The following is a 251,254-nucleotide window of genomic DNA, read 5'->3' on the forward strand; positions in this document are numbered from 1 at the left end:
GTCTTCATGCTCACCACACCACCAGGAAGCAAAATGCCCCTGTCTGCAGAGGTGCAAGAGAGGCAGAAATTTGCTTACCTGTGTCCTGCAGTGGGGTTAAGCAAGGACATAAGTCCAAATCTCTCCCCCTGCAAGCGAGCAGCATAACCCTCTGCATATCCTGCCTCTTCAGGCTGAATCAGGGTCCCATCGCAACAGGTCCAAATTGACGTAAAAGGCAACAAAATAAGTGCTGATCTCTTATTAAGCTCAGATCTCTTCAGGAGCTTGCCCCACACAGGGGATGGTGATAAAGCAGGGAGCAAGACCTAGACCAACGCCAGCCACCTGCTCAATGGCTTTCTGGGTCCTGAGCCTCATGAACAAGTGCAGGGCGGCTGCTGCAGCCATTTCTGCCTCTCAGGGAGATCTTCACTGATAAGCAAGATAACACGTCCTCTTCTTGAAGCTCCTAACTCACCTAATCGGGGAGACAGAAGTCTGACCTTCTAATACGCACAGCCTACAGCTTTCATATAAAGTCTGTGAGTAACTACAAGAGGAAGAGAGAGGAGAGACAAGATCATTTCCAGGCACCGCAGTCAGTGATGGAAGGGTGCCGAAGGAGCAGACAAGAACCAGGCAAAGCCACGCGCTCCACAGTGGCAGCACTATTTTCCTCCTTATTCGCCCTGTAACTCTAACTCCAACTCCAAAGTGTCATCTTAGTCCTACAAAGTCAGGGATGCACTTTAACATAGCTCTGTTTTGGACTGCATTACTTAAATTATGTTTTCTTTTTGTTTTACAAAAGAGAGATTTTTCATCCTCATGCTGGGAAGGATGGTGGTTGAGGGAATCACAGCAGAGTTGAGGAACAAGAGGGGATGGAGTTCAGCATGTCAGCAGATAATGTACCCAAATTGATTTGCAGGGGAAGATTAAAATTTCCAGGCAGCTAATGCTTCTTGGTTGCTGGCTGGAGCATTGTCTCGGCAGCTCAAGGATGATGTCCGGAGTGATGTCAGGACCTAGGCTTTGCTAGCATCCCACCGACACCCGCAAAGGCGCTGAGGAGCATGGGACGTTCTCCTCCGGCACTGCATGCATGCTGCAAGGGAACCCCCAGGTCTCCCACCATGCCCTCGCATGCAGACACTGAATTGAGTGGTTGTGTGGCTCTGCTGCTCTGTGCCCTGTGACTGGAGAAGTCTCCCACGCAGCCACCTGGCTGCTTATTACTCAGATTAAACCCTGGTGGTAGTTTCCATGCCTTCTCTTCAACATGGAAGTTTCTCATCAAGGCAATTTGGCTGCCCTTCAGGTGGGAGCTTCAGTGCAACAGAAGGGGAAAGACTGGGCGATGAGTCTGCCTTCTCATAGACCTCCTCGTTCTCCCCTGGGTTTGCGTAAGAGTCTTGGACTCATTCAGTAATCCTAATCACCTTACTTCTTATTTCCCACTTTCCTAGTTATCTCCTTTGTTAAATCTTCATATTCGCCCTGTCGGAAGAAGAGCTACTTCATATCACTGTTTAAAGCTATGGAGGTAGAACTCGAGCACAGCCTACTCAATTAAATTGTTTAGTATAAGCTTTGATACAAATGAAGCACACTTACCTCAGCTCAAGATGCCATTGCCCTTCACAGGTATATGGCATCCACAGCTGGAAGCTGGGCAAGGCACTAGGAACCTTCTGCTGCCCAGATCAGCTCTCCCAAGCTCATGCCAAAGAAGCTTCTCACCTGACCCAGAGAAAACACAGCATTTTCTGAATAGTTATCACCCTGCAAAGATCAGAAGAAGAGCAGAAAAGGATAGGCTCTCCCATAAACCTAATAGCAATAGTCAAGGCTGTATTGATCGGATACAGGCCTAAGGAAGGGCCAGCGGACAGCATTTTACCAAAGTTTCAAGGAAACTTAAGCTGTCAAATTTTTATGAAGCTGTTTTTGACATCTGGTCCCCAAGGAAATGGAACAGTCAAGATTAACCAGACTTGTTAATTCTGTAGTTAACAAGTGACTACAATAGACAATAAACAATCTCTTTTCCCACAGGGAAAAATAAGCGTCGCAGACAAGAACACGCTTCCTTCTGTGAAGTTCCCCCCCAAAAACATCCGCCCTCAAGATGAACCTGCTCCAGCACCAAGCTGACACCCTTCCTGTGGGCAAAGCCAGGACCACCCTCTGCATCTGGGAGCGTGGGGTAACCCCAGCGCTCCCCTCAACCCACGCAAAGATCCCCCTCCCATGAGCGGAGGAGGGGGGTTACCCCAGACCTGCAGACTGCTCCCCACTGAGGGAAAACGGAGCCTCTCCCACGTATCACCAAGCCGCACTGTCTGCTATGGGATCCTTAGAGAAAAACCAAGCAGCTGTCACAGCGGTCAGAAATCCACGGCAACCTGTGTTTGCTTACCGTAAAAATCACCCTTCTCCAGAACTGTAGGTCTCTGGATTAACTTAAAACCCTTTAGGGTAGTAACACCACTGAAGGGATGGGGCAGGACCCTTCCCTGCCACCAAGGCCCTTTGGCAATTCACGGTGCTCTAGAAGTTAGGAGGAAGGGGCCACCTACTGAAATGCTGGTCTCAATGGCTGAAGCGCCTCACTCAGGCTCTTGGGGGCGGCTTTCCTTTCTCCAGAGCTCCCCGCACCACCCAAGGCAATAAGCAATGCCCACCTGGACAGCATTTTAAAACAGCTTCCCTAAAAAGGGAGAAGAGGCATCGGAGTAAGCTCATTTTTCCACTGCTGACCGACCAGAGCGTGCTCCAGCTGACACCGCCAAGTCCTCTCCTGGTCTCCAGCTGAGGTGAAGCCGTCAGTAAAATCACAGGAGGGTGCACTATCCCCTCCTCTGGCTGTTTAAAATAAGTGTCACTAAACCAGACAGATGCTGGCGCTGTGTCTCAGCAGGCGCTAATTTAGCCCATACGGAGTGCTCTTACATCATTTGTTCTGGGCACAGCTTAATTGCAAAATTAATTATTTTCCTATAAAACAAAATTGTATAAGAGGGTAGTCATGGGATTTTTAAGCCTGACGGATGCTAAATGGGATTTGAATAAATGTAAACAACTTTGGCTCCCGTCTGGGCTCAGGACCGCTAAGAGAGTAGCACTGCTGGGGCAGGGAGCCAGTGGATGCCCGGCGGTGGGGGACGGGACGTGGCTGCCACCGGGAAGGCAGAGGTGCACAGTCCCATCCACCCTGCTGCGGGACGCTGGGATGGGGCCCCCATCCGTGCTGGAATGCGCAGCAGACACAGCTGGGCAGTGAACAGCAGATCGCACGGACACCCATCCCCAGCACGTCCCAGCAGCTCCGGGAGGCCTCGAGGGCGTGCTGCCGGTATCATGGCAGGGCTTTCAGCCTTGCTGCTGGGAACCAGCAGGACCGTGAAGAGCTGGGGGAGCCTCTCCTGCGCCCCCCACCCCGCCGGCCCCATCCCACTCCAGATGTGCCCCTTCCCTGTGACACAGCGGGTAGCCATTTGCAACATGCAGCTGGCATGGCAACAGGATGGCACCCGACACCGGGGTGAGGAGAGAGGAGTGTGGCCATCACCGTGGGATCAGGCTACAGCTGCCCTGGCCAATGGTACATGGCAGCTTGTGCCCAGACTGCTCCATAGCAGGGTGGCAAGTGGTTTGCTTCTCTAGACAAGTCCATTCAATTTGTTCTTGTTTCTGACCCTATCTCAGCAGGCTCAGACACAAGCAGACCTAACCACCACCCCAAAACCACAACTTTTCCCATGACAGGGCAGACCAGACCTAGATTTTAGTTGGAGGGCATCCCATTTAAGTGGGTTGCATCCTCAGGTGGTGACAGAAATGAAAAAACATGAACAGGACCAAAACTGAAAACTGTGGCACGGGAGAGCCACAGCTAGTACAAGTTGTGACAAGTCATGATTGTCCCTGCAGAAGTCCTTCAACCCCCTGACAGCCCTCTGGCCATGTGGGCAAGGCTGTGGTGGGCAAATTGCCTCAAAAGCACACAGAAACGAGCAAATCGATTAGCCAAGCACGTGACAATACAGTGAGAAAACCTTACCTGAGCAAAATAAGGGCAAGGTCGTGTCTCCAGCTGTGGGCCAACATAGTGTGAAATTTGGCACATATCAAGTCACTGCTGCTGTTATCGTGCACCTCTGCTGAAGTATGGCCTTTGGGTAACAACTGGGCTGAGCTCAAATTACATTCATTCTGTAAAAACTACAGAAGAAGTGACAATCCCAGCTGCAAACTGGAAAAATGGCTCTCAGCTCCCCATCAGCAAAAGGGGCGTGTGAGCCATTTCATATTTATCCGGTGAATTTATGAAGCTGCGTTATGAAAGCACAAAGCACTGGCTCCTTTGGTGTCTTTAATTAAAAAAAATAATCCACAACACAGCTCATTTTGAGCTCCAACAGGAAGTCTGCTAACTTGTGTAGTGTTGTGGGGGTTTTTAATATCTCCTTTAACGCCTTACCTTTGTTAAGCATCCTGTGATGCCTGGCGTATCGGACCGTATCTCTGAATTTGGGAGTACCCGACTTAATAAAAACAATCCAAGCGACGGCACCTACGGTAAGACTTTGTTGTTTTATGATGTCTTTTATCCTCAGAGAGCAACCAGGCTCTTGGGCAGGCAACCACTGCCCTCAAGTGGCATGAGCTGCGCAGGACCTTTTGGGAAGCTCCTCGGCTTTACACGGGGCAAGGGCAGAGGCAAAGGCCTCTGCAGGGGGAGAAAGCTGTTTGAGGGTATTTGGGCCGTGGAGGTGGGGTGAGGGTGGGAAGGAGACCATTTAAAGACCATCTAGAAATTTACCTTTTAAGAACTGAGCTTGGAAAGCCGTCAAAAGAAGGAAAAGGCACGCTTTGCCTCGGGATGAAACTAGGGCTTGCTTCGCCGAGCAGGCAGCTCCCTCTGAGGCCATAGCCTCCTCTGAACCGAGGTAGATGACGTGACCATCAGGTCAGCAGCAGCCCATCGTGGACTAACCAGAAGCATGGCATGTACCACCCGGGCCCCACTGCCTCCTGGCACGGCAGCCTGCTCCTTTCTCCAGCCAAGCCCCTTGGTGGTCCCACCTACCAGGTCCCACTGCGGCAAGCAGCGGCTTTAGAGCAGAGATGCGGCTCTTCAGCCACATCCGAACGCAAACCCCCAGCTCCAATGCCCGTGTAAAACAAACAACTGGATATCCCCAGCATGAATCAGGGCAAAATAATGATCCTAATTTATTCTGCTTCTCTGGACCAGTCTCTCCCTTGGTTCCCACAGCATTTCCTGCGTTAACTACAGGGAACCAGCAGGAACACTTGAAGAGCAAACAACTAGCAGGCATTTTTTTAATTATTGGGGTAGTTGAAACATTCTTCTACAGCCCTGCAAAGACAAAGGGTGAGAGCGTTACAACATCGTTGTTTTAAAACCCCGAGCTGCTCTGAGCTTGACGGAGGGGGGTCTGGGTGCTGCTGAGGCAGTGACACTTTATAGCCACTTAATTGTTTGACTTGACCTTTCTCGCATCTTCTGACAAAACTCGGCGTACAGCTAAAAGGCAAACACAGTGAAAACAATCATTTCCTTAGGATGACTGGGGACCTCTGGGAGAGAAACCTGAAGGGAGGCAGAGCAAGTGAGAAGGAATTGCTGTGGGCTTTGCTCCTGCGTTTTTCTCCTAATTCCTACGGGCTTTGCCCATGTGCTACTTGGGCAGCCCTTACTTGTGCCTGGAAATCTTGCAGATGCCACAGGAAAAACAAAGCGTGCACAATACTGCAGGCCACCTCCTCCCACTTGCTTAGCCGGGACCCCAGCGACAAGGCTGGGCAGTACTCTGCCACTGCAGGGCCAGAGATGCCTCAAAGCACCACCTGCGATTTACGGGGAAGGGCCCTCATCCCCACGCACAGTGGCGTCGTGCTCACAAGGGTGTGGAAGAAGCTGCGGGCACGGACACACAGAGCCCCCGGGAGCTGCCGGCACGGCTCTGTCCCACACCGCAGCAGGCACCGCTCCTGCCCACCCGGTGGGGGATGCCCACGCTGGGCTCCAGAGCTGTTGTCGGTGCTTTTCCGTCCTGGCTGCCAGCCTGGAAAACAAAGTTCCCAACCAAAGTGAGAGCAAGTGGAGAAGAACAGCCCAAACATTCCTGCTTGCCACCAACGGCGTTTCCAGAGCAATGGGGCTGGAGCTGCTGAGCTCCCAGATGAATAGGAGCAATGGACACATTAATGCAGCCTTATAATACCCTTCAGCAGAGGGATCAGAGCTTGGCCATATCGCAGAAAACCTCCCTGGTTAAAATCCCCCACCAGAGAGGAAAAGTCTGCAGACCTGTAGGCGTAACCATCATATAGCAACTTCCCTTTCTAAAAGGCTTTATATTCTGCAAGCAGAGGACAAGATTTTGCCAAGAGGGAAAGATTTTCTTGAAGCAGAAAACTGAAGGACCAAGCTTGGCAAGGAAGGGATGGAGCAGCAAGCAACCTGACCGAAGTCTCCCCTAGGCATGTAAGGTAACGGCATTTGCTTTGTTCTAGTTTAACGTGTTCAGCTCTGTGTGTTTCTGGAGTCCCATGCCTGACCTAGGGGTTGCCTCAGGTCCATTCACTCCATAAATGAGGGCAAAACCTGCAGAGGGATGAGGGAGGTACCTGGGGACAGGCAGGCAACGTGCTGTTCCCCAGCATGGCAGATGCAGGAAAGCACGTCCCCTGTACAGCCAGGGTACAGGGAGCAGCAGGGGGATGGACAGATGTCACCTCTGCAGCAGCTGGAGGAAGAATCTTTGCCAGCCACCTCTCCGACCCCTCTTCCTGACCGAGCTCCAGCCACCCATCTCCCTTTTCCCTGCACACTAGAGCTCTGCATGCTGGTACTGAAAGAACTAGGCAGGCACCGGTCCAGGGTGAGTAAGAATCACCTTCTTGCCTTTGCTTGGAGAGCTCGGGTGGTACCCTACACCACGATCCAGCCAGTGGTGCAGGCATCTCAGGTCCTGCGAGCAACACTGCTGTGCTGCAGCAAGCACGGCTGTGCATGCAGAGGTCTGTTGAGGCTCCTGCCATGCAGCGCCTCCTCTCAACGCTCAGAAGGGAACAATATTTTGAAGGAAGAGAGACAGGAAGGCCCCTAAGAGTTTGCCATAGAAACTATTCATCCAAGTTTCTTCCTAGCCCTCCTATCAAGAGATTGGTTTATGGCCAGAAGTAGATTTATAACAAGGGTTATAAAATACTTAAAGTACTCTGGATGCATCATGGTTTTAAGTGTTGGCCTCAGCAGTATCTTGTGGACGAGAGTTCTTCTGTTTCATTTTCCCTTGTATGAAATGCCCATCTTTACCAGTTTTTAATGAGCCTCCCCCTCGCTCTCACCAGCCCTGCCCGTGTTCTCACGGTGAGAGCAGAGGCTGGAAGAGCTGGGGGGCCAGAGCAGAAGCTACATCACACTGCACAACGTATTAATGAAGGGAATGGGGTTCACAGCTGATTGCTCAAAACACGGATTTCTGTTTCAACAGCTGCTAAACAGCAAGGGGGGTGGCCGGAAAGAGATTTCATGTTTTGCTTGCATTAATTGGATGTTATATGGATTTCTGAATTAATCCCTTCTTCATCTTCCCAGCTACTTACAGAAGGGGGGACCTCTAAGCTCTTCAGCAGGATGAACAAAACCAAGGGGGCCCTTGAGAGCCCAGAGCTTCGGAGCCCAGGTTGCACACAGAGCAACTCCATGGCCAGTGCGGCACCACCGCTTGCGTTCGGCCAGCAGGCCACAGACAAAGCCCTGAATGTGATCCTTATTGTGGTCCTCTTCGTCATCATGGTATCTCTGGGGTGTACAATGGAGATAGCCAAGATCACAACTCACCTCAGGAAACCCAAAGGCGTGGCAATTGCTGTAATGGCTCAGTACGGCGTCATGCCCTTGACCGCATTTGTGCTGGGCAAGCTTTTCCAGCTGGGTGCTATCGAATCCCTGGCCATCCTCATCTGTGGCTGCTGCCCAGGGGGAAACCTCTCCAACGTCTTTAGCCTGGCACTGAGAGGGGACATGAACCTCAGGTAAGGCAAGCTGAGCGCGTGTTCATTGCCCAGGCCAACCTAGTCTGGTATGACTGGTTCCAAAACTAGCTTAATCAACATTAGCAATCCCCAAGAAGCTGGACAAAGACCGAAATACTAAATCTAGAATATTTTTAAAGCACCCATATTGCTCAATGAATCAATTTGTCCCAGTTTTATAATAAAATGGGATTTTGTACCTTTCTCTGAAGCATATGGCATGCTGCTCTTGATGAGGTGGGTGCAGGAACACTTTTTCATCTCTACACAAGAGTACATATAGCATATATATGCTATATCTATCTATATAGCAGCACATAGCTCTACATAAACTGAGCACGCTGCCTGGAGATGCTGCATCAGTGAGAAAGGTTGAACTAGCACAACCCCACAATCCAACGAACCCTAGTGTTAAAACAATATCCAGGGGGGAAGTATCAACTATTAATTTCTCTGTCACTTGTGAATTTCTGAAATGTGAGCTGCACCCACGTTTCAGCGGGTTCTTTCTGAGCTTGTCTAGAACTTGAGTTGTCTTCCCCCCTCTCTGTTCATACCACATCCTTATACAACTTGATAGTGATGGGGAAACCTCAGTGACAGGCTGGGAAAGAGCAAGGTAACATCTCACATTAAAGCCACGCGTCCTGGTTAGTAAGAAAAGTGAGCGTATTCCATAAAGGAAGTGTCATTCTTCTGCTGAAGGGTCCTTTCTTCAACTCAGCATTGTAATGACCGCATGCTCGACGATCCTGGCAATTGGACTAATGCCTCTGCTTCTGTACCTTTACTCGGGAGGACTATACGAGGATGATTTGGAGGGCAAGGTGCCTTACAAAGGAATAATCACCTCCCTGGTCCTAATGCTAATCCCCTGTGCCATCGGCATCATCTTGAATGAGAAGAAACCACAGTACACTGGCTTTATCATCAAGGTAAGAAGTATCCTGGTCTAGTTGTCTTTCAACCGAGGGCCTCAAGGAAGTTTTCAAAACTAGAGGCACAGAAACATTAACTTCTTTAAGGCATGCCACAAATCAATGAGAGAGTCAAGGACAGAACTCACAACATCCACTTCACCACTTTAATCATTAAAATATTTGTCCAAAGAGAAGTCCTCCACCTTTTCCAGACAAACAACATTTTGTAGGCAACTTTCTACCCTGCTCTTCTTTGCTGGCTTCAGTTTTAGCTTCATTTTCATTTGCTACAAGCGGCACTAATGAGCCTCATAGGCACTGCCCCCAGCTACTGCTGGAACCAAAGCAGACCCCAGATTTTAAAGAACAAAAACAAAACCCCCACAACTCCAAAAGAGACGCAAACAGAAAAAAAAAACTACCCCACTGTTCTCAGAGGTCTAGCACAGGGCAAAAGTCACATCACAGTTGCTGCCTGCATCAATGAGATATGTGTCCAGCAGAAGCCACTAGATCACTAAACACCCATTTATGCCTGGCATCATCTCCCTGCCTCCTTTGCACATCAGGCATTTAAACAGCAAAAGGGAAATCTGGACAACCAGCTACACCATCGCCTAGCTCAAGAGCTTCTGGGTACTGTTAACAGCAGTACCCAGAGAGCTGTTAACAACTTTGTAAACCTGCTTTTCATAGTTTCTTTCACTAAGGCTTCATCTCAGAGAAACTGGGACCAAGCACAGCAAGAATTGGGTGCCAAGACTCCGTAACAGACCTGATAAAACGACATTAGGAATCACTAACCTCTAAGAAGCATGAGAACCCAGGAGTCAGGCTAGACCAGATGCAGGAGGACCAGAGCTCTTCAAAGCACAGGGCAGGAATGACTGGACTGTTTCAGAAAAAGCTTTAAAAGCCTAGCATGAGTAGGTGACCTGCACCAGCCCAGCCGACCCCTGGGTCATGTTCCTTTCTGCTAACACCACCTTTCCATTTATCTTCTCTGCAAAAGACGAAGGGGGTGGAGACTTGCTTTTAAAAAACACCTGGGGAACTCCATCCAAATTGGACTCCAAAGTGGAGAGACAGGCAGAAAAGCTGTGTATTCTGCCTCCCAAAATTCCCCAGCTGCTTCACCTGCCGAATCACCCAACGGCAGTGAGACAATCTGAAAATGCAGCCACCACCTTCCATGCCTGCTGCAGGCAGACTCTACCTGTGAGTAAAGTGGTTTCCTCCCCACCTTTGTGTGGACTCGACCCACGAAGGGACCTGGACAGAGAGACACACAGCAATAGCTGAGTAACAAGTGGCTGGTGGAGCAAGTACCCGTCGTTTTGCACATAGACCAGAAAGGTACTTGATTGTTTAAGGTCTCTCTAGATAACACCTCAGGGTGGTCTCTTCTTGACTACTTGTCACATTTATGTCCGTAAAAGGCACTTACGCATTCTCACTATATACTTATGTGATAGGCAGGGAACTGGGCACAGCCGCCTCCAACAGCTGAGGCAAATTTTGCTGGGGATTTCTCTCTTGTCTGTTGTCTTGACCACTTTCATTTTAGGCAGGGATGGTTGTGTTTCTGCTGTCATCTGCTGCAATAATTGTTCTGTCTGTGGCCAGTGTGGGAAGCAGTATCACGGCCATCTTCTCACCATCCCTCCTGGGATCTTCTGCCTTGATGCCTTTTATTGGATTCCTGCTGGGCTATGTTCTCTCCGCAGTCTTCAAGCTTAATGAACGGTATGTTCCTCCACTTCCCCCTCTCCTCACTCTCTGTCACCAGAAGAACAGAGAGGTATGACAGCTCTGGTCTATGGAGCAATGGTGAAAATGTGGGTTTCAACACGAATGTACTTTTGTAATTTAAAGATTGATTGCAGTCTCCCAGGACAGGCCCTAGGAGTACGAGCAGACACACCGCAAGCTGTCCCAGTCAGGACTCCCACACCTTGAGTGGGGAGAGAAATGCGTTCAAGCTCTGCTCAGCTGGAGCAGTGTTTGACACAGGTGCCTGAACACCACGGAAGGGGTGGAAGTCCATTATGCAGGTTCACTGAACAAGCAGACGGATGGGTTTGGCTTGGGGTCACCAGTGATCTGCTAGGCATTCATTACCAGCCTCTCAGTAACGAAGCTGGGGGACGAAGAGATGGAATAGCACCGAAGAACAACAAAGAATTAGGGAATACCAACAGAGAGCAAGCCTGAAGCGACACAACTGTTCCTCAGCTATAATTATCCCAAACCAGCCAATGCATTCAGCTGAAAGCCCAGGAATTCAGAATGGAAACCTTGCATGTAAAACCCGCTCCTTCCCTTTCCCATCCTATCTAATCCAGGTAGGAAGCCCTCTAGGCTTCACTATTTTTTACCTTCGCACCTTGGAAGCGGATTCCTTTCCTGCAGGAAGCTGCAGTGCCTGGAGCGGGATGCAATGTCTCCAAACTCCATTAAGCACAAAGTCCACATTTATAACGTGACCTGTCCCTGCACGTTGCAAAGGGAGCACGAGGCAAAACCTTTTAGGGATGGACGCCAGTATTGCTCCTCATGAAGCAGATTTTAGCACAGGCGAATGCACGAAGCATTGCAACAGCAGGGTGGGCGGGCTTCTTTTCAAATTGTTAAAAAGAGTGGATTAAATCTGTCATCTGTTTAACTTTTCCTCCTTCAGATGCAGGCGGACAGTGTGCATGGAAACTGGCTGCCAGAACGTACAGCTTTGCTCCACTATCCTCAAGGTCGCCTTCGCCCCAGAAATCATCGGCCCCCTGTACTTCTTCCCGCTCCTCTACTTGCTGTTCCAGCTTGGAGAGGGACTTCTGCTGATCCTGGTCTTTAGGATCCATGACAGAATAAAGAAACCAAATGGCAAGTACAGCTTTGCTCCTGCATTTCCTTTTTTCTCCTATTTCTATTTTCCAATCCAAACCACGCATGTTTACATATAATTACCAATGAATTTCTGCTTTCTAGGGGCAGAATTGGCTTGCCCTCTAACTCAGTTACCATACCCAATGCATTAAATACAAATCAGACCAAAATTCATAGGTAACATTAGAAATTATGACTTCTTTCATTAGCAGAATGTTTCATACAGCGACCTACTATCTACATCATCAGTGCTCCGAGATTTTCAGAGTCCTGTGCTTAAATTAGGACGGGCATCCTACAAAAGCTGTGATTTGCACTGAGCACGTGCCAAGAACAGTCACATGCACGCTCCCTAAAACTACAGAATATCAGATATTCTTTAATGCAGCAAATTCCAGCTTCACCATAAACTGCTGAGATTCACTGAAGGACGTCACTTTTGGAGTGGCGGGGGGAGGAAAAGGACAGAACTGTCGAGTGCTGCAGCTGAAGGAAGGAAGCGTGTGGATCTCCTGCTAGAGAAGTACACAAATAGATTCGAGCTTAATTAAAATATACATACAGTATTGGTATAGACGCGAGGTAGGCTCTTCTCCAACTTCAGCAGGTCCATACTGCCAAAGCCCAGCTGAGTGTCTGAGAAGATGGCTGGAGAATGCAGGGCCGAATGAGGTCCTACCCCACTCATCCCTCTGATGCTTCCAGACCAGCTTTCTCCAGTCCCTTGGGACAGAGGAGCAGCTGCTACAGGAGCACTTCACTCTGTCTTACAGCTACAGCTGAAGGATGACTGCTATTGGGGAAAAAAAAATGCTCATTTTGGGCCCTCAGGTGTGCCTGCAGCGCAGGGCGGTTGATATTGGAACCAGCCACGCAGGTGTTTGCAAGACTACTTTAAGAAGGGCGGCTTTCCAGCCTCTGATTCACAAATGACTGGAAGCAAAATGGCCTAAATATTTTGACAGGACTCACAACTTCCTTCCTTTTGCTTTAAATCACCCAGCAACCCCAACTGTAGCTGTGTCGCAGCATTTCCACAACCTGGGTTCACAACTGCCTCTTCTCAGGACTTTTTTTCTTTTTCTTCAGATGCAGCAAAAACGACGCGTGCAGCTGGGGACGCAGTTACTGCTCAAGAAATGAAACCAGCGTCAAGACCCTGCAGAAACGCTGGGAAACCAGGAACACAACACAGGCGGATCCTGCGGCAGCTGCTGTCGCCACCCCTCCGAGCACCACCTCCTGCAGCCGGCTCGCAGGTCTCTAGCAGTTCTGTGTAAGACACTCATCCGTGTGCTCATTTCACGCCAGACAAGGGGACCCCCACGGAGCCTTCTGCGCCCTCACCGCTATTTCCCAAAGACCTTGCTCCACACTAAGCCTCTCCCCGCCTGCCCACGAGGGAGACTTCCCGGTGACTTTCAAGTCGTCACGACAACCCTTTGGGACAGCTTAGGGCCATGGTGCCAAGTGACTGCCCCGGGTTTTGTACGTTTGCAAATCACTGCCCGCATCAGTTTCCCTTCTTTAATTTCGCTTACCTGGAATTGTCCCGCTGGCACATGTTGGAAGCAGCTCTCAAAGACATCGCTGAAGATTCACGTAATTTCTCTAACACAGACCCAAAACGAGGCGTGAAAGTTTCTCAGTGCAGGAGCCACCAAGACCCTGGGTGCAGCTGAGCAGCCCGTGGGTTGCTGGTCGCTCCCATTCTCCAGACCCCACGCATGGTGCGGTGTACCACCACTGCTCTCCACGCAACAGAGCCCACAGAAACTGAACACGGCCGTGCAAACTGCCTTACTACGTCAAGTTTGGGGCCTGCAAGCCGTGCCTCTGAAATGACACAAGCCTTGAATGCTCCCCGCTTTGTAGGAGTCAGCAAACTAAATACAACACCCCTTCAGGGCACCATCTAGCTACTGTCACATCACAAATACGAGGTATGAGGGAATACCGGCATTAAGAGATCCAATGTGCTAAGTACGCGTTGTAACCTGAAGTACTCCATCTGAACTAAGATGAATAAACAGGCTTGTACCAAGAACCTCAGCTTCATCGCTGCAGAATCATTTCTGGCCAGAAGTCAATGTAACCCTCCGTAACGCAAAGCCTGGGAGCTTGTTCTACACCGAAAGTTTGCCGCCACAACAGCCAGCTCCCCAAATAAAATGCAGAAATCTATTCATGCTGCTTTGCAAGGCAAGTCATGGGGTTTAGAAACAGAATTCGGAACAGCTATTTATAGAGGAGGTAATACTTCATATTTAGCCTGAGGGAGGGAAGCGTCTGAAATTCCACCCCTTTCCAATCATCAGGTGCCTTCAGCCACCCGGGCTCCTGTTGAGCCCAGGTGCCCAAGTCCCACTTGAGCACAGACACCCCTAGTTGTTCAAGTAAGCAGGAAGGATCGATCGACCTGAGAGCAGCTAACCTTGCAGCTAATGCTGCCCCTTTACCCCCCAGAGGTTAAAGCCCTCCTTCTTCCACACCTCTTAAGGTAATCCAGCATCTAAACTGCTAACCTCTGAGAAGAAGCCTCACGCTCAGAAAATGGTTTAGGTCGTGAGGCACATTAAAGATCACCTAGTTCCAACCCCCTGCCCTGGGCAGGGACACCTGCCGTTAGACCAGGCTGCTCAAAGCCCCATCCAGCCTGGCCTCGAACACATCCACAGAAGGGGCCATCGCAACTTCCCTGGGCAACCTGTGCCAGTGTCTCCCCAAAGCAGACTAGTAATAATCCAATTAACTGTGTACACAGTGCCTGCTCCCGCACAGTTTGATACAGTGCCACCTTCAAAGGTCAAATTCACAAGGCACAAAAGCTTGTTTTCGCTCGAACACATTTACGAGAGCTGTGCAACAGCACAAAGAAAAGGCAGCAGGGCCTGCAGAGACACCCGACAACCAACCTCCCCCAAGGCCAGACCTCGCTCCAAACAGAAGCGCCTTGCATCCAAAGGCCAGACTAGGCTCTAGAGATCTTTTTAAAGGTTTCAGTGAATTACTGGAGTAGCTTTGTAAAACACTTTATAAGAAAACATGTTGTTTTTTAAATTAAATTCTAAAGCTCTCTCTTGCAACATGGATGAGGGTTTGATAGACACAGGGATGGCAGAGGGTTGCTGCCCTGGTAAGGCTGCAGCGCTCCCACCCACCAACTTAAAAATCCCTCCTCTTTCTGCAGAACGAGCACTAATGCCTATAAAAATGCTTTATCCACACCTCAATGTCCTCTCATACACAGGTGCACAAACACACTAATGACATATGCCTGCTACATCCAACTTTTATATTCCATGCTTATTATCCGAGCAGAGATTAAAACCTTAAATGACTTGACTTTCTGCTATGAACTATGACAGCATGATTCTCCTTATTATCAAGGTCCTTATTTCAGGACATAAAGATATTTAAGGACAGAGCATGATGTACTTAAGAGGAACTAATTACTCCCTCACACCCAAAACACTCAACTACAGCTTTGCTGCAGACCCATCTTTAAGAAACACTTTAACGCTGTCCAACAACATGAGGCACAGTCACAAAGACTTTATTAACAGTAAGAACACACCAGAAGCAGAGACGTGTTTCTTTATACTTTATTTTAGCTATTTAGTTCTTAAGTATCAAGAATTAGGGTGCTTTATAGACTATTATTACCACAGGGCAGTGAAATGGGCATTTTCTTAGTGTAGTGCAAGTCGTATTAAATGAAAAGCTTTTAAAATAACATTTTATTACCAGTACCGACCAGCACTTAATCTGCTGACCTATAACTGAAACACCGGTTCAAAAGCACAAAAAAAATACCCTCTGAAATAAAGCTTTATGTACAGCACATGTAGAGCTCTTAGATGCCTAAAGCTATTGGTTTAATTTGCAATATTAAACTAGTGTTCTGAGTTGCTATTCACAGTTCAATATACTGGGAATTAAGTGTTCAGATGATATTTTTTTTTTTCCTCGGAGTACAAAAAAATTTGTCTGCTTTAGTTAAAAAGAGCTCTACCAATATACACAAACTATACACTTCAGACATTCACAAAAATGTGAGCAAGAAAAGGGTTATCAAAAAACATTTAATACAATTAGTCAATAACCCTTCCCACCATGGTCCACATCTACAAAGTCCCCCCCATCCCTCCCCCCTCCCCATCCAAACCCTTCCCCCAGAAAGTCACATACTTACCACAAGTTTTTAGCAAGTATGGTTTAAAAAAGGGCCCCCAGGGCAAGTTACTTATAGTTCAGTTGCCACTGTCAACAGATCTGGACCTCGATCTAGACCTCTGCCGATCCACGGATGATGGGGATTTAGATCTACTGGAAGAACCACGCTTCTGGTTTTTCTCTGGCATTGGAGATCTACTAACTGATCGAGACTTGCTACGGCTCCTACTCCTTGACCTGCTGTAAGACTTGCGGCTGCGGGAACGGGAACGGCTACGAGACCTGGATGAGCTTCTGCTACGAGACCGTGACCTGCTTCTGGACCTACTGAGGAAACAAAGAGCGTCGGTGTTAGCAACAAAATGTCATGGGCCACCACAATAACCAGGCAATTCACTGGCCTCCAGTTGGGTTGCCTGGTCACCGACCACTAAGTTTTCTTAGTGGAGCATTAGTTAAGAGAATAGAAATACATACCTGTGCCTTTTGCTGCCTTCAATTAGTTTGATTTTCCTTCCATTAATTTCTTTACCAGAAAGCTTGTCAATAGCATTCTTTAAATCACTGTAAGAGGCGAATTCAACCACCCTACAGAAAAAAACAAAACAAAAACCAAAACACAGAGCTCACTATTACGAGTTGTATTTTTGATGACAGAGCAAAACATACTTGGGAAAAAAAGAAAAACAAAAAAAAAAAACAAATCCAAAAAACTTACACTGCTCAGTGTAGTCATTCCTTGTCATAACTCAAGCATGAAGAACACCCCTCCCCAAATACCAGAGAATGCATTTTCAAAGGGCAGCTAAATTAAACCATGAACAGCTGCCGAGCACTGAAAGCAGCCAGCTTCCCGCCCCAAATATTGTGCATACAAATATTACTCTACAGTTTTCAAGAGATTATTTTAGAGACTTACCCTTCATTTAACTTAGGTCTGTGTGCATCCGCAAAGGTTACTTCCCCAGCTTGTCTCATGAAGTCTTTGAGATCCTAACACAAGACCAGTTATGTTATGCAAAGAAGTGATACTAATACTTATCTATACAAAAATACTTTAAAACAAACAAAAGAAACTTACGACTACTGAAAGAGGAGATGTTAGATAAATTACAAACATGGCAATTGCCATACTTGTATTCTATCAAAATTGAATTATCTATATCAGGGCACGAAATAAATGAAAAAAGCATATTGCTTTAAGCAAAATGCTCATAATCTGTCTTAACATTAAGGAAAATATTAGTCTACAAAGATTATATAGATTAAATAAGAAAGAGAGAGGAGAGAGAGAGAGAGAGAAAGAAATAAAAAAGTACATTTGTATATATACTGGACTAAGCGTGAAATACTACCCATATATTTTTGTACTATTTCAATCTCCATTTACATTAAGAGTCTTATACAGAATACAGAATTACATTTACATAACACCAATTATTTTGTGCCCCATATGTCATTAAAAATATAGTTTACTTTACCTTTATTAACATTTCCCTAGGCTAGCCAAGCAGCAAACTGCATTAAGCGACCGGAGGTACCGTCATGATATATGCCCGACTGGCTCTTCGCCACCCACTTGACGAACACTACCCAGTCGATGGAAGCCATTAATCGCACTGCCCTCCCTTATTAGGAGACTATTGATGGATCCAGACATTCTCTATGCTTGATGTTACCAAGGACCACTTTACTGCGATCAGGATTCCAACGACCACCTAATTTCGTATCTTTCAACTCTTTTCGACCGGGACCTCTTTATTCGGAAGCGTTACAGGAAGAACAGCTCTCAACTTAGGAATCAGATCTCGTTAACGCTCTGGGATCGTTGCAATGTGGCACTTTAAGGAGTGCATCGATTACGTCTAGACCGGCAAACACAGATCTAGAGGTGGCCAAGTGACATTGTAGGAGCTGACTGGAAAGTCAACCAGGCCCAACCAAGAGTGACCAAGACAGAACGATTAGGATAACCCACAGGCACTCCTCGTCATAAGGCCAACGACACAGATAGGCTGGCAAATAAAGGGTTTAATATGTGGTTAAAATGGATTTAAAAAACAAGAAAAAAATAAATATATATCCTCAAATATATACATTTATTATTAATATAAATTAAAATTAACTAATTTTCATTGAAAATATTTAAATTACATTATTTAAAATTACATTAATTACATAAACATTTTAAATAAATTATAATTACTGTTTAATTAATTATTTTACAAAATAATTACATTACATTACATACCCATTAAATGAAGTCAAAATAGTTAATCGTGTTTCAACAAACCTGCCAGCTGACTCGAGAAGACAAATTTTCTACTATGAGGCGATTTTCTGTTCTTACAGGTGGGGCATTTCTGTTTGGAAATAAACAATTGAGACTTTTATTAGTAATTAAAATATAACCACACATTAACATTAATAAAGGCTATACCAATAACCGGTATCAGCATATCACCATTACTGCCACAATTTAACTAGGGAATGCCCTGAGTAATCTAGGACAAGCATTAAGTACTTTGGGGCGGGAAGCATAAAGATGACAAGTGTATCTGGTAAGTTTTATAATCCTCGCTACCCTGCTGCCACATCAAATGATTTGACTGAAAAGGCAAATAACGCCTTTTAATATCTCATTCTAGCTCAAGTTCTTAGATCAGATGAGTCCACAGTATTCTTTTTTAAGCCATGTCAGTTCAAAGCTATACATACCTCCTGTCACTACGTGGACGGCGGCTACTAAAACGGTCAGAGTACCTCCCTCTGCCTCTACCCCTAGAGCGTGCCCTTGCATGCTCAATTGTAACCCTGGGGAAAAGAAAGAAACGGAAAAACATATGTTGTTACATTTTTCTTCTTACACATTCCTTCATAGTTATAGAAAAAAAAAATCGTTCAAAGTAACAAACTGTTAACACAGTGCAACTTAAAATTGACTCGCTTCCTATTTTAGGTAGCCAAGCTCATATAATCATGAAATAGGGTACCTCACCTCTCGCTGCAAAGCTCTTTTCCATCCAATTCATAGACAGCATCATCTGCGTCCCTCGGATCCTCAAATTCCTGCAAAACCACCACAACAAAAGCATAAAAGTAAAAAACAAAAAATTACACCTCTAAGAATGCCACATGAGCGTGTTAATAGCGTTATCTTTTGATAGCAGCTTTGCACACATCAAACGTGCGTGAGATGCGAGCGACCACCAACGGAGGGGGCCCGCAGAGCCCTGCGGAGGGGCGCACTCACCACAAACCCAAACCCCCTCTTCAGGTCGATGTCCCGGATGCGGCCGTATCCCTTGAAGAACCTCTCCACATCCTTCTCCCTGGCGGCCGGGTTCAGCCTCCCGATGAAGACGCGGCAGCCGCTCATGGCTGTGGGCGCGGCGGAGCTCGCTGCGGGACACACGGGCGCCCAGCCTGTCAGCGCCCCCGGCCCGGCCCACCACCGCCCCCCGGCCCGCTGACTCACGGCCCCGCCGCCCTCCCTGCCGCAGTCCCCCGCAGGCGGCCGGCCCGGCCTCGCCCCCGCTCCGGACCAATAGGAAGGAGTCACGTGGGACCCGCCTTAGCCTGCGCCAATGGGAACCCGAGGTTGAGCCCGCAGCCCCGCCCACAACACGCCGACGCACCGCCCCCTCCCCCGCTCCAGCAAGGGGAAGAAAAGCGAACGCCATCGCGCCGACACAAAATGGCGGCCCCGGCCGCGCCCAACAGCGACGTCTACGGCCCCCACCCCGCAGAGGGCACCAGAGCGGGGAGAAAATCCGGCTGCCGGTCGGAGGCCGCCCGGCTGCGCAGCCGGAAGCTCCCCGCACCACCGACCCTACTGCTCCCGGCGCCACCCGCAGACGCTCCACGAGGAAGCCCCCACGCTCCCCCAGGATCTGTCACGAACCTGGGCTGCGGGCCTTGGTGCGGGGCAGTCGGCGCTGGGCTGGCGGGCGAGTGGCTCCCTCCTCCCTGGGCGACGGCCGGCTGCCGACTGCCGCGCCGCTGCGAAATGGAGGCGGACCCGCGCACCGCCCACCCGCCCCACGTGACGCTGGCGCGGCGCGGCCATTGGCGGAGGCGGCGACCTCGCCCCTTCCCTCACGGAATCTGGGTCAGGGCTGGGGAGGGGGGATGGCGAGTCCCGGCTGTGCGGCGCTGCTGCTCCGGGGCACGGTCCCGCTCGCAGCCCTCCCGTAGGGCCAGCGGACCGGGGCCTCAGCCCGGCCCTGCCTGCGGAGGGGTTTTGGGAGCGGGCGCCCTTCGCTACCTGTTCCCCCTCATAACCCGGCCTTTCCCGAGACCCTCCCCGGTGCGCGGAGGGAGGACGGCCGCTGGTGAGCTCGCCTTCGCTTGTCAGCCCGCCCGGCCCGCGTTAGGTAACCGGCGGCGGTGCGCTAAATCTGCCTGTTGTGGGAAGAAAACTGAGCGTGGCGTTAATGCTGGTCCGGAGCCTGGAAAACACGGCGTGTTCCTTCATCTGGAAGCCATTTTGAGAAGGGAGCGAAAGCACAAACAAACCTGGATTTTCAGGGTTGCGTAGCACAGGGCTGTCATTCAAGCTGAGGCAATGGGTTAAACACAACCATCAGGCTCTTTTATTCATACAGTACATAACAGACTAAAAACTGTGCTGTGCTTTTGTGCCAGGCAGGCACAGGAGTGGGCAAGGTCTTGCAGGAACAAGCGCTTCTCTCTTGGTCATGATGAGCAAAGAATGAGAGGAGAAAATTATGTAAGGAGCACCTGATCTATTTGCATCCTCATTTGGAATCAATTGTGTAATGACAAGGTAGAGAGCTGAGCTTTGTTTCTCTTTTACATAACTCTGCAGAATTTATCACAGCTTGGCTTCTAGACGATTGCAGTAGAGGCAACAGACTATCCCAAGGGTCATTCAAAATGCAGAAGACATCTGGAAGTTGAAGATACACCCACTAGTTTTCTAATACAGACGGAGATTGCAGCTCTGTGACTGTCATTGCCAGATTTGTGCACTGCTGGATCAGCTGGCTTTACACAAAGAGTTAGGCGGCAATTATAGCTATGTGAGGTTGACCTGTGGATGGTATGACCCTTCCGATAACATTTCCCTGACTTGTCACCTGGAGTCGTGCACTGCCTCAAGTGCCAACCCTTCCTCTCCCCATTCTCCTTGAGGACTGTGAAATGCCATCTTTGTTACACCCAGTGTCTGTTATTAATCAGCTCTACGGGGACAAACTTCTCTTTTTCATGCTTAGTGACTGACGTAAATTTCCCTGAAACAATACCGCACATGATGCCCCTGACGTCATAGCTTTATATGACTGCCCCCACACACACTCCTCAAACTGCAACACCGTGCACAGACCCCAAACTGGGAAAGTTATTTGTGCAGGCAATGATGAGAAAGGCTACAGTGTAGCTAAAGGTTTAGCAACACCGCCTGTTTTTCCCTTGGGTTACAAAGATGCACGCTTCCCTGCTTCCAGCCTTCACAGTGTCTGGGTCCGGGAGAAAAGCAAGGATGATGAACGCGTGCAAGAATCCACAGTAGAGCGAGGACTTTGAGCAATGAAAAGACAACACTTGTGATTATCCCTGTGGATCATAACCTTTACCTGCTGAGAAAAATACATTCAGATGTGACGTCTAACATTTAATGCTGCTAATTTCATAATGAGTTACGGTGCTCTAACAGGTGCCGTGGGAACAGACAGTCGTGTTCCCACCAACACTGGGACTCTTCTGACCGCAGTAAGCTAGTTCAGAAACCTAAACCAGCAAAAACCAGCTCTGGAAAAGGCAGGAAGCAGATTTCTGGTGGTTTAACTCCCTGAAAACCAGCTTGCAGTGGGATAAAAACAAGGGTTAGCGCTGGACAGAGAGGAGGGGAAGGGGCAGGAGCACCCCATTAAGGAAAACCTGTTCATTTTAGCAGTGCAAAACTGCAGCCTAAAAAGCATTGTCCTTGTTACTGCAAGGCAGTTATATCCTCTGCATCTCATTTTCAGACCACTGGGAGGAGAGAAGCAAAAGTCAGGGGGGGATCCAGGAGACAAAAATCACTCTTTAAAAGGTTACTGAGTTGCCCAAGGGTGTTACCAACATAAAGGTCACCCGCTCTTTTACTCACATGGTCTTCCCACATCAGCTAAGGTCATCAGCAGGCACATCTGTTGCCTACCCAGTTTCTCCGAGTTTTATATTAACAGGAAGGAGTATTTCTCCCTTTGGCTTGAGGCTGTTTGAAGACCACCTAAAACTTGTTAATATTCTTGCTGCTGGCTATCCCAGCAATGTCCACACTGCTAACTTCCTTGCAACTCTGGGCTGCTGAAAACCACAAAAGCAGGCTGAAATTCCTCTAGTTAATTCATCAAGGTAACTAGGTAAATACAGTCACTATTTGGAAGTGGAAAGGGCATAAAGCAGCAAAGGACTGTATGACAGTCCCAGCCAGCCACCATTACTATCTGATACTGCTTGAAGAAAATAGTCAATAGGGATTATCTCTTCACTGTCTCTTCCAAATATGAAAATTAGATGTCATCAAATTAAACTAATGAAGTTCAAGTTCAAAACACGCAAAAGGAAGTGGCTCTTCACCAACTGGTAGTAGACCTCTGGCATAACTTGCTGGAGGATGCTCTGGAAGTTTATATGGTTTCACCCAACAGACAGCATTAAACCAGTGAGGAGGAGGGAACAGGAGAAAAAAAAAAAAAAAAAAGGAGGAGCAAGAGAGAGGAAAAAAGAGAGGCCCCAATTCAGAGACTCTACCTGCCGTTGCTGAAGACTCTCTGCAAAGACTACTGCCCCTTGAATCCACGGTGAAGCTGCTTGTATAAGCCATACAGCCAAAGACTCAGCACTTGCCCAGTTCTGCAACAGTTCTGTCAATGAAGGCAGAAATGTAGCTAGCATTGTCTCCTGCTACTGGTGAATGTATTTGTTATTACTTTCACTATGGTTCTCGATGTTAATCTCCTCTACCTTTCTTTACTTTCTCCTTTTCTGTACACTTTTTTACTTATGCATTCTCTGTCCTTTTTTCCCAAGGTTGTGAACTAATGTATTTCTGTTACTGCTAGACCAAGTGTAGTTCTTTTAAAGATAGCTTTGCAAAAGTCTCAAGGAGATGGCAAAAACTAAAAAGAGAATTTAATCTTTGAGCACCAATTGTTTTGCTTCAAAATATTTGGAGAAAGAAAATGGAAATTGACGTAGATATCATAGAATAACAGACACTCAGAAATCACTTTGTCACTGGGTTTTTCTATTTTTCCACTTTTCAGGAAAGCTAAACTTCTCAAATTGCTCAAATCCAAATATGTAGATTTCTCATATGTTAGTGTCAGGTCGAGAGTCCTTGTCCACCAACCAGAAATAGATTTAGCTGTAGCACTTGTATTTTTTTCACTTGACTGTAATTCAGAGAGCAACGTGCTGCCGTGCGGCTGTGTCACGGAGCAGTCAGTAGAGTTGGGGAGCCTTGTCTCAGGGCTCCTCTTCCACAGTCCGAACAGCTCCTCACTGCCTAACCGGCCTTGTTTCAGCTGGCTCCTGCTAAAACCCCTTGGATACCATTCCTCACACTCATCTTTCTGAACCAAACATAATAATTAACATCCTATTAATTATAGCTCAGCAGCAGTATTCAACTGATCCCAGAGGTACCTTATGGTAACAGGAGGATCTGTAGCTCATCGCCGAAGTTGCAGACCTTAGCTCTTAATTCGGGTGAGTCTGTTATTCAGGGCTGTGCTGATGGCTGTGGCTCAGGAAATAGCCGTGGAGGCAGGAACCAATTGCCTCCTCTTCCCTAGGATATGGGGCGGGCACTGCCTATGTCTCTGCAGCTTGACACTGCGTGAGGCAGTTAAGGGACTTGACAGCAGAATAGGGCATCATCCCATCAGATCACATCCCAGTAAACATTTAATACCGATAAGGAATTACACATTTTTTACATCATCTAGTACAAGCAAAAAAGTTTAGGTTAGGTTTATGTTTTTATGTTGAATTTATGCCAGCTGCAAGTAGTACCTGGTTCAACATGAAGCTTACAGGTAGAAAGTGAAAAAGATTTTTTTTCTCCTTGGGTTAATATTTGAATCATCAGAACAAGTTTACACCAGCTCAGTGTGTTTATTGGTAGACACTGAATGTGAACTTGTGAGGAAATCTCACAATGCCATGAAAGCAAGCTGTAGACCACTACGGAAACAGTTTACTGGGTCAAAGCTAGTTATAAACCTTCAGAGGGTAACAGGAGAGCTTCTGTAGGGTCATGTGTCCTTCCTCAGCTGGCCCTTTCAGACCTTTCCTGAAAGCCATCTGAGCACCTTTCTGATTTAACTCAACGTTAGACATACCCCCTAAAATGCAGCCACTGTACTTGTGGCCAGGGTCTGCCGTTACTTTTCCAAGCAGCTCAAATCACGCCTCCTCTTTGTTTTGAGAAACCGTCTTCTTTATTTACACAGACCCAGGGACTGACATCGGCAACCGTTTTGGGTTTCAGCAGACGGCAGACTGCAAACACTGGGCGTGTCATCTTCACCTTTTGCTTAACTGAGACCCAGTATTCATCTTAAAAAGGGAGTGAAGAACATAGGTCATAATAGGGGTAGAATAGGATGAAGAAACTTTGCATATTCTCAAGTAGCCAGTGCTTTTAATCCTAAAGAAACTCACTGAAGTCATGAACCATCACTAAGAAACATCTAGCATCATCCTGAGCACCTAACTTCCTGGTGGTGGGGTAATTTTTTGATTGGCAAGCTTAACTTCAAAGGTCAGAAAGGCAGTGGAACAAAAGGTTAAATCATCAGTTTATAAGCACTTTCATTCAGTAAACTGGTAAGCTGCTCATGCCAACAAGGCAGGCAATCAAGAACAAGCTCTTTCAAATGAATCCAATACTCCTTATTGGAATAACTAAGCTAGCGGCCAAGGGGAATAAAATAGAGATGTGTTAAACCTGACTGTAATAAAGATTTTAGTCCATTTTCTTAAGCAAACAGGAAAATGCCAAAGTAAAATTCATTGCATGCTGGAAGCACAACTTTTTCGATCTTTGCCTTCAAAATAGCTCCTTGACAAACTTGGGGACAATTCCTTTGTGGAATCAGGGAATCTCTTCTTAGCACAGGACCATTCAACACCTGCATTAATAATTTGTTAAGCAGATTAGAGCATGCAGTGTTAAAACGTACAGATGAATCAGCCTGGGAAGAGTTTCAAATGCTTTGAAGACAAGAACAGAATTCAAAATGAGTCTCAGAAACCAAAGGAATGATTCAACAAGAAGATGAAATTCTGCAAGAACAAGGGCACAGAATGTTTAGGAAGTCTAATCCACCAGTACAAATATCAGAAATACCCATTTAGGAAGTAGCAACATCTATAAGTAGATAGTAGTAAGCTGAAGTAGATCACAATCTAGACAATAACTCAACAAATACACTGGCATTGCAGAAACAGGGAAAACCTATTCTGGGATGTGGCAATGGAGGGTAGGATATTTAACGGACAAGTGATGATCTACCTAATGACAGGAAGGTAAGTAAGACTTAACAATGACCTCAGATTTCTTATGGCACGGTACTGCTCCAACAGGCATGTGGCTGCCACACAGTTCATGAAGAGCTTTGCGATATCTTCAAGAAGTAGAGGTGGAACCCTTGCAGAAGGCTGAAGCGTTATCAGTGCTGTAAATATCTTGTTGTGTTTATATCACCTAACTTTCACCTGCTTTTCAACTCTGGGGAGGATGGTACGTGTCCCATCACTAGTGGTTTTATTTCTAACTTTTAGGCAACTGTTAAATTAAGCGAAACCAACATTAAAACAATATACCACATAGTTGCACAATCCATGAAAACTGTCATTAAGCTGTAATCAAAAGAGACTGTTTAAATTAGTTGTCACATTACAGGGGTAACGTTACACAGGTACACAAAGTAGAAAGGACAAAGCTTACATATAACTACGGCATCTATATGACGTCCTGGTTCCTCCAACCTTCTGATAGATCTTGCTGGAAAAACTGCCATTTCACTAACTGTTTAACCACCCAGCAATTATGCCTAGCATGCACAGAATTTTTATGCCACTATAGTTACTTTGAAAAGGTATATTTAAGCATTACGACTCTTTGAAAGTACTCACCCGGATACAGAGGTCTTTCTCTTCATACTGCCTACAGATACAGGAATGCGTGGTCTTTCTATAGGTATGATTTGATGCTACAGTCAGTTCAATGGCAGTCTTGGTTCTGGAGGTTTCTGCTCCCAGCTTCTCCCACTTGCTGTTTTCTCTCCTTCAGTTTTACCAACTCAACTTTCAGGGCCACTGTAATACCAATTCTTTGGGTTTTTTTAACCCAAACTGTCAATCACTCCTCCCCCTTGACAGGGGTCTGCCGCCAGAGGAGTAGTAACCAGGTCCACATCTCACTGTAACCACACCAGAGAATTTAACTCTAAAGTGCTCTTTCCCTGCTGGGCACCGTGCCACCACGTGGCGTCAGGCTTTAAACCATCCTGTGATCCAAGCGACAGGTATAACAGCACGGAGCTGGTATAATGAGGGAGGATGCTGGAATTCACTCCTCCCCTGGCCCATAACGATAGCCACCCAAGCCCTCAAGAAGACAACAATTCATACTTTGAATATTTAACTTTCAGCCACAAATGCTGGAAAGGTTGTCCAAATGAAAGATGAGATTCAGCAGATTTTGGGTCATACTATCCTCAGACACGGGCTCTTTCTGCAAGAAGCACTCCATCAGCACAGCAGGTGTTTGGTGCTACAAAGCGCTCTCACCTGCAGGGATTAAGAAGTGATTTACACCAGCACATGTACGGGTCGAGGTGGGACAGCCCTCAGCGTGCAATAGCTGGAAGGTTCAGAAGAAGATTTCACATGCATTTCTGGATCCTTAAGCAGCTGGCTTTGACTGAAGGGTGCTACTCACTGTGTAGACTTTAAAGGCCAACCATGGGGTATGAGGGTTGTCAGTTTGTGCCAGGTTCAACCTCAGTGTGCAGCGAGCCGCTGTAGCCCAAGGTCACAGATGTCTCCAGCATCACCTCCCCTTCTCCCTCACCTCAGTGGGCCTCTGAGGGGCTGGTTGTCACCCAGCTGGGGCCAGGGGAGCACAGGCAGTATGTGGAGCTGTCAGCCCCAGCCTCCCTCAGCCGTTTACTAACATGGCTGGATCTGACAGTAAATTTCTAGCCAGGCACTAGGTTCACATGGAGTGCTTTGGCATCTCAGCCTACTTCCCAGACCCACATCTATCTGGGTCTGGTGTTTTCGGTTAATTATCTGCCATCCTGCCAACCTGGTGCCAGAACTTAATTAAACTTTCAGCCTCAGAGACAGAGGGTTCCTCTGGCTCGGAGTTTGAGCTCAAGGACCACCACGAGGCTATTCTGCGTGACTTGCCCACTCCAGAGGGGAAGGCAGCTCAATTCCCAGACCTTTCACCAGCAGCACCGGCGCTGCCCTGGGCTCGCCGGCACCGTGTGCTGGGCCTGCCAGAGTGCGGCTGCTCCTTGCAGGGCCAGAGAGGAGCAGGGCTTTCCTGCTCCGGCTTAGATAACAAATGCGCAGTCAGGCACCCCGGGCTTGTCGGGAGTCCGAAGAGGACGAGGGCCAGGAGCGCTGGTGTCTAGTTCCTGCCAGTGAATCATTATCTGTTTGCATTAGCTTTGCTCTTTCCGCAGGTCTCGTTCCAAAGCGCCTGCTCGCTTGGCACAGGAATCGGTGTCACCTCCCAGAAGGAAATGTCAGTGGCACAGCTGCCTTCCCAAATTCTGCACTCAGATCAGTGACTCTGCTACTTTTTCAGCATTGAGCTGAGGATGTCCGTTTCGGTGAAAATAAATTCTTTGTTCAGGTACTTTTTGGGCTCTGCTCACAAACACAATGGCAAAAAAGCCTACTGTTTAAATTGCATTTTAAATTATTTTAGGAAGATTAAATTCTTTAAGAAATAGGCACACGTTTTATTTGTTCTTCCTCCCAGACCATTCAGAGGCACATATTACACCTATTGCTCAAGAATTAAGCGTTCAGACACCACAATGTCCTGACCATGTGTCTGCCAGCAACAAAAGACATGATTATGCAGATCTCTTCTCTATTTGGCATCATTTCTGCAGCTCTGAAGCAGCCAAGGCATCTCTCCTGCAGCCCCCTGACCTGCACAGTGCATTCAATAAAGCCGCATCAGATTTTCCAGGGGTCTGACTCTGCTACACGACCCTCCAACATCCCCAATTGCTAATTCCCAGCATATGCACCGGCAGAAGAGTTTTATTCTGTTACTGTTGCCAAATTCAAGCATCGGGTGGCACGTAGGAAAAGCAACAGGCCCAGGATTTTATTTGTCAGGCAGAAAGCTGGCAGACACAGGCCCGTCCATCACTCAGTACCTGCCCCAGCTCCTCGCCACCACCTCCTGCCTTTCCTAAAGCACAGGAAGGTACATCCCCTCCCCGGCATACAGACAAGTCTGGGCTTCTGCTGCTCCCTGTGGGAAATCACTTCAGTTTAACAAATGACACTACAAGGAACGTTTTTTTCCTGTTTAACCCGTATTTGCCTTCCAAAATTCCTCCTGTCACATTGAGTTGCAAGCCCCTTGAGCTAGGCTAAAGACTCCCTTTTCCTCCCTGAGGACTGTTCCCTTTGGATGGTAATGTCAGCCTTCCTTAGCCATCCCTGCTCACCCGAGATACACGTATTTGCCCTTTTCATCTTTTCTTGTAAGTCCTTCCAGCCTCTGATCATTTCATCGCTCTTGCCTGACCTTTCCTCTGTGTTCCTGCACCTTCGACTTAACTGCAATACCGCTGATGAAAACGATAAATATCACGCTGCTGGAATATGTGGCTGCTCCCCGAGGTGCCTCCCACCCCTCCTTCCCATCTGCTGGTGAGACTGAACCTCCTGGCAGCCCGGGGGGGAAGGGGGGGGGGGCTTTTCTTCAGGCAGGGCTGAATTCGCGTTACAAGGCTGACCCAATCAACCTCTGTGGCTCTGGGCTGCGCTGCTGAGAGAGGAAGGAAAATGGATTCCCTGTCCGGTGAAAAAAGCTCTCCATGACCTGTCCGACTGAGATGGAAACATGGACATCAGGCACTGGCTCTCGCAGGCAGCTTCATGGTGGAGGAGTATGGTGACCCAGGGGAAATACTGCCAGCCTCCACACACCGTGTGTAACCTGGTGTGACAAAGCATCACAGGCAGGGAGACTTGGAGCTCTCCTGACAACTGCACTGGGGCTTCATGCGGTCCTATTTTGGGTTTGTTTTTTCCCCCAAGGCTAGGAGAGAAGAAAAAAAAAAAAAAAAAAAAAAGGAAGGGGGGGAAGGGACTCATTTCACTCCCCATTTATAGAAAAGACAACTTTAATATGCGTTTGTGTTTTGCCTAATTATTTTCACACTCAAGAAAAAAAAAAAGGGTTGACTTTGTGGTTAAACCACCAGGCACCCCGATTGCAAAGGTGAACATAGCCATGGCTGTATAACAGCCAAGTGCTTGGTGGTCTAGGCTTGAGCTCTAGTAGATAGGTAGGTACGCAGGTGAAAATTCAGGCAAAATCTGCCTTGTGTGAGTATGAAACATGAGCCACAAGCCAACGTCACGCAAGCTTCTGAAGGAGGGAATAGAGGCCCTCACCAAATGGCTAAGCTCCATTTTCGTTATACGTGCTTTTAACTTCACCAGCTAAATGACATACTGGCTCACAGCTGCTTTATTTAAAGTTTCATTGATCTGACTCTGTTGGGAGCTTATAATGAATACCAGACCCCATATCCCTAATATTTTCTATGGAGACAGGCAGAAGGAAAACACTTTAAACAAGGCAAGCTTTCTTTGAGAAGCGGGGGAGGGAGAGAATCCCCCTCAAGCATTAATATCCCCCTACTCCCTCACCAGACTAAAAAGGAAACACATAACATTTTTAAATAACCTTTTTTTTTTTCGGTTACGGAACCCAATAAAAGAAAAAAAAATATTTTGGGCTTTGGACATTTTAAAAAAAATAATCGTATTTTGTGGTTTTGAAAGTTTCAGAGCAAACTGCAACAATTGCCCAGAAGGGCATCATGTCTGGAGAATTTGTTTCCTCTTGTGTAAGAAAATGACTCCCTATTGCTCTGTCAAAGAAAGAAGCCAGCTTTGCTGAGTGCAGGGAGCAGACCATCACCCCCAGCACCTACAGAGCTTTGTTCTCCCAATGGCCATTAGGTCCCACAAGCAAATTCGACGCCTTCGCACTGATGAAATCAGCAGGTTTTTGCCCAACAGAGCAAAAAAACGTGTTCTAGCACCAAGTCTTCCGCCAAGGAGTCTCTGGCCCAAGCCAGGTGGGTATGCTTGGGATGGGCTTGTGACCCTCTGCAGGCGCAAGTGCCAGGTTAGAGCTGGTAGAGAGGAGCAGCCTCCTGGCAGATGTCCTCGAGATGGCTTTGTCAGGGTGCCCTGGTGGCAATGGCCCTGCTGCAGCACCGCTCTCAGCCGCCGCAGAACGCGGGCTGGTTTAGACCAAAGCCACCGCGATTTCAAATTCTGTCACCTTGAGAGTCTGTTCTGGCTTAGGTGTCCTGGCAGGTACATTTACCAGCTCCTTTTCAACTTGGTCACTGTTGCTGGCACCGTTAAAGGCATCCTGGAGAGCTAATGGAGAGTTGTTTCGATAATAAGGAAGCCCAGCTTAGGAACAACAATTGCAAGGCCCCATTCTTGGGCAAGCGTTAGACATTTTGTAAAGCGATCACACTACGCATCTTAAAACCAGTCAGCTTCCCAGCTGCCCTGACCCTGCCACAAAGCTTCCCTAGCATCTAACTGATGGTGGTGATCCTAGTTTCTGGCCAAATGTCCATCAGGGCTAGTTTAGAGCCATTTATCCCTGTGCCAGCACCCTGGTTGCTAACGCAGCTTTGCTGTGATTTTTTTTTTTTCTCCCAAAAAAAACTTCTGTTATTTTGATCTTAAAGATAAATATCCTTTCCTTTATTCCTCCCCAAAATGATTTATTTGGTTAGGGGAAGGTGTCTCCATTGTTAACTCCTAATCAGCGCCCAGTCGCCAGAGGACGTACACGAAGTTTGTCCAAGGGCGGGAGCCGACACCCCCCGACCCCGGCGCGGCGGGGACCCGCCAGCCCATGAAAGAAGTGTCCGGGGGTGCTGCCACCTCTCCTGCACCATCGGGGACCAGACCCGAGGCGGGCTCCCCCCGCCCCCCGCGGCTGGCAACCAGCCGCTGCCGGCAACGGGCCGCGGGCGGGCGGGCGGGCGCTAGGGGGGGGTGTGGGACCGCCGGGCAGCGCCGGGACCCGGCCTCCTCTCCTCCGCCCCCGCGCCTCGGTGGGCTTTCCAAGCAAGACCCGCCGCCGCCGCCGCTGCTGCCGGAGGGGGGCCGGGAGGGACTGCTTTCCCTCCATCCCCTCTGCCTCCCTTCCTCGCCACTGTGGCTTGGGCGAGGAGCAGTCAGGCGTCGCCGTGCGGGTTTTTCCTCCTGTGGGAAAGGTCAAGACGCAACGGTGATTCGCATCCTCGAAAACTGACTGAGAAAAGATCCCCGGTATAAAGTTATGAAGATGGCTTCTAACAGGGGAAGAAACAAAGAAGCAGCATTTACTCTCCCTGGATCTCTCATGATTGTCTACACCCACTGTAGGGGGAAACTACAAGGCATTGGTCCTTGGTTCCCAACCGCCAGGGACCAGGACCAGCCCAACAACTGATAAACCAACCAAAGCACCACCACGCTTTGTTCCTTATTGCACTAGTAAGCAAGAAAACCTAATTCCAGCATCTCAGAGGTACCCCAGCACCACGTGCCCCTGCGTCCAGACCCCTCCCATGCTCCATTCAGTTGCATTTTTACCACTGTGTTCTGAAATTCCTAATTTTGCTGCCAAAATGCAGCAAAGAAGAAAGCTCACCTTCCCGCAATGACTCTCCCGGAGTCCCCACTGACCTGTCTTGCTCTGGGAGCAGCAGGGCCTCCATTTGATTCCCTGGGGCGTGGCCCTGACTGGTTTATCTCAAACTCAGCCACGAGGCAGAATAAGGAGAGAGCGATTATGTAGCAGGTGTTGCCTTTGGCATTACAGCTTCCACGATGAGGAGAACCAGTAGCTCTGACTTACCACTTCAGTCATTCCCTTTCAGGCACAGCCTGCGCTGGAATAAAGGGGCCGTCCCTCTGGGTGATGGCTGGATCACCACATGCAGAAGAAACACCAGCTCGCAGATAAAGCGGAGATCTGGAAGAAGATACATTGGAGACGTCATTAAGAGCATTGGTTTCCCTCTGCGAAGCAGCTTCTGGTATGACCTGGAGAAGGTTACTTCAGTTTCCTGGGCCTTGTTTTTCCCCCCTCCCCGTGAACAGGGACAGTGTGGACCTTCCTGCCCACTGAGATGCCATGAAGATAAATTCACAGTTATTTGTAAGGTTTTGAAAATGCACAAGAGAAGCACAAGAGAAATGCTCAACAGTTTCAGCAACAAATCAACTATTTTAAAACTTCCTGGAGGAAGCAATTATGTGGAGCCAGGTTACGTTTATGAGGGGAGACACGGACTGTGGGACGGTTACAACTGTGTCTGCAGAGCTGAGCCCAGGATCGTAAATCTCTTGGAAACAGCCGTTACAGGGACGTCGCTGCCAGCGGCCCGTGGGGGTGGAGGGAAGTTGTTTGTGCAAGACCTGCTGTCCTGTCCCACCCGCGGGGAGCCCCCCCTGCCCTGCAGCACCCAGGGACGGGAGCATGAGGTGGGAAACCCAGCACTGTCACCTCCTGGGTGCCAGGCTTCCACTTCTGGCTCCCATCAGGCATGTCCAAGAGGGCTTTGCTGCCTGAGTTTTCCTCCCAAGGAAAACTCTGCTACTCCCGTACCTGGCCCCTGGTCTCCTCAACAAGAGGAAACTTTAAACTTGGAATTAAAGACACACATTATAGACTTCCTAAACATGGGTAGCGTGTTAGCCCTTCTTAAGGGAGGGCCTGCCTGATGGGCACAGCCAGTGCAGAAGCAAATCCAGCTGTGTGCCAGCTGTGGCCAGCAGCTCTGCCCAGCCCAGCCCCGGCCTTGCAAAAGGCATCCCCAGCTGCTATTGTCCTGTAAGGAGGGATGTGCACCGCCAGCGCCAGCTCTCCGACCTGTCCTACCACCCCTGTCTGCCCCTGGACCGCAGGGAGGTGGCAGTGCCAGGCACAGGGGACAGGAGCAAGGTGAACTACACACACACCTTGTCCGACAGCGGTGGCAAGGGGTGGGACACCTACCTGCTGCCAAGGCCTCCCTGGCACTCTGGTGTCCAGAGCACGCTCCAGCCTACCATGGCTCCCTCCTCCTTCTCTGAGAGCATCAGCCCTGCGCCCAGCAGCACCCGACTGCCCCAGGGCTGCTGGGCGCCCTGGTTTGGCACACATGGGGACAGGGAGAGCCCGTCTGCCCCAACAAAGTGGGTCCCCCACCTCACTTGGGATCCATGGACCTGGAAGACGAAGTCCGCTTGCCAGGCAGAGCTGCTAAACACAACATGGTCTCAAATATCCTGAAGTAGCTACAAGAAGACCTGAGGGGCATGACCACAGAAGCAGACAAGGGTGTTTGTGCCCTGAACGCCAGTGTGTTGGCACCAGTCTGTGCCCTCTTGCCCCAAAATCTGGTTTTTATCATGAATGTAACGAAAAACCTGAGCTGTGTCACAAAAAGCCACCCTGAGCTCAGCATGGGCCAAGTAACAGAGAGCTGCCAAGGGACAGCCACCTCCCACCGAGGCACCCTCGGGGCTCTTTAGCTCTGCTGTGTCCCGGCCCAGGTCTCACTGAAGGTTGAGGGGAGGAATTTGCTGGGAAACATCATCCTCCTGCAAAAGGGAACAGAGAGAATCAGGAAGTCCATTATCTCAGTTAGTCCGTCCCTTCCCTGGCACCGTGCGATGCCAGCTTGGTGTCGAGAGAGACCACCGCAGTTTTGCCAAGTACCGCAGCCGACAAGGGCTGGCAGTGTGTCCCGGCCGGACCCTGCTCTCTTCTCCAGGGACAGCCATGGTGGGTGAGGACAAGCACTCATTTTGCGAAGCATGGGGCTTGTTGGCACAGCCTGCCGACATCCTTCTGCTTCCGGGGGGGGAATCCTGCATTTTGTGACACCCTTAAAAACAGGCCAGAAGCAGGGAAGGTTTCCGGCAGGGGCAAAGCTACGGTGCATCGGGGGACGATTCAGTAACACAGTCCCCCCGCAAAGCTTTCCAACGGTGGCGTTGCAGCACGCAGCACCCAGGGGCGGTGAGGAAAGGCTCCAGATGTGCTCAGTCCTGTTAAAGCACGTGGTTGTAATGGGGCTGGTGTGCCCACGGCTTTGTGTTCCTGGAAAATCCACACGTACAGAACATCCTGTCTGGGAGCCGGGCAGCGCAGTGTGCCGGCTGGCAGGACGCCTGGTAAGGGCAGGAGCCCATCTATCCCCTTTCCCCAGCAAGTTTCTCAAAGCGGCTTTGTAGCGGGGTCGATGTCTTTGTGGCGAGGCCGCTTTTCTGGAAGCGGAGTTGTTCCTGCGAGCCCTGGCCTTTCCGCCCTGCAGCCAAAGGGCCGACTGTTATGGAGGATTTCCCAGACCACCCACCTCAGGCTGGCGTCCCTCAGGCTTGGCTCCTGCAGTCATTTCCCATCACAGGCACAAACCAGAGGTGACAAATTATTTCCAACCCGTCTAATAGATAAGAGCTGCAGAACAACGAGAAAGGCACATTCCTGGCTGCCAGGATTGCCGTGGCAGGAGACTGCAGCCCAGTGAAAAATAGGAATAATTTAAAAGCAATTCCTGGAGGCCAGCGACTCCCGTGAGCCAAGTGTCTGCTACGGGAGGGCAGGCAAAGGCCACAGAGCTCCAGTTTCGCAGTGGCAAAACTACAGTAAGATCAGCTTGCTGTGTCGGAATCATTTATGGAGTAAACGGAAATGGGAGGAAGGCAGGTGTCACCTTAGCCTGCCTGTTCCTCCACAGAGGAGAAACACCATATATGTGAGCATACAAAAAAATCTCATAAGGAATTTAAGGACTTTGCTTTGAACAAGTTGGCCAAAAGGATCTCCTCTGCCCTTCGCCTCTCCTCCTCTCTCCTATTACGCTACCGATAGATTTCCTTAAAAGAAAGGAACGCTCCTTCGTACACTTGCCTCAAAGGGCAACGTTACCTTAGGTTTTTGAAGGAATACAAAGAGTAATAGTAATAAAGAGGACTGTATATGGCACTAACAGAACAACGGGGGTCAGTTCCGCTGGAGTTTCTGCTTCTGCCGTCCTCCCGGTGCGGCGCGACTACCCAGAAGAGGGAAGACTAGAGCCCATCCTCACCCCTCGCCCCGACCCGTGCGCTCTACACCCACCTGTTTTAAAAGACCTCTCCAGTGTCTCCTACGCACGTCTCCCATCTCCTCTCCCGCTACCTTCTTTGGATTAGTACTTTGCCAATGAGAGCTATTTTCCCTCTGAAAATAGCATCCTCTTCCTATATATATTGTTCTCCCTTATCAAGTCTCCAAGATTAAGTAGTCATTTATTACATTCACCCCCTTCTTCCCCTCTGAAGCCCTTTCACACCACACATCATCTCCTCAAACGTTTCTCCCCCCTCCCCGTTCCCACGGTGGGCAGCTTGGCCAGCCTCCCCTGGCTCACTGTTCCCAAGGGCCCACCAGTGGATGGAGACGTGGCAGCAGCTATCAGCCATCGGTGCCGTAGCCACCAGCGCAGGTTCCAAGCCCCGGTAAGCAGGGGACTGTGAGAAAACCACCCAGCAGTTGTTTCAAATGCTCCCCAAAATACATCTTCTCTCCTTGCATCAAATCCAGACCCAACCTTGCTCCCTCCTTGAGGCCTCCCTGGGGCTTTCATCCAGCCCGTGTCTCCTGAGGCAGTCACCCCTCCTGCTCTACTGCTATGGCCTCTTCCCCTCGCGCGCAGGCCCTGCGGGCAACACATCTACCACCGCTGTGGCAGAGCCAAATAAAACTGCCACGTCCTCCTCCCAGCTCACGTTCTTCCTCTCCATTGCTGACCCGCCGCTGCTGCTTGCTCCCAAGTCCCTCAGACCGCACAGACGACGTTTTATCCGGGGGAGCAGAGGAAGGGACAGAGCACTTGCAGGGCTCTGACCCCCACCATGAGTAACCTGCCGCGTCTGCGCCCGGCGCTGCGGAAAGCAAAAGCAAACAAGTGCCTCGTCCGGCCTCACCAGGGGACCTCACATAGAAGGCTCTGCACCACCGCAACGCTTTCACCAATCATCCGCTACGTCGCCAGCCCGTCAGGCCCAAGCAGTTAAAAAAAACAAACAAACAAAAAAAAACCACACAAGAGATTACAGATTCACTTCAAAAGAACTTTTCTTTTTTTTTTTAATTTAGAAATGCAGTTATATACATAGAACAATTAAATTAAACTTTGTACAAATATTAAAATACTATCTTCACACCCACTGCAATGTACAGGATACCAGAAAATATATATAAAATAAAGCAAAATAAAACCAATTGAGTGACATCCTGCACAGCATCAATTCTGCTTTTGTTTTTAAATCCCACATATATATGGAGTACCATTCTGCAAATAATTCCATAGTGGTGCAATTCAGATGAAAAGAAAACACATACAAGGAAAGAAGAAAAGATTAATGCACAAAGGCAATCAAGCTCCCCTTGCAACTACCAGCAGCCTACCCACCGCGTCAGAGGACGTCTGCTTCAGGGACAACTTCGCTTCATTTTCTTATGGAAGGAAGCCAATTTGAGAACCAGAACTGAAACATTTTCCAGCACAACTCAGTTGCCTCTGTCCTTGCTTACCCCAGGGCAGAAGCAAAAGCAGAGCTTACAGAAAGCATGTGCAAAGCATCAGTAGAACCTGTTTCGGTGGGTACATGTATCCGTACACCACCTGCAGAGGGTTGAGTTCGGAAGCGGTGCTGAGCACAGGGCCCCAAAGAGAAGCGTGGGAAGCAGCGTGCTCTGTCCTGCTGTGGACGGGCAGGAGGAGGGGATGGAGGATTGAAAGGGGGCTTATTTCCTATATAAAAATATGCTTTAAAATGAAGCCTGCTCTAGGAAACCTCTCTGCGCTTTCAAAGTGTATCGTAGAGAATACGTGTTTTCTAAGAAAGTTCTTCTGCGAGCAAAGCTGTTCACAAAGAGCAAGTTCAGTCTGAAGTTCCCTGGTAAGGACTGAAGGGCGAGGATGGGGTGAGGCAGGATGTGCAAAACGGATGGGTTTTATTGCATTTATATACAGAAACCAGAAAGTGAAATTGATTTAATAAGTTAACTGGATAGAGTAATAAGGCAGATTTTATTTGTTTTATTTTTTTTTAAACAACTGCTATCAGAACAGTAAAACCAGGTTCTGCAAACATGTTCTAAAAAGGTCAGCAAGGAAATCTCAGTGTGTCCAACCAGTTGTACGTTAATTTTTTTTTTTTCCTTCTCATATAGCAAGCCTGCTGGTGTCTGCCAAATCATTTAAACAAACCACGAGCTTCCTTACAACCCGGCCACGAAGGCATCAGCCCATCAGCCTGCAGCAAACCTCTGCTTTCAGTCACAGCTCTTCCTCACCCCCCACCTTGTGTTTCCTTTTCTGTACTGCAAATGATTTCACCATCCCAGATTATTTCCAGTGGCTGAGCCTGTTGCTTTCTTAGCCCCACTTCTCACTATTGACCCAAGTCATCCACCTCTGGGAGCATCTTAGGATGTTGTCTCCCCAAACAAGTGAAACAGATTTCTTCCTAACACATCTGACTTCTTTGTGTGCCGAATGGTCAAATACAGGCCTCAGGTGCTTTAAAAGAACCACCACACTGGAGCTGAAAGGCTAAGGAGAAACCTCAGGGGAGACGTCCAAGGGGTAAACGAGCAGCATGCTCACTGAGCAAGCATTCTTCTACACAGCAAGTTCCCTGGTGGTTAAAAAAAAAAAAAAACCCAAAAAAACAAACCCCAAAAGGATAAAAATGCATTAAACTCTTCTCCCTCCCAAACTCCTGAAGTTTTAACCCAGCAACAACTCCAGAGACTCACATGCTGCAGCACGTCTCTCCTCCAGACTTCATTTTTTACCTCTTCTACAGTTAATGACGGGGAGATGCAAGCTATTCAAAACCCGAACGCACAGAACCACTTCTCTCGCCAGGGTCGCTGACCCCCTCCAAGGTGGCAGGAGGCTCCGACACAGCCCAGGCCGGCTCATCCTTTGAGCTGAGCTTCATGGTGCCGATGCTGAGAGGCGGCTGCCCCGCTCCCCCAAGGGTTACTGACACCTTCACTTTCTGGTTCTCTCAGACTGGTCCCAGCTCTGCAACGCCCAGGCTGGGAACACTGCAGTAGGTTGCATTTTTATTAATTTTTTTTTTAAAAAAAAAACTATGCAACTGAAAGGGAGCAATGAGGTTATTTTTTATTGCACATAGTACTTTGAATTTCTGAAATGCCCTTTTAATTTTTTTAACCTATCAGACTCCAAAAATAACAGAAACCTTCAAAATAAGTGCTATTTTTATTTTTCCAACGTAATTAAATCATTTTAATGTTCTTGAATATCACAGGATCCAGCACGTAGGACAGAACATGAGATGATTGTCGGGAGCATTTAATAAGAAAAAATGCCTCCCTTTGAATTCTTTTACCAGACATGGGTGGAAAAAAACAGTAAGGAGGCTGTGACCCCGTGAGAAAAAAAGAACTAAAATGAAAGAAAAAAAAATAATCATTTACTGTTGTTACATCTTGTAAGGCTGAGCCCCTGTGTTACCCACCCACCACACTGAGATCCAGGCTGCACCGACCCACGGCACCAGCCAAAGAGGACACACTCTTTGCTCAGAAGTGACGAACGCTCCCGAGACAGAGCAGAGCTCACGACTGAGGGATCTTTACGCCTCAGCGTTCGCTCCCGTAAGTAAAGACAGGACTGTGCAATTTAGCTTTTCCTAAATCTCTGCCCAAAAGACTCCCCCATCCTTCAGCCTCTGCAGAATGAAAAAAAAAAAACATGAATGAGTAACAATCACTTGAAAAATCAGTGAGGTGAGGCCTTGCTCCCCCTCCTTCTCCCCCTTGAAAAAAATCATCAAGCAGTCATCTCCCAGGTTCCTCCCCAGCCACAGTACTTCATTTTATATGAAAATAAACTCTAAAGCTGAGAACTTGGGCAAGAGGAATGTGATGCCCCCAAACTGGTTTTCACGTTCTGGCTTGCAGAACGCTCCCCCACCGGTGTTGCTGCAGGGAACAGGCTCTTCTGCAAGCGCTGGAAGCATCAGCTGGGGTTACCAGCCAGCACAGCGGAGACTGGCCTGGGAGCTGCTGGTTTACCCTCTCAGCAAGCCAACAGAAGCTGCCTGTTTATGCCTGATCACAAGATCCACGCTTGCATATTTCCCTCCACCTCCGCATTTCCCCCCCTCCTTAGTAAAGCTATTTCCCACAATTTCTATAAATGAAACAAAATCAAAGCACTGCCTCTTCTGTCCAGCTTGCTTCCTCCTCTTCCCCACCCAAATTAAATTTTCTCTCCCAAACCAGCAACTATTTGCTCTACAATAGCAGGGAGAGGAGGCAGGGCCACACAATACGTGCTTTCTGCCGGCGGAGCAGGCGCTCGTCCAGGGCAAGGTCAGGCCTCAGGATCAGCTTCCAGCTTTGTTGTGGGATTCTCCCCCCAACCCGGTGCTAACACTGGGTTAAAGGACTGTCCCTTGCAGGAAGACAAGCACGAACGTGACTTCTGCACCCTGATTGCTGAGGGTCAGTTTGAGCAGACAGGACCTTAAATGCATAAAGAGCAACTCCTCCAGCTCTGAGCTGGTTAGGTAGCAGGAAAGAAGTCACATATCCTTCCCTCCGCACTCCTTCAGCCTTACCACTACACACGCTCAATCCCTCCATCTGCCCTGATGAAACCAATGAACGAGACAATTTGCTCAAGCTTAGACCATTTCCAAGGTAGGAGTCAAAAAACTAAATACAAACATTTTGCGCTTATTTTTTTAAAATTCCAATAGCAGATGTGTAAACAGCATTTGCCTTCTACAGTACTTGCAGCTCAGACACCCCAGCCCACTGTACAACGACATGGGATTTTCATTACCCAAATCAAACAAAAAAAACCCAAACCAGATTTATCGAATCCTCGTGTTAACGCAAGGTAATACGAGCAATAGGGAAGGAAGTTTAAAACACTGTATTTTTAAATTAACAACATCCCTCTAAAACAAGGATAGGGAAAATAGGATTCTCTCATCCACAGGCACACACTGTCCCAGGTGTCCTGGGATTTAACAGCTAATCAGGAACAGAAACAGCGGGCGCATGGCTGGACACTATGGCCAATCCCCATTTCCAGGAATTGGAGCTAAGCCACAGTGATTTTACACATAAAGGTGTTGCGCCACTTTTACCGAGTGCTGTGACGGTATGTTCCTGAAACAACAAGGATGAGGATGGTGAGGATCAAAAACCAAAAGCAAAGCAGCAAAGACAGCATCCCTATTTACGTGTATATTGCCACATGATGTATAAGGCCATGTCATTTTGCTCCACCAACTCAAAAACTTAGCAGCTTCTCACAGGGCAAACACTCCCCTAGTTACTTCAAGACGGTTACGACAAGGTACATGCATCTAAAGCCAACTCTTCTTGCTGAAACCAATACCAGGGAACTGGTCCAGACCTCCCTGGTGAAGAACCTTACAACCACCACAACACTTTTGTGACTGGATTATCTACCCCAGACGAATGTGGCTTCCTGCAAAAAGAGAGTCCTGTTAACAGCAACCAGGATGTTCTGAACTGCCATAGATAACTGTGGGGGGCAGAGGTATTCATATTTTGGGGTTTTTCTTTTCCCTGCTACCAGAACTTGAAACAATCTTCAAAACTTAGGTTCAGGGATAAGCTATGGTGTCCTCTGGCACTGCTCTCACTGTAGCCCTCACAGCAACAGGCAACTGTGTTGTATTTAGGAGACACTTTATAAATGCCAGACAAGGAAGATGCTCTTCTCTGTGGGCCCACTGAAGCCCATTAGGAGAAAAGAGCAGACTCTTGCTGTATGAAGCTAGGAAGACACTAGCCTCTGAGACGGTAGCTACCCAGGGTTCAAGTACCAAGGTACCTAAGTGTGGCTGGAAAGGTAATTTGGGATTGCACCAATGGCATGGGCATTCACTACCTGTGGGCATTTTTTCTCTTGATATTTTCAAACACCTGAACCACTTCCAGATTACATCTGAAAAGTGTTACCTCTGCCTGAAGATCTGACCAAAAGGAACCTCAGCTTTAGTGCAGTATCACCTTAATTGAAAAAGCTTTGAGGCATACAGCTTATTCAGAAGAGCAGGGCCACAAATTTGGCTCCAATCCTGATGCCTCAATGAACGGGGCTAACTCCTAGGTTAACACAGCGTTGGTTAACTGAAAGTCACATCCTCCAAGCTTTCTGGACCTTGCTACCCACAGGCCATTCTCCAAGGCTCTTCTACAACCTAACATCAGGAGCTGCTCTGGCACCAGACCAAAGCTGAAAGGGTTGGTTTATTGGCAGTACAGTCCCAGTCCCAGCTTCTAGAAACACAGCGTAACTAAGTGGGCTGCACAAGTAGAGAAGGAAGGAGGAGACAAAAGCAATTTTGAGGAATGGACTCCTGCAGAGAGTTTTTGAGAAAGGGTCGGAGGGCATTCCTACACATTGGACTTCTCAGCCTTCAGCGCTCTAGCAATTCTCAATGAACTGTTATTGCACAGCTAAGTTGTCACACAGCCCATCTCATTTGAGGCGCTTCTAGACATCACAAGCCGCCCCTTAACTGGGATCCCTCCCAAGCCCAGCTTCAGTCCCAGTGAGGCGTTTCGTCCTGCCCTATCACAAAGAGGATGCTGGAAGAAGAGCCTATATAACATATATACGTATATATAAACTGTGTCTGCACCCAGTGAGCAAGCGGTTTTAGCCCTTGCTCTCCGGGCAGCAGAAGGGCTAGAGAGGCTGATAAGCTGCAACAAGCCGGTGTGAGGAGGAGAAAGGCACGAGAAAAGAGCAGCTCTTCAGAGACTGCTGTCAAACATCTGGCTGGGGAAGAGGAGAGGAGAGCTCAAATCCACTCTGTTCCTTGAGCCCCTGATGCAGATGGAATGGGGAAGCCAGCGCTGCACCAGCCCCACTGGTGCATCCAGGAGGCAACCTGGCGACATCCTTTGGATCTTCAGCTGAGGGCGTCTCTGCTTGGAGGTATCCAGGGTACAGCTCGCGAGGACGGGGAAGGCTGCACAGAGTGCTTCTGTCCTGAAGGCAGGGGGAAGGGAGGAGGAAGAAATCCAAGAGGGAGAAGGCTGGACAAACACAGCAGGCCTCATGCTTCCTTCAATAAGGGAATATCTGAATGGTGGGGGAAGAAAAAAAGAAATAGTCGTCAAACTTTTGCAGTTCAATGCACACCAGAATAACCACCGTTGAAAGCAAGACAGGCTCCCAGTTCCATAATGTTATAATGCAGTGGTCTTCCTGTCATCACAACACAGCAGAAGGTCCTCTGGAGGGCTCTGCTCCAACCTGCCCCTGTGAGCAGAACCAGCGCCAGCTCCAGCCTTGAAAATCTCCACGGACAGATAACTCCATCACCTCTCTGGGTGCCCGTCTGGTCCTGCACTACTCTCCTAGCACAAAATATTACCCTAATGCCCAAACTGAATCTGTCAAGTTACAGGTTGTGGCCACTGCCCCATGATATATCATCTGGATGAGAAGAGTTTGGCTTTGTAGTCTTTTCACCTCCCTGTAAAGTAATTGTAGTCAATTGCTGGCTTGGCCCTCAGCTGCTGCTTCACCAGATTAAAGACGCCCAGCTCCCTCAGCCACTACCCACAAGCCCCTGGCTATCTTGGCAGGCCTCCAGCAGAGCCCATCCAGTTTCTCCACATCTCTCTTGAACTGGGGACTCCACAACAAGGTACAACATTCCCAGTAAAGCCTCACCAATGCTGTTTAGGGGAAGCTAATAAGTTCCCTTAAGAATAACTTCCCTTCCTTCCCACAACCTCATCAATTTTTTTAGTTCCTCTACATGTCCAAGCCATGTTTGTTACTGTGACAGGGATGGCTGGAGATCCAAGGATCACACCTGCCCTTATCTAACTTGAGGAAAGGTAACCTCCTCCAGCAGCTGCAGCTTCCTGATCTTTGAGCCACAAGCACCAGCTTTATGGTCCCTCCTGCTGCAAGGGGCAATCTGCTACTGTACAAGCCTTAGAGGCAATACATGTTTCAGGCAGTGATAAAAATGAGACAGTGCAGAGGTAACATACTCTGATTTCTACAATGCGGACATTTTTTGTTAAGCTCCACTTTTGGATTTCTGCTGTTTACGCACTTGAGGTTTAATGCCCATCTCAGGACATGTTGCCATTTCCGCCCTTTAGCAGAAATCCCCTTTAACTGGTTTTACTGCAAGGGTTCTGGACGGCATTACAACAGCCTTAGGGCTTGACAGCAGGGAAAGGAGAAGTTCTGCCCTGAACTATCTACAAGCCAGTTACGCGTCTTGCCTAAGACACAGCAGTCTCTGCAGAAGCAATCTTAAGCTGCAGCTTCACATCAGCTCTAGCATTGTAAAGCCACTCCTTCAGGGCAGAACAGAAGTCAAGAATGCAAGATACAGTAACTGTTTTAACAGACTTGCCCCTCCGTCCTGTACTTTAAGTTCAAGCACATCCCTTTTAGGTTTTCTCGCATGCCAAGGCTGCGGCACTGTATGCACTGTGGCAGCAAGCTGCTCACTAAAACAGTCTAAAAATGAAGCCGCCCAAATATCACAAAGGGTTTGTATTCCAAGCATATCCTCCCACTCCCACCACCTTGTTTTCCACAAACACAGATATTTTACTGCATTTGCACTATGACACTGGAGGCTGGCGTTGCTCTGTAAATCCTTTGCTAAAACAAGAGCGAGCAGCAGAACCCCGACAGTCCTTCCAGACTGCCCTAGGCTCCCAGTCTGAGAGCACCGCATACTTCAGAAGAAGGTATTAAAATACTGCTTGCACGTTTAAGTTGTGAAACATGCCACAGAGACTGGGACACCTCTTCTCAAAAGCTCCTCTGGTGCCTGACATACACAGGGGCATTCCTTGCCATTTTCATCCTAGGTAGTCAGCTGCAGAACCTACTCTTACAAGGGTCTCCCTTCAGTGCTCCTTGCCCAAGTAACGTACCATCTGTGTATTCCTCGGAGGAAGTGAGTGATAAAAGGCTCTGTATGTCACTGCTTTCTGAATCTTGGACCTCTTTGTGTACAGGTCTACTGCTAGCCATGCCAGCTACCCAGGAAGAGGTAGCAGCCTGATGCACAAGAACAGTTTCAGAGCGCTGAGAGCCACTGGCTTCACACAGTCCAGAATGTCCAGGGGCTTCATCTTCTCTCTCAAGGCTATTGCGAACCCCTTGGTCCTGCTGCTGCATCTCTCTGGCTCCATTCTGCCCAGCTCCCTCTGAGAGCACAATCTGCACTCGGGAGTCCGAGGGTGGAATGCAGTTCCCCGTGCTGCCATACACCGCTTCTTCATAGGATGGCAAAGCCACTTGGACACCATCCACCATGATGGAGACCTGATCTCCAGACACACCTTGGTCTCGCCTCAAAAAAGGAAACACAGAGCGGGGGAAGGGGGAAAAATAAAAATCAAGTTGAGCATTTACAATTTTATACATATTACCAAGAACTCCAGCAACCTCCCACAGCAGAACTCTAACACTCACCATTGAGAGGTCAGAACAAACAGGAACATGAACGGTGGTATAACAAGGTCAAGCAATCATAGCCTTGCATCCCTACTATGAATTGCCATAAACAGGAGCAGAGGCTGCAATTCACAGTGCCCGATAGATTTAGCAGCAAGCGCTGAAAAGGTTACCATGCCTCCCACCTCACCTGCCTCCATAGCTAAATCTGACAAAGATCATGACTCCGAGCCCTCTGCTGTCACAGCTTGCAGATAAAAAAAGAGCTCTGACCACCGCTCATTTCAGCTTGTTACACTGCTGTATTCCACAACCACCAGCTCCGCTGCCCGTTCTGCCACCTTTGCTGCTGGCAAGATAACCTTTGGCGGGGTGGGGCAGACAGCTCTTCAATTGGCAGAGTGTGATTCACCCAGGCTCATGAGTCAGAGTCCAAGATTGATTTTTTTTTTTTTCTTTTCCAGTGGTTTGGACTTCAGAAAAGGGCACACTCCAGAGCTCCACCTCCCAGACTCCCTGCTGCTGTACAGCCACGTCTCTGCTCTTATTTAAGGAGTACCAGTAGCTGATTTGGAAGAGAGAGTCCACAGTGACTTTGTTGACCTCAGTTGGCAGCAGTGTTACAGCTGAGGCCCTCCCCACATCTACAAACCCCTGGCCAGGAGGGTTCTCCTCCCATAGAAAGGAACAATAGCAGATTTGCATGTGTATCTAATCAGCAGTTTCAGGATTTGCATGTGTATCTAATCAGCAGTTGTCAGAATTTCTGTCCATAGGATCTCACAAACAGACTGCAGGAGGTACATACATCCATATACCCAGACACATACTTCAGCAGCTACCCAAAGCTAGAAGCAGCAAGAGATTGATCTATAGCCAGAGTAGCAGAAATCATAACTTTTCACATTCAAGGCCAAGAAGAAAGAGCAAGGAAACCACTCATCAGATGGCATGTTAGAACAGGGACTGCAGCTGGGTATCGCAGACAACCATTTCAGACCACTACTGGACCACGGCACAGAGGTGCCACTGAGGTGATCAAAGCAGGAGCAGAGAAGTGAGGAGATAAGTTGCTCTAAAATGAAAACCTAAACCAAGTACTGGCTGCAAACAGGATGCCTCTGAGCCCCTCCAGCCCCCAGCTACACTTACCTGCTATGATGGAATGACTTCAGCTTTGGCTGCAGCAAAACAAACAGCACAACTAAGAGCAGAATCAGGGCGACGGAGCTTGCTGTGGAGGCTACTATGGACAGCGTGGGTACTCCAATTGTTGGAGGAGAGTCCTTTTCTACAAAACCAAGAGGAACACAAGGTAAAATGATCCACTCCCTTAAATCACTGCCATAGGGAAGGAAAAAAAACCAAACCACACTGCCTGCCCTCAGGAATTATACTTGGTGCACACGTTCAGAGTTCAAGCTGACACCTCTCCATCAGCTGTAAAGGGAACCTAAAACAAAACGTGCACATATAACGGTCCTTTGGAAAAACACAAGGCAAACAGAAAAGCAGTGCAAGGAGGCCACAGGAACTGATAGGTGGTGGTAAAGGTCACGTTATATAAAGATCTGGCTGAGCAAAAGCTAAAAAAATGTCCTGATGTCATCAGCAAGGCCAATAATTGTCTAGTACAATAAGCAGGATATTTTAGACCAAACAATAGGAAAAGTTCCAAATAACAGCTTTTCTTGGCTAATAGAGCAGTCTCCCAAAGGAAGGGGTGGAAGTCACCTGGCTGGGTATGTTTAAGATGCAGCAAGCATTCAGCTTCTCTCTCGCATTCTCTCTCACAGAAACGTATGCCAGGGAACAGATAGAGAAGGCAGATGTTCCCCTCAGGATGCTGAGTTTTCAGTGTTAGATACAGGCACCCTGTTCACATTACTCCCCCCCATCCTTCCTCAGCTGTGCTGTGTGACTGTACAGGAACCGATTTGGCTTTTTAAGGTCCCCTGCAAGACAGAAATAAATTGGGAGTGGAGAGAGAATGGCCCGGAGCTGGTATTGCTAAGCACTGCATATCATGCCTAGAATGCTACACTAGCCCTTTCACCTCCCTAGAGCAAATAAATGTCTGTATATGTGTTGCTTCTATCCCTGATTTATGTCTTTGGTAGAGACCTGAAAAACCTCGCTTCCCCATTTGCAAATACTATTGGGCATTTCACATTCAGGACATTCCCACCTATCAAATCCTCGATTCTTTTTAGCTACATTCAACACATTCTTCGGGAGCGCAGCTCCCAAACTGCAGGAGGATGCAGGACACACCTGCAGGTAAGGATGAGGGTAAGAAGAGCACGCAAACAGAAGAAAAAAGCTGAAGGACCACTGTTTTTAAGAGTACCGCCTGAAATCTACGTCCAAAAAAGGCATGTAAGATGGAAAGCAAGTCTGCATTTTCTGCACCTTCTCTTGGGGAAAAACCTATTGGTTTAGTTGTTTAGAACTTGTTTTCTGAAGTTTTTGAGAAGTAGCTTGACCTCTCCCCAGGAAAAACCAATGTCTGGTACATTTTTTCCCTATGGCAAATAGGGTTGAGTAAGGATGTCCATTTTCAACATTGCTCAGGGCACAGACTACACCGACAGGGAACAGGGTAGGCACATAGAGGTGCTTTGTTTTCAGCATCAGTACACGATGCTGTAAAACTGCTCACTACCCAGGGTACACTCCAGTACATTCACCATCTCATATTCCAACAAGATGCTCACTAACTCATTCAATAAACTGTCAAAAGGCTATGGGGCTGACAGGTTCAGAGCTACACAAAACATCTGATAACTGCTAGGGATTTCCATTACTCTATAGGGAGCAGGCAGGATCTTATCCATTAGCAACCTTTTAAGACCTACTGCCTTTCTCTCTACAGTCTCCCACCTCCTCCTCCTTTTAGCCTGGTGAAGGAGACCTGCCAGTTAAACCTCAGCTGTCTCTGACCCTGACCAGTTGTTTCAAAGCCTGTGCTGTGAAAGTAATGGCTTTTTCACTGGGTCAGACTTTTAAGTCCCTGTATTTTTGATAAGACCACTGATCCTTCAGGATGCTAAAGAAATCTGAGGGATTGCTGCTCATCACAACATTCTCTTCAGCCCTGATGTAGACCAAGTGCCACTATGCAGGAATGCGACCCAGGGAAAACTACCTGAAATAGCACAGCTTTGCTCTCCAGCCTGGCTGCAGCAAGAGGAAAGGGGACCACTGTGGAAAGGAAGTTTATGCTGAATTTGAAAAGGCTCTTCAGGATCTAGTTGCTGCCAGGTAAACTCCCAGTTCCCTTCCTTATACATCATAGGAAGGGACTATTGGAGTGGCTGTGGCAGACACTGAGAGACAGCGTCTTTGGGACGGGACACAATGTTCCAGAGATTACAGACATGCAGTGAGCTCCATAAAGAGCTTGAAGAAGGTGCTTTTCTGTTTCCTTCTGATGAAGCGAACACATTTTGCTTTATGGATTATAAGACTTAATCCCAGAGTGTATATCTTGTTGACTCAGGATGACTGAGCAGTAAGACTATATCAACAAGCCAAACTTTAAGAGGGGAGGCAGTTCTCCCTTTGTGCAGTGCACATGCTTTTAAAACCAGAAGAGACATAGGAAAACTAAGAGCTGTATGGTGAACATTTTCCTGCAAACCTTTTCACTTTCCTGCTTTGATGAAGGAATTCCAGTTCAGCTGGGAGAGACTCACAAAACAAACTGTCCACTTCCATTTGGAGAGAAGTAGAAATCATTTGTCAGCAACGTCTTTCCTGCCAGTACAGTGAAAAGCAGCACCATCAAGCTCTTTGCCACAGGAGACCAACAGTCAGTTAACCTGTTTGCAAGGAAGATCGGCTCTGCATGCTCATACATACACATGTTGACAAAAGGGTACACCACTGAGGGAGATGTACTGTCAAACCCATCAGGAGCAAAACCAGACAGGATGAAAAATGCTTCAGTTAGGGCCTCCCCCATTTCTGGGATGAGAGCTGTCAAAATTAGAAGCTCTACTAATTAACAAGTTGCCTCGTTTATACTCCTTTCCATGGGTTGTCTGCTTGTATGAGGAACTCTGAACTTGCATCTGATGGGCTGTTACAGAAGGGACATTTCTAATCAAGAGCTGTGTTTGTAAGTGACATTTATGAAACTGCTGGAGCAATGAGAGGCAGCTGTGTGGACTTCCTCAGTATCACACGGACTCAGTGTTTAAGGGTAATAATAAAGCTAATACAAGGGCAATTCTAACTGTTGGGGAGCACTCACCCGGGCTGAGCCTGCAGCTGACTTCCATGGCTGGGTTCCACTCTCCATTCTTGCAGGTCAGGTATTTGTAGTCTCCTTTCAGCATGTAGCCTTCGACACACAGGTACTCTATGACACTGCCTGAAGTCAGAGGGTTGTTGCAGGGGCTAGGGTGGCATTTATAGCCTCCATTCTCAGGCTGTGGTGGCTGGGGACAATCTGTAAAAAAGAGAAAGCATCATGGAGAATATCTCAGAGGAAGACATCTGTTGCACAACAGATCTGGCACAGAGGCAGATTTCCACCTACAAACACCCACTAAATTAAGAAACTACCAAAACTCAGAAGAAAGACTGTTACACAATGGCAGAGAACACTGCTCAGTTTCACCTCTGATATGTCTTCTGTGATTGCTAAATACTGTTTGTTACCCCAGTAGTACAATCTAGTTGTCATGCATCAAACTGGTGATATTTTTGAATGGTGACATGTAAGTTTGTCACAACAGAGATTCCACATGAGAGAGGCCAAGAAAATCCTTGGTGCTATCTTTTCCCCACAGCTGTTTCATTGGAGACCGGTGGGACCTAACAACCAGGCTTTCTTATTAGCCTGATATGGAAAAAGCATGAGACCTCCTACTGAAATGAATGAAGAATGCAAATACCCCACTGTATTGTGGATAGAATGTCAAGGTACAGAGCTGCCCCATAAGGCGCACTGATTTTAGCTATTTTACAGAGAGGTACCACCAACAGTACAGGGAACAGAGCTTTGCTGAAGTAAGACCAAGTATTCTAGCTTATTTTTAAAAAGGAATTAGTTATATTACAAGGACATTTCTAAAAACCCCTCCATTTACCTATGTGAAGTCTAGAGTGCTGAAGGCACTTTACCCTTCTTGCGTCTCCCCCGTCCTGACCAATGGGCATAGACATAGCACACACCAGAAATTTTCTCGTAGAATTTTCAATAGCCATTCATATAAAACCAACAAATCACGAATGAGGAAACTGCACAAAAAACAGGATATTTGTATTGCTTAGAATTTCCTCTCTGTCAGGTCATGGTGACCCTGCAGAACAGCCCGCCACTGACGCTGCGCATTTGCCCGGCTGAAAGACGGAGAAAGCCATTTTTTTTCCTTTTAAATCCACATAAGCTTCCCAAACTTCACAAAAGAAAATATGTAAAAGATTCCTCCTGAGATACTCCAGGACACAGAAAACCAACCATCCCACCCACCCTGTTCCATCACAGCATGGTGATCTAGGCCTGCCCTTAACCCCTGGAGCCTGTGTTCCCAGGTTCTGCCTTTAAGTGTCCCACTTACCATGGGACAAACATTGAGAAACAGTTGGCCAAAGTTCAAGTAAGGATTTTGGGCAAGATTTAAGAAGCAAAAGAAAATTTTAGAGATTCATTTCACTGTGGGAAAATTTGCTATGTTGCTGCAGTGCAAGTGACCCTTGAACCTTATCACATGTGTGAACACATCATAGGTAGTGCCTTGTAAATGCCAGTAAACTCCAAGATGAAGTGCTGAGTGGAGCCAAAAGCTCTCTGGTATGAGTTCTGCCAGCTTTATAACTGCAATTCAATTTACGTCTTGAGAGAAAAGGTTAGCAGGGGTCTAAGCAGCAGCCTTTCAAGAAGACTTTGTTCTTGAGGAGATTTATTCTTAAATAAGCTTCAGAGAAGCCACTGTCCTGTGCCTCATGAGTATTAACTGTTGCCTCTTCTGTGTTTCTTTATTTTTCCTTTCTGCAATAATTTCCCATTTTGTAACCAAGGTTTTAATCCTTTAACTCATGAGGCTAAAACTTGCTTTCACTTCAAGCTTGTCCAACACTCAGGATCAGCTGAAGCGACAGCCTCATGGCACATTTCACACTCAGGCACACAGACAAATGCCCTGCTCCATCTGCAGCCCAAGAGCAGGGTGTTTCATGCTAAATTGTGGGGACCCGTTTGAATACCAGAAACATTTTCAGCAGTTTAACATTGCCTCTTTAGGCAACGGTAGAGAGTAGAGCACTGTGGGATAAAACTCCTGTTGCCACAGCAGCTGCTGAAACTTGAAGCAGATGGGACAACTTCCCCACACCATTTTATGCAACAGGAGGCACCTGGCATTGCTTTGGAGCCACACACAGCATCTCTCTGCTAAGTGGTTGCAGCAAACAGAGTTCACTCCCTCTGTGCCCTCTTCTCCTGAGCCATACCCATGCTTTGCCATTGCACCAGGAGCCCTTCTGGACCAGGCAGTAGCTCATTGTTCAACTCCCCTTTTATTGTAAAGTGCCACCTACACTGATGAGGTTTCTGAATTACGTACAAAAATCAGCCAGCCAACAAGAAACAAGCACTCATTTACATCGCAGCAGTGCTCTCGAAGGCTTAGAAATACCACCACATCAGTTACCTACAGAGCCTTGACTTGGCCTCCTCACGCAAGGGCTTCAGGAGGAAAGGCACAGCTACACAACTGCAGATTGGTTTCGTCCCCACCTCCACAGGCCACTTGGCACAAAGGGAGAGAAGCAGCTAATAAGTGTGTTCAGTCAGTTGTGCCTGACTTGTCCTCTTCACACAGAGAGGAGACTGCAGAATTAGTCACCTCCCCTTTTTTTTTCCCCCCTTCACCTCCTTAGGTCATTTGCCACCACAGCATCCAAAAGCATCACAAGTATTTTAAAATGTCACCTTCACTGTGATGAAAAAAACACTGTTTATGTGCTAGGGAAATAGATAAAAAAAGATCGGGATCAGGCAGCCAGAACATCAACACCCTCCACCTGACAGAGCAACTCTGGGCAACCCCAGCTTCCCTGGAAGACCACCTGAACTGTCCTTTGCGAGGCAGCCTCATGGGAACCAAGCATCTCAGGGGCCTGCAGCTTTGGAGAGGGCTACTAGACAGTGCTGATGACTTTAAAAATTGCTGGAGGTGGCCCAGGCAAGGGCTGGGTGGGTAAATGGTGGACTGGTGGTGGTTGAAAAAAGCTGAGGAAGCCAAACACCTCTGCTCCCTGCTGGATAAACTACCTTTCCCTGGCATCTCTAAGAGCTCAGCACCTCTGCAAACCAGGGCCCGGACCAGCCTGACACAGGTACCCAGAAAGCTTGGGAGTGACAATGCAGCCTTCCACTACAGCAACCTGTGTTCAGTGCCCTCACCTTTCATGTGCTCCTTAAGGGGTTTCTTTAATTGCCTCTGTGTGTGTGCTTTAAACAGGGGCTAACAGAAGAAAAGGTACAGTCTGATTCTGCACAACCCTTTATCTCAAACACCAGCAAAGCTTATGCCGCGAGTGTGAAGCACTGGTATACCCATGGCAATACAGAACCAGGCAGAGCAGCCCATTTACCACTTTTGACAGAATAAACCACTGACACCCCAGGGGTGAAAAGGGCTGGGTGCCAACTGCTGCTGGAACGCACGTCCAGAGCAGCCCGCTCGTGGCTATGCGCTGTAGCTAGAGGGTGCACACAGATGGGAATAGCTGCCTGTGTGAGCCGTTTATTAGCACTCCAGAGTGTGGCTGGGTCGTTAAAGTTTGGTACCGGGTTTGGGAGCAGCCTGACCCAGCTCTCCTTACAGCTCACGTTCCCCAAGTGCTCTGCTCGTGCTCAGCCCTCAGCAGTGTCTGCACACTGCTGTGTGGCCAAGCCCCAGGCTAGCTCGTATATTACTTTGGGACACTGATGCTTTTTGAGGCACGTGAACTAAACCATGGAGAATGGTTTTTCAGCATTTCAGCCCCAATTAAAGCTGGGCGGATTTCAAGGGACACAGCAAAACCATGACCCTCAGATTTACTCCTTCCAAGTTTCAAGGGTGTGTGGCCCATAACAGATACACTGAAGCTTCCCAAAAGATTACAAAAATTCCTTTAAATTTGTGGGTCACTTTAAGTACATATATTGTAACCATTGTCCCCCTTCCCAACAGCATCAGCCTAGACTCACCATGGTACTGGGTTATATTTGAAATGCAGAGAAACATCAGGAATTTCATCAACCTGCTCCCTGAAACACATGTTCTTGGAAGTATCCCAGAGTTTAGGTGAAATCTTAAAACAAATGTTCACGCCAGGCAGGGAAGAGAAAGAGAGCCAAGTTACAGAAGTTATCAATTTCCTAAGGGGTTACCAAAATCCTAGGCTTGCAAAGCTATTCCCAGCAACTTGATTCATCAAGCTTTGAGGATGCACAGAAACAGTGGTTTTGAAGATCGCAGCACTGTGTACGAAGGGGGCAGAGCTCTACTCCCAAAGGCCCGGTTTCTAAGAGGTACTGAAGTTTATGACATCTCCCGAGAGAGCTGGTTATCTGCCAGCGTACACTGCTGGAAAACAGGAAGGCGATAACAGCTGACAAGAAGTCCAAAATTTTGAACATCACTGAACTCTGTTCTGAGGTAAAAAACCTGTCATTTCCAGATTGGCAGGCAGAAATAAAGTTATACACTTGAGTTGCTGCAAATGCTATTCCAAAATACTAGGTATTTAATATATAGACAATTTTTTATACATAAATGAAAAAATATTAAGCCAGTATGCACTTCCACTCAGTTTCCCATCAAATCATCTGTAAGCACCATATTTTTCTGTGTCTAAGTCACACAAGAAAATACTGTCCTCCTTCAAAGAGGGTTAACTGTTCAGGTTCTCTGAATAGCTGTTAGCAACTTGACAATAAGCAGCACAACACTAAGGAACCTCTTTTTTGTTGCAACCAGTGTCATCACATTGTGCCTTCACCAGCTCCCTTTCCCATGGCTCTGCCAGTAGTAGCAAGCTCCACTTGCTTTCTCTTCTACCAAATTCAGACAGCTGTGAGGGGCTGCAACATGGCTTCTTTTGGAGACAAGAGATGTCAGTTTGCCAAAATGATTAACCTAATCACCAAACGATGAAATTGATCGTCTATGTCTTGGCTGAGCTGAAGCTGAGCCACAGTCCTGAACACCAACCTGATGCAGAGCTACAAAGTATTTCTAAAAATAATGTAAAAATGACACAAAAGTAAGCCATGGTCAAAGATAATGCCACAGATGAATTATGTGGCATTTTGTGTGCTGACGTAAAAGTGAGGGGTCTACAAACCACAGGAGATGCGCAGCTGGGCCTTGATCTCCGAGAGTGAAATTCACAGATAAACAGAAGATTTCCAAAGCCCAAGCAGGATGAGCCTGCGGTGGCATGGATCAAGTACAATACACTCCACTTACACATACAATGGAAGATTAAAACGTACTCCAATCTGACTGGGTAATTGCCACAGAATTATGAAAGCTCCCCAGCACTGACCTTCCTCGCACAGGCACAACACAGCACGAGAGGTGACCAAAAGGCACCTTTCTACAGTCTTGTCTGCTCAGCACTGTGTGTTTCTTTTTTCAACTAGTAAGACTCCTGGATCCTAGCAGGGGTCTTACATCCCTTTTTTCGACATCAAGCACCTGAACTGTATTTTCAGTCACTCACCTCTTTTGCTAGTCTGAGCACACAGATGAAAAACAAATCCTCCTTAACTGAATGCATTTTTATAAGACAATAAAACAAAAAGCAACAGAACAAGACATCTGCTAGCATGTGTAACTGGAGGTTTGTGACTGAGGGAGAAGAAACCATTGCATTGCTCACCTTATGTGGGTGGACGGATGGGTAAAACATTGCTTAACAAAGGGATGTTTGGCACTGAACATCCAGTAGCATTTCTTCTAGTTCACAGCAAGGCACAAAGGTCACTAAAGCTAGGATGGGAATGTTTTTGACAAATTAAAATTGCTGTTTATATGAGTCAGGCTCAAATCCCAGGAACCAGAAAAGGAAGCTGGACTGAGGTCCTCAGGTAAATTCCTCACTGACTACACAAGTGCTCTAGCATTTTTGACCATCCTCAGAGCAGTGTCAGACAAAGCTTATATGTCAGCGCTGAAGCATTTTGGAAGCAATCTGGGTAGATGACAACTCTTCAGCTGGATCCCCTGAACATGTGCCCTGTTTGGATATGTTAACACCTCCTTGGCCTTGCAGACATACTCAACTTTTGTGGGATATTAAGACTGGAAATGGAAGATCCTAAGCTCCGTTCTTCTCTTTCCTCATCTACAAGATTTACTCCATTCAACTGATATTATCAAGACTCAAGAAGAGAAACATCCTGCCAAGAAAAAAACACCCTCCTGATCTAACAAGATGAACATTCTCCTGGCTAGTCTGGTTAAACCTGTCATAACTCTCTCATGCCAGCATGTCCAGCCTGGTGAGTAAACATTTTTGTGAAGCAGAACACAGAAGCACACAGTTAAATTGTGTCCCAGTACTAAAGGACATTATTTCCTTCATGCTGGGATTAGTTCCCTCAGAAACCTCATCCTAACTTTCTTGTGCTACCTTGACTCCCCTACTGTAGGATTTTTGTGGAGTAGCTTTAAAAATGCTGTCTTCCTTTAAAGTCTTCCTTTTTGTCTCTTTTCGTATCTCCTGTCACACAGAAAGGTTCCCTCCCAGTCACAAGTCACTGCCTTCGCCTATTTACTCTCTTCCAAGTTGTGCTCCAAGCTCACTCCGCAGCAGCAAGGAGCGCTTCTCTGTCCAAGTCTCTGGTTCCCCAAAACACCACCACCTTTATTTTCTCAGCCAGGACTTGCCAGTAGCCACAGAAACCAGCACATCTAGAATAGCATCCGAAATAAACACAAAGATATCCCAATCATCTAGTTACTTGTCCCTGCTATGGAGGCTTCTGATTTTCAACTCTGATATTTTGTGCGTCTGCATCTCTTCACTACAATAGCAAAAGCTATTACTAACTTCTGGCAAGGACCTTTAAAAAGCCCCAAACTCTCAATGGTATCCTTCGGAGTAATCCTCTCTCTCCACTCCCCTCTTCAGCCTGGGTCCTGCCACAGCTAAATGGGTGGTCTGAAACACCAGCTGCGTCGGAAACCTTCTGCAGAGACTGTGCATTTTCAGCATCTCAGACCATGCTGAAAACAACAGAGCCAGGCGCTCACTGTTTCTCTCCAGTTAGTGCCCTGAATGGACCTGCAGCAATAGGCGGGTTCTTTTCCCAGTTGCTATTTGTTTGTAAATTCATACACAATCCTTCAACTTTTTCACGCAGTGCTTTTTCACAATACAAATGTGACAGCCTGACAGAGGACAGACAGAGGACTAGAAGTGTAAGTCAGAGACCAGCAATAAAGCTCATTTTGGCTTCTGGAGGGTCTGGCAATTCTAGCAGAGTGCTGCCCATGGATCCCACTCAGGGGTGACCCTGAACATTTGTTTCGCCTTACGAAGCAACTGAATGAATTTGCTAGCAAGAGCTCTGGCCGTATTTGCTAATAGGAGAAGAGACATTGTTTTCTCTCTTTGCAGAGTTTCAATTCTCGCCAGCAGGGCACCACCCGACCTCTCCACTAATCTCCTGGTTGTTTAGTAAGCCAATAAGGAAACAATTTACCCCTCCCTTTGCCCACTTCTTGGTTCTCTTCTATTTATTGGATATGCTCCCAACCTCTGTCGTCAGTACTCAGAGAAGCACGAATGTGACCCAACCAGATAATAGTGTCACTACTGTCCTTAGCCACAGCAATAGGGTAACCATCCGGAGTTGCCAAGCTCACTTAGCAGCTTCTTGAGCAACAACAAAGGCAACACATCAGCCTGCCTGCAGACAGACTACAGTGCCTCAGCTTACACCTAACAGAACACACTGACCAAATTTTCTGCAAATAAAACATTTTTGGCTTTTAAACTTTTCTTTTCCTCTTAGAGAAGTGATTGTCTCAAACCCTCCCACATTTGCTAGGGTAGGACAGATCCTTATGTAGCATATGATGAACTCAAACCCCACAATATCCCTACTGAGAGAAAAAAAAAACAACTAGAAAAGTGGCACCATAACTAAAGGCATGCATACAACCGGCATGCATGCTGTTTTCATCAGCAAGCACTTATTTTATAAATCCTTCCCAAGGAGCAGACAGGAAATTCACTAAGTCAGCTGCTTTTCTCATGAGAACTTCACCCTCTATGCCCTGAAGAGTCCAGGCTAAAGGTGGTTTGCTGCCTTGAGGATTAAAAAAGTAAAAAAAATATACACACCTATTGGATTCAAAGAGTATACGGATACCCACCAGGCCGCCCTAATCCAAGCCTCCTGCTGCATCGCTCTCTGGGGAAGCAGGGGAAGACCAGCACAACCACAATGACACCCATGACTGCAGAACTAAAAAAAAAAAAAAAAATCCACAAGGTCCTCTTTTGGTCAGGATTTTTTCTCAAACCAGGACCTTCAGTCACACATAACATCTCATTCTGCCTGAGGCAGGACTGGTGTTTGGCTCCAGGAGTCTTCTGCAGAGAGAGGGATGATGTGGAAGTGGGGAGAAGATGAGCCAGCTTTGCTTTCAGTGTGAAATCAAGACAGGCAACGTCCTTGTTTTTCCTCTCTTCCCTCTTGCACACAAACCAGCCTATAAACAGCAGAAACCACTTTTGGAAGCCCCTCCCTCAGCAGCAGTTTGGTTTTAGTAAGAAGCAAGTCTGTATCATGTCGTACCCTTTTTAGACTAGCTACGTCAACTAAACACCACCTTTTACCAAAGCAAAAACCACTTCCCAGGCAGCTGGTCTGCAGAGAAAAAGCACCTAGATAGGCCCTGATCAACAGTACTGCCTCTTACGCACCCACACCTTCCTTCCTGTTGAGAAAGCAATGACAAGGGGATGCCCTTTAGTGATAGATGTGATGTATCATAGATACACAAGTGGTAGATATAAAAGCAGTCATCTCTACCCACATGCTCCAGCTAGTCAGCGCACCAGCTCCACTTCTGAATGCTAAATACCTTCAGGTTTCCAACCAGTGATGTTTGCCTGGATGCACTCAAAAGCTTTCAGCACAGAAGTTTCCCACTATGCACCCTCTGCTCCTGCAATGTCCTCCCCAGTCCAAGCATTTGGATTAATACCAATATTAGGCTAGGAAATGGCTCACCAAGTATTTCATGGATAAGCGTCACTGCTTGTAACAGCAGATCTGTGCTGAACACAGAGGCACACGCTTTAGGTCAGGGTTTCTCTTGGCAGGCTGGCTCCAAGGAGCACAGCAAATGACCTGCTTTGGGAATCATATTTGAGATTCTGCCCTCTCCTGACATCCAGCATCTTGGGGACTTTAGGGGGGACATTTCTTAGCCCATATAACTAAATTCCAACACAAATGTCTCCTGCAGGCATTAGAAAGCCTTTCCGCTAGAGGACAGGTGGGTCCTTCCCAGTGAAGGTGAAGGATGCTCTGCTGCCCTTTCAGGTAGATTGAAGTGTTAGTCAGTTGTTGGTTTTTTGTTTTTTTTTATTGCCCACAAGTGTGCTAACCTCTTTGTTTTAACTGTAACAAATACAGTAGCTACAGATACAATATCTGAAAAGGGACCCAGACTGAAGCTGTCCTCTGCCAGCTGGAAACAGTTGAGAACTCTGTGTGTTTCTAGCCAGAGACGGCATTCACACCATAGAAGACAGATTACCAGATGCCCAAGTTTTCCACTGGTCTGTAATTTCTCGGGTGGAGATGGGGACTGGAACCAGGAGAACAGACTTTGAACCTTCTCCTTTTCAGCACTTCTGGCTTTCTCTAGCACATGAGCAGATGGGTCATTTCCCAGAGGGACAAACCAGAGACGGCAGCTGCTGCCGGGGCCCAGTCACAACAGCTGAGGCTAAAGGACCTCTTTATATTTTACTTACAGGAGGCAGAAGTCAATAAAAGGCCCCCATTGTGAGCACACACACTTCTCGCCGACCCTGCCCCTAAAATATTTTAAGCCTTCCTAAAAACACACTGCAAAACATAACCCTCTTTTGGGCTCTGTGTATTAAGCAGAGGCCAAAGTCTGCTGAAAAATAAGCTCTCTGTCTTTACTGGCTCCAGATGCTGCTTACTCTGAAGTCAATGACAGAAGAGCAAACTGAGCAGGACTGAAGTCTTTACGTGGAAATTACAGTTTCCCTAGCAAGGACGCAGTCTGAAGAGGAGGCTTATTTTTCTTTATGTCATAATGCGGGTAAATGAGAAGAAACCAAAGCAGAGATTTGTATATATAATCATATAGCTGTGCATTTATATAATTAGGCAGAAGCACTTACACTGTGTACAGTAACAGGCACCCCTCACACAGCCATCCCATCCACACCAAAGCTGCCTTTTTTTTTTTTTAGGGCAGGGGAAGAAAAAGGAAGAAAGAAAAGACGCTAATTGCTGCCTTCCACCAATGCAGTCGCCATCTGGTAACTCATGAGACACATGGAGCCAAATTATCTTAATTAACATGTTACAACAGTATTTAAAAAAACTCTATGGTTATTAACACTCAGCTGTGATTAGCCAACCATGGAGGAAGCCTGCTAGTGCAACATTAATTATGGGTCTTGTCTTTCTATTAGAAATATAATTTTTTTTTCCCTGTGGCTTATCTCTCTCCTAAAAAAACCCAAAACATTAGCATCAAAGCTTGCTCTAAAATGCAAATTCTATTTACATTCTATGAGAGCCAAAATGTTTAGGCTATATGAAGCTGGCACTAGTGCTTCTAGAGTGCTACAAACTGACTTAATATAAAATGTACTTTTCTCTGTCCCTTAGAAAGCTTTGCTTCAGTTAGACAACTCCCTCTCTCACTGAAATTTTAGCAGAAAAATAAGTTTTATGCCTTTCAAGTTCCTTTCCCCCTCCAGAACAGGAGCACAGACTTCACTGTAAGCTAGGCAGGGAAAACCGAGACACAAAATCCAGGGCTAACGAAAGAACCACGTGTGGGAAAGGAAGATTTCTGTGATGGAAAGCAGCAACGAAAACACAACTGCATTCTAGCAGCAGATTTGCCTCCCTAGAAGAGTGCTACTCACTATGACAACTGTATTATTTTCCCCGTAATAGGCCCACCTGTAATGCACTCCCCCCAGATACATTCCTGAATGATTCAGCCTGACAGGCTCTAAGACTAACACTGCCAAGTTTTTCAGACTTGGCTCTGCGTTATGTTTGCACAGGGCCGGCTGCAGTAGGGCTCTCATCCGCACCGGGCGTTCTGGACATCAGGATAACACAAAATCATAAGACAAAAACCTGGTGCTTTTAAACAAAGCAAGGATTGACAAATTAATGCCGGAAACATTAACAAGGAGGAGGAAACAAACCAGGAACAGCTGCAGAAGTGCTTTTAAGATCTTCTGATAAAATGATCTTATTGTTGCGTGCGCACACACACACAAATAAATAAATGAAATTGCTGTTGGTGATGTATGTGGAAGCTCATGCAGCTTGCTCAGGTCCAGTAACGATGAAGACCAGCTGATTGGTACTTTACAGCATCCCATACTGCCAAGACAGTATAAACAATTTACATCTGGGCTGCAGTTGGAGCCAGCGGTACAGTGGCACTAGAATGGCCAGTTTAATACAGAAGCCTGCTCTTCCCCTCGGGCACAGCACAGCTTTCCAAGTGGCACATGTTCCATTTGCTTTTGTTTTTCAAGTCTGCTTCCGGCCTCCCTGTGCCTTCTTCCAACCACCCCATAATTACTTCCACGTGTTCAGAGAAGAAAATTAAGCAAGTGCTGTAACAACACTGTATATAATCTGCAGGGTCCCAGATTCTGCTTTTGAAACCCAAACCCACTGTCGTAAGTAGCACCCAGCTAGTTTTGTGACTTCCCTCTCCCTTCAAAAATTTGATTAAGAGGGTCCCCCTAAGAAAGTTGCATATGTGTTTTAGTTTGAATTCTGATTATTAAGAAATGTAAAGAGTCCAAAAGTGTTTGCTGCACTGGGCAGAGACAGCAAACACTCATCAGGGGCCTCTCTTTCTCTCACTGGCAGCTCATTCAATTCTAAACCTTACTTTAAATTGCAACAAGCACGTTCTTTCAAAAAAGGAACAGGCAGCTGTGCAGGAACTTACAGCACCTACTGTGTAGAGGCAGGTTAGTTGGAAAGGTATTAGCATGGCATTTGAACTGAAGTAACATCCACTGTCCTCAATTACTGGTGCTAATTTTAAACTTCAACTTCACTCTTCACACAGCTTTGATTCTCGTCTTGTCCCTGCTCATCTCTTTCCAGAAACCTACAAAACTAAAAATTGGTCTTAGTTCAGAGGTAATCTGCACATTTACCTGCTGTTTCCTTGGCTGTTCGAGGTAGTTTTCATTTTGGATGTAGTAACGCCCCAAGGCTGTCTTTGTAGGTAAAAAGCCTGACACGCGCTATGGGCTCTGGTCTAAGGAAAACCATCTGGCTCTTCAGCAAAAACAATGAGACATGATAGGAAAAAGCGTAACTATCAGACATTCATGCTGATTTTGGACACCAGGTTTTCATAGGACAGTGATGACTGATTTGGGCTAACTGGTCTGTAAGTCCTGACTGAAATAAATGCAGGCCCTCTATTGACATGAGGTGAGGACATAGGGGAAACATGTCACCAGGATACTGCAGAGCAAAACTCATCTCTACCAGCAAGTGACAATTAGCAGTGCCTCAGAAGGCTTCACTTGATTGTGGATTTCCATATGACTACAAAACATTTACAATCCCTAAACTTCAGCCTAGTATAGTAATTCAGTTCCTTTCTCCAATAAGGCCTTAGAAGTTCTTGCTATGGCAGTTTCCCAAAATACGTCCCTGTTGTAGGCTCCAGTATGCCCACTCAAGCTCTGGATGACACGTCACCTGGCTGGTAACACTGACAGCAGTAGGAGTCCATTGCTGTCCTTCCACTGGGAGGTGGAACTCAGGCAGTCATCAACAACCTACACAACACTCGGCTCCCCCTTAGCCAAGAGGCCAGCTCCTGCCTACCTTCTGCTATGGTTTATTCTGAGACTTGCACAGTCATGAATCTGCTAAAGAATCAGTCCTAAACTCCAAGGGAACATGAGAATATCTGACGTAAGAATTTGAGAGTTTAGAAAGGAGCTCTATCTTCTTACATGTGCACAGAAAGATCCCTACATTATCCAAGGCACTTTAAAACTCTACTCTGGTAGGCCTCCTTCGTTCACTAATGAGCCTTTTGCAGCTGATTCATTTTTCATCCTTTCAGCAGCAGCAGCAGCTGTTGCCTCTGACTCAGCCTATCCAAAAAGTACTAATTTGGAAGTTTGGCCAAGGCTGATCTAGTAATGGCACGCACACAGGAGATTGCTTTGTGCTAAGCGTTGTTCCACTTTCATCTGTGTGGAAACCAAACTGGGAAGCTCAAAGCCCTAGGTTACTGAAGCTTCCCTCTGCAGTACCTCTATGGACAGCTCTGCTGGGCAAAGGTGGGTAAGGACAGCAATCCTGAAACCTCAGTCTGATGTATCAGCACACACCGGAGAACACTTTTTCATCCTGCCATGACATTTCTCTTCTGACCTTTGGCTCTGTTCAGGACCATTGAACATATCAGGATCTAATATCTGGGCAGATTTGTTTATCCTTTAAGAATGACTCATCTCTGTCATGGGACTTGTCAGAACAAGCACTCAAATCATTCACCACTGACTGGGCAGAACTGTAAAGAGTTATTAACCCTGTCTCAACGGAAAGCCTCTCTTAAGCACACTTCATATTTTCACTCTAAATGTGGTTAGGTTAGCTGTAAATATTAAGTCATCTTTTCTGCTGGCTTTACAGGAGGCTCAGCATCGCAAGCAACTTCTCTACAGAGCCTGGCAGAAAACAAAAATAGCCCCACTTGAACACTCAAGTCATTCCATTCAAAATGTGAGGCACCTCAGACTAGAACAACAGAAGTACTCCACATGGCAAACCTAGCTCTTCCACAGACCAAAGTCTTAGAGCTGCTGCAGTTATGCTGCAAGTTCAACCGGCTACATCTTCTTGAACTGATTAGCTGATACAGACCCAATCCAGACTCTAATAATTCAAAAGCTGTAGGACACAGTGTGAAGCTGAAGAAGTAAGTGTCAAAGCAAAGTAAGAAGTTTCTTCTACTGAGAAGAGCTAGCTATGATACACCTTTCTAAACTTTAACAGTGTTGGGCAATTTAAGAGCTAGCAACATGACAGTAGAGAAGGTGGTGTCAGACCTTGTATAACCTGCACTGAAACTTAACAGCTACTCAGTATGTGGTCTTCTCTATTTACTGGCAATGCAAGTAACCAGAAAGGTTTTTTTGGAAAGAAGGGAGGTAACCCAGTGAAGCTATCAGTAAGCTTGCTTCGTGACTGGAGCGTGACTAGAAGAGGCACCAAGGTCTGGCGGGATGCTGCTGCTACTTTGATTTACCAGTCACAGAAGACACCATCAGTTCTGGCAGAACAGGCAGAGTCCCACACATTCCACCCACTCAGATTCTGCTGGAGATCAAATGGCACATGGGAAGTAAATGGCAACTTAGTATAATCCTTACAAATGCAGTGTATAAAATAATTCAGACTTTCAGCCAGCTCCTTTGAGAAGACTGTCCTGTTATACACATGTAATAGCTTCAAAGTGCTTGTTTTTATATCTCCATTTTCCCAGTACCTACCAAAAGCTCTAAGCAACTCAATGGATACGAATTAGCAAATGGCCTAACAAGAGGTATTAGCAAATTATCAAAAGCATACCTAGCAGCAAACATGAAATTTTCCATTCTGTCTTTCTAGCCCCTCATCCCACACACCCACAGGATAAACAGTCACACTGAAACAAGCCAGAATTGGGAAACCATTTGAAAAACAAGCTCCTTTCACACCTGGCAAGAAAAGTGCACAGAAAAGATGCGTAGAAGTTTTCACCCTTCAAAATACTACTTGCCCTTTGACACTTTCACTATAGCCATTGGAATCAAAGCACAGGCAAGTCAAAAAATCCAGCTGAAAAAGCACGTAACAAAAAAAGGTTAGAGGTAGCAACGGCCAAGACGGGACCCATTTGTAGCCCTAGATGTGTGACAACAACATAAGAAGAGATGAAATACCATTCTTTCCATTTGACATAAAAAGAGATTATAAAACATACAACCCAACCTCCCACAGCACAGCTATTTTCAAAACAAAATCTTCAGGAAAGAGACCAGATCTCCTCAAGGACTGCTAATCTTCAGTCCTGCCTCTCTACGCTTCTCTGCTTCTGAGCAACAAGAAATACAGGACTATACATATCCTTTGCTTCTTATTTGTATTCCCTGGTAACCTAGACAGATTCTTTGTTCTGTAACAATTAAAATACCAAGTTAAATCTTTAAGAAAGCAAACACTCTCAGAATGCTTTATTATGGGGTTGCTTTTGCTCCTTTCCTGGTGTGTTTGGAGCACAGCTGGCCTGACAGATGCTCAAGAGCCTTGGAGACACACAACTCCAGCTCCTACCTACTGCCACAAAGCCAGCCAAAACACATCCCATCACTGACTCAGAGCCTATGGATCCCTACATCAGGGGATGAAATTTTGAAGCAAGAGACTGCAGCTTAGTGGCTGGAACTAAGGCCCAGGCACAAGGGACCCAGGCCCAGAGACATGCTCCACCGCTACCTCACCTGAGCTTTTGCTTCCCTGCCTCAGCTTCCCTCTTCAGAGAGCTTTTCTGCCTGCCTTTGTGAATATAGAGTTTCAGGTAGTCTGGAGAGCCCAATGTGATGGTTTAAGGGCCCTTGTCACCAATGTGATTAATTTCAAAGATTTACAGATTCATTTGACTGCATTAATATTTGTGTCTTCTTTTTCTATAGGAGAAAGCCAACCCAGATGCAGGATTTCACAGTTCAGCAGTTCTTCCACACAGGTCTCTCTGGCCAGGAATTTACTTCAATCTCTATCGTCATAAACAGGACAAACACATGGCTAGGGACACATATGCTGCATTACCGTCTTGCAGTGTCACCGTCTGGTTTTAACTCGACAAGGTTCCTTTTGTGCCAGCTGGTATTTTTATGTTATTCATGGCATTTCATTAAGTTTCATTTATCGTTTTGAAGTATTCATTTACTCAGCTCTCTCAAGTGGCTTCTTTCAGCTACATCTTATCCATACAGCATCATCAATCATTTCAGAGCAGTTCTCGCTAAACAAGCAAGAGTATTTCTCAAGGCAACATACAGTTAGCAGGATAACAACAGTGTGAAAATGAGTTTTGGTTGCATAAAGTACCCAGAATCACAACTCAACAATAGCATTTTACCTGCATGGCTCTTGACTTTGACAGGCCAAGCCTGAATTATACTTTTACCATTTCTTACCAGACAGACCTTGGGGTCTAGGACACTGCCTTATTGAAAAGAAGAGACTGTTGCAGACCAGGTTCTTCAAGACAACTCAGTTGATTTGCAGATACTGTTACAAAACCTTGCTTCCCCAAATACCAGAACACCACCAAAACAACATGAAAACATTTTCATTGCTATTTGTCCTATGCACTTTCCAGTCAGCATTTACTGCATCAAGCAGTCCCTCTTCAGTTTTGCCTTCTCCTTCCTAAGTCCTACTGCTCCTGCTCACAGCCATCTTCTATCAAACATGCATGAGAAAATTCCTGCTCAGCTCCAGCATTCCCGCATATCAGACAATAATTTCAACTCCTGTTTCAACTACCTAGCTTCATAAAAGAGATGGTGTAGTTAGTTGGGGTTTTGGGGTGTGCGGTGTTTTTGTTTGGGTTTTGTTGTTGTTTTGATTTTTGGTTTTGTTGTTTGGTTTTTTGGTTGCTTGGATGTTTTGGTTGGTTGGGTTGGGTTTTGGTTGTTGGGTTTTTTTAAGCATTTACCTGCAAAGACAGTTTTAGTACATTTCGGTGACATTTAAATTGCCTGCTCCTTTCTGTCTAAATTGTCAATTCAGCAGGACAACATTTCAAATTTGGTTTCAAGAGGTGCAGAACCACCTTGTCTTCACTATGAGAGACAGAAGACTTACCAGAATGAAATGCTAACTTTACATTATAAAATGTCATTATAATAGCCCAATTCTATTATATTCTGAGAAACAGGATGAGGTGGGAGGCCCAGATTATTCCAAAAGAAAAATAATTGTTAAAAGGAAAGATTTATTTATTCTTTTTTAAGTTCATAATTTCCTAGAACATAAAAATTCCTTCCAGTACTCTGGTCAACATGGAATACATCTCACATCTATAGACACTGATGTAGCAGAAAGATTTCACAACCATCTTCTTCTGACTCAGACTTTGGAATGGAAACATTAAGCAAGATCAACCAAGACAGTAGGAGAAGTTATAGCCCGTCAGCTAAAAACAACAACACAATCTTTCCCAAGCCATGCAAGAACAAAGCAGTTTTAAGAAGTCCCTTATACACAAAAAGAGCATTTCAGATGCTCCCCAGGGAAGAATGCAGCAGAGGAAGCTGTTGAAGCACGCCTGAATGCCACAGGAAGTGCTCTGCTGAGCACAAACGGAGGAAAATTCATGAGCGTTCCCAGCTTCTGCAGAGCTGGGGCCAGAGCTGGAAGGAATGCTGAGAACACCCTGGGGAGCCCTCACGCTCACACAGCTGGACCCAGACCTGCCTCCCACATCATCACATGAATGCATGTGGTAGGCAGCGAGGATCCAAATCCCAGCTCTTCCCCAGTATCACTGCTCCCATCTAATACCCCCTCAATCTAGGGGCTGGGGGGGAAGCATCTGTTTATTTCCAGTAAGAGTGCTTACACTATCAAAAGCTTAAACCAGGGGAGGGCAGAGGTTATGCTATTCTTCTTCTCTGTGTTCTCTCACCAGAGTTCTCTCACTCAGTGTTAACTACCACTGCAGCTAGATTTCCCACCCTCTACAGATCCAACTGCTGAATCTGCCTTGCACATACCTTCCCAGGCCTCACCAGGCTTCTGCCCATGGAGCCTGGCTTCAACCAGACACCTGCAGGTCCTGGGCACTGACTCAGCAAGCCCCATTTCTGTGAAAAGGCAGCTCACAAGCAGATCATCGGACGCTTTCAAGAAAAACGCAAGATACAAAAGATCCCTCAACACATAGGGCACCCCATATCCTAAAAGCTGACCCCATACATGTTCACAAGTCACTTTCAGGGAGTTGAAGAAAGCACCTCTTGCATGGGGCTCCCCAGACGGAGGGTTCAGTTAGTTCTAAGGCACTAGACATCCACACAGGGCTGGTAGATACAGCACAGGGCCTTCAGGAGACCTGTGCCCTCCCAAAAAGGCAGCTGAATAGCAGGCCAGATGTACAGGCCACTAACTCTAGCACACTCACAATCACCACGTCTACATCTGAACACTTCCCATGCTAACTAATTCAACATCCCTACTGCTATTTCTGGACTGTCACGCAGCCTTACCGCCATGTCCCCTATAGAATTCAGCATCTCTCTATGCTCCATGAATTCCACGAACTGCAAAGTCTCTCCTCCTCATTTAAGTAGACGATTCACAAGCTAATGCATTTTTTCTTTCTCCCTGCAGCAGATGTTCAAATTTCTCCCATCACACCCTCTGGATTGTAGTTCAGTAGAGAGGCAATAAACCACTGAGCATTATGGCCAGACGGAGTTTACCAGTTGACACAAATGAAGACCCCAGACACGGTGAAAATAAACAGTACACAGACAGTGCCCCTACACCAACTGTTTCCAAGATGTAGTAATTCTATGCCAGGCTACACCATGATGTCTCTTCAGCTGCTCAGGGGAGCTCAGTCTTTGGTGAAAATGCCCAGACAGGGCTTACAGGTTTCTTGGTAGCGGAGTGAAAGCTTCCCATGTAACTTCGAGACTCAACCTCTTACCAGTTAGTGAGGTTTCTCACACAAAGGAAATGGAAGCCCCAAAGAAATCATGCTAAAAATAGCAGAAATGCTGTCCCCCAGAGAAACACACTTGGGAAGTCTCTTGACTGTGTATGCAGGCTCCTTGAGAACACTTAAATAAGAGATACAGATGTCTTATGCCTGAGAACTGGTGGGAAAACACAGCAGGGAGGAAGGCTATTTTGATGCCGGTAAACTAGCCTCCAGACAGTAAAACAGAGTTCCATTTACTAAATCTATCAGTTACTGTTCTGTAACTGATCTCTTTTTCACACCAACATAGAGAATTTCAGAGAAAAGCACATGCATTTAATGAGGAAGAATAAGCATTATAGGGGTGACAATGTAAACCAAAATGCCCAATCTTGATCACGTGGGTCAAATTTGCTAGGAACACATAGTGTCTTGAACAAACACCATCTAGGAAGCCTATGGATCAACAGCAGATATTACAAAGCCCTTCTGATACTAAGGACAAAAACAGTATCTCCTTTATCCAGAGCTTACCTGGTTTTGTTCCTTTGTTTCCCCATCTCCTCCATATGATTGGGGAAAATGGGATTTGAAGTCTTTTAGGGGGAAGGAAATAACAGAAAACCCCCTGTTTTACTAGTACAGCAACAGGCACTGCACAGCCGTGTTTAGCAGGCAGCAGGGAGCTACCAGCACAAGATTCCACGGCCCCTTCTTTCGAACTTCTGGTAATTTTCCTTTCTTCCTATCTCTTCCACCCCCACACAATTTGCTCAGCACACGGGAGTTACTCCCTCTCACCAGATACATCCCATCAAGCACAGACACTGTCAGAACTTTCTTCCCGTTGCCAACACAATTATAGTCAAAGACTGTCCAAAGGCTGTTGCATTCAATTTCACAGTGCCGATCATGTTAGACAGCCTGCAGCGCCATCCTTTATTCTGCCCCTTGTCCACCCCTGCCTTTCCTATTCACTTTTTAGAAAAGGCCACTTTAGCCACGCTTAGGATTTAGGATGCTACTCATAAGAACAGCTATATTCTGGCAGTTGACGTGGAGAGCAGACAACAATACTGCTAGGAGACAGCTTAGCCCCAGTGGAAAGTAGCTCAAGTTTGAGAAAGAAGGGAGAAGAGTTAAAAGTATTACTTCCCAACTGGACTTCCTCATAATAATACGTATCTTTCATCAGAGTATTAATGAAATACTGAACAGCCCGAGACTGATCTAAACTCAAGAGTTTCTCTGTGTCCTTTCCTCCCAAATTGGTGCTCCTTCTCCCAAGTCAGAGCACCACTAGAGTTCGACCACACATTCTCCAGCTGACACCACATTCCCTCTGTGTGTACACTGAAGAGCCTTCTAAAACCTCACAAGAGGATCTTATGTTGGGATCAAAGCACAAAGAGCCCTTTTCCAAAATTTCTGGATTAGATCTTTTCACGAAATACCCAAGGATTTCAAGGTTATTGTTTCTAAAATACATGTTCAAGATCTATCACTCCGAGAAATAGATTTTTTCATTCTCCCAAAGGTTTACCCAATGACAAACCTTAAAATAGGTTCTCAGTTCTTAAACGGTTGCTGCAATCGTGCAAAAGGCCATTTTGTGACTAAAGACACCATTATACTGTGTCAACTCCCACCAGAGGTAAAGGTGACTTCCCAAGAGGTAAGAACAGAATTTAATGTCTAGAAAAGGAGGGTGTTCCTCAAAAGACAGACCCGCTGTTCTTCTCCACCCTCTTTTTCTTGGCATCTTGCCTGAGGACAAAGAGAGCAAAAGCTTCCCAAGCCCTGGGAAAAGGTCACTTGCATTATGACACTGGATTTTTCTTTTCTCCCCGTTTTTCTTCCTAGTCAGTATGGCTGAGTGTAAAAGGGAAAATTTCCTTCATTAATGAAGTGAATCAAGGTGTCTGTCTTATATTAAATGCCATGATCTACTTTCACAGCCCTGCCCCCACAGCATCAGGACTTAAAGCCATGAACACAAATCACAGCAACCTCGTTATTGCACATCAAAGCTGTCACTGTCACTCTTATTCTCAGGGTGGAAGAGACAATCAGACAGTTGACATTTACTCTTTAGCTCACGGGGTAAATAGAAACCAAATCACAGTATCTCTTCCGCTGCTCTGGAAAGACACTGATCCCACACTATCCTGCAACAACCACACTGCCAGGCCTAGCGTTCCTTCTGCAGTAACTCCATAGGGAAAAGTAAGCTACTCAACTGCACCTCTGTTTTCCTCTAAACAGCTGTGCTTATTGAAGTTACCCCTTCCTGCTCCTCTTGAACTCCTCATCAGCAATGAAAGTCACCCCAGTGCATAGAATACACTCCAACAAGAGCACTCCTCCATAACAGAGGCAGTTTGTGATAGTATACCTTCTTATTCAGGGGCATATACCTCTGACAATAACAGAAACTGCTTGCACTGGAAAGCAAACATAATTTAAAGCTCCACTTCAACAGAATTAAAGCAGTTTGAAAATACAAAGCTGTCATGTGGCAAAAGAACTACATGGACTAGTCTTATGTGTTCTGAAGACCACTGCTTGGAAACTTCTAATCCCACTCTAGCACATTTACTGGCAACAGATTTCCAGTCTAGACTCTGCAAAAAGCTCCCAGAAGAGTAGTTTTTCCATAATGCTCCATTCTGAGAGGAGGTCGTGCAACTGCAGGTACAAAACTAGGACATATTAAGGAACTTAGCACTCAGTAAAAATGGTTAAAAACATTAAAAAACAAGGTTCACAGCAATGCGAACATAATGTGAAAATCCTCTTGAGCAATCACAGGCTACTAGACTGAAGTGAGTTCCTGTCTAGAAGTGCAAAATACCTGCACAGACAGAACTATGTTGTAGTCAAGGCGATCTCTGGGGGCACAGTAGCCCACAGGAACAGGAAGGATGGCTTTTCAAGAGGTGCTCCTAGGACAAGAATGAACGGCTACTTTTGTCCTACAGCATCTCTATTGGCTCCAGTCAGGGGACACGCTTGTTGCATGGTAGAGCACCTGATAAGACTGACCCAAACATGGCACATTGCTTTCAAACGCTCCTCCTGATGACTTGACAAAAAGGGTCACACTAAGAAAACCACAAGAAACTGCCTCACCCTTGCCGCACAAAACTACTTTATTCAGCATACTATTTCCTAATAAATCATGCCCTGCAGAGCCCTCACACTGGGACTCACGCTAATGCTGATGAGAATAGAAGAGACTGTTGCTACTGGTCAAACTGGGAACACAGAAGCATCTTTCCAGGTAGAACTGCAGATAGAGAATTAAGCTTCCCTGCATCAGTATTCACGGCCCAGCCAGCTGTGGCAACATGCCTGTTCTCATCACAGAATTGGACAAGCTGGAAATATGAAGCTGTCTTGTACTGCTGGTAGACTTTTAGTACAGATAATTAGTATTGTCGGGGGTACAAACCCACGAAGAGGAAATGAAAAGGCCTTCCTGAAACAACTCAGAATGGGCTGCCACCTTCTGCAAATTGTTTAAGGGAATGGATTTGTGCCTTCTTCCAAATGCTGCCTCAATCTGCTTACTAGTCAAGTAAACTTTGGGGAAAGCTAGTGTCAGTCTCTCTTCATGGATTTCCAGATGTTACTCAGTTGCTCTGTAACTCAAGAGTAATCTCATGTTACTCAGTCCTCATGGGAATTTTGCAGCTCTCCTTCAGTACTGTATTGCCTGCAAATTAAGGCAGCAGGATACTAAACCCCTCTTTCAGACTGTTAAACACACTGGGCAAAATTTTCAGCGGTGCTTGCATGACTCAAAACATCCTCTCTCAACTGATTACCAGTGGGACACAAGCACTTTGGAAAGTTTCATTTGATGGTAAACATGTCTGACATCAGAGCCATCCCACCAGGTACCTTCACTAATTTAAAGAAGATGCAGTGCTATTTTTCTTTGCTATCTACTTGCTTAGTTGCCATATCGCTTTAAAAAAACCAGTTTAAGCTGACAAAAGAGCAAACAATTTAGTGGAAACTAAACTATACCATCAAGAAAGGAGGAATTTCTGACATAAACTTTATTATACAAAGATCCTTTTCTGGCATTCTGCCCGATCTCCTTTCTCCCACCTTATGCACTCTTGCTGCTTGTCAGACAGAATCCCATTACTCTGTTCAGCCATTTCGCTTCCATATTTGTCTCTATTTTATGCTGACAGGAACAAAAGAACGAACAACTTTATTATAAGGATCTATTTGAAAAACTGGTATCTTGCTTGCTTCCTTACATTTAGAATTGTGTCTTCTTGCCCTGGTTTCTCCCCTCCCAGTACATCAGAAGCACATTAATTCAGGTCTCTTAACATCCACAGACACGAAGCACTTGCAACGGGGGATGTAGCAGTTAAATTCTTACTCACATCTTCAATTATTTTTACTGAATTGCCTCCTCCTCTTTTAAAATTTGCAGTCTTGTTAAAAGTACATTTGAAAAAACCCACAAGTTTGCTACTAGCTATTTCCAAGTAATTAAATTCATTAATCCAAACAGGGAGCAAGGGAAATAAAACTACTTTCTCCTTCATGCTTTTTTCCCCCTCCTCTTACTCCATAATAATTATAAATGCTCTTATCCCACCAAATGTTATGACCAGCACTTATTCATTCTATTTTTTGCTGCCCTTATCTTTCTATTACAAGCCTTAAAACAGTAATTGCCTTGAAATTGAAAAGAAAGACAGAGGGTTCCCCCCAAGTAAACCTAAAATTTGATTAGAAACCAGGCTGTTTATTGTTTCCTGCATTCTTTAGTTCTTAGGTTTTTAGTTCACAGCATTGAGATTTACAGTTTTATGTTTTCTCCAGCCTACTTCCACCTGAATACTGAAGGTTTCATTTCTATCATTTACTATCAGAAAAGTTGGTTTGAAAAGAGGATGCAGAAACTCACACATCCCCAAACCAGCCAAAGACGCACAGTAGCTAAGTTTAACCGCAAATTCGAAAGACTGTGCAACAAGAGCTGGTTGCACAGCAACTCAGTGACTAACTTCGCATGGAGACAGCTGGCAGGTTTGCATAGCTGTGTCTGCTGGTGCATTTGCAGAAACAGAAAAAAAGGAGAGGACAAGACAGAGTGACCATAGCGACTTGCGACTCTGCCACGCTGTGCTTTCTGTCCAGCTCACCTGAGGCACAGGGCACCCAAAAGCTCCACCTTTGCTCAGCGCAGGTTCAGTTGAGCATCTAACGTTTAAGACACTCCATCCTTGTTGGGAGTTCATAGACAGATGTGTGTTCTACAGAAATAAGCAGATTAGAACAGGCCTGGAAATTAGTAGAGTTAGAAATACATCTAATAAGCACACAAACCTTGTCAGCAGCCACCACACTCCTGGAAGGCCTTCCACAGTTCCTGTTTTCACACAGAGAAGTTAAATGCCTCCCTTCCTCAGCACACCAAGTACCCTTTGCCATGTTTACAGAGGAAACTGTATTTCTGCTCCTCCTTGATGCCCTGAGGGACAGCTTATCTATGGCTCAGGCCTGCCGTCTCTCTCAGGAAGAGCTACACAGGTCTTCCAGACGGTCTCCGTCTGTTTGTCCCCTTGCAGGAGCAGTGACTCACAGCATGAGGCCCGGCTCGTGGCTGCTCCCAGCGCAAGGGGCAGCCGTGACTACAGCCAGCACTGCTTTGCAAAAACACGTGGGTGAACTACATCTTACGGGAACAGGCCAGACCAGTCCTTATGGGCACACACGAAGACTAAGGCCTGTGAATACTTCAACCTATGCTTATAATAACGTCTCTTCAAAACACACCTTCCCTTTCTTATTCAAGAGTTCAACACACACAGCACTAGCATTACTACTCAGGACAAGGCTCCAGGCAACCACCAGCATTTTCTGCTCCACACCCTCCAACCATGCTCCCACGCTCAAGCCAAGGGGCTCCTGTTTTGGACACTGTGGGTCAGCTACCAATTTTAGGGCCCAGACATGGTTGAAGTGGTTGCACAAAGTACTCTTGCCTCTCTCCAGTAGGCAAACAAGACAATTCCCTTTGTTCTCTTGCCCCAGGGACCAGATGACCAACCTGCCTGGTCTGACCTGTCATTTCTACAGCTAATGGAACTGGAGAGGAGACGGCAACTACACAGATTTTCCACTAGAGCCTGACGTATGTAAGGCCTTTACGCAAGTTTCCAGCACAAGCAACATCGGAAAGGGAAAGCGAACTCAGTGAAAAACGAAGATCAACAGAATATCGATCTGAGGTGAGGGTAATGCAACAGAGTTGCAAGACTCAGGAGTTAAATTTCACTAGAGGAATTTTTGTTTTTAAACAAGACCTTATAAAAATACAATTATTTTCCCAAGGAACCACCCTGAAATTCTGTGCCAGGGCCCTTAAAGTGGTTTTTGGTACCAAAAGAGGTATGGAAGGCAGACAATGAATAGGATGCATGTGCTGCCCATTTCCTTTGGTTGAAATACACAAGACAGACCAGTATAATTACCTTAACTTCTTCCTGTAAGTATGACTTCAGGATACTTCTCTAGCATACAGCTGTGATCCCAACACGGACCCTTTAACTCAGCTTTTCCACTAGGAAATCTTCACAGTCACTCCAAATCGGTAAGAAAGAATGCTAGCAGCAACAAGTTCTCATTTACCAGCCCACATTTAGGCCAATAAACAACCAGCTACCTCGCAACAGCTACAATGCACTTTTAGCATGGTGTGGCCACCTTCACCAACCCTTCAGGATCCATACACAGGGGAAAAAAAAGCAGAGACAGACAGAAAGCAGCTTTTCAAGTAACAGCCAAAATATCCTCCACTCAGAACCTGCGGGCTGTGATAATCCCCTTTTTGAAATGCTAATGTCATTACAACCATAGCACCAGAAGACAAGCTGTGGGGCCTGGGTGACAGAGCCTCGGCTGTGCCCTTACACAGATGATTTAAGCTGGGCCTTTTGTAACTCTCCTCCCCAAAGCTCCCTGCCCGGCATTATGCTTGACAGGAGCCACAGCTGCCGCCCGACCCTCCGGAGGAGCAGGGGTGGAAAGATCAAGCTGATGAATTCATGCGTGCGGGGCGGGGGCCCGGGGCGCAGCAGCCGTACGCCACAGCCTTGTGTTCTCCAAACACACACACAGGGACAAAGATGGGCTCAGGGAAGACTGGAAAAAAAGGCAAAGCAAAAGGTCCCCAACTGCTCTCTTGCTACTGCTAAACAATCACATGACAGTAAAAAAAAAAAATGTTACAGCTGGTCATTAAACTGGGCACAACAGATACCAGTACAGGAGAGCACAGCTCAAAGACACTAATCAACATAAATACATCTATCCTGACAACCCCAGGAACCAGCTCAGACTCAGGGAAGAATCCCTCCCATGGAGAAAGCTACTCCAAAGGGATGCAGAGCAGGCAACTTCCCTGCGAAAGGAACTGGAACTAGTTGCTGTGGGGAGATCAGAGACCAGATCGGGCACAAGTTTCATCCTGCCACCACGCGATTTGTAACAACTGACAGATGGTTACCAGACGGCTTTCTAGTTTTGTTTTCAATTTAGTGTTCAGCTTTCATTGCCTCCGATACCAGTCATGGAATGACCAGGGAAAACCAACTTCAAGTAATGATTCTTTTTTAAATACTACAGGATTTACTGCAAAAAAAAAAAAAAAAAAGTGTTTCCTACAACTCATCATTTCCTACCGTCTCCCAGAGTGCCTCCCACTACAGGAGAAAAGGGAGCCCATCACCACAATGGCTGAGATGTAACTCAAGCTAAGTTTTACACCAGGTGAAATACAGGTTAACTGGAAAAACAAGCTACGGACTGAAACATTTGCCATTGACAAACTGTTTTGTCTACAGCAATTCCCACTTCACTATGTGATTGGGTGAAGCTACTATAATACTACAGAAATAATAACTAAGAGCCCCAAATCCCTCTGCTGGAAAAGAAAGAGGAGCTATTTCACATTGAAAGTTCAGTCATCCTACTGCTGCTTAAGTGTTTGAACTCCTACCTATAGAGAAGGACCTGCATTTAATGAGGAGGCCAGCCTCTATTGCCACAGAAAGAAGAAAGGTGACAAGACTGCTCTGGAAAGGGAGATGTGTTTGGCTTCATTTTTGCAGGCTGCACACTGGTAAGCAGCTTTGAAATGCTGCCACCAAACCCAAATTATTTTAAAATGAAAAACACAAAAGCTTCAGTTCTGCAGGCACCCTTCCCTTTGTGCTGCTAACTAACCAATGTCTGGAGAAAAATTTCCCTCATTTAAAGCCACTAATTAAGTTAAGAGTTCAGCGGATGGAAACAGACTTAGTGATAGATGCTTTCCCTGCTGTCAGAGGATGCAGAACATTCATTTTCATCCTCTCAAATCGCTCCACAACACCCGACACAGCCAAGCGTGACCTGCCTCAGACAAGTGGCAGGTGGCCAGAGGTATGCAGTAAAATAGTTAAGTCTTTGCTCACCCAGATTGTAGTCAGAGAATAAATCTCCTCAGAACACCCCTAATTAGCAGTTTCCACCAGTCTCTCTTGGTTTTACTGACAGCAAGAATCAAGGATGCTAAAAGCAGCCCTACCTACGTACCGGATGACAGGTTACAATGTCCCCTGTCCCCCATGCAGTCATACCACTGCCCACCCAAGGATCCAAGTCTTACAAGTGATCAGCTCATTACTGCAAAGAGCTGCTTAAAGTGGTAGCAAACATGAACAAGGCAACACCGACAGGAAAAAATGAAGTAGAAAGAAAAAAAGAAAAGAAGAAAAGAAACAGTGCTCTGAAAAGGTGCTCCAGCCCTGAGGAGCCTCCACAGCTGGAGGCACGAGCCAAGAGGCAGTTAGGTCTCCAGGGTGCTAAGCGGAGACAGAACTTCCAGCACAGCACCCACACTGCACTTCAAGTCTGTTCGCCCACCAGAGGTATTGCCTTACCCCAGCAGACAGCGATGTGGTCACCATTGCATGCACCTCCTCTCCCACACTGAAATGCACTAATGGTGCCTGACTGCCAGTCTTGTGATCTGCCTCAGACCAAATTTGACAACTATTTGTTTCACTACTGCTTCAGTGACACAAAATTGAGCTCTTTATTGGTACAGGATCCATCTTCAGCTCTCTCAGCAGGTATATCTCCCCCAACTATTCCAAAAAGTGGAGTCTAGCTTACTAAATGCCACGGAGGAAACAGCCACCATCGAAGCAAACTGTCAACTTAAAGATAACATTTAAGTATTTCAGAAGTAAATGCAAATAAAGAGATTCAAAGTGGGAAGGCCCGATGGTTAAAATTACGCTAGCTCAAAGACATCACATTTCTACATCACAGCAATACTCATTTCTGCTTTGGGCTACTAGCAATATTTGCAACAAGACTAGCTTGTTGGGAAAGACAAAGAAGTGGAGGATTAAAAGAATACAACTGGAAAAACAAATTTGCCATCTTCATGGATTTCACTAAGACTTGCACTCAGACGCAAACTCACCACAGTTTGTCACTATGTTCAGATTTTTCAGCTTACATACCAAAACCAAATAATTTCCTCAGTTGAGAGAAAAGTGAAAGCTGAACCTAAACACTCAAATGATAAAGCCTTTATCTTTTCTTAGTATCTTATAACCTAAGCCAGTTACTTCCAAGGAAGTGTTTACGATGAAACCTGAAGGCTGTTCTCCAGGAGCATTCAAAGGTTACTTTCACTAGGGAAAGCAAAACCAGAGACAGACAGATAATACAGACCATTACAGTTATGGTGCTTTGCCTGTGCTAAAGGGAAGTAAAGGTGTGCTGCAGCGTAACGCGTGGCTCAGCACCACTCTGACAGTACCAGCCCTTTTCAAGAAGCACGTCAGCAGGCCTAAAACTTGAACTACTGGAGACAGATTACACAACAGGCGCATCTCCAGGATTCCGAATTTCAAAGTTACTGCTCTGAAGGTAGGAGTGGAACAGGCTAGAAGAAACAAAACCCCCACGCTTCTCCCCTCCTAGCCAAAGATAAATTGACAGCTGTGGGTTTTGTATGGCACACCAGAAATAGGTTCCTAAAGGCCTCTGCTGCATCAGGTACAGCTTTCGGAGATAAGTCTCCAGGGTGGTCCAGAATAGAGGCAGCACCAGAAGTCCCTAACACACACATACAGTGACACACAGACCCCACCTGGAAAGCACCACCACCAGCAGGGAGTGGTACCTTGGTGTTGACAAGGATCCAGGGTGTAGCAGCTTTAATAGGTTTATCTTGTTTACAGTGTTCCTCTACAGCGGGTGTAGCAGCCAAACAAATGCAGGACAGGGGAAGAGCAAAGCAGCTTTTAACTGTAAAACTGAACACAAACTAAGAAAAGTAGAACTTTCTCGGAAAGCCACAGATATTTCTCTGAACATGGCAGCAACTTCCACTTGAAATTCCTCCCTATGTCTTGTTTCACGCACAGTTGCTATAAGGGCTTCTGCAGTTTCTCTCCCCCTCCAGGTCCCCAGACATGTTGGAGCACTTATAGGCAGGCACAGCCAGTGCTCCAGTAACTGACATCTTCATCCTGCTCTGCTCCTGCCTTGAGGACATTCCTGCCTTGAAGCTTCAGTCCCTGGAGGGCACACACACTTTGTAACCCTCAAGTTTTTAAACTCTCTGCCAGTGTCTCATTAGTCAGTCCTGCTGCATATAGAAAAGCCTGAAAGGCCCGATGATGTAAAGGCGTATCCTGCATCCTCCTGCATTAAGACACTTTTACCTAACCATTAAAAAAATAAACACACACACACATATGTATTTCTACTAGAGTCCTCCCTCCCAAGGCCATACTGTTCACAACCATTCTAATCTGCTTGCATAACTGAAACACTACCTTCTTCCAGGACTTACACTACTTAACCACCAAGCCAATAATTGGCTTTTCAAACCACCAGGATCTTTTTCACAACTCCACCTATGGAAACCCTTCACCTTCCTGTTTTGCTGCACTCCTGTGTCCCTCGCCTTCCTAGAATTGTATTCTCCCATGATCCTCATTCACCTTCAATCTATTCTACCACCTTCCTACAAGTCTCCATTCACTTCTAGTCCTTTTCTAACCCTGAAGAGTTTCCAGATAGCTCCATTTCCATCAAAATATTCTAGTTCTACCTAAACCAGAATAACTTCACCTGCTGTCTCAGCAACTGATATCTCTGCTGAAAAAGAAGCAGAAGAAAATGCAAAGTTGCCTAAACAACAAAATTGGTAAGATCACGAAACAGCTTCATTCTCTTTCTGACCGACAATTTTATGGGTGCCTAAGGGTATGTCTGACACAAAACTCGTTATACATCATGTTCATGATCTTCTCAGGAACAGAAAATGTTCCTTCAAGCCAGAAAAGCAGCAGCAGCCTCTGGCTTTCTAGTTATGACTCTGCATGTGCCAGGCCTACCACACTTTGTACCTGTCTGTGGGTTGTAAACTCAAGACAATGTCCACCAGAGGTGCTTATCTCACTCAACAGCAAGGCAACATTTTTCCAATCAGACATGCCTCTCCCTCTACTGACAAAGTAAACGATATATCTCAAAAGCAGCAGCAATGTTTCCTTCTGTTCTCTAACAAGAAAGATTTTCCCTATTGAATTAAGATGGCTGGTTAGACCTAAAATGCTGAGTCCGCAGGATTTAAAGATGCTCTTTTGCTACCCTACTATTCAATTCTTCGGCTTCTGCTTCCCCTGAAATACTTCTTAACACACCAAGCAGATAAATGCACTTATCCTTGAATTCACAGCATTGGCCCTACAGAGAAGGAACACAGGAGATATCTCCATCCAACACCAGCCAGGCCAAGGTACACAAGCAGTGAGGAAGCATCCCCACAACCTCTTGAGATTAGGCAGTCTTCTCAACACAGGAACTCCAAAAGTTCCCCTTCCCCTTCCATAATAAAAGGATCACTGTACCAGGCTGGCCAAAAAGCTCTTTTTGTTCTTCAACAAGTCCCCTCTAGCACATCCTATAACTCATCTAAGCAGCCCCATACCTAAGGGGTTACTTCAAATCCCTTCAATGACATCTGGAAGCAAGAACTTCAACAGCCTTCCAACACTTTGCAGCAGCAGAGCCTCAGGGGAATTCCTGCTTGCAGAGAAAGATGAACACTCCCCAGAGGTTTTGGTTCATTAAAAGGAAAACGTTTTTTGAGATGCAGATCAGTGCACACAGATAAGCAAGACAACCTCTTGAGACAATGCCATAATACTGTCACTGGGTTCCAATTACTCTCACAAAGGTACAAGCATTTTTGAGCTTGCTGTTCAGGTGCCTTCAGCACCCTACCTTCACTCTTGACTATCAGCAGCTTGTTACCTGCAGTGTTTTAGCAATTCTCATCTAGACACAGACTGCTGGGTTTAACACAGGGCTTTGACAGATTCAGCCACAAAAGCTGACGACTCAGTCTACGGCTACCCACCTTGTGCTACCACTTGTTTCCCCCTTATCACCCATGTAAGCACACTAAGGACATATCTACTCCACAGATTTACATTTAGAACAGATACAGAAGCCAAATAACGCTTTGCAATTCCTCCCAAAGTTACGTACATCCATAACATGCACACAGGAAAGATTTTAGACTTCTTCCAAGCACAGGATATGAAAAGCAGGAGTATCCAACGGAATATATCCAAAGTCATGCTTCACCTTTCTTGATTAAAGGAAACAAGGTTTTTTGCCTTAGCTTGCCCTCCCTGTCCTCTCAGTCCTCTCTGGCAGCCTCTCAAATCTCTCACAAGCAGCATCTCTCTCCACATTTTAATGAAATATTTATTCTATTTGTTTTTTCTTGAGTCATTTGAAGTTAAATGCTATAGAAGGCACAGGGATCCCTTCAAGCACAGTGAAACATATGAAGTTGATCTCCCTTTCTCGAACTGAGGGCAGACATCTTTCCTGAATACCAGGGATAAAAGTGGAAATGGGACATAGAGATGGATCTCAGACTATCCAACACAACAAAAGTATAATGGGGAATCCTAGCTCATAGCCACTTGTATTAACCAGTAAAACATCACACTCATTTCTCATGATACAGCAGTGAATATAAGTCTACTCACATGCAGGTCCTTTGGATTTGCTGAGCCAACCTAGGACAGACAAAAGTAAAAATCAGGATTACTATTATGCTTGCTTTTATTCCTCAGTCAACCATTAGAATTGGTTAAAATTAAACAAGCTGTCTGGAAGGAAGGAAGGAGTTACTTACTACTCCCTTACTACTCCCTTCAAGCCAGTTGCTTAAATAGCACTGCCTGGATCAGTGTACTAACAGTGTGAATATTATTATTTGAATAGCCTAATTCTGGGCCCGTCTGCATCTGCTTCCTAGCCACCTTTGCAGCCTGGCCATTATTCTGCAGCTCCTCACCGTGCTCTTCTATACTACTCTGCTCTTACTAAGTTCTACAAAGGGACCAGAAAGAAGAGTTGCACCTAAAACTGCTCCCCCTTTTCTCCATGGAGAACTACACATGTCTTTGGGCTGACCCTGTAATTTCTCCAAACATGAAGCATGCAGGTTAGAATCAAGATCCTCTGCTCACGCACAACACCTCCCACATTTCTGTCTGGCCATCCAATGTTATAGTGTCCTTGTTTTCATGACCATTGAATTCATCCTTAGCTGTATCCCCGCAGCCTTCCTTTCAGCTGCACAATTAGAGACAAAGGAAACCTCTGCTTTGCACAGATTCCCAAAGAATAGGAACAAGTCTGAATCTGCTCAATGACTGGAGTGCGCTCTAACAAGCTGTTCTATGCAATGCAAACAAATACCAGCGGTATCCAAGAGCTTCTGTGCAGAATAACCTTGGCACTGAAAAGACCTTAGAACAGCAAGCAGCAGATTGGCTGCATTTGCGTCAGAGACAACACACAGGAATGAAGTCGTTTCAGTTTATTCAAGCTCAATTTATCACTTTAATGGCAATCCTAGAAATTAAAGAGCTAGCTTTATAGTGTTTCACACGTGATCAGTCAACAAAAATCAGGCTGTGTGTAAATCTAAATGGACTTAGATTCACTGAGCCTGCATTATTATTAATTTTTAAAGGTTAATATTTAAAGTCTCTTCTTCATGGGAATTGATGTTTGCTTAATTCAAGATGTTTAATACTTTTACCAACACCTTTACTTGCATTTCCCAGGACCAGGTGATGCTATTATCAATAATGAAAGGACCAACCTATGTTTTGATAGGTTTCTGACAGAGCTCTTTATGAATCTGAGAGTGATTACACCATTTGGAACACAAATGATGGGAAGCTTTCAGAGTATTTTAGAGACTACGTGTTAAAATTTAATGAACAACTTATTCTGATCTCCTGTCATCCTTCCAAAAATAGCCTCGCCAGACAGGAGGACCACTGTGAATGAGATATAAACACAAGGCCTTTGAGAGCTTGGGAATAACCTTAAAGGCCAGAGATGGGATGGAGAGGGAAGAAAAAAAATAAAAAAGAAAAAAATAGTCACAGTAACAAAGAAATATTGGAGAAGCGTTACCTGTAGAAAAGCAGACAAAATCATTGTTATTACTCCCCTCCAATACTTCAAAAATTCCCTATCTCTACCTACTAAGCACCCTGGCTCTTAGCTACATTCCAGATGAACCCTCAAAGAAAACAGAGGAGACAGACAAAGAACTAAGCCTCAGCATTTCAGGTCCTTGGCTTTCCAAGTCTCCTTGCCTGCTCATTCCATTATTTCACCCAACTAATCTTGGAGAGGCTGCCAGACAGAGAAAGAAAAGCCTAACAGTGATAAAGCTCAAAAAATATTTCTGAACAGCACTGAAGCTTCCATAAATCCTCCTCTTTTCACATAGCTTCGTTGCTTGCCCATCACCAAATGCTGTGTTTGTTTTGTGTTAAAACATGCGCAGCAGTTATTTTTATGTTCATGGATATCTTCCTGTGAAAAGGGAGCAGCTTCTCCAAATTCTGCAGCGTGCTTAGTGACTAAGCAACTTATCATACTCATCTCACGGCACTCCAGGATATTTGGATAGATTGCTTGAGACAAAGTGCTGAAGATTTTCCTTAAAAATTCATGCATAAATAAAATCAATTTATTACCAGAGGACAGACCAGATGCTTGCTGACTGGAAATGAGTCTGCCCTCTGCATTAACCACGTGGCAAAGAGAACACATTTCTGCCTAGAACATGAATATATCTCTAAGCCTCCTGGAACTCAAGCAATAGAATTTCTAAATAGCAAAATCATTGCAATACAATACACATCATATGGTTTTAGACATATGAATCACAAACTCTGCTTTCTCACTCAGAGCTGAGCCAGCCATTGTCTCCATGCTTGTCTGTCTTTTTATGAGAACATTCTTCAGCTTTTGTAGCAATTGTGAGCACGTCACGTTGGCCCCGCATTCAAGATAAGCATTACCACCAAGAGATTTAATACAAACACCTCCTTCATGTTAACATCGCTTTGCTCTGCCTGCTCTGAATGATTTCACTATGTAAAGTAATAAAGTAAGGATGGCGGGGTGGTTGGGGGACAAAGATGAGGGGAAGATGATTTTCCAAGCGCCTCGCCAGTATTCTTTGTTTCTCCATCTGGCTCTCCGCTCCTCGGCTGACTTGCTCATTAATGTTACTCATGGCTGGCGTGCTGCTGCAGGTGCAGCTCTCCGGGACCATGACGCATCATAGAGCAGCCCCATCCCTCCCAGCAACTGGCAGCTGGGTTGCTACTTCCCAGTCTCAGAAAACCTGTATATGGAAGCAGTCCTCAGTAAGCCCTTCCCCTCCCCCAAGATTTGTTCCCCTGCACGTCTTGCCCTCTGCTACGATCTTGGGCTCCCCTCCACACGCACTCACTTTCTCACTTCCCCTGCAGGAAATGGTTCATGCCTAGCCACCCTAATCCTATTTCGCTGATGATCTGCCTTGATCAGTTTACCACAGCTGGTTTCAGGTCCTGAAGCAAAAGGAACACAGAAAGGGAAACAATGCAGAACCGCTCTCGGACCTTCTGACATGCTTAACTAGTGCTTTTGTTAATGTGACTGGATGCCTCAAAAATGATACCGAAAAGGCTTTCCAGTATTGTGGCTGCCTTCCCCACCCAGCAGCCCTGTGCAGCACAAGGCATTTGCATACTGATTACAGACTCAACTGAAGGTGCCGCAGCTGTAATGGGAGTTTCAGTCGGGGATGGTGCACTCCAGCCCCAGGCTGGGAGGCATATCTGACAGGCCTACATCTGAAATGAGGCAGCGACACTATCACCAATAACAGCAAGGCTGGAAAAAAAAAATGAGGACAGACCAGATCCAAAAAGACCTTGTCCCTTTCCCACTCTCACTATCAGTTCTTGCCAATTTGTCACTCTCTCACGTGTGTGTCCCCCACCCCTCATTACATACAATGCCAAAATCAGGCCAGGAAGATATACAAGTCTGGGATATCTGATTTCAGCAGCCTCTCCCTTCCAACTCGAAAAGCCAGAAATACTAAAAGGAGATCAGCTCCTCCTCCAGCAGTTTTCAGCACCAGCAGACTTTTCCATAGAGCATCATCTTGGCTTTGAGTGCATCTGGCAACTAACATTTATTCTGCTCTATCACACAAAGGCCAATTCAACCTTCACTGATGCTGAAGAGCATTGGTCATGGGACATTTTCAGGTGCCATGATATGTCAAATAAATAGGACTTTTTAGATTTACATCAAGAACTGAGATTTTGTTTTAAGAGGTAAGCTGTTGGTCTACGTTTTACTTCAGCAGCTGTTGCAATCTATGTGCCTTTAGGGACTAATCTCCTTTAAAGTTCTGTGCAAAAGCACACAAAGTTATTCCTTCCATCCCATGCCCCTTGTGATCAGGCATCTCTCTACAGACAAAAAGTGTATCATGGCTGGTCTGAGAAAAAAGACGTATTTCAGTGTACACTGGGTAAACAAACACATACTTCACATCATGTAGCACCTTGTGAATATCAGTATAATTTTCTTCTTCCTCTCAATTCTAAAAGGCAGGTTCCCTCATCTCTGCTCACATTTTACATATCATCCCATTGCAGTGCTATTTACATTATTTACCACTCATCCATCAGATAAACATCAAGAAGTTAGAAAGGTGAGGAGGGGAAACCCAAGCACCAAAGAGGATCCAGTAGAGGGATGCAGTTAGCAGGTGATGAGGTGTCAGAAGATAGCACACAAGGAAACACTGAACAGATTCATCAGCTGTGCAAAGAGCTGAAGACAGTCTGTGCTTCCAAAACTACTTCACACAAGCAGTTGCTACATGGCATAGAGACAGGAGTGTCTACATGAGAATCTCACTCAAACAGACTGTGGTCCGTGCTCTTGAGACAGTCCAGCTGCAGTGAAGGGACGAGAATGGAGGGGAAAAAAATCTGGGGGAATCAAAATAACAGGGTAAAGGACAACCACTTATTTACTAATATGCAAGACTCATTCAGTTCAGACACTGCCCTTTACTTAACAAGCAGCTATGAAAGATTTCCTGTGAGTACTGAAAGATGTGTACAAACGCATCAACCGTCACCAGCTTTCTCATAAATACGTAAGCCCACCTCCATACTTATACATCTCCCCCACCCTGCAGTATATCCAAATGTTTCACTTACCTGTGGCCTGTGTTTCCAGGATAAAGGTACCAGAGATAACTAGCAGAAGAAATAACCCATGGCTAGTCAAGGCAAGAGACGATCCTGTGTTGCTCTTTGGTGCTACCATTCCATGGCACATCTTTTACCCACCAAAGTTTCTTTTTAAAAATTCCCAAAAGATCTGGTTGATCAGGAGCACCTTGGTCTACAAAAACAAAGAGAAAGAAAGAAACAGTAAGTGTTAAGCCAAACACCTACATCATCTGGGGAGAGGGGGAAGAGGGGAAATTCAGAAACAAACTAGAGCAACCTTTTGCATAGTAGGATTCCACAGTTCACAAGGAAACAGGAGCAGAGAAGACAATCTTCTGCACAGAAAATACTACAAGGAGCTGCATTATAGAGAGACTAGAAAATTTCACTCACCCTGTAGTATTTCAGGTATGAAGACTGCCTAGCTTACAATTAATTTCAGCTTTTCCTTTCAAGACAACCCCAGAGGACATAGCATCTGGGGAATTCGTTTCAAAATAACTTCAAGAGAGCCAGCCTTCCTACACCCCCACCACCTTTCAGAAGGTCTCCAAGACACAGTAGACTGTACTAGACAGCTAGGATAAATAAATCAAATGCTTCTTCAACCACCTGGAGAGGCACAGCAAACCTGACAGCCAGCTGGCAGGCAGGCAAACACACGCTTATGAGGAAGAATGTAAAACAGCTTGCAAACCTCAGGTATAATGTTCTGACAGTACAGAGCATAGCAATTAAAGTTGCAGGATGTGACACTGCTCATACCTGAGGACTGAGGGATTCAGTCATAGCCTATCAGGCAGTGTCACAGCAAAACCAAACTTGTACACAAACACACAAAGCACAGTTGGGAAATCAAGAAAGCACAAAGTTGAACCCCTACTTTTAATGAAGGAAAAAGACCCAGCAGAATACCTGTCCCACCAATCTAGTTTGGTTTTAGCCTGCGATACCTCCAACAGTAACTTTGGACCTGGATGAATGAACAACATCACACACGACTCCAATGCTGATGAAAGAAAGTTGGGACCAAAAATGTGTGTGTACTGGTTCTACAAAGCAAGAAGGAGAAAACTGGGATAAAGAAAACTGGGTGAGTGATGGAGTGGGGAAAAAAACAAACAAAACAAAACCAACAAACAAACAAGCCACATGAAGACACATTTCAACACTTCTATCATGTTATTCCTTACATAAACATCTAAAGCTCTCAAGGAAAAAAATAAAATTGCAGAAATTAATGTTTCTTTACACTTGACCACAGGAATACTTTCAATTTTGAGGGAAATCCCGTTCAGCCACAGCTCCTTCAGTTAAATGGATATTGATACTGAAGAGGCATTATTTATTTTTATTTTTTTTTGGCCAAGTTTCCCATAGAAATTCAAAACTGCTGGATAACTCCAAGCAAATCTGAGAGGTGCAGAGGTGGGTATCGTACTCCTTTGTACCCTGTGAGAAGAGATGGGAGACCTGAAGTTAGTGCTTCTACTACAAAGGGAAGGCAGTATGACTTTCAGATCCTTAAGTACTTCTGAGATTAAGTCAACATGCCAGCACTGACCAGAGAAACACACAACTCCAACAGCCACAACTCACACTTCCAGTTACTCAGGCAAAAAAGAAGCTGCATTATGGGGGGGAATATGTAAGTTTGTCATGAAACCTGGAAGTCATCCTAGTGAAAAGAGAGTTTCCTTAGTTCCATGTCATCACTATGCTCGCATTTCCTTCACAAAAGGGCTATCTTTAAGATTTGGATCTTTCGAGTCAATTAGTCTCTACCAAAGAATAATTCTCTGTCTGCATACACCCCCGACTTGAAATGTCATTTCAAGATGACATTTAAACTGCCATGTGGCAAGTCTGGAGCTGATGCTACAATAAACTCTGTGTCTGCCCCTTTTGTTTCTTGCTTCATTTGGAGGGGGAGGAAGAGAAGTGAAGCTATCCCACTCTGTGCCTGTAGCACCGCCTATACATTTCTCATATCTTCCACAGACAAGGAGCCAACGCTTTGTTCATCAAATTCCTACCATGCAGAAAGGAATAAGGATGCTGTCACTCACCTGCTAGCATTCCTTCAGCAAAAATTAAACCATGGAATGAAAAAATATTCCTCTGTGAAGAAAACCAAGCCAGCTAGTCTGTACCTCTGCCCCCTCCTCTCAAGTTAGGTCTCCCGCATGATTTTTAAGTTCATATACAATTGGAAGAGGCCAGCATCAAGCCTATACTCCAGGCCAACAGCTGGCTGCTTTCTTCCAAGAGTCACTGCTCTACACCAAATTACAGCTCTGACAAAGCAATACACCACCTTCAGCAAATGGCCCTTCTGATCAGATCAAGACAGGTCTGTCTTCCCCATTCCAATTTAATGAAGCCTCGTTAGTATAACAAACTCTACAAGTCTTGCCAAGGTATCTTTTAAAGGTGCCCTTCCCTGCCCTTGGAACAGTGCTTGCCAGGGACATATCAGTGGCCAGAAGGAGAGGTCGGGAAGAGGACATGCAGTTATCACAGAATTTTCTGAGCTGCCCGAGGTGTGCTACCTTGCCCCAGAGGCATTTTCCTCTCCCAAATATTGCATGTGGAAGCCAGCAGTTCAATTACAGCCTCTGAACAACAATCTAGTTAGAGATACCTAAAACAAGAATATCTTCTGGGGGAATCAATTATTGCATATTCTCTATTCACTAACACATTGCTCCAAAGCACAGTGCTGTTTCTCTCTTTTCTTCTAAAGTTGGAGACGGTTTCCCTGTGTCTTTTCAGCTACCAAGCCACTTGAGCCCCACGTTACCAGGGATCCTGTCTGTCAGAGGCTCGGGGCTGCCCCACAAGGAATGCTGTAAATTGCTGCTGCTGTGCCTACATTAACATCCCACTAAGCTGATTTAGTTTAGTGTGGGATTTGAAGGAGGCACAAAGGCAGCAAAACCATTTAGTGGAAGATAGCATCAATAAACCCCTCAGAATTGTTAGGAGAGAATGGGCACAGGTACCGCCTGCAAGGATTCTCCCTTGGGCTTCAGGCAAGTTACAAAACTTGTTCCCAGCCTTGACTTTTCCTTGGCAAAATTAGATGATGAAAGAGATTCTGGCTAGATAAGAAGGTATCCTTTCCTCCCAGAGGGGAGCTGGTGGTTGGGAAGCTATTTAGACAGACATTCAATTCTCTGAAAGTTGACTGTTGTTTTAGCACATTCCTCATACCTACAGCTCAGGGGGAAGCAGCTTTCATAACAATTCTTCAGGCCTCCACCTCCAGAAGTCAACTGGAGTGCACTGTAGAGCATACACGTTTGTCAGAGACACACTCTCAGGAAAGATAGCTTAACAATTCATGGGTATAAGTGAATCAAAGTGATTCCCTGTTTACACACAGCATTAAGGAACAGGCTGGTTTCTTTAATGGATCATAGAAACAATGAGGCAGAGGCCAACACTAGCACAAGTGTACAAAGTGAGGACACTTCAGACCTGTTTCACATATCACAGCCTAGGCTGACGGGTTATGGGACGATTAAGTTTAAACAGAGATGTTTTCAAAGACAATATTTAGTATAGCCAGCAGTTCCCATATATACAGTAAGGAGGGGAGAGGAGATTCTTCTCTGTTAACAGCAGTACGTCAATCATTAGAGGTATTTCTTTTGCTTTCTTTTTAATGTGCATTTTGAAAAGCACCTACTAAATACAGATAAGAAAATAAACTGTCCTTTATGGCCAAAAAGTCAATAGCCACACACCTTCTCAGGGAACGTTATGGGGGAAAAGTACTTATTGCTCCTGAGTTACAGTCATCCCCGGCTCTTTCTTTTCTTGAAGTCTTGTCATCAAGCAACCTTCCAAGTGATGCTTCAGCATTAGTGCCCCTCACTGCATGGCCAGCCCTGCTCACATAACAAGCAGTAGTTCACTTCAACATGAGCTCCCTGAAGCAGGCATCAGCTTCCACTGAAACCACACAGGCCAGACTTTCTGCTCGCTTTTAAACCACAATCAGACATTTCCAAAGATGACGGACGCGCTCACATATGGTAGGAGCATCTTCTAAGCTAAGCTGTTTGGGGACTTCTCCCATGTATCTTCTAGACCTTCAGAAGCTGCCAACTCACATCCTTTGATCCAAGATCCCTTCTTTTGGCAAGTTTCAAGTATGGCAAGCAGCATTCCAAACGTACTGAACACTTCCCTAAACAAACTGTGAAGAATCCAGGTTGAAGACCTGTTTTCCAGAAACGGTGGAACACGGGTACATTTTCCCAGGATTATAACTAATTTTCTGATTTTTCCCCATTTTGTCACAGCAGGAATCCCCAAGGAAGAAGTGTTCTTTGGAAGGTCACATGCTCAGGACACGAAAGAGAACCAGATTCGTGTACTTCTGGTGCACCAAGGACATGGGATGTCAAGGGGGTGGACAGGACAGTCTGGGGCTGTCCAGTTGCTCAAGATGCCTGGCACAGCTATGTCCTGTGTCACCGTTTCTGGAAAACAGGTCTTCAACCTGGATTCTTCACAGTTTGTTTAGGGAAGTGTTCAGTACGTTTGGAATGCTGCTTGCCATACTTGAAACTTGCCAAAAGAAAATTAGTTATCCTCATGCACATCAGAAATCTCTATTTTATCCACGTAGTTTCCCCCTCACAAGATAATACTCAGAAATTGTTTATTATCTCTTGAATGCACACAGGAAAGATCTTGGCAGTGGGATGCGTGATGGGTGTGCACAGCATACCTTTTGAAAGGCTAAGTACAAGGACTGTTCTTGCCTCATGGTCACGCTGCAGGTGGAACCTGATGTGAGCAATGTGGCTCAGAGGATTTAACCTTCACCCTTAGCTGCTGGTTTTGTTGTATCCTTATTTTGTCTGCTTTCAATAAGCAGTCAAGCTTTAAAACAAAGAAAGTCATCCTCTTGGCTGCTTAGTAAGAAAAATTGCAGAAAAATCAAGTCCAAGTGCCAGCAGAAGAAAGAAATCTCTAATTCTACTTACTTTCTGTAGCTAAACCAGTTTAATTGAAAGCTTTTAGAAACAGAATTGTATTTTTAACATTTTGGAATAACTTCACAGTTCAATTAAACTGTTAAGTTAAACTAGACAGAAAGAAGGCATTCAAAGGCACCCAAGGCATTCAAAGTTACCTGCAGGCAGTTTAGAAAAATCTTAATCATCTGACTTTTCAGCACAGACAACTCTCAATTATCCTGGATAATTGGAAAAGGTGGAAGAGGAAGAGAGGAAATAAGAAAAACCAAACAACTCATGTAACACTCCACACAAACACACAGAGGAATCAGATGATTTAGAACATGGGTGTTTGGTAGCTTCATTTTACACCTTCATCTTTGAATTATAAAAAGGCAGATTTCTGCATAGCACAGGCGCAGCATAAAGCTGAACTGCACATATCCCCTGCTACAGAGAGGAACTGCTAGGGCAGAGGGCTGCTTGTTCCAGACGCTGGAATCATCCCACATCCCCCTGCAAAACAAAACCTGACTGCAACTTGTAGTGGGACCTGAATTGTTGGGTTTCCTTCCTCATTCCCCAACTGTGCCACAGGATTTGGCCTATGACCTGCAAATTCATCTGTTTCTTTCACATAAATATCTTGGTTTAGCTTTCACCTACTCTCTCTCATGGAAGTTTCTAAAATACCAGCACCACTGTTGGTGATGCAGAACTCCCATTTTCAAGAGCGAACGTTAGAGTTTGCTCATAAAGAAGCTTGCTGGACAAGCTAAATTCTGAAATTCCATTTTAATCTCTGATAAACGGCACATGCCTAAATCTCCACAGCCCCACTGAAAACGGCATGTGCCTAACTCTCCACAGCCCCACTAAGGTACACGTAAGCTTTAAGCCAGGAAACTGGATTTTTTGCTACCAGATAACCAGTCCCTTACGACTGGGAAAGTCATACCAGCATTCCTACCCAAAGTGGCTAAACCTGCAAGACTCAGCCATTTGCATAGCTTATTCCCCAGTCTCCTCCTCTCTATGCTTCCTATCACAGTCTAAAGTCCTGTTTGCGTCTAGATAATGCTTTTGCAACCCTCCCTTGTTTGCCTCCTTATCTCACTTGACGTTCCTCAAGAATTCATCCTGAGCTTAGCCAAGAATATTCTTCTGTGGGCTAAAGGCAGGGATCGCTTCCGTCCTCCATCTTTTTCCCTTCCACGCCAGCAGCTGAATGCAAGCCTTTGTATATGAGCTGCTTCCCTGCTGCAGCCCAAAGGGAAATGCACAGCAGGCTCAGAGATACTCCTGAGTGGACCAAACAAGCTGCAACTCCAACAGTCCCCTTAAAGATAAGGAAGGAACAGACTTTAAGGTGTACAAAGAAGAGGTGCAAGGTTGCCAAGGGGGGGAAAGGGTGGTATTCAGTACTCTTCACTGTCCATTGCATGATGGAAACTTTGAAGTCATTTGTGAATTAACCCCAAAGGTTTACCATTCCTCAGTCCAGTGTAAGGCACAGGGCAATTTTTAAGCATAACAAGGACCCCAACACTCTGCTGCTGCTCATGACACCTTGCTTGACAGTCTCCTCTGTTCCTAATTATCCAGCCACTGAAAACAAACAAGAAAAGAGGCCTACAGCCTCTTGAAGAAACACTTGGGCACATCCAAGAAGCACCAGAAAGAAGATGACACCTCAGGTTCCAACACCTGACTCCCAACAATTTTCTTTGCAGTATCCCCTTGAGAACCACAATGTGGGCATTTGAAGATATTTTGTATGAAGGATGAATTAATTGGGCATAAGTCAAGCAAGTGAGGGACTCCTGGATCCCCCAAGGAAAACCAGAACAAGCATATTTTCATTGCACACTTTAGAAGTCCATTGTTACATCATTGTCAGTCATAGGTCACAGATTTGCAGCTCCTACAGTATAGACTGCTATCCCTTTGCATGGTATATTAAAGATTTAAAAACCAACCAACGAGCCATGCTGGTGTTCTAAATACATCTGTGCACTGCAGCAGTAAGTTCCATCTTCCCAAGAAGACACCAAATTAGGCCTCCAAAAAGATGTACTTCACTTCAGGACTGCCTGCGTCAGACATCCAGCTGCAGAGGACAAACTGTTAGCAATACTCTAGCAAAATACTCTGATGTACTCTCATACATCAATGCGTAGTAACATTGCTTCACATCATAGCCTTTAAGCCACAAAATGTTTTCTGTTCAATTGACTTGTTTTCCCATTGTGTGACACAGTAAAGAGGACACCACAGCAGAGCTTGCTCTAGGACCCGGTTTTCATTCTTGTAAATAGCACTCATACTTTTAGAAACAGTCAGACAACACATTGTTAGAAAGGGTCTCAGTCTTGTGAAGATCCTTCCCCATTTCCAAGTACTGTTGTTGTCATGCCAAGTCTGACACAGTCACAGAAGATTTGAATTTTGTGACTGAAAAAAAAAAAAAAAAAAGAAAAATCATTCAATTTTCCTTGCCTTGGTAAGTCTGAAACAAAGCCCTAGATATCATTAGCTCCCCAAGTTTTAAGAAGTTTCCTTGAAAGTCACAGAATTTCAGTGGAAACTTTTCCTGTTTTACTTGGGAGGAGGAAGATAAGAGATCAAAATCCGATTGTCCTTCCAAATAAGGAAGAAGTTAGTTACAGGCAGGCTGTGAACCTCCAGGCATCAGTAGGAAGGAAAAGCAGAGCCATGGAGGGGCAGGGTGGAGAGTTAGACAGGTTAATGCACACAACTCCAATGCATGGCAGATTTCTTGTGCTATTACAAAGATGCTTATAGCAATGCATCACGTCACCAGTGAATGAAGAGAAACCAGTTATTAAGGAAAAAATGAAGTGTTGGATCTGCTTTAAGGGATTTTCTTTTTTTTTTTTTTCTTTTTAGCATACTAGCATCTATGGAATCTATGGCAGAAAGTAGAGACTGGGAGATAGTGGAGAATCTCTCTCTCACAATCTTTCCCAGTTTTGATTTTATTTTTTTTTTTTTTTTAATATGTCTTTATTTGGAAAAGCATTCCCTTTGGAAACTATTGTTTCAGCATTTTTCCCCTGCCGCACTGCATCAGAAAGGCTAGGTTTCATACTTTCAGCTTTAATCAGTACAACAGCACATTTACGGAGGACCATATGCACAAAATGTTCCAGAACGCTTTCCAAAAATAATAAGTTCTAAAAAAGAAAACTCACAGTAAACTGAAATGGCTTCAGGGAAAGAGAATAAAGAAAAGCCATGCAAAGGCAGAACCTCTTGAAACCACATACAAGCTTAAAATGTTATTTTCAGTAAAACACGGTTGTCAAAGCAGCAATGGATTGGTAAGGTCACTTGTACATCCAGTATGCTTTCCTCATTTATGCAGCTGTGTTAATCTGTTTCAGGAAATGCACCACAAGGTCCATGTACAGTAAAGGCTTATTTTATAATCCCTCACTACTAGAATGTGCTTCTCCCCACCCTTACCACTTCTTGTGCTTTCATTTCAACTGATGTGGCTAAAAGCATCAGTCTGCTATACACACAGCTGCAATACCAGCCAGCAGCACAACCATTTCAAGAGGACACCCATTTGGGAAATCTTTTTCCTACCAAAGCCCTCTATACATAAACTTTGGTGGACCAGTCTGACATTTAAATAAGGAACTATACTAGAAGATGGAGGCAGTCTCAGGTTTATTCCTAAAAGCACAGCTGTGAGACACAACTCAAGTTTAGAAGCTGCCACCCCAGATATGAAAACATCCACTCACTCACTTCCAAGGGATGATGACAATTGCTGCGCAGCAGTTATTATTTGTATCACAGTTTATATAGAAAGTTCTGCACAACAGACATGTTGTAATATCAGAACCTTCCAGGCTAACAAATCCTTGATGTTTGGGTATTTGTCAGAACAAAGGTCTTTTCAAAGGTAAACAAACACACAGAAGCTCTGAGAAATAAGACTGCCCCTTAAGCCCTCTGAAAACTTCATCTTCCAACAACCCAGCATCATTGACCAAACTGAGAAAATTAAAAAGCACAGTTTTGAATTCTGGTTCTAACTTTAAGACGGCATTTGGTATTCTAACACAGCAGAGAACTGCTTCAATAGATCTCAATAAGGGCGCAGGGCAGGGGGGGGGAGCAGACTTTCAAAAGGTCTCAGCACCATGGCTCAGTTTTCTATCTATTAGCTCACTATTTCCCTTTACTTTTTTTTTTTTAGTAGCAGCAAAGTTGTTAGATGTTTCCTATTGCTTTTCCTACTTAGGATGCACTGTGCTAACATTACAGATGCACATGTATTGCCATAAGTGCTCACTGTGGCAGAGACCAATCACAAGGGCATTGGGCATATCTCACTCTACAGAGCCCAGCCACATCACTCTTGACAGCTTACACCTGGAAAAGGAAAATTCAAATTTTGCATCAATATTCAAACCCCTTCCAACTAAAACTGTAGGACGACTAGCACACCACCTGCATGCGGACCCAATCCCATGAGGCCACGGACAAGGGTGGCTGCAGAAGGTGGGGCAGGCAGGCTCCTCATCTGGGCACCCTCACCAGCATCAGGCATACCAGCGTTCACCCCGATACTCAGCTTTCAGACTCCAGGTAAGGTGCTGCAAATTAATCTCAAAAGTCATTACTCAAGGGCTGAGAGAAGAGGAGGTGGGAAACTGGAGTCCTAACAGCTTCCTTTCTTTTAAATCACTCTTGCAATTACCAGCTCACAGACAGCACACATGTCTACGCAGAAGACCCCCACAGCCTTTTTTCTCTAACTGGCTTCCCTCAACAGGCTATGCTTAATTTGATTTTCTAACGAGGGATCAGTTGTAATTATATTCTGATTTGAGCAGTACAAGCTAGGAGCATCAAGCCAGGGAGACACTCCATGAAGGATCGCTGCTTATTACATGTCGGGGTAGACATACACACACACACACACAGTGAGGAGGCCAAGCACTCCAAGAAAAATCCCCAGGACAGGTCCACTTCTAATAGGGTGGCAAACTGGCTTCCTGAGACCAAGAGCCACCATTCAAGGGTTGCACATTAAAGATTGCTACCATTAAATTGTGTGGGAGAGAAGAGGCATGCCAACAGAGAAGAGCAGAGGAATAAGTCTGCAGGATAAAACCTGTCTCAAATCCTGTAATTTGCACCTCAATGGAAGGTCAATTTGAATCTTCAACTTCTCCCTCACTTGACTCAAAGTGATATTTACACTGATGGCCACACTTTACAAAGTATGGCTATTAGTGAAAAAAAATATCTCTATGGACACTGTTTGCTACAACTAGGACAGCCCAGAGGTGGGAACCAGGATGCTCTGACCTGCAGCACAGCCGTGGCCTCCTGCACCCATCCCACAGCACCCACCCTGCAAGTTTCACAGGGATCACCCTTCCTCTGCTCCCCAAGGAGGAGCCTCTGCCCAGATACCACGGAACAGAAACTCAACACAAATGTTAAGCAAAGGGTCTCGACGCAGCCAAGGAGCACTGTCTGGTAGTAACTGCTCATTCAGCAGCTCTCAGTGCTTTGTTTATATAGCAGCAATGGTTCCTCAGCCTCTACTGACCCATAGCCTAGTCTGCCCCTTGTACATCAGCGCCACCCCTTTGCAGAGCTGCCTGGGGCTGAGGTCTGTCCTTCCGCCATCCAAGAAGTAACATACTTGTGCTGCTACCTCGGATGAAGGGTGACCAGATACCCCCATGCTGTTGTTCCCACTCTCAATGCTGATGCAACTTTTAGGAGGTTGTTGGGGAAACCGGATCCTTGCACCAGCACAGCTCTGGAGCCAGTAGAAGCAGTAGCTAGGGAGAGGTAAGAAACTCCCAGCTCAGCTTTGCTGCTGAGGTCTGTAGTTCATGGAACTACTGACTTAAGCGAGTAGCCTGTACTATGTGCTGGGCTAAGTAATTGCACAGGCTTTTTGCTCCTAAAATCAGCTCAGTCTTCAATCCACATTAAAATGTGGCAGAAATAATGTACTATGCATAAAGATGGTCTAGATCTAAACCCTCTCTCTAAATCAGGGCTTTGAGAAGCATGGTTTCCATGCAGATTAAAAGCCAGAAGGCTGGGTGAGAGTGCCCCACGACAGCCAAAGGCAACACAGGCTTGCTTAGTTAGAGGAAGTCAAATGAAATTGAAGTCAAGAGAGAGGAAGAAGTTGTACAAAGCAGGACAGCAAGAGTCAGCAACTTTCTCTGGCAGTAAATCTTACAGTTCTATGCAACAGCGAGAAAGGCTACCGAGTGCCACTGTACACAGACAAGAATCACACACATGACAATGCTTAGGTCAGGAGGAGATACACCCAAAAGTTAGAGGATACAGGTTAAATAACCCTCTGCCTCGCACCTTGACTTTTTCACTAGACCACCCAGAACTGCGTAAGCACGGCTTATACAGAGGCCAGTCTGCCTCAAAACTCCAGGGAAAACCCTTCGAAACATCAGATTCCCTCCTGATACTCACATGTGCAAAGACAAACCCCAGATAAATGCAGAGGCAATGCCTCTTTACCACTGGGTCCAGAAGCTAGAGTTGAAGCATCCCGCCAGTGACCTGGGCAGCTGCCCCCCTGAAAGCAACACATACTGCCTGCTGTCCCTCTGCCAAGCACATCGCTCTCAGGTGCTGCCTCCCTCCTGGTTCTAGTCATAGTCCTCCCACCACCTGAATGGGCCAGCTACCAGGCAAGCATCCATGAAACATAAGCAAAAAGAGGACGAGAGTACAGAGTCTTCATTAGATTTCTGCATGTTGTTACTTTTATAGTATGCTTATATTCAAATGACAAGAGGCTGGACACATGAGCATAAAGGATACCACACATGCTGCCCCAAACACCTTTTCCCCACGCTCCTCTTGCACACACAGAGAGCTAAGAAGTAGAAGATCCTTCCTCATTCCCCCTAAAAAAGGCATTTTAGAGCAGGCACATTTAACTCTTCTCTGCTGTCAGGGTAGGAAACAACTCTGTTGAGCCACTAGCAGCTAAGCAAATAGTGCACCCACTTGAGAAACAGGTTTCTCTCTGCTTTGCTTGGGGTTTTGATGCACCTCCAAGCATCAACCTGGGTGAGTACACTCAAGCCATCAAACTATTTTGTCAAGAAAAAACATTCTGGCACAGAATTCCCAGTGACCTCTACTCAGCCTCATGGGAAAAGCGCAGCAACTCCAGCTTCAATTGCCTTTAAAGGAAGACTGTTTTTATTTATTTATTTTTTCAGATATTTTGCAAATAAATATGAAAGTCTTGCCACAGCCAGTAATACTCAAGCAATTTTCTGTCTCTGGAGACGAGGTTCCCTCAGAGTGAATTGATTAAATAAAGGTTATTAGAATTAGTATAAAGCAAGCTAGTTTAAAAGTCGTCCACTTCGTGTTTTTACCTGTAACATAGTGCTCCAAGAAGCAGCACAAAGAGATCAGCTACAAGAGCTTACAGCAAAATTAATACGCAAAACCCACCAAACTGCTAGACAAAGATTTAAAACGTCTTTCAATAGCAGAGTATTTTCATGTTCGTTTAATCTATTTTCAAGTGAGTTTCTCAAAGGAAATTTCACCCAATCCCTTTATTACTGTACTCTTAAGATTAAATTTGTTTTCCCCATTTTGTCAATCTGACATGCAATTTAGTCTTTCGAGAGTCAGCAGTCATCCTCATGAAAGCTGTTCTCCTTTTGCCTTTGCAGTCTTAAGACTTTGCTGCAAAACACCAGGCTAAATCCATTTGCTCCATCTTTTAGTGTTACCAATTTCCTTTTCCTCTAAGGCCAAACATTTTAAATAAAAACAATACAGAGGGACAAGTGTTAGTTCCTACAAATGCTACATACGTGTGGAGGGGAGCAAATAGCCTGACATCAGTATCAGAAACTTGCTCAACAATTCTCTGGCATCTCTTGAACAGACAATAGGAAGTAACAGTAAAGTAACGGCACTGGAGCAACAGTTTAAAAGAAACAGAGCAACCGCTTAAATTAAGGTATGCTTTACAAATAAGAAAACCTGTATCTTGCAGAAAGGTCTAAACATCAACAGATCGGCAACTGTCTCATATGCACAAGTTAACTGAGCTTCTCTCTCTTATCCACAAGAAAAAAATACATTATGCAGAGTTTCCAGAAAGGGTCCCTGCATAGGAACTGACAAGGAATTTTTTTAAGCTGACCTCCCTTCTTTTCACTAAATGCACAGAGAAACAACTATAGAAAAAAATCAAACCGATGTCATCTGCAGCTCCAACTATAAAGTTCAGGGAAAGACTGTCTTGTGAATGTCATGTACAGCAGCAGTATCCAGAGGAGTTGGTGGTCTGTCATTTGCAACTGTCCGGGCTTCCATCAGCATCTTTTAAAAGGCCACTTACAAGCTTCATTTTGTGAAAACGCAATCCTCTGCCTGCTTTTATACACATTCTAGCTCACCTAGAACTGTTTTTATGGGTGAGCTGAACATGACATTTAACAGATGTAAGCAACAGTTGGCTCTGGACAATAAACTACCTTCTTTGTCTCCCTTTGCACTTCAGGATCTACTCTCTTCATGAAGCAGTCACTGTTTCACATGCAGAGGGAAGTGGGGGGGAGGACAAAGGAGCCTGCATCATGGAAAATAAATAGCTCCTTTAAGGCTCCACAGGATGCTATAAGGCACATTTTGAGGAAACCACCTTCCTTACAGCTTACTACAGAGCACAATGGCTATCAGAATCCCTTTCTCCGCCACATCCCCTTCCCTGGCCTCTAGCAACACTCCTGCAGCCTCCACCTTCCTCTCCAGCCCACCACACCCCCACCCCCCCTCCAAATCAGACCCCTCAAAAGCACTTGAGTATAGCTGCTGGGAATCACTGCAAAGGCTGCTTCACACCACATGCACAAATGGAAAGAAATCCCACTGAAACACTATTACCAGCCCTTTTGAAAGGTAGGACCACCTGCTGGTGAGGACAGAGCCCAACAACTTCTGAGAGACCAAGGTTAAGTTTCATTTTCTTTGCCAAGCACAGACATGCTTTATTTACACCAAAGGCAACAATAGTTTTCACTAGTTCCTTGCAAACAAACCAAATCTGAAGCAGCTAATTATATTTAGGCTACATTTGCTATGAAACAGGTGTAATAGGGCAGGAGTTTCAGTTCTTTGAAGAAGCTTTTCCATTCCGAAATCTTTACTTCTGACCAAGAAAGGTGTTGGGTTTTGTAACTAGACCAACAGCAAGTTTCAATCTCCACCACATGACATAAAAAGTTACTCTTCTCAAGAGGCAAAGGCTCTCAGGAGGGATGCCTCTGTAGAACTGATGGTACACACTCAACACCACCATCATCAAGGAAGCACTAGACTATTCCTTCCAAACATTGTAGGTACTTCCACCTGCAGAGAAAAGCAGAGCAGGTGATGGTCTGCAGTGTCAGCAGTTGCAAGATGCCCAACCTGAAATTTTTACTTTCTTTTCTAGGTAATTAAGCTTGACCGTCAGACTTCCTAACTGCAGGAAGGACTCCTGGTCTGATGAGAACGAAGAAATGCAGAAACAGGAAGAAAAAGCCTTGTGAGGGCCACGTTATTTTTCAGAGCATTGTAATGCTTAACGCCCACTGCACATTCCTGAGAGCAGGCTATAGACCTTGTCTACAAACAATCATCAACAGATGACAATATGCAGAGGGATCCCAGTTCACTTCTACAGGTGTTCACCCAGGCCTACACACAAAATGCAAAAGGTTTGAGACTGATAAAGACCTATACTAGTAACGTGAGAGACATCACAACAAAAGAAAGATGCACAAGACACAATGAGACCCAGACTTTGCTGAAGCCTAAAAAAAGCTGAAGAGAAGACTAGAACAGTGGATGTGCATGTTAGTGCCCTAATATCATCAATATTGGGAAGGTTTGGTTCATGGAATTAGCCAATGTTAAAAGCTAGAATTATTTTTTAGTTATTAAGATTAACCTGAGGTCTGCAAACACCTTCATTTCAAGAGGCAAAACGGAATCCTCTGCTTCTTACAAGAAATGCTTAAATCCCCATTTCCTAGACAGAAATTTTTTTCCTCCAATATTATATGACAGGAAAAAGTATAAGAGAAAAAAGGGTATCAGGGGAATGAACCAATCTTGAAGAACTTCAGAGAAGTGATTAACATAATCAAAGCTTCTTTTTAAAACCACACCTGAACTGCAGGCTGCTTTGTATAGGCGTCCTGCATAAGAAATCGTTTACCAACACCCAAACCTAAGCTCTAGAAGCCTTCTGAAAGGGTTTCAGCTTACTATCAGCTGGATAATACAATTATGTTGACTTGAGAAATGTCAGGCCTACCCCTAGTGACACTTGGCTTACTCTCCTCACCTACACGTAGCTAGCAGACTTTAGGCAAGGCTGTTATTTCACTATAATCAAGCTGGAGAAGACTAGTCTTTAAATAGCACAAACGTGGGCAATAAAGGTTGCATCTACCACAGGTCTATCTGGTCTGTTTTCTTATGTTTGAATGCTAAGGCACATTTTCTGAAATAAATGACAGCCACGTGCTTCCTTACAGCAGGCTCTCCTGTGCCTTACATGGAAAACATTTCTTGTAAAACACAGGAAGCAAAGGTTAGATCAGATTTTAGTTGTGGGATCTTAACATGCTTTGCAATAAAAAATGCACTGATCTCCGTACTGCTTCTTCCTCCGCTGCATGCACCTCCCTCATCCCATCACCCAAAGAAAGCCTCTTGGGGGAAACGTCATTTCTTATCCCCTTCTCTTTAGCATATGCTTTTTAACATCCTTTTTTTATACATTACAGCTAGTTATTGTGACTCACTACAGAAGTCACTGCAAGGGAAGAGATGCAGGCAGGAAACCTGAGTCATATGCCAAAGGATAAACTTTTGCTTCTGACAGGTATAAGACTAGGCAAAAAACAGCCCTTCACAAGCACTTCTTCCCTCATTAGCATTTGCTGGGCAAACGGAGGCAGAAATCAGAGCCTAGGAATCAGACCACACTGTGCTAGGTGCTGCACAAACACAGAACAAAAGAGACCATTGCTACAAAGGTATCAAGAGCTACCATCACATGGAGAGAAGCCACCTCTTTAATCTGAACCACGACTGGTTCCCTGAGACTCCCTTCTCACAGCAGGTTCTTGCTATATAACACCCAAAGAAATCCAGAGCTATTTGGTCTACTGCAAACATGCAGTGAAATCTGCACCACGCCTCTTCTTAATGCTTTCTTTGTTCATTACAGTGGATTCAGAAGATTGAAAAGGAAATTAAAAGGTCACTCAGATACATGAGCTATTTCTGTCCCAGAACATGCCAATAATTTGGCTCAGAAGGAATAATCAAAGAGGAAAACCGCTTGGGAACAGGCTTCCCTCAAGTTCTTATCAGTAAATATTTAACTCCCTTTTTAATTTTGTAGCTACAGTCACTGACACGAGCTTGATACTTACTGATTTATAAAACCAGATTTATGAAAGGCATAAAGACTAAGACTTTCCTTGCCAATGGCTCTCCCTCTCCAGTTCCCAGCTCTTTCCCCTCATTTTCAAGTCTTAACACAGCTTCACCTCTGCTTTCATTTCCCTTTCATTCCTTCTTAAGATTACTACCACACCTCCTTACCCACTCTGCACACACTCCAGTTCACGCTTTGCACGCAAGAGCGAGCCTTCCCTCTCCCACAGTTCCTTGTGCTATTTCCTCAGCTGAACTCATTAACAATGTCTGCAGGACTTCCCATGACTGAAAAAAATTGCCCCTGGGCATATAGGAATGAGTTTGTAAGGTTTTGAGGGCAGTTACTCTGCATTTTGCAAAGGTCCTGTCAGGTGGCAGCATTAGCCATCTAGCGAGACTTGTGCGGGCACACCAGTCCCTCAGCAAGGGCTGAGCTGTGCTCTGACTTCTTGGAGCTCAGTGCAGAGATGAGCTGCATACTGGTAATGGAGACTATGTTCCTTCATGTAAGGGGTTATCGCCACCCTACAGATACCTGCATCAGGCTTCTCTAAACAACCACAACTAGGAACACAGGAATCTCCTGCTCCAGGGAAAAAGAAGCAAACTGGCTCCTCTCCCCTGCCAAATGTACTTTCAGAAAGTGTGCAGGTTTTGTGCTGGGGGTTTTGGTTTGGATTTTTTTGGGGGGATGGGAGTGGGAGTGTTTTTTGGTTTGTTTCTGGGTTTTGTTTTGTTTTTAAACTTTTCCCCAATTTAGTCATGCCTCCTTAAGAGACAGAACCTATGTACAAGCATACGCCCCCTCCTTGGCTGGGATCAAGAGCTGCTGCTGCACATATCTTTCAAAGCTTGATACTAAGCCAAAGCGTGCCCGCAGCACAGACAATGGGGTGCTGCAATGGCAGTGGTGAGTAAACTACAGAGAGCAGTGGGACAGAGAACACAGGTTCACTACATAACATGTCCAGTTATCTTGAACACTGATCTTTTCCATCTGAGTTTAAGCTTTTCTTTTTTTTTTTTTGTTCAAAGGGTGTACATTCTTGCAGCACCTCAAAGACTGTGATAACTTTTGTAATACAAACAAAAACATTAAGAAGAGATCTCTTTCTGTTCTTGATATCTTAGCATTTATCTGGCCTTTCCTTGCATTTCACCACCTCCTGTGCAGTTGTTCCTCTTCTGATTAAGGACAAAGATGAAATCACTGCCTCCTTGCATGCTTGTAACTGGCTCCAGTAGGATTCTCAGGGAACCCGAGCCTGCTCCCAAACACAGCTATCAGCAGGTTTCACTCCTGTGGTTTTGTCTTCTACTAAGAGGAGCATTAAAGACTTAGAGCAATCTGTCATAACTGAATAACTCTACCATTAATCCCAACATCATCAAACACACACTTCCTCCCTCAAACAGTCCTCTAGGTTTCAGTCTCCCACACCAGCAGATGTTTAAAACAGCGTGGCCCATTGACTGGCTCTGCCAAGGGGCCACATTAAATTCAGAACTACATGCAAGTTACAGTATTTTGCAGTCAAAGGTGCCTGCAAGACCACCTCGTCTCACTGAATATAGCAACTACAAGCCCTCACATGCTAAGCAGCACTGTACAAACACACCATCAGAGGTGACTTACAGCTCAAACAGAAAACAGACGGCCTAAGAGCACCCAGACATGAGTCTTCCAGAAAGAACTAGTGGTTTCTGAGCACAGACAGGAAGGGCAGTTCTGTACTGCATCTTTCTTTAGTGCATGGTCTGAGGCAAACCCCTCGGACCCTGAGATAACCACCTCCCCACCTCTGCTTCCTTCACCATAAAGACAGAAAGAATCCCTCCTCTAGAGGCTCATGCTTTCCCCAAAGGGCACTAGACCCATGCCACTGACATCCAAGCCTTCCAAAGTAAAGCAAGAGACAACACATCAACAGACTGGTTACAAGACACATGCTAGTGCCTCTTCTCAGTATCGCTTAAACAGTGAGCACAAACACCCACACACACTTTGAACTGTTCCACAGCCATTTATATATGGAGAAAGCTGGTATCTGCATTCTCTCAAAAAGGAAAGACAAAACTAATATTTGTTTCACCTTAAGCAATCCCATCACCATATACCTCACTGAATGATGAAGTCTTTTTGTTAAAGCATAGCCGTTTCCTTGATATGAACTACAAATCTTCCTCCCCGTTCCAGAAATCTTTAAAAAAACGTACAACCACATTCTTTTGTTTGACGCTTTGACGCCCTTAGTAAATACATCAATACTGACACATGCTTATCTTTACACAGAAGACTAGCAGGTAGGGTCTCTGGATAGGGGAAAGAAAGAAGTTTTGACCATGGCCAGATTAACAGGCAAAGGGGAAGGAGCTGTCTATCTACACCCAGACAAGAAGCTCGCAGAAAGACTCCATTCATAACCCGGCCTGTTCAGCTGCACGTGCGATAGACTACATGCAGATCAGGGCGGCAGTGCAGGCTCAGCCAGCCTCTGACACAGCCTTAGGGCAACAGACCTCCAGCAGCAAAGCAATGTGCCCCTTTCCACATGAGGGTTCCTAAGAATACACACTATGAGATTTATGAAGAGCTGAGTCATTTTCACCAGCAAGGACCAGTTTCTCATAGTGTTGTGCGAAGTGTTTTATATCCCATCCAAATAAAGACACAACAGAGAACAACTCTTTGTGGGTGCAACCCTTTCAATCCTGACTGGGGCATGCCATAGTCTATCTAGCACTCATAGACATTTTTGTCTGCTGCAGTCCACCACCACAAGCCTAGTCTCCCTTACTAAACTGGAACAGCAGCTCATGAGTACACAAGAGGACGAACAACTATACTGGCAGGGAACATACAAAAAACAACTACTTATGTGCAAAAATATCCCCATTCTCTCACTAGAACAACACTGCTCTGGGATACAGGGATGCAGATTTGCAAAGAAATTGCATTCACTAGCAAATTCAAACCAAACTATCACAAAGAAGGTGGGGTGGAACGTTCTATTTTATGTTGAAGAACAAAGTGCAGAGGCCATAAGCAACAGTGAAACAGAAGTAGAAGCAATTCAGATGAGCATACTGACCCAGAATGCAGGGTTCAGTTACCACCTATATACACACATGCATCAGATCAACAACCCAAGCAACATTTTATGCAGTCCCTGCCTTATTTGTAAATGCACATTTAAAAGTTCAGGGCAATAACCTGATACACTGGAGCCAAACACTATTACAGTCCATTGCAGACAGGGTAGAAAGAAAACAAAGATAATTTGTGTAACAAAGCAAAACACAGCAAGAGAGGAACATCTGCTACTTTTACCAGGAATACCATATGGTCAGTAACTGAAGTATGGAGAATGAGTTCATTCATATTTAAAAGCAAAAGTAATAGTTCACTCCTTCCAAGGCAAGAGAGAAAATGCCTGTTCCCCTTCCACCGTTCCAGCCCCATCACCCCCAGTCCAGATTCGGCTTTCTGAAGAACTGGTACTGCCAGTATTTTGGCCTGGACAGTCAAGCTCAGAGCACTTTTCATGACAGGACGCCAGAATGAGGAGGATGAGAACGCTCCTGTAGGAATTTTGCTTTGCCCTAACACAAGCCTGGTAATCCACAGCCCAGTCAGAGTTGCAACGCTGAAAGGCCAGTTTTGTCCCCAGCAGATTACAGTAACAGTCTGGAGCTATGAGGCATTTGGCAGCAGTAACCATGTAAATCTCAACCGCTATCCTGAAGCCATCTTCGATTACTGAAAGCGCTGCCCAGAATTGCAGCGAACACAGTTGGTTCAGATCAGAGCACCCAAGAACACATCTTTCTTCAACAAATGTGAGGCCAGACACATGGCAGCAATGCTTTCTAATATCCTGCAGAACACAGGCACGCTAGCTGAGAAAGTTTCTACTTCAGCAGTGCTATCCCACGTGCAGGTCTGCCACACAGCAAAGTTTTAATACTGGATGAAGTCAAAAGGAACAATCTTAATGCATCCTCATTATCTCTTAAAAAAACAGATCAATAAGGTCTTTTTCTATTTGAGCACCTGTTTGTGGGTATCATTTAGTTGCAAAAGTCTTGTGGAAGGAGATAAGATCCTTGGTACTAGCAAAGTCCCTCAACAGCTGTCAAGGTATAGCGCACACGTTAATTCACCTATTGTAAGAGTCCCTCAGTCCCAACAAGGTCTTGCCATATTTGCTGATTCTTCATTCTTCCCAAACCTGAATCCCCACTTGCTCTCTGAAATTCAAGTATTCACTTTGTCAATTGAGTTTTCGTTGCAAAAGACGGATGGCAAAAAGGATTAGAAGGATTTTGCAGCAGTGCTGAGCAGCCTAAGCCACAAAGAGAACACAGTATAAAAGCCTGCTCTGACAATCAAGTGCCAGGAGTAAATAAAATGGAAAAATGACAGGCCAGATTAACTAGTGCCAGCGTTACTTCCCAGATCCATCCATCCAGGTTACAACATGTCCCAGTCTCCCCTCTCCATCCCTCTAAAACACTCCAGTCTGAGTCCAGGTATATTATTGCCCCGACCCACACATCTCACTTTGTATTCACTCTCTCCCCATGGAAGGGAATTCGGGCAAGAAATCCAGAGTTGAACATTCCCACATAAAGAGCAATCCATAAGGGTCTCCATCAGAGCCAAGTATTTGCTTACAGGATGTCAAAAAGGTAGTCTCCCAGGTACCTGCTGTACAGCTCTCATGTGGACTTCAAGTCCGCTGCTGAGACAGCAAGGCTTTTTCAGCCTCCTCACAAGCAGTAATGCAGCACAGAAGAGACACTGACAGCAACTATCTGGTTAACAACCTCACAGATAGAAAGTGCCAGAGGGAAAAAGAGATGCAATATCTGAATTTTAGCCACTGAGAAACGTGGCTAGCAGACTCATCTTAAGACCAGGAACTTCATCTTCATGTCTGTAAAAGCCAGCTTTTGATGATAAGTTTGTAGAATGAAGTGTCATTTTATTCCATGTTTTGCCCTCCTTACTTATTTCATTTACTGATGATCCTACTAGAAAAGGATACACTTTGCACCAGAGAGCAGCAGCAACAGTGCACTTGTGTGGGGTAGTAACCTCCTATGGAAGCTGAAAGCTGGGTGCAGGCTTCTGACTTTAAAGCCTTCTGCAAGTCAGACTTCTGCACATGGCTTGTGTTATTGTCATATAAGATTTTTCCATGCCACCACACGTTACTCCTAATCAATTTCTACCAAGGTCTATAGCCTACATCTCTTCCATGTGAAAAGGAAGACCTACTGCCAGCAAAAGCATCACACAATTAAATGCATCACACAATTAAATGCATTTTCAGATATGGGGGGCAATCAATAGTCTTGGAAATCAGAAAGGTTGTAGCAGAGCTTTAAGCAAGTCAAAGGCCACTGGGAGAGATTAAATATGGACTTCCATAGCAAACATTTCTAGGCTCCTTTTTGTCTACTATCATTTACTCTGCTTGTGGCTAACTGTGATCAAACCACAGCAACCTTGCTACTGTTTTCAGAAAAGGTGATTTTGTGGAGACAAACAAAACCATTTTTTTCCTGTGTGGAACTTGCGACACCCTATCCGTTTTAGGATCACCTGAACCCAGAGCTGGATGTGGTGACCCCTTTACACTCTGGGGCATGAAGTAGTGGAAGCCTGAAGAGAAAATGTTAGAGCAGACCAGCAGTTTTGTGGGTGATCCCAATACAAGCACACAGGACTGCAGGAAGTGATAGTGGCCAAAATGACCCTTCACATGGCACCTGGCCTCCTTATCCTCTGCAGAGCACAAGGGGCAAAGGCTGGTATTTCACAGGGCAGACAAAAAAAAAAAAAAAAAAAAAGTCTTTCACATTGTCTTTTCCGAAGTCTGCCTTCTCAGCTCTGTAGTTCCAACATTAAACTTCATTAGCAAGGAGAGCCACGATTACTTCTGGCTTATAAGTAGTTAAGCTTTGCCTCAAAAGTCTCACTTTGATCCTCATATTTGTCATCTATCCAGTAATTAAAGGATTTTTTTTCTTCCTCTGTAAATTAAAAGGAACTTCAGGTATTAGAGATGCTTCCAAGCCGCTCTGCCACGGTCTGAACTTTCGACTCATGATAGCTCAGTTGCTTATTACCTCATGCAGCGCAGAGAAGAAAAACAGAAGCATAGCAAGCCTTCGACCCTGGGAGGAGCAGATTTATTCTGTGGGATATCAAAATGACCACACCTATGTCAATGGGCACACCATGATCTGAAAGGAGAAAGTAACATTTCACCCTCCAAACTCTTTCATGATCTTACATGAACAGATGTAGAGAAATTTTTCAAAGGTAGAATTTCCCAGTTGACCAAGTCCCTTTAAGTAGTCACTGCTCATTAGGTGTTCAGAAACCCCAGAGCAACAGGACTTTTTTGTTTTCTGAACACCACGTATTTGAGCTCTCCTGCCCAATGAAGCATGACAAGGAAGCACTTCCATTTGATGCAAAATGAGATAAGGTCTAGCTCAGTGCTACTGTGGGAAGAGATCCCTAAATTCGCCTTCCTTCAGAACAAAGACAAGCACACCCTCAAACTTAGACACTTGCTATTTTAAGCCAAAAAAAAAAAAAAAAACCAAAAAAAACAAACCACAAAAACAGGACAAAGTATCTTGGGTTTTTGTTCAACACAGATTCATACAAATCTTCCTCTGTGGTATAGCTATTGTTGCGTGTTTGCATTCTAGATAAATCAAGTGGTTTATTTAGTGCCCACTACAGCAAAATGTGCACCTCCAAAGTCTGCAAGACCAAGAAATGCAGAGCAAGCCACTCCAGAGGCCATCACTGGCTCAGTGGCAGCAGCAGAGACCCCTCGCTGCTGCTTTCTATCTTAATGTTTTCCAACCGAGAACAGCATTTCCGCATTAAGACTTTGTTTTTCTTTCCAGGCCAGGTAGCAGCCCTGCATTCCCAAGTTTGTCACTTAACCTGAGACCAAATGACTAAACAAATAAAGACTTCTGTGTCCAGCTACAGTATTGCCGAGGCTTGCCAACCCGCCCCATGCAGCACATAAACTCTCATCCTCCCTGCAGCCGCCCATGCCCCACACATGTACAAAGTCACCACTCCTCCTATGCCAGGCATGGCTGGCACAACCCTACACCAGCAGCTGAAAGCTTGGCAACCTTACAGCCACACATTGGGAAAACCACAACATAATGAAGTCACACAGCACAGTGCAAGGCATGCAGCAGCCACGTGTTACGTGCTATTACACTGGAAATGGCCATTATTGCAGAAGTAAATCTGCATATATTTTTACTTGAGATTTTGCTTCTGTATTGTAGCTGCTCTTATTCCAGAAGACATCAGAGAAGCTCATCCTGTGTTAAAGAGGGCTACCTATAAAACACAGCCAAGTTATCCAACTGCAAATCTCACCCCAGCAATGTCTTCTCCACAAAAATACCAAGGAAAAAAAATGGGGTTTAAGCTTTTAATACCAACACAAAGTAAACTGTATTGAATTTACTTAAAACTTCTTTTGCCAAACACAGCCTAAAGGCAAAAGACTATGGCCAAATCATTACACCCCTAACCCCAGGATGTAGTATTGACAGCATGACAGACTGCAGTGGTATTTGAAAACATCATGTTTGTAAGGATGGAAATATTTTATCTATTCCAAGACACGTATGTCCTGGAATACATGCTTTCATCAGAGGGTGAAGGAGGGTGGGAAGGGAGGGAGAGAGGTTGTCACATCTGGGCAGTAAAATACGTTTTTGCTTTATACAAGACAAGAAATCTTCCTTCTCTCTATGTTAAACAAATGCAACAACTTCTCTTGAGAGGACACCTACAACCTCTTACCACTTCTTCCCAGATCTAGATCCTTCAAAGACAGAAATAATAATAAAGAGTGTCAAAGCTCAGACCCCAGGAGCCAAATGAATATCACTTAAACATGTGTATTTAAACAGAGAAGCCTTTGCAATCCTCTTCTGAGCCTCCTGTTGTTCTGCAGCTAATAGCAGTGATTTCACTAGTTGGGAACCAAGCTCAGCATGTCCCTTGAGGGAAGGTCCCATAAGGGACACTCACCTACTTCCTATAGCCCAAACCGTCACAAAAGACATCCAGACCTATCCCTTGTATCCAGATCTACACAATCCAAGTGTCTGCTCTGAGCAGGAGGTTGGGTCCATAGCAGCTCCAGAGGTCCAACCCTTATTGCTCTGACTTTACAACCAAAGCTATTCCTTCTCACCAGGAAGCTAAACGACATCATCTCTTCCCCGAACTAGTTCCTGGACACCAGGAGACTGGTAGATTGCTGAGAGGTTTGTCTTCCAAACATACACAGATCATCACCTTCCTAGGAGTAGCTTCACATAAAAGAAACAGCCTAGTTCAGTTTTAAGTAATTATATTTTTCTGTATTTTCATTTTTCCTACCTTCTTTCACAGCGTGCTACTGGCCTTTAGCTGTGATTTGTGTCCTCAGCTGAGAGCACTGCCTAGCACACCATAGATTACATTTCAACTACAGACAGATACATAGCTAAGGAAACTGATCTACCCTCAAAGATTAACACATATATTAGTGTGCAAGAATTCACATGTGATCAAAATGAATTCATCTAGCTCACTGCTCCATTTCCTGCAGATGCTAGAGGCTTTGATAGGCAGGAAGCATGTAGAGAAGCCCAGGCAACAACACCACAACATTCACAGCACTATACAAAGCTTGCATTAACGCTGCCTACTCTAATCACCTTTCTCAACCTCTCCTGATTTTGTTCTTAGAGGCTAATAGAGCCTCAGCCTCCAGAGCTGTCAGTCTCTCTTCTCCTAGGCAGTCTAAGTCAAATACTTTTCTCAGAATCTAATTCCTGGGTAGCAGGCACAGCGTCAGACTCACCAAGGGATTCTACATACTGTGTTTGCAATATTCTTCTTACTTTCCGTCCCTTCTCCAGAAAGGGCAGAGGATCTCCACAGCAGTCTTTCAAACATCAGGTGCAGAGGGTGTAACCGCAACCACCCTCACAGTGCAAGCCTGAAATAACTCTACTGAATTCATGGGCTCATCCCAGTATAACTAATGAGCTAAGCTAGCTTCAAAAAGCCTGCTTAAAATACCTTATTGGCTCCTCCTTAACCTCACCTACCTCCAAAAATTGGCTTCAACTTGAAAAACAGGCTTCCTTCTACACTTAAGCAAATTCTACCATCATCACGTACAACATTTTTGGCTCCACAGCCAAAAAGGAGACAGAGAAGACCTCAAAGACAAGAAAGGCTAAGATAATCATTAAGTCCTAGAGGGGAAAAAAAAAAATCTAGACAGAATTTACTGATTTTACATTTATTATTGATCTTCATGTCTTGGAAGACAAAAAAAAACCAACACCCTTCTGCACCATTTACTGCATCCATCCTATAAAATTCACCACTTGTGGAGATTAATGAAATTGAGCACCCAGCGTGAGGTGCTGGAAGGGAAGAAAGTGTTGCCTTGAACTTCTCTGAGCAGCTAGACAGTGCCCAGCTATATATTCACAGAATTTAGGATAGGCACACACCCTTGTTAAGACACAATACTGTATTGTCTAAGATGAATAATATCCCTCAACAATTCCAAGTTCAAAGTACTACTTTAAGTAAAAGAGGGTGCAAAATTCCCCTACGTACTGGGAACCTGTTAAACAGTTGGCATAAAAAAAGAAAAATCAATGTACGCTTGAGACAGCAGGAATCAGTTATGCAGCAATTAAATGCACAGCGCAAGAGGACTATAAAATACCAGCTTGCTTTAAGAAATATGGTTGCTTGCAACCAAGTACCTCGGAGGAAAAAAATTAAATAAAAATCTTATCATGTATCTCAAATTCAGTAAGGCTTGTCTGGAGCAATGCTTGGAGAGGCTGCAGCATGTGCATCATTCTGTAAGAAGCAGTATTTCTGACTCAAGTCCTCCTCTTCAGTCAGCATCAACCAACGCACCAGTACACCATTGGAGATGGTGGAAAAGACCAGGCACAGGTACACAGACAGACTCGTAGAATTGCCTAGGTTGGATTAACCAAGCAGATCTACTTACAAGGAGCAATGCAGACTTTTCTCAGCCATGTTGCTAGAGGTCAGGAGCTATTAATGCTAACTGTTAACATTTAGTGTCTCAAACCTTCCAAGTTCAGGCCCTTTCAAAAGTTTCACAAGTACAATACGCATCTCCTTTCTCACCTGCCTTTGCTGTCTCATACATTATGCAGAGCAGCCTGGTTTTAGTTAACAAAAAAAACCAAACCCAAACAAACAAAAAACACGCCCAAGTTCTTCTGAAGAATCTAGGTATTTCCTGTTAATCATTTAAAACAAAAAAGAGGCACTGACAGATTTCAACTTATTCTGCAACAGGCCTCTCTTCAGGTGCCATACCTCTTAAACAGGAGATTTTCTGGAGCAAGCTGTTTTTCAGAGGAGTATTTCACATTCATGAGTACATTCCAGGCTCTCACTGCCATAAAACTACCACTCTTCCAACACAGAGGGGAGTTGCTGCCCCAAAAGTAAGTTACACATCAATAGCTCTGATGCCCATTACAAATGATTGTCCTTTCTTGGGACTCTTACAACAGATTTGCTGAACTAGAGAAGTTTGCTTTCTGTCACAAACTGCCAAGCCCTTTGTGTTGGAGAGGCAACAAGAAGAGAGGATTCCAGCAAGTGAGATGGTAGACCAGCTATAATGTCAATTTCCTTGGATAGCCACAGTAAGGACATTGGCAACACCTATTCCCCCCGCATGCCTTCATTTTCGTCTGAAGGACCCATCCTCATAAAGGAGAAGTACCTCAATCTATACATCCCACATGAAACCAGCTTACCTCACTGCAACTCCTGTTTAAGGAGCATATGGTCTGAGCCTGATCCCTACTACAGTCAGAGGGAAAATAGCACCCACAGGCAATGCTGGGTTCCAACCTGCCACTCCAAGGTTAGGTGAGATAACTGATCACGAGCTAGTTTGACCCAAGCACTCCCCAAGATGCTAAGCTCTACATGTAAACACAACTCTGTTAAGGTAACAGAGCCAGCAGGGAATCATCCAGGGAGCACAAGACTATGGGGAAAATCTTCTTCCCAACCTCACACGCAGCAAGTTATTTGTCACATCAAAAGTCAAAGAGCCTTTTTGCTATGTGTTAGTTGATGACTAATCTATGCTAATTAAAAAACCTAGCTTCACAATAAGGAGTAAATACACATGAAAAATTAAAACCAAGAAGTGCCTGTTCCACAAAATGTTAGGGGGGAAGCGGGGAGGAGGTGGTAAGAAGCGATCATCACAGCTTAAATAGAACAATATACTGTCTCCAGGATATGACGGCCACTGAAAACTCGTCTTCCTTCCTCTCTACCAGAGATTAAACCAGACAGTCACAAGGGTTAAGCTGGTCTTCAAGTTACATTAAAATAAATACCAAAAAAATCCACTAAAAACCCAACCCACTCTCATCTAGAATCCAAACCCTCAGTTCATACATAAAGAAACATGCAGAGAAAGTTCCCTCTGACCGCCTATCAGTGGAGCAGAAGCAAAATATTTGGTGAGAAAGAGAGATCAATATTTAATATTCTTTACTGTTTCCTTTATTTTTAATACCAACAATGCCATATGCCCCTAGATTTTCATGCTACAGCACACCACTTAAAAAGGAAATACTAACCTGGACACAAAAAAAACCCCAAGTCAAAATATACATAAAGGAGAAACCCAAATACATATGAAAGGATGCAGGTGAACGCTGTCCGATCCCAGAGCGGACACCACTGTTAGAAACACTTGTGTTTTAGGCTTTCCACGTTACAAATGGTTCAGGCAGACAAGAGGGGAACAGACGAAAAAGCGCAGGTTAGAGAGCATTCAAGGCCTTACACGTAGCTTTGCACAGGAGCTGTTCAGAAATGCTTCTGCTATCCTCCTTCTGTTCTCACTTCACAGGATAAAAATAATGGGGGAGAGGAATCCTGTGTTCCGTGCTGCAACTTCTCTGCGATCTTTCTCTCTCTCATACACACACACAGCATTTCAGGATAATTGTTTCAAATCATAGAAGATGAACAGGATGTTGCAAAATGATAGAATATGAATAAGTCTAAGTACCGGGCACTCATTTGCAGGAAGTACCCTGCATATGCTAATCAAGAGTAAAGAAAAGAAAACCAACAACGCATACGCCTTCCAGTTTTTATTTTCAGGTCATAAAAGCAATCACCACCCTGAAAATGTGCATTTCCTGGGATTTAACAACTGTTGGGTTGATTATGCTAGGCAAAGGCAGTTATGCCTAGCCCATAATTTTACCCACATAAAATGTTTCACACTGCATCTATTAGTGATGTCTCTTCATGATACTGCCAACATAATCAACCTTAAAAAACAATTGCTGTTTGGAAGTGCTCATAAACCTCTTCTCACAGATAATGCTTCCATACACATTCACATCAGGAAGCCACGCTGGACAGCCTTTGTGACACGCACTCCCCACCTGTGCACAGTCACTAGGCAAAAAGGTAAGATTCAGCTCTGCAACCCCTGCTCCAAACACTTTAAATCAGTCTCCTCAGATAGGCATCTTCTGATGAAGCCTTTCTCCCTCCTCTCCCTACACGCTTTTTTGAGCTCAGCTCATCTAGACATTATGTCTACATAGCCAAAAATTATGCAGTTCCAAAGACATCAGATTTTTATACCATTACTAAGGCCTTTTCCAATTCTGCATTAGGAAAAAACACTCTCTGACAAAATGAAACACCATGAGACTATTGTGTTGATACACAGATGCTAGCTGTGCAGATACACTCAATGTCTGTCTTCTAGGGAAGTTCTTTAACTTGCCTAAATCCTTCCTGTCCCTCTGTCCTGTACTGATACTAAAGAGGGTCTCAAACCATCCTGCGGAGAGAACAGCCTCTAGTGAAAGACAGCAAACTCCCTTACAAATTCACCAGAAGGCCAGCTCAGCCAGGCTCAGGACAGATTATCCACAGAGGATTGCCACCCACTATCCTCAGAGAACCCACTATCACAAACTGAAGAGCTATACTAGGAGATCTGCTTTTAGAAACACAAGGATGAACTTCTCATCAGCTTCATACTGCCAAGGAAAGGCTAAAGAGGCTGACTCTGTACACTTCTCCCCTTCACTTTTTGATCTACATTTTTTAACATATTTGTCTGATGCGATCATTTCACATCAGACCTGACCAGTATCTTCACCACCACCCCCAACCCTTTCCCCACAGCCACAAATAAGATTTAGTGAAGAGACATCATTTTAATGAGTTGTTTTTTGTGTTATATTATATGCAAAGTCTTATTTCACTACATGCCTAGGCTTCCTCTCTCCACTGGTGTGCAGTTCGTCTTTAGCCTGGGTGCATATCATTGGCGTAAACCAAAACAATATATAGGCTGCATACACATTCATCCTAAAAAACTTACAGAGCTTTTTCAACTAGTGACCATAAATCAGTCTTTTGAAGGGTATTTAAAAGCATTTGAGAAACAGTATTTGCTTGCTCTGGCCAAGGAAGGAGGAAAGAAGAGACAAAAGGAAAAATACCTCTAAGTTTCAGCTATATGCCGACTTGCATTCTTTCAGTTACGTGTCCCAACATGTAACAAAAGATACCACTACATTAAAGTTCAATGTGTTTTGAATCAACAAAAAGTTACTTTCTTATTTAATAATACAAAAAAAAAATCAACACACACATATTCACGAAGATAACTATTTAACTGAAATGTACAAGTACCACTCAGGAGCACCTAAAAAATCTCAAAAGATTTAGATGAGCACTCCTAATGAGACCTCCTCAAAACTCAAGCCTTTGCGCTCAAGGTAGCAGTTGCAGGAAACAAGGACAACAGGCCAGCACAGCAAGAAGAGTGGTAGCAAAGGAGCTTAATGCCTTATCTCTGCTAGAGGGATCTGAGGGGAAGAGGGTGTAGTCAGAGGAATTATCCCTATTCCGATTAGCATCAGAACAAAGGCTCACATTAGTTTGTCAGCACTAGGACTCCTCTGGAGTACTGGATAATAACCTTGTTGAAAGCATTAGAGGGATTTCCTTCCCACCCCTCTCCCGCCCCCCAATCTCCTTCCCTTCTCTAAAGGGGGATAAAAGGGTGAAGTCCAAAAAACAGCTTTATGTTTAGTTCTCTGAAAGACATATCCAGGTAGTTTCTTACCACTAAAACATAAAGTACACAAGTAAGATCCTTCTGTGATAGGTTTTCAAAGGTAACATTTGAGAGTAGGTATGGAAAAAAAAAATCCAAACAATACAAAAACTATTTTCTGTTCAAGAGGAAAAAGTCAGATAGTACAGGTGGCTTATCGTGCATGCTTAACTCAGGACTTCATCAGTTTCTACAGCAAAATGAGGCAACAATAAGGGTGTGAAGAATACAAGGGAAAAAACAGCTTGTAAACCCAGGTTAACAGAGGTGTCAGGAAAAAGGCTAAGGCATCGTTACAAAAAGAGTCAGACCCTAAGAACGTTTTAGAACACTAGCTTTCAAAACAGGAAGTAATGCTAACAGTAAGCAGCTGTCTCGCTGCAGGAAGAGAATATGGAAGGCAGCACATTCTGACTTTAGTCTACAGGAGAGTCATGGCATTTGGACAAAATGCAGGTTTAAAAAGCAAAGAGTCAGGAAAAATAAAGTAACAGCCCTAGCTTTCATCTTACCTGGTGTTGACACAAGCTGGCATACAATGGTTGTCAAGTTAGTATGATTAAAGTGATGATTCAGTGGCGATAGGTTGATTCACACACCTAGGAATGCACAAAAAACTAAGTATTAGCTGTGAGTACATAGGGGATAAGAATGGCACTGTCACATGAAAGAGCTAGAAGGCTGAGGGGCAGAAGCAGCTCTATTATGTTTTTAGGACACAGGCACACAGCTATGCCTCAGGCACAGACATTACCCACAAAATCCAGATCTGGGTTTGATATATACTGCACAAATTACTCAAAAACAAAGAATATTCAAAACTACCCTCACACATTCCATTTAAAAATCTCAAGTATAAGAGAACGGACCACAGTTTCAAGCATAGCAGAGTGTTACTGAAAACATTTTTCAGCAGCACTCAAGCTTTGTTAATTTTTTTTTTTTCAATGGGACAGAAACTTCTGAGAAGTGACCTGAAATACACCTATTAGAACTGTATCAAGTCCAGTTGTTGGATACACACATGCACTTCTACAAATAAAAATCTAGTGATCACAAATACTGTGTACTTCCCAAACGAGCATAGGAGAAAGGAAATTTATTTCTATGGTGCCAAAAAAACACCAGTATGTTTTATCATCTCTTATCCCCCCACATACCCTTTTAACTCAGCATCAATACTAAAAATTCCAAGACTTAAAAAGAAAAGATTGCTATTAATAAGGTAACCTTCTCCACTTAGCAAAGCACAGCAACCAACAGAGAGCTGGGCAAACTGGTCATCCAAAAGTGAAAGTAAAAGCTGTGCAGCTGAAAGGAATTTTTGTCTAGCACACTTAAAGATCTCCTTTGTTGTTAAACATTTCATTGTCATACTTAAATCTCAACTTTTTGAGTCTCAGAAGTGTGCAAGCCCTGCAAGACAGCAAACCAGGAACAGACTTGAGATGGAGGTTCTCACAGCTAATGAAATTAAAAGTAAGCCTAGCGAACTCCACTTCATGTCTCTCATTCAACTCAAGTAATCATACGCTTATGAAAAGACACAACCGCTGATTGTACACCCTTGCTCCCCATACCCATGAAGCAGTTTTTAATGGATCTCCATTAGTAGGCTTGTATGGTTTTACAGCCCCTGCTCACAAAGCCAGGGCAAAGCCTGCAATGAGTCTCCAGCATATTCTTGTTGCACATGACAGAACCAGTTTGCAGCATTTCAGGATCACACAGCTCTTTGCAATAATGCTTTAGCTTTATAAAGATGTATTACTAGATTTTCCTAAGGGGAAAACAGGAGCCTCCCTCTCCTGAAACAAGCTGCATGCCCTTTTTACACTTTCAAAAGGAGCGAGGGGCCCTCAGAGAGGAGCTGGGTTCAAAGCTTTCAGGATGATCCCACATATGGCTGCTGGGTCACCAGCGGCATACGCAGCGGCAGATGGAGAAGTGAAGCTTTCATACGCTCTTAGCAATGCTCTGTAATTTTGACACTTCTCTTGAAAAGCAGAGATGTCAATCACCATTCCAGGCTGGTGTTTTGGTGCAGAAGGGACTCTCCTCGGGCTGTGCACCAACACTGAAGGATAACCGATACAGGCTGTTTTGGGGAGAGTTTCTGTATAACGAATCCCCAACACTGCAGAGAATTAAAAAGTACTGTTAAGTCTTCTTTACTGCATATCAGCCTTCTTTTGCTTTTTGGCTCATTACAGAGCAACGAATACCCTGTTAGCATCTTTAGCTTCCCCCTGCCCTGCATTTAAAGGAGTTTTAATTAACATTAGAGCACCTTACTACTCTAACAAATAAAATGTCTTGTGAGAGTGATTGGCACAAATGGGCTCCAATACCCAAAGGAGATCCTGGCACATCCCACAATATAATTGTATTAGTGTGGGCTGCTTTAGTATCTACTCCTTGCAGACTTTCCAGAAGTTATTTACCAAGAAGACAAAAATCCCAAACATCTTAAATGGGTCAGAGACAAATCGAGCATTTCACTAATCTATGTATTTAAAACTACACGTAAAAACTACAGCTCCTTCCAAAGCAAGCTTCTTTTGAAAACTACTGTTGAAAATCAAGTTGCAAGTTTAGCTATTGAAAGATCTATATTTTTATACAGCAGAACATCATTCTCAATCTCCCTTACAGAAATTTGGGGGTTGGGATCAGGGGGTTTTTTTTGGTGGTTTTTTTTTTTTTTAAACAAGACTGATGTATCAACAGGATTTCCGTCTTAAAACTTTTGCTACTTTAAGAGTCCCAGAGAAAGAGATCCAATACTCCAACATAATTTCTTACCTATCTTCATTCCCAAACAAGTGGAATTTTGATCAGAGATTCTTTCAGTTCCCACTCATTTTGTTACAAAACCTCATTAAACCAATGCAGGGAAAAAACAGGAACAGCAGCAAACCACAGCAATATTTAATTACAAATCAGTAGGAAAATGAGTTGAGGGGAAACGTAAACAGCTTTAAAGTTTTCAAAATGGTTCTGGAGCTTTTAAAGTGTAAGCTAAGGAAGCTATGGACAAAGAGTATTGAAATGGGTTCACTTCTGAGCGTGAGGTTAAAATGGTGCACATTTCAGCCTAGCAAAGTTCAAGCATCTACAAGGCAAGGGAGTTTACACTGCTGGACTGAAAGCCATTCTAGTCTGTAGCACAAATACGACGCAGTGTTTCATTCTCCACATAAAAGTGCTTCCAGGAGCCAGTTTCCCTTTACCCTGCTCTACCAGCTCCAAAAGCTGTACTTTACCTTGCCTACAAGGTTACTGCTGCAGAGGTGATGACCAACCCATTCCACTTCACACTCACTTATACCAGGATGCAAATTTACTGCTGGGTGGGCTATTTGCCAGGAGAGCAGTTCCCCTCGGGGAATCACCAGAGCCATAAGAGACACATCGATCCTTTGTGCTGTGGAGAAGGTCCACAGTGTACACTTCACTTTCGGAGCCTGCCCGCTGTTCCACACAGGGTCAGCGAAAGCCAGAAGCTGGGGGAAGGGGACAACTGAAGCAGTGGGAAAGAGGTAGGGGCTTTTAGACCTCTAACTTCTGGCCCTGCAGCTCTTTGACAGCGTGAGCTTACTCAATAAACTGTCTTCAATTATCACACATAAATATCATCAGTTTAAAATAAACAAATAAGCAAGCAAACAACAGGCCAGGCTTCTACTGGTCTCTTGTTAGCATCACTAGCTTCAGCCGGAAAATACACAGTTTGCAGACTGCATCAAAAAGTAAGCTGCACCAGAACACTAAGCTTCCTGTGAGAGAGCACTAGCTGCCACTACTCAGTAACAAAAAAACAGCATACCAGTGGTGGGCAAAAATATTTCTTGCTACATACAAAAGCCCACTTCCTGAAATTTATAAGAAGCATTTCCACTGGTTAAACTTAAAATGAATTTTTGCAGCTGCTCAAATGAGTCTGCTAGCAGAGTCAAGGAAAACGTCTACATAACTACACAACAGCAAAGCTGGGTGAATTACACAGAAGGACTTGCAAAGACAGAGTGTGCTTCATCAAAGTCATCTACCTGTCCCTAACTACTACTCTCTGTGCTGGGGATTAAGTCGTTATATCTGAAGTAATTCCATTTGTACCCAGAACAGCTTCATAACAGAGATTAAACATGTATGATGGCATTTCTAAAAACATGACGCTTGTCATGACAACTAGATAAACATAATTACTGACTACTGTATTTCTGGCAAGAGAAATCTACTGTAATCAACACCACATTATGAACAAGCACCTTTGCGAGTATGGGTTAAGTTTTTCCTGTTCTAGGAAACACCTTCATGTTTCTATTTACATATTCCTAAAGCAGAATTCAATCCCTGCTACCTCTCCCCCCGCCTCACCCCCGGAATCTTTCAGGCAAGCGGGCCCAGCCCTGCCAGTGAAAGATCCCTTCTCTCCCTGCTAAGCCTGATCAGCTGGGATCAGCTGCTTATAGCAGCCGACAAGTGGCTCAGGGGGCAGGGGAGCTGCGGGGAGTCCCGGTACCAGGCAGAGTGCACAACAGGATGCAGACTGGGAAACGCTGGAGCAAGACTTTCAAGCTACTGACCTTTCACGCACGTATCGGCAGGCAATGGGCTCCTCTGGGAGGATCTCAGGTTAACAAGAAGAGATGCAACTTTCAAAAGGGGAAATAAAAAAAAAAAAAAAAAGACAGCAGTGGCCTGACACAGACTCTGGGTGCTGTGTCAAATCTTCCTGGACTGACAGAGGCCGGCAGCTTACATCCGTTTTCTCATGAAAGCAGAACAAGCAAGAGAGGTATCGGGGCGGTACAGCAGTAGATAGCTGTGGTGTGAGCACATACACTGATAAAAAGCAGAAGTGATGCAACAGGAACCGCCGCAGACACAGAAACCCAAGTCTGCAGCGAGGAGGTTGCACAGCTGAGGTTAAGGCCACTGCAGACTGCTCTCACTGAGCGCTGAAACAATTCTCCAGACAGGAATAAAACAGCTGAAAACAACCATGATCACAGGACAGAACTAATCCCATGAAAATCACTACACTACAGGCAGAACACACATTTAGTGACTTCAGTAACCATTGCTCGCTGACTCCCCAGGCAGCTCATGAGCTCAAGCAGCCATTTCAGTCCACCTTCACATGCTGCACTAAATATAAACTCTGCTGATAACTGCCTGGAAACTGTTTCAGCAGATACACGGTGACTGAACAACTCAAGGACACTGGGCCCTCCTCAAAGACCACAGGTGGCCAATTTGCATGACAAGCGGAGAGAAGGTGACAGAACTAAAGTCCCTGCTACAGTAATAGTGCGGTTGGGAAATTTCAGCCTCCAGATCAGTACTTTCCCAGACCCGAACTTCATTGAAGCATCTGCGGACTGAGAAATCCCTTTAAAGTAGGAACGTGAGGGCACCTGGGTGTTGATCACGACTTGTCTAAGAGTCCCCTTGCCATGTGCTACTCTGCACACCACAAAGGGATAACAATCATCTTCGATTTTAAAAGCTAGTTAGATTAGGTTGCAGGTCTTTCAGGCACATTTCCTTCATCCCAGTGGCCCCTTAAAGAGACAGACCTTCCTGCTTTCAGGTGGTACTCTCCTCTTTAGTGGTCCATAAAACACTCATTTACATAACAGGACAAGACAATTTAAGAGGGCAGACGAAACTCCGAACAAGGAGGGGGGAAGAAGTTGTTTTACTTCTCCAGGTTTTGCTTACGGAATCACTACCAGAAACAACATGCAACATATAAAAAGACAGCAGTGTGACCCGTAAAACTGACAGTGCCACAACTGGCCACCACATTACAATACTGGAAAGAATTATTCTCTCTGCATTGAAATATACGCCTGAAAAATAGTGTGGCAAAAGAAAAGGAGGCAGACTTGCAAAGAGATTTATGACAGACACCTTAAGAGGAGGCTGTGGATGAAATCAACGATAAACTGCAGACACAAAAGCACTGATCCTTAGAGCACTGGCATTTAGTATGCAAATTCTCTCTCTGCTTAGGCATTTTGCCTCCCTTTGATGTATACAGACAAGTTCTAACTGGAGATGCAGACTGGGAGAGTCCCCTTTCCCCATTATCTCAAGTATTTTTTTCTAAGCAACAGTTAAGTGCTCTGAAAATAACTTTACCACTTCTGCTTCTGTTCAGAGGGGGAAAAAAAAAACCACAAAAAATAGAGAAGTATAAAAATTGTTCTTATTAAAGCAGAGAGGCAATGTCTCCCTAGCTCTGATGCAGGATGCAAGCGGGTGCCTGATACCTATAGCACAGCCTGGGAGAAGAGAAAGACAAGCTGAACAACAAACAGAAGGTCAGTAAAGATACTCTGGAAGAGATCCAGATGTCTTGAGCTTAGTCCTACCGCATGAAAAATTAAAGAGGTTAAAACCTCCTCTTAAGAACTTTTCTTCCTATTGTTCTGACCACTGACACTCCTGAACAAGCTGCATTGCTCCAGAAACCTCAGGAATTACGGTGACAATAGACTCCTGCCAAGAGAAGCACCATTACATAATAGCATTTATGGGAACAGGCACAAAAAGCCACTAGGAAGCGCAACCAGACAAGTGCAAAATCCTCTCTGCCCATCAGCTCAGTTTAGCTCTCAACCGTTCCAAAGACGACTTCAGGATATTTTTAATTTACGTGTTTACTTCCTCTCACCTCCTTCCACTCAACAAAATCTGTTACTGTAACTACACCGAGATCAAGTCCGTTCCCAACAATAACGTATTCAACCTTCTTGAGAATAAGCCCACTTGAAACTACTGTATTTGCATCAGTCTGTTTAAAAGAACGCTACGGAGATTAAAAAATGTGCCACTGTTTGCATTAAGTAAATAAGAAACTATTTATTATGGTACCTTTTACTCAATTTTAGGGATAGTTAAAACAGCTACTGCTTTTCAGTTCTCAAAAGCCCAGCGAGGCTATTTTTGAGTCCCGGGTGCTCCGGGGGATTTAGGATAGATTTGTTACAGGCGGGTAGAGGTTCAGCCTCAGCACTGCACACGTGTAAAGGCAGCTGCCAGGGAAGCTCTGACCTCTAGGCACGGTTAAGGCATCACAAATAAGAAAGCAAAGCCCTCCCGAACACAAAGTTTCTCGCGTTAAAGCGTCCGCAGCAGCGCCTTCACCTCAGACGCCGCTTTTCCTCTGCGCACCCCTGAGCTCTGCGAGAGGGAAAACCTACGACAGCAAGCAACGCTCCCCGGCTGGGTGTTTAAATCCCAGAGGCTCATCCCACACCGGGCAGGCTCCGCACGCCTGAACGCTCACGGGTGAAGACCGCAAACCCCGGGGAAAGGCCCGACCCTGTCGTGGCTCCCGGTCCCCACGCCGCGGCGACACCGGGGACGGGGGGGGGAAAGGACACACAAGCCCCACAGGTGATCTGATGTGACAGGACCGGCCGGACAGCCCGTCGCCCACCCCCGGGCGGGGACGGGGGTCCCGCCGCCGCCCCACCACGAACGGCGACCGTCGCCTCACGGAGGACAACCGCCGCCACACGGAGAGGCGCGCAGGGGCCGGCAGGCGGGTCCCCTCTCCCTTTCTCTCCCCGCGGGGGCCGCTCCGCGCCGCCGAGCCCTTCCGCCTCAGCCGGCCCTCCGCCGTGCAGGTAGGCGGAAACCCTCCTCCGCACGCCGGCGGCAGGCCCCGCCGGAGCCAGGCCGCTGCCTGCCCCCCCCACCCCGGCCCCTCAGCGGAGCAGCCCCCCCTCAAGCGGGTCATGCGCAACCCTCCCCCGCGGCGGCTCACCGGGCGGGTCGCGGCCGGCGCCTGGCCGGGCGGTGCGGTGCGGTGCGGTGCGGTGCCGGCGGAGGGGCGGCGGGGCGGCGGTAGCCGCAGCGGTGGCGGGGCGGAGGGGGTGAAGGTCGGCGGCCGCACGCCCCGGCCGCCCCGGCGTCTCGCCCGCCCAACGCCCCGGCCGCCGCCACAGCCGCCGCCGCCCGCCAGGCCCCGCCCCGCCCCGCGCGCCGCCGGCCGGCGGCGCGCGGGGCGGGGCGGGGCCTGGCGGGCCTTAAAGGGGCCGCGCCGACCGACGGTGACGCGGCGCGGCCGCTAGGGGGAGCTGTGGGAAGGGCTGAGCCGTTGTGGCAGGAGGAGGGGGCGCCCACAGGGGGTTTGGTGGGGGTTCGGGACACCTCACGCTTAGGCCAGGCTGCTCAAAGCCCCATCCAGCCCGGCCTTGAACGCTTCCAGGGATGGGGCATCATCCACAACCTCCCTGGGCAACCTGTGCCAGTGCCTCCCCACCCTCACAGTAAAGGATTTGTTCCTCATCTCTAACCTAAATCTCCCCTCTTCCAGTTTAAAACCGTTTCCCCTCGTCCTGTGGCTCCATTCCCTGATAAAGAGTCCCTCCCCATCTCTCCCGTAGGCCCCCTTTAGGTACTGGAAGGCCACTATAAGGTCTCCCCGGAGCCTTCTCTTCTCCAGGCTGAACAACCCCAGCTCTCTCAGCCTGTCCTCATAGCAGAGGTGCTCCAGCCCTTGGATCATTCTTTGTGGCCCTTCTCTAGTCCCACTCCAACACGTCCACCTCCTTCTTGTGCTGAGGGCTCCAGAGCTGGATGCAGTACTCCAGGTGGGGCCTCACCAGAGCAGAGTAGAGGGGCAGAATCACCTCCCTCGACCTGCTGGCCACGCTTCTTTTGATGCAGCCCAGGGTACAGTTGGCTTTCTGGGCTGCGAGTGCGCATTGCCAGCTCATGCTGAGCTTCTCATCCACCAACACCCCCAAGTCCTCAGGGCTGCCCTCAAGCCATTCTCCTCCCAGCCTGTATTTGTGCTTGGGGTTGCCCCGACCCATGTGCAGGACCCTGCACTTGGCCTTGTTAGCCAAATCCAACTTGTTTACGTGCGTTTTCAGCCCCTTTGTTCCCAGGGCGAGGGGTTTATCTCACAGTGAGATACCTGTTGCCTTTGCTGCAGCTCTGAATCGTAGCAGAGCTCGGGCAGGGGAGAGGCTCTGCCATGGATACATCGCTGTGAATATACCACAGCGGGACAGAAGCCACGTTGAGCCCCTTCAGCAGCTGTTATTTCAGCAGGCCATCTGCCAGCTGTCCCTCGCTCTGTTCTTTCCCACTTACCTGCTGGCAGCCCCTGCGGCTCCCCTCCCAGGTGGACCCTGCAGGTGACCGGCCTGTGGAAAGACAAGCCACACCTGGCCCCGTCCTTGTTGGTTGCTGGTGAGAAAGTCCAAGGCCGAGCCGTGGCTGGAGGAGGAGAACACGCTCACAGGGGGTTGGTGCCCGCAGGTCTTGGGGGAAGTTCTGCACCTTCTTGCCACCTCCTCTCCCTTCATCTGCTATTCACAGCCTCTCCCAAGACAACACTTCTGTACCCAACAGTGCCCGCAGGGAATCAAGAAGGATCTCTTTTTGTGCTTTCCTTTCTCTTCCTTGAATTAACACTTACCTTCTATAGATCTGCTGCATTATTCATATTTTGCTATGGAGAGTTAGCTTTTCTCCCTCTTATATGGAGGAGGGAAGCATACGTAGCTCTACTGGAAATGTGGAGGGAAGTTTACTTTTCCAATTTTTCCACAATAGCACAGTGAACGTTGATAGTAAAAGCCCATAACAGGCTATAGAAATGGCTTGCCATCACTCGATCGGATGTAAGACATGAATACGGTACATGGCAAAACATTCCCAATAAATACTCCTCACGTAAGCATTTCAAAACCAAAAAAGCAGGAAAAAACCACATGGTCATCCGGAAAAACATGCCTGAAGGCAGGAAGGAAGAGAGCAGAAGCTGGAGCTGCACACAAAACCTGCCGATTCACACAGCTGCTCTTTTTGTGAAATCTTGGACGTGGGCCAGGATTTCCACTCTGTCCCTTCCACCTTTGCATTTTGCTCCAGTTTTGATCCACTGGCGCAGCTCTTCTGGACCTGGAGGGGAAGTTTGGAAACCCACACACCTCTGGAAGAGGAGAGCAGTGAGGAGGCTGCCACACTGCTCCCTCTGCTCGGAGCATTAACGCACCCAAAAAGGCACAACTCCTGGCAAATCCTCACTAAAATGGCCTCTCGCTGGAGGCGGATTCACATTTTCAGGCTCAAACAGTTAATGTTTTAAAATATTTAGAGGTGCTTTTTCATTTATATGCTATACTTTGTTTCCTTAATTCCTATTACTACACATTTCTCTTTATAACTGTATCAAACCGTAATTAAAAAAACGCTGTGCTCTTCCTTTGGGCCCTCAGATACACTAATGGGACTGTGCTTGGTTTTTTGTCGATCGTGGAATCACAGAAATCAGCATTTACAGACTCTCCTATATGTCCAAAGTATCGCACAGACTAATGCCTTTTACATCAAATTTGCCATGCTGTATCAGACACGGATCCGTCTAATCCAGGGTCCTGTTTCCAGCATTAACCAACAGCCGATGCTTCAGAGGAGGTAAATGTCAACAACTCCCCCCAAAACAGGTACCTCCCTCTTCACCGCCCAGTGCCTGTGACCTACTGGTCCCATTCTTTTCAGGCTCTGGGTTCTGAACAGGAGGTGAACTATTTTCCGTTTTTTACACACGTGTCAATAAAGGAAGATGGGGAGCTGCTACCACCAGAGCACCTCTGCCCCAGGCAAAAAGCTTACAATCTCAACCCAGATATTTTGTCACAGTTTTCCTGATGTTCAAAGGCTTTCAGGTTGCTTGAATAGAAGTGAAAAGAAATAATTTATTGAAACGTTAATTATGGATAGCAGAAATTTTAAAGCATGAAAGCTGCCAAATTTCACTGGAAGGTCCAAGCACGTTTATTTTGTGCAGCCCCATCTGATTAGACAATTAATTTCTTATCCGGTGGTTATGGATGTTGCTTTTATTCCACAGAAGGAATATTACTATCACAGGAGTCCTAGCCCATCAACACACTCCTTCCTGGCAGAGACGACGGTGGGCATTTGGTCAGGCTGTGACCCGCTGGCAGGGGGCTGGGGGAAGAGGGTGGCCCACACATGGGGGCAGTGGGGCACCTCACACCACTTTTCCTGCTGGTTCCCTTGGCAAGGCCACAGCAATGGGATGGTGGAGGAGGCCGGGCTGCTCATGGCCTGGGGGGAAGCCCCATTTTACAGCAATACAAAGCATCTCTCCTAGTGCAGCGAACGCACGCTGTTCTGCACGTCTTGATAGTTCTCCCACAGGGACGGCTGCTGCCCACCAGATCCAGACCTGCCACTGGATTATTCAGATAAAAGAAACATCTTTTTAATCCCAGCCATGAAATCTGTATCCTCTCCTTCAAACTGCTGAAAGCCCTTCACATCCTTGTGATAACAAATGGTACCTTTCACCCTCATGCACATGCCTGCCCATCCCTTCCATCCCATGATGGACTTCACAGGTTATCAATGTCTGTCCAGGCACCACGTATCTAATATGACCCCAATTTTGAGTTAATTTTCCTTCTGAGAGAGAAGCCACAGATAAAATATGGTTCCTGATGGTAGTGCTCAGCTGGAAAAGGTGACATGACAATCTAAGCACTATCAGAGGAGAAAAAATAGCCTAACAGATAACGTTACCTCAGGCTGCGATACAATTTATCCTTACTCATGAGACCCCTGGTAACGTTACCATCCTGTGCAACATCCTCCTCCCCAGCGCTATGAGCTCCTGCACACCAGAGCCACTCTATCACTCCCCTCCTCAGCTGGACGGGGAAGAGAAAAGAATGAAAGACTCATGAGTCGAGATAGGGGCAGGGAGAGATCATTCACCAACTATTATCATGGGCATGACAGACTTGACTTGGGCAAATTAGTTTAATTTATTAGCAATCAAATCAGAGTAGGGTAATGAGAAATAAAACCAAATCTTAAAACACCTTCCCCCCACCCCTCCCTTCTTCCAGGGCTCAATTTCACTCCCAATTTTTCTTTACCTCCTCCACAAGAGCGGCACAGGGGGATGGGGATGGGGGTTGTGGTCAGTTCATCACACGCTGCTCCTTCTTCCTCAGGGAGAGGACTCCTCACACTCTTCCCCTGCTCCAGCATGGGGTCTCTCCATCGGGAGACAGTTCTACATGAACTTCTCCAATCTGAGTCTTTCCCATGGGCTGCAGTTCTTCGTGAACTGCTCCAGCGTGGGTCCCTTCCACAGGGTGCAGTCCTTCAGGAACAGACTGCTCCAGCATGGGTCCCTTCCACAGGGTCGTAAGTCCTGCCAGCAAACCTGCTCCAGTGTGGGCTTCTCACTGGGTCACAGCCTCCTTTGGGCATCCACCTGCTCCAGCGTTGGATCCTCCACGGGCTGCAGGTGGATATCTGCTCCACTGTAAAACTCCATGGGCTGCAGGGGGACAGCCTGCCTCACCATGGTCTTCACCACAGGTTGTGGGGGAATCTCTGCTACGGTGCCTGGAGCACCTCCTCCCCCTGCTTCTTCACTGACCTTGGTGTCTGCAGAGTGTTCCCTCACATATTCTCACTCCTTTCTCCTGCTGCTCTTGCTGTTCTGCAGTTTTGTTTGGTGTCCCCCCCCCCCCCTTCTTAAATATGATCTCACAGAGGCACTATCAGTTACCATCACTGACAGGCTCGGCCTTGGCCAATGGTGAGTCCTTCTTGGAGCTGGCTGGCATTGGCTCTCTTGGATATAGGGGAAGCTTCTAGCAGCTTCTCACAGGAGCCACCCCTGTAGCCCTCCCACTACCAAAACATTGCCACGCAAACCCAATACAGCTTCACAGGGCTCCCTCACAAACCTTTTCTCCTTAGCGAGACAGCTCCAAAACTCTTACGACTAAGATGCAGGAGAGCTACTCACCTTTGTCTGCTTCCATGAATCCCCCACGTCCAGATTCCAGTGGCAAAGCAGGTAGCTGGCATCACACCAGAAGTACCTTTTGTTCCTCGGAGCCGGCAGCATGCCAGGCATGATTCCAGCAAACGGCATCTCCCACTCGGGTGTACATGACAGCCACACACTCTCTTGCTCCTTTGCCTTCTTGCTGATAACACCTACGTGACCTATTCATTAGCAACTCGTTTGACATGGGATTTCTGCAGCAGTAAATCAGTTTTTAAGTGCTCCTGAAATCCCCACAGCCCATTAGCCTCCTGTATGGTTTACCTCTCCTGTTTTGCTTTGTTTTCTCCCATTCCTTCCTGCACACATCTCTTCTGCCAGCCCCCTATTGCACTTCCAGGATCGTAAACTGGAACCCACTCACATTTTTCGTGTTTAGCAGGGCATTAGTCATTTATTAATATTCAGAGTAGATGTAAATAGAAAAGCTCATCTCCAAAAGACTCCTGAAGCAACACAGGCAAAACAACAGTAAACCAGAAAACCTGGCGCACCATCCACCTTCCTACCTCGCTGGATCATGCCAAGAGCCGAGGGGATGATGCTGAGCCCCTCGTCTCCAAACCCCTTCACACCTCCCTCTGCGCAGTTCATAGCCTGCTGATAAAAGACAGGTGAGGCTAAACCAGGCCACAAGCATCATCTCTGCCATGACATTTCCCTTCTCGGAGTACTGCCAATATTGACTGCAATGAGATAATTTCCCTTTTTTGTGACTTGAAATGCAGCGCACAATTGCGGAGCAGCCGCTGGGGCTGTCACGCCGTCATGGGAGCCAGAAGACCCAACTCGCAGCCTGCAAGCTTACAGGGATTTGGGGCTCGAAGCTGTACAACATTTGCTCTGTACATATAGGCCTGTACCAAAGGAGCTCAGAAAAAAAAAATAAATCATCTCCTGGAAACTACCCAGAGCTTTTCTCTCTGAGGGAAACAAACGAGGCCTTAATTAATTTTCTTTCAAATACAGCAAATTGACTTCTGCTCCAGTTGTGCTAGATTCAAGCCACACAGCACAATGGTATTAATTCCACTTCACTTAAGGACTAAACGTTCAGTGCAAGGAAAAGGGAGTTTCCTGTAGGTCTTGCTTATGTTGAAGTCAACAACTAAAGCACTCTGGTTTTCACAGGAGTGGCTTCTTCAGTGCCTGCATTTCTGAGGTTGACTGCGACATGCCTCTGGGTTAACACGGCAAAATGCAGGACACATTGAAGGCACTGGCTGAGCAAGTTGCCTGGTCCCTTGCATATTTTTGAAGATCTGCCACATCCCGCCTCAAATTTCATTTTACAGGCTCAAAGATCAAAGCTCTTTTAGTGTCCTGTCCCAAGGCTACCTTCCTGGTTTGCTGATCATCCCAACTAGCTCCGCTGTCTCAAACTTCATTTAATTTCTCTTAACACCAAAGTCCTGCCTGCAGCATTTCCTAACACCAGAATAATAAGCAGCATTCTGGACAGGGTCTCCTTAGCTCCTCACAAACCAGTGGTGTACTCCCTCGTCTCCACCAGAGACACTTTGCCCAGTAAACCAGAAGATCACATTGGCTGCCTTGGCTTTGCTTCACATGGGTAGCTTAGAGCCCCCCTGCAGCTGTCACCCACCCCTTCTCCAAGAGAGGTGCGCCCAGATGCCAGCAGAACGATTCGCCTGGGTACAGCACCTCTGTACAGCAGCCATCCTGCACCAGTATCTCACCATGGTATCTTACAGTGCCATGCACCTGTACCAGCTTGTCCAGCACCATCTCATGAATCCCATCCCTACACTGGGCTAAAAACTCAGGGAAAAAAAGGTATGACAAAACCCAAATTACTGAGTCCAGCGAAATTGTTGGTGTAAGCAGAGAAACTGCAGAATCTGACCTATATACATGCATATATGAAACACCAATTCTACAAAACTGTTATAGGAAAATATCCATCCTACTCACCAGCTCAGCTCCACCTTCATGCAGACTCCATTTAGTATCCGTTCAATGACACAGTAGCTGTACCATCGCCTATGTGCTACAATAAAGAGGTACAGGGGATGCCATTTTGCTTGTCTGAGGGATTCTGTTTCAAAGAGGCTGAAGGACAAGATCTCCTTCACTGTAAAATCCCGTGATTAAGTTACCTTCCAACCATCTTGAAATCCTCCCGCTGCCAAATTTATCTAATATATTTAATATACGGCTTCATTATCACATTGGCTATGCACTGCTTAGGGAAGGTGCTACTATTCCTTTTCACAGATGGAAGAGGGAGGCCCACATCCCCAAAGGTCCCCACTCATAGCATTTATTTAGGTAAAAAAATGACAAAGCAAAGAACCGAACCTGTTCCTAACACCCATTGTCCTCAAGCATTCGGTTTTTCCAATGAGAACTTCATTTTCCAGGTTCTCCTGTGAAAAGCAACCTGATTTGCTCTCAGCTTCTCCTTTCATTATCAATTTTGAAAATTAAATTAAGAAAGTCAGGCATCTCTTGACGACTTCTTCTTCAAAATGAAGGGTAGCTGTAAAAATCTTTCTATTTCAGTAGGTTTTTATTATGGGACATTTGTTAACTTCTTGGATTCCCATCTGTTTTTTCCACATGATGTTGCATTGTTTGGCTACGTATAGTGACTCTGTGCACCTCAGGGAAGCAGTAAATCTTTATTCTCTTTCCCCTCTATAAAAACTCAGCCCTTTTCAAGTTGCAAAGCTGCATATTAAAACTACTGTCTGCTGACTTTCATATTTTCTGAGGCAACATCTGGCATAAAAACTGATTGCAAATATGATCAGAGTTAGGAAGATTTCCTTCCAGCAGTCTTCCAGCTGGCTTTATTCCCAGTTATCAGCCCAATGGAAAAGAAAAATCTATTTGGCACTGTCTCCAGTTGCAGTCTCTCACTCTTCAAGTAGAAGAGTTTCCCTTCTCTGGGAGGTTTTGATGGCATGGCATGCAGATGATGGGATCTGAACTAAACTGGAACTGGTCCAGCCGCCGGCGTTCGGGATGAATGCTCTCTGCTGCCTAAGGAACTAGGAATCATAGAATCATAGAATCATAGAATCTTCATGGTTGGAAGGTACCTTTGAGATCATCGAGTCCAACCATACACACACACAAAAAAAAACAAACAAAAAAACCCCAAACCCACAAACAAACAACCTACAATCTCTGCCACTAGAGCATGCCCTGAAGTGCCAAATCTACATGTTTCTTAAATACCTCTAGGGATGGAGACTCAACCACCTCCCTGGGCAGGCTGTTCCAGTGCCTGACCACTCTTCCAGTAAAGTAATTCTTCCTAATATCTAATCTAAACTTCCCCTGCCACAATTTCAGACCATTTCCTCTGGTCCTGTCATTATTCACCTGGGAGAAGAGGCCAACACCCACCTCTCTACAACCTCCTTTCAGGTAGTTGTAGAGGGCAATGAGGTCTCCCCTCAGCCTCCTCTTCTCCAAGCTAAACATGCCCAGCTCCCTCAGCCTCTCCTCATATGACCTGGTCTCCAGACCCCTCACCAGCCTGGTAGCTCTCCTCTGGACACGCTCCAGCACTTCAACGTCCCTCTGGTACAGAGGGGCCCAGAACTGGACACAGTACTCGAGGTGAGGCCTCACCAGTGCCAAGTACAGAGGCACGATCACTTCCCTGCTCCTGCTGGCCACGCTGCTCCTGATACAGGCCAGGATGCTGTTGGCCTTCTTGGCCACCTGGGCACACTGCTGGCTCATGTTAAGCTGGCCGTCCACCAGCACCCCCAGGTCCTTTTCTGCCGGGCAGCTTTCCAGCCACTCTTCCCCAAGCCTGTAGCGTTGCTTGTGATTGTTGTGACCGAAATGCAGGACCCGGCACTTGGCCTTATTAAACCTCATACAGTTGGCCTTGGCCCATCGATCCAGCCTGTCCAGGTCCCTCTGTAGAGCCTTTCTACCCTCAAGCAGATCAACACTCCCACCTAGTTTGGTGTCATCTGCAAACTTACTGAGGGTGCACTCAATCCCCTCATCCAGATCATCGATAAAGATATTAAACAAAACTGGCCCCAAAAATGAGCCCTGAGGGACACCACTGGTGACTGGCCGCCAAGAGGATCCCAGCTCTTGCTGTAGATAATAATAGAGTTTATCCTCTCCAAAGTCTAAGCATGCAGATATAGATATAATTTGGGGGAATATAAATGTAATCCTATCATTATGCGTAGTAGGCTTCAGCTGCAGACATTCGCCTGTAATTAAGCAGAATTATTCATAAGGGGGCTGGCTGTAGCCGAGGCAGACTCAGTAGCTCAGGTTATTGTTAAACGGTGTTAAAACAGCAGGAGCAACTCATCGCCTCGTTGGGCCTCATGTGGGTGCATGATGTGACTCTGCCCGTGTGCGATCGCTCTGCCTCCGCCAGTGCAATATTTGCCTTTCAGTTCTCCTGAGTTCGGGGGGCAGGCATCACGGGCTTAATGCTTCTTCGCCTTTCTCCTCCAGCTGTAATGTACATCAATGCAGGGCGAGTACAAAGCCCCCATATACCTCTTTTACGCTCCATGAGCATGGGTGTACAGCTAACAAAGTGAGGAAGGGTCCATCTCCCAACTCCTGACCCCTCTCTCGTGCTCCCTGCTGCGCTTCACTCCCAGATAAGAGCAGAAGCAAACAGCAAATCTCTTCCTTCTGTCTACAAGCTCCTCAGCACAGCATCACCAGGCAAGACCAAGTACAATCTAGGAATGGAAAAGTAGCTCATATTTAGACCGGAACATTGAACACTATGCCCTGGAAAACTATGTTTTGTTATGGCTTCTGATAGAGTAAGGAGGAGCGATGTGAGATTTTTGCAGTTGTCCTAAAAACACCTAACTGATAAAATCCATGCCATAGTCAAGGTAGAAATCATACAGAAAGAGAAAGAAACTGTTACTATTCAGCTAATAAACACCTCATATTACTTAAAACTAAAATAATTCAAAATGTCCAGTCTTAATCGAACAGTTTTTTCTATTTGATTACACTTTGCATTTTACTCCCCCTGAAGAGCATCACCAGCAATGTCATATTTCCCACTGTTCTTCAATAGCTTCACGTTGCGATTTCCAGGCTGTGCCAGAATAAATAGCTCAGCTTGGAAACTGAAACAGCATGCAAGACTGATCATTTGCTCAAAACAAACAGTTTTCAAGTAAATGAATGGAACGTAATTGCATTTCAGCTTCAGCTTGAAGATGTAACAAGCGTTAGCATGTAATCTTCCTGTCAAGTTTACACTCAATGGCACTTGCTTATTAGAGATGATTCTGGGTCACTGCACTATTTGTATATGGATAGTAGCTCATGGAGGTGCAGTTTGTAGCCCTGCACAGATCACTCTAACGGTGTACTCTGACTTCTCATATAACAAGGACTTCCTTGTACTAATTTCTGAGTGATTCACATATTTGTTTACCCCATCTTAAGTTTGCTCTGTGACCCTGGAGCCAAATCTATCCTCCACGATTCACCTGTGCAAGGGCTCCATAACTCCCTCATGACCCATGAGCTCTCTCCGTAAGAAGCCAAGCCTGACCAGGAGAACTGAGTGCATGAGGTTCAGCAGCCACATCTCAGATTTCCTTTCTAATTTCTCCAGAAATAAGCGCTGACAACAGAATATCCCCAAAAGCAAATAAAATCTGCTCTTACATCTACACTTGTTTCCATGGAAATATGTACTGACAAGGTTTTTTCCCCTCGTTTTCAAAATGTTCTCTGCCAGTCCAGCCAACTGCATAAGTTTACCCAAATACAGAGACTACTGCAGATGTGCCAAACTTGCACAAAGCAGAGAGCTGTTCAACGTGACCCCAAGAAAGCACCCATGCAGCAACACTGCTGCCGGTCCTTAATACAGAGAGCGCCAACTGTCTGGAGATCCTGTTACCAAGGACCAGGCGTTTTTGACGAGACACCAAACAGCACGCACCATAGCGTCATCCAGCAAGCTGAACAATAATAACTACTCCCTGTCAGCACAGTTCACATGCTGGCCTTAGACTCCGGCTTTAAATTAGAGTGAAGGATGTAGTATTTGTAGTGCAAGTCTGTCCCCAGTGGCTGCCAAATATTTCGCTTCTGGCAGTAGCCCTCTGCATTGTCTGTCACCATATGTCGTTGTCTCCGGCTACCTCCTCACGCCCCATCTCTTCTCTGCTTCCCTGCTCTGCGCATCTGCCCCAACCAGAAGCTCCATTTCCCTAGAGACTCATGTGAAGTGGCTGACGCCCAGCCACAGATGACAACATTAAGCAGAGCCTCCGGGCTGCGAGCGGTGGGGACGGTGCCTCGGCTTTGGGCAGCTACTTTGAAGTGGCTCAGGGTGCTGCAGCCCGCTCCCTGCACTGGAACAGCCTGGCAGGGGGCTGCAGAACAACGCCTACGACCCAGGGGAGGAGGGAGGCTTTGCCTGGGGGGGGCAGTTTGTGGTGGCAGGAGGAGGAAAGCAAACGCCCATCCTGCTGCCCACGGAGGAAGGGAAAGGCGGGCCGTGCCAGGGCTGCGAACAGAGCAGAAGCAGGGAGTGACAAAAGCTAAAGTCAAAGCATGGGAATGGATGGAAGGAGCCAACATCAAGATGTCCCAGAGGACTTTTGCTTTTTTTAGGTTGCTACACTGACATTGTGGCATGCTGGGTTTCAGACCTTGGCTACCAGGCAAGCTCAGCATGTAAAGTCTCACAGGACTTAATGTTCAGCATTAGCTCAGAGCTGGCTGCAAAATCCCTCAGGTGGAGGGGCTGCAGGACCGTAAAGTGCGTTATGGCATGTGGCAAGGGGCAGTTTACAGCTGAGGGACCAAGGGTATCATGGGGACAGGGATCAGTAAGACCTTAGACTCAGTGCCTCATTAAAGTTTTAAATTATTTCTTAAACCACCCAGCTGACAGAGGAAGGCTGTGCTATAGAGGCTCTGGTGTGCCTGGGAGGGGTGCAGGAGCTGCCTCGGCAGAGAAGGAACACGCTCGGGAAGGCGCTGGGTGCCTGTGCCCCGTCGGCAGCTAGAGAGAGAAGGACCCAGTGCCTGGGAGACACCAGCAGCCTGTAGCCTAAAAACTGTGTCAGAGGGCTCCTTACTCTCCTCTCCCCAAGGCTGTCACCTTCCCCTTATCCCACAGGGCTCAGAAAGGAGCAGGAATATTCTGCTGCAAAACCAGGAAGAGTCTAAACAGGAGTGAGTAGGCTGAGAGCTGGAGGAGCTACACAATAGCTAGGTCAGGGTCCTCCCAACAACGGTGTAAACACATCGTTTACCTCAGAGAGTAGAAATTGCAAACTAGCTGGAGACAGGATTCAACCTGGAAAACAAAAGCTATTTAGCAAGGAGGAAATAATTCACCAACTAACAATCCCCACAGCAGAGGGGGGAACATTTCTGGAAAGTCCAACTGTGTTGAATAAACCTTAGGAGAGCTAGCATATTAGAGAAAGGGACACGAGGAGATGCAAGAGAGAGGGAAGGCAACACAGCGGGACCAGGCCTGCGCACACAGCTACCCTGTGCCGGGCAGCACGGGGGTAAGCGCTGGGCAGGAGCCCACTGCTCAGTTCAGGGCAGCAGCTACTGGGAGAGCCTGAGGCACTGGGAGGAGGTCAGAAGAAAGGTGATAGCTCTCGTTGTGCAACTACAGGGGATTGATTTGCAGTGACAGTATGTTTTCCTTGGCTCTGAGGGCTTATGGAAACAGTTTACAAACATTTGTAAGGCATAAACCCAAGCAGGAGGGAGGGCAAATTACTTACTAGAGAAGATAAAACAAAGAGAGGAAAAACTGAAGTTGAAAGTAACTGATAACATTTTAGCAATAAGCTCTAGTAGGTTGTGAAATAGCTCTCACGAGGAGAGCGGGAAAAAACCCAGGTACAGGCAGTTTTAAAGTTGTATGGGAAGAAAGTAATTAATACATGCGCAACGAAGAGCATACAGAAGAATTTGTTGAAGTGATACAAGTATTTCCACCCCCACAACCTGCAGTCCCAATTTTCCACTGCCCTACATCTCTTGCTATCATTAACAGTAATGCAAAGAAGGAAAATGTTTATTAAAGCAGGAGTGTAACCTGACAGTACTGTTCCACCTGAGTGCATAGATTTCTAGACATTTCTAGCCAACCGAGAATTAGATTTTATAATTGTGTGTGGGAAAATGGCTCACTAGCAGTGATCCTTTTGAACTCCTCCAGATATGTCCTCCTGCACCATCCAAAATCTCTTTTAGTCTTGATGGGGTAGGGATATGACTCCATGTGTGGACAGTGTGTGTTAATATCTCCTAAAGCCATATCCAGCTCCTTCTAAAATCTCCCAATAAATCTCCTTCCCATTGCATTTGGGAGAACACTTATGGGACTCCTAAAGATCCACAGGGAAACCTGAAAGATCCAGGCCAAAATGTAGCCCCACTGGAGCTGAAACTGCAACCTGCTGTCCTGGTTTGAGCAACACAGGACTAATTTCTCTTCTAATGCTCGGGAAAAGTGCACTTTCAGAAGACTCTCATGTCTGAATTCATGAAAATGTTTACTTTACAGCCAGCTAGGCTATGTGGAATTCAAGGTCTCAGTGTTTTCAAGCCTTGCCAGGTGCAGGGATGAGGAGGAGCAAGACCTGGACACTTGACCCAGACTGGCCAACAGGATTATTTCATACCATGAACATCACATTCATTATAAATTAGAAAGTTTGCTGTGCAGTTCTCTCTCTCCCTTGATGGTGGTGGTCCAGAGGACTTCTTGCCCCGATGCCGGATCCCTGAGCCCTTCCCTTCCTCCCGAAGCCATTGCGCTCACGGTGTCCGACATTTACTGTCCCCTGCTGGGAGTGTGCAGCTTCCTACTGATGGAATTGTCTAACTCTTGTACATCTTATATCGGTATCAGCATCAATACTGGTTCTTTAGTATTATTATTAATTATTTAGTCTTGTCCTATTAAATCTATTTATATTTCAGCCCTCGTGTTTCCTTGTTTTCCCCAATTCCCCTTCCCAGGTGGGGAAGATCCATTGGGTGATAGAATAATTGTCTAAATGACAATAAATTGTTATGGGTTTTCTCAAACCATAACACCTGCCAAAAGCCCCAAGAAGCCCACACCTTACCTGGCATATACACTTACCAGCTTAATGTTTTCCACAAGGAGGGAACACAGCTTGACTTGGCTTGACTGCTATGGTGATGCAGATAGTATTAATGGTTAGCCCCACCAGACAGTAAGCTGGGCTCTTCAGACAGCAGAGAGCTGTTCCTTGCCCTGAGGATTTTTCCCATAACTAATTACCAAGCTTTATAACCGTCCCCTGCAGACTAAAATGATGATGAATGAATGAGATCAGATTAGTCAATATGGTTTATTGGTGGAGTTTGCCCACTCATTGTGGATGCATCATCACTCTGTGCATTCATCAGCATGGGGATGAGCACGATTCAAAGTCTCTGCCTGTGCAATAGGAAACCACAACCAACCTGCAGCTCTTCAGCTTTCTCCCAAGGGCTCCCTAGACCTTTCTTGGGTCCTTCTGTTGCTCTGTATCCTTGTCCTGGGCCATTCTGGAAGTCCTTTGGTGAGTGCCGTTTCCTTCCTTATTAAAGCAAAGCAGATTAAGCTGAGCATGTAGAGGTTAAACAAGAAATTGCTGAAAAGCACTGAAGTTGTAACACAGTGGCTAGTGGTCCATTTGCTACTACTGTCCTCTGCCTGACAAAATCAGAGTTGCTCCACTGTGTGGCACAGATGCTCTGCAGCTCCACAACCAGCAACAATCCCCTTTTTGCTGAACAGTATTTCTAGAGCAGGGTATTCCTCAACCCCACTGTGGCTGTTGAGCCCAGGATCCCTGTAGAAACCGGTGAATCCATCAAAGTAACTGCAACCAGCCCATTCAAAGTGGGTACCTGCAAAGGCATACTGTATTGCCCACAACATCACTCTAGTTCCCTCCTTCTTAGTCCTGACACATCCCTGCAGCAAGCAGTAGCTTACTTTAGCACTAAAGGGAATAGAGTTTCATGGCTGGAAACTGCTTTGCACTGAAATTTGAGAGCTGTGGCTTTCCTTTCCATCTCCGGCACCAATTTCCTAAGTGGCCCAAGGCAGGCACCTTCATCTCCCTGTGGCTCAGTTTGCCATCTGTAAAACTGGGTTAGCACCCCCTCTTCCTTCTTATGCCCCTTTATCCTCTCTTATACTAATTGCAAATACGGATGGGCTTGTTTGTGTGCGGGCGCAGTGCAAAATGGGGGGGGGGGGGGGGGGGGCACGACGGTGGAAGTGCCGCTCGTATGGGGAAGGTCTAAAGGGAAGGATGCGTGTACGGAGGACCAGGTGCACGGAGGGACGGCGGGATGGAGGGATGCGCACTCGGGGATGGAGGATTCCTGCAGGGAAGGACACACGCCTGGCGGGCCGGGCGTCCGCCCACCTCCCGACCCACCCCCGGCGCCGCTCCCGCCGCAGCGGTGTGGGGTGGGCAGGGGGCGGGACACCCCCCCACACCTCCCCCCGCCCGGCAGCAACGCTGCCCCCCGCCCGGCCCGGCCCCGCCGTGGGGCTGCGGGGCGGGTTCCCCCCGCTCCCGCCTCCGCCCGCCCCCCGCGCGGGGCCTGCAGCGGGCAGCGCGGGGCGCCGCAGCCTGCGGGCGGCCGCCGTGCCCACCGCCGCCGCCCCGGAGGTGGGGGCGCCGCGCGGGGCCCGGGGTGCCATGGAGGAGCCGCCGCCGCCGCCCGCCTGATCCCCGCGGCTGCCGGCACCGAGACAAAGCGCGGGGCTGCCCACCGCGCCCGCCCGGTGAGTGCTGCGGGGAGGGGAGGGGGGGGCTCCGTCCTGCGCTGTGGGTGCCGGCCCGGGGTGGGGGGTGGTCCCGCTCCCGCACCCAGCCCTGCCTGACGCCCCCATCCTCATTCACAGCCCGGACACCCCGGTGCGCCGCTCCGCCGAGCCCGGTGCACCGCAGGCATCCTCGTTCATAGCCCGAACACCCCCCACCCCGAACAACTCCCCCGCCCCTGGCCCGGACAGACACCGTGCACCCCCAGCACCCCCATCCATTGCCAAACACGCCTGCGCCCACAGCCCAGATGTACTGCAGGGACTCTGGCTGCACCCCACGCCACCCCAAACACCCCCATCACCCCAAACGCCCCCAGGCACGCAACCCACGCACCCTAAAGACTCCCCCATCACCCCTCACTGACCGCCCAAACGCGTCTCCCCGCCCCAAAACCACCTCACCCCAGGCCCCCCCCTCCACCACACACTGACACCCCCCGCCACCTGCCCCCTCCCTCCGCAAACTGCACTCCCCCAGCCCGGGCACACACACCAGGCGCCCCCGCCCCCGCTGCAGACCCTGCCACCTCCCTCTCCCGCCCGCCCTGCCCTTGCGCCTTCCCGGGTAGACAAAAGGGGTCCGCTCCCCCCGCTCACCCGCCGCCGCTCTCTCCCTTGCAGGCCGAGCCATGGTGGAGCCGCCGGCCGAGCCTCCCCCGCAGCCCTGCCCAGCACCCGGGGGGGCGGCGGGGGGGGAGCCGGCCCGTCCCGGCGAGCAGTCGCCTCTGCTGCACCTGGACCTGTACAACTTCGACTGCGCGGCGGCGGAGGGCAGCCGGTACGTGCTGACCAGCCCGCGGTCGCTGGAGGCCTGCGCCCGCTGCGCCGTGCGGCCGGTGGAGCTGCTGCCGCGGGCGCTGGGCGAGCTGCTGCGGGAGGCCCCCGGGCGCTCCATGCGGGTGGCCGCCGGCCTCTACGAGGCCTATGAGCGGGAGCGCCGCCGCAAGCTGCAGCAATGCCGGGAGGAACGGGAGAGGATTATCCGGGAGGAGAAGAGGCGGATCCTGGCGCCCCTCGGCAGCCTGCCGCCCTCGCCCGCCGCCCGCGTCGCCCCCCGGGCTGCCGCCGCTGCTGCCGCCACCACCGGTGCGTCCCGGCCCCATGGCAGGGGGAAGCCCGGGGCGTCGGGGGGTGCCAAGGCCAAGAGCCACTCCCTGGACTCGCTGCAGAAGCGGCGTGAGGGCAGCTGGGGCAAGACCTCCTCGGAGTCGGGGGCCTCATCCTCCTACAGCGGGGAGAGCCTACGGGAGCGCGGTGGCAAAGGGGGCGGCCGGGGCCGGGGGGGAGCTGCCACCGCCAGCTCCCTTTTGGGGCGCAGCTTCAGCCTGGGCGACCTCAGCCACTCGCCGCAGACTGCCCAGAGGGTGGAGAGGATCGTCAGGGAGGTGAAGAGGAAGAAGGGTCTCTCGGAGGTGCCCGAGAGGGACAAGAAGATTGCGGCACTGATGATTGCCAAGCACCAGGAGGCCAACCTCCTGCGGGAGCAGCGGCAGGCAGCCCACCTGCAGTGGGATAGCCAGCGGCGGCTGGCAGAGCAGCGGAAGGAGCAGGAGGAGAAGGAGAAGCAGAGGCAGCTCCTGCAGGGCCAGCGGATGTGGGAGAGCCAGGTGGAGAAGCGACGGGGGAGGCTGAGCCAGGAGCAGGAGGAGGCCACCCTGCTGAAGCAGAGGCAGCGCCTGGTGTGCGAGGAGAGGTGGCGGGAGCAAGCAGAGAAGCAGGAGCGGCTGCGGAGGGAAAAGCTGGAGAGGGTAGTCCAGGAGGACAAGCAGAAGAAGCTCCATCAAGAGCACAACCTGAAGGCGAGGGAGGAGGGCAAGAAGGAGCACCGGGAGCGAGAGGAGCAGCTCCTGCAAGAGAAGCTGTCCACAGCCGCGCAGAAGAGGATGAAGAAGGAGGTGCAGCTGCAGAAGGAGAAGAAACTGCTCAACCAAGCAGAGAAGCTGAAGCATGAGGCCTTGCTCAAGGAACTGGCCAAGCAAGAGGCAGAAGAGAAGGAAATGCTGAAGGCCTCCCTGGAGATGAGTTTGACCAAGGCTCAGGAGAACTATGAGCAGCTAGTGGAGAAGAGGAACCAGGAGCTGAGGGAGAAGGCCAGGCGGGAGGACATGCAGATCCAGAGAGCCAAACTAGCAGCAGAGAAGAAGGAAAGAGAGCAGAAGGAGCACTTGGAGGCCCTGGCTAGAGAGACAGAGAGAAAGCTCCAGCATGCTGCTCAGGTGGCCGAAGAGGTTGTCCAAGAAAAGGCCCGCAAGGTGGTCTTGAGCCGTCTGGAGAAGGAGAAAGTGCAGAAGATGAACAAGCAAAAGGTGGAACAGTACGAGGACTTACGACGCAGAGAGATCCTTCTCTCTATAGAGAGGAAGCTGGAGAGGAGTGAGCAGATCTTCAAGGAGAAGAAGACTGTCTTAGAAAATGCCAGGTCTGTTGCCCGGGCGTCCTTCCACGTCCGGGAAAAGGTACGGGAGGAGACGAACATGCGCACCTTTGACAAGATGGCCTTGGAAGCAGAACTGCATGCCCACCTGAACAAGAAATGAAAGATCTTGTCATGAATGAGTGGGGATACATCACCGGTTGTCCATCATAATGCATCAGAAAGCTCCTCCGCATTAACATTTAACATTTCAAAAACAACAGCAACAACCAACAACCACCCTAATTTCTTATTTTGGGGGAACAGGGTACCGCACAAAAACGTGGCAGCTATTTCACATACTTTTTAAAATACGTTTTTGTTCTGGTTGTGTTTTAAGGACTGACTTCAGCCATCTTTTCAGAGGGGAAGCGAGCTTTTGTGTCCTCCACCCCACAAGCACACACATTTTCTCAAATAGGGCTGCAGAAGAAGTCTGCTTGGGGCCTGTGAGGTACCTATTGATTGTCTACAACCGGAGCTGACTACAGCTGCTCTCTTTTCATTTGGAAATGCAGACAACAGAGACTAAGGACTACTAGAGCCTACTGACTAAGAACCAAAACCACCCCGGCTGAGTCTGGCTTGAGTGACAGGCAGCTTGGTTTAAGTTACGGGACTGCATTTTCAAAGCCGCTGCACTTCCATACCAAAGGTGAGGAGGGCTGGAGTTACAGAATGCCGTACGCCCCGGGTGCTCCTCGCCTGCTGCTGGTACTGAGCAAGAGACAGCACAGATCAAGGCTTTGTAACATCATGTAAGTAGACATTATGATCAGAGCTGGGCAGGAGCTGTTAGAAGTGCTCACAAACACAATTTCACGTTTGCTGTTTGCAACTGTTGCCCCTTCCGGGTATCCTCACCTCTCCTTCTCCTTTCAAAGTTTCTCTTACAAACATCTGTACAATTTCTTCTTTTCTTTTGGAGGAGGAGAGGAGTTTGTGGGCAGTCCACAAACTGATGGGCACCCATACAACCCGCTTGTTTGTTAAAATGTAAAAATGAATGGAATGAACCTGCGGAATCTGGCCTTTATGGCAAACACGTGGATCATTTGTAAATGGAAATCTGCAAACAGATTGCATAGAGAAATTGCCACCTTTGGGAAGTCTCAAAACTCAAGGAGACCCTCAGCAACCTTGTCCAACTTGGCCTGCCTTGAGCAGGAAGTTGGACCAGGTGTCCTCCAGAGATCCCTTCCAACCTAACGGTTCTATGAGCTGCATACGATGAGATGTTCACCCAGCTCTTATCATCGTCTACTGGGTAGGGCAGCGTTTATCTGTCCACTGGTGCTAACAGTTGTATTCTTACATAGGGCACAAGAAAGAGTAGATGCACAAAATAAGGTACATTACAGATCCTCTTAGATGAGGATCATGGCTTTTTTATAACTCTAACTCAATACCATTTAGAGGTAACTGGGTCCTTCTGCCATTACTGCACTGGAAATGTGAAAAGCCTACCTATGCCCTGTGCACAGCATTCAAGTAAGGCAGTGTTCTGCTCCAGGTTTCCATGTTTACTCTCCGCTGGGTTGCAGATACAAGCACACATGCAAACCAGGCACTTTCTGCTGTTTTTTTCTGGCTCTGGGCAGTGCCAGCTCTCTGTTCCACCGCCCGTGACGCCATGCTGGGTTGCTGTGGTGATGGCATCAGACCTGGAACATGTGGGAGAAGCAGCAAGAACAGCCAGGATCTTGTTTCCGTGTGGATGTCTCTGGCAAACAATACAGTAGAAGAGAAAAACAGAAGACGGCTGACGTGTGGCACAGACATGCAGTCCTGCATGCATAGATTGCTTAACAGAATTTCCCAGGAGGTGACAGCAGGTCAAAAACCTCTTAGAAGGCTTTAAGAAAGGTGTTAAATGAACAGCAACAACAACAGTAGACCAAGTGCACCCTGATGCCCTGCAAGGCTGGAGACCTTATACAAACAATGTTGAAAACGAAGCAAGTAGGAATTTTCTTTGATTTTGATGGAACTTGCTCCTCTTTGAATCACGGTACAATTGGTGCTGTTGAGGGCAGGCAGCGTGGAAGTCGGAATTAGGGCACCTGAGCTATGTTTGCTCTGTCAGTCACTGGCTGGCTGTGTAACGCCAGGCAAGTCCTCAGGGGCTGGGCTTGCTCCTATTGATATAAACGGAAGCAGAGTCGGGCTCTTGGGATTGCTGGGACTCGCAGGAAATAGCGACACTGGGCTTGGCAGAACGCTTCAGAGACTTTGGGCAAGTGATGCTAACAAAGCACAAAGTACTATTTTATTATTTATTTATTTATTTGAGTGGTTATTAAAGTAAAACATATCCGTTGGTGAAAAGCACTAATTAAGACCAAAATCTAAAAATACCAGTAGCTGTGGGAAAGATAACTGCGTTACTGTTTCCAGCTAGGAGTCTCTCTGTCCCCCTCACCGTCGTCCTCAAAACAGCAATGGTTTCGAACAGTGAGACCAATCCTGCTGTAACACCGGACAAGGTCCTTGATAAAAAACAGTCTTCTTCATGTGTCGTTTGTACAGCAGTGGTCCATGTGTGCCCTTGTAGCTGCAAAAACCTAGAAAAGAGATGCTTGGTGGCTCAAATCCAGCCTGTACAAAACCTCCCATGCTCCCTGGCAGCACTAGAGTTGGGATAAAACCTGCGGTGACTCCAGCATAGCCAACATTTCATCCTTTTCGTAGCCTTCAGGGCTGCAGAGAAAGCCTGCCAGCATGGATGTGAGGGCCATTGCTCCCTACGTCATCGCGCTGTGGTTGAAGTTCACTGCTTGATCCATTTAGGAGAGGGTGAATGGGTAGAGCTGGGAAACAGTGGACAGAAGGCAAAATGCGGTGGGTGACTGAGCAGATGCAATCTCTAACTGGAACAGTAGTTTTTCCCTAAAGTCTACCGCAATCTACCTGAAGGCTTTGTCCAAACCTCCCTCTGATGGGGCATTTCCAACGTAGACTGAGAACGTTTTACAGGCCAGAAGACATGTCTTGGCGACCGACTATAATTACACCCAGGGTCCATCTTGTGCTGCTGACTGTGTTTGACACCTTGGGGCTACTGCTGAACTAATCAAAACACACCTAAATGGTGGTAATTGGATTGGCAAACTACTGTTCCTGTACTGCGCGGTGTGCAGCTCAAGTTTTGAATGTGCAACCTAAGAAAAAAAAAAATTTTTTTTTTCAAAAGACATGAATCTGTGGATGGATATTTTTTATTTCTATGGTGGTTCCAGTCCAAAGTCTGTGAAAGTCAATGGAGTTTATAAGTTGTTTAAAATTGCAGCGTGGAAAGTTAAGTCAGCAAGTTGGGCAGAGGCATGAGAGGTATTTCTTGGGTCTGTTTATGCTTCTGTTTATTTGAGAAAGAGTTTTACTGCTGGATTTCCATGGGAATAGAAATTAAACCCTGGGACACAAGTAAAAAGTATGGGCCTTTTAGATGAGGCTTATTTGGTATTTTTGATATTGAGTTGAGGGCCAGGGAGTACTAAAAATCAAAGCAAGCAACATGTTACCTCACAGCTCGGAAGTAGAACAAGGCTTATTTAGAGCAGAGGAGCAGCTGATGACATTTGGTTAAAGCCTGCAGAAAGATAACTTAGATTGGTCCTCTCCTGGGATTAGAAAACACGTTTTAGGCTATTGCTGTATTATAATCACAAGGTTATATAATAAAGACTTTGCTTCTAGGCCATTTGCATGCATGGCGCAGAATGACCACTAGACCTTGAAATACCTGCACTTTAAAAGCAACAGCAACAAAAGGACAATTACCAGAAAGCTGCTTTGAGCGATAACGCATCTTAGATGCAGCTAGCATCAAATTCCCAGGTTTCAATTCCTAAACACTTGGGAGTCTAGCTCCGGGTTCCACGTTGTATCCCATAGCTCTTAAAGGGCAACCCAAAATCTGGATCCAGTGCCACTAAGCATTCAAATCTAAAGCCGAGCACTGACCTCTAACACACACCTCTAACCCCACTGAAAACCACTGCAGTGCTTACTGCTGCCCATTGACTAGGACTACTGCTAGAAATTGACCTGCTAGGAACAAGACTGAGTATTTACAGGGTTTCTGAAGTTGAGATATTGAAACATTAGGGAGAAAGACTCCAATATAATTCAAATGTACTAAAGAGAATTACAAGACCAAGTCCTGGGATTCATTTTCAGGCAAAACTCCCATCATCATATACTCACGTTTTGCATAGTGAGACAACATGATGAAGCACACAGCATACGAAAAGAAGAGTCTGTCGCACTGTTGGTTATGGCAGAATAAGACAAGTAATTTCAGAGGCCCCAGAACTCTGCACCCCGGTTTCCTTGGACGGGTGCCCCATGATTCTCACTTCAGTGAAACCAATGCTAAGGAAGAGTTCATCTGGTATTAGACATCAGAGAACTCACACATGGGGGAGGAGCATTGAGTAAAGAGCAGTTTCTTTTGCCTGAGCTCTGGATGAATCTTTCACCCATTTTGAGAGTTCACAGTCTATGTTGTTTATGTGGATTGCCTAGTTTTTTACAGCATCTGGGCTAAAGCTGGAGCCCTTCAGTGCCAGCGAGAGCGCCAACAGCCTCTTCTGCATGCTGCCTCCTCACACACAATTCATCATTAAAACACGATCTCTCTGTCAAGGTTGAATTTGGCAGATACGTTCAAAAGCTATTAGGAGGAGCAGCTGCACCACCACTAGTTAATATTTTACAAGGTATTTTTTAACCCAGTTTATCATAAATCCTTTTGCTGCATAGATAAGAGATGTGAGGATCAGATTTCTCGCCTTGGTTACCTACTGTGTTTCTCTTACGATGCTTATGGTGTTCTAGTTCATTCTGTGCTAAAATTTCTCCTGATGCCAGGGGAATTCTGTTCACCAAACCAATGCTGAATGTGCAGTGCACACAGGTTTGAGAGGGGACTTATTTTGGTGTGCGTGTCTTTAAGCCAAACCTGGACAAGGAGATGTGGGAAACAGAATTTGCAATACAAAGTCCATCAACTAGTAGTCTTCCAAAAGTTCTGCTAAGAACAGCCCCAGAGCCACCTCTGATAGCTGTCATCAGGGAATTGATTGCTTCAGGAAAATGACATTTTCTGCTCTCTTACTGACCTCAGAGAGAGCCAGGCTGATCGCATTGTACCCGCAGATGGCTTCTCATCACCACCAGTTGCTACGTCAAAACAAGAGATTTGCTTTCAGCTGTAGGTGTTCTTCCTCTGGTGGTGAAGACAAAAACGTAATAGTTAGAATGCCAGTTTACAAGTCTTTTTTTTTTTTTTTAATTTTTTTTTAGTTTGTTTTTCTTCTTAAAGCAGATGCAGGGAGGTATAAGGACAAAACACAAAACTAGTTAGATACAACACACTATGGGTGATGACCATGGCTCTCTTCGCACACAGTCCTGCTTTGCAGACCTGAGACTGTGCTCCTGCCCAGTAGAGCAACCACCACGGCCAGGAGAGCGGAGCTGCTCTGGGAGGGATCTGCCTGAGCTCGGATCACACAGGCTCCCTTCAAAGCATGCAAGTTTAAGCTCGTTCAATGCTTTGCTGAGTCGAGGTCCTAGGGAATTAAGTTTGTTGGAATTGGACTTAGCTGTCATAGTTGTAAAAGAAGGCTGCCATAGACAAAGGAAAGGAAAACACTGGCTTAGCCCAGTCTCTCTGGAAATGAGCCCCATGACATTGACTTTGCAGCACAGTACAGGCATGTTCTAACGTGAGCTGGTGGAGCCCCAATACAACTCCTTGTGGGAGTGCAGCCCCACAAGCCCTCGGCAAGCAAGTAGCACCCACTGTAAAGAGGCAGTAGTGAGACACGGTAAGAAAATCATAATGCGTCTGCTAGTTAGGAGGCAGCTCTGCCCTTCTTTTTGGTAAGATGTCACTTGATGGTGTTTTGAAGGGATAACACTGGGAAGAGGAAAAAAATGCAACGCTCTTCTGTACAAGGTACCTGGAAACACATTCTCCGTTTATGTAGAGCAGCCAGCGTTCTGGGGGAGGCCAGCGTTCAGAGTCTTCATAATGCCTCTTATGCCTCACATCCCGCATGCCTCTTAATGCTAGGGCATATAAAGTTCAGTTCTAGGTCTGACTTCTTTGTCCTTAGCCTATTCTTTGAGCATGGCTCTTCACTGTGAAACACAAGCTTGTTATCGTAAGATTCTAGTCTAAAAGGACCCAAATAATTCTCTGGCAAGTTTGTGCTCATCTCCTACATCCCTGCCATTTAGCAAGAAATCCCCCGCATTATAAAATCACTCTGGCAGTAAGAAATACCCTGTATTACAAAACCAAACTGCCGGTGCTATTTTGTTCTTACATGCTTTACACATCTCCCCACATCCAATCTCAGGACCCGGCTGCGAGGTAAACTAATCGCCCCCAGCCTAAGTACAGGAAAACTGAAGTAGAAAGAACTGATGTGACATGCCCCAGGCCATGCTGGCACTCCGTGCTCTAGCTGGAGTGCTCATGCTCACTCACATCCTCTCCGTTCCCCAAGCAGCCCTCTAATTAACTGCTCCTGGATGCAAGGGAAGGATGTCCCTGTGTCCCCCTGCTGTGGCAGCTCCTCTGGTTCCTGCTCTCCAGCTGGTGCTTCATGGAGGATGAAGGTTTTAAGGTGCTAGCCTCCACTTCTGGGCATCGCCCCCAAACCTTGCAGCACTTGAAAGGCCTGTAAAATTTCTCTTTAGGCTTTCAGACAGGGGACCTAAAGGTGAATGGCACGGATAAGGCTGGGCTGGGAGCTCCAGACAGAAGCAAGGCAGGAGGAAGGTGCATTAGCAGAAATGGGCAGGAGCTACAGGTTAAACATTGTAAAGGTTAGATGAAAGAGCAGGCAGGAACTGAGGACCCTTATACCATCCTGGCTGTCTAGAATCACTTATATGTGTATGTATGACAGAATACAATAACACTTTCTTTCAGCACATTAAAGTTACAGGGCCCGGTTCATCCCATTAGTTACCTCCCTAGAGCCAGCAGAGTTACTTCAGGAATGAATACAGTCTAGATATATTAACCTTTTTATTATTTATGTAAATCACAATGCCTTGGGATAGGTTATGCTTCCAAGAGCCTGGTGGAAATTTCCCCCTGCCTGCGCTGCACCCGGGCAATGGGATGGGAGGGTCACATATCAGTTGGTATTTTTAGGCATAGCGACGAGTTTGTCAATACCCTGTGCTGCACGCCGTGTTCCTGGGTGTTTGTAAAGCAATGTCTGCTTAAGGAGCACAGCGCAGCCAAAGGGAAGAGCAGCTGGCACAGAGGCACCTTGTCAGACAGCAAGCTAAACAGTGGGGAGTAAGAGATTTGGCTCCGTGTCTGTCGGATGCTATTGGCAATGTTTTGGTTTGTAAGAGGGTGAGGGGATAATTTCTTCTCATTTTTAATCACCTCCAAAGTAAGCTGTGCTATCTTTGACAATTATTTAATGATTTATAAAAGATGGGAAAATAAATGAGGAAGGGAGCTCAAAACACAGATGTGTAGGTAAAGCAGAAAGACATTTTCCTTTCCCGCCTGAAAAAAACCCTGAGCATTATACTAGAAGTCGAGAGTTTTGTCAAGTGCCAAGTGGCATGCATTTTGTTAGACCCTAGGAGGGGGCCCACTCTGTTCACAAGCTTTGCTACCTGTGCACCCGTCTCCAGTCCACACTGAACGAGACAGGCTTCATGTTATCTACCAGTAACAGCTATTTCCTCAGACTTGACGGGAAAATTGAGATCAAAGAAACACAAGGTGAGATCCACGAACAGCAAGGCAGTATTTCACCATAGAGGGACCACTACCCAGCCACGCTGGGTGGACTCAGCCTATGTCTGACATGAAGCCCCACGGAGGAGTGACACTTTGCGCTTGTTGGGGGACTTCTGTAGCCCTCACCCAGACACTGACTAAGAGCATCTGCACCATTTTCTGCCCCCACCAGACTCAAGTTGTCCTTATTTCCTAGCCAGTTTAGGGCCGAGGCTCCTACTCCCACTGCCTACACCCACAGTTTGGTACCTGGGGAGCCGGCCACAGGGTGCAGCCAAGTCTCCACTTGGCTGTGGAAGCCTGTGGAGGCTTCAAGCCGACTAATTCACCCTGCTATTCCTTAAACTGAGGCATGCCTGCACACGAGCAACAACAGGAACTGTCTGAATCCGAACTTTGGGCCTTTGGGTGGTGTAGATTGAAAAACCTACAGAGGAATTAGGATGTTGTTGTGGAGCAAAGGATGCTACTGTTTGATTTGTAAATAGCAGCACCACTGCGGACTTGCTTCCCTTGCATTGCTTTCCCAGACAGCGTAACACGAATGGGGCGAGCACTAGCAGCCCAGAAGAAGTGATTAGGTGTTTGCCCTCCTGCTTAGACCAGTCCTTGGCATGGGCAGTGGTGCCCCTTCTCGTGTGAGAGGGAAGCTTCCCTTTCTGGCACCCCGTCTAAGATATGTCCACCCTATTACCACTGCCATGACTGCCGGTGAGGTGTGGGTAGAACCAAGCCAGCGTTAAACAGACGAGCTTGGTCACCACTAGGAGTTTAACTGCAGCAGTGCAGAGCCCAGGCTGGGCTAACTGGTCCGGTATTCTCCTGATGGGCTTTTCAGCCTATTCTGAGCCCTACCAGTAAATTCATAGTTAGCTTATATAGGCCTGCATGACATGTCGTGACAGGAATTTTAGAGGTATCTTAGCAGTTCTGAGTCATGACATTGCTTTTTCTGCTGGTAGTTTCACCTACTGCTGCGCAGGAGGAAGTAAAGCCAGGGAGGGTTGTTTCAGAAAACCAGAGCTGACCTGCCTGCTCTCAGAAAATGCAGGTGGGCAGGCTGAGGGATCCTTCAGGGCTTTATGCAACAGTAGTTAAAGCACCTGACATCTCAGGTTTGCTGTAGATACACTCCATATCACTTCGCACGGTAGCTGTCACCCCAACTCGCATCTCTCAGGTTTTGCGAGCCCTAATACTTTCCAGGCAGAAGGTGTTGTGTCTTGTAACAGAAGTTTTCTGTGATTCCTACAATATTTCAAAGAACCCGCACGTACCTCTTTGCACAGTCAGGTATTTCAATGCATTTTATTTATGGTTCCGTCAAAAAAATTGTGGCAGTAGAGATTCCTGAAGGCAGTGATGTTCGCACCCAGAGCTACTGTTCTCTCTAAGTGTCTGGGATCAGACTATGCTGTGCTGCTCTACAGATATCTTGTGGCTCCTGCAGTCTCTGGGATCCTGCACATCCCTCCCTGCAAAGGCACTGTACTATAATGCAGGTGCCACAGATGCCATGTGAATCAGTCACAGCCTGCAAGTCCCCAAATGCACAGAAAATTTACTGTAATGCAGCTACCGAGGGGATTTCTGCAGAGTCTCCTGAAATCTACCGGGGCTCTTTCTGTCCATCCTGATGCCAGCACCGTATAAACTCACATGCACTATGGGATCCGCTGACCTAGCAATACTGTCTGAATCCTCTCCATGACAACACACTGCAATGTCCTCAGGTACAGGGAGGCATCCTGCAAGCAGGCAAGGCTGGCCAGGGAGTCAATATATCAGATGTATAGAGTATAATGTTAGCATAAGTCTTTTCTATGGGGAAGGTGGAGGTACAAAGGCAAAGGGACAAAATGTCTCCCCAGAGGAAAGGAAAGAATTGCTGAACATGACAGAGAAGAAAGAAATGGCAAAGTGGGAGCTTTAAATAACCTTCAAATCATAGGAGATGCAGCGTATAGGTCTCATGCAAGAGAAATGTGCGTGGCCAAACAGCTTCTTTCACACAGCATTTTGGATGCCCTCAGGGAATGAAGAATGGTGGAAGGTACTTAGGACCACAGGTAAGAAAGGCGAGGTGGGGGTGGCTGGAAAGCTGGGTGAGTGAAGAAACATAGAAAAGCTGTTCTAGACATCCTCAATGATGATGGCTTTCACAGCACTGCAGCAAAGAAACGTGTCCTGAATGCGTGGTGGAAGTAAGAAGGGAAAAGGGAAACAAGCTCCACAGAGCTGCCTGGGATAGGCGCATAAATGAGTGGACAATATAATAAAAAAAGGACTGGGACCCTACATGAGAGTCATGATGAATTTTACATTTTTTAAGGTCTCCTTCCTGTTGAAGGCTCCTCCATTACAGTAGCAGAGAAGTGTCTTCTGGAGCACCCCAGCCCGGTGGATTTCTCTACCCCGACATTAGAGCAGGAGGGATCCCGAGCTATCCCACCGCCTTCTGGGCTCTGGGGATCAGCCAAGGGTGCCCCTGTGAAGCAGAGGGTGATACAGACCATTTCTATTAGTGTTTGAATGTAGCGGGCACTAAAAGGGTTTTACTGTGTGTCAGTGCTGGGATCAGGAGGATGAGCCGCAGGAGAGGTATCCAGCTCAAGAGCACAGGATGAGGAAGCACATTTCTGCTGAAGCTTGTTTTAAATTCTGCTTTTCCACAGTATCACAGAATGGTCAGGGTTGGAAGGGACCTTTGGAGATCATCTAGTCCAACCCCCCTGCCAGAACAGGGTCACCTAGAGCAGGTTGCACAGGGACATGTCCAGGCGGGTTTTGAATGTCTCCAGAGACGGAGACATTTCTTTCTCTCTCTCTCTTCCCCCCCTCCCCGCCCTTAAAGACCAAATTAAATGTCAAACTGCCAGAGGCTGGTAGAGACCCATGACCTGCCCATATCCCAATTCTTGTTAGGGAAGCGGAGAGGTGGCTGGCAGTTTCGTACAAAGGCCAGAGCCATGTGCGGCTTTATTTATAAGCAACCATTTCAATTCCGTCACCAGGCGGCAGGGCTGGGTTCATGCCTGGTAAGGTCAATTGCCCAAAGGCAAGCACATGATGACAACTAGCACATTCCTGTGTCCTAACAGAGGTGACACCACAGGCAAAGGAAACCTGGGGCTGGGGTTGTTTCCAAGGAGGGCAGGGACCTTCAGAAAGGGAAAAGCCAGATTTAAGGGGAATCATAATCCTCACCTATGCAGTGACAACATGGGAAGAGAGGATTGCTCAAAAAATAGGTCCTCCCTCAAGAAAGATAGTGTCTTATCACTGTCAGGCTGGATGTGGGCTCGTGTCCCCATCTCCTTCTCTGGCAGGGGCAAGAAGCAGAAAGGGGGGACAGACAGCTGGCTGGGAGGATGAAGCCTCCCAGGTCAGACCTTGTCAGTCAAAGCTCCTACACTGGTTTCACTTGCAGGCAGGACCCAAAGTATCACCAGGGGCTTCAAGCCTCAATGACTTGTACAGCCCTGAGGCCTGGCCATGCATCCACACTCTGACGCATTTGCTGCACTTGCTGGGATGTTAAGGTGGGCTTGTGGGGCTTTCCAGCATGCCAGCCAGATGCTTCACAGCCATATCCCAGCCACAACTTTGAAGCAGCAGAAATGGCTATTCGTCCCCAGCTCGAGTCAGCAGGATTAATTGGTTATTCGGGAGTCCCTTCCCCCATTGACAGAGTGGAGGAAAAATAGTTGTAAACCTTCTTTTTATACATGCCAGTTAGCAGACAGGATGCATACGCCAAGGGACTCCCTGATTTCTGACATGCCTAAGCCCTCAGACGACTGTGGGTTTTTGCACCATATGGCTCTATCACTTGATAAAACAGTGCCCTAGATACGCTGGTTGTTTTCCAGTCTGCCACCAAATTAACTTAAGAGGATGGGCATATACAGCCACAGTTTCTGCGCTGTTGCCACCGTTTCTGAGGTCTCCAGACCTATCGCAAGCTGCTGTATTTTTGCGGCCCATCCTGTGTGTGTTCCCCCGCCCCAGCCCCAGGACCAGCTACCAAAGGGATTAAACATGGCGTGTTATCTACTGCAGTAGCTTAATCACTAAGCAAATCGCTCATCCCCTGACCACAAGGTCAAGGAATTATCTTCCTGACAGATAGCACAGCCAGGGCTTGGAACGAAATGAGGGGCTGGACTGTCATTGCAAGCCCGCAGGCCACGGCTTTATTGCTGTTTCTGGCAGAGTAATACCACTAAAGTGCTATGAACAGGCAGAGCGACTTTTCCCACCTGCCCTGAGATGCCTCTTGGTGGCAGGGGAAGACAAACACAGGAAAAATGGTATTCAGCTTTGTGCACACATGTCCGCCTGCCATAAACACCCCCGATGCCAAACCTGTCCCTCTGAGAGCAAAAGGTTTTGATGGTTGGATATATTTGGCACTGTCTACTAAAGAGAGAACATTACGCAGGAAGAGCTTTTAATAGACTGTGAAGACTAAGCGAGCGCTACGACTGGGCCAGAAAAGAAGTGACCTCAAGGGAAACACATATATCTAGAAATACAGTTTCAGAAGGCATAGGTCCTATACATTAGTTTCAGCGGAAGGTGGGAAATGCTGTTCCCATGTAAGCGAGCCCGTCGGGGCAGCCTGCCAGCCCCACAGCTCTGCTCGCACAGGGGCAGCCCCATTGGGCTGCGAGAGGGCAACAGAAGGCGTTAGTGAAGAAAACTCTTCATCTAAGATCTAAATATAAAGAATCCAGATCTCCTGCCACCAGAAGAGAAAGAGAAGAACTCCTGACACAGAAAGCTACGAAACCAGGTTCTTACTAGGGACTAACACAGGGCATCAGCCCCCGCATCTTTGCTGTGAGCACCTCAGGACCTTCTGTGCACATCCAGGCAGGATGACCCATGGTCCCCTCTGCCTGGTGGCTGCCTGAGATCAGCCCCATTTCAGAGGTGGGGAAGGCATAAACTTAGATTACAGAAAAACTCAGAGAAGATGAGGCTCTCTACCCAAAGCTGGGTGATAGAGATAGCTTCCAGCTCCCCAGGTGACTCCTTCGAGGTCATGTGTATGACAGTAACTGCAGAGGAGGAACCCCTGTCTCTCCGCTTCAGCTGAGCCAGGCCCCTAAGGCTCTTGGTTGAAATCACACATTCGCTAAATCTTCCTTGTTGCACCTTTCAAATGCAGCTAAGCAATCAAAGGGCATTTTCCCACCTCACTCAGTACGTCTCACCGTTTGCAGTACAGCTGCTCCCTAAAGACCATGGTTATTATAATTTGTGAAATACCCACACCCTGGCAAGTCCGTGTGCCTCACCTGTGAACAGCAAGGGCTACGCTGCGGCCAGGGACACTGCTCTCCTCCGTCTTCCCACCAAGAGGTGCTTCCCGCAGCGCTGGTGTGGGACGCCAGAGAAGCAGCTCCCACCTCAAGGTACAAGCTTAGCCCAGAGCCTGCTTGGAAAATTCCACTCTTGTTCAGCTATAAATCAAAATAAAAATGTTTTTATTACTTTCAGCTCTGAAACATGAAGGGTCAGATCATCTTTGAGATCTCTATGTCTCTATTAAGCTTGGTGGACAGAGGTGACAACTGCAGAAAGGCAGAGCAACTGCCAACACTTCGTTTTCTTAGGAAAGCAAGCTAGATGGGCAGGCTGGTAAGCTGAACCTTTTTGAGCTGAATGTGTTGCATCCAAAGAGAGCGTGTCCCCCACAGAGGTGCTCACTGAGATTACGTGCGTGCTGTACGTCCTCCTGGGGCAGGGCACAGACGTCGGTGCCCTCTCCACACACCCACCTCCAACTGCACAGCAGAGACACAGATTTTCAAACAAACTACAGGCAGGACTGGCAGGCGGAATAGGTAACTTGCCTGCCCTACAAGGGGCCTGGATGAGCTGGCTGCAAATAAAGGTCATTTTTCCCATCTCTTGTCACAGAAGATGATGACAAATCACCATGGTGCTCCATGTGGAAAATGGAGTGCTAATAAACCTTCGGATTTTCCACTCCGCTGCTGCTCCTCGGCTCCCCTCCTTTTCCCACCTGCATTTCTCTACAGCTTTGGGGAAATCTGACATTATGTATATTTCTATATTGTCTTTAATTAGGACAAGAGAACCCTCTCTGCACTAAGTGACTCTCAAGAGCAGAGAGAGGGGAACTTGCATTTGAGAGCTGTCTGCCTTGCAGCCTGCCAGGGGCCCTGTCACCTCCGCATCCCTCCCACAGCCACTGTCCCTGTAGTCCCCAGGATCTGCAGCCACCTCAACCCAAGCCTCAAAGTCACTTTGGCCATAGCAGAAAGCTGAACAACCCCTTCACAAAACCACAGCTCAACTCCAGAGCACAGATGTGCAAGGGACCCTCTTAATCACATAGAAATCAAACACTGCTCTACCTGTCCTTCGTGTGCTTCTCTCCACAGGGGTGCTGCTGCAGGCTGCAGCTGGGTACAAACCCCAGAACTTGTTCTGGCCAAGTTACAAGCTGCTCCAGAGGAAGGGCAATGGTTATGCAAGTTCACCAGGCCAGCTGGGGGATGGTGTAAGTTGCCTTCTCCTCCCACAAAGCTCCAGCCTGGCACCTCTGCTTGGACTAGTTTTCTCATTTCTTTGAGCTTCACCTCTTCCCTACAAGTAGACTTTACTCATGACTTCACTACACCTCCACCATGCTGGATCGATGGCTGACAGCATGGCCCCCAAGAACAGGATCACCTCTTCCAGCGGATTCACTGGCCCCCGGCCTCCAAAGGCTACGGGAACTAGCCTGGATAACAATACACCTGCCTGGAAAAAACAGTCCATATACGTTTAGATACAGACAGCCCCTGGCAAATGTATGTAATTAAATACTATCCTTCCAGCAGTGAGTGTAAGTAGCCTGGGCCAGTCACTAGTAGGGAAAAGAAGGAAAGCAGTGGTGCCAGCTCCATGAAAAACAGTGTGGCCTCAAGATCCTTCCTGCTGTGTGAGACGGTCTCCCTCACCAAGCACCTCCGTTCCTCTCCTTCCCCTTGCTCTGGTGCTGCCAGCTGGGTTTGCCAGGTTTCCCTTGGGGACCCCTCTGCCTTCCAGCCCTCTGTGCACAGCCAAGCCACGGAGCCCTGCCAGCCCACACGCTCCCCAGCCAGTTGCTGCTCCCAAACACCTCCTGAAGAGTCCATGCTGGGGCATGTTTAGGTGTGTGTTGGTCCAGGCAGAGTTAATGCAGGTGAGGAAATCCCCAGTAAGTGCCAGAGACAACGTGATGCAAATCCCCTTCCCAAGATTTTCTCGTCATAGGTTAGAATAACACTAAAATTCACCCAGTGATAAGTAGGTGAAGTGTACTTGTCTGTGGCAGACTGCTGGAGAAGAGATTAGAGGCCGGAGTGGTCTTTCCTAACCTTAAGCTTTTCAATAAATCTCTGAAGATTAAGGAGAGAGGAGATTCCATAAAATAAAATCTGATTGCCTTTAGTGCAGCTGTCCATCCAAAGATGAGTACCCACATCCCGCTTCTGTATAATTCACATTTCTCCGCACACAGGCTCCGGAAAGTGAGCTGAAGTCATGGCCTTGCTACTGTAATTAGCATCCATAGTGTGGCAGGCTGTGGCATCAGGGCTGTAGGGATGGCAAATACTGACCCCATTTCTTCTTAGAAAGGAGGAAGGATTCATTTCATGTTACCTTGGGAACTCACACCCTACCATGGGAAACATCACCTGGACAGGCAGAGAAAAAGCAGAATATAGTCCTGTCTGTCCTACTGTCTCCTGACCTTACACAGCACGTCCTCCTTCCTCCATAATTTATGTCTCCTGCTGCAGAAGCAGCCACGGCTTCTGCTTCTTTGGCTATCCCATTACAGCAATAGTAAGTGCAAGCCAGATATTCTGCAAAACACTCCAAATGTGTTCACAGCATCTTAAGTCAGGAAATCTTTCTTTCTAACACCACCCCTTCCTTGCTGCACTGCAGCTACAGGCACTCAGTGGCTCCCTCCCTCAAGCCCCCTGTCTGGGGGACACACACCACCTTCTCCAAGGGGAAACGGTTACTTGTTTTCTTTTCCATGACATTGAGAGATACTTAAAACATCCCAAATGCATGTAAGAGGGATGCATTTCCAGGGCTCTTAGGATGTAGTTGCATTTGGTTAAATCATGCGGGTAGGAAAGTGTTGAGGAAATTTCTGGCATGCCAGCTGTCTGACCTGACTTATTTACATGATGCTAGCACTAGGAAATGTACTAGTTTTATAACCCTCGTGATTTGAGACTATTTATCCAGAGAAAAGGACACATCAGACTCCCCCCACACACTAACCTCAAAACCTGCCTTAGCCCCAAGCCTCTTGCCCCAACCCCTGCCCTGGGACAGAAGACTTCCTACCCCTTCACGGGGTTGGGGAGCTGCCGCCACTGATGTCCATCCGGGGGAGCTGGAAAGATGCTCGGCTGCATGTCTTGAGCGGGTCACTGGAAAACTTGGCAAAATCAAGACCACTGTTGACCTGGCTGCTGCGGGGTGGAGAAGCAGAAATGTCCCTACACGATTAACCGGCTGTTGCCCTTGCCAGGGCTGTTTGTCCACATGCTGTTTTCTCCATGGGTCTGGCAGTGGCAGCTACGGTCCAGACACAGCCTCCAGGGTGACCTTCAGTTATAAAGCACACCATACTTCACCTGAAGGTAAAAGTTTCCAGTCTGCTCTCTGCCCACGGGGAAAGAAAATCAGAGGAAAAATCATAAATTATTTTCCGGCCAATTCCTTTCAGGCAAAACAAAAAATATTTGAAAAAAAACTCGTTATGAAGTGTTTCTTTTGATAGTTAACATATATTTGAGATATACATTTAAAACACATCATCCTTCTATATATGAGTATCCGTGTGTATGTATGTATGTGTGTGTATATATACGTGTGTGTGAATACGTGGTGGGTGTGAATGTGAGCTGGATTCAGTGCTTGTTAGTGGCTTGCAAGGGACAACTCGCTAAAGCACAGGCCCCCTCGGCCTCCCAGCGAGGGCTCGGACTGGTTTGGCAGAGGCACTGGTTCCTCAGCCCGCCCCTCGCCCCTGGGAAACCCACTGGGATGGGACCTGAGGGTTCCTGCTGCAGGGTGCAAGGCGAGGGGGGACCAGGCAGCCCCCTGCCCACCTTTGCACCCACAGGACGTGGCTCAAAGTCACATATGATATGGGCTGTGAAGGGAAGGAAGGTGCCTGGTTAACAGCCCGGGGTGTTCGCTGCCCATCTCTACGCATTTTCTGCATGAAACGCTCAAGTCTGAAAGACTTTGCAAGTAGGATGAATAATATTTTCTAGACAGAAAGCCAGCGTTATGAAAGAGGCATGAGCAGCTACGATCGTCTGCAGGCCACATCTCACCTCCTTTGCACTCTCCAAGGGGAGCAGCTCCCCAGCTCCACCGTGGTGGGGTGAGCTTCCCCCCGCCTGGGGCAGCACCGTCCTCCTACAGCTCCTGCCGAGCATGCCAGGGTGATGCCAGTTTCCACCTCAGGGAGACAGCCACAATTCGCCAAAGAGGAGGAAACGGAAAGCTGAGGGAGAGGGCTGGAGGGGGAAGGCGGGAAGAAGACGGCTTGCCCTTCGCTTTCGGAGCTGGGGGAGTGGGAAGAGAGAGGGAGAGGATGTTCCTCACGTAAAGCAATTTTTTTGCTAACTTTGTGACCCTCTTCAAGTACAGACAGGACAAAAACTCCTGGTGCAGGGAATGCCTCAGAACCAAGGCCCAAGAAAAGTCTTTCAAACCTCCTTCCTCCTGCCTGAACAACAAAAAGATTATTAGGACATTTTATTCCTTTGCAGAGTAGTATCTAAAACAGCTGTTCCTTGCTTCCCTACTAGGTCATCTCTTTCCTTCCAATTCACCTGGAAAGCAACAGTTCTCCCCTTCCCCATCCTGCTCTGGGAATGAAGCAGAGCCCACACGTGGCTCCTCTGACAGCCAGGCTGAGGGTCCTCCCTGCACTTTGGAGCCGAACAGGTTGCTTCCAGCAGAGCGTTGTTGGGGCAGGGACAGGGAGGTGCTCTTCTCCCTTCAGGAAGGGAACGGGGTGGCTCCCAGGCCTGCTTCCAATGGCCTTTCCTAAGGCTGGGTCATTAAATCCCTTCCTTCCCTGCTGCCGCTGCTGGATGAAGGCTCGGTGGCAGAGGTCTGCCCTGGCATGCTGGAATCCATGAGGCCTGGGGGGAGGCTGGGATGCAGGAGCAGCTCAAGCAGTGGTCACAGTGATAAGGATATTCTCTGTAGTGAGCAGTCACCAAACCTAACCCCTTGCCAGCACCAAAAGCTGGCCACAAGCTAAAAGGAGAACATGGGCTTAGTGGACATGTTCTCTTCTAGCTCCTTCAGCATCAGCCAGAGCAAGGGGCTAAAACATCTCCCTCTCCAAACAAACTCATTCTTCCCTTACTGCAGGCTGGCTTCAAACTCTGAGTACAGTGTGTCCTGCTACTCCTATTCATCCAAGCTTGGCACATGTGATTAAGCGTGTTTATTTTACCCATCCAAGGTAGCTTCTAATGGCTGGGAATTTTCTGTCCTCGTTTTTGGATCCCATATTCCCCCTACATAGGGAAGAAAGTCAGCTCTGCCTGCACAGGAAGCCTACATTGCTTCTCTTAATCTAAAATAAGCTCCACACTACACGACACCTGCTCTGCATTCGTGTTCAGAGAGAAACTACAACACAAGAAATTTAGGAGCAGGATCAGAAGCAGAAAGAGAGAATCACTGGCTTCACTGCTGTTTCCCGCATCTTCTCATGGGTCATAGCATCTGTCTGAAGTACCATGCACTCGATCACAGAGGCATCTAGAGGGCTGCTGCTCCAGGCTAGAGGAGTTTCTGAACATCCAAGTCCATTGAGAGTTGCAAGGATTTCCAGCCCCTTCCAGTCAATGTTTTGATATCCAAAACCTTTCCAGCACCAAAAGACTGACTTCTGCCCCCCTGAGCAGCTGCTACATACACACAGCTATCCACAAAGGAGAACAACCATAAGCCACATCCCCGTAATTCAGCTGGGCCGTGCCAGTGCAAGTTCAGCTGCGTTTTCTCACTGCATCTCGCTCAGCAGCAGTAATCTGGGGAGAGAAAAACATGGCTTTGACTACAGACCCCTTTTCTTTTTCACCTGGGACTGGGCTCCAGTTGGGACTCGAGGTGGTTTTTGCCCACTGAGAAATAGGACAGCTTCTTTTGCTTGTTGAGATGCGCTTGCCATAGCAAACACTTTTGTTTGCTTTTTTAAACACACCACCCCACTGTCAACAGTGGTCTACTTTTTAGTCACATCTGCTACACTCCTACCTTTCAATCTAGTTCCTAGTGAAGCCTCCTCACCTTCTTCTCGCCTACAGCAAATACGAATGTTGTGCCTCTGGCAGAATCAGGAAATGAAAGAAGAAATGAAAGCAATGGCTATTCCCAAGTGAGTTACAATCCATTCTCTCTGACAATCTTCGCAGTAAGTCCACTGCTCTGTCTCACTACAAGAGCCACAGCGTTCCCACCTTCTTGCCATGCAGTTTTAATTCTTCTCAGTGCCTTGCACGCCACTGAGATGAGCGCACCTAAGAGCGCAGACTGCCTCTGTCACCCAGGGTCCTTGAGTGCTTGTGAGCCCTCCCAAAGAGAGAGCTCTGCCGTACGTGCTATTGCCCTGTTTGCGGCTGTGCCTTCAGCAGTGACTAACACAAGCCTCCAGCCATACTTCCATCAGGGCTGAGAGCGCCAGCGCCTTTTTTGAACAGGACTTAATCCCACTGCAGCAAGTCAGTTTTCTCACACCCACCATAAACAGCTTGTTTTCAAGGTCCCTTATTAAAATGGAGGTGCTAAAAATACTTACTCCTATTTTGCAGAGCTTAGGAAAAAAAAAACAAAACAAAACAAAAAGCAACCAAACAAAACCAAGAAAACAAACAACAAAACCCAGAACCTGTTTTCCTGATGCCAGAGGAACAGGGACTGGCATCTCCTGCAGGGATCCACTGGGGTACAAAGAAAAATGGGAGCTCTCTCCTGCCCTCAGAATTAACAATGAATAAACCGATGGGAGCAGCAGCTCTAGGAGAGGACCTGTTCCTCTGCTTTTGGGTGGTTTCCACAGAGAGGTTTAAGGCAGGGGTGCAGTCAAGAAGAACTCAAGGGTAAGCAGAGTTCACTACTTATTTTAAGCAATGCAAAGCTTTGCAGTTTTCACAATACTCTAAAGAACTCATTACCCTACTAAGTTATTTATTGCAACACCTCTGAATTAGCAAAAGGTGCCTTTGCTACCCCCACAAAATGGTCTTTATAATTTTTCTTCCTCTGAAGTGCCAGATCTGCCAACATTGAAAAAAAGAGATTTTGGTTCCAGCGCTATAGCACATCCAGCACGTAGTACTGGTGGCAAAAAGGAGCAGAAAGGACTCACAGACCTGACTGAGTACTCAGTTGGATCTTTCTCCATTTCAGCTTTAGAGTTAAGCCTGCAGTAAGAAGTAAATGAGTTACTTAATATAGAAGAGATGTTATCTCAGTGGGCAGAAAAGTACTGCAGGTTGTTTGACAAACCACATGTGGTTGCCGAGTTCATGGTCCCACCCAGCCCCACTCATGGTGGCTGTCACCACAACAGGCCACCTCAGACCCAGCTCTCAGGTGACTGACTACAGCCAATTTCTCTGGCTCAATCCTTTCTCACATTCATGGCCACACTCAGACTAGGTAGATAACAAACTGTACAAGGACTAGGTGAAAAACTGCAGAATTATTATTTAGAAGATACTAAAAATCGTGGCATCCTTTGCAGTCACACCAGCGCAGTGAAGCACTGGGTTTCCAGGCAAGCCCCAGGACCTACCTGAAGCTAAGCCTTGGACAAATCTTTCAGAGCATAGCCACCTTCTTGAGAGCAAGCTTCTAGTAGTAAAACTTCAAGTAGACAAAACATGAGCCACCTTCTGTCTCTCCAGTAACCACAAAAAGGGACTGCATTGAAAAACATTCAAAACAGACTATTTCTGTGAAAAACTACCATCTTATCTCCAAAGGAATGCACTAATGCCCGAAGTGGAAAGCCTGCCTACCATCTTGGGCTAAAAAAAAAAAAAAAAAAAAAGCAGCACCATATACTCCATAGCTGAAAATTGCTACCAGCCGGCGTCCCTTGAGTGCCGTGCACAGCAAGGCATATCACGCACCAGCAACCGTTTATCTTTTATTAGTGACTTCTGACCCCGAGGGCAGTTTCCATTTCTTGTCCACTTTCTCTGCTTTAGAAGCAGCACATATTGGAGGCAGCGGGGCTGGCGCTGCCGCCTTCTCTCTGCCATTTACGTCTGTGCAAGAGCAAAGCCTTGGGGCTGCCAAAGCCCTGTCCTTCAGCAGGAGCCACTCTCCTACACCAGGGACTGAGCCTGGAGGCTTCATGCATCTTACATAGAGGACATAATTAACCCTTAAATTGACCTCAGCCAGAGCCACCTTTCACACTGTGAAAAGACAACACAGAGGGGAATCAGCAGACTTCATGTCTGGCAGTGTCTGCAAATGAAACCATATTTTAAAGTGTGTCTGAAGGGGACAACAGGGAAAGCCTTCAGAGGGAGGAGAAGTTCCCAGATGATAGCCACAAGGTACAAGTGGTGGAAGAACAGCCACAAGCTTTCCAGAGCCACTGTAGCTGTTCTGCAACTTATGAAGAGAAATCTTAGAGGTACAAAACATCCTGTATCATCTTCATACTCAGACATAAGGAAACCATTTAGGGAAGTCTCCTCAGTGGAGGGAGTTCTTATCTCATTCCCAGTTTTCCCAGTAGGAGAAAGCAATCTGACCCAGGATTTCTACTGGAGGTTATTTGAACAGAGGTGTCCCTAAGCCATCTTCCTGTTACTGCATTGCATTAAAAATACACAGATAACATTGAAATCAGCAATTCTGAGTCCTTTCAAACAGAATAAGGAGACAGTCACTTAATTAAGATGCTACAGTGCATAGATCCAGCTCTGTGCTGACTCTGCCAGGGAGCTTACAGGGTCAGGGCCAACAGATTCCTCTGCAGGACTAATATCTGCAGCGAGGAACGACTGATGGCAAGCACATCACCGCAGGTGGCTTAGGGCATCTTGGTGGTTACCTGGATTCAGGTAAGCAAATGGGAGAGTTCTTCTTTAGATTTGATACATCCTGGCTTTAACTTTATACACATTTTTAAAAGTGGAAGCGGGTAGCGAGGGTGAAAGCATTTTACGTACAGCCAGTCCTTTGGAGAGGTGATGTTCAGCACGTAATACAACAACTCAGTGAAGCAGAGGATGTACACTGGCAGTAAACGAGCATGTCACAACAATTTGTCTCAACTCCTGCAGAGGCAATTTAACATCATTTCAGTGGCAGTGTATCAAGAACACAGATGAATTCACTGTAGTGTCAGCAAACTTTTATTTATTTATTGCTGTCAATATGCACAGTAAAGGAAGACCCGATGTGGCTACCTCCTGAGTACAATACTTCTGTAAAGTCTGATATTGTGGCTTTTGATGTAATAGATCAAAGGTGCTGCATTCACAAGCCACGTGGTGATTTTCCTAACTGCCTGAATTACAGATGTGCTCCCTGGCTGTCCTTTTTTCTGTCCTTTCCAGCATCACATAATATAGACCTTGTAACTGGAAAATAGCCAGAGATGATGTGAGGACAGTGTAAAGGGGAAAACCAGCTCTGGATTGCTTTCTCACAGCCCTTCAGCCTTGTAGGAGCAAGAATTCGTTTGTGGCTTTCTAGCACACAAGCATGAGTGGAAAAAAACCACAGATGGATCAGGTAATGTTAAGGAGCAATGCAAATTCTTTTTTCCTATCACATCAATTGTCATCACAAAAACGTCAGCCTTCAGTGCTGGACCTCCCATTGCCTGGCAGAAGGATACTGGTCAGTAACTGCCTGAAATGGAAAGTACAGGCTGTGCCTTCAATGCTTTTTCCCTGGTCACACCAGAGTGACTCCCTCCAGTAGCATCACACCCTCCCAGTACACTCCTCAACCCAGCATCAACGCCTCTCCTCTGGCTGGCAAGCCAGGGCTCCCTTCCCTGCCTCATCCCTGATTTCTCCCTGGAAACAGCACTGAATTGGTAGGGAAAGACTAAGGCAGCCAGAAGTCAAAGCCTGGGGCTGGACAGGATCACAGCCTGCATGGGACAGGTAAGCAGCTACCCCAGTGCCACTGGACATACATAATACCCAGGGGTATGATGAGGGGTACAGCCCTGAAAGCCCCAGTGAATCTGCACTTAAGAGCCCCTGAGCCCTAGCTGTACCTCTGTGCTAACTTTATTCACCTTTGTAGCATTTATACCTTTGTTTCCCAATTTATCCCACAAGGACAAGAGCATCACTCTGAGCGTGCTTGTCGTGTGCTCCGTGAGCACCCCGCAGTGCTGTTACTATAGCATGGATAATTACCAGCCAGCTGCTTGCTTAAAGAAGGTGGGAGACGCTACAAGGTTTCCACAGCAAAGTGATTCCTCTCCCGTAACACACGAGATGACCACGTGTAGGGCAAATCCTCCCCTGCAATAACCACATGGTGAGCACTTGGGAGGGGACAGGGGCCAGCCAGGAGCTCAGCTCTGAGCAGGCTGCCCACAGCGCCTCTCCCAGTCCAGCCTTGACTTGGCAGAGGTCCCAATTTGACTGAGATTACCGGTCCTCTTAATTGAATCCAGGTTGAGAGCAGTACAAAGCCTTAGGCACGGGCTATTTACTGCAGCATGTACAGAGATGACTTTCCCCACCTCCACAGCCCTCACAGCTTGCTGCTGGCAATGTTTAATTCTCCAAGTGGCAGCGGGTTTTGTTACTGGACGCTCACCTGTCCTTCAGCTTATTTTACAGACATGATGAGGAAGCCATCAGAGCTGAGTCAAAGGTTCCTCCACACTGAATCTGCCTATAGATAACACCTTCTGCAGCACATAGCTCTGCTCCTCCTTCTGGCAGTGACACAGCCAGATGTCCCAATGCAAAAAAAAAAAAGTGCAAAGGTGGCCCCAGGATGTTCTGCCCACCGTCACCACAATGCAACCCTCCCTCCAGCTTGCATCGATGCCACTGAGTTACCTATAAGTTCTTCTCTGCACTTGATCCTCCTTGGAGCCAAATCCACAGCATCCTCAGTTGCTTGTGTTGCTACTGTTTGCTTGAAATGATGTAGCATCAAGAGATCACCCTGTGTTTGATATTATTGCCTGCGCTTGGGAGGCTGGGACTGCTGCATTCTTCAGGAAATATGCCAGGAAACGTGGCCCACCGAAGTGCTGATGGCTGGGGGCGTGCAGCAAGCCCTGTCCTAGAGGGGATCAGGCAGAACAGGGTAAGCTGTGTGCGGCTGGGGAGGTTACACCAGCTGGAGCACAGGCTGACAAAAGGACTTTTGCAGAACCACTTGTGTTTGGCAGACGGACTAGGCAGGAAAGGAAAGAAGAGGCACTTCCTAAGCTACGGTCTGTGGTTCAGTTTAACACCAACCATGGTCTCTTGGCAAAACGTGGCTTAACATAAGCAGCTGAAGCAAACAGATCTGGAGTAATCGGCAGAGAAGGTCTGCCTGGCTACAGGGAGTATTTAAACTAAAGCAAAGCCACTAACTGAGGGAATTGCCCACACACAACTTCCCCCCACTTTCCCTACCAAAGGGCAAATCTCCCTTCTGACCCTAGTGCCCAGTGGCATAATTTTTGTGGAGCTGAATGGCAAGTTGAGATCAGAAGCCCCCTCCCAACAAGAGTCACTTTTCGTCCCCCGAAGCAGAATCCTTTTGCGACCTCATGATTTGATAGAGAGTCTCCCTGAAGTGCTGGTCCCGGCTCAGTCTTTTCGCAGCTTCTTTCAGCTCCTCAATGTTTTCAGCTTCTGCGTGTGAGTAGATGAAGGACTGGGACTGCTTCACTGAAATAGGAAACAGCACGGGAAGGTCAGCACTTCAGGGACGCAAACTGAAGACAAAGCTTCACTAGAGCACACAAGCTGCGCGATCAACACAACTGAGAGCCTGGCAAGGGATGAACTCTAACAGCTTCACCTTCCTGTTTTCAGAGGAGGAAAATGCTGACAGCATGGAAACACACTTTTCATCTTTACTGCTGCCTCTGATTTAGGGTTCTATGTAGAACCTGATCTAACCTTGCAGGTAGCCACTCTGAACAGTGGATTGGATTGGACAATGTCCAGGTGTCCCTTCCAACCTAACTCAGTCTATAATTAAGCACTGAGATGAAGTCAGCTTTCAGCATATGTTTTTTTAGGGGCCCTGGACCACGACAGCAGTTACTTTTCAACATACACGAAGAGACAGGCAACCGGTGCGCAGACCCAATGCCTGCTCTCTGGGTAAGGAAATTCCAGGTTTCTGTAGCTTCATTCTGCTACTAGGGAATATAAAATACGAACTACATTTGCAGACCTTACTGCTCTGTCAGCCCCATCAGCACATATCTATTCCTGCAGGACAAGTAAGAAGCTGCCTGATACCTACAGTCATTCCACGAAGCACTGGTTCTCCGTCGGTGGAAGCGGCAGCTCTTTATGCGACGAGTGGCAGCCTTATGGATGTACACAGAGTTCTTCATGATCACGGGCATCTTGGCCTCCAGCTCAGCATTGCGGATGCACTCTTCAAAGAACTCTGAGGAGAAGACACCACTGTGAGCAGTGAAAGGGAGAGACACTTCAAGCAATGAACCAGTCGCAAAGGGTTGCGCTCACTGATGGGCTGAGACAGGTAACGATGTTCAACAATTCCCTAGATCTTCACAAACAACAATCCATGATGCTCCAGGACACAAGAAAAAACAAGTTCGAAGCGACAAAAACATCTAGTCCCCAGCAAATGCACACTCCAATTATAGAAAGAACTGCAACCATCCATTCCCCATCTATTGTTTCCACAACTGCTCATGATTTGACTGCCAAAAGCCTCTGATATTATGATAAAACTTCTCAACTCTCTTGCAACGGAGGGGTCTGAAGCCTTGCTTGTCACACTTTTTTTTGAAGGACTTCTAAAACCAGCCAAGTCTAACCACAGAAAAGGAGGTGTTGGCAACACTGGCATGGGCACACACACCCGGGCCATACATGGCCAGGGATTTCTTAGTCGCATAGCAAATACCAGTACATACGTACGTACTTTACAGGCCCCATGCAAAGCCCCATGTCCAAACTCTATGTTATTCTGTCCCGATCTGCCATGTAAGCTGCTTTTCCTGGCCCATTTTCCCTCTTATGGCCTAACCAGCGGTATTGGGTTTGCATGGCAAGGTTTTGGCAGCAGAGAAGCTACAGGGATGGCTTCTGTGAGAAGCTGCTGGAAGCTTCCACCATGTGCGACAGAGCCAATGCCAGCCGGCTCCAAACAGACCTGCCGCTGGCCAAGGCCGAGCCCATCAGCAATGGTGGTAGTGCCTCTGTTGAGAACATATTTAAGAAGGGGAAAAAAATACTGCGCAGCAGCAGCCAGAAGAGGGGAGTGAGAATATGAGAAAGCAACAATTCTGCAGACACCAATGGTCAGTGAAGAAGCAAGGGAAGGTTCCCAAACATGACTCAAGCCAGATGCTAGGGTAATGCCCCATCTTCAAAAAAAAAAAAAAAAAAAGGGAAAAGAAACAGGGATAAACTGTGAGGAACCTGAGTCTTAAACCTGACCTGTGGACTGTAGTCATCTCAGCACAGTAGCGCTGGGCTGATGCAGTGATTCAGCTCTGAGTAAGGATCCAAACTTCACCTGCTGGGTCATCTACCAGCACGTTGCTACAGCAACCATGATGCTCCATAAACTGTTCACATTCTTTTAACCAAGGCTGAGAAAAGATTATCTTTAGGGGAATTGTAGGACTCTCTAAATCAGAACTAGTCAGTCTTTACAGCTCTGTCACAGCTTCCCTGTTTGACATTTTGGGAAGCATTTGCTCATCTCTGCCACTAGGTTTGTCTTCCACCCTACAGGGAAGGCTGGGATAATTTTGCCCTCCTTTGAGGGCGAAACGTCAAGTGCCGGCATAGCACGTTCTAGCTCCTCAAAAGGAAGGTGTCATTGAGATAAAAGGAGGTCGGAGAGCACATTATGTGCAGATTTGCTAATCTGGGAACTTCTTTTTGTGTCTGAGAAGATAGGTAGAAATATTTCCTCTCTCGGAGCTTGCTCATCAGTAGAGAGGATGGATGACTGACTTACTTCTCAAGTGGCTGACATCTGCTTTCATCTTCTTCTCTCTCTCCTTGTTGCAATCCAGAGAACTTAAGCCTTGCTCCAAGCTCTGCAATGCTTCCTCAGCTTCCCTCAGTCTCTTCTCCAGATCCATGCGCACTTTCACCTCAGCCTGAGGAAGAGAATAAGCACTGTTGAAAAAGAGCTTGCGTCTCAATAACCATCCTGCTAACTCACAAGGTCTGTGAGGGACTCATCAAGGAGATGAAAATGAAAAGACAACAGTAGAAATATTGTAAGGCAACACAAAAGTTATTCCTCGTGTCTTCAGACAGACTCTGATGCCCAGATTATTTTAGTAATTCTCCTGTACTCTGACTTTTATTTTCACAGCTTCCCTCTCATTGTATGAACCATGTGGAATCAGAGACGGCATTTCAACACATGAATTTGTGCTTATGTGAGTACTTGCAGCTGAGCAGGAACAGGAGGATGTCTTTCCAGCTGAGAAGGACTTGAGATAAAGGCAGTCAGTTCCCACAGAGGGGCGTACAGTACTTAGTTTCAGAAATGAAACACAAGATAAGTTAGAAATAAAGGATAATACCACTAGTAGTTTAGCAAATGAGAATACCTAATACAGCTTAGGTCAATTTAGCTTTTGTTTGGCCAAGTGGAAGGCTACAGGGTAAGAAAGTCTTGGAGGTGCAGGAAAAAGAAGAATTAGTGGGTTTTTTGACAAAGTATTTGTAGAAGGAGGTTGAATGTCAAACAGCTAATGATAAGCTTAACTTTTACATTATTTAGATTAAAATAAAATAGCATACTTTGTCCAAGTGCCTTTGTGTAGACTAAAGTATCTTCTGTTAATGGGATAATGAAGGAGGGCTGGTACCTCACCTGCATTTGTCTGCTTTTGAACCCAAGCTCATGCAGAGGTTCCTGAAGATTTACAAATCTTAGGATTTATTCTCTGAGCACAAGTGTGGAGGGAAGATTTCTTCTCAGTTCCGTGATGTCCATATTAGCATTTCTTTGAAACAATCTTTATTCTTTTACTCTTTTTTCCCCTCCCTCCATCTTTAGATGAAGCTTTCATAGTAACAAGTGAAGACTTTTACTGAATGGGTTAATCAGGCCTCAAAATGACAAAATAAATAGTAGTGCTACATAGATACAACATGGCAACTTCACGTGTTACCATGACATGAAGCACAGCAAATGAAGATTTGCAACCACAAAATGAAAACAAAATAAAATCAAGTTCCCCACTTGACAGGGGATGAACTGAAAGGGAAAATGAGAGAACTCTGGCGCCGGGGACAGCAACGTGCGACACACAGGGGATACCTTGAGTTCTCTCTCTGTCTGCTGCTTCTCCGCGGTCAGCTCCGAGAGCGAGTTCTGCAGCGCTTGGGACTGGGAAGAGTAAAACTCCCGCTCCTCCTCCAGCGCGCGGGACCGCTCCTCGTTCTCCTTCATCCTGGTGCACGGCACAGCAAAGGAAAACAACCATTCCCACCCCAGAACAACTCACAGAAAGGAAAGGACTCAGTATCATGGTGGGACATGCCTAACTACCTGGCTGCCCTGAGCAAAGAGTCACTAACAGGAGCACCGTCTGTGCCACGCTTCACTAACACAGGCATTGCTGGAGAAAGCCAGGTGGACAGTTCTTTTAATGGGGCATTCTCAGCTCCCAGAAGAGGTCCAGGAGCACCAAATACTTCTTATGCACAAGTCCATGAATATCAAATGGATTCACGTGCCTTAGCCCTGATGTGAAATGAGCAGGCCCAAGTGGTAGCAAGGAGTTCAGCTGCCCTGCCTCACTCTGCCCGTCCTCTCTGAAGTGTTTATAACCTGAACTCCTGCCATGAGAACCAGACAAGCTTCCAGACTTGTCTTGTGTTGGCAACCAAAAAGCAAGTCAGCAGACAGCCACGTCATTTGGCACCACTAAGCCCGAGCAGGGAAGAAGTGTCCTCTTCCCTTCACTGCACCCAAGAATGGAAATTATAAAGGATCTTGCCTCTCTGCAGGTCTCAAGATAAACAAGGGAACAGTTTTGAAGTTATCCTAATTTTAAGCCTGGAAATATTTAGCCATACCCTTTTGGATTGTCTCTCACCTGCAAGGGGAAAAACTACCTCTTTTCCCACCACCCTTTTCACACTGGGTGGCATCTTGTCCCATGTCCCTGTCTCTGGCATCAGTGATCAAACCAGGACAGCCCCTGCCCCCACATCACCTCTTCTCCGCCAGGAGTTTCTCCTCCAGAAGTTGCTGCATCTTCTCTTCAATCTGTCGCAAGCTGCAGTGCAGTCCCCAGATGGGGCTTTGCTCCTTGCTGGGGCTGGTTGGAGGTGGGAGCTGGCCCTCATTTTCTTCCAGCATCTCCAGCATTTGCTGCTTTTCCAGGGAGAGCTCCTTGAAGAAGGGCAGAAATTGTGAGTATGAGCCAAGTCTAATATTTCTGCTCCTGTTCCTGCCTGGCTTTTGCCCCTTGAGTCCCTCCATCTTTACATCCACACTCCTCATTCAGGTTAAAAACAGCAGAAACAAAATCTGCCTCTTGAGGAGCAAGGCTCCACCACAGCCTTCGCTATGTAAGGGGATGAGAACCTGAAGGCTTCTTTGACATGACATGACATGCTAGTGAGGGCAAGGTTTCAGGGACTGAAACCTAGTGCTTCCGTAGTACATCACTAATGCAGGCAGCTTCCACGCCTTCCCTCTTCTTCCCTTCAGGTTTCTCCACAATTTCCTCCTCACCCCCTCCCTCAAGAGGGAAAAGCCAGAGGCATCCCCTCTATGGTACTTCTAACTGCGGGGCAATAGGACACATCATGCGGTTTTCCTGTGAGGTGTTCAGTCCATTGTGCAACTAGAGCATGAGTGCTCCTTCCCTAACTTCCCAGTTCTTTTTTCATACCCTTAACTGTGGGCAAGGAAGAGGGTTCAAAGGAACATCAACAACAGATTTTTGGACTAACTTGCAGGATCTGGCATGAACATTAAGGATGACATTGAGGTTTCATCAGGCCAGCTGTGTGGAAATTTCACAAATCATATACATTTAGAAAAGTCACTTTCCACCAACCCACCAGAGTGATACCAAGTAAAGAAAGGCTTTAACATATCAACACTCTGTTTCCTAAATTTTCCTGTGGTACATGATTCCCTGGGAACCATAGAATCTTCGTGGTTGGAAAGGACGTGTGAGATCATCAAGTCCAACCAAACAACCTACAATCTCTGCCACTAGAGCATGCCCTGAAGTGCCAAATCTACATGTTTCTTAAATACCTCTAGGGATGGAGACTCAACCACCTCCCTGGGCAGGCTGTTCCAGTGCCTGACCACTCTTCCAGTAAAGTAATTCTTCCTAATATCTAATCTAAACTTCCCCTGCCACAACTTCAGACCATTAATCTCTTCTGTGACCACAATCTCTTCTGTGAAGAGGGAATGCCTCTCTACTGCTCCACTTCCCACCAAGACTTACGGAGTTGCAGTTTGAAAAAAAAAAAATAATGGTCAGAAAGCTACCACAGAATTATAGCCACATTGGCTGGAACAGACCTCTGGTATGCTCCGGTCCAACCTCCTGTTCAGAGCAGGTCTGTCAACACAGCAAGGTATGCTCAGCTGTGGCTTTCTACAGTTGAGTCAAGAAAACCTTCCACCTTCCAGGATGAAGATTACTCAGGCTCTCCTAGTGCCTACTAGGTCAGCCCTACCTGTCTGGTGGAAAAAAAAAAAAAAAAAAAAAAAAAAAAAAATCTTTCTAGTGTTCAACCTGAGCTTCCCAAACTGCAGCTTATGGTTGCCATCCTACATCACATCACCTGGAACTTCTGAAAAAAGTTCAGTTCTGCTGGGCTCCATGTCACTTCTAATCCCTTTCTGAAGGGGATTTTGGCCTTCGTATCAGCTACCAAATGAACCTGTTCATCCACACAGGGCTTTAACTCCAGCACTAGCAGATGTTAGGTTCATCCCACAGGACAGCATTGCTTTCAGCCCTGGTCAGTTCTTATGGGTCATTCCCAAAATGCTGTCACTCAGATGGGAGGACCAGTCACTCACCTCTAGGGTTTTCTGTAAGGACTGTGTCAGGCTTCGCAACTCTTTCTTTTCTTCCTCCACTCCTTTAAGGGAGCGGGCTGTGAGCTCTAGCTCCCTAAAGAAGCAAAAAGGGTGACAGCTATTGCAGGGGAACACTCGCCCCACAGACCACACTCAGACTGCGCGGGCTGTGGAGCTCTTGGTGCAGGACCTGTGACCGGTGGTTGGTACAGGCAGCATCCCCCCCTTAAACATACTATGGGCATCCAGGGACTTTACCGTGCCTCCTGATCATCAAAACAACACTAACTGTGAGCGTGCTTCTCTAGCAAGGGCAGAGAAGCAACTGGAAAAGCTCAGACAGGACAGTCATACCTAAGCAGATGTAGTTCTATGAAAACAAAAATGGTTTGCAAAATCGCACTGGCATTTCCAAGATGTTATTTAGGGAGAGAAAAAAGGAAAAAAAAAACAAAAGAAAAAGAGGGCAATGGCGAAACATACCCTTTCAACACTCTGGGCAAAGCATTTGGATCCTTCCCTTTCTAAATACATTTGCTGTTCATGTTTTGCATGGTGTAACTCTTCAAATGACAAAATTATTCTCGATGAGGCAACTTCATCATGCACCCAGTGTCATTCAGCTAATGGTGAAAAAGCAGAATCAGATATCTGGAGCCCACATGGAGGGTCAGTCAATCAAACTCATTATCTCTCTGAATTTGCCTAGGACCTGTCCATTGCCATGCTACCCTGACTAATCTGGGGTTTGTTCATGTCCCAGCCCTTTGAATATGAAGTTGCTGGAACCCTTGATGCAAAATGAAATGAAGCTGTATTCTATTGGTCACTCAAGTGATAGCAAATGCAGGTAAACAGATCTCAACCATTCCCATTTTGGTGAATATAGCTTTTATCTCCTTCCTACATGCACAAAATAGGTGGATTTTAAGAACTGTTTTGATTCACCACCACAGCAGCATTTCTGCCCAGCATGGGAGCCCGTGTCCTTTTCTGCCCTGTGCAGTTTGCCACCTTACCGTCTGATCTGTTCCTGCTCCAGCCGCAGCTCCCGTACCACCTCTTCAAAGCGGTGCTTCTCTGCTTCCAGGACCTGGTTCAGACGCTCGAGTTCCTGGAACAAAAGAGGAGACAGGAATGTAATCTGCTGACACACTTACAGTTAGGAAAGGCTTCCCCATTACCAATGCCTGGGACATTTAACCTGAGCTATGTAGAGCCACGGGCTGTCTGATTCCACCACTCTTTTGTCCAGGGGCAATTAGAAGGGATTGAAGGTTGGTTGAGGTTTTCCAGACATTCGGAAGTCCCAGCCAGGTTACCAGACCCCTGGAAATCCCAGACGTGCTCCATGCTCAGATCAGCTCTGCTGCACCTGTACAGAAGGTCCAAAGCTCCCTGGGAAAGCTGGACTCGATACGCGTGTACCATTTCCAGGCACCCACGTGTGCAGCTACAGAAGCCCAGACAGGAACATGACAGCCCCAACACGGCTGCACCTGAAGTGTGATATTTCTACTAGCTCAGCCTTGCTTCCCATCCCCACTGGGACAGGAAAACACAAACTGCGTAGTTACAGCTTTGCACAGCCTGACACTGTCTTTGTGCTAATAAAAACATGCTTAAAGAGCACTGAATACCACAAGCTGTCCTCAAGCAGTGAAGCAGTCTCTTCCCCTGGTTTAGAAGAAGCAGTTGTACTGAGACCTTCTGCAGATGAAGGGAGACAGGGACAAAGTACAGTGACAGTCGCACCCCCAGCCAGGTCCCCTTGCAGCTTTAGCTGCTGGGCAGAACTCCTGCCACAGGCCCAGGCAGGGCACAAGACACCAGATAAATTCACAATAAGACTCTCGCTCCGTGGTGCGGATACACAGTTCAAGCTGCTTTCCCGACATATTGCTCTGAAGCCTTCAGGCTCGCAGCAGGTCAGACCACCATAGCTCAGTGAGCTATGTATTCATTCCTTCATCAGCAACAAACTCCTTCAAACTGAATTGGGCCCATCTGCCCTTTGTGGGCAATGGAGATGCCGTGCACGGCTTTGTAAGAGCAGAGACTTCTTCCAGGGTCTTTGGACAATGGCATTTCCCTCCCTGTGGCTGTGGGTTGTGCAGCGGGCTACCTCACCAGAAAGGGATGTCTCCCTCCAAAAGCAGAAGTAGCTTAGCCTAAAGGAGCATCCAAGCCACCTTTGGACTTTAGCTCTTCAGAAATGCACACAGGAAAAACGTAGGCCTGAGAAGCCTCGGTCAGCATTGCCGTCTTGTGCTGAAGAGGGACAACAGTCATTTTGGATTAACCAGAGAGGAGAGCATGTGGCAGTTTGCAAGATTGTGATGTGGTGGGTCCACATTCATGTAGGGTTTCCTACCATGTATTAGGACAACCCATTTGCAAAGTTATGTTGCAACAGCTTTATGATGATGCTATAAAAACTGGCATAGATTTGGTGTAAACATGAGAATGAGCTAGTTCTATTATATTAAGCAAATATAGGTTAGGAATAGTTTGGAAAACAATAATAAACTTGATCAATTAAGGTACAATAGTCACATCTAAGGGAGTACTCTCTTGGGCTTCCCCTAGTGCAATATTTATTATTCTCCCTGTCTCTGGTGTGTCCAAAGAGCAAGCCACGTTGCTTTTTGCTGCTCCTCGTTTCTCACTACAGTATCTCTACACTAGAACAACGTCAGGTCTGTTTGTTTGCTTTCAAACTGTGGGGACAGACAAGTTGATTGCCAGAGTCCTCTTGAATCTACCCAATAACAAGTGCTTAATTCAACCCAGTGAATATGAATTTAATCCTCCCTGGTCCTCCTGGAGACATAATCACAAGTACGCTGCATGGACAGTGCCTGGGAAGGGGAACGGGAATACACCTCCAAGACCCATTCCATGGCACAACTCTTATTCCTCTCTTCATCCCTAGGGCCCACAGGTTGGCTGGAGACCCTTTTGGCTCCACAGCCTCCCTCCCTGAAACCTGTTGTGTTCTCAAACCAATAAATCCCAGCCTCCCAGTCCTGCCAGATGGAGGTTGAAGGAAATTGGCTGGTGATGAACGCTCACCTCTTTTTGCTCCCTCTGCAGACACAGCTCTTCTGTTTCTTCCATCAGCTTATCTGCAAACACACACAAAGGCCAAAAGCAGAGAAAAGCAATTTATATCCTGGGGATATTTATGAGTATGAAACATTGACTGGAGCTTGAAAACGCAGCGTTCCCTATTGCTCTGCACGCATCTGTCTGGGAGGATCCAAAGGCTGAGATGACACTAATGGGATGTTCTGTAATTTCCCTCCTGCCAAATAACTTAATAAACTAAACAACCATATTTCTGTATACTGCTTCTAAGGGCTCCTCTCAATGTTCTTAAACAGCATTAATAAACTAACCTTCACCATCCTCTAGCTGAGTTAGGAAAATATCCTTATCTTTGCTTCACACTTGAGGAAGCAAAGGCACAGAGGTTAAGGGGGTGCACAGGGTCACACACTGTGTAGCAGTAGTCAGTTGTCCTCCTGCAGCTCAGTGTCCCATCCCTTTCCTTCAGCCCCCTGGGCATCACTGCCAGCTCCCTATTGTCACCTTTGGATATTCCAGCCAAGCCCAGAAATCAATCCCCTAATTTAGCCACAAAAGTTTTACCTGTGAGAAATAGTTCCTCTCCACATAGAATCATAGAATAGTTTGGGTTGGAAATGACCTTTAAAGGTCATCCAGTCCAACACCCCTGCAATGAGCAGGGACACCTTCAACTAGATCAGGTTGCTCAGAGCCCCGTCCAACCTGACCTTGAATGTTTCCAGGGATGGGGCATCTACCACCTCTCTGGGCAACCTGTGCCAGTGTTTCACCACCCTCATTGCAAAAAATGTCTTCCTTATATCTAGTTTAAATCTACCCTCTTTTAGTTTAAAGCCATGAGCCCTTGTCCTGTCACAACAGGCCCTGCTAAAAAGTTTGTCCCCATGTTTCCTGTAGGCCCCCTTGAAATACTAGAAGGCCGCTATAAGGTCTCTCTGGAGCCTTCTCTTCTCCAGGCTGAAGAACCCCAGCTCTCTCAGCCTGTCCTCATAGCAGAGGTGCTCCAGCCCTCTGATCATCTTTGTGGCTCTCCTCTAGAACCACTCCAACAGGTCCATGTCTTTCCTGTGCTGAGGGCTCCAGATCTGGACGCAGTACTCCAGGTGGGGTCTCACATCAGTTGCCTTTGTCTACTGAGAAGGACACACGCCCACCAGAGATTCTGCTCTGATGCTTACGCTGTGCCCTGATGTACCTATGTTGTGCTATGCTCTAACCTTAAATAGAGGCTCTGCCTCAGGCAGCTCAGTCATGCTTACAGGAAACTAGAGAGAAACACATTCCTCACAGTTAAGCCTCGGGTTTAGCTGGCAGCTCTGCCACCCAGCTGCCATGTCAGCATGGTGAAATTCACTGTAGCACCTTATGATTAAGTCTTCCCCGTATCAGGTCAGGAGTATGCTACTGCTGGCAGATTGCTACTGCTAGGAGGAACGCAGACCTCTACCCTCCTTCCCACCGCAGGGCTCTCGGAGCCAGAGTGACAGTGTTATGTTACTGAAGCTCTGCTGACCACCACTGCTGCCTTTCCTTCCCTCTCTCACCCTCTTCCTCCTTTCCAGGACCCAACACAGCTGCCCTGTAATTAGAGAGAAGCTCTCCCACCTTCCCTCTTCTGCCCCTCCTGGGGAGACCAAGCCCAGGGCATGATGGGCTTCTGCAAAGTCCCGGCCTGAGAGAGAAACACGGATCCCAGCTGGGTGGGGAGCAGGTGGAAGGTAACTCCGGGGGGATTCAGGGAGTTCCAGAGCAATGTTTGCTTCTTCCAGAGAGCCTTGGCTTGCCGCCAGGAGCAGTGCCTGACCTCAAAGCTTAACTACAGGATGGAGACAGGTCATTGAAGGTAAGGCTAATGAGGCAGAAGCCTCAGCATTTATATAGGAATAAATAGACAACTGCTATTAAAAGAAAGTAACCAACTGTGAAAATTGACCAGCTCTGAATGTTCTTGTCATGGACCAAAGAACCTAGTGAAATATATATTTTATATTTCAAATATCTCCTGTTTGCCACAGAAGGCATATTCCTCTACTCCTCCATCACCTTGTCTTTTATCATACTGTGGCCTCCTTAAGCCTCTTAGGCTCTTTAGTCTGCTCTGGTGTTTGCAAAATAGTGTTTTGACAAAACTTCCCCGTTTCTAATTTTCTTCCTGTCTCTCCAGGTCCTCCTCTCCGCACTCCCTGTTATCCGTTTGTCAGGTGTGGAACCACTCCTCCCTGCCTGCCTCACATACGAGCCCATCCACCAGCTCACACGTGTGAATGGTGCTCAGGTGGCCAGAGTGAACGTGCCTTGATACTTGAATTATGGTCATTGTTACATGTGAAACCGTATACTGGGATCACATCTGATCAGCATGAATTCAAAAGGCTCAAGATCCCTCCGGCAGCTTGACGATTAGGAGTAGGTACCACAAGCCCCCGCTCAAGGCATCACCAACCTGGAGCACCCAAAGCTGCTGCTAGCTTGGTTAAAGCAGATGACTGTCCAGACAACTCACTGGGCTCACATGTGTGACCAGCAGCCCCCAGGTCTGAAGGGCACTTACACCTTGGAGAATGCTCTAACTTAGGAGGCATCTGAGTTAAAAGGGTTTATTGGCTCTTGCTATAGGCAGTGTGGGGAAGAGACAGGTGGACATCCCAAGGCAGTCAGAGCACCCAAGGTACTGCCATCCAGAGGCTGGTTTCTAAGTAGCGGATTGGACTAGATAAGTTGGAAGAGACTTCTGCAGGTTAAGTTGTTGTATGTTCATCTGGAGCAAATGTTCTCTCTCCATTGCCCTTGGAGAAAGCAATGACAAATTTGCCACTGCTGTTAGATACTTCAAACAAGCTCATGTAAATGCTCCCACTTTCAACACAAACAGTGTGGGCAAACGCAGAGAAAGACCAAGTACAGTAAGACCAAAAAGCAGCTTGGAGAGGAAAACCCATGCATGAAAAGCTGTGATCAGCCTCAGAAATACCAGTCCTGCTGTGATTCAGGGAGACAAAGGTATTGACTGTTTGCCTGAGGAGCAGCTGAAATCAGCACATCCAAACTTCTCAGGGCCAGCAAACACTCATACAGTCCAGCCATCCGGAGCTGCAGGACTGCAGCATGCTGGCCAAGGCATGACCTTCCTTCCGTGCTCCACACAGATGGCCAGACCCTACCTTAATATTTTCATGTTTTGACTCCCTTCAAAACCTGAATTCCAGCTGCTGACTACTCAAAAAGCTTCATCCAGTAAAAGTCAACAGTAAAAACCTGTAGCTTGGCCACAATGACAACTCCAGAAAAGCAAAATGACTATTTTGGGGTTTATGACTTTTGAAAGTAAGAGTTTCTTACCTAAGTACTCCTGTTTCTCCTTGGCCAACTGCAGTCCTTGGGCTTCCAGGCTCTCGATCATGGCTTCTCCCAGCTGGGCATTCTTCCAGGTCCTAGGGAGAGCAGACACAAAGCAGACAATGTAAGAGAGCTAAGGGTCCCACAGAGTAAGGCAGCAGGACTCAGCCTAGCAACCTACCAAGGAATTCAAACATAAAAACACTCTCGTCAGCTGGGGCAGTGATTCTCTAAAATTTTCTCCACAAATGAATTGGAGAAATTTCCCTGACATTCAGCAATTGTATTTATTTAAATACAAGGGCTGTAGATCAACACCGCACAGGTATTCAAATGTTTCTGCAGTGATTTGGAGACTTCTATACTGAGCTTAGTCTCAAGGGCTCTCCAGACCATCCCAGTACAGTCGCAGCCTCCAATTGCAACAGGATGTACCTGGAACCCATTAAATTTATCCCAACAGACTTTAGAACCAGATTTTTAGCTTTTAACACAGCTAACTTCCCATCTGCCAGTGACATTGTCTTCTGCGGCCGTTCCAATATTTTTCTGCTATAGACACTCTTCCCCTTCAAACATTAACTGTTTATTGGCTCCTTCCCACAGCCTTGTATCTTCAGCCTTTCTGGTATCCATCAGCCACCCTGGAACCAATCTTCCTACTCTTGTAGGCTCTTCCACTAAACTTGTAAGCCACTAGGATTTGGTGTCTGGCCCTACACTGTGAGTTAAGTGCCACTCCCTATAAAAACAAGGGAGAACCAGAGATAAACGCCAGATGAGATGCTGGGAAGTAGGGAGAGTTAAAGGAAGCAAGTGTATTCAAAGAGTACCTTGTGCTATTATAGCACCTTTGGCCAGAGGATCTCAAGGTCTCTTGAAAACATTATGAAACTAAGCTCCCAAAATGGCTCTTGAGCAGATGTCCATTACTGATTAAGTTGATGGACAGGGTAGGCTTTAATACAGATATTAAATAGCCAAGGACAAGGATGTACAAATTAAAAACAGAAGCATAAATGGAGTTTGCTGCTCGCTTCTATTCGCATTCCATTAGAAAACAGTATCTACACACACAAAATACATACATAAAATTAATCTCATTCTATTTATATAGGTGTACATACAGGAATAGCAATTGCTATTTAGAAATTCTGCCATCTTTGTTAAATCCTAAGGGACCTTATTAATATTAAACACCTGTAAGCCTTCCTGCACCAGTCCTCTTTGAGAGCCACTTGAAATTGTAGCTTTTTGGAAACAGTAAGCTGGCAACCTCTTACAAAACAATTTCAAGGCTACCTGTACTTCGTCTCTTACAAAAGCCAGACAAATATATTAAACACACATCACCCCAGGGAGCAGGCAGCTCACAGCTCCAGCAGCCCAAGCACTGCCTTGTGCTCTTTGCAGGCAGCTGGGTTTCTTTTCAGCTAACGAGCATCTAGGATATTTCTGAAGTGCAGAGGAAATTAGAATGCTAATTAAAAAGGTGATGTTTTGCCCACAGGTAGACATCTTCATCTTGAGTGAGAACATGTGGGTGTGAATGTGTTTTTCCACTAACATTCTCTGATACGGGATGAATCTGATCCCAGAGAAACCAACAACAAACAGCTCAGGGGCATATAATTACTCGGAGGGTTTCAGAACGGCTGTAGCCTTTAAGGTGTCTGTTTATTAGATTCACTTTTTCACTGTTCCCTCCCTTCCCCAGCCTAACAAGATGTTAGTGATGAGACTGTCTGTAACTCAAAGGTTACTACACCCACTGCTGTGTAACTTACAAGATGCACCCATATCACTGGGCAGCATTTGAGCTTTTACTCCTTTTATCTGCCAGAACCAACGCCCGCGTGTAACCACATCTGCGGGGAGGTACAGGCTCTGACTGCAGCTGAGAGGGAAGCAAGTGCTTTTTTTTTTTTTTATTCTGTACTTCTTACCAAGTGAATTTTCATCAGAGAAATCCACATTGCTCGAAGTGCTGGAAAGCAGAGGGGCAGGAAGGCTCTTGGGACAAGTAGAAAGTGCCTTTATAATACACTTCTTAAAAAAAAAAAAAAAAACAACAAACCCCAAAGTATGTCCATTTGCTCTACAGCTCAAACATCATCTGTTCCAGTTCTTTTGCAGCACTGGGAACATCTCTCTAGCTTTGCCTGCATTTTATCTTTCCCAGGAGCATCCACAACCAATTTTTGGAGACACTTAGGACTTCATGGTCCGCAGGATGTATGTGCTGTGTTACCTAGTTCTCTCCAGGTAACAGCCCAGGATGGATAATCATCTGTATATTTATGGCGATGAGGAAAGATGTGACACAAAGGTACAGCCACCCAAGGATACCGGCTATATGAAGGTAGGGCTGCTTAAGTAGAGAGCCTTGAGGGTCAAGAAAGGAAAGAGCATAGTTTTGCCAAGGGCCTAAAGGAGTAGAGATAGGGAAGGGACCTTTGCTTAGAAGACAACAGGAAGCATGAGGGAAATGGCACCCTGAGTGATTTCACACATACTGAGTCATTGGTAGAAATTCCCAAGTCTGAATTGGTTCTTTTCCAGCAGCAGCTACAAATATCTTCCAGAAAACAAGAAAGAACTAGGACAACTCAGGTTTTCCTCCTTCCCAAATGGCCAGGTCATTTTTTTATGCCAATCAAAATGGCCCCAGCAGAGTATCGCAGGTACACATACGGTGTGGCAACTGTTAGCACGTTTCTCAGAACAAGCACTCAACATTATTCCCAGCTGGGCTCAGCCATCTCCTATTTCATGCCTTTCTCATGACTGAAACGGTTGGTGTTTTTTTTTTTTTTGTTCCCCACCTTGTCCACCAAGTTTACTTTTAATCCATACAGCGAGTGCCACTATGGGCACAGAGAACATATGTGTGTTCCTGTCCCCTACTAGCCACAGCAAAAGCCTCTCTGGGTGGGAAGAGAGCATGGCCAGCTGGGAGTCAGGGCTCAGTGCATTTCCGAAAAGCTTTCAGGATCTGGCAGGTGTGGTAATTCCTAGCCACAACACGTGAGGAGGGTGGAGAGACCACCAGCTCCCCTCCACATGGAACAAGCGGGTTCCCAATCAAACCAGGAGGCAAGGAAAGGAGTGAAGAGCTGAAGGCATCACTGAGCAGACTGTGACGGTGGAGGGAACAAGCAGTTGCACAGGCAGGCGCACACACACACCACCCAGCCCCAGATGTAAAGAGGCAGCAGACAAAATTGAAACAAAGGATAGAGGATGCTTCCCCATCCTGGGTTAATTTTTAACTCTTTCCCTATTTAACAAAATCTCAGTCTATGAAGTTGGGGGTGTTTTCCCCGGAGTGGGTTGTGGTGTTGTGGTTTGGTTTTTTTCTTTGGTTTCCTTGTTTAAATAACAAGAGATACTGTAGGATGATCACAATAAACTCTAAATGCTGCAGTGCCATCAGCAGTACAATCTCCGTCTAGGAACAACAGGGCACTAAAACAGGTTGCCGAGAAGATTTCAGCTGTGTCCTTTTAGCTTCCAGATCAATTTACTGGCCCATGCTGTGCCTTTCTGGCTGCTGCTTGGCTCCCAACCTGACCTCGCGAACGTAAATCACATAATCTGTGCTTTTCCTCACATGCAGCCTACCATCAGCACTTATTAGGCTGGAGCTGCATCGCTCTTCTCCTCTGATGCAAGAGCAGAAGCAGGGAGCGGAGGGAAGGGGATGTTCTCAGGCAGATTTTCAGCCAGGTGCAGGTATTTTGCTGTATGACAGCAGCCACCTCTCTAGCACTGGAATATTGGAGCAAGGACTAGAGAAAAGGCTGGCTGTGAAATAAACAGCTGCACAGGACTTGCTTGTGAGAACCCCTCCTGAGCTGTGCAGCCATGCTCCTTTCCTCCCATACACGCTTAAGATTAATTTGGTCCCTAAATTATTGCCCTTGGCAATAGTTAATTCTAACATTCATGAAGGCAAGTGCAGGCCTATGCTATCGAAGGAAAACCTCTGAATTACTCAAGGGTTGAATCTGGGTCCCTCCTCTGTGGTGGCCGAGCCTACTCACGCTGAGTGGGTGCCCAAGCTCTGCCTTGGATCTTGTGTCCCATGAGGCTCACGCTCCCATGAAGCTTTAACAGACGGCTTTGGGTTGCAGTTCATGGCTCCAGCACCAATGCCGGGCTCACTGCAGCAGTGCAGAGCTCGCCTTGGGCTAGGCCACTGTGACACCGTGTTCCCCATTAATTACAAAGGAACATTTTCAGCCTCATAGTGTTGGAATTAACTGAGTGTTGGAATGGCAGAGCAAAGTGCTTGTTGCTCTAAGTCTCATAGATGAATAGTAGACTCTGCTCTACAGCTCTGGAAGTTTTCACCTGGCCTAGGAAAGTCAAATCCCTGTTTAAGTGTCACCTCTTCCTGCATCTGGTGATATTTAGAAAGAGTCAGCTGTAGGTTTGCAGGACAGCTGCTCATTGTACCATCCGGCTCCTGGGTGCTGAGGGATTGCAGAGCTGGTGGCCAACACACTTCAAATCTCTCTGGCAATTCAGTACTGTACACACCCGGCAACCAGACCCTCTCGCCCCTCTGGGTGGGCTAGAAGCGCTTTGCCAACACCTCCTCCCCTGGGATTTAGCCTACCTCTGCATTTCAGAATTAAACTGTCTCGAGAGGCCAAATCCTGCTGCTGCTGCGTGGCCCAGGTGTCCTAGGATCTGGGCAGAAGGGATGCACACCCCATGGTGGCACAGTTGCCTCGGGGCCATTACTGACATCTCAGCATAACCAGTACTGCTCAGGAGAGCAGGGATGGGCTGGTGAGGTCCCTGCTCACCAGCAGGGTGTAGAGCCACGTGGACAGCTGCGCACTAGTTTTGTGCCTTGCCTGTTCTGCTCTTACCTTACCCCAAATTCATACATCTGCAGATGACAGCCTAGGGTTGTTAGAGTCACATTGTGGGAAGCTTTGTGTCAGCTTTCTCATTTAGGGAAAGGATGGGTTCAGGAAGCAAGTAAGGGTCTCACTCGTCTTGGTGAGCTTCTCCCCTCCCTGTAGTCCTTCTAGTCAGGCTTTTCCCTCTTTATCCTTTACACATCTACAGAGCAGATCAAAGAGAATAAGGAATAGAAAGAAGCTTACACTTTTCCAGACTCCTGTAGCATCTCCAGCCACTGAGCCTGCTCAAATTCTGATTCGGCTGCTAGAACAATGTTACCCTAGAAGAGGGGAGGGGAGGGGAAAAAAACCCAAATTAGAGAGGCTGGTGCCTTATGAGCCTCTGTGCACTCAGGGCATGAACTGGACGCAGCTAGCACAGCTGTAGTGGGAAGAGCGCCCACCACAGGCTTCCACCTCAGCAGGAGGCATCGCATGGAAGCAAATGTGACCCAGGCCTACCACACGTTGGAAAGAGATGCGCATGGTAAGTGGTCATGGCAGGAATAAAACAATAGGGCCACGTGAGCTCTAGGGCTCTGGAATATCTGTCTACTGGTCTGCTAGTACCATAAGACCTGCTGTAAGAAAGAGCAAATTTTCTTGTTCGTTGTCAAAGCAGGAGCAGCAGCAAAGCCTTGAGGGGATTTTGGATGCTAAGCCACTCTGTCTCTCAGGACAGTCTGCCCAGAAAGGGTAGGCACACATTGGCGGGGTGGGAAAGACTGCCAATCCAGCTCTGCCCATCAGCAATAAAGTGTTTTGTGGTGGTGTTTTTTGGATTATTTTTGTTGTTGTTGTTTTTGTTGGTTGGGGTTTTTTGGGTTTAGTTTTTTTTTTTTTTTTTGAGAAAGAAAGAAGTCTACTTACATGGAAGTCTTCATGAGAGATCTTTATGGCATAAGGCATGTTGGACTCTTCTTTGGGCTCCACGATGCAGCCTCCCAGGGGTATGACACCCTGTGGATGAACCAGAGCACTCCAATCAGTCAGCAGAATCAAGTATAGCTATTAACAACTAACCAGAAGCTGAACTTTCAGCCTTGGTCACTTGCAGGCCCCTGCCCTGCCTTGGCTATCCCAGGAGGGACAACACACACACAGTTCCTGAAAAGCAGAGGGACTCCCATGACCACCAGGAGACCTCCAAGTGGTATCTGAAAGGGGGTAAAGATGTCTCTCCTGCATTCAGCTTGGAGGGAAGGCTTCTAGCTAGAACATGGAAGTGTGAGTTCTTTTATCAAGCAGGAGGCTATCTCCCAACAGGGGCAGACATTGCAGAGTCGCACTGTGGTAGCATGAGACAGGTTGTGCATCCATTACAGTCACCACCAGCAGGTCAACACCCCACACACGCTGTGTGGGGACAGACAGGTGGCCTGCTACCCTAACCAGGCTGGGTGAAATCAGCACCTTTGGAAGCACATGTGCTCCATCAGCCTCCAGTGACTACAGAGGATAAAAGCAGACTCAGAGCAAAGAGTCCCTCCGCGAGAGCTGCAGGTGGCAAGCTATGGAGACTGCTCCTCACGGCTGAGGGCACCTAGGGGCTGGCTGCCACCATTTACGAGTGCAAGTACAGGCTAGGAACAAGCAGCAACCAAAGCTGTTAGCCCCACCACTGGCTTTGCCAACAGTATTCTCATAGCCACAAGATTAATTGATGAGGAGATCATGAAAACAAGGGGATACATCTGCCATCAGGAAAAAAAAAAAAAAAAATTGAAGTCATGTACCTGCTGAATCATTAAGAAGTCTGAAGAGGTACTGAGGAGGTGAGGGGAAGCTAGAAACAGAATAACCCCCTCTCCCATGCAAACACTGCTCACCTTCGGGTGGATATTGAAGTATTTATTGCTTTCAAAACTCTTCTTCTCACTCTCAGCATAGTACAGCAGGAAACTTTCCTTAATGATGAAGAACCTTCAAGAAAGAGAAAGGAAATAAATTCTGCTAGAACAGAGGTCCTGGTTCACAGCACAAGAAGATCCCTGCCTAACCAAAGCTGCATTCTGAGCAGAAGAGTTTACTATTCCCACCTAAGCCTAAGGTGAGGTGCCTCACTTCCTTTTATAGCTAAGAGCAAGTGCTCAACACTAAGTGCCAAGTCCAAGTGCTTTGTGCTTCCATTTCACAGCAGCATGCATGCTTCAGTGTTAACGGCAAACCATAGCATCATCTACTCACAGGGGGATGGGACAGTGGTCTGCGTCCAAGACAGGAGCGCAGCCAAAGCCTTTTGGCATCTTGACCTGTGCATGCTCTGTCTAGCCCATGTGTTGGATTCAACCTATTAGAAGTGACATGCTCCATTTTTTAAGAGTCTCTCTCACATGGGTTAAGAGCAACTAAAAGCTTACTTTTGCTATTTACTCCCTGACACCCTCTTTCCTCCCATTGCCGCATAAAGGAGAGTCACAGAGTAGCATCCCCAAGAGACTCTCGAGGCAGGCAAAAAATTGGCCATGAGAGCACTCAGGAGCAGAAATAAATTTTAAGAGATATTTTTAAGCAGAGCTTCTGGCAAAGTCTCCCGTCGTTGACCTTTGTAAGTACAAAGGAAATCGAAGTTCTTTTTTCTCATCTCTGTCACATTAAAGTGTGCCTTGCTCTGCTCAGTTAGCCTTAGGTATGCTCTGATGAGCACTGTATAGTAGCCACAAAATATCACAACTTCTGTAAGCCGAGCCTCTAATTTAGTGGAGCATGTCCTCAAAATTTTGATTAAAGGACTGCCAGTTTTAGCTTCTTTGGATGTTTAAAATGCCCCTGGGAGAGTTCCTCTTAGAAAAATGAGGTTGCATTTACCCTGCGGACAGTGGTACAGGGGAGAGATATCTGACTTAGCTTAAATTCGGTCTAAATCTGCAGCACTCAAAAATCCTGAAGAGCGGCTGAAAACACAGGGACTAGTTTAGTAGGAAGGTTTCAAGAGAGTAAGTGACAGAGAAAATGTGTTGCACTGTTCTGCACATATTTTCTGATATGAGAAAAGAGGGATTTGGAAAGAAAGTGAACTGCAATAAGCTGAAAATCAATAAGGAATGCCTTTTTATACTGCACAAAACACTGCTGTGTAAATCACTTTCATGTGGTTCCGAGCACAAGAGCTCATGAGGGATCCAGAAAGGATAAGGCATTTCTGTGAATAATGAGAACATCCCCAGGAAAACCTCCTGCTTCTGGGCAGAAAGCCTCCACTAAGAGGGATCAGGAAGAGGCTTCTCCAGGCAGTGCTTTCCTGTTGTGCAGCCCGGGGATTCCTGCACCTTCCTCTGAAGCCACCATTAAAGGTGGACCCAGAGGTCTGATCCACGAGAGCAATTCTAATACCTCCACATGCCCATCCCACCCCAGTCCTCTCCTGAAGCAGAGGCCCCGGTCAGATAGAGCCAAGCGCAGTACAGATGAGCACACCAATATGGTACCAGTTTAGTTCCTAAAGCTCAATAAAGAATTTGAAGCTGGCAGAGAATCATCATTATACTTACATTATAATTAATCATTATTATATTTGGGAGAAAGCTTTAGCACTTCCACTAGCTCCTGTCTCTTGCTCTTCTGTCGTGGCTCTGGCAACACAGATGAAATTGCCACATGCAGTGGAAACGCGAGCCATGGGCTCACGGAGGGACTGGAAGACAAAGGACAGAGAGCTAAACTTCTGAATACCTGCAGCAAGCTCAAGCTCTGGACAGACTGCTCCAAAGTCTCATGGAACATCCGCATATTTACATCCAGAAATCTTTGGAACGTACAAAGACCAGCAGCAATTCACGTGCCCCAAGTTTTTTCTTCTCCTTGCCTGCTCATCTATACCTGTTCCTGTTGACATCAGAGGTGGGGAGAAGCAGCCAGCTTGCTGGCTCAGCAGGACACTGTCTTCTCACTTGATACTCCAGGAACATCATGGCTGACTGCCTAACCTCACCTCTTGCTCCTGACCACAGCCTGGCAAAATCTCTCTAGACAGAACAGCACGACTCAGTGCAAAAATCACTCTCCTGAACTGAGCTCATTCAGTTAGAGGACCAAAAAGTGTTTGTTCAGAGTGCAGCCTGTCCAGCAAGTTATCTGAGCAGGAACAATTACTATGCACCTTCTGCCCAGGGGGCCATCTCGCTTCCATCCCGGGGTTGAGTCCCAGTGCACCTCCCAGAGGAGCTGTAGCTGATGTCCCCCCTAGATGGGAAAGCAACGCACGACCCCACCTGTGGCAGCCATCCATACACTCCCTCTATGTATTACTGTTAGAGGTGCCAGATGCTTAAGATGGACACGGAGATGGACGGTCCATGGGACACAAGTTGCTTTCCTTGTCATAGGAGCTTCCATCCTAAATCTCTTTCCAGTGTAATGGATCAGGGTTTCACAGATGAGGGTTTCCTCATGACAGTAGGCAGGGATGGGAAGGAGTGTTCCACAGAAGGTGGGGGGCTGAACCACTCACACAACTTTGAGACACTGGCAAACAAAGCCCATTTAGCAGATGCATTAGGCACATCTGTGGGACACATTTCTGATAGAGTGGATTCATATATATTCCACCTCTGTGTGAAGCAAGGATTGGTATTTTCCAGTATATCTGCATTAATGGCAAAGGCAGCCACAACCCGTGCAGCAGGAGCAGAGCCGACCCTGGCCAAGGCAGGTACCAGAGAGATCTCCACACAGCACAGAGGGCTTCGTCCTGGTTCCTCCTGTCCACATCATTTCCGTGAGCACCAGGCTTCTGCCTTCCTATTTCCTTTTTCCTCCAATCTCTTGTCACTAACTCCGTGAGAAAGTCTCTATGAGTGGCTGCATCTTCACTATGCGTCTCTAATGCCTAGGTCAACATGGACTTGATTTTTTAGGGGGATATATTACCCCATCTGCACAATAAATACAGAAATAACATCTTTAAAGAACAAACAGATCCTGCCTGGCCAACGGACTGTGCTCGGTCTGGTGGGTCAGAGTGAACCAGATACTGTGGGCACAACCACAAAACTGAGGAATAAAAAGCCAACACACCACATGAAATAGAGAAAGTCTATTCAGCACTTTCAACAGCCTTTTCGGTCTGAACATCCTCAAGAAACATTTGCAAGACAGGTAAAGATACTGATTAACCATGTGTTATTTTTAAGCTAAGTGTTAACCTCCAGTTAAAGCTAGGGTTTAGTTTGATGCATACTTTTTGTCTGCTCAGTGCTCCCAATAATCCCCGTAATATAGATTACGCTCCAGTGGTAAACAAAAACAAAACAAAACTGAGCACGAAGCATAGCACAGATCTCTCAGAACTGATGCGCCTCTGGCAGTTTAATGAACTTTTAGATCCCTGACCTCACAGATGTGGATAAAATCTGTGGGGATTTGGAAGGAAAATATACAAAATAGGAGTTTAAAAAAAAAAAACAACAAAACTCTACAGCAAATAATGAATGAAAACCATTGAAAACCTGGTTAGCTGATCGCCGTAACATCTTTAGGCTATATTCACTCATCTATCCTTATCTGGAAGGCAACACGCAAGCAACTAAGACCATCATTTTGACTTTCAGGACAACGTCTCCATCCAATGATGCAAGGATAATTGGTGCAGCACGATGGAAATGGGGATGAAGGGAAGGAGTAGAGGAGAAAGAGTTACAGGACTCAAGAGCAAGATGAAGACTGCAGCAGCAGCCAGGTGAGCAGGAGCAGAAAGGCCAAAGACGACCAAGGGAGAATGGGGAGAGATACCAAACACGTATCTGAATTAGGCACAGATGCGCCAACAAAATAAAAGGGAATGCTGGTAAGACAGGGGAAGATTTTGAACTAAAAAACAACATTCAAAAAGCCTGGAGAGCACCAGTGAAGGTGAGAAGACCTGGTATAACCATGGACACTCCATGCTCAGCACAAGTAATACCAGAGCCATTCGCATGTGGTCAACTCCTTTGGGTCACCCATCCCTCATGGTTAGATCCTGCACTAAGAAACCACTGAAACCACAGTGTAATTAAACTGGAGGAACAGTAACAATCCGAGTGACTTGGATGTAAAGCCAGTGACGTGATCTGCCAGGATTAGACACAACAGCTCCGTACTGGACAAGTAGAGATACCTGATCTCTGGAGATAAAGTGCTTTCTTTGAGACACAGAGGGCTAAGGAGATTAATTAACTAATCTTTGTAAAAGCTTTTGAAGTGACAATGGCCCAAGTTAAGTATTTACATTATAAAACTGCAGTGGCCTCACTGGTCCTTCTTCCTTCCAATGGCGGTTTTCTGGGCACCAGTCCAGGAGCACAAGCAGTAAATCCCAGTTACTAGATCAGACCAGTTCTCTCTCTCTGGGCACAGCTCAGGAAAACGACGGGCAAGAGATCTTTATCAGCACGTCAGCTCAGAGACCTCCGTACCTGTCCCTTGCTCTTCCTTTCCTGGCATCCCTGGCTTTTCCCGCCTGCCTCCCGCCCTGGTGCCTGGCGGCTGGAGTGGCACCCAGCCAGGCAGGGAGCAAGCAGGAACAGAGGTGGATGCTTCCCGACAGCAACCAGCCGAGCAGGAAAGTTTGCAAGGAGGAGCAGGAAGCACGTGGTCCGCTCGGCTCGTAGCCCCACGGCCTCAGCAGCTCCTGCTGCCCATGCTGGAGGCCGGCGTGCACGCAGGCTGCTCTGCACTGGCAGCCACACTGCCTGTTTTCTAGGGTTTTTTTTCCAGAGTAGAAAACAGTCTTAAACAATTATCCTTTCCATCTGTCCTGTGACTGCATCCAGTGACTAGTGGTAGCCACTCGGTCAGACAACAAGGTTCTGTGCACGCTTTGCGGTGCCACAGGCTGGTCTGGTCCAAGAGAAAAAAAATAATTCTCTCTTAACTGTGCTGTGTTTCCCTCCTTCCAGCAGCAACCTGGCATCTCTGATGGATTTACTCAGAGGTATAAGCGTATTTTGTGTTTTGCTCTCTACTTTTTTCAACTCCTCACATTCCATCTTGCTTTCTGACTCCATCTAACCATGGAGCAGGTACCCACCTGGAACTGTCCCCCTTGGCCCCGAAGGCTCACACCTGGATGGTGACAGTGAGCTTAGAGCCTGATGTTTCTATGTGGGGCCCGGACTATTCACAATAGAGAAGAATTTGTCACTTCCTACCTGCAAAGCTACAGTGCCCCCCCTTCATACCAATTCCAGGGCAGGTATGTACCTTGTGCGTTCCATTCCAGACTCCATGTCAGGCTGATGCTGTTACCAGTACAACGTTTGCATAGGAAAGAGGTTAAACTGCTTGTTGTTAATTAGAATTAAGAATGGGGTGCAGCTTGGTGGGAAGAGGAGGACCAGAAGTCAAGGAGGAAGAGTATGACTTTTCAAAGCCACTCCAGCAGTGACCCAGTCTTCAACTGTACTGTTCAAAAGCACTGGTAAACTCAGAAGATGGTTGTGTGTCTCTTGGAAGGATATTGCTTTACAAGGAAAGAAAATTCACATTAGTCAAGGAATAGAACTTCTCTTGGGGAGATGGGAGCTAGGATGCTGCTAATGGCATTTCAAAACAAATCTCTGAAAGGCAGCATGCTCAGACGTCAGCCCCAGCGGATAGACACAGGCGTGTTGGTCCAGTGCCAGAAGCACCCACCCAGACAGACCATTGCCTTGTGTGGGAAAGGGAAAGGACTGAAAGTGGTCCAGGCAGCTGCCTTGTGTTGGGCCTTGCTGTCCTTACAGGTGCCATCAGATGTCAGCCCTGACTAAAACAAACCTCTACTGCTGCGAAATCCCCAGACCCGGGATTTCAATCACCAAAACACTGCACTGCCTGGACTTTTTTCTTTGATCCATTTATCCAGTCAGCCTCCATCCTTCCCTTAAGCACTTGCTTTTCTTCTCAGTGTCTCCAGCAGCCCTGTTGCTGCAGCCAAATGAATGGGATCAAGCCAGTGAAGTATCATGCATCTCAACAGCCATGCATTGCTGATGGACCTCCACCCATTACATGCTGGTTTATCTCCCATGGCTTGGAAAAATTTGCCTCGGGCTGGGGAGCAGTACTATCGTTCAGTGCAAAATTACTTCACAGCAAAAGTACTACCTGTAAATACCAAACGGATAAAAAGTAGTAATCCAAGATTTCAGAACAAAATCTACGTTGCTCAGATCAGATCCTTGACTCTATCTAGCAATGGTAATTTTTATTTTTTTTTCTCTTAAGTTAAGTGGACTGTGAAACATCTCTTCTCCTTTTCATAAAATAATGCAGTTGACCACCTGTGTCTTGCTGCACATGGGGAGTAGGTGGGGGGAAATGCATGGATTGCTCCTTATCCCCCTAGAATGACTGACTAACATGCAAGATTTTTTCTTTAAAGCAAATCGCTCCTGTGATTAGAAAAAAATAAAAATCTTATTGTTCCTCCTGCTCTAGCCTTTTTACCTCAGAAAACCCTTCCTTCCAAACCCTACAGATTCCCTGTGTTCACCTCCCACCAACCTGTCTCTGTTCCCCCAGGACCCCCTGCTGCCGTGCCTGCAGCTAACCGTCCCCATCACCACTGCCCCACGGTCACCCCCCCATCTCTTCCCACCTGCTATCACTACAACATTTACCACTTGCTGAAGATGGGGGTGACTTCTAGGAATAGAACAGCACTAAATAAATAATGACAGAGAGAGCAGAGTTGGGCCATTCGCCTGCAAGAAATTCTGATCAGGAAGAAGAAAGCCTCTTAAGAATGTCTCCTCCATGGCAAATTACCTCCCCCTCCATTATTCCATCCACTTCTTTTCTGTAACACAGTCACATTAGTTTCTAGACACAATTCATTTAAATATCAATGTTTGGGACCTGAGTAGGGAGCACCAGCAGAAATTCTCTCCTGGGTGAAAAAAAGCCATTGTTTTTGGGGAAGAGGGGGGTGTGGGGGGGATACAGAATAAAACCTGCATGCAGGTCAAAGATGGCCACAAACACAAAACTGCTTTCCAAGCAACATTTAATATTTTTCAGGCCATGCCACCTTCACGGGTTTAGACTGGACGGCACTGAGCAGAACTGGGAAAGCTGGGTCTAGAAACGGATTTGACGTGCTGTGTCTACCCTGCAGACTGCAGCAAAGAGGTACACACAGGAGGTGAGTGCCAGAGGTACCCAACACACACCACTCCTGTGCAGGTTAATTTATTCTTCTGAAAAGCATTAAGACACGCTATGCTACAAAGGCTACAAAACTGCCTTTCTGCTCCAGAGGTAACTCAGGCTTCCCATGCTGCCATTTGTTAATGACTCATTTGTGCCTTTCCCCAGTGGAAACTGGGGCGGGGGGGGGGGCAAGAAAACAACATTACTCTGCTTTTCTCGCAGACTTTTTCATCTGCAGACATGAAACTACTAAAGTGGATAAGAACTACTATCCTTCCTTAATAGATCACGGCAACAAATCCTGGGTCACAAAACATCGCTGGCAGAGGTTGGGTGAAAATGCAAGTTTTTCAGCTGCTAGTCATCTAACTGAATGATGTCTATCAGCAGCGACATTAATCTGCCATCCAGGAATGCTGGAAGGCGTAATCCATTGGATCATGTACCCCCAGTGAGCAATGAAAAAGAGCTGTACCATGTTTCTGCACGAGTACCCACCCATAAACAGTCGCGTCTCATCATTTGACAACCAGTGGAAAACTCTCCTGTGAGATTCCGCGATTCGTATAAAGGCACTACACCAACTTCAAACTATTATAGAACGTACTTCTACCCTTGGTAAAAGGTTATAGAAAATGCTTTCCAGCTCCAAACTTCCTGGCTGCTGATAAAACACAAAAACGCACCAGTCCCTGGCACTAGATGGGGGAGAAGCCCAGGGTTCAGAGCCACCTTCCCCCCAGGGAAGAGCCTGCATTTGCTGTTCCCAGCGTGCCACCACTGCCGCGCAGCACAGCAGTGCTGATGCTGGTCCACAAACCCCTGGAGACCATACGCAAACACACACACAGTGCCACACACACAGGCAGTCCAGCCCAGCCATCTCACACCCAAAGAGCTTTAACAAGTGCTTATAAACAAAGTCAAGCAGTTCAGGGGCAAAATATATGGGCTGACTCTTTCAGGAAATGATTGCAGGGGGATTATCCAGAGGAGGCAGCTAGTCCCTGTTCCCACCCTGAGGGGCGTGTGGCACAGGTCTGGGCAGACGAAGAAGAAAGCACACGGGGGTGCCATGTGTGCGAAGCAGACTCAGAACAGCGGGGAAGCTACGCCCAAAGTTTCACTCCTTGTCTCTGCCTGGCTAGCTGCATTTTGAAGAGCTGCGCGCTCAGGCTCTAACGCACCCCCCCACCCTTTGGCTTTGTATTTCACCTGAGCGTCCCTCAGCGACTCCGGCTTACCTCCTGGACCATTTGGCCGACGGTCTCCCGAAAGGTCGCTTCCAGAGCACGCCGTACAGCTGCACTTTGGTGCTGATGTCCAGAGCATCTGAATCTGCCTGCTCCATGGACGGAGAAGGGGATACGGAGCTGGATTTTGAAGCAAACATTATAGATGGATCTGGTTCTAACTCTCCCCCTCTGTGCGGCAGCTCAGGGAATCCGATTAAATGCAATGAACCAGAAGGACGTAACCAGCCACTCCAAGCGGCAGACGGAGAGACTGGGCTATGGTTTGAATCAATAACTTGACTGCTCAGCACTCAATCAATAATTCCCTCCCTGATGCACAGATGATGAGAGTTTCCTCATTGCGTATTACTTCCTGATGCATTACAGGCAGCACACATCCCAGGCAAAGAAAAAAAAAAAAAGAAAAAGAAAAAGATAGTGAAGAGAGCCAGAGATTAGGAACACAGAGAGGCAGAGAGAGAAAGCTCCCAGTGATAACATAAACCAAAATACCTCTGCACCAGAATCAGCTCGGAAGGTTATTTCACTCGACATTGCAGCATCCCAGGCAGAAATCAGGGCAAGATGGATGTTTTACTGTCAGGCGTCTTTTACTCTGACACATATCTGCAAAATCTTGCGCTTGGAGACAGGTTCCCCTCATTTGTCCCAAGAAAAAGGGGAGCAGAGTGGGTGGGAGCCAGCAAGTTCAATCAGACTCTCTCTGCCATGGGGAGGCTTTTGCTGTGCCAGCCTGGCACTGCCCACCCGGGTACAGTTCACGTGGCTGCGGGTTTGGACTGGGCAGTGTCCATGCTGCACGCCTTGCTCAGCCTTAAAGGGCCATTGCTGATCAGAGTTAGAGCATCAAAATCCTGCCACCTCCGTGTCTTGCTGCATCTTGGAGATGTGGCAAGCGCAGCCTCTGCCCTGCCCTTCAGGTACCATCCTTCTTGGCCACAGCACAGAAACATAGGAACACGACATGCAGCTCAGGTGAGTCTCCATTCACCTCCTGTTTAGTAGTCCCACAACAAGCTTTTTATTCTGGTTGCCTAAGTCCTTGGTTCCTCTCTTGAAACCCTCCCTCCCTGCACAGACACAAACAGTCCTCCAAAAGAAGCCCTGTCTTTCGTAATGCCCACAGGAAAGCGCATGAGCACCATATTGCTCCTTCCTGCATCTTGCATTCCCTGCAGGATTAGGACTTGGGGAAGCAAATTTACCATTGCACCTGGTAAAGCACCTGGAGTTTCGGGGTCTCATTAACCAAGACAGACACATACCTGCTGTGAGGCATCTGCTCCTGTTTTGACCTACGCCATCCTAGACATAGCAATGTTGATGCTATAATTGCTAAATGTCAGCCCATCCCAATGCCGTTATTCAGAAGTGACGTGCTGCAGAGACACAGTCCTTTCTCATTCCCGGAGATCAGAAGCCTGGGACGTGCCATAGGCTGCCTCACGGCGCTGGACACAGGCCCACCCAGCTTTACATGGTCACAGGCACTTGCAAAGCATATTAAGTAGGGGAAACGCAGACTGCCTGCCTCAGAGGCTGCGTTCAGTACTGGGGAAATTATAGATGCAGGTCGCTGATAAAAGTCACTATTGATTGCTAAATGAGGGAGTCAGCAAACTCAGTGCTTTGTTACTTTCTCTCACCCTGGCTTTGACTGGCCTTTCGGTCAGGCTGTGTCCCAGGCAGCAGCAAATCCCATCTCAGAGTGACATTAAGGGAGAGGGCGGGGAACAGGAGAGAGCAGCAGAGATGCCTCCATCTCACCTGAGCCCCCACTCTTGAATACAACCCCGCATTCAGAAGTGAAGTATTAATGCTACAGTAACCATTCCATACACTGCACTGAAAAGAAAATACTACTAATAACCAGGGTTTCATAAGAGGGAAAAGTTTCCCTGGAATTGTGTTGCACAAAGGGTAAAAACAATTCTGGGCCCAACAGCATCACCCTAATTTATAAATGCAGTGAAAGGCTACAGAGTTCCTGTGTAAGGTTGATCCAGTGCCCCTGCCATTGTCCTGCACCAGCGATGCAAAGATCTGACAGCAGTGACCTGCAGTGAGGAAAAGCAGGTTTTCATCCTTTGCTTCTTTACTTAACTTTGTCTCACAGGGACCAAGAAAGAAAAGAGGTCTCCAGCCTCAAACACCAAAGATGCAGATATTGTCTCCTCTGGAAACTTCTAGGACAAGCAAGGGACAGAGCAGTCACAGCAAATTATTTAAAGCCGGCAGCTCCAGAGGAGTGAAAAAGCAAAAAGTTAAAAAAAAAAAAAGGCAAAAGCTTTTGTAGTCACCGAGAGTTAAACATGGGCAGGAGCCAGCAATACTGGAGCAGGAAAGAGCAATGGGGTGAGTTCCGTAACTGCCGGTGTCTGGACAAAGTAATTTATAATAGCTGTGGTTATGTTAACATTGCCTTTATGTGTGTACTCATCTAAATAAATCAGGGGCCTGTCTGTGGGAAAGAGCAGGAAAACGACACAGCAGGTCTAAGCAGCTTGCCTCTCACAAACAGAAGGTCATGGCATAAGGGCCAGCTTGCAGGTTTGTCAGGGTTACTTCTTCTGTCGGACACAAAACTTACTTCAACTGCCCAGGAACTTCGAGATCAGAAGAACAGTGTCACAAAACCCAGGCAAGAGAAAAGGGTCAACCCCAGGGTGAGTAGGGAGAGTCGGGTCCTGCAGAAGGGCCTTCTCCAAATCCCAGAGGACAGAAATCCTTAGGGAAGCGCTAACAGGCTGGGGTTTGCTGTAAGATCTTGGTGAAACTTAACAGCCCAAAAGCATGCAGACATTTATACGGAGATAATCGGTTTGTATTTAATCTGGGAGCTCATCATTTAATAAGAGCAGAGGAAGGAAACCCAAACATACGAGACCTTTATAGGACAATCATGTGACACAAGCGCAAGAAGAAAAATGCAGTGGTGGTCTGCATTACAAGTGAAGGCAGACATAAACCCTCGTACCAGACCCACACGAGATCCCATCTGTACCGTTCTGGCCAAAGAGATTCCTCAGCCCTGAAGAGACGCAGAAAAGGACTTGAGGGATGATCACAGGTATAGTTAACCCATAGCATGACAGGAAACATAAAGGACTTCACTTTTTTAAATGAGAACAAAGGTGAAAATTTGACTGCTGTCTGGCTTCAAGCATTCTTTCCCCTCTTAATGTATTAGTCGATGCTTGCAATAAAACAAATGGGCCTAAATTGGCCATGAATAAATGAGAAGGTATGTAATGCCACAGCAAGGGAATTGTGGAATTGCCTCGCAACAAGAGCGGCAGAGGCAAAAAGCCATTACTTGGCCAGCTCTATTACATGCGCAGCGACCTGAGGTGCCCATACCTTCCAGGGGTACAGATTAGGCTCATCCTCTTTTCCTGAAATATTTTTGTTCCAGAATAATAATTAAAACATTTTAGAGGGATGTTTCATTCTTGATGGCTCGTAGGGGAAATGCAGCTTATACACCCTGGAGAGAAAGCACCGGAGCTTTACTCAGGAAACCTTCCTGCAGAGAAACAGGTGGTACTGCTACGGGAATTTCTTTTCTAATATGTTGTCCCTATTTTTCCTACACATGAAGCCAATAAAAATTTGCTCATCAATTTCAAAAAACCTTTGAAGAATGGAAGTAACACTCCATCATCACAGGCCACCCTCCAGCTAGAAGATACTCCCTTTCAGTTTAAGGATGCACACACTGGCTAACTGCAGCCGATGAGGAGGCTTCCATTTATTTTTTTTTTTTAATTTTTTTTTTTTTTTTTTTTTTAAGGGAAAGATTATGCCTTTATATTCTGGGCAGCCTTACAATAGTACTTCATGCAGAAAAGAGCAAACTAATGCTTGGGGTGGGGCCAGGAAATCAAGATTTGGATCAGAGCTGCTGCAAAGTTGGAAAGATTCAGATTTTGCCTTCCAGTATGGATTCCTTTCCTCTTACAGCTTCTGATAGGCTCAGTAGCCATTTCCAACCCTGAGAACCGTCAGCAACTATAGGAGGTATTAGCAGGTACCTGGAACAATGTGGAGAAATAAAAAGAAAGTCTAGCTCAAGCTTAGTTTATGATATATCACTCTTGCAAAGATAAAGTGTCATATGTACCTATCAAAATGATGCTCCAGCTTCCCAGACGTACAGTTGTGCACAGAGGCTATTTTAAGTAGAACAAAAGCAAACACCACCAATCCGTCTCTTCAGAGTGAAACATTAACAGATTATGTTTCTTTTGCACGTGATTAAGTTTTTAGTGTCTCGTGGGAAGTCAGAGCTGTCCTGCAGAGCTCAAAGAAAAGAGTTATTCAGCACATGGGCATTAAAGTGAAGGGCCTTTGTAGATCTTGTACCATCTGTGTAGATATATAATCCCATCAAACATCACCCCTTGGTGAGAATCACGTGGTCCCAGTGCCCTGTTCCAGACAAAGCCCCCCATCAGTCCCAGCCCTTCAAACCCACCCAGATCCCCACTGGATGGCCCATGAATCATATTAATCACACTATTAGCTGTGGATACAGCACCACTTCAGGAGACTGACAGGAAGACAGGAAATAACATGCCGGTTTCCTGAAGCAAAGGGATTTGATAGCAAGCAGCCAGCCCAACAGCTTTGTGGACAGCAAGCACTCACAGCCTGGCTTTTGGGGGGTGGCTTGCTCAGGGACTGACACCACGGTCAATGACCATTTCTCTCAGCATCTAAAGGAGATAATTTTTTTTTTTTTTTTAAATCCTACCAGATCTCCTCTGGAAGACAACTCATGCACCCTGGTGCTTAAAAAAAAAAGGTTTTCTGCTAAACAGGCATTTTTAGGGACTTTAGAATACATCAACATGGTCAGCTACATTTGAAAAAAAGCTTCCTCCAGATTATAGCCTGTAGGCTTCCTGCAATACACCAATTTTTTCCCCCATCAAGCCTAAATACCACAAAGTGACCACATGGCTTACATAAGCAGTAAATGCTGAGTACTGGAATAGTTAAATAGTCTGCTTCCAACCAGCACCTTTTTCAAGAGCCATAAATAAATGTAGCTTTGCTTGCTTTCTTTCCCTAGATGATGAACCCATGGGACACGCTCCCTTCCCTTCCTCCCTGGGGAAAGGCCATGCTGCATGCCCAGGGTGACTGCCGCCCTACCAGCCACACCGCTCGGGCAGCCCCAGCCGGCCGAATCCCTGCCCCATTCCCAAGGCTGCAGGAGGGCATAGCGACTGTGGGAGCACTCCTCCTCACAGAGGGTGGCTGAACCTCAACGCACAGTGACAGACAAGAACAAACCCTTCCCTAAAGAAGGTTTTTCAACAGCGTTCAGAGCTGGTAAGCTCGCATCTTGGCATGCACGCCACCTGCACATCTACTTACCCTTCCTAGAGCATATTGCTTTATCCACGTCTTACCTGCTTGTGATCAACATTATTCTACCCAATCCCAAACATGACAGTAGCAACAGTAGAGAGTTACCTAGGACGTGGTTTGACCAGCTTTCACCCAGCTTAGTGAGCTCTGCAAGGACGCTTTCTGCACAGAAGACATCCAAGTCAAGTCAAGGACTACCTGTGACACACATATACGTGCCATGTGAGTAGCACAGGCTACCTAAAGGTCAGCTTAGCAATTATAAAAGACTTTCTTGCCCCTTTGCACCCTGTGGTGCCAGGACACTCAGATCTGGCAAATAGATCAGAGGCCAGTTTTAGAGCAGTTATTCTGGGGGCCAGCACAGAGTTTCAAGCCGTGCAATTGCTTACTCAGTCCTGCTTTTGAGCACAGAAAAAACGTTGCCTTTGTAATGAGGGCACCAAAGCAGGGTTCAGTACACCAGGGCTCAGTTTCCAGCCCTGGCAATGTCCCTACCTGACCTGAGCATGTAACTTGATTTCTCTCAGCCACAGTTCCTCACCTATGACACTGGTGCTGGCATCCAGAACACCACAAGAATACAGACACTCATGCAGTAGCTTAGACACAATGGCCAGACGAAAAAATCCTGCAAAAGATAAGGATTTGTTGGAGTTTCCTTGGCAGAATAACCGGGGGGGGGGGGGGGGCAGGAACGTAAGACCTCTACGTATTAACACAGGCAAACTGGAGCACCATCAACACTTCTGAGATCTGGCAAAACATCCCAGCAAGAAGTAGGACACTAAATGAGATCCAGGGCTGATGGTTGCCCACTCCAGAGCACACTCGTCAGCTGTTTCAACACCAGTCAGTACATATGAACTCTCCCTCCAAGTTTCTAAAACAGGGTTGGGGCAGGACTACTTTCTACAAGGTGTTTCTCAACTGCAAAAGTTTGGATATTGATTGCATTCCACTAATTTCTACCCACTTTGCTCCCTCTGGTCACAAGAGGGAAAGAACTCGCAAGGTTAGCTTTTAAACAATAAATACATATCCAGAAAACAGGATTGGCTAAACCATATTTTATTTAATGTGAAGTCCGTGCACATGTACACAGAGACCATAATTGCTCTTGTGTACACAATCAATGTTACCTTTACCCCTACCATTATTATGACCATTGAATGCAATGCCTTAAAAAGCTAAGGACAATTAGGGCTTCACTGAGGAATGGAAACTGGAGGGGCCACAACACTGATGTTCTTCGTGCCCTTCACCTAGACATTCTGCCATACCCATCAACTCTAATCTGCAGCAGCCTCCACTCCAGGTTTCTCTCCCTTTCCTGGTCCTGCTCACAGCCAGTCACTGCAACGTCAGGGCTCATGCTGTGCACATACACAGCTCAGGAACAAGACATACTTCTTGCCTCCTTCCTATCCCTATTCTCAAGTAGTTATTATTTAAATACAGAGGCACAAAGATCTACTGCTACCATCTACCACATCAGAAGACCATGACAGCTCTACTGCAACCCCGCAATATTGAGGACAGCCATCAGCCAGATGAGCACCAAAAATATTGCTCTCCACAAAATACAGCAGGCTAAGAGGGCCATCTCCTCCTTCACCCATCTCCATCTACCCTCCCATGAGCCATGCTGCCACACAGCTTTTGTAGATGAGGCCTCTTTCATGCTGCTGAAGTCCAGGCTGCAGGAATAAGCATGGAAAAAAAAGCTCCCAGACAGACCCATGGCTTAGCCCTCCACATGCTCCAAAGCATGTTCACATGAAGCACCGGCACAGAGCAGATACCAGGAGTACGAAGTTTTGTTCAAGATCAGCCATCCCCTCAGTTTCTCTGTCAAAAAGAGAAAACAGAATACAGGAAATCCGTTGCAGTCCTAAAAGGCAACTCTGCTTACAGCTTCGCCCTCGGGAGGCAAGCAAGGAAAGCTTGCCTAAGAGGTGTTACAGCAAGAGTCATTCAGATTAGTAGTAAAGCTTGTAAGCAGGGTTCTTCTCAGCCCTCTTCAGCCCACTCCAACGAGTACCCCATTTAAAGTATTTCTTCAGATAGCAGAAGCCCATTAACTTCCACAGACTCCAACACAAACTATGATCATATATCACAAAGTAATTACCACTTCAGACGCTGGATGGGCATACAGATACAGAACAAGCATTTTTACCCTAATAATTTCACCTCACCTTTTAGATTTTCTAAATACTATGTAGGTCTGGTGTCTGATACAGCTTACTTTTAATTAGCTTTACAAGTTTTCTGAATGAGGCATTCTTCTTAACCTCCCATCCACCGTAAAGGCTTGTTAATCTCTGGACACCTCAGACAAGAGGGGAAAGCGCTGTGATAAGGAGGGTGGAATGTTGCGCAGTTCTGCTCGCAGGGATATTTGGATAAGGCTTGCACATATCAGTAGAAGAATGACTTAATTTGTAAGCTGGAACAATAGATGACAGCTCATCTTCTTGCTCCTGTGCTCATCCCTAATGAGTCTCTGATTAAAATGCTGATGATTTTTTTTTTTCCTTAACAAATGAAGGAACACTCTACACCCACTATCAGGAAGCCTGCAATACCATAGCTCCTCAATACTGAAGTTTTTAGTGGTAAATCTTGTAACATAAATGCATCCAAAGCACTTCCTCACATCTCCAAAAGGATTTACGACAGACTGCAGTGGTTAAGTCTCCAGTTACTAAGATGGCATTTTTATTAAATACACTAAAAGGTGGCTAATATACTGCATTATGTTTCATCATTAAAACTAAATTTTACTTGCTGAAAAAACAAGAGCTTATCTGGCAAAGTACTGGCTTCCCATCCTTACTGCCTTGCCTCTGCCTGTACTAGCTACAATAGCAACACAGTCATTTCTTTCAGTTCTTCTACTGACTTTACATTAATCATATTCTCTTGTGATTAAGCCAGTATAAAGAGATTACACTTTTTCCTAACCCCACAAGTCCTATGAGCCACCAGAAAAATCAAAAGTAAGCAACTGGCTGAGAAGATTGCTTATTGCTTGAGTGAAATAGCTAAAACACTTAACTGTTAACATGACAGCATCTTAGATAAGTCTGGAGATAGCAAGTGCAGGAGAAGAAAACTATCCTTTTTAAAATGAGTTGCTTATAAATCATTTCCATCAAGGGTAAATGGATGCATGAAGATTTTGGGAATGTGTACATCACCCATCCTATCACAGCATCATTCCCCTGTCTCTTTTCTGAAAATGTAGGTCTAAAACGCAGTCCTGCTTACAGGGCAGCTGGAGAGCATGGAGAGCAAGAATATCTATAAACTCCGTCAATTCAGCGTATACACATACCTGAAGGGAGGGTGCAAGGAGGATGGAGCCAGCCTCTTCCAATCAGTGCCCAGTGACAGGACTAGAGGCAATGAGCACAGAATGAAAACACAGGAGGTTCCCTCTGAACATAAGAAAAAAAAGCTTTTTCACTCTGAGGGTTACCAAGCACTGGCACAGTTTGCCAGAGAGGTTGTGGAATCTCTCACCTTGGAGATACTCAAAAGTCATCTGGGGTTGCTGTCAGAGGGGTTGTTGAACCAGACAACCCCCGGAGGTCCCCTCCAGCTGCAACCACTCTGCAATCAGTGGTCTAGGCTGCATTCAGTTAGCACCTTCCCACCATGTGCTAAAGAATTGGGCACACTGCAAGGTACCATCCCCGTATCAGGGAGGTGACAAGTCCTTAATTACCTATCTGCAAGCTGCTTAAGGGTTGCCTTACTCTCCAAGACTGTTTTAAATCTCTAAGATTTCCTGAATTGCTAGAGCTGACAGTTTTGTCACCTGGGGTCAAGTGACAGAGTTTGAGACCATTTACTTGCAAAACCCACAGATCTACATACAGATCTGAAAAGCCTACCTAGGTGTTTCCTCAGGGACTGCCTTGTGACAGGCAGTCAACTTCCTACTTATTCCAAGGATCCCAGCTCCAATTCTCATCCTTGCCCTGAATCCTGGCAGTAGCCATAGGATGCTACAGTGCTAACAGCAACTTTCTTCTACAAGCCCCTAAAAGCACACACACTTCAGGAGAGAAACCACGACTTACATATGATTTGACAAGAGGCAAGCACCCTCCTGGTTTTTACACAGCATTTACTCTCCTTCAATTTATTAATTTATTTATGCTCTACAGGTATTTTAAAACATTAAATCTAGTCCCAACAAAATTTGGTAACGTAACATTTTTAGTCAGAGGTGTCTCACTGCGGCCATTCTTTTTAAAGTTGCATCTTTTTTTTTAAAAAAAAAAAAGAAGAAATTCAGTGTTTTATATGAAAAATTTGTCCCTTCCACAATCACAGCACACAATGTGCAAGTCACTGGATTTTTGAGAAGCTTTTGATAAAACCTGCAAAGCCTAAAAATATGGCCTGTAGAGAGAGAAAAAAGAAATATGGCCTGTAGAAAAAAGAAAATATGAAAAGAAAAAAGAAAATATGGCCTGTAGAGAGACTGGCCTGCAAGTTTTTGCTCAGATAACAAAACAAAATTGATTTTCAAAGCTTTCCTCATATCCCCTGCCTGAGCACCTTGTAAAGATCACTTCTAAAACGCCATTTCCATCTACTCTTTGCAACTCAAAATTATGTCAGAGGCAAATAAAACCCTTCCAGACAAATTAAGACGACAATATCTCTTCGCAGCAAGAACACAATCTGCTCTCCGTTACAATGACCACCACTACTGGCGTTTGAGAGAAAACTTGGGTAGCTATGGCTTAACACAGGCTTTCGTTTCATGGCACGCTGCAGGAAAAAGGTAAGCTGCCTTCATGAAAAGCTGTGTCAGGAGCGAAGTCTGAGAGCAATACTGAAGGGCTGAGCACAGGTAAGCAGCAGGATCACAGGTCAGTCACAAGGAAAGCTGAGCAGTGACATGGTGCCTGAGAACAGCAAGAAGACAGAAAAAAATAACCCAAACCAAAACAACACAGAGCGAGGATTTCACCGGCAGTTTTCCCCCGTAACACAAGAACAAAAAGCAGGCTAGGGTTTCCTCCAAAGCAGAGGCACTCACATCTTTGCCTGCCCGTTTAATGTTGACTTTTAATCCAAATGGCACGCAAGCACGTATATATGGCAAAGGCTGCTTTATCACAGTCTCCAAGAAGAACAGAGGGACTTAAGTGTTTACATTTTGGGTTGAGGCTGACAAGATTATTTTCACTCCATCCTCTCAATTTTCTTTAATCCAAACATGTCCTCCAGCCTTTTAACAGTGCCCTGGAGCAATCTTGAGTCAATCACCTCCTTACTGCCCTCTCTGCCTTGTAAGCATCAGAGATTTCCCTGATGGGGTGGAGGAAGAGAGCTTCAGGGCAATGCCAACTCCTAACCACGCTGTGGGAGACAGAAGTTGTCAAATGCCCCTCTCAAGCAGAGCTGTCAAATCCTTTCTGTATTTCTGCCTCTAAGCCCATTCATACCCATGTCCAAACCAACCTGCTAGACTGCCTCCCAACATGCAGTTTCACACTTCAGGTTTCCAGGAGGAGCTCAGACATGAAGAAAAGCAGCAAACGCACTTATACAAAAATAAAATGTACTGTCTGCGCTGCTTGCATCCCATTTAAGACTGTCATTTTTCCTCGTCGGAGCCGTCACAAAACCGCATGCAGTAAATGACAAGCCAACTCCAAAGCACTGCACCTAGTAAAAATTTAATATAATAAAACAAATCGAAAACGGCAACATTATTTTAACCATTCACAATTAAAGTGGAAAAATCATAAGGCAGCCATTCATGGAATGATTTTGTGTACAAATGGTTTGGAAAAAGAGACATTAAAATTACAGTTCCATACATGGAGTCAGGTAAACAGCAATGACCACGCAGTGTTTTTCCCTGGAAAGCCAAGGCTGCTAAGAGATGTAATAAAAGGACAGTAAGAAAACAAAAAATAAATTTAGTTTTAAAAGAAGTTTGAGGTGAGCAGGAATCTGAAATTCATCATAAAGAATCTGAAATTCATCATAAGCTTTCCCACCATACTGCAACCACTCCTCCTCCTTCCACCCCCAAAAGAATAAAAATACACTTCCCTCCTCTTCTTTGCAAGTCCCAGCACAGAACAGGAAGGCAGCAGCAGCAACATTTACTCCACAGCATCTCTCCCTTATTCCACACAGACCTGATACCACGCGGACACATCTGCTACTGTCAAAAGCTCCTTGAGGGCTCTGAACTAGTTCCTGAATAAAGAGAGTAGTTTTCCTAGGCCTTTTACAGAATCCGCCTGGAAATGGTTCTTTAAAGTCAACAGTGGGTTTCTGTGTTTAACACCCAGCCACCTGACATCCCACAACTATCAAAAATTTCTATCCTGGTGTGACAGCTCTGCCATCCTCACTTAAGTTAGTGTCGGTACAGCTTCTGCATCTGTCACCAGGAGCTGAAAAAGTATTTCCCTTCTTTATATAAGGAACAATAAAAGAATCAGAACAGCAGGGAAAGTACCTGAACACACCCGGGTCAACAGAAATAGCTTTAGTCCAATTTCCTATTTCCAATTAAGAAATCATTAACCAAAAAAACAGCTGACGAGAAGATTATACAATTCCTAGAGGGATTTACAGAAGGAAAGGGGGACGTGCCTGGCACTTGGTTAAAGCGTTACCTGCTAGACCTGCTGCCACCTCCCTCACAGTAGAAACCACAGGCAGAGATGGCTATTACAGAGAGAGTAAGAGGAATTTGTTTGCACCAAGGTCCCCTGAGGAGTAGAAAATGATACCAGATGGCCCTGACTACATACAGTGCTTGGATTTACTGTGACAGATGGGGAGATAGGTTAAAAAAGGGGATATGATAAAACGGACCATTTTATTTAACTCATTAAAATACTCTGCCTTAGGAAAATAATTCTCCATGTGGAACTAACAATTTGGAAGTGTTTGATCATTTAAAATTTTATATTCTCCTTATCACATAACCAAAAGCTTCCTTGGTCACTGCAGTTTCAGCTACAGAATTGAAAATAATAGCTCAAAACAGAGATAACAGAGGCAGCCAAAAGAAAATGCTGTTGCTACTTCTAAATGGGTGTGGGGGGAAATAATTTAAAAAAAAAAATCACAAGTCTTCTATCACTTAACTGAGTGCCAAAATGAAAAGTACATGTTATCAGAATTTTTGTGCCAATTTTAAGTTCCAATGTTTTCACTCAAAATCCCTCACCTGCTGCTATAACTTGGCCTCTGTAGTTCACGAATCATTAAACTGGTGGCTGCCCCAGAAATTGGAAACACGATGCGAGGGACAGGAGAAAACACAGACGACAAGTCCTCTCGGCAGTGGCACCTCTAGTGATGAATACGCCAGAGGTTATGCCAGCGGTGAAAAGGCTGGTTGCCACATCCTCCTCAATACACACTCACCCATATCAGGTACTAGCCACATGCTCCAACACAGCAACAAAATGCATGAAATGGGACCTCACTTACAAACCTCCCTAGAACATTGCTATCATTATACACAAAATGAGGCCGAAGTGGGAACAGTCAGGATGCCAGCCTAACCAGTGGGGTGGGGTGCAAGTGACAGGTGATAGTTTAAAGAAAAAAAACCACACAGCTACCGTTTTGTAAAACATAAGCATCTGATGCTGCACTAAGCTATCTCCTGCTTCTGCTGCAGATCTTCCAAACTCTCCAGCTTTTGGAAACAGTTAATTGGAAAGATTAAGCAAAGTAAAACAGTGAGATTATCAAGGAAGAAGGTAATTAGGGGGCAATCAGGAAGAACACTGAGAGCTCTGGTGTAAACATGCCTACGTATCATTCACATGTGTCAGTAACCTGTATCACTGAACTTTTTAAACAGGCAACTTAACTAGTTGCATATGTATGTTGTAAAAAAAAAAAAGTTTAAGAATGTGCAGGAAAGGACCTCATCCATGTCACTAACTTTGAAGTGGCTTTTCAGAATAGAATAAAGTTTTGGAGGTCTGATGTCAAAAATGCTTGTTTAGGCCTAATACACTAATTCTACCTGAAAATACTGTCTTGTGGGAAAAAACAACTTCTAATGATTTTGCATTGATTTTACACAGTAAAACACACAAATTAACAAGCATTCCTGGGGACCAATACCAGGTTCAATCCTGGGATACACCTGTATTGTTACAAAACCAACAGACAAAGCAATGACTAGTCCAAGAGCCAGGCCATACCCGCTATTGGACTAGTAGACAAACAGGACAATGACAAAAATGTAAAGACATTAAGAGGCACAATGGCCTGTGTAGTATCAGTAATAAATGTTATGAAAAACAGACACACTCATTCAAATGAAAACAAGAAGCACTTCAGTTAAGAAGATATTTCAAGCCTTGAAAATACATTTAAAGAAAGTCAAAAGAAAAACCTATTTGGCAATGTTATCTTTAAAAAGTGCAGACAGAGTATAGTTTAAAAAGGGTAGACCATTGAAAAGTTTTCCTCTAAAGAAAGAATTTTATGTTGAATCTGTGCACGTCAAGCATTCCTGACTTTCCAATGCACTACAGTTATTAGAGTATAATTATATTTTGCATAAGAGAAATGGTGCCTGGCAAGAGAAGGCTGTGCCTTCAAAAGGGAGGGATCTTTTGTTACTCCTCTGCCACCTCGTTCTTCTCACAGTCACCTCTCAGGTATCAGCAGCTGGCAACAAGTCCTCCAGTAGATTCACCAAAACTAATGCTTATCAGTAAGAGGCGAACGTGCAATTCCTAAAGGAAAAGTAAAATGCCTAACAGGTCTGCTGGGAACCCACCAGTTTGGTTTTTTGTTTGTTGGGGATTTTTTGTTTAGAGTACAAAGTCTTTCTAAAGCAGTTCTATCTGCAACATAAATATTTAACTAAACATCTTGCTTTGCTAGCCTTAATACCTTTTATTTAATGAATCCCCTCCCCACCGATTTCAGCAGTTCAGACTTTTGAAGATGAGCTAGTAAAGTTCTCTGGTCCCTCAACAGCTGTCTCCACCGGATTTCTACTCCTCAGAGCCCAGAACAGCTCGATTTCAAAGGACGCTATGGATATCTCTCTCAACAGTAGCAGTAATGTAATCACAGTATCCAATACCAAATTCCTCCTAACATTTCTGGTGCCTATGCTTTACTGACTTGGCAGAAGACCATCTCCCAAGAAATACTGCCTTTTAAAATTTATTAACAATTGCACAAACAATCAATATTCTCCTTGCTTCTATGTTTTGTCTTAAATAACGGAATACACTGCAAAATTCTTTTGCACTTTCTCAACCAGCTGATTTCCTATTCTAATCCTACACTTTGCCTACGTCATTTCCTTCTTATAGTGACAATTCTGTGACAACAGCAGTGCTGTCCAGAATTCCAAGTGTAGCCCATTTTCGCAATATAATTAGTGACAAACATTACAAGACCATTCGCACTATCAGGACGACACAGAACCGATGGGGGAGAGCCTCTCACAAGGCAGCCATCCTTTGTCTTTGCTCTCAGCTGTGAAAGCTGAATTGCAGGATACTTTGGTGATTGCAATTTCGTGATGAGTCGCTATTATGTTCTTCCCCACTCACCTTTCTTAAACTCCAAATTCCATCTTCCCTGAGAATAGGGCCAGAAGTAACAATTAAAATAGCAAATGTCTTCAGAAAAGAAAGTTACAGAGAATTTAAGTCCGGCTGCCAAAGTACATTTTGCTACGCTAAAAACTTTCCCAGTATTCCTCATTTTGCAATCAAGGTTCCCTCTGAACTCCATAAAGTGGATGGGATGGATGATGGGTAAGAGACAATGATAAAGGGAGCAGCCAACATTTACTGCTCATGTCAGATCAAGAAGAACGGTGAAATCTGAACGTTTAGTGATGGTGTCCAATGGACAAAACTAGAGGAATAAGGCATCCTAATACTAGGGCTGCCACCTCCAGACGACTGAGTCCTTTTCCTCCGGCTGATTCAGGTTTGTGGCTATGAGCAATTCCTCCTACTTCTGGGAGGACATGAACTGTGGCAACGTAAAGAAAAGTCCCAGCAGAAAACAACATAGCAACTCCGGTGGCATTGACTTCTGAAAGGGCTTCTTTGCTGCTCTGAAATGGAAAAAAAAAATGGAAAGAGAAAAAAAAAATGAGGATAAGCAGAAGCTCTTCAACCAATAATAAAACAATTCTATAAACGTCCAGACACAGTAGGATTTCTGTCAACCCTCATTCTCTCACAATGACAATGGTTTAATGTGTTGTTTAATGTCTTGCACATTACACGTAGCAACTGACATTCTAAAGTTGATGTGGGGGGCAAAAAGACACCTCTCATCCTAGTTAGGTCACTTCAGACTCCTAGAAACCCTTACAGAAGAAAAAAAGCCACAATCAATGCTGAAGCATCTCATTTGACCATCTCACAGCAACACAAAAAATGTTAAAATGTGCTTTGAAAAATATAAAATTCAGATTGGACACTCAGGACTGACTTTTTTTTTTTTTTCTTTTTTTCCTTCTTCTAAACAGTTCAAATAAGAAGCTAGCCTTTACATATCTGGTCCTCTGCTGGTCAGAGCAAGATTTGCTAGATTTAAGTCCCAAACCATCACTCTTTCAATATTTCATTTGGATGTACGAGTAAACATCCCAAACTCTTCCAGAATTTCCATGCAAATTTCATAAATAAATGCATCTTCTGGATCAAAAAACTGAGCACGTCCTCACATTCATGCTAGGATTAAGATCATGCTATACATAATTAAATGTGATGAAATGCAAACCTGCTCATATCAGTTTCAAAATGCTTCTTGACCGATTTCTAACTCATGTGTGATGTTAGTTCTCTGGTATAGACTCAGTTTACTTTTACAAAGAGCAGAAATACATCTTCTGCTCTGGAACTATATAACCACTTTGACAGCCTTTGCACCTTATCAATTCTCTGTTCTTTCTGAAGTGCAAAATGCAAACACAACTCTTAGTGAGCCTACATCAAAAGAATGATCAAACACCATTCTCATTTCTGTTTACAAACAACCCCAGCCCTTTCTGCTGTCTCCTGTGCTACAGTTATCAACTACAACTTCTTTCCAGCAAGTAAAGGGATTAGTCTAGAAGATTTACTTAATCTTTCCTCTCATGCCTTGAGGTTCATGAGGTCACATGTTATATGCTTTATGGTAACATCATAGTGTCACCAGCACAGCCCACAACAGTTAGAAATACAGGAATGTCATAATATGATAAACTCATGTGCAGTGCCCCATTTCACAGATTTCTATTGTTACACAGAGCTGAGACAAGACTCTGTTTTTAGGAGGGTGAGACACAACCAGTTCTGGGATGGCGGGGAAAACTAGCAAAGATGATTATCTACCTGCATATTAAAATGAGAATGCATGCAGAAACACCGAAAATAACTCAACTATGTAGCCATCTCATAAAATGTGGTATGCGAGTAAATACGTTAAATTCTGATAGGGAAGAGGTAGAAAAAAAAAGACAAATCAACCTTCTAAAAAAAATCCAAACCTATACATAACTAGAGAGGAGCTACGTCGCTGGTTCTGATAGAAAGAAAGGGTTATTGTTTCACATATTCATATTACTACCTTTTTATCTACTTTTTTTTTTAAACATCTCCTTTCTGCTATATTTTTCAGTTTGGATATTTTTTATTTTTTTATTTTTAAATTAACCCCATATGGTGTGCCCCCCCATCCTCTCCCCAAATTCCATCACTAAGTTACATTTTGGGCAGAACAAAAATCACAGACTTACCTTGCTTAGCCCTAAATATGTCACCATGGACATAACAGGTGCTGCCAACGCAAAGACCAGCAAGTGTTTTCTAATTCGATTCCGTTCCAGCCCAGCATGCATCAGGAAGGAAACGAGGCCAAAAGCAGCTGGTGCCTGCAAAAAACAATATTCATTGGTAATACAATTGCTTCTGAAATCCCCTGAAATCTGAGTTAAAGTTGAAACACAACTTACCACTATGAAATGCACTGAACTGGAAGAAATTCAGGGAAAGGACTAGCATGTTGCAGTTAACCCAAATCAACAGAATTCTGCAGAATGCCCTCCATTAAGAACAGTACCTAATGGAAACCTGTGCTCTATCTAGCAGAGTATACATAATTGTAGTAATCATAAATATTCAAATGTTCATTCTGACATGAATGGTTGCTATAATCCCTACATTGCCATTAACTTCTGTAATTTCTTTTTTTTGTCTGGACACTATGCATCCTTAGATGGACAGTTTCTATAGCTACGGCAGAAAAATTCTACAATTAATATGGAGAGGAAAAAATTCCCAAAGAAATACAGCTGTCAGTCTCCACGTGAATAAAGACTTAAGAGCTCTTTGATTAGTTCAAGATTCAGTTCCCTTTCTGTTCCCACTGGGAGGCAAACAAATACTTCCTTCCTCTCCCTCTGCTAGCATCCATTTTCCCATCCACAAGGTATAGCTGTCCATCTACTCACAGAATTGACTACATTTTTGCTTGCACAAAGGCAATAGCAGTCCACTCTGACAATTTTATGTGAGATAAGACAAACTAAAATATATTGAGCAGTTTTCAGTTTTTATACACAGAATCTTTTTTGTTTTAAACCTAGAACGAGGAAACCGTGAGTGGTGTGGAGGGGAAAGATGAAAAAGGCAAAAGCATCAAACAGGATCAGAAGATAAGAATAAAAAAAAGACACCAGAGAAGAAATACATTTCCCTTTCAATACCAAATATTTATTGACAATCTTTCATAGGAGATCTGATATTGTACAATTTCAGAAGACAGTTAATTTGAACATTAAGAATAATAAAAACAAGTTTCACTTGGCAATAGCCATAAACTAAGATTCACAGCAAGACGTGACATTGACTTTGCCACCTGTGAAGAAGGTTATGTAAAGCACAGTTTATTGTACAAACAGCGAAGAAGAGACATAGTAGATCTGTATTTCCTAACATTTTGGACATGGAATTATGTACTGAATATGTATTGTAAATATTGTATTATGTATTGCTTCCATGCAATTACAGAAGCGAGACTTTGGATGAACACATGACTAACTATTGTAATATATACAAGTGCTGCCATAAGTCAAATATGCATCTGCACATATACGCTTAGAACCAATATGGCTAATATATACCTTGGTACAAACACTAATGAAAAAAGATCCTCCCATTTCAAGAGTCATTGTTTGCTTGTTATCATCAGAACAACGTTTAAAAGTTTTTCCTGCAGAAATGGCATATAACTGATGTTGAACCCACTACAGTAACAGAGGTAACCAGAAGTTATACTGTTGGCTTGGGTTTAAAAACAAAACCACAAAACAAATAAAAAACACCCACAACACAAAACACACCACCTTGCTATCTTCAGAAAACAAAAAAAAAAAATCATTGTGAAACTGCCGCATCTCTTAATGAGCTATTATTCTCTCCCTACTTTTGGGAGACTCTTCCCAACCACTGCAACCAAGGCAGGCAGTAGGCATCCAGAATTCTCTCTCATTTGTACCTCATTCAGACTTAGCACCCATCATTTGTTATCCTGTCATACATCGTACCAGCGCTTTTTGGTCCTGGAAGCTGTACTACTCGCCTGTTCATTTCAGTGGTGTTACACATTTCCAGATTATATTACTAAGGAAACTTAAGATCTTTAGTAATTCTATATGCTTTAACAGTCTTTTAAAGAACAAATAAAATTTTTTGGATGACGACTTACCTTGTGCAACATAATCGCAACAAATACTATCAACTGGACACTAGTCTGAGAAGTAGAAGCTGCTGCACCCAATGCAACACCATCAGCTGAAAGAGGAGTGCAAATTCAGGGATTATTCCTCCATCCGGATCAGTTTCGCTTTCCCACACCCTCAATGGCTGACAGTACAAAACATGTTGATTTCAGAAGTCCTCTTACTCAAAATGCCATTAACTACATCAACCCAACCCATGACTGACTTCCCTTTGTTAAGCCACAATTTCAGGATTTCAGACAACCCTCAGCAGGAGCCGTCTCTTTTTTCACCAAGACCATAAAAACCATACTGAGAATCAATTCAGCATTGACACATTCTGACATGTTAGAACCAGCTAACAAGTTATTTTAGTCTTCTATAGTATAAGTGGGTTCCTGTCTAAAATAAAAAAATCAGCTTTAGATTCTAAGCATTAAAATAATTTTAATTATTACTCTTGAAATGATTTTTAAAACTATAGATACTATTGTAAATACTATTTTCTTACCATTTAAAATATTGTCTAAATGAAGTAGGAAATGGACACTATCTTAAATCCTTAATATACAGATACTTCATTTAATGAAAAAAATATATTTTTAATCAAAATCTTATGACTTAGCTAGAAAATAACTTTCAGCAGGAAAAGAAAAAGCATCATATTTGTACTGCATATATATAGTGAAGAATTGCAATATGAACATAGGTTGGCTGCCATACATATGTAACTTTTTCAGTCCTCAAAAGTCACCCCAAATCTTTGCACTCTGCCCTATAATCTCCTTTTTCCACAAGATATTATTTTTTTAAACTTAATTTTATTATTTTTTTAAAAACACAGGTCAACTGACAAGCAAACCTGAAGGTGTTTCATACTACTTATCACACGTGTTAGCACATATTGAAATTTAGCAGTTAAAGCAACCAGCGAAGTAACTGGAGAGGCAGAGTGAGCATCACACAACTTTTCACATGGGAAAAAATAAAGAATTGAAAACACTGTACCCAAATAAAACTCCATGGAACATTCTGAGCACTGGAGTATGTTTTCCCAGTAAGTTTTGAGGAAGATCCTTAGTTCTTCCTTCCTCCTCCCCACTTTTTTTTTTTTTTATTAAAAAAAGCCACCCTCAAAACCAAAACGCAACTGTTTCCATCACATCTAAAGATGAGCCACACAGCAATGGAAGTCCTTGTCAACTGGTAACAATAGGTGCCACATTACCTGCAGCATGGACTACTAGTCCAAGCGTCGTGGTGATTTTGGAGTTGCCTGATCTTGCAGCTTCTGGATCTGAAACGGTTATGAGAAAAAAGTTAGGATAAAGAGAACAAACAAATTATGCTGGAAGAAAAATTGTAAGTATCATCACACATGTCTCTACCAGCAGCTTAGGCAGTTACACGCAAAACTATCAGCTTTTGTATTTCTGCGTTAGATTTACTATAAAATAGTTTGATACTTAACACCTTCAAATCACCTGAAGTTCTGCCAACAAACAAGTGACAGAATCATAGACAATTTTTTGCAATTTACAGGATTACTGTTGTAAGCAGAAGCAGTTGTTTTTCTTAACCTCCTGAAAACAAATATTAAACTTCTGTGCTACCAAAGGGAATTCAAGCTAGTTTTGCATCCCATGAATCCAGAGCTGCTCCAAGAGTCAGGATGATTTTTTCCCCACATAGCCCAGTGTTGGCATTTTCCATCAGGTGACAGTCTGGGGCAGTCTCTGTTGCACTGATTCTCTGGCAATTCCCAGTAAGACAAAAATTCTACTTGTCATGGCAGCAGTGGCAAAGATTTCCCTCCAACATTATATACCACATAGAAGAAGTGCAGCCAGTCCTGCTTGAGATCTAGTGTTTTGACTGCAATTGTTTGACAGCTACTCTGAGGACATTTGCAGGTTAGCTCACACAGCACAACAGGGCAATATCCACCACTACACAACAGGCATTGAAAATGTTATGAAGAATCACTGCAGCGAACAGGGCAGATAAATCCCACACAGGTATAGAAAACTTATTATTCAACTGTTTAACTACAAACAGCTGAACAGCTGTTATTTAATTATACTAGAGGCCAGTAAGCTGACTACAAGCACATTTACACAGCTACTTTAATAAGTTTGCACTGCTGCCAAAAGGGAAAGTCCTGCTCCTTTCCTCCTGCCTGTCTCCCTGCCCTCCAGTCTCTCTCTCCTGGTGCCCAGGCACCCATGTAGTTCCGCAGTGAGTCAGAGCAGGGAAGTGAGTGGGCTGAAAATTGATGTACTCTCTTTGGTCAGATTGATCTTTTGAATCAAGGAGAGCCTATTTGAGCAATTAATTGCATAAGATCCTGCTGGATGACTGTGATAGTCTATTCATGACAAACAGGAGGAGATCATTCACAAAGAACATTTTCTTTAAATTTGTCTTGGATTGACCAGAACTAAACACGCTCAAAGACAATGTCACATTTAATTTCATACCTCCATTCTAACCTACAGAATTTTTCTAGTTTGGAGAAAGTAAAATCTAGCCACTTGGAGATAAAACTAGCAGACATTGTTTCAAATGAGAAAAATATTTTTCTCTTGTAGCTTTAAAAAAACATTACAAAAGCACTACTACATTTCCTGTGACAGGCATACAGACTAGAGAAAATTTTACTTGATATCCTAATTTATAGTGTTTAACACAGATCACACTCAATCTTCTCCTTATATGTGCTCTGATCAGAGACACAGGAAAGGTTCATAATCTATACAAGTCAAGGATAATCCTGTCAGTTGCTTACCTACATACCCTTGTCATCCTCACTGCCACTGTTTCCTCTGAAAAGCTCTGAAAATCAGCTAGCCACGGCTGTGGCTCCATTTACACTTCTCCCGGAGCACAAGTGCAACATGGCTCCTGCACTGGCTTCCCATCCATCCCACCACACTAACCCTATATAAGCATTTACGCAGCTGCACTATGAACTGCCAAGGATCCAACCAAAACACAACCCACCTCCCTTGTGTGTGCGTTTTACCTCTTGAAAATCCATTCCTTAATTTTTGAAGGCCAAATTCCACCACCAGAGGAAATTATTTGTGAGAAAATGAGCAGCAAAAGGCAATAAAATACCTTTTCAGATGACAACAACACACCTTTGGTGCATTTCAAGCAACAGTCTGAGCATGAAGCCACAGGCAGCAAAAAGAGGCAACTGCAGGCATTTTGAGGGTCTTGCAATGAAGTTGAGAAATCTTTGGACTAAGCAGGAAATATTTTGAAGTAAGCAAGGCTCTAGATTGGTGTGTAAGTCCAGCTGTGCAGTTACAGTTAGGGACCAGAGCTTACATCTAGTCATTTCTGCAGTCTTATGTAAGATAACTTTTTGTTCTTTGCAAATTTTACCTACATGTATGACAATTAAGTAGAAAAAACAAATGAAGATAAGACTAACCTGAAGTTTCTCAGAAAACCAAAGAAATACCCTATGGGTGATACTGTAAACCAGTCAATAACTCCCACACCATATGTGCTCATACAGTTCCTTCATGTTAGCAAAGCAAGATCTCAAATTATGCTGAATTCCAGGATAGATTTCCAGCAAAAACATTTCACAAAGACCTTGCTTTATGTCTGTAAAGCACCTACTGAAACTCTGGACATGACTGGTCAAATTAAATCCCATCAGCAGTGAAGAAATTTGCCATTTGCTAATTAAGACTAATTGGCGAGTCTAATTGAAGTGAATCTTTACTTACCATCTGTAGAGTGCACGTGAGAGCTGCCTATCTGGTCCACCAGCAGCATGAAGACAAAGCCGAGGACAAGGGATACACCAATGTAGGCATGCAACCTGGAATGGTCATGGCCATACTCATGTACAACCGGGATTTCCGCAACCTTCTCAGACTCCATCACATGCTGTATCTCGCTCGCTGGGTGATGTTTGCCTGTGGCAGGTAAGCAAACAGATTAGGAGACAGGGGACTAAACATGGCATGGTCACTTTTCTCCTCTTTTGCTGAAAGCTTTGCTCACGCTTTTTTGGACAATACACAAAAGTCCTCATTTAAGGTCAGTCTTAGACCCTTTACTTAGGGAAGCACACCTTTATCTAGTTGGCCTCTTCCCCATATATCTTCAGCACGGAAAAGCAAAGAAGGCATTAATACCTGATAAGCCAAGGCTACTTTGTTTAAAGCTGCATTTGAAACACAAATTGATTAACAAAAATTGCTAAATAATTCCTTTTTTAATTGAATTTGCCCGTTTTGACAGTATTCAGAGATACTGTCAAGCAGTAAAGTCACAACCTTCATTTAAGTGAGAAAATACAGTATGAGGAGATAAAATAGGTTCCGTCCACTAAGAAATCCAATGCAGTCTTTAAGAAGATGAACTTTATATCTCAAAGAATCAGTCTCCAGTTAAACAAGTTAGCACTGATACACTCCACTGATACGGACTAAAACAACAGGTAAGTCAGCACAGCGTCCTACAAATGTCAGTAGAAACTAAAAAACCCCAAAGCCCTGGAGTTGAATGTTGTGTGGTTGTTCCCTTTCCCTACACACGCTTTAATTCCACGCCCACTCCAAGACATTTACTTTGCCTCACTGAGCTACCCTGAAATTAGGTGAGCTTGGAACGACTCTAAAAATCTAACAAGGGGAAAGGAAGATGGCTGGACAGGTTTTTAGTTAAGTTTCCATGGTATAAAATGCTTTATTTGGCGCACAGTTCATAATTTGAAATATTTTCAAATATTTCATAGGTTCGTAAGTGACAAACGTCTTTACCTACAGTGACTTTTAGAAAACAGAGACATAATAGAACTTTACCAACTTTTACAGGTTGCCTTTAGCCCAGCACGTGTAATCTTTACCACAACCAAATACTCACCACGCACATAATTCAACAGAATTTTCAACAGAAATTACATCAGTCTCACTCTGAACTTACACAGACCTAAAGAGAAAGGAGAAGGTTCTTCTGGCACATGCATTTAATATTTCCAGTAGTCTTTGGCATAGGGGCTTCCAAGAGAGGTCCATGAGATCCTCCAACCTTGCTCGAGACCACAGGAGACTACTGCTTCTGCAATCCCATCTGACACAGAGGGCAAACAATGTCCAGAAGTACACAGCTTCTTCAGTACTGGCCACCAAAGATCGGCAAGAGTTACCTTAGTACGTTTATGTGAAAGATTTAATAAAGCTATTTTTTAGCAAAATTCTAGGTATTGCTTCCAGCTGACATAAGCAAAGAATCATGTCTAAACTTTCTTCTGCCAACAGCGTACAGAAATACACTGTTGGAAAGGTACATGCAAAGATCAGGAATAGGGAATTTTGAATTAATTTCCCCACTACCATATAATGCACAATAAACATCTGACCTCTTGGTTTCAGACTCTGTGCTCCCCTGAATCATATGTTTTGGGGTTTTTTTAATATTTCTCCTCGTGGTCCCAGGCTAGAAAGCCCTTTGGGTGATGCAGGAGACGCATTTAACACTCCTTGGTATACTTGTTATTATAAATAGTTGTACTTCCACAGCAGGTAAGGTGCTTTACACCCAGTAACTAGTATGCAAATGTTCCCAATGGGAGAACAGACACAGTAAATCTACTTCCACATCTGATACCTCAAGGTAAGTCACATGTTTGAGTTGCACGCCCTGAACTACCAACGATTCAGTACAAGTTGCCTCCGTTCCAGAACAGGGCCAATGCTTACAATCACATTTGGCAGGTTCAATTAATATTTGTAGATTTCTTTAATGTTCTACTGAGAAAACGTTTCTTCTTCTACGTTTCTCCGCTAGACCCAGTGATAGTATCACAATCTCTAATTGTAATTATTTTTGTAAAGTCTCCTGTCCTTCCCTTACATTAGAGAACACAGTTACTGACACAAGCAACCTTCCTGCATTTACATGGGAACTCAAGAGAAATTTTTTTTTTTTTTTTAAATAAGAAATAAAAAACAGAGAACCCATTTGCAAAGCTCCAGTGCCCTAAAAAACATATGCATCGGAGTCCAATATAAGGAAGCAGGTGACACATTAATTTCTACTCCCCCTCAAAGCAACAGTTAACACTATAATATAAACCCAGAACATGAAGAAGACTCTGTCACATTCAAATGCTTGATCAGGAGCTATATTTTACTCTTAATATCTGACTTGATCTTAAGAAGGGAATAACCCCAGGTATCAGTACATGCTGGGGGCCAACAATCAGAAAAGCAGGCTTGCAGAAAAGGACCTCGGGGTCCTCGTGGACACAAAGTTTGCCATGAGCCAGCAGTGTGCTCTGTGGCAAAAAAAAAAAAAAGGCTAATCAAGTCCTGGGCTGCACTAGGGAGAGCATTGCCCACAGGTCGAGGCATATGTGCTCTACTCAGCACTGGCGAGGCCACACCTGGAGTGCTGGGTCCAGTTCTGCACTCCCCAGTACAAGAGACACATGGACACACTGGAGCATCTTCCTATAAGAAAAGGCTGAGAGCTGGGACCATTCAGACAAGAGAAGGCTCAGAGGGATCTTATCATCAATGTATATAAATACCTGATGCGAGAGTGTAAAGACGACAGAGTCTTATGTATTAATCACTTGTTCCTATCTATCCCTTTTAATTCTTCCTGAAGTTTGGAATGACCTACTTGACCTTGTCCATCAGCTGAACTCTCTTTTTTCTGAAAAATACTTCTTCCAAAGTGACTTGAAACAATGACACGCAAAAACCCTTCATTGGTTTCACTTTGTATTTCGTGCTATTTCACAGGACAGAACTGCTTTGATGACAATACTATACAGAACAACATTGATTAAGAGCAAGAAGTTTCTACCAGAAATTCTAAAAAAAAAATCTTTATTGGAAACAATGTTACTGATTTTAGGGTCAGTTGTTGGGGTTTGGTTTTTTTTTATCACATTTAATGGTAACAGGTCTAACAGGACTAACCTACAACACTTACAAGAAACTAGGATATTAACTAGATTGTTTCATTGGTCTAACAGCATGCAATGTTTTCTCAGCATGAGAATAGACAAGGCTTTTGGAGGAGTCATCATTCAGCGTTAGAAAGCTTTTTGACTTCAGAAAAGATGATTTGTTCTGCTTGAATCAAGGTAAGGATATTCACGTCTGAATTGATTATAATAGTTACAATTCCACACAGACTCTCTCTGCTGTTTCAACCTTGCATTTTCACAGTTCACACTAGATAATTTTTTTTATTTTTTAAGTGAGTGACAGTGCAACTTTCACGCACCTAACTATGAAAAAGAAAAAGAATGGCAACAAACAAAATGGAGCACAGCATACATTAGGGCTTTCACAACTGTGGCTTATGTGACAAAAGTAAAACTTTGGTCATTTTGGGGAGGTCTTTTGGTTGGCAACTACTCTTCAGAAGTTTTAGATATTGACGGCAAAAACTTGACTTACTCTAGCAAGTCATCTTCTTGATGGAGCATTCATACATCTTCTTGGATGAGACACAATTGTACATCCATCCCACTGTACAAAAAGTTGGCACAATGCCATAACTACAGACAAAGCACATCAGAATAGGTCTGGTAGCCCTCGAAAGATTTCACAAATATATCTTTGCTGAACAAGATTGATCAATAAAATCATTTTAAACCACACAATATGGTCACCATCTATATTAAAAAGTTAACTTTGCTTCAGACTATTTCAAGCCCTAGAATAAAGTGGGTAACTCAGGGGATCTTTCTGACAGCGGTTACGCAGTTTCACATGTTAAAAGAAAAGGATTGAAGTTGCCGAAGGAATTTTACTTGCTTGTAAATACTCAAATGAAGCTTCACTACACACATACATAGGTTTATGATCAAATAATAATCTGAATCATGATACGCTATTTGGTCTCAGCCTACAAGGTCAAAAATTAGAAGTTATTCTCAGACCTGTGGGAAAATGCAGAAGTAATAGTAAATGACTTTTGTATCAATGACAAGCACCTGTTTTGACAACAAGCAACTAGTCTGAGTTAAATTACACTTGGAACTGGACAAACACAAATACCTCTCTCCCCCTCTCTTTTTTCCCTTCCTATTATACGAATACACCTCAATGTTCCCTTAGGCACCTTTCTAGGGTGCCATTTAATTACATAAAGTTGCAAGAAAAATGTACCGAAAGCTGTTAAGTTCTCAGAATCTTAAGCTTAACTTTGAATATCCTAAATATTAGAAATATTTTTTGTAGTTAAATCTGTAACACCCATGAATTTTGCCTCTCTGCAATGCAAAAAAAAATGTTCTTACAGACAGACTGGCTTTCGATATGATACTGTGTGCCGAGAGTTTAGTCCGAATTTATTCACAGAACAAATTCTTTTTACCTAGGTAAATACTTCTGATATTACTACTGCAGTAATGGGAAGTGCCTCTTTTCTCCACATACTAAACTTTAAGTTATATAGCATATAGCTCTAAACAGCAGACTGCAGTTTTCATACATGAACAGTATGCCCCATTTAGTGGAAAAAAAAAAGCAAACATTCTCAGCAATTGTATTTACTGCTAGCCATATCATTACAAGAAAAATTTAGTCTACTTAGACTTGAAATTGAATGGAGAGCAAACCCACAACTACAGATCATTAGAGACATCTGACATCAGACTGCATAAATTACAGTACAGTGTAAAAGCATAATCAGAGGTTCTTTCACTTCTCAATAAAGGATGATTTTATATATTATCTTCTGTTTACTTAAAATTTAAGCAGAATAACTTAAATTTAGTGGAAACTAAAAAAAGATAAATTAAAGCATATTGCTAAAAAGACATCTCAGATCAGCAACAACATTATATCAGACACTTGCAAAGTTCTCTACAGCCTCAATTTCATAGTCCTTTCTCCTGTGACCATTAAGTTGCTGCTGTTTACCTTCAGACAAATTTCTGATTCTGAGCATGCTGTAAAAATCTCATACATGCAATGGTAATGTAATAGCACAAGACTCCAAGCTAAAGCAAGATTTAGAGTGCACTCCAAACAGAGGTAATGAGCTCTGACTATTTAAATTAATGTCATAACCTCAAATCAAGGTTTACTTAGACTTCTGGGTATAACACGTGCTCCACACTCATGTCTCTACAAGACACATTATTGCTGTTAGCTTTGAGCTATTCATTAGAGCCTGTGAGGTTTTGAAGACCAGCAACAGCAAACTAGAACTGGATGCTTGAACTTAGAACCACGTGCAGATTCTATGTGTAATACCACCCAAGAAAGAAATGCCTCCTACTCTGTGAATTAGTCCTATATAACCATAATTTTCAGACAAGTATATTAAGGCAACTTAATTCCAAGATGCTCTTCAGCTTCAAAGGAGGACATTCATACGAGGGCAAGTACATATAGATCTATAAAACACATCCTGTGATTGTTTTAATGAGAAGCAATCTAAACTAAAAAAAAGCAACAGCAAATAGTCGACAATTTCATTCTCTGCCAAAGGCATCCTTATACCTCCTTTGAAGCCCCAGTGAAAGTTAAACTTGAACTCCCCCCAGCATAAGGAACACTACACATGGCCTGGCATAAAAAGCTTTGGTTCCACGAACAGTACAGTACCTGGAGCTGCCAATGACCGAATCACTCAGCAAGAGTTATCCAATCTACAGCCTGATGACTTCCCTCTGTCAGATCACCATTAATATGCAGTATCATGCCTATGGCAGTTTTATGATTCCATGCCAGATCTGCCATGCTGCTGTGAAACCCTCCCACCAATCTCATGTTAAAAGCCCTAGAAACAAGCCCCAGTACATCATAACACCATGACCTAAGTTATCTTGAACAAAGCCATCTGTGTTCTTACCCTCCAAAATGTCTTCATAAAGTGCATGTACTCCTTCTGGCACAATGACTGCCAAGGCAGTTCCACACAGCAGCCCAGCACCCAGAACAGTCACCAACTTTAATCTCTCCTGCAAGCAAGTACAAAACAAGTATCATCTTTAGGAACGAAAATGTTTTCTTTACTCAACCTCTTTAACAAAGGTTGGGGCAGGGGGAAAGGGGCAGGAGGGGAGAGAATGATCCACAAAACCTCTTGTTGGTTTTTATTCCAGAGCCCCAGTTGCATAGTCCTACATTTCTAACGATTAACTTTTCAGAAAGTTAGCATATCCAGTGCCTGATGTAATCAACTGAAGTAGGAAATGAAAGTTAAAGGTGTTAACATCAGACAATAAATGAAACGGCACATACTTCAAAATAACATGAACTGCTATATTTGGCACTAATGACTATTGGGGTCTAGTTCAACCTCTAGGGACTCAAACTGTAGGGCCTGCATAGACAAAGCAAGATTGAAAGTGTTTGAATTTTGAAGTGCATTTGCAACTCTACATTTTGTCTCCATTCTAGGTTTCTTTTCAAATATATCCTTCCTACTACAAATCATACTTAAACATGAAGTTTCCTAAAATCTCTGCTAGGTATGGCACACAGCAAGATAAATTGCCTATTTGCCAAAAAGGCCAATCTAAATAATAAAACAAAATACAAGAAAGAAAATGAAATTACCAAAGCAAAACCAGAAAGAGAACCACTAACATAAAAGCAACTACAGATACAAATACATTGGTCAAGCACGAAAACTGCTAAGTCAGCTATATTTATATAACACAGAAAAGGGCTAACAAAAGTTTTAGGACTACAGAAAGAGAAAAGGAAGACTTTAGAGGAAAAAAAGCATCAGGAGCTCTACTTTCACCATTAGGTTTAGAGAGACACAAGAAATGACCTTAAGCTGTTGTAAGGCTGTTACACAATAAACAGACTATATTTGAGTCTCTAAACCAATCAGCCGCCCTTGTGCAGAAGCTTGTCCTTAAAACTGCCATACTTTAATGTCCTTCTATTTAATAGGGTATCGCTGAAGAACCGATTCTCTCTAAAAACATAAATTACTTTTTTATCCACAGTTTTAAGAGCAAGACACTTTTTTTTCTACTTGAAACATCTGATGATGTGTTCCATGTATTTTTAAAAAAAATAAATAAGGTGCCAGGTGAAGTTTTAGAACTCCAGTATCACAGCACCTGCAGAATATCAGGTAGCTAAAACTATGGCAGAAAGGCCTGAATCCCCAAAACAGGTCCAAAACCAGAATTATAAAAAAATAATTTTAAAAGGTTTACTCAAATGAGAGTTTAAATGAGGGAACTGCATCAGTCAGCCCGATAATGATGCTAATATACATTTCATCTCAGTCTTTTTTTCCTTTTTAATCTGTTTAGGAGATGCATAAATGCAGACCAGTGCATATTGTTTTTACAACCATTTCTAAGCCTTCCAGTAGCATTTTAAAAGGAGTTAAAGACTGTGAAGGCATTTAGGGCAATAGAAATTATATTCCACTCTCCAGGTAATTACACACAATAGCAATTCCCTCCCCCCTCTGCAAAGATAGGTTTTAAAATAGATTTGTTACATAAGTATTGCAAATTTGCAATTAAACTTCAACAAAAAATACACAAACAATGTTTTTATAGAAAGAAAAATAATTTGGTTCATATTCCAGGAAGAATTTCTACAAAGAGATTAAAAAACACACCCTTAGCTTAGAGAGATGTCACCCCTCCCAAACTGACTAAATTCTGTTTTACCAATATAAGAGTACTTTACTATTACTTTTCGCTTCGCTACCAAAATACTAACATTAGCTACTGAGGACCTGGAGACAGAGGTCAGTGTTTAACTAATGGGAAACCACTTGTTGTTCATCTTGATTATGCCATCCGTTCTCCTTCATGCACTATAGTGACACACGATGTCTAGACTCACCGAAATAGGCAACACTTGTATAGAAGAAATAGGAAGCTCTAGAGAAATGCACAATTAGCTTTCTTGAAAGCAAGCCAAATGTGACCATATGGAAACAATTAGAGCATTGCTGGGGAAATTTCAAGTAGCAGTATGCAAGAGATGAAAACACCTGTAAAGTTTCCACAAACATGCACTGTACACTGGCACATGTAACTATTACACTTGGTAAATTGTTATACAGTGGCAACCTACATGAAAAGATAATCTTCAACACGCACTGTTCATAAAGTCATTTTGAAAAAATTAAGTATCTTACAAAGAAAAACAAGATTATTTTTATAGCGCAGCACTATAATCTCTTTTACATAAACACAGGGAAAAAAGTGTCAGAAGTAATAAAACAGTTTTATTACAACTGCAAATACAGAGTACTACCTGATTTCATTTGGGCATCTGTGGATTTTAAAGATCCATGGAAATAATACACACTAGCAAGTTACTGTTTCAAGAGAAGTCCTCATCTCCTTTTCAGTACAAAATACTTAGTGAATGCAGCAATCTAATAGTTGCAGCCTACCCAGACAGGCACAAGTCATCTAGCTTCATCCAAGAAATCAAACCATTTCAGTTACAAAACACTTGTGTGTCTCTTGTTAAAAACAGGAGCAACACAGTAAACAGTGTTAAAAAAAAATGCATGGGAAAAGTCTTAAATCCTCAAATTAGCAAGCTGTTCCCCAGCTCAGTATTTGTTTTAAATCTACATGGTACTGAAACTCTTACTTGGACCTAGCAATAACACCTACTTTAAAGAGCAAGCAGTCCTACTCCATCCAACACTGCCTGCCTGTGTTAGGCCAGCAGAAGATTCAAAGTGCTAGAACTCAATATTTTTTTTATTATTGTTATTTTTTTGGGTGCAGTTAGGCTACAACATAGGAAATAGCCTCAAGAACTGGTATAGTGTTGTTTCCAGACCAATGTTAGCCTAACAGTACTGTAAATCAGGATTAAGCTGAAAGGGTACATCCGCATACAGAAATAAAGTGAAGTTCTGTGCAGTCTCTACCTTTTTACCACTAATGTTTAGTCATACCTGGCTTTGTTGGAGTTTTATACTTTCAAGAATATCCAAACATAATTAAAAGACTAGAAGTCATTATGAAATCGGAACACAACCAACAGATTCCACAGCAAAAAAACTCATCTGAAGAAATGTATTATTAACACTAATGAATGATTTCATTGTTCTCCAGCATCTGGGGTATATTATGCAAAGCATTCATTTTTGTTTTCTAACCATTATAAATGGCCAGAGGGAGGAGGCATTTTTTTCTCACCAAGGCCATCCACAAAACTTTTTGCAAACGATAGAATGCACAGTCCAGTCATTTCAGTTTGAAATCATCCATGTTGCACAGGCCTAAGCAACCATTTTTAAACAAAACAATTCTATCATCTAATTACATACTTCCAGGATTAGCTAGTATTTGCACATAATTTGCAGAGACGTTCAGCTCCTCTTTTAAACCAGCATAGCATGTGGATCCTTAAAATACTTAACTTAGTGTAAAACTGAATAGAGAATTTCTGAGAGTTTGAGACATCACAATAAACTTGATTACATGTGTGTGTGTACTGCACACACAAAAGGCTAATAAATGTGTGATTACTGCTTACGCAGAGTGCTATGTTTTTGGATCCACAACAGATCTGTATTTCTGCACCTGCTAGGAGCCCCAAAAGGTTTAGGAGCCTCCTGATTCATCTATATAAACATAAATAAGCCACATAAACACAGATCAGAACTCCACCTTCAAACAACACCAAATACAAAGTCAGAGACAAACAGTGACTACCAAGCACATACACGAGGAAATGCAAAATTAAATAAAAAAAAAGAGACAACGCTAGCATGCTTGGCAGTGTTCTCAGCAGATTTGCAGAAAATTCCTTTGTAGGCTTCAGGGCAAAAGTGAGTTTTGAAGAGCTGGACAGTGGAAGCAACAGCACTGAAGACATATAAGGGAAGGTCCACCAAAGCATCAGATGAAGCACTGGCAAAACAGAACTATGCTAATGTTTATGTAAAGCCTTCAGAATATATAGTCATATTTTAAACCATTTAGCTGAATGGTACTGTTACCAAAACAAACAGCCTTTCCTTCCATGCTGTTCAGTTTACTGCTCCCAAAGCCTCCTAGCAATAATGGGACCAAAGGACAGGTGCAATCAGCTCTGCGACTTGATGGAAGAACAAGTCACATCTCTCTTCCAGCACTTTGCTTTCCAAAAGTGGCACTGCTCCCAGTAGAAACAGTAAACCTCTCATAATAGAGCTCTTACTACCTCAGAACAACTAACCTCTCACTACACCACACCTGTATACAACAATCATCACTTAGATAAAAACCCCTGGGGCATGAGACGATATTAGGAGACTGCCAGAGACTGTAACAATCATCATCACCTCAGCAATCACCTCTTAGAAGCACACGAATACATTCACTTCTGAACTCCTGTTCGTGCTTGAAAACTCATTCAATCCATGAAAGTCTCCCTCTCCTTTAACAACACCGTCAGCATCCAAGATACTTTTACAGAAGAATGCCTTGAGTTACACAGGATAGAAGCACAACTTGAAGTTGTGTCGTAATCAAAGCGCTAACTTTTAACTTTCCAGTAGCACAAATTGCAAACCAAACCAAAGTTTTCTGAAAACATTCTCTGAATTGCTTTTAAAAGCCCTAATTTGAGTAGCCCATAGACACAAAATAAAACTTAACCTGACTTCAGAAGTTTCTAACACAAGCTTCTAAGAATAACGGTGTCCAGCTCCTATCATGTCCTTCCATTACATGCTCAGACTTTGCTTCATCTGTAGCCAAGATGTTTGGATCACATCTTGTATGCTTAAATGGCTTTTATGTGCATTGTAGAATAAGCATAATTTTAGACCGCAATTTTGAATAAAAATATCACGTTCACAACTTCCTTAAAAGTTGTTTAAAGTTACAATGTCACACCTAACAGCACTACCATACTTGAAAGGGGACAGCACTAACTCCCGATAGATCTCTCCATCTAATTTCTGCTATTCTTCCTTAGCACCCATCGAGCATTTTCGTGAAGCTGTCTTACCTCTGAAAAATTAACTGCCAAGGGGATAATTCCTGCCACATAGCAGGCGACCAGCATGGCCAGAGACAGCAGGCAGATGGAGCTGAAGTCATCCATTTCGCCGCTTTCCCTCCAGTCCCTTTAAGTGAAATTCAACAGCAACTTTTCCACCTCGCCCGGCACGCCTTAACCCGTACAGACACCGAGCTCCCAGGAAAGGCTTTCAGCCATGTCTCTCTTGCCCAGTGGCTCCGGCCGGCTCGGCCCCCAGCTGCGGCCCCTCTGGGCCCGGCGTGCGGTAGCCGCTATCCCCCTGAGGCCACCCAGGGGTGGAACGGGTAGTGCTGGAAGGAGGGAGCGGCCCTGGGCCGTGGCAGGCCCGGCCCTCACCTGAGGCAGCGGGGCCTTGCCCAGCACCCCACTACTCCCGGGGGAGGGAACGCAGCGGGCGCCGAGGCGGCTCCTCACAGAGTAGCGGCTGAGACGGGCCGCGTCCGCTGGGCGCGGGGAACCTGCGAGATCAGTGGGCGCCTCCACCCACCCCCACTGCCGCCACCGCCTCGGAGGCCAAAGTGGCACCTCCGCGACCCAGCGCTTCCCCTTCCGGGGCTCACGTTGACCCCACACGCTACCCGACTTCAAAATGGCAGGACGAGACCGCGGCGGGAAGGAGCGGCTCCCTCATCAAAGATGGCCGCCGCCCCGCCCACCATCAGCTCTGGCGCGGCCGGCCGCTCCCGGCATCCTCAGCGCCCCAGCCGTGTGGCCGGCCGTTAGCGCGGCGCTTCCGGTCGGGCGCGGGGGGTTGTGGGGGGAATCGTCGCGCGCCTCTTCTCCGCGGCGGTGCTGAGGGAGCGGGAGCCGTGATGGTGAGCGGGGCGGGTGGGCCAGGCCCGGCGGCTCCTGCTCGCCCCTCCGTGCCTACTTAGGGGGGAGTCGGCGCGGCTAAGGGGAGTGGGGCGGGCTGCTTTCCCTTGCCACTGGGGTAGGCCGGTAGTGCGGGCGGGAAGGCGCGGTGGGTGGTGAGGAAGGCCGCGACCGTCGCTCCGGGCCCGGGCGGGCGGCTGCCGCCCGCCCGGGCCCGGAGCGACGGTCGCGGCCTCATGAAGTGCCCCCAGACCGGCTGCTATCTGGGAGGAGAAGTTTAACCTTTTGAATGGCACGCTAAAGCACAAAGGCCTACCGGTCACATTAGTTTGTGTTATTCATCTAATACATTTGAATATACCGAAGCGAGTTGTCGCCCTGCGGTGGGAGAACAGCTTCTGGGTTTGCAGCAAAGTTCTGCGTCTGTCTGGCGCTTGCTCGAAAGCAGTTGGCTTTTGCTGGGATGAGCAGCCGCAAGCCCTGTCCCTCTTGTCTGAAGTGAAAGACGACACTTAAACCACTTTTTCTGCCTAGCAGGAGTAACTGAAACACGCGTAGGTGTGTGCGGTATACTACTTGTATTTGCATCACCGCACATCTTATTCTTACAAGACTTGCTTATCTTCCTTTTTTATTTTTTTACTTTATTGTTGAATAGACTCTACAGTTGGTTGAAGCCTCTTCAGGCAGATGCTGCTGAGCTCCTGAGTTCTGCTGGTTTGGCTGTCAGTGCTGCCTTAACCATTTTTACAGGGCTGTGTTTTCAGTAATTGAAGGGCTTTCTAAAATGCTGTCTAGAAGTGCAAAATTGGTGTAATATAACCCACGTGGTGTCTCATTTAGTGTCCTGCTTAACAGCAGCCAGTACAACTGGGCTTTTAAGAAAGTGCAAGAAAACCCTACATATGCATCAGAATAATAAGAAACCATATTATGCTCTTCCAGATAACCTGGTTCTAATGCATGAAGGTTTATGGATTTTTCCCTTGTTTTGGTTTTCTTTTTCCTAATAATAAGATTTATACCTGTAGGAAAACAGAATAGTTCTTAGACTGATTTTTGTCCGGCCACCTATAGCGCATACTCAGTAGGGCAGGTAATAGTTGGAGAAAACTTTTCTCAGGCTTCTGAGCTTGTCACTTTTTTGCACCTCTGTGGTAGGAGAGGAGGAGCAATTTTATCAAATTATGCAATTTATTCTTTTTCCCTTAAGGTAAAATAATAGGAAGTTCCCAAGGAAACATTTGTGATGTAATACATTAATCCTACAATACAGATAGTCCTAATAGCATTAATTTTAATAAATTCCAGGCCAGTATCTGATACGGTATTTTAGAGTGTTTAAGGTGATAAGTGGTTTAAAGTCAGAAGCCCAAATAATTTCTACCTTACAGTTCTAAAAGAACTGGTTTACGTATCTGGCTCACTGATATTTTTTTCTGTAATCTGATTATTGTGATAATTTCAGAATATATACACATTCATTTAATACTCGAAGAATGGGAGGGATAGCCTGGGTATTTACAGGCCAGAAAGCCTAAAATGATTCCCCAGCAATATTCTGGGAGACTGAATACAGAATTCACTCAATTGTGATACAGTTTTGTAACTCCTGGTCAGTACAGTTTTACCTATGTTCTCTTAGGCCAAATAGACCCAACTTTTTTAATACTGAGTTTAGTTGAAAGAGGCAAATATGTGTATGTAACCAGACACCACAGATGTAGTTTGCAAGACATTCTGATACTAAAGTAACACAGCTTTTCACTGTTCACTGACTGAACTGCCTGATGCACCTCATTCATTGTTGTTAATAAGGGATCCTTAGTCAAATCTTCCCAAAAAATCAGAGTTGCAAGTCCTGGAACCAAGCCTTGTCATCAGTGAGCAGCAAATAAAAATCATACTGCTGGAAAAGTACTTTATAATAAAGTTTGGCAGGGACATTTGGACTGCCTGGTAAGACGTGCCTGTTCAAGCACAATGTGCTTAGGAACAGCCAGATACCAGCCCTCCCTTGGGGAATTTCTTTCAAATCTAGGGTCCTCTGGCATACGTGGAAGTGGACCTAAATGGTCTAGTCTCCTTTGTATGATTTTTGTTACAGTGTGTAGCTCTGAATTCCCCTCTCTTTCCACTTCTGATTATGAAAAGTCTTGCTGCTGCTGTTTCTCTGTGCAAGTTTTTTCTGGGATTCTCTGAATCTCCTTCTACCATGTTATTTGAGACAGAATTTAAAGAACTGAAAAATACATTCCAGGCATGGGAATGCTATCAGTCATGGTGTAAAAATTTGTACTGTTTTGTTTGTAAATCTTGATATTTGCCATTTTTCTTTTCTGTTCCTGCATTCGAATACTGAAATCGTATCTTCACTGATATGTCCAAAATGTGGGTCAGGATTTTTCTACCACCAGCTGATCAATTTAAGCCCAATAATACACTTTGGTATTAGTTTCCAGTCTGTCTTACTCTGCAGTTGCCGCCATGAATATTACATGTTTGTGCTCACCTCATATATTAGCATTGAAAATATTGGATCCAATTAGCAGCACTGGAAACGGTGTTTGGTAGCTTGCTTGCAAACTTTCTGTGCTGTGTAACCTGTTAATTAGATCACAGATTGTGTACACTTCAAAAATCTTGCCTGTTGTTTGCTCAAATTACTTGCTGTAGCCAAGTGAAAAATATTATAGGAAATAACGCAAGCCACCGACTGTACAATCATCTAAGTCTTTCCTGCAGAAGAACAAGCTTACAGGCTCTGACATTTGGAACAGTTATCTGTGCCATAATTACTGTTGCAGTAGACTCACTGAAGTATGAAAAATCAGTGCATCTGTTTTGCAGGAAATAATCTTGAATATTAAGTGCGGATTTGTTGTATAATTTGTGTTCCCTTGAAGCTGAATGAATAACACAAAAGTAGCTATTTGTGTTAAAATCTTTAAGGTGATACTGACAGTGAATTAAGTTGGACTCCCCCCTTGCTCTTTAATTGGGGTATTTGAAATCATACTAACAGCTTGCATTTGGAATAAAATAAGTAAATGCACTAATGGCATAGCTTTTATACATTGACTCTTTATCGCTTTGCTTTTCTGTTTATATAGAAACTATTATTTCTGGTATTTTTTTTTCAGCACAATAGCTTCTTTACTGGTGATTTTACACATTTAAACTTATATAAGGATTGATAGGACTGATTGGAAACAAAAATTAATAACACAGCTTATATGAACAGTAAGTACTATTTGGAAAATGTCTGTGTGTCCTTGAGTGCTGGGTCAGTATTTTAATATTACACTTCTTTTTAGTGCTTCATTCAGATAAATAACTTAATTCAAACAAAAAAAACATGCAAATTTTGCAAATAACCTGTTTTCTTGGTGTTTGTTTTGTGCTGTTTTTCAGTCTCACACAATTCTACTTGTCCAGCCTACCAAGAGGCCAGAAGGCAGAACATATGCTGATTATGAATCGGTGAATGAGTGCATGGAAGGTGGGTGCAGAAATGGTAGACAAAAAATGTTGTTAAACCCCCTTTTTTGACATATTCCCGAACTTACTCTGTAAGAAAATAAGTTGCTGTTCATGTTTTTCAAGGTAATTCACAAAAGAATGCAAAAATGTCTCTTGCTTTTAGTTTACTAATGTTTTAGCAAACTAAAAATAGCTATTTTTTGTTTTTAAAACTTCCTTTTTATATTAGATGTCTCGTTTTGATTTAACTAGATTGAACCACATTCAACTCAAAAGAGCAGACAATATTCTTGGTGGGGCTGTGCAGTAGACTTGCTGATCAGAGCCTAGCTCTCTCTCTAATTTCTGTGCTAGCCACGTAGAGGAAATATTGCTACTGGAATTAATATGTAAAATAAAAGTACGTGTGCAGTTGAGACATAATTTGCAGCCTCATGGCATGTCTGACAGAGAAGAAAATCCTGCATGACTTTAAGAGACATATAGTGAGCTTGGAAAGATTGAAATACTACAGCTGTATGATTTAAATGTGGAAGTTCACTTAACATTAATAATTCTAATTCCAGGAAGTTTTGTGAGGCAAACAAAAGCATAATAAAGACCATGTAAAGCCTCTGTGTTCACTTTAATATTATATTCTTCTCAAGTGTATCTGAATTATTTATGGACTAGCTTAAATAAAACTGATTTAAATTCACGTAGAGGCTTGTGCTGTCACTTCTACCTCAGTAGCCCTGATTGACTCTTCTCATCAAGAATGATCTCTCTTCTGGGATTTGAGTAGCTTTATTTGACATTAGTTCTTTTCTTTCTCAGGTGCTCATACAGTAGGAATTATGTTGCAATTGCTGTCTTAAAATTATTAGGAGGAATTTCACGTTTCCATTAGAGCTTACTGCATGGAAAGTTACATCTTTGACCAAACGACATTTTTTTACTCTAGATGCTTCTGTCCATGCATCTTACCTGATTTTATAGTATTAGTATTATGTTTCAATGCAAATAGCTAGAACAAAAGCACTGCAAAATCTGAGTAAGAAGTTTATGTCTCTGTTTTCATGGTAGTCATCTCTAAACTTTCCTGATAGTCGTGGTTCAAAAGCTGAAGAAGTGTCAGCAAATACAGTTGTTGGGTTTTTAATATTGCACTGTTAATCTTTTGTTCTCTGTAGGAGTCTGTAAAATGTATGAAGAGCATCTGAAAAGAATGAATCCAAACAGTCCATCCATTACGTATGATATCAGCCAGTTGTTTGACTTCATCGATGACTTGGCAGACCTCAGCTGTCTTGTGTAAGTTCAGTTCTACAAGTCCATTTCAGTGACTTCGAGAAGTCAGAAGTCTTCCATGTTAACTTTTGCATGTTTTATGTGAAACCTGGTGAGATTCTGGAGGTTTTTGCAATAACCGTTAGTAAGGCAGCAGTATTGCAGCTGGCATGTCATGTTGCCCACTCCACTTAACTGTATTGGAATAAAGTATTTTGAAAGTTTAGAAACTGACAGTTCCACTTGGAGTTTAGTCACGTTGAAGCTCCCAGCATTTCAGATACTGAAGTCCTACAGTTCAGTACAGCTACGTATTTTATTAATGTCAGAATCTGTTTAAATTGGGGCTGTATCTACCTTTGTGCAGTTGGTTCAATTCTTAAGGAGGCAGAACGATTACGGAATTTTATTCAGCTGAGGGCTTTACTAGTGGTGCAGTAGAAGTCCATAGAAGTGCATTGCAGCCAATTGTTTACTTTCATCGAGATACAGCAAGGTGGAAGTTTCTGTAAATCCTAATGAAGTGATTGAGGAACAGATCAATCCTCCAGAGAGCCCTAGCTAATTGTTTCAGTGTTCTTGTGAATACATTATGTCCAGTTCTCATCTCTGTATTGTAGTTGTGGGCAAGCAAAGGTGGTTTTATGTACTTTCCATTCTGACTGCACTGTGAAATCAAATATTGAATTTCACTACTCAGAATATAACTTAGCATTGTAATGAAATCACTTAGCCCAGATCATGAGTACTTCCCATACCATAAATTTCAAGGTAATGGTTTGATATGACAGTGATATCAACCTTGCAGAAATTCTGTTGAAATAAGGATACAAATCTTATATTCAAATTACAAGAGACATAGTATTTGTCTCTCCAAGCTCAAAATTCGAGAGAAACTCTTATTTAAGGCAGTAGGTATCGGTTGCAGACATTCCTGCAGCTGTACTGCTCTGTCTCAAATCCCAGTGCAAGTACTTGTGCAGCTGCACAGTGAACAGCCTTTGCCAGTTAATTCCAGTTTAAAACAAAAACTATTTTTAAACAACGGAGCATCAGATTGCTTTTCTTTGCATTCTGATGTACACACAGAATCTATGTTACTGATAGTGACTTATTACAAATGCCATTTAACAAAGTTTTCAGCAGAATAAGTAAACCAGGATTACAGTTTCTGCAGTTACCTTGTTCCTAGACATTCTGCCTCGTTTGATCTTCACGTGTCATAGTGCTGGCCTGATGCAGTTTGAAAGACACACTTTGTTTTAATTTATCTAACAGACTGAAGCTAGTACTTGCTTTAGGAAGTAGCAACTGTTTTCCATTACAGTCTTGTGCCTTTCATAATTAGGCTTGTAAACTCAGAGTTGTGCCATATTCTACTTCAGTTTATAGTTTTCCACCAGATGGCACACGTAGCACATAGTGTACCAGACGTGTGTTCAAGGAGATTCCTATAGTACTTGCTATCTGGTCTCACAGTATAACATTATGAATGGATTGGGACGGGGGTGGAGATCAGTAACTTTTCCTGAAACTAACATTTCTTACACTGCACTGGAATACTACTAACTGCTACTATATATATACACGCGCGCACACACACACGGAGAAACACTTTCTGTGGCCATGAACCAGTCACACTGGGGTTTAAACAAGTTTTTGTTAGAAACTCTATGCTTAGGGTTTTTCTTCCTTAGGTAAGAACTGTAAATTACTCTGGATGGAGTTAACTCTGGATTTTTACTTAGCTTTTTGCCAATGACCATCTCATCCTTCTTACCCAATTAGAAATACACATACCGAGATTTAAAGAATGACCAGGACTTCAGTAGTTCTTGAAGCATTCACTGAAATTCATCATTCATCTTCACAAAAAAATGTTCAAATTTAATGACTAAGGGGGAAAGGAGGGCATGAATCTGCACAGATAACTTCACACAATTTACTTTCATTTTTTGGTCTAATTCTGCTTCAATTCAACACTGTCTTGAGTAACTGAGTTCTCTGGCCCTGGCAAGAAATCTTGCTAGTGGACTACTATTACCAACTATCCCTGAGTAGCAAAGAAAATGCATCTGTGGGTTCTTGTTTTCAGTTTGCGTTTTATGAAGCGTCCTTGTTTGTTAGAGGTAGGCTTGCCATCACTGCCAACTGGCAAGAATTCTTTGTCATCCATCTATGAGTCTACCTTTGCTCCTAGAAGCGGTGCTTTTATTCATTTTCTAAAAGTTCCAAACAGAAGTGGAATACTTAAACTCACATGAACACTTGCTTGAAGTACTGTTGAAGAAGTGTTTGGCTCATTAAGATAAATTAAATTGTTTCCTGGTGGAACTATTCTTCTTCATTCTGAGCTCCAGGATATTAAGGTGCTCCATTTGCTGTCTCCCATAAGTAATTATATTCACGAATTAAAATGTGAACGCTGTGATCCAGTCACGCAGTAGTCCTTGGAGGATTTTGTTTTATTTCAGGTTCTTACTGATTTGCTGGGTGACTGTTTTTTAGGGAACAGGATAAATCTCTTTGATGAGTGGCAATTCCCATCTACTTCTGATATTACTTGTGTTCTGTACACAACTTCCTGCCTCAAACACCTGAGGATGCTTAATTGTTTGCCAAGTTCTTCTGGTAGATGTACTACAGGACAGACTGATATTACATTAGTTCTTTTTTTCTCTCTAGTTACCGTGCTGATACTCAGACGTACCAACCGTACAATAAAGACTGGATAAAGGAGAAGATCTACGTCCTCCTCCGCAGGCAGGCCCAGCAAGCAAGCAAATAATGTGGGCACCATCATTACATGGGTTTGGGGGAGGGCTCGGACAACAGGTGTGTACAGAGTGTAGTAGTGAACGTTTTGTATTATAGTCATCCTGTTGCCATCTTTGTAACTCTTTAGCCAGGACTGAATGTATTGTTAGAGATGCAAGGATTTTGTTGAATTTGACTTTTTTTTCAGTGTAAATGGAGAAGAAAGTGCAACATCTTCAGCAGAGTTTTAATTTGTTTTTTCCTCTGGTTAACTAATGGTCCTACCTTGTTTGAACCCCTGGGGCTGTTCACATTGTACTTCGCCACATTCACTGTATGTGCCCTTCTGTGGGGTTTCCAACATTTAGTTATGTCCTTGAGACAGTCTTAATGGGGAATAAAAAATTACCCTTTAGTTAAACTTGAGTGCTGAATTTTGTGGGTTTTGCCAAACAACAAGTTAAATCTTTCTTGCCTGTTTACCAAAGAACAGGGCTTGAAAGGTTACGTGGACTGAACCAACAGTTGTTTGCTGTATTACAGAATGGCTCAAATTCTGGCCTGCCAAGTTAACGCTCTGTCCTAGTCTTGGTTACTGTCTTTCCTGGGGATCTTTAGGAAACACAGCAACCTTCTTGCACTCTAAACTTGATCTTTCTACCAGGCATTTATTCAGGTAAGTGTGTCTTCTCTGGGGTAGGTGATGGGTAAGAGCAGACTGAACATACCACGTCACAGACCCCACAAATTAGTCTACTTCCACCTTTCCCCTGATAAGTGAATAGGCAAAGCAAATTGTTTTGATGAGAATTTGCCCCAAACTGCATTTTCTCTTTACAAATGTTAAAGACTTAACTGCTTGCACACACTGTAAAATTTTACCTGCCCCTGGACATGCTGAATGCTGATGTCTTTGTAATTTTGCTGTGCTAAAAAAGTTTGGATTGGAGGGCACATTAGACCAAAAAATACAGCAGGTAGAAAAGCAAAGCTGGCTTGGTGCTTTATACCTTTGCATTAATCTAGATTTTTTCTACTGTAGGTACAGATTTGAGTCTTAGACCGTACAGGTATGCTTAACCAAGAGCAGTTCCAGCATTAACAGGGGAATGTAATTCTCTCCAGTGCACTTAACTTCCTAATACACATCAATAGTTTCTGATGGACCTCACGGCAAATGGATTGGCTTAAAAGAATCTGAGGTCAAATTGACTGTCTAGAGTAAAGCTTTCATGAAATACCTTCACTTAAGTGATAAGTAATAGCTGCTGAAGACTTGGAATCAAATTACTGGAGAGATAGAAATTCTTAGAAAGATATTGGGAGCAGGTGTTAAACTTTTTTCCCCAACATGAATACAAATTAGAGATTAGACCTACTAGCTCTAGTGCCCAGCAATTGATTCCATCTGTTAATGGCAAAATATGCTTCCTATATAAGAAATAGTGATTTTCGAAACATAGTAGGTCAGAACTATATTAGTCCACTTAAGGTTACTTAAGTCTGCAAATACTTCTGTATGCAAGTTTTATCTTCAAATGCAGCTTGACACAGTAACTAAAACTTACAAAATTCACTATTGCCCGATATAATAACATTCAAATTTAATATAAGCAATATTATTTAAACAGCTTGTATAGCTTCTCCTCCTGTATAGCAAGTAGTAAAATAACATGTTCTTTTCTAACATGTTTGAGGTTTACTTCTGGTAAATGTTTACAATTTTTTTGGTAAAAATCCCAATATTCTCATGGTGGATCATTCAAGGTGCTAAGTAGAATGCAATTTTGCAGTCTTTAAATAAAGGCAAATAAACATTCCCTCTCACGATAAAAATACTGATTTAATATTTTCCTCATTCTATGAGCTTGTTTGCAATTTAAGGAAAACCAGTCGTGGGGGCTCTTCCCTTATTGTGAAAAGTGCAACGAGCATGCTGAATCTGTCCTAATCAGGAACTCGGAACATAACGCAGCTCTTTCTTTAACCCAACATTTGGTCTAATAAAATTCTTCGTCTTTTGTGGTTTTCATTCTAGTATAATAATTGCAAACTAAGACCAGTAAACAAGTACAAAACGTGAATTTCTCATGTTAGAAGAAAATGCTTTAAAGTAGGCAGTAATAAATGTTCCTCCTTTATGAAAGGGATTTTGTGAAGGTATGGTTTTTTGGAAAGTAGAAGGTAAATAAGCTTTAAGTTCAAGGTTAATTCATGTGAATTATTATTTTTAATTTTTTTTTGTCGTTGTTACACACTGACACTTCTGTGGTCATCTCAGTAATGAAGTTTTCATGGAATTGAAATATGCAAGTAAATGTTCCTTTTATACCTCTAGAGCCAGACTCAAACTTCTGCTGATATAAACATATTGTCTGTAGACCATTTTAAGATAAGGGACCTGGGCATCATTTCTCATTTCCCCTTTGTCACCCAGCTATAAGCTTGCCCCCCCTCCTAAAATAAGCTACTAGTCAAAACGCTTTAGTGCGTAGTTCTTGAACTGCTATTCTCCATATTCCTTTAGAGTTGCCTTTCACTTTATTAACTACTCATGAAGCAACAGTTTTGTTGCTTAACAGAGCAACTGACTGAACACAATGGAAGGAAAAAAAACGCTGCAGAATCTACCAGGTGTGCAGCTGGTCGGCAAGAGGAATCTGGAAAGCTGTCCCCAACTAATCACTGCCTTCAGGAATACGGTAAAGAGGGTTATGAGCATTTGGAAACATGTAACGTGCTAGTAGACATTCTACTGGCACTCCAGTCTGCTCTAGCAGGCCAGGTGAAAAATTACTTCCCAGTTTGCTTTTTGGCATCTTTTCCAGTAAAGGATGACAGTGGTGTGTTTAGGACTTTCTGTGGGTGCACCTGTCCTTAGAGGCACAAGACAGCACTTCTACTGAGAGTGAGCAAACATTTGCCTGAGTTCAGCTACTTTAAAAGTGAGGTTTGTCAGCAGCGTTTTGCAAGTAAAGCCATAAACAAACTGCATGATTTACCGGAAGTATGTCAGAAAAGAACCTGTCATCCCATGCTGGCTTTGCCTGTGGCAGGTTGGTGCTTCCTGCATGAAGGGTAGGTACAAGTAACAGTCTTGGTCGTACCTGCTACCGTGTGGGAGTAAATGATAAAATAAGTTATATTGATTTATTTTCTGCTGCAGAAGGCAGCTCTTTTTTTTTTTTTTTTAAAGCAAGCGCATTGAGCAATTCTAGCCTGAGTTCAATGAGATGTGTGAGCCCTCATCCATCGCCAGGAGTACAGAGGAGCTGAGGGCTTGCCTGACTTCAAGCTTGTCTCGGGGAGCCGGGAAACACACTGCATCTTTTCTCATCATGGAATTGACAAGTCCTCACGGTGGGCTCTGGCCTGCCTGCTCGCGATTTCGGGTTGAGGCATGACCAGAATGATACAACTCATTTCTCGGCCTGGCTATTAGCTAAGGAAATAGTAAGGTGATGTCTGGTGAGGTGGCTGAGCCGATCTAACAGTTCCCTGCTGTTGGAAGGCACAATGTGTCCCACGCTGCGTACGAGAGAGACCGTGGGTGTTGTGGGGGAGAGCAGGGCTGCTGGTCACTTAAAAAAACCAACCAAACCAACCTCACCCGAGGCTTTCAGAACAAGGTCGAGCATGGTAGATGCTGTTGCAGAAAACAGTAGATAAATTGTCATATATATGTATGTGTAAAGGACCAGTTTATCTACAATTGCATGCTCCTGACAGTCAGTAATGTACTGGGCCAGGGGAAAAGTGCCTGACACTATTCTATCGCTTACTTTAATTAACAATTAATTTACAAGCCAAAAATCTTGCAGCCAGTTCAAGGACCTAGGTCTGATGTAACCCCCCACTAGGATTAGAATTTGAGTTGTGCGTGACTCCACAATACCAACAGGAACACTCTCTTACAGAAATGTCACTCTGCAGCCTCTGTCAGCGTGCTGAAGGGGATTGAGAAAAGGAAAATGGAGTTTGTATCCCTGCTTTGAGGGTGAAATAAGCCAGGCGGTTAAAATGCTTGTCTACAGTTCCTTCCAGCTTCACAATCTTTTAAAATAGACTGAAATCATGACATCCATCACAGTACATCATAAGCACAGCAGGAAAGGAGCATCCCCATCGTTTCTTCAGTCTGCGCTTGTGTTTAACACCTTCACATACAGCGGGTAAAAAGAGTAAGTAGGTAGCCAAGACCACCTTGTTATCTTTGTTAGCACCTAATGCGTGTGCTTCAGAAGAAACACCGTTTACAGCAAGAGAAAGACTTCACCATTCGCAGGATTTTTTAGGTTGGAAGAACCATCAGATTTTTGAGCCGCATTAGAAAGAGGTAAGAAAGTTGCTGGTTGTGATCTCGTTACCACATGCCAAGCAACGAGCTAGTTCATGAAAGCAAGGACGCTCCTTAAGATGACTTGCCCTCCAAGGGAGGAGGGGAACACCCCAGGTACTTTGCTTTAGAGTACATAAACAGTTACGTACATTTGCAATTCCCACTGAGTAACAGCCTGATTGTGCTGGAACTCAGCTGCATTGGAAACTCAAACAATCCGTCAAGAAAACTAATAAACAGTGGAAAAATCAAGGGCAGCTGGATTACGAGTACAAAGTCATTTCAAGCTCCTGTTTTTCAGCTGCTAGGAAACTGTTAAGTGTCAGCTAGACCCTGGAGTGCATTAAAACAAATACATTATAAATTTTCTGGTTTACCATTATCATAGATTTGCTGGGCTGGGAGTATTTTGGGGGAGCATAATTCAGCAGTTCTCCAGCAGGAGACAGGTTGTGGCCAAGGCCAGCAACCGAGTCGGAGGTTCTCAGCTATACATAAACTGCAAGAGTAAATCTGTTGAAATAGAATATTACTTTAAAGCTCTGCCATATTAGTCAATTCTCTCAGGTTTTCTACACCGAGTGCCTTGTCTGCTATAATATTACTTAGTGTTGGCTGAATATAATGTTCCATCCACCGAAATAGCAGGGGAAGGAATTTGCCACTGAAATAGACTGAACGGAGATGTTTGGTTTTGCACGGTACAAGGCAGCTCTCTATTCTGACCCATTAATAAATGCTTCGTCCTCACTCTGCCTGAAAAGGATTCAAGTTAAAGTAACACCCATCGGTTACAGGGAACCATCATATTCTAGCAATTAGTAATCTGAACGGTGCCTGTACCAAGAGTTTATCTGGATGAGGTTTGGGCACAGCTCCAATTTGTAAGGTTTTATTCGTGCTGAGTTCGCACATGACACATGAGTAAAACTTGAGTGCTGCGTACCCCGGCTCAGTGCCCTCCCTGGTGGAATGTTAGCAAGGGCTTTGTTATTAATTTTTTTTTTTTTTTTTTTTTTTTTTTTTTTTTTTTACACACCCTCGTGGATGTGCTGCTGCAGAGTCTCCGTAGTCCCTCCAAATAAAAGCGTTAGCATGCACTGTCGTCTTGGCGTCAGCCATCAGTGACACGCACACAGCTTCTGGAGCTCTGGGTAGCTGCTGCGGGCCTTGCATTTGTAGCATGTAAGTCAACAAGGCCTGGAGAAGAGAAAAATTGGGCTGTGTACTGAGGGGCTGTGTTTCTGGACTCTACCACTTGTGTGGCACAGAATCGCTAATGCACCGGTGCTTCCGTCTAGCGTATCTAATTGCCTGTTCAAGACAGCTTCTGCATCGCTCCACTGACTGTGCAGGAAACGGGCTCCTAGGTTTAAACCTCTCAGCTATCCAGGGGATGGGCTTTCACACACCCCCAACACAAACCTGTTGCCCTGAGAGGTTGGGGAGTATCCATCCTTGGAGTTGTCAAGACCTGACTGGACACAGCACTGAACAGACAGCTCTGCTCTGAGCAGGATTTGACTAGGTGACTTCTGGAGCTTTCTTCCAAGCTAAATTATCCATCGTTCTATTGGATTCACTACTGGAACGTCCTATATAATGAGAAATGGGAAACCTAATCTTTGAATCCCTACTCCGACCAATTTCATGCGGACATTTGAACCCCGCGTTCTCCAGGCCACCTAGGACGGTGCTGCAAACGGCAGGCTAGTGAGCAGTCCTGAGTGGGTTTGCGTGACACAACAAGAGCGTTCACTGGGCTACAGAAAGGGCAACTAATCCCTGGTGACAAAGAGAGGGCGCAGAACAGTCGGATTTCATCTTGTTGTGATGTTTTCTTTGAATAAAAGAAGGCTCACATGGGACACTGAGAATAATGCCTTCTTGTAGGGGTTTAGTCCTGCAAGGTCATCAGACCTGCCACCCAGATGCCCCGCCTTCCTCTCCATACACTCGCACACCCTGCAAGCCTTTCACAAATTTAAAAAAAAAAAAAAAATCTGTATAAGAGATTAAAGGCCTCAGAAATCTGTGATGTACTGATAGGGAAAGCTCAAGGACATTGCAAAATGCCAGGGGAAGGTAAGAAACAGGCCATGCGTGACAACAGAGAGAAAAACAATCACAACCTGTGTCCCTGCCCCCACCCCAACAGCCCCCGCTAGTCTCATTGGGAGGCAAAGGCATCCCGGTGCAGCAGCCAGTAATGCACTTGCAGGGGAAAGAGGAAAGTCAATGCTACTAGGATGAGAAATAAACCTTGCTCCACAGTTCATTTTTAGCTGTGCCTACTCTCAGGTTCTGAGCAGGAAAGAAATCCGGGGCGGGGGGAGAAATCTCTCTCTCTCAATACATTGACTTGATCTCTGAGGGAATTCTTAGCTTGTACATCTATTCCACTGCAACACGGGAATGTGGCAGAAGCACCGAGGCATTACCGGAGTGCAGCAAGCAGAGTCAGCATTCCAGTCTTCTCTTTGAAGAAGTGCATTTATCAAATCCAGAATTGTTTCTTCTCCATCCCCGTCACCTCCAGAAGTTTAGCCAGTGCCAAACCAATGCAGGTCTCCTTGCCTGGCTTGTAACGTTGTTCCTGAACACACTTCCCTGCTCGTGAATATCCTTCTAGATTCTGGGCCAAGTGAGTTCGACTTCTATCCACTTAACGCTACTAACATCTTTTTGTCTTCTTTAAGTACTTCACCCCTCATGTCCCAGGAAGAGCAATCATTCCTCATCTCAGTTTTGATAAATTAGTAACTTGTGATTTGTAGTTTCTTCTTGTACAAAAAAGGTTGCTTTTGTCTCCTGCTCATCCTAGCAGTTTTCTGGATCTTTTCCTGTCTAAGTCTGTCTCCAATTGAAGATAATGATAATTCCAGGTACCTGCAGCTCTGAATGAAGTTTACCAATCTTTCATACTCTGGTGACGATATCTCCTTAGTCTTAACCAAGAATGAAACATTTAATGCCTCCTAAAATTACATGTGTTGGTTTTGTGTTTACAACACACTTAATTGTTCAGTGATCACTCAGTGCACCCTGTATCCCTTTCCTCTACCATCTCCAAGTAAAAGCACTCATTATTCATACAAAAGTGAAACACCTTCAGCTAGAAAGCTTGAGACAGAGACACATGAGAATAACCAAGCAGTGGATCTTAATGAGGACGCTCACCTGGGATATTCCGGGAGGACTCAAAGCCTGTCTGAAATGAGCAGAGCAGGAGCTACATTAACCACAAAACTGCGTTGCTCTATTTCTTAGTAGAAAGGCACCCAAATCAGGTCAGCCATAGCCCCAGGAAGTATCTCCCTTCTGAAAATCCTAAGGAAAAATAGGTACCTCCCTCCATCTTGTAATTAATGGACTAATCATCTTGTTAGTATATTGCATAACCCAGCCAGCTCTCTGCTCAGCACGCTGGCTTCTGTCTACCTTACCCCTCAGCCCCAATCTTGCCTAACTATGGGAAGCCTCGGCATCTCATTTGGAGCCCCAGGTTCCTCCCGGGGGAGAACAGCAGCCAGCAGAATTTTTATCAACCTCTTCCTGCCCCCCAAGACACCTCAAATACCACGGTGTAGCTCCATAAACCCGAGTTCTCCATTTAAACTGTTTCTGTAGAAAATTCATGACTACCTCCAGGCATGCTGTCGTTAGAAGTTAGACATTACTAAAAGCTAGTTGCAGGGAGAACGGAGGTCCAGCCTCAAAGGTGTTTAACACATAATTCAGATTGAAAAAACTACCTGTGTGACTTGCCCAGGCTCCCTTCTAGCTCGTGGCGTAATCTGACAGTGAAACCCAGATCCCAGCCCAATGCCAGCTGAGCCAGCTTCACGCTGAGCACCTTGCTCCAATCCCCCCTTCCCCTCCCTCACACATGCATTGACCCAACTGCTATCTCTTGCCTTACTTCCCATCAAATGCTGCCACTCACCCTAACTAGCAATTAGTAGAGCTAATTAGTTAATGCAGAAGATCCTCTAAGAATTGTAACACACCCCTCTTCCTAATTACTTAGACAAGCCCCATAAAGGGAAATCTATCCATGGCTGCTAAACGCAAGGATGCCGTCCCTGGCTTGGGATGTCAATACATCAGAAGTTACTGAGAACCCTGAGAGTGTTTTGGGAGAGCAGCACCATGCAATCGCCCTGTTCTTACTTTTTTTTCCCCAGACGCTTGGTTTGGGTCACTGACAGAAAGAGGCTAATGGACTCGGTGGCACTTTTATCTGGTCAGATGCACAGAAGCTCTTTGTGTTGAGGGCTTATTTGTATTTGTTTGGGTTTTTTCCTACTTGACTGATGTTTTCCATAGATGTTTTGCAGGGAAAGTTCAAAGTGTCTTTGCAGACCTAAGGTAGATAAGGAGGTGCAATAACAGCAGCATCTTTCTCCAGTGTGTACTTTCCTCATTGTTTCCACTAGTTTGGTGTTTTGGGCATGGTGTCATCAGAATGAGAGAGCTGGAGATGATGTAACACTAGCTGATGTAGTTACTGTTTAGGAGCTTGGGCTCATGGGCTTCATGAGGACCCAGAAAATACTTGCCCCAGAACGCAAGTGGTACTACAAATCAGTTGAAATATCTGCTTCATGGCACTGAGTGGTTTTTAAAGTGACTCTTAACATGGTAGATGATAACTTTTTTTGTAAACTTAAATGCAATGAATAATACTGATTTAGCCACATCCATGTTTCTTTGAAGTCTAATGCTTCAGCACTCTTGCAATTACTTCTCCAGATGAGTTCTGGGGGCCTTAGCAATTGCTTGCTGCTGCTATTTTGATCCTGTGCCCTAGGAGTATAAACTCAGTTATAGAAACTCCATCTGAGTCCATTTAATGAACTAGATGAATCAGAGCCCTGCAATAAAGCCCAATTAGAAATGAGAGCACAGAGGATATTGATCCCCTTAAAACCTTTTACAGCTTTCAGGATCTGCTTGGTCACTCGTTGCTACAGCAGGTACCAAGCCTTTCCTGCCAGTTCATTTTCATCAGCTTGCTGGGACTGTGGTCTGAGTAAGACGTGATTGAACAGATCAGCTGGTGGGGGCCATGGGGTATGACGAGGAGCCCCCAAATAGCCCTTCTTGCACATGCCCACAGTCCTCTGGGTCAGGTTTTACTACTCTCTAATTCAGAGGAAATTTCTACAGCAGCACTTGCTGCTTCTCCGAGCAACATCAAAAAAACCCTTTGAGATTTTGTAAGATGTTTTACTAATGGACATGGTGCCTGGAGGCTCTGAGTTCACAGAGGTCATAGGTGGTAGCATTATCATGCACAGCACACTCATGAAAGGGTCCCGTGAACTCCACTAACTCCAGACCTTCAACCTTCTTTGCAGTATATTACAGGATAAAGAACCTCTGTGCTAATGAAGCACACGTTATTCAAATGAGACATTTGAATAAGAACTTTGAGAAGTGTGCGTTAAGATGGATGTATGGCATCCTAGCCAAAATATAGGGCTCAAATTCAGATGATTCTAGACGCTTTTCCAGGCTGTACCCCAGATGATGTACAGTGTCCAGAAGCCAAGATGCAAAGGGTGTAGTTGGGATTTGAGTTGTTAGATCTCACACCGGAATCCAAAAAGCCTCTATGCAGCTGTTAGCCAAAGCTGGACTCACCTCAAACATGTACGTCTGGGTCTTCACAATTCAGGATCTGCTCCAACACCTGCCCAGAAGTGCTTTAGTCTCAGCTGTGTTCAGACTGTCTCCGTCAGCAAGTGCTAAGGGAACTCATAAACAAGGTGTTCCTCCATTTCCCTTGATTTGGTAAGCCTTCCCAGGGCACAGCCATTGTGAATAAACACAAAAATAAAAGAACAGTCACCGCTTTCTCTGTTTCACCAAGCTGTATAGGTTTGTCTGGGGCTGGCAGGAGGGATTAGAGGGCAAAACACTGAACATCTTCTGGTGAGGCTCTTTTGAAATCCTTGGTATGGAATATCTGAGGATGACCTGCACCAGAGGGAAAGTAATTACAGTTTTCTAGCAGCAGCTGGGGCATTAGCGTGGCAGAAAGGTCCTGCATTCCAGGCACTGCTCCAAAGGCTCCAAACCATTGAAATTCAATGGTTAAAGGATCAAAATGCAAAGTAATTCCTGAAGCGATCTCAAGCTCCAGGCCTTGCACCAGAGATGGAAAGCTCTTGAACCACTAGGCTAGAATCATACATCCTTTGTCCAAAGTAAGCTTCATTATCATGCGAGGCGTAAAGTAGAGCAGCTTCAGCAGGCAGAGCTAAGAGAGCCTCCACCTTGAGCAACCCCAGTTTCCCAGAGGGTCTGTTCCTTCATTAATATATTGCATCGGTACAAGCGTAGGAGTGATTCCTGACAGCAAGCAGACCCCTCCCATGGATTTCCCCTCACAGGAGAGTCTGCTTGCTGCGGGGAAGCTGCTATAGCAGCCCTGTGGGGTTCATAGCTCAGCCTGTGCTAAAGACGCTCCTGGGCAAAGGGGCTACGTCCACGCTGGCAGCTGCTGGTCCTGCCAAGGGCTCTTGGATGCTGCAAGCAGCCACCAGTGACCCAGATGCGTCCTCTTCTGACCTGGGAAAGAGGAGCTGCAAAGACAGGTTAAATCCAGCTTTCCTACCACCCTGCCCCTCACAAACTCAGCACTAAGCTCACCTCCGATTTGGGGACCCGGCTTAGGCTGACGCCAGGTTGGCGTCGTGCACTCACACTATTTATTTTTAATAAGATCAAAATGAAGCTGGGAGCTGGAGGGGAAAGGGAAGAGTTTTGCAAAAATCCAGATGCCTTCTCTCTCAGGACAAAGGATTTGTGCTCAAAAGGCTTCCCCAGCTCTTCAGCAGAGCTCAGCACTTGCAGACACCTGACAAACTCCTGCCAAAAAAGTTTAAACAGAGGTGATATGTGACACGTTAAATATTGCTAATGAGCATCAGGTGTTTGCAGGGGAAAATGGCTCCTCGTCTTAGATATGGTAATTCTTTTAAAGATCTATTTAGCATTTAGATTGCTTAGGGGGGGAAAGAGCTTGGAGCAGCTGATTGCCTTGAAAAATGCTTCAGTAGTAAGTGGATCTCTTTGAACGTTGCTTTCATCTACTCAGACAGAAAGCAGAGGTGACACTTCAGCTTGGGATAATTAGGACTTTGACATCATTTCGTTGTCCTTGTCAACAGCATTACAACGCCCCCGTAGCCTCTAGTTACAAAAACCACACACAACAATTCTCACACAATAGAGTTTAAGAGAATTAAAATACAAAAGATTAAATGCGCTGCACTGAAACCTTGAGAGGAGCCGAGAACCAGCCTGAGCATCCGCACTCTGTAACTTAACCCCAAGCATAAGACCCTTTGGTATGCTTTTAAACTCAGCTGCATCTGTCGCCTTTATAATGCCCGTTTTCATCAGCAGATAGTTATGGCTGCAGCATCATCAGCTTTCAGAGGCCGAGCGATTTAGGCCGAACAAAACTCTTGGAGGCGAAGGCTCCCATGAAAATCCCAGCTATGGCAGGAGGTAGGAGCAATTGCTGAGCCAGGGACCGAACTCTCCCGTGGCAGCGGAGTGTCTCAGCCCACGGCCAGGCTGCACCGTGCCGGCAAGCCCGGCCTAGGGGACAGTTTAAAACTATCCAGGGCTGGCCAAAAGGACAAAGCAGCCCGCAAGCCTCATTCATACACCAGGCTGAGCAAATCCAGCAATTTGCAATCAAGCCCCTGCTACAATTCACTACTTCTCCTCAAAAAGCTGAGAAATGACCTAGAAAAACAGCTTGTGCCTCAAAGAGGTCCCTCTGTGCCCGAGTTGCTGAAACACCATTTACGTCCTTCCTGCCCTGCAGCGTGTTCAGCAGCAGAAGCAGGGCAGGTGATATTGTAAAGCCCACATAGTCAAGCCTTCATCTAAGCAGCAGCTGTCATTAAGCTGATTTTAATGTGGGTAAGTGCCAGCATTGCAGATGAACAGCCTGAGATAGGTATGGCGTTTCAAAGGGGAAGAGAGGTGATGCTGGACGCTGAGGGAGGATCCGTGCAGAGCATCCCCCGAGCAGTGCCAGTACAGAAGGCAGACCCACTGCAAGCATTACCTGTATTTCTCTCCTTCCTTGTAGTCTTTTAAAGATTTAAATGTCATATTACTGGTTTGCTTTGCTGAAGAAAGAACAAGCAGGATAACCACCGAGCTTCCCCTTGGCCCTCAGCTTTTCTACCACCCTGCCCCTCACAAACTCAGTGCTAAGCTCATCTCTGATTTGGGGAGCCACCTCAGACTGATGCCAGGTTGGTGTGACACTGACGCTATCTATTTTTCAATAAGATCCAAATGAAGCTGGGAGTGAGGGAAAAAAGGGAAGAGCTGCCTTGGTCCAACTCTCTACTGCTGCTTCTGCCACAAAGCCAGCGACTGCTGACCGGCAGCGTTCTCCCAGCCACTCACATGTCTTAAGCCAACAGTACTAAAACGCACAATCAGAAAAGTAACCCAAGCAGGAACAGTGATTTAGACCGAGTCTGTTTCCCAAATCTGACAAGTGTACACACTAATGAATAACACCCCCCACAACCCTGCAAAAAGAGAAGGAAAAATGCAGCAGTGAGGAGAATGCCCACCATCAATTTCTGCTAAGAAAAATGTTTCTCTGTTCCATCTCGTCACCCATATAGAATCACAGAATGGTTCAGGTTGGAAGGGACCTTAAAGATCATCTAGTTCCAACCCCCCTGCCCTGGGCAGGGACACCTCCCACTAGACCAGGCTGCTCAAAGCCCCATCCAGCCTGGCCTTGAACACCTCCAGGGATGGAAGTCTGTTTTAAGACCAGAAAGGAGAAAAGCAGATGTAAGTGAAGACAGTGGCAAAACACACAGAGCCTAAATAGAGCAAGATTTTCACCTTTGTCTTCCTGCCTGGCAGGACGTGTAGGTGCCCACACCAGCTGCCGGGCAGTCACGGCTGTAGCCACGGCACAGCGAGGGGTAGCCGGCCCCAGCGCCAGGGCGGTGGCAGCCCACCCTGCCCTCCAGGCAGCACCAGCGGCGCTGGGAGCACTCGCTGAGCCCGGTGCCCGGGGCAGGGATCACTCTTCTCACCCTGCGATGCCAGCTCTGCAAACTTGGCGATTGGCCACGCAAAGGAAAAACTCAACAAAGGAGAAGACTGATTAGGGAATGCCAGTAACAAAAAATGGTTCTTCTTTGCCATGGAGAAAGTGCTTTTCTAAGGTGGCTGAATCAAAGCTCACTTCTTGTGGCAGCCAGATGGAACC

At 45.5% G+C, this 251,254-nt stretch overlaps 8 protein-coding genes across 17 annotated transcripts; 3 read left to right on the plus strand and 5 right to left on the minus strand.

Moving 5' to 3' along the window:
* Positions 1–6,117: 6,117 nt before the first annotated feature.
* Positions 6,118–15,202, plus strand: SLC10A1 (solute carrier family 10 member 1). Of its 2 annotated transcripts, none has more exons than XM_074584837.1 (6): positions 6,118–6,507; positions 7,619–8,058; positions 8,783–8,993; positions 10,546–10,724; positions 11,659–11,855; positions 12,948–15,202. In XM_074584837.1, the coding sequence occupies exons 2-6, from the start codon at positions 7,658–7,660 to the stop codon at positions 13,136–13,138; spliced, it is 1,179 nt and encodes a 392-aa protein (XP_074440938.1). In that variant the 5' UTR covers positions 6,118–6,507; positions 7,619–7,657; the 3' UTR covers positions 13,139–15,202. The 2 variants fall into 2 exon arrangements, with proteins under 2 accessions (XP_074440938.1, XP_074440939.1); XM_074584838.1 differs by having other exon boundaries at positions 6,395–6,502; positions 12,948–14,041.
* A 245-nt stretch (positions 15,203–15,447) lies between these two features.
* Positions 15,448–20,071, minus strand: SRSF5 (serine and arginine rich splicing factor 5). 3 transcript variants are annotated; one of them, XM_074584839.1, is made up of 8 exons: positions 19,939–20,071; positions 19,288–19,436; positions 19,033–19,103; positions 18,753–18,848; positions 18,328–18,397; positions 16,954–17,027; positions 16,512–16,622; positions 15,448–16,361 (listed from the first exon to the last, which is right to left on the minus strand). In XM_074584839.1, exons 2-8 carry the CDS (start codon positions 19,411–19,413, stop codon positions 16,112–16,114), a joined length of 798 nt encoding a protein of 265 aa, XP_074440940.1. In that variant the 5' UTR covers positions 19,414–19,436; positions 19,939–20,071; the 3' UTR covers positions 15,448–16,111. The 3 variants fall into 3 exon arrangements, with proteins under 3 accessions (XP_074440940.1, XP_074440942.1, XP_074440943.1); XM_074584841.1 differs by having other exon boundaries at positions 15,448–16,358; positions 19,939–20,067; XM_074584842.1 differs by lacking the exons at positions 15,448–16,361; positions 16,512–16,622; positions 16,954–17,027 and adding an exon at positions 17,502–18,049 and having other exon boundaries at positions 19,939–20,067.
* A 16,361-nt stretch (positions 20,072–36,432) lies between these two features.
* On the minus strand, positions 36,433–124,266 carry SUSD6 (sushi domain containing 6). Of its 6 annotated transcripts, none has more exons than XM_074584845.1 (8): positions 124,058–124,266; positions 116,784–116,870; positions 85,527–85,713; positions 80,967–80,996; positions 49,110–49,307; positions 46,004–46,142; positions 44,326–44,747; positions 36,433–42,493 (listed from the first exon to the last, which is right to left on the minus strand). In XM_074584845.1, the coding sequence occupies exons 3-8, from the start codon at positions 85,645–85,647 to the stop codon at positions 42,468–42,470; spliced, it is 936 nt and encodes a 311-aa protein (XP_074440946.1). In that variant the 5' UTR covers positions 85,648–85,713; positions 116,784–116,870; positions 124,058–124,266; the 3' UTR covers positions 36,433–42,467. The 6 variants fall into 6 exon arrangements, with proteins under 6 accessions (XP_074440946.1, XP_074440947.1, XP_074440948.1 ...); XM_074584846.1 differs by lacking the exon at positions 124,058–124,266 and adding an exon at positions 120,861–121,404; XM_074584847.1 differs by lacking the exon at positions 116,784–116,870.
* A 2,880-nt stretch (positions 124,267–127,146) lies between these two features.
* LOC141742468 (uncharacterized) lies at positions 127,147–138,572 on the minus strand. The gene is made up of 2 exons (XM_074584843.1): positions 128,214–138,572; positions 127,147–127,507 (listed from the first exon to the last, which is right to left on the minus strand). The coding sequence occupies exon 1, from the start codon at positions 133,001–133,003 to the stop codon at positions 132,305–132,307; it is 699 nt and encodes a 232-aa protein (XP_074440944.1). The 5' UTR covers positions 133,004–138,572; the 3' UTR covers positions 127,147–127,507; positions 128,214–132,304.
* Positions 138,573–139,500: 928 nt separating this feature from the next.
* CCDC177 (coiled-coil domain containing 177) lies at positions 139,501–145,583 on the plus strand. The gene is made up of 2 exons (XM_074584844.1): positions 139,501–139,934; positions 140,598–145,583. Exon 2 carries the CDS (start codon positions 140,606–140,608, stop codon positions 142,511–142,513), a length of 1,908 nt encoding a protein of 635 aa, XP_074440945.1. The 5' UTR covers positions 139,501–139,934; positions 140,598–140,605; the 3' UTR covers positions 142,514–145,583.
* A 19,026-nt stretch (positions 145,584–164,609) lies between these two features.
* PLEKHD1 (pleckstrin homology and coiled-coil domain containing D1) lies at positions 164,610–196,254 on the minus strand. Of its 2 annotated transcripts, XM_074584853.1 has the most exons (13): positions 195,186–196,254; positions 186,657–186,750; positions 185,698–185,787; positions 185,032–185,108; positions 179,912–180,003; positions 176,555–176,607; positions 174,499–174,593; positions 173,480–173,573; positions 171,639–171,817; positions 170,738–170,870; positions 169,415–169,559; positions 167,714–167,863; positions 164,610–167,127 (listed from the first exon to the last, which is right to left on the minus strand). In XM_074584853.1, exons 1-13 carry the CDS (start codon positions 195,332–195,334, stop codon positions 166,967–166,969), a joined length of 1,512 nt encoding a protein of 503 aa, XP_074440954.1. In that variant the 5' UTR covers positions 195,335–196,254; the 3' UTR covers positions 164,610–166,966. The 2 variants fall into 2 exon arrangements, with proteins under 2 accessions (XP_074440954.1, XP_074440953.1); XM_074584852.1 differs by lacking the exons at positions 185,032–185,108; positions 195,186–196,254 and having other exon boundaries at positions 164,610–166,528; positions 167,004–167,127; positions 185,698–186,812.
* Positions 196,255–206,268: 10,014 nt separating this feature from the next.
* SLC39A9 (solute carrier family 39 member 9) lies at positions 206,269–229,971 on the minus strand. The gene is made up of 7 exons (XM_074584854.1): positions 229,287–229,971; positions 224,191–224,299; positions 218,088–218,279; positions 215,570–215,638; positions 214,329–214,414; positions 212,359–212,493; positions 206,269–210,684 (listed from the first exon to the last, which is right to left on the minus strand). The coding sequence occupies exons 1-7, from the start codon at positions 229,380–229,382 to the stop codon at positions 210,454–210,456; spliced, it is 918 nt and encodes a 305-aa protein (XP_074440955.1). The 5' UTR covers positions 229,383–229,971; the 3' UTR covers positions 206,269–210,453.
* Positions 229,853–238,062, plus strand: ERH (ERH mRNA splicing and mitosis factor). The gene is made up of 4 exons (XM_074584855.1): positions 229,853–230,134; positions 233,547–233,634; positions 234,788–234,908; positions 237,570–238,062. The coding sequence occupies exons 1-4, from the start codon at positions 230,132–230,134 to the stop codon at positions 237,670–237,672; spliced, it is 315 nt and encodes a 104-aa protein (XP_074440956.1). The 5' UTR covers positions 229,853–230,131; the 3' UTR covers positions 237,673–238,062.
* Positions 238,063–251,254: the final 13,192 nt, after the last annotated feature.

The sequence above is a fragment of the Larus michahellis genome, chromosome 4 (genome assembly GCF_964199755.1).
Source record: "Larus michahellis chromosome 4, bLarMic1.1, whole genome shotgun sequence".
NCBI classification, from domain to species: Eukaryota; Metazoa; Chordata; class Aves; order Charadriiformes; family Laridae; genus Larus; species Larus michahellis.

Bases quoted from the DNA above. Each gene is read 5' to 3' on its own strand.
- SRSF5 (XM_074584839.1), bottom strand. From the start codon at position 19,413: ATGAGCGGCTGCCGCGTCTTCATCGGGAGGCTGAACCCGGCCGCCAGG. The intron at 17,028-18,327 runs GTTTGTTGAAAC...GTCTTGTGTTAG, and splicing joins CTTCTCGAGTCAGCTGGCAG to GATCTCAAAGACTTCATGAG. The intron at 16,623-16,953 runs GTAAGTCTCTAA...TTTTTTCTGTAG, and splicing joins AGACCTAAGTTAAATGAAGG to GGTGGTTGAATTCGCCTCTT.
- ERH (XM_074584855.1), top strand. The intron at 233,635-234,787 runs GTGGGTGCAGAA...TGTTCTCTGTAG, and splicing joins GGTGAATGAGTGCATGGAAG to GAGTCTGTAAAATGTATGAA. The intron at 234,909-237,569 runs GTAAGTTCAGTT...TTTTCTCTCTAG, and splicing joins GCAGACCTCAGCTGTCTTGT to TTACCGTGCTGATACTCAGA.
- SLC39A9 (XM_074584854.1), bottom strand. From the start codon at position 229,382: ATGGATGACTTCAGCTCCATCTGCCTGCTGTCTCTGGCCATGCTGGTC. The intron at 215,639-218,087 runs GTAAGTAAAGAT...TAACCGTTTCAG, and splicing joins TCACGTGCACTCTACAGATG to ATCCAGAAGCTGCAAGATCA. The intron at 210,685-212,358 runs GTAAGTCTGTGA...TTTCCATTTCAG, and splicing joins CATATTTAGGGCTAAGCAAG to AGCAGCAAAGAAGCCCTTTC.
- CCDC177 (XM_074584844.1), top strand. From the start codon at position 140,606: ATGGTGGAGCCGCCGGCCGAGCCTCCCCCGCAGCCCTGCCCAGCACCC.
- LOC141742468 (XM_074584843.1), bottom strand. From the start codon at position 133,003: ATGAGGTTTAATAAGGCCAAGTGCCGGGTCCTGCATTTCGGTCACAAC.
- SLC10A1 (XM_074584837.1), top strand. From the start codon at position 7,658: ATGAACAAAACCAAGGGGGCCCTTGAGAGCCCAGAGCTTCGGAGCCCA. The intron at 8,994-10,545 runs GTAAGAAGTATC...CTTTCATTTTAG, and splicing joins ACACTGGCTTTATCATCAAG to GCAGGGATGGTTGTGTTTCT. The intron at 11,856-12,947 runs GCAAGTACAGCT...CTTTTTCTTCAG, and splicing joins CAGAATAAAGAAACCAAATG to ATGCAGCAAAAACGACGCGT.
- SUSD6 (XM_074584847.1), bottom strand. From the start codon at position 85,647: ATGTGCCATGGAATGGTAGCACCAAAGAGCAACACAGGATCGTCTCTT. The intron at 80,997-85,526 runs GTAAGTGAAACA...TGTCTGTCCTAG, and splicing joins CCTGGAAACACAGGCCACAG to GTTGGCTCAGCAAATCCAAA. The intron at 49,308-80,966 runs GTGAGTAGACTT...TCTTTTTTACAG, and splicing joins CAAATCCAAAGGACCTGCAT to ATTGTCCCCAGCCACCACAG.
- PLEKHD1 (XM_074584853.1), bottom strand. From the start codon at position 195,334: ATGTTTGCTTCAAAATCCAGCTCCGTATCCCCTTCTCCGTCCATGGAG. The intron at 176,608-179,911 runs GTAAGAAACTCT...GTGTGTTTGCAG, and splicing joins GGAGAAACAGGAGTACTTAG to ATAAGCTGATGGAAGAAACA. The intron at 171,818-173,479 runs GTGAGTGACTGG...CCCTTCTTCAAG, and splicing joins CCTTACAGAAAACCCTAGAG to GAGCTCTCCCTGGAAAAGCA.